This window comes from Felis catus, chromosome C2, assembly GCF_018350175.1.
Source record: "Felis catus isolate Fca126 chromosome C2, F.catus_Fca126_mat1.0, whole genome shotgun sequence".
In the NCBI taxonomy this organism is placed as follows: domain Eukaryota; kingdom Metazoa; phylum Chordata; class Mammalia; order Carnivora; family Felidae; genus Felis; species Felis catus.
This window is the reverse complement of record NC_058376.1, coordinates 77,957,621-78,245,978: the sequence shown is the minus strand read 5'-3', so window position 1 is coordinate 78,245,978 and position 288,358 is coordinate 77,957,621. Positions and strand designations below refer to the sequence as shown.

Genomic DNA, 288,358 nt, shown 5'->3' with positions numbered 1-288,358 from the left:
ATCTCACTTTTGATGGAAATAGGTATGTATATACATACGCATAAACACATTTGATAAAATATTGAAGGATATATTAAAAAATGTTACCTGAACTTTTATTTTAGGTGTCAATTATTTTTTTCCTTTTTTTTTGCACACTTGCATTTAATTGTTCTGCACTGAGGAGACATTGCTTATATAATAGAATTTAAAAATCCATCTCCACACTATTTCAGCACTTTATGAATTTCATAATCAGGTGATTTAAGGACTGGTTAGTGCTTGGATTCTTTGGGATTGCAGCTGTTTTGCTTAGAGATACATTTGGAAGCAGCTTGGTAGGGTGAGTATGACCTCAGAGGGCACTCCTGGAAGGAGTAGAATTCCTTGTGTTTGCACTTTTCCTGGCTATGCAAATACTGTGCTGACTGGAGCGGCCACAGGTGGCTAGTCTCTTTGTAGGGCGGTGTGGAAATGCAGAGAGAGTGACTCATTTTACTGGGGATGTGACTCTGGGTTTGGTTACCCACAGGCATTTCTACTCTGCCTGAGTCCCTTAGGGGAGGTTTTATTTTAACATGTTAGCAGAGGCTTTTCCAGCCCAAGTGAAAGGTTGTGAATGACAAGGAGGGACCACACCCTCTCATTTATATCCATTTACAAGGATTGGGGCAACGTGACCTCTGGTTTGTACCCTTCTTTGGCATCTCTGGGCAAAAAGCATCAGGCTTCTGACTTCGGGGTTGAAATTTTGACTACAGAACAATGTCTCATATTTGAACCATTTCTATACTTCTACCCTTTAAAATTATCCTAGAGAGCTCTCTCTCTATATATCTATCATGAAAGGCTCAACAGAATAAGAAAAACAGGGAGGGAGGCAAACCACAAGAGACTCTTAAATACAGAGAACAAACTAAGGGTTGCTGGAGGGGAGGTGGATGGGGGGATGGGCTAAATGGGTGATGGGTACTAAGGAGGGCATTTGTTTGGATGAGCACTGGGTATTAAATCATTATTACACTATATGTTAATCATTATTACACTCTATGTTAACCAACTTGGATTAAATAATTAAAAAAAAAACGCTCAACAGGAAGGTTACTTTTAGAAATAAGGGACTGTGGGGTTTGTTGCGTAAAACATTGAGAAAGCTTCTTTTGCATTTATAGGTGGCAATCAGTAGGATCTGTGTACCATACTATGAACAGTCTCCCCATCATTTCTTCTGTCCAATCTATTGACAAGGGCATCATTAAGAGAAGTCAATTCATGATTCAACTTAACAACCTATACTGAACTTCAAAAACAGGCCAGGAGCTGTGCTAGATACTGAGAATAGAAAAATTAATTAGACAAAGCTTACAGGTCAGTTCTCGTTACATAGAGTTCACAAGGGACTTTGTGTGAATGAATACGGAATGTCCATAAAGTCTGAAAGTATAGGCCTATATGTATAATCATATATGCATAATGCCAAGGACTTCTCCAATATATAAAACCAGTAATGTAATATCATTTATGTCTTCAGACTTAATAGACACCTTGTTGAATATAATATGATTAAGTACTGGGGTGTAGAGTTAGACCCTAAATTCCAGTGAATAACCAATTCCATCTAATGGAGACAAATCAGGGAAAGAGACAGAAAGAAAGTTACATTAAATAGGGCTTTGGAGAATGAGTAGATTCATTAGGTGAAGGAGTTGAGGAAAGGTATTCTGTGTAAAGGAAACAGTACTGAAAATCGGACGGATCATGGTACTGTTTGAAGATAGAGGTCACAAAAAATTTTCAAGAAGTGGAAATGCAGGGTATGTTTATGCTGAGGATTGAGATGCTGACATCCTGACAACTAACAAGCGTCCATGGTGCCGGTTTCCTTCCATTCTTGACCCTTCTGGCAGCCAGAGATTTGACAATCATCCTGTTGATACTGGTAGGAAACATAACCAACCAATGCCTAGGGAGTGGGCTAGGCAGTTAACAGGGGTGGCAGCTTATATTTAGGAAGCATGAGGTACAGGTCAGAGGTGTGCCTGTTTGAAAATCTGTAGTGGCTTCCAGGGCTACCAAGGTAATCATACAACTCTCTGCCTGTGGAGGCTCACACAGTGCCTGGAATAGTCTTCTGTGAGCCTGAGGTTGGATGGGAGAAATTCCATAGCCAATATTCTTGAGCCCCAGACCTGGAAGATTGGTCTAGTCAATGTCCATGTGAACTATTGAGGGTGAATAATAGGATCAAAGCCCAGGTATAGGGTCTAGGGGTAGAAACTTAGTCAGGAATCTCAGAGATTCACCTGGTGTCATGTGGGAGCTTGTAAGAAATGCAGACTCTCTGACCTGCCCCAGGCCGAACGAATCCAAGTTACATTTTAACAAGCTCCTTGATGATTTATATACCATGAGTCTGAAGACCACATTTTGAGTAGCAGGGGCTTGAACTGCTGGTTCTGTAACTTGGATGCACACTGAAAGCTTTAGAGAATATTGATGCCTGATCTCTGGGACATACCTACAAATATTTTGATTTAATTGATGGGGTCAGAACATCAAAAGATGGAAGATAAGATAAATAATCAGGAAAATTTGTCCCTAAGAAATAGGTTCTCAGTCTCAAAACCAAATGGAAATGTGGATTGGATGGATGGATAGATGGACTGATGGATGGATGGATGGATGATTGGATGGATGGCTGGTTAAGAAGGTAGAGGTCTATAAGATAAAAATGTACAATACATACTTCCGGAGGACCTTACATACACTAAAGTTTAATAAGCGCTCATCTAGGTAGAGTCTTGGCTAACTATAGAGAAGCAATTTAACGTGAAGTATTTCTCACTGGTGTTTATTTATACAGGACGATCCTTATTGTTTAATACTGACCCACTCCTTGGAAAATGTTTAGAATCCCTGGCTCTGAATACCAAGTGCTGGTAATATGCTCTAGTCATCATGATAACCCAAATAACTTCTCTCCCATTTAGAAATGGTTCCTCCAAGCTGCAAACTACCAGCTCAAACTCCCACGTTCCCTGTTAGGATCATGTGAGAGACTGATAAAATTTACAGAGCATTGCCCATGTTTAACACTTGACTGTGTCAAACTGAGTTTGCACACGTCAAATCACACCTCTTGAAGCTGTGAATATGTGCAAGTGAGGAAGTGTAGAGTAGGGTGCAAAGAACACTGAACCTGTAATCAGAAGTTTGGGTGTGAGGGCATCCTCCAGCTATGTACATCAGGTTAGCACTTTTTTGCCTGGGAGTTCCCAATCTATAAAATAGGAATAAAAATACCTAGATTGGTTGTCTCATAGGACTGTTAGGAGATGATGAATACAGAGACACTTTAGATATCATAAAATTTTAAATGAGACTTAGTATGATTCTAAATAATTACTATTATCCCTATAATATGGGAAATCTTGAAGGTGGGTGTCAACCCTTACATGCTGACATCACCACAATACTGTATGTTTTAGAAGTTCTTCTGCAGCCCTGTCTGTGCCAGCCAGCAAGCCTCCATGGGTCGAAATATGTGTATCAGGTTGCTCAAATAAAAATAAACTGCAGCTGCAATTTTAAAGGTTGTTTTTGACTCTAGCCCCTGCATCCTAAAGCCTCTTAGAATTTCCCCCATACACATTTAAAAGCAGGTGGTCAATGGGAAATTCCCATAAGTCCCCTCCACAGCTTTTTTTTTTTTTTAGCTTGCTTTCAATAGTTACGTTCTGCTCTATCAATTTCTTTCTTTCTTTTTTTATTCTCTTCCTGTGTGTCCTTTTCTTGCTCCTGTATATATATTGCAAAATTGTAATGTGTGTCTTTGGGCCAGATAGCATTCATTTCCCTTTCCATATCTGCTCTCAATCTGCATTTTGCCCCAGAAGCCTGACCCTGTGAACTATATCAACATGCTTCTACTTTTCAATTGAGTTTGGCAAGTAGGCATCCCCAGTAGGCAGACGCAAGAGGAGAGTGAAGTGAGGTTCTTTATTTCTCTGGTTCCTGCCTCTTGTAAAATCTACTCTACTCAGAAGGTCACCTGCTTTTTTTTTTTTTTAAGGTAGCTGTTCTGTAGGCCTTTCTTTTTCTAAGTGAATTTCTCCCCCTCCTTGGATCTTGGGATAGGATACCACCACTGCGACAACTCTCAGCTTTGATGCTATCCCTGTGTCTCCCCAAAACTCCACCTACCCCTTTGTATTTATTCTCATTGAGGATAAACCCACTTTGAATTATCTTATTTTGAATTGGACATCTATGTCCTCTTTGGACCTTACTGATGTAGATGCTCAGCAAAAAGAACACTGGACTTTGAGGATCAGGACCAAAATTAGCCATGTCTCTGCCAATAATTTACAAGGAACCTACCCTGTTAAGGCTTTGGTCTTCTCTACATATAATAAAATGAAAATCTGGGGCTATGTGACCTTGGAAGGCACATTTCCAAGGCACTGACCATAGAGTTTACAACAGGATAAAGTAAGAGAAATAGTAATTTTAGGTAGGAAATTTTTCTATGATGATCATTAGCTGGAATTTGCATACCTGTGTTCTCTTTAGTGTCATTTCATCAACTGGGACTTATGGCATCTGTGCAGGTGGAAAAGGAGCTTTCTGATGTTTCAATTACTTTGACACTTATTAATGTATGTGATTCCTGGTAGGCGGTGGTTTCAATCGTTGTTTGCATATTTGAAAATGGTATGCACATTAAATTTAGAAATGTCTGCTTGTTGGCCTATGTTGTCCAAATTTGAATGGTTTCAAAAAGGAAACACAGCTTTCTGTTTTTTTAGACAACATTCATCATCGTCCATCAATCAATCAACTAACTGTCTCGGAATACTTATTGTCACTCATGCTGATGCCAGCTTCTTAGTTACCATTGTTTTGACTCTTGGGAATCAAAGAAAAGCACACTGAGAAAAAGAAATGACAGGGAGTGGTTGGCCCTGACAGCCTTTCATTTGGAGCCAGCAGCGACGCTGTTGGCTTCCTTCAAAGCAGTGGTGCTATTTTGTCATGTTATAATTCTTAATAACCGCCCCCCTCCCTTGAAGGAACCTAACTCAGAGAACTTGCAGTTTACTGTTGTCGGCTCTGAAGGGTCTATTGAGCTAACAGAGTGACCTTTCAAGACTCATTAAAAAATTGGGGCGCCTGGGTGGCGTAGTCGGTTAAGCGTCAGACTTCGGCCAGGTCACGATCTCGCGGTCCGTGAGTTCCAGCCCCGCGTCAGGCTCCGGGCTGATGGCTCAGAGCCTGGAGCCTGTTTCCGATTCTGTGTCTCCCTCTCTCTCTGCCCCTCCCCTGTTCATGCTCTGTCTCTCTCTGTCCCAAAAATAAATAAACGTTGGAAAAAAATTAAAAAAATAAAATAAAATAAATAAAATCCACTTTTATTCCCATCATTCCTAGTGAATCCAAACCTAGGGTTTTGCTGCTCATTTCTTTCTCTTCTGTGAAAGTTACCTTCAAAATAAATTAAAAAAAAAAAAAAACTAAGCAAACTGCCAGAGTTCTAAAGGTAAGTAATATGTGTACAATACACATCTTGCAAATAGTTTTATTCTTCATTAGCTCTTTTCCCACTCACCATCATCTTGTGAACTTTGATTGAGTGGATGTTTGGTAAACAGTAACGTCAAGACAGAAAGCCAGGTTTTCTGATACCAGACCAAAGCTGTATTACACTGTGCTGCAGATGTGTTTCTATCCTCTGGGGAGTGTTACATGCTTAGACTATCATCTTTTACTATTCTCCACAACAATGCAGGACAGGAGAACCACACAAAGCAGCCTGAGTGAAACAGAAGACAGAAATGAGCAGAGTCACTGAAAATGGTAAATATAAGACAAATTACCAGTTCTTTGGCAAGAAGTAAAGCTCAAGCCAAGAAGACAACTTTAAGTCTAATTCAAATTCAATTCAGTCATCTTTACATATCACTCACATGGGACTATCCCACCTGCCTTCAATAACCAAGTCTGTGAATCCTCATTGCACAATGATGTCAATAACCAGTTCCTTCTTCCCATGTATACAGCATCTTCCACTACCTAGGCCTTTATCATCTTTGTCCTTGGCCTTGCAACAGTCTCTATCTTAAATGGCACCCATGTCCATTCTCACACTGCCATTAGATTAGTCTTCCTGTGATCACAATAGATGGTTACCAAAAGTTTGCTTGAAGGAGAAACTGATCTAGTTGTTTGGAGAAGCTGATTACAGAACATGATAAAGTTAGCAAAGAAATATTACAGAAGTACTACAAGTTATCCCAATAATAAATCTTTCTGGATAAGATCTAAGGAAGCTCTTCAAAGAAATTTTGCATTGTAGTAGATTGTGTTAATGCAATACTGCTACTCCATACCCAGTATTTAAGTTAAGATGCTGTCTTAGTCTGCTAAGGCTGCCATAACAACATGTCACAGACTGGATGGTTTAAACAACAGACATTTATTTTCTTGCAGTATTAGAAGCTGAAAGTCAGATCAGTGTGCCACAATGGTTAGGTTCTAGTAAGAAATCCCTTCCTGGCTTATAGACAGCTGTCTTCTCACTGTGTAAATACCAGTTTAAGCCTGAAGAACCAAGTATCAGGAGCCTTAATATCCGAGGGCTGGAGAAGATGAATATCCTGGCTCAAGCAAAGGGAGAAAAATCACCCTTCCTCTGCCTTTTTTGGTTTATTAAGGTCCTCGAAGGATTGTGTGATCTACCAATTCACATGATAACCTCTTCTGGAAACATCCTCACAGACACACCCAGAAGTGCCTTGTCAGCTATATGGGCATCTCTTAGGCCAGTCAAATTGACACAAAAAAAATTAACCATCACAATGACCAAATCTTAAATTTGGTAAGGAGGAGACAGTTGCATGTTTAAGGATATTCAAAGGATCAGACCAACACAAATTCCATAAAAAAGATGTGTTTACAATTTCTAGTACTGATTATGAGGAGTGAATTAGCAATAAGTTGTGTACTACAGTCCCTATGCTGGTGTAGGCATGGCACTTGTTTGATTAACTTGATTGTTAAAGAAGTTCTGTAAGATAGACATTATTAATGCAGTTCAGATAGCATCACTCTTCTGCTCAAAGCCTATGTATGGATCCCACTTGAAGTCAGAGTGAGAAGAAATCTTGATAATGGCTTATAAAAGCTGATGTAATCTCATTCCTTCCTCCCCATTCCCATTTCCTCTCTGCTCTCAGGTCCTTCCACACACCCTCTTGCCTCATTGGGTTCCTTCCAGCCACATTGGCATTCTTGTTGTTCTTACAAAGCTCCAGGCAGAATCCAGGCAGACTCCTGGCTTAAGTCCCTTGTATTTACCATTATTTTTGCCTGGAGTACTCTTCACCCAGATATCTACACGACTTACTCCAACACCCCTTTCAGTCTTAGCCTAAATGTCACTTTCTCAATTAAGCCCAATTTAAGCAAAATAAAATTGCTCCCCTACCCTGTACCTCAGCAATTTCCATCTTTTTTCCATTCTTTATTTTTCCATAGAACTATTACCTTATAACGTAGTATAAAATTTATTGATGTATTTTGTGTATGAACTGGTATTTGTCTTCTGGATCATTGTCCCATCCCGGCCCTTCTTTGACCTTTATTTTTAATTTAAAAAGGTTTGAAGTTGATTTATTTATGTTGAGAGAGAAAGAGAAAGAGAGTGCAGGAGAGGAGTAGAAAGAGAAAGAGAGAGAGAGAATCTCAAGCAAGCTCAGTGCTGTCAATGCAGAGTCTGATGCAGGGCTCGATCTCAAGAACTGTGAGATCATGACCTGAGCTGAAATCAAGAGTCAGATGCTTAACTCTCTGAACCATCCAGGCACCCCTCCTTGTTCTTATAAATGGTAGAAAGGCTAGAGACCTACAATCTATACTTCCCAGATTTTGTTACCACCCAACTTCTGGATATATTCTGTCATTGAGAGGATCAGTCAGGAGACTGGAGGACAAAAGGAAAAGAGAAGCTATTTCATATTGTGTCTAGCCATATATTGAGTAGCAATAGCAGTCATAGCAATTGGTGTGACTCCAGGGTACCTGCCCAGCTAGTGTGATTCCAACAGAAGCAGCAACAGTGGCAAGAACAGCATTAGTGGCATAGTGCTCTTGGAATTTGTCTTAGAGGCAACAACGGTAATAGACTTTGTACTTGAGCACCTACTGTGTCAGCAGGGAGTAGAGGCTCTTAGCTGCCAGCAAAGGAGTTGTGGCAGGGGTTCTAACAGGAGTGGCAGCAATAGTGGGGGCTCCAGCAGCCTTAGTGCATTTGTTCTGGGCAACAACAGCTTCCTTTTTGCTTGTGTAGTTTCTGGGATGGTTGTTCTTCATCTCTGGAAATGTTCCCTCTCTTCTCTTTTAATCTTCAAACTATTTCAACGTTTTGCAACCAAATCCTTATAATGAATTGTCTCTGTTGGAAATATGTATAATGACTCCCTTTTTCGTGAATAGTCCTTTGCTGAGGTGGGACATTAGAGACTGCTGTCTGAGAGTGAGTACAGAAACACATACTTGTTGCCATTGTTATTGCTGCCACCTGGAGCAGCTCCAAAGACCAGGTAAAGGGCCTTTTCTACCCTCTGCTTTCCAATCTTCCACCGATGCTGCCCAGTCACAGAACCCAGCCAGATGTCAGCTGGAAAGGCAGTAAGGACAATGTTGGCTTCTAGTTTTTTGTGTTACTGAAAATATAGGGATAGAACAAAGACAATAACTTGTACATGTATTCTTCCCCAAACAGAAAAAGAAAAGTTAATGATTGAAGTGATTTTGGCATTTTTTTCTATTGTTCTTTTAGCATTAGCACTGAGTCTGACAATTAATACTCACTCAGTAAATTCTTGTCTAATAAATTACTGTCATTTTATATGAGAAATTGATTCATTGAGGGCTTTAAAAATTACCTGAGTAACAAGTCAAGAAGACAATTCAAATTTAGGTCTAGCTGACACTAAAATTGTACAAATTTTTATTTGTATAGGAGAACTACTATTCTAAAGTTCTACTGGTGATATGTCAGAAGGATGAAATAGTAGACTTGAAAAGAACCTTTGAATTAGAGTTAAGAGACCTATGTTCTAACTGTGTTCTGTCTCCCTTGACCATGTGACCTTGCTTCACCTTTCTCAATCTTAATCATTGAGTCAACAAAGTTCTACTAAGTGTCTTGATTGTGTCATATTACATAGGTTTGGTAATATATACCATAAATCATATTTTCCAATGATTCATTAAGTCCTGTTGATTCAAAATCTATCCCAGATTTCCCAGTGATTCTCTATATCCTTCGACATGACCCCATCCAAGCTACCATTATCTTCCCTTGGTTTACTGCAATAGCTTCCTAATTCATCACCCTGCTGCTAAGCTTACCTCTTCCTAAGGCTTCCAAAAAGTAGCCAGAGTAGAAGACAATTTTTTTTTTAATTTTTTTTTTTCAACGTTTATTTATTTTTGGACAGAGAGAGACAGAGCATGAATGGGGGAGGGGCAGAGAGAGAGGGAGACATGGAATCGGAAACAGGCTCCAGGCTCTGAGCCATCAGCCCAGAGCCTGACGCGGGGCTCGAACTCACAGACCGCGAGATCGTGACCTGGCTGAAGCTGGACGCCCAACCGACTGCGCCACCCAGGCGCCCCAGAAGACAATTTTTAACACAAATGTAATCACGGTACTCTCATGCAAAAAATACTTCTTTTCTCCTCTCCCTGGCATACTATACTTAGTTACTAGAAAGTAACTGATTCCTTTTTTTTTCTCTTCTCAGGGCCTTCTCATATGCTATTGTCCCTTCCACTTCATATGCTTTACTCCCAGCCTTTTCCCAGGACAGCCATGCTCCAGATTATAGCTTAAATATCTGAGTATGGTCCACCCTATTTACACAGCCCTTTTCATTTGTAGCACTTCTTGATAGATGTATTGGTGTGTTTTCTAATGCTTTATTTAATGCTTTTCTTTCATAACAGAAAGTTCCATAAGAGAGGGAAAAGTATGTTTTGTGCAGAACTAAATCTCCAATGTACAGCTCAGTTGCTAACAAAACATCTCTTGAGTGAGTGAATGATTAGGAGGACACTGAAGGATTTTAAATAGAAAGTGGCATGATCTGATGCACAGTCTTCTTAGAAGGTTACTGTGAATTTTAGTTTCTCCAATGTAAAATGAGGATTAGATTATATAAGGTCCCTACCATTTTCACATTCTTTGATTTTGTTTCAAATCTGCACCAGGATTCTTAATATTCATCTATTATGCCTTGCCTGTGACATGGGTAAAAGATTGCTATTAAAGCTGTCTTATTACAATGAACAAAAATGGATGTGGACTTGCTTAGTAATTCATGGCAAACAAGCTAAAATTTGTATCGCTGAACATAGGATTATGGACACAAAGTTAAGGGCTAAATAAATATAATTTTGTTGGCTTCCAAACTGGACATTTTCTCCCCTTTAGGATTCCTTTGAGTCAGAATGATTGGCAAGATTAAGGAGATATCTCAAACTCTTTAAAAATGCCCTTGAATGTGGGCCCACACATACTTGATTTACATGGCTAGAACCCTTTGCATTTTTATTTAATCTCATTAGCATGGGGACATGCAAAATCCATGATTTGTAGAGGTCTGGAAATAAATTGAACTACCTAGATCAGATGACATTTTCAGAGAGTATTAGATTTGGAAGAAAAGTAGCAGCCATCCAGCCAAAGTCTATCATATAGTTATGCATTTATTGACTAAGCAAACTATTGTTTATCATACAGCAAACTTTGTGGTAGGTGCTGTGAGCTACAGATGGGGAAACTGAAGGAAAAATAACCTTTCAAGGGTGACATTTGGTTGTTTAGGAGAGTTAAGGACACAAATTATGAGCCTCAGTCTTTAACCCCTTTTCATGATAGCAAGGAGGGGCAAACTATGGCCACTGCCCAAATCTGGGCAGCTTCCTTTTTTTTAAATAAGGTTTTATCAGAACAGGGCATACCTATTTGTTTGTGTATTATCTGTGGCTGTATTCATGCTACAATGGCAGAGCTGCAACAGGACCATATGGCCTGCAAAACCAAAAATATTCACTATTTTACTCTCTATAGAAAGCTTGTTACTCTTCTACTGTAGTCCTACATGGACTACTTCTAGAAATGATTTTCAAGTGGTAAACTAGGGAGTAGTGAAGTATTACCTTTCCTTTTTCAACTGAAATTTCCATAGGTCATTTTCTTAACATCTGTCAACAGTGATTAAAAAAAAAAAGTGATGGAGTTGAGTAGGGACAGGGGTTGGTTGGAACAAGCCTAGGGAATTTGGGAGAATCCCTCTACAAATATAGGAACTACTTTGAAGGATTACTTGCCCTCGTAGTACAATCTTATGACTTGGCATCTGGTTTTGAGTTCAATTCTATTTGAATCAACTTCATTCCCAATGCATGTTGCTGAACAATGAGCCCAATTATACCTTTTATGTTGCAATGTGACCCAATGAATGAATATACATAGATCCCTGGGCCAATGACCCAGCTGTCTTATCAAGAATATTGGAAGGGTGCCTGGGTAGCTCAGTTGGTTAAGCTCCAACCCTTGATTTCAGGTCATGACCTCATGACTTGTGAGTTTGAGCCCCAGGTGGGGTTCTCTCCTGAGAGCACAGAGTCTGCTTGGGATTTTCTCTCTCCCTTTCTCTCTGCCCTCCCCTGCTAGAATATTCTCTCTCTCTCTCTCTCTCTCTCTCTCTCTCTCCTCTCTTTCAAAATAAATAAACGTTAAAAAATTAAAAAAAAAAAAAGAAAAGAATACTTGAAAACAGAGATCCAAGGAATGAATATGGGGTATGAGAATGCATATAAAGGGGTGGACACAAAGTGTAAATATTTTTGCATGACACGTTAATGCCCACCAGACAGCACTAAAGAAGTACTGAAAAGCCAAGTAGACAAAATAACTTGGCTAATTTAAGTTAGTCAGACTTTGTCATTGACCATTCCAGAACGAGCACAGAAGGCACATGGACAGATTGGCCCTGGTGGCAGAGATGAAGTCTACACATGGGCTCAAGAGCATACCCAAAACAGCCACTTACAAAGGCTGAGATAGCTACTACTGTCTCTGAAAATCTAGTACCAATCCCTTCATATGGCACTATTTCTCCAGGAAACCAACTGGCCACTGATGGCAGCTTGACCACATCGGACCCCTTCCACACTAGAAGGGCCAACAGTTTTCCCTACAAGGAAAGATATCTATGTCAAGCATGGATGTACTTTTTCACAATGTCAGGGGCACCTGGGTGGCTCAGTCGGTCTGACTCTACTCTTAATCTCAGCTCATCTCTGGATCTCAGGGTCATGAGTTCAAGCCCCATGGTGGGCTCCATGCTGCACATGGAGCAAAACAAACCAAACCAAACAGAAAAAACAAACAAACAAACAAACCTCAGCTCACTCCACTGTCCCTGACAGCGTTGTACAGCCAGATGCCCTTAATGTGGTGGGTACTCCGTGTTGTTCCCTTCACATAGCCCAACTGCAAAGTATGTTGAAATTATTCCCCCAAATAATCATTTATAGTTAATAACTGTTACATGCCTTATTTCATTTAATTTGCTAATCAATCTTTAAGATAATTCTTGATAGTATTCCTATTTCAGAACTGAGGAAACCAAGGCTGTGAAAGGCGAAGCATTTGCCCAAGATCATTGGCTGGAAAGTGCTGCAACAATACTTTCTATCCCAGTAGTCTGGCTCCACACTCCATGCGTTCAACCACTGTGGCAATTATCTCTATTGTAATTGCTAATGTATACATATTTGTTCCACATGAGGCTTTCAGTTCATTGCCACTGGCTAGCACAGCATTTAGTACATGGTACCCCCAGAAGGGTTATTGAATTTAGAAATAAAGAGGGGAAAGGTCTTGAATTAGGGCAGTGGAAGTTGGTTTCTGGATTTGGGAGGAAAAGGAATAGTTATGGTACCATGACATAAATTTTAGATTCTTTATTTTTTAAGTTTATTTACTTATTTATTTTTGAGAGGGGAGGGGAGGGAGGGAGAGAGAGTGCAGAGGGGCAGAGAGAAAGGGAGACAGAGAACCTCAAGCAGACTCTGTGCCATCAGTGCAGAGCCCAATGTGGGGCTTGAACTCACAAACCGTGAGATCATGACCTGAGCCGAAGTCAAGAGTCAGATGCTTAACTGACTGAATAAGCCACCCAAGTGTCTCATAAATTTTAGCTTCTAATTTCACTGAAGAAACAAACAGCAGACTGCATAGTATTATAATGATCTCCTTTCCTATTTCTTTATAATTTGGTGTTCCAGTTATTTATTGCTAAGTAACAAATTACCCCCAAACTAAGAGACTTAAAACAATAAACATTTTATTAAATCCCATTCTTTTGTGAGCCAGGAATTCTGGGGCTCAGCTGAGCAATATTTCTGCTCTATATGGTGTTAACTGAGGTCATTCAATAGTATTTAACTGGCAGATGTCTGGTCTCCAGGTCCTTACACAGATTCACTCACATATCTCGTACCTTGGTGGTGATGGCTGGCAGGCTAAGATTGATTGGGACATTTAATAAGCATAACATGTGTGGCCTTACCAGCATGGTGACTTCCAGGTGGCTGATCTTCATAGAAACTCAGGGATCCCAGAGAAATGTTCCAGGAGGCCAACTTGCAAGACTTCTCATGACATAGCCTTGGAAGTCCTAGAATGTCACCTCTGCCAAATCTATTGGCTCGACAAGTCAATAAGACAAGTCCAGGATCAAAAGAAAAGGTGGGCAAGTTGGTGTTAGAGGGTGCCCTAGGTCTGTGAAGTTAGGCAAACTACTGAAACCCCTTCAACTTTAATCTTCCTACCTGCAAAAAGGGACAATAATACCTGACCAAAGTTCAAAAGTTCTTATGAGACTCCAAAATTATTATTAATGCATGGGAAAATCTTATGAATTAGAAACCACTTTTTAAAAGTGTAACCTTTATTAACATAGCGAGTGAGTCAAGAAAATAAGACACATAGTGGGGTATAGCATAATTATGCAAAAAATCTAATATGGGATATAGTGACTCCCTTAAACCAGGATAAACCAAAGCCATGTTGTTTCAAAGGAGAGAAAGATTATGTCTGTTGCAACACCAGGGGATACTTTATTATTATTATTCACTGATCCCACTATGTCAACTATGCAGGGACTTAATAGGTGATACCATACTAAAGTTCAGCAAAGTTAGAAAATCTCTTTCGTCCAGTCGTAACTGGAGTTTTCTGGAATGATGCTGCACTGAGCAAAAATGATTTGGCTTCTGGAAATGCATTTTGACAGTTCAGCACTGTTATTAGACTTTTTTTTCCTGTGTCTTTAATGCTAATAATAGGACTGCAAAAAAAAATATGATGAAGAAAGCTAAGGTATGCAAGATTTCATCAGAATGTGCTGCACCCATGGCCTCTGGAAATTTTCATCCTGTGGTGGGAGCCCCCTGGGTGCCTATCTAGAAATCAAGAGCCCCAGCGCCTCAGTCATCAACCCAGCTCGAATGGCAAAAGAGCATGTTTCCTGCATTAAATACACCTTGCTGCAGTGAATTGACTCAGATGTGGTATTTTAATTGGCGTTAAACAGAATTATTATTTAATTAAAGCAGAGGCTAATTAATTTTCTGAGTCATTGTTTGTGCAAAAGATGCTATGTTCCAGTCAAAACCAATTTAATTGAATAACATCAAATACTCAATCTGGTGCCTTCAGGGGGTCTATTTTTTTTCTTTTCTTTTCTTGCTTAAATGGATACTTTTATCAAAAATAATTTAAGATAGGATATTTAGATTCATTAAATGGCATACAGGAAAGGGAATTTACAGAACTTCTCCAGCTTGGATGCTTTAGAGATGGTAAAGCAGAAACCCGGGGAGTGAAAGGCAGTTATATCAAGATAGCACACTGACCCAGGGCCAGGCCAGTGCTGGGATCAATGGCTCCTGTCATTTCAGGGCTCATTCCACTCCACTTAGAAACATGGGCTTTCTTGGAGGGGACATATGGCATGCTAGCACTAGAAACAACCTCACAAATTATACTTCTGGTATCCCATTTTATCATGGGGGAGACTGAGGACCAGTGAAGGAAAAGACTTGTCAGGTCGCACAGCTGAGCCAGGATGAGAGCCCCAATTTATATGTTATAATATGTCTGTCCTGGGTGCAGCTTTCATCTCCCCACATAATCTAAACCTTCTTATAAATTTGTTTTTTTGCATGCAGTTTTCTGCAATTGGTTTTGAAACCTCTCAAGGAGAGGGTCTTGGCTGTCTTCTACTTGTATTATATTCTTTTACTCACTGAGTATGTGCCCAGCACTCAATACACACTTAGCATAAGCTCAGTACGATGACTTCTGAAAACACTTAGAATATAAGAGATTAGCAAGGACTTTGCTGAATATGTCAAATAGGTAGAAAGAACCATGCTCGATGTTTCTGTCCTGTCATGCTCTTTGTCTGAAATTTCCTCATCATTATGTGGTTCTCTGAGTTTTTTTAGGAGGGAGTGGTTCCTGCAAAACTCATGTGTTTGTTTCAATCCTAATTCCGATTGCCATTTTCCCCAATTAAACCAAGACAGGGAAGAAGCTAATGGCGATCTGCTGTCGGTAGCTTGTGGGCATATTTCTATCTTTCACCCAGAGGAACGAAGGTCAGTGTGCTCCTAGGAAGGCCCCGGGTGGAGCCAGCAGTCTGTTCTTATGCCATGAATTCAGCTGGAGTGAAGAAACCCGTCTGTGCCTGAAATGGTTGCCGTCATGATGTGCACTCTTAGTGGTGAGTTATCGGTTCTGCATAATCTGCAGCCATGCCCCAGGGAAGGAAGGGTTGTTGCCAAGTTCCCCCTCCAGGAGCACGTGCTTACTCTCCTGGACTACATATCGGGGCCAAGTGTAGGCGGCTGGGTGCATGGTGAAGGAAGGTAGGTGAAATCTGTCAGCAACTGTTGCATAAAGAGTTTTATGGGTTTTCCTATACCCAGACCTCCCAAATTTGGGGTTGCCTGGGCTTATTTCAATGATGAGTCTGGATCTATGGGTCTCAGCCAAGGGCTTAGGGGACAACCATGCCAGGGGAAACAGCCCTTAATGGACTGTAGGGACAACTCCATGAGGAAACATGGCTCTCTCTCAAAAGGCCTGAGGGTGATTGCAAAATCTAGGATATTGGGGGGGTGGAGAGTGAGCTGTGGATCAATCTGGAACAAGCAAGGGCAAAACTAGAACAAAGAAAGAACTCCCTTGGAGAAGAGTTTAACTCCTCACATACGGCTTTGGGGAGCAAGGGAGGAACACGGCTATTCCCACGGGAGAGGGCTGTAAATCCTGATGTCTCAGAGCAGCTCTACCAGGAAGGATTCCCACTCATGAGGCAAGACTGTTAGTCTGTTTCCTGTAAGGATGAGGCAGCCCTGGCTGTTCTTTGTCCTCTCTGATCTAGAGTGAGATATCACTCTTCTTCTCCAGCACCCACACTAAAAGGAAGCATTAAGACTTTCCCAAGGGCAGAAACCAAGAAAGGTCCACTTGTGCAGCAAAACAAGGTGGAAAATTGTGAGTTTTGGAATAAGGAAGGACCAATTTTGCATATCACTTCCTTTCTAACTAGTGAGTGACTTGGGGAAGAAACAATCCTTGGCCTCCATTTTCTTACCTGTGAGTGGATGACAATACTATTCACCACAGGGTGCTGTAAGGATCAAAATAGATCAGACATATAAACATGCATTCTATAAAGCATTGCTAATAAAGGAGATCATTCCTCCTCCATATATATATATATATATATATATATATATATATATATAATTTCCATATATATATTTCCATAAATATATATATTTACTTTTTTCAGTGTTTCTAAATATTGAACAATGACTGGGTCAAAGGACTACAGGAGGAAGAGATATCTAAGTCATGAAAAACAAAAATAAAACATCCTCCCCAAGGAATGCTTAAATTTCTTTTCCTCTAGGGCAAAAGAAATGTTGAGTGGAATTAATAACATCAGGTTTTTCCTTGCCAGATGTTTTACATGCATTATCTCTTTTGATCTGCACACACGTGCGCGCACACACACACACGCACACAGCAAAAACCCTTTTGAATGGGTGCACCGTTCCCATTTTACAGATGAAGACCCTGAACCTTAACGATGTTCAGTGAAGTACCCACGTTTGCGTGATCAGCAAGTGGAGAAGCTCCGACTTCTAACCCCAAGCACTTTACACTGTGCTGCCTTAAGCAGTTTGTGGATCCTTTGGAATAACAAAGCAAGAATATAATGCAGTGTTCTGAGAAATTGCAAAGGAGAGGGGAGAGGGGGACTTGTGTAAGCAGTCTTTCTGGAGGAAATGTGAGGCAGATTTTGAAGAGTGTATAGAATTTTGGCCAGTGCAAAAACGTGGAAATATATTCCAGACCAGGGAAAAAGAATAAACAAGGTCTCAGAAACAGTGAGATCCAGAGAATGTTCAGGGGATTACGTCTGAATGTGTGCTATCTCAATTCCTGAAGTCACTTTCCTGATGGCTTTCAAAGCCCTCAGTCCTCTCTCTTGTCCTATGAAATAAGAAATTCTGGGGGCACCTGGGTGGCTCAGTGGGTTGAGTGTCCGACTTTGGCTCAGGTCATTATCTCACGGTTCGTGCATTCAAGCTCCACATCTGGCTCTGTGTTGACAGCTCAGAACCTGAAGCCTGCTTCTGATTTTGTGTCTCCCTCTCTCTCTGCCCCTCATGCTCTGTCTCTGTCTCTGTCTCTCTCTCTCTCTCAAAAATAAAATAAACATTAAAAAAGAAAAGACATACTGGATCACACTGAGAACAGCAAACTATAGCTTCTCAGAGATCGGTGGGGAGATGACTTACAATCAATCCATGCTGCTTAGAACCTAAGGAATTGTGAAGAGCCCCTGCAGAGGCTGCCTTGAGAAGCCTTGGGGAAAAAAGAGGGCCCATCCCTACTGCAAATCAAGTGCATTTAAATTTTTTTTTTAATTTTTTTTCAACGTTTATTTATTTTTGGGACAGAGAGAGACAGGGCATGAACGGGGGAGGGGCAGAGAGAGAGGGAGACACAGAATCGGAAACAGGCTCCAGGCTCTGAGCCATCAGCCCAGAGCCTGACGCGGGGCTCGAACTCACCGACCGCGAGATCGTGACCTGGCTGAAGTTGGACGCTTAACCGACTGCACCACCCAGGCGCCCCGAAATTTTTTAAACATTATTTTAGTTATATATACTTCTGGCTAATATTTTAAGTTTGAAAGCCACTGATCTAAGTATAAATGTCTGTCTTTTGCAGAAGGAAAAACAAGTCCAGAGAAGGGAAGTAATTTGTCTACAGTCACAAAACTGTTTCATGGAAAGCATAAACTAGAACTCTAGTCGAGGACCCTCTCTCCTACTTAGGTGAGGCTTGTCTTAAGACAACAGCACATTCAAAATCTAAGGTACCATGTTGTTCTGAGGTCAAGTTTTCTATTTTAAGGACCTACTGATTTAGAATGTTCACCCGATGCCTGAATTTGACCCTAAAGCATCCCCAACAACAGACTCTCAGCTTCATATTTTCTACTGTGTGAGATGTCCTACTACACTGGTAGATAGCTCCTACTGTTTCTAAAGTGCTTCCTTATATTGAACCTTATTTTGGCTTCCTGAAACTTTCTCCTCTCTGTAGTAGTTCTAATTCCTCTTTGTCAGAAAAACCATTCACATTTCTTCGTGCGCTTTGTCTGATCCAACTTGAACATCCTCAAGAGCCTTCAATCTTCTTTCTGAAGGCATAGCTTCGTTCCCTTACCAACCTAATCAAATCTCTCCTAAAACTTTCCAGGATATTTATTTTCTTTGAAAGCCATGATAGCTAGAACCATACCCTTGGTGGGGTCTGACCACAGCACACTCTACTGCCTCTATTTGGGAACACCCCACCATAGATGGAGCCACTATTTTATACTATTTTTCAAATAATCATGTCATTTCTGGTTGGGGGGGAAACAAAAGCCCTAAATCTTTCACCCATGTCTCTGCTAATCACATTACTCTCCCTTTGTGCTTTTGCATTTCGATGTATGATCTAAAGGCAGAGCAGTTCAGTTGTTCCTTTTAAGTTTTGAAGTATTAGATGTGGCTTGTTTTCTTACCTAGAAAATACTTCTTTGTGCCCTGAATGTGTCATTCTCTATGCCTTCCTTTGTTTATCTCTGAGCTTATCTATCCTTAGTCACTTTATAACTTTACCAGTTTATCTCTTCTCGTTCCAGTCATCGGTGAACTTGCAGGAGAACTTTTATTTTAGATAATTGGCAACAAAGGGAGTTAATGGAGACTGGAGTAAACAGGGGGAATGTGAAATTGAGGTATCCCCTTGCCAAAATAGAGCACCTGCCAACCGCTGTTTGACTCTTGCTGTTTTTGCTGAATCAAACTGACTTACCAACTCATTTCAGATATGAGGACTTGAAGGTTTCTCTTCTTTCTTGCTAATTTTTACTCCATCTACAATAATAGCAATAACAATAATAATAATAATAATAAGAAGAAGAATGATGATGTTGTGACCCTTTTCACATCCCTATTATTATCATTCCCTCTCTAAACCAATTCTATAACTCAAGTTCCTTCTTTGGGAGAAATTTTCAAGGAGTCTCATTTTAGGGAATTTGCTTGCTGTGTTAAAATTATTTAAGGGCTAGCAAGGGAAAGGATTAAATTATGGCCCCGTGAAGTAGGATTAGGGATATTATTGGGTAGAAATTTCAGTGATGCATATTTCTCTTTAACACAGAGAAAAGGACTCTGCCGGAGTTGATGCTATGTCTAAAGGGAGATGGTTGCCTTGTGAAGTGAGTTCCATATGAAAGAGAATGCTCATGAAAGAGCTGGGTTTTATTTCAAAGGGGAGTGGAAGATTCTGCCATCAGAAAGAACATTTATAACATTTCTTATAAGGTCCTTATCAATTTGAGATTCCAGAACCCAGTAAGGGAAGAATAACTGGAAAGGAGAAGAAAGAATACCTTTACATATTTTAGCATCCGTGAAAGCATACTTCCCAACTTTGAAGCCCTTACCTTCTGAGCTCAAGGACAGCCCTTGGTATATTCTCTCTGAGGAGTTACAGGCAAAACGCCCAGTGTTGCAGTACCAACAGGACTATTCCTGTGACAGCAAATTGTGTACTTAGACTTCCTCTAACCACCTTCCCAAATGCCTGGGGCTGGTGGGAGGGGAGGAGAACCAGAGTGGGAGAAAGCTGGGCTTGACAGTTCACAACACTTCATGTTGACTTGTTTGCTTTTCAATAGCATATTACTGCAGAATTTTTCTCTCACTCATTATGTACCTGAAATGAGTGGACAAGACAGGCTTAACACAAAAACTCATGGACAAAGGCTGATGGAGGCTAAATTTTGATACACGGTTCCATGACTGCAGAAGCAAGGTGAAAAGAACATGGTGAATCACATCCTGACTCTTGAAACTTCTGCCCAGATTCTGAGAAGATAGCAGTGATGTCACGCCACTTAGTTTTGTAATTCTCTGATTTTTTTTGTCCTGAAGGGGTTACTAAGCATCCCAGAGAGGATATCTTTTATACATTAAGAGAAATATTATCAAAGAAATCCGTTTTCTTTTGTGACTCAGAACCATAAAACAGCATCAGCCAGAACTGACATTTTCAATTCTTACCACTCTTGGAGATGGGAGAGAGGCAGTTAATTTTCTCTATCTGTTTTCTGTTATGGATTTGGAATACCAGAAAGTTGTATCTGGAAGGATGCCTAGAGATCATCAATCTTGTTTTGTAAGTGTGGAAATTGAGGCTCGGCAACAAAGGCTGCGGAAGAGCATGGGAGTTAGCATCGGAGCCTTTGGGGCATAGAACACGCGAGGCTCTTTCTAGTGCTCTTTGTAAAACATTCCTCACCCATGCCCAGCACTACTGGCAGGCATGGTTACAGAATGTATTCTAGCTAGTGCACAAGTGTGAGATGTAACTGAGATCAGCCAGGCAAGCCACAGGTATGAAGAGGTATCCACAGGACCTCCTCTTTTTCTTTTGATAAGTTTGGGATAAATGGCAGGAGAACAGAAGGAGATAAGAGCATTAAATGCAGAACAGAGATCAGAAAAAAAAACCACGCCAGGGAGGGAGGACAAGCTAAACAATACCACAGGAATACTGGGATCAGCTCTATTGGCTGTGTTTGCCAATGGTAGCTGTGCACAACAATATTTTGCCATGTGCATACATGCAGCTTAATTGGAACATTGTCACTGAGCAGAATGACACATGGTAGCATGCTCTGCATGTTTATGAGCTAGTCATTGCTGCCAACTTGATTATAAAGGAGCTTTGTTCCAAAGGCTTTGTTAATTGAGGTATCACTGTAATGTTACAGATGGCTTATAAAAGATGCCGATAAAATTGGAAAGCAGAGTACTGAGATGGTTTATCACCCACCAAGCTCTCCAAATCCCACAGCTGGGGTCATTTAATGCCCATCTGCGAGGTGAGCACTGTCCTCAAGTGTGGGGCCAAAATATATTCATTTTTTCATCTATTTATTTATTCATTTGTACATCCATTCATTCAACAAGCATAAGCATACTTAAGGTAGAAGAAACTCAGCTGCATCCACCTTGAGGACAGTCTCATAATGGCATGGGATAAGTTTGACCAGACTCCTTCTACATAATCTTTCTCTTAGCAATTGATTGATATCTTGATGCCTGTCTGCCTACATACTAGTATATCAGACTAGTGTTCACATATGTATGGTGAAATTTCCTCAATGCCTCAATGCCTTTAGATATTGTTGTAAAAATTAAATGCATAATGAAGTAAATATGGATTTGCATTCATTATTTATATTTTACTGGAATTTCTAAAGGTGTAAAAAAGGAAAATATAACAAAAACAAGATAGTAGAAGTTTGTATTATTTTTCAGATTTTGGTAAATGTTTGGTCATTGTCATCTGGTGTTGATGCAAACAAGTATATATTTATTCTTTTATTATGTAATGACAACACTTTGGCTTTTAGTATAAAAACTATTATGACATTTTAGAGAAAACATTTATAGGAAGACTCACATAAAATATTTTATTTAAAATATTCCATATAAGGAGACCTTGGGTGGGTGGCTCAGTCAGTTAAGTGTCCTGCTTTGGCTCAGGTCATGACCTCACAATTCGTTGGTTCAGGCCCTGAGTTGGGCTCTGTGCTGACAGCTCACAGCCTGGACCCTGCTTCAAATTCTGTATCTACCTGTCTCTCTGCCTCTTCCCCACTCATGCTCTGTCTCTCAGAAATAAATAAATGGTTAAAAATAGTAAAATATTCCATATTATGAAAAGTCATATTTTCTGTGTAAGTAGAAAATATTCTCTCTCCTTTTTGGAAATGAAATTTATGTATTAGATAATGTTTCTTTTCTTGCCTAGGCTACTTAGAAACTCAGACCCAAATATGATGCATATTCATAGAACCATGTGAACCCTTCTGGTTTATATGTTTTCTTACTTCATTTTTGCCCAAACTGAATTTTTCATTTCTATTTCATAAACAAATTTCACAAAAGGCCTTTTTTTCTAAGCCATCTCAAAATTTAATTAAAATTGAAAATAAATTAAGTTATATAGGGATCTTGAAATAAACATTTGTTTACATATTTACAGTTGCCTTGTAGCTTTAGATTTCAGCCTTGATAGAACAGTTTGTATTCGACTGAAAAATGTACCTATCAAAATATATATACTTTATATCTATATATAAAACAAATAATAGAAGAAATTTAAGACCAAATAATGCAGGTGTAATTTCAGGGTTATGAATCCTGAAAGAAAAAAAAAAAGCATAACTGTTGATTTGTCATCTTCCCTGTATGAAACTTCTAGTTTGTACTGCAGGACATCTAGGGATGACTAGTGGAGAACTCCAATAGAAAGCACTACTCTTACTAGTTAGAGGAGCCACAGGTTGGACTTTGTGGCTACCAAATAACTAGAATTGAAGGTAAAAAAATATCACAGAGTAGTGGAAGCCCTACCAGCAAACTCCAACATATAATATAAATATTTCATTGGAGTTATTGGCCAACTCTAAAACTGGGCATGTGCAGGACTAGAAACCCAAAAGAAAGAGTAGCATGGAGACTGAATACAGGATCAGAGATCTAAATACCCATGAAGTATTGGGAACACAGATATTGGAGCCACAATCCAACCAAGATGGAGGAACCTGGGTCAATACTCAGGCTCTCAGTTGAGACCCCAGAAAGTACTGTGGCTGGAAGAAATAACTGCGGGTTAAGAGTAAGGGCTGTGCCTTCAAAGTATGGTCAAAGCTGAAATAGACCTAACCTAACGAAGTTCAAAGCCAGTCCTTGACAGGATGAAGATCACGTGCAGATACGTCTGCCTGACTGAGGAATCTTAATCCTATTGGGAGGAAGATGACATTTTTCAGAATCTCCAACATATTTCACCCAAAGTATCTAAAAGCAAATTAAAAATTACACAACATAGTAAAAAACAGTCTGAAATGATGAAAACCTTAGAGAAAAAGGTAGATAATTACATATTATTATATATAAACCATAATAGAGTTAATAGAGACTTATAAATAACTAGGATTATTATAGAAGAGTATAGAGAAAAAAGATAATCTCACCAAAAATTTAAAATTTATAAAAATTTAAATGGAAATTGTAAAATACTAAGCTGAACTTATAAATGAAATAGATGAGATTGGTGGCAGATTAGAAGCAAAACAATAGAAGATAAGTGAGCTGAATGACAGGTCAGTAGAAAATCACTAGATCTTAGTTCCAAAAGAGAAAAAAAAAAAAGATGAGAAATAAAGAAAAGTGTCTAAGAAACAAATGAGACACAGGTTGTAAAAATCTAACATAATTTGAATACAGAAAGAAGAAAGAGAAAGAGGGCAAGAGAGAGAAATAAGCAATATTGGAAGAAATTTCGGCTAGTTTTCAAAGCAGGTAAAAGGTATAAAACTACAGGTGCAACAAGCTCTATGAACCTCAAGTCAGATAAGGTCAGAGAAGAATATCCTATCTGTATAAAATAGAAAGAAGCACAGGGCTTATAGTACATAAGCTTATTACACACTGTGAAGCATCACATAGCACTCTGAGACCAGGATATGAACCTGGCTAAGAAAAAGCTATAGCAATACCGCTAGTAACCATGTTCGGCTAAATCTTGTCTAGTGAGAACAAGAGGGCTGGACCTGAAGTAGAATTCCAGAGCCTTTTGGGGTGGAGGAGAGGGCGGTTGTTAATCCAGCCTGGCCTGTGGTCTGAGCTGTATAAAGTAAAAACAAAAACAAAAACAAACAAAACAAACAAAACACACATACACAAAACAAACCTGAAAGACCGTATTCAGGGGTGAGGCATCCATCTGAATAGTCTGGACAGTGGCTGAAACCAGGTTCCTAGAGTTCCTGCTTCTATAACAAGGAACCTGGGAGTCTCAAGCTGAGTTAACTGACTCTTGGGAGACAGCAAGTAGAAGGCAGATCCAGGAGAGTTCCCCATGTTTTGAGTCATAACTGCTAAGATGACCGAGACCACAGCAAAGCAAAAACTGAAAAGCTCAAACAAGTTTGGATACTTACCAAGAATGGATTAATTGAATTAATGAATTAATGGATTAAGTAACGAATTAATTAATCTTTCTTTCAGGGACACCTGGGTGGCTTAGTCAGTTAAGCATCTGACTTCGGCTCAGGCCAGGACCTCACGGCTCATGAGTCTGGGCCCAGGATTTGGCTCTGTGCTGACAGGCCAGAGCCAGAGCCTGCTTCTGATTCTGTGTCTCCCTCTCTGTCTGCCCCTGCCCTGCTTACACTCTGTCTCTCTCTCTCTCCCAAAAATAAATAAACACTAAAAAACTTAAAAAGTACAATCCTTCTTTCAGAAGTGGAAGAACACCCAAAATGAATAATGATAGGAAACCCACATGGTTGATAGCAATAGCAGCAGGAACAGTAGCAGTGACTATAATGTTCAGTGAGGTCTGGCAGCTTCTTCTTTATGAGCTGCTTTCAGGGCTGCAGATTAAGGAGTTTACCAAAGCCAAACCATTTATAGGGTCTGTGGTGCTAATCCATATTTTATAGTTTGTCAGGAGAATTTCCTTTCGCGAGGGACACAGAGCAAGCCCCCATGTCAATCTCTTTGGTAGCTGGCTTGCTCATTGTCTGCATTGAATCTGAAAATTGTTTACCCAATTTTGTACTTCATTTGTTCTGTCCTCTTTGTCTTTTGAATGCAAACCATGATCGAATCACTTTTACATCATGCCTATACATAAGCTTTCTGGGATCTTCTCTGTTACTGTTGTTATTGATTTTTTTTTTCCTATTCCACAAATAAATGAATAAAATACCATTCCAAAAACACATAACGGAGAAGCAGTAGCATGTTGAAGGGTGGAAACAATTCATCCAGAGTCATAAGACCTTGTTTGAAAATTAAATTTGTTATTTACTTTTGTATAGGAGGAAGTGTTCAGAGAAACTTAACTCCCAGAAGAGTTTGATAATACTTGTTTAACTCAATAAGTGTAAATAACCTATTCAGCACTATTGGAGAAGGTGGTAGAACAGTGGTAAAGAGGTCATGAGTTCTAATCCCAATTCTACCTCTAATTTTCCATGTTGTTTCAAATAATGCACTTAACCTCTTCAGGGCTCAGTATTTCATCTTGTAAAATGAGGAGGTTAAGTGGGTTAAGAGGCAACATTTATTAGACACTTACTACATGTGGGATACTATTCTAAGCACTTCATATGTATAATTCTTTCATTATTACTAGAATCCCAAGAGGAAGGCAGTTAGTACTTAGAGTATCGACAACACCAAACGACATAAAGTTGAACTAATTTGCCCAAAGTCTGACAGCTAGTAAGTAGCACAGGTAGGGAACAAACCAAGGAGTCCAGCTTCTAAATTCATTCTCTTAGTTATCGCCCTCTACTGCCTCCTTATACTGCTCCCCACTGCTTTAGAGGTTCTCTAAAGCCTTCATTCTAAGGCCTGCTTTATTCTAAGACTCCTGACTGTCAGCACTGTACTCTACTAACTGCATAAACTTGCCTTTTAGGGATTCTCCAAAGGTAGCTCCAGTAATGGCTGAAAAAAACACATCTGCAGAATCTGGCAATTACGTATGAGTACTAAATCTTCCTATCAGCTTTGACTAAGTACTTTTGAGGTCACCACAAATAAATTTTTGAGATCAGCACATATATAAATTCAAATGTCCATTAGGAAGCATACACACCATCTGATGCAGCTGTCTTTGCTATATTGAGAACCTAATTGAATCTCTAATCAGTATAACATGTGCTGAATTTTAGTGTTGTGCTTCTCTTACTTTGTGATTGGGGAGATTTGCACTAGATGTTTGGTAAAAAGCTTACACTTCGTATTCTGCCTAGAAAGTCGGTGCTTATTTTTGGTTTCGTAGTTGATGTTTTAACTCGTCTTCCCCTCAGGTTTGCTGGGTGTGTGTGTATGTGTGTGTGTGTGTGTGTGTGTGTGTGTGTGTGTTTTAATGACTTTGCTCTTGGATTTGAAGTGCAATCTTGTGAATATCTGGAATTTGTGCTTTTGTGTACATTTGCATGAATTTTTGGTGAGAGGGAAATAGGGAATTTCTAAATTGTTTTTTTTAGCACCCTTGAAAAAGCCACATGTGCTCATTTCCTTTTCTTCAGAAATGCCCAAATCTAGCTTTCAGAAAAGCATTTCCTCACAAGCTTCTCGTGTCCAGTGGGAATGAGCTCAGAGGCCAAGGACCAGTTATTTTCCTGGAGTCTGTGCTTTGGGACAGTTTTATATCATCTTGAGCCTTGCTGGGCACCTAAGCTTCTAATCTGATCATTGTTTTTAAAACCATGAAAACTTTTAAAGCCAATGGATTCATTAAAAAATTCTGAAATTACCGCCTCGAGTAAGAGTCCTCTTTCTCTCAGGTGACTGTCCTATTTTAGAATATTGAAAGAGTCATGAGAGAAAGTTTAGTTGAAGAGCTGAGCTTTTTCTCATTCGTGAGTGGCATTCATATGAACATTATTCAAATTCAGAGATGAAGAGGTCATTGTGTTCCAAATTATGTTATTTTTCTGAGAATGCATAGATCTATTTCCCATATTCAGTGGATTCTGGTAAGTGATCAATACCTGGCTCAGAGAGAAGCAGGCAGAACTCTGATTTGTAGTGTGTGGTGATTTTGTACTCCCACCATGGCCAATTTGAAGCTATGGACATGAATGATTGAACTGTGAGGTTGGAAAGTATTAAATGCAGTTTGCTTTCATGACACACCATGAGCCGGCTTCAGCACACCTCCTCTATCCCAACAGGAATTTAAATACCACTTTCTTTAAAATTTTTTAATGTTTATTTTATTTTTGAAAGAGAGAGAGAGAGAGAGGGAGCGAGCGTGAGGGGGGGAGGGGGAGGGGCACACAGAGAGGGAGACACACAATCCAAAGCAGTCTCCAGGCTCCAAGCTGTCAGCACAGATCCCGACACGGGGCTCAGGATTCAAACTCATGACCGTGAGATTGTCACCAGAGCAGGTCACACAATTAACCGACTGAGCCACCCAGGCGCCCCTAAATACCACTTTCAAATGATGCGTGACAGTGATGGGTAGGAAAGAGTGGGGACTGATACCTGCAGATAGGTTTCAAGTCTTATTCTGCCACTGACCAACTGTGTCATCTTGAAGAAAATTTCTAAACACTGGAAATTTCTCTTCTGCACTGAAAAAAATAAAATAAAAAATGAGGACAACAATAGCTTTCTAGTAGGGTTCTCTGAAGGAGTTTGAAAAGCTTAAAACAATAGCACTGGAGAGAAATAATAAAATAAAATGAATAAAATAAAGTAAAAGGACTAATTTTTAATTTTTTTTTTTAGGGAGGAGAGTAGATCTAGAAAAGATATGTCAGATGTTAACTAGACTCATTGTGGTGATGATTTTGCAATACATACAAATGTTCAAATCATTATTTTGTATACCTGAAACTAATATAATGCTGTGTGTCAATTATACCCCAATAAAAATGGTTAAAATGCAAAATAAAAAGAAAGATATGTGACTAAGAAGTCACATATGACCATGACATAGGAAGCTGGTCAAAGTGTGTATAATAACAGTAGAAGAGAATAATTAATGAACGGAACAAGCTCAGACACTGCAGACCTTTTGACACGATCAGTGCATCACAAACATTTTCTTGGTCTATTCAAGTGTACCGTTGAAGGGAGAGTCCACAGGCCAAGAGTGTAGGGAGGAGCTCAGAGCAAGTCTGCCATGAAATCCCTCAGATCTTTTTTTTATGGGTGGGAGTTGTGAAATGCTTTTTGCATCTATAATTAGGGAATGAAGTAGAGCAGATGGCTAAAGCGCAGTTATAATTAAAGTATAATGCACAGTAAAATCACCTTGTGCAGCCAGTGATGCATCCGTACCAGAAAATATTAATTCTCTTTGACTATGCTTTAAAGCCTCCTCTTTGAGCTGCAGGGAATGGCTGTTGCATCATGACACTGATTTCATACCCTCTCCTTTTGTACCAGAAGTTCTGTTTGCAAATTCTGGATTGCCCTAAGGTCAATTATATAGCTCATAGAGTCTGCTATTTAATAATGAACACTCTGTTGTTAAACTAGAGGCACATGCTTCTCCTTGATAGCAAAGAGCCAGTGTGCTGCAATGGATACCCTCCTGGGTTAAGAATTCATTTATACACTTTTCAGCTGTATGAGGAAATAAACTCTGAAGGATAAGCATCTAATGTAAAAGGATAGAGTCTCTTTTACCAGGACCCAGTTGCTAGGAATATAAGAAAGTTGGAAACCAGTTATATAGGAGGACAGGCACATGTGCTGATTCCTGAAATGCTGAACGTTATTTCTCTTCCTTTCTACACAAGTGATAATGCAGGAGTGGAACCAGCATTGGACTAGAAGCAGATGGCAGCAGTGCTAATCCCAACTTGGCTTCTAACCCCCTGTGTATTCCCAAGCCAGTCACTGGCCCTCTCTGGGCTTGTCTTTCCTCATCTAGAAGGTGAAGAAGTTGGACTATATGCTCAATGGGGGTCTTTAAGGTTGTATTAGCTTCTTTTTAACTTAAGTTTAATGCAAGATCTGTTTCTTCTTTGGTAAATACCCTATTACTCAGTTTTCTTTTTTCTTTAAATTTTTTTTTAATGTTTGTTTATTTTTGAGAGAGACAGAGACAGAGTTCGAGTGAGTTAGGGGCAGAGAGGGAGAGGGAGACACAGAATCCGAAGCAAGCTCCAGGCTCTGAGCTGTCAGCACAGAGCCTGAGGTCGGGCTCAAACCCACGAGCTGTGAGATCATGACCTGAGCCGAAGTTGGACGCTCAACCGACTGAGCCACCCAGGTGCCCCAAATTTTTCTTAAGAAAAGCATGGGAAGGCAGAAGAGTTTCTTCCTTTGAGAGTTTATCTTGTTCTGTTTTGTTTGCCAAAGGAGGTGAGCGATTAGTGGCTCAAACCGATTTCTGCTTTTCTTTTGCTAGAAACCATTCGACAACCATGTAAACAACAGGTAGTCTCTTTTGAGGGTTTTGTTTTAACCTCATTGTTATTGCCTTCATGGGCAGAAGCAAAAGCAAAAGCAGCACAGTCCTGAAGTCCCGGTATTCCTTCCTCTCCCCCCATCTTCTGACTTATTTAGGCATTTCAACTACATAGCTTTTCCTTTAAACTACAGTTGACCCTTGAAGAACATGGGAGTTAGGGGCACCATTTCCCTGCACAATTGAAAATCTAAGTATAACTTTCAACCCTTCAAAAATTTTCAGTAGCCTATTGACCAGAAGACATGCCGATAACATAAACAATTGGTTAACACATATTTTGTATGTTATATGTATTACATACTGTATTCTTACAATAAAGTAAGCTGAAGAAAATGTTAAGAAAACCATAAAGAGGGGCACCTGGGTGGCACAGTCGGTTAAGCGTCCGACTTCAGCCAGGTCACGATCTCGCGGTCGGTGAGTTCGAGCCCCGCGTCGGGCTCTGGGCTGATGGCTCGCAGCCTGGAGCCTGTTTCCGAGTCTGTGTCTCCCTCTCTCTCTGCCCCTCCCCCGTTCATGCTCTGTCTCTCTCTGTCCCAAAAATAAATAAAAACGTTGAAAAAAAAATTAAAAAAAAAAAAGAAAACCATAAAGAGGGAATATATTTATGGTGCTCTACCGTATTTAACAACAATCTTCATATAGATTTGCCCACACAGTTCAAACCCAGACTGTTCAAGAAACTTGTTGCTAGGAAAAGTATAATGAAAGTATATATATCACACAATGAGTCAAGATTCCAGCCTTCATCTGGAAAATAAATTTTCTTTTTCATTCTCCCGTTTAAAAAACTGACTAAAAAGAAGCCAGAGACAAAACAAACAAAAATTCCTCTCTCACTTTCTATGGTCAGCTCTAACAGTTACTTTCCAGCCTAGTCCCTACTGAGGATTTATCTTGAACTGCACAGTCAGCTACTGAATAGATAGGTGGATAGAGCACTTGAAAAAAACAAATAAATATACTTTCCTTAAATTGTTAGTAGGAAAGATAAAACTCTTTTATTCTCCTAGGGAAGCACGTACAAAGAACATTGTCTTTGGAGTCAGAGTCCTGAGTCTGAATTTTAGCTCTGTACCTTATTGTGATGTGATCTTGGATGAGTTTTTTTTTTCACTTCTCTGAGTTTCTTCTGCCTGGGCTAGGAAACTGTCTAAAATCTTATTGAAAATGACTAAGTACCTTAGGGGGAAAAACCTTATATGCATCAATTAACTAAAGGAAAAGTGAAAAATCCTCTACACAAAAGCAATAAGTGAAGGTAGGAATGCAGGAATGTGATGGATTACTAGATGCAAGTTTTACTCTGAAAGTGATTATTGACCAAGGTGAACTTGATCCTTGGTGTTCATAGTTTTAAAAGACATAAAGAACAGGATATAAAAAATATATCCAATGTAAGGAGTCTACAAATATATCTTGCCATTAAACTTGGGCATCAAAGACTATACACAGTACAAAATAATGAAATAAAAATAATCATGTCCCCCTATCACACAGGATACATTAAGGGAAATCAAAGTCACAAACCTAAACACACAGTAGAGGAAGAAAATATCACCACTCCTGATTTGGAATTTAGGCTAACCCTTATGCAGGTTTTCAGCCAAAATTTATACCATCTTATTGATCTAAACACATCAAAATAAAAACTTAATTGCACAATGACTGGAAATTCCCATAGGCACGAGGTAGAAGCAAATGAAAATTGACTCTAGAGAGTTACTTTCATTCTACACCTCAAAAAAGATCCATATATAAAATCAACTAAAATGAACAGATCATAGTCAAAAATAACAAAACATGCAAGGAAACAAGTCACCGTGAGTGAGAGGAAGTAAAACCCCAGAGCAGAACGGGGCCTGAAGAGACTTCAGATACTGAAATTACAAGATAGAGTCTATAAAATAGCTATTTAGTTGTGATATATAGGTTTCTAAAATGGCCCTTTATAATTCTGACCTTTTAGTATTGACACATTCGCATCATTCTCTCCCCTTGAGTGGGAGGGCCAGATATGGGTACTTGTTCCAATAAATGGAAAACATCAGAAGTGATGGAATGTCACTTCTATGATTATGTGTGTCTGTTGCCACACCCTCTCATGCCTCCTTGACTTACTTGCCTTAAAGAAGCAAGCTCTGATGTTTAAGAGGCTAATGTGGCAAGGAATTGAGTGTGACCTTCAGTCAACTGCCAGTGAAAAACTGAGGCCCTTGATCCAACAGCCTATAAGGAACTGAATCCAGCAACAAACACATGAGTCAACCATTAGGATATAGGTAAAGCCTGACTGATAGCCTGATTGAGACCTTGTGAGGATCCCTGAAGCAGGGGACCCAGCTAGGTTGTACCTGGATTCCTGACTGATGGAAACTGAGAACTGATAAATATGTGTCGTTTAAAGCTACTAAGTTTAATTAGTTTGCTAATTTGTTACACAATAGATAACTAATATCTAAAGAAATAAAAGACAAGCATGAAAATACCAGTGGGAATATAAAACTATAAAGGACAACTACAAATTTTTTTAAAGTACCAAATAAATTTTTCTAGAAGTAAAAATAATACAACAATTAAAAAGAAAAGAAAAGAAAAACTTCAGATGAGCTCTGCAGCAGATTGAAACAGCAGAGAAGGGAATTAAAAAATTAAAAGGTTAAACATGGAGATATGGGCCAAAATGCAACATAGAAGGACAGAGATTTAAGATACATATATGACCAAGAAGTTAGAAGAAGAGGAGAATGGAGTATAGTCAGTATATTTTTAAAACTTTATTTATTTTTGAGCAGGGATGGGAAGGGACAGAGAGACAGGGAAAGAGAGAATTCTGAGCAGAGAATTCCACACTATCAGCATAGAGTCGATGTGGGGTTCGATCTCACAAACCACGAGATCATGACCTGAGCCCAAATCAAGAGTTAGGCGCTTCACTGACTGAGCCACTCAGGTGCCCTTTGTATGCCAATATTTAAAAAAAAATAACGTTTATTTATTTTTGAGACAGAGAGAGACAGGACATGAATGGGGGAGGGTCATAGAGAGAGGGAGACACAGAATCTGAAACAGGCTCCAGGTTCTGAGCTGTCAGCACAGAGCCCGACTCAGGGCTCGAACTCATGGACTGTGAGATCATGACCTGAGCTGAAGTCGGACCCTTAACTGACTGAGACACCCAGGTGCCCCAGTATGCCAATATTTTAAAATGCACTGGCTGATAACTTTCCAGAGCGAATGAAAGACATAAGCCAAAAGTTTCAAGAGGGTGTTAGTTGAAAACCTGGTACCTCTCTCTAGAGTCTGTTGTTCAGTTAGTTTAGTTAATGTTCATTTTTTAAATCTTACAGATACACCATCGTCATGTGAGATGTTAACATTTGGGGAAGCTGGGTGAAGGGTAGGTGGGAACTTGTCTGTTATCTCTGTAACTTTTCTGTAAATCAAAATTATTTCAAACTAGAAAGTTTATTTTAAAATGTTAACTCAGGGATGCCTGGTGGCTCAGTTGGTTAAGTGACCTACTCTTGGTTTCAGCTCAGGTCATGATCTCATTGTGCATGAGATTGATCCCCACATCAGGCTCTGTGCTGATAGCATGGAGCCCACTTGGGATTCTCTCTCTCTGCCTCTCTCCCTGCCTCTCCCTTGCTCACACTCTCTTGCTCTCTCTCTCAAAAAGAAATAAACCTTTAAAAAAGTGTAAAAAATAATTAAGAAATAAAATGTTAACTCAACAGAAGAAAGGTTATTTGTGGAGAGGTATTTACTGCCTTATCTGTGATTATCGAAATTTTTCCCAGCCATGAAAAATTGAAAAAAAAACGTTAAAATTTTTATTCTAGTAAAATGGCTAAGTGGGAACATTTCAAGTCAATAGACATAAAGTAGTTTAAAATGATAATTATGACTATTATGAGTATATAAAAATTTATCCTAATACAAGGTTAAATGAAAAGGCAGAATGTGTAATAACAGCATATGTATCATTATGGGTGTATATACACATACATATATTTTCAAAAGCCTTGTACATACATAAATTTGTGGGCCTTTAAACAGAGTCTAAAAGGAAATGCCAAGACATAAAATAGTGGATAGCAGGATTATGTTTTCCACTTTAAAGTATGTATATAGTTTTTAAGATGAGCATAAAATGTTTTTTGAATACCACATACAGTCTCAAAAGTCATGGCTCTGATATCCTATTATTTTGTGATAAAATTTAATAAAAGACTAGCAAACATAACTTAAAATTTCACTGGACTTGAAACAAACAGTGGACTTGGGATAGTTCGCCCTTATAAAAAGAGGTAAAAAGTTTAAATTGCTTAAGATACAAAGATCTCTGATTATAGCAAATTCCCAGGTTATGAGTTAATTAACCACTATAACCAGGCTTTTAAAAATAAACATGTTATGGAAGTAATCAAATTTCTAATTAAAACAGAGAAGAAGGAGAAGGATGTGTGTGTGTGTGTGTGTGTGTGTGTGTGTGTGTGTGTGTGTGTATTTGTGTGTGTGTGTTAGGGATAGATGAGGCAGATACTCTTGAAATCCCCTGAGATGTCATGGGGAGGAACCATTACTAAGTATAACATCAGACTGAGGGCAGAGGGTTTATAAGGAATTAGAGCAGTGGATAGAGCCCACTGTAAGAACTTTGTTTTATTACCTTTCATCCACTCAGCTCATCTGTCATCAGAATTCTAGAAATGAGTTTTCTTGTGATTTGTCCTGTAGCTCAAGGGCCTGAGTTCTGAGACACGTGATAAACCCCAGGTTGCTGAGGCCAGGATGTCTTTCACAGTCAGAAACACAAAGAGACAAGGAAAGCAATGATTAAGGCATTGAACCGTGAGAGATTGAAACCCCAGAATGCTGGTGATGTAAACACACTTTATATATTTTACGTTCATGAGATGTTTATTTAACTCGAGTTGGTTCATTTTGTGCCTCATTTCCAAACAAATTTAAGGCAGAATGTGGTTTAAATACATTATCAACTATTTGCATGAATTGTCCCTGAAGGTATTTTATCCTATGTCTTTTTTTTTTCCCAACTTGAAGCTAGAGCTCCAATCAGCAATGGCATAATTTGTCACCCAAACACTAAGCCCCAATTATTCTGTCAAGATTATAATTAAGAATATTTTAATATCTTTCCAAAGGAACCCACATTCACAGCACTTCAATATTAAAATAAAAAGAGTACATTTTAAAAACTTCACAAACTTTTGGCCTCTCCGTAATATACAGTTGGATTTCCCCCCAAAATCTGGAACGTTAAGTGTGGATTTAATGAATGGGTGCAACTCATTTTAATCTTAGAATTCAGGGAAAATATATTATGGTTTCACATAAGGTGAATTTTTCTTTTCTTTGCCCTTCTTTTACTGTCTAATTGAGATACCACCAACCTGACAGTATCACTGAATTTTTTTTAGTTTTTTTTTTAAATGTTTTATTTATTTTTGAAGAGAGAGAGAGAGACAGAGACAGAGACAGAGCACAAGTCGGGGAGGGGCAGAGAGAGAGGGAGACAGAATCCAAAGCAGGCTTCAGGTTCTGAGCTGTCAGCTAGAGCCCAACGTGGGGCTTGAACTCACGAGCTGGGAGATCATGACCTGAGCTGAAGTTGGACGTGTAAATGATTCTGCCACCCAGGTGCCCCTGTATCACTAGAGTTTTATATTTTCTAAATTCCTAACCATTAAGGCAAGATGAATGAAAAATACTGAAACATAAATAAGAAATTATTTTAATATAAATCTTGATTATGTCTTTAAAACTTCCTTTAGAGTTCTTTCCATACATGGGTAACAGGTAGGTTTCATTTAACACACAACAATTTCTGAGTCTAGTTTATCCAAATGAATACTTCTCCTTTTCTCTCTTGGAAAACTGTAATATTCAAAGTGTTGACATCATTAACAGAGAGTAAATAAGAACTGAAGTAAAAGGCTTTCATTGGAATGGGTATGTTATTATCATCCATTGATGTTATTTCAAAAGAGTAATCCTATGGACTAAATCCATGGTTAAGGAATGTTCTTAAGGTTTCTTTATTCTTTGGGGAAGTTTTGCCCTGTTGCTAGCACCCTAGGCAACCCCACTGGCTCAGCATGTCTAAGTAGCAACTTTTTCTTTTCTTTTCTTTTAATTGCATTCAGCCCTTTGTAAGAAATTCCATATATATTGATATATATACACAGAGATTTGATTCCCTTCATTACTGTGGTTCTCTTGTTTTATTTCAATATGGAACTAGGGGCAGAGTTTCATGTGGAGTATATTTAATCTGAAATTCACTATAGGAGTTGGCTTTCAAAAGACAAGATATTGGGAGTGATATTTAAGAGGATAAGCACTTACTATTACATGTGTACTGATCCTGCTGAGCTATATGGATACCATAACACATGTATTTTGGAAAGTGAGTTGGTCAGAATGTCAGATACTGGAATGTGAGCTGTAAGAGAGAGACTGTGTCATCCACCTACACAGCTACATCCCACTCAAGGATAGACAATGTAACCCATTCATAGGGTAGGCTGAAGTCCTGTCTTGATCTGGATTGCTATTAATCCACATGATTCCTAACTAATCTTCCTGGTCCACTCTCGTCCCACCTCTAGAACATTCGCCACAGGCAGGACAGATCAATCTTTTTAAAACATTAATTGGATCATGTCTCATCTCTGTGTGAAACCTTTCAAATATTTTCTATCTTTCTTGGAATAAGACCCAGCACCTCTTCTGACTTGGTATAATATGACTCCTCAATATGTCACTCTCGTCTTGTGCCATCCCCCTCACTCTCTCACGTTGGTCCAAGTGCACTGTCTTCTTTCCATCTCTTGGATATTCCCATCTCTCTCTTACTCAAAGTCATAGTTGGTTGTTTGTGACAGGAGGCCATGGACAGGTTTTTCTACCTCCTTCAGCTAGTCTTAGGTGCAAAGTACAGGAAGGCTGCTGTTACAACTGCTGTAGATTGGGGGGGGGGGGTCATGGGGGTCTGAGTTACCTGTTCATGCTGCTAACCAAGCTTTGGTCCTGCTTGGGTCCAATCTGGGTGTACCACTCTCATCTTTAGTTTGACAAGTTCTGGGCTGACTTTATGATTCAGAAGAACTGCAATAACTCAGCTCATGATATGTAGTTATAGACAAATAGAAGTTCAGTACCACATGGCCCAGTATTCTGTTGCTACCAAGACCCAATAACATAGCAGGAGCTATTTTACCAAAAGACTTATTTTGGCTGCTCTGAATGGTATGGACATATTCCCAAATATCAGGGTTTTCATTGTGATTCTCCCACTGGAGCCACCAGACCCCTGAAGTCTTCCCTGTATCTCAGTGTATAGGCCAGATCACCTAGTATATGGATCAGGGTGCTATTCTTAGGCATGGGATGTGTTTCCTCCAGAACCCCCCAAAAAACCAATCAGACTCTCTGCTTCTTTTTTTTTTTTTTTTTTTTTTTGCGGTAGGATATGCAAGATGTAGCAATTTTTCTTTTACTTTGGAAGGCATATTCTGGCAAACTCCTGACACACCCTAAAGACTTAACTGAAATGAAGGACTCTGAATCTTTGTAGAGTTTATCCCCCATGCTCTGGAGCACGTGTATCTTATCAATGCTTCCAGCGAGGCCATCTGTTGTTTGTCTTGCCTGATCAGCATGGTGTTATTGATATAACAAATGAGGGTGATGTTCTGTGGGTTGACCAGACAGCCCAGATACCTTCATTCTACAATACGACAAAGAGACGGTGAGTTAACATAGCCCTGAGGCAAAATTATAAATGACTATTGTTGCATGCCCTATGTGAATGTGATCTGTTTATGATCCTTCTTTGTAATCAAAATTGACAACAATACATTAAGGAAATCGATGACTGCATATCATGTACCTGAAACTTTGTTAATCTGCCCTAACAAAGATGTAATCTCTGGCATAGCAGTTACAATCAAGGCTATTACTTAATTGAGCTTTCAAGAGTTTACACTTAGTCCCTAAGATCCATCTGAGTTCTGCACAGGCCATATTGAAAAAACAACAGATATGATTGGGGTATTCCCTTCATCTTTATTCTATATCTTTTAGCTTTTTAATGATGACACTGATCACCATCCTTCCTAGAATGTGACATTCCTTTTTATTTACTTCCTTGACTGAATGAGCAGTTTCAGAGGTTTTCACTTAAGCTTTCCCACTCTGATAGCTCTTTCTCTAAAGGCCAAGAACCCAATGTGGGCATCAGCCTAATTGTCAAGTATACTGATTCCAGTTAAACACTTGATGACCAGAAAAATGACCACTGGGTGGTCTCCACACACAGTGAACCCACTGTGAGCTGGATTTGAACCCAGATTCCACTTATTACCTAAGCATGTGAGCTCCCACTCCAATAGGGGACCATGGTTACACTTGAAGTTTCTGGGCATTGATGTCAACTCAGACCTTCTGTACCCAATGTATAGTTACCTAGGCAACGGCGGTAAGAACTGGCTATATAATGCATGGGGTCTAGTACAAATGAACGTGTGGGGTCACTTGTTTAAAATTAAGAATTTCAAGGGGTGCCTGGGTGGCTCAGTCAGTTAAGCATCCGACTTCGGCTCAGGTCATGATCTCACAGTCTGTGAGTTCAAGCCCCACATCAGGCTCTGTGCTGACAGCTCAGAGCCTGGAGCCTGTTTCAGATTCTGTGTCTCCCTCTCTTTCTGACCCACCCCCATTCATCCTCTGTCTCTCTCTGTCTCAAAAATAAAAATAAATGTTAAAAAATTAAAAAAATAAAATAAAATTAAGAATTTCAAGATGGTGACAATACAGCATTAAGTCGAGTGAGGAGTGCTTCTTAATGCAGAGATCCCTGCACACGTCTGAACCTGGCTCCAGCTGTAGGTCTCTACAGGGAAACCTGAAGGAATTGCCATGGCCTATACTTGCCATAGTGTCAGATTTATCTTTCCTAGGAATCCAGCTACCTCTTCAGTCAATGGATTATAGATCTAATAATGATTTAAGTCACAAATCAAGCAAGGGTTGTCACTTTGTGCTCTGTGACTGTCTTTAGCTCCCACTCTCCTATTCTTGCTTTTGCTGCCTGTAGATTCAGAAATTGTCCATTTCACTGCCCATTTAGGTTGCCCCTAGGTATGCTGTGTTCTATTGAACATCTCCACAGCTCCTTGTGGGTCAAGCCCCTTGGCTGCACCTCTGACCATGCTGGTCATTATGGTAATTAGAACCTCCTAGATTCTGGCAGGTAAATAGCACTATCTGGCCTCTGTTACCAGGGGTGAGATGTGCATCATTGCCATGGATATTAATGAGTCCAGCTATGTGTCAATCTTCCCTACCACCAGTTATGGTTTACACAGGAGAGCCAGCAATGAACTTCTTAATGATGCTGCTGTTCTTCTCCTTAGCATATTTTTGATGGCCTTGGAAAACCATGGGTCATGTTGGCCTTACCATCTAACATATCCCCTGGCAGGTCTTCTGGCTTTACAATATATATCCATTCTAGCATGCCTAGTTCCCTTAGCCTCCTTATCCTGTCTCTGTCACCTGCCAGGGAAAGTCATGCAATTCCTCTTCTCTCATCATTGCTCATCACTTTTTTCCAGACTTTTAAGAGCCTCTCTAGCAGTAAGCTTTCCCCTTCCATGCTGGTACTTACCAGGGTGTTAAATCCCGTGTTATGAGAAAGTGCACCCAAGTTAATGAACTCTTTCTCGTGTAGTCTTATATCCCAGCCCTCTCAGTCAGGTACCTTCAAAATCCAAACCCAGGGTTATATTTGTGACTTTTGCTGGCACATGCTAGCTAATTATGCAATTTCTTTGATGCATAATTATTTTCTTTCCTTCGTCATGCACAGAGGGTTCTCTTATCATGAAGAAATGATATTTAACCCTATTTAGGAGATTCATAGCCAAGAAAGGAAGTAAAGAACTCGTGAGGTGAAATACATGCTGCTTTTCCAGGAAAGGCCTCTGTAGCATCTTCCAGTATGAAGAAAGTTCTATAATTTCTGAGATATCAGGGGAGTACTATGGTATGAACGTTTGTGCCCTCCTCCCAAATTCATATGTTGAAAACCTAATGCTCAATGTGCTGGCATTAGGAGGTGGGGCCTTTCGGAGGTGATTAGGTCAGGAGCCTGGAGCCCTTATGAACGGGCTTAGTGATCTTATAAGAGATGCCACCAAGCTCTTTAGCCCCTCCTTAAATGTGAGGACGTAACAAGTCTACAACTGGGAAGAAGGCCCTTTCTTGACCATGCTGGGACCCTGATCTCAGACTTCCAGTCTCCAGACTGTGAGAAATAAATTTGTTTTTTAATAAGCCACCCTGTCTGTGATACTTTGCTGTAATGGCCCCAACTAAGACAGAGAGTCTACAGAACCAGCTTATCAGAGGCATCTATTTAATGTCCTATCCCACATTTCAGGGTCTCAGGTATATCTAACCAGCCTTGACTGAGCATTCAAATGTCTCTTGAGCTCTGTGACCTGATCAGGTTCTCAGTCTGCTGCTTAGCTTTGTTTGTTTTTGCAAAGAGGTCCTCAGCTCTTTGTAAGCTACCCAAGAGGCCATCTGGCTCTCACACTTAGCCTGTTTAACTGCCTGTTAAGTGCCCTCTACTTCTCAATATCCTTCTGCAGAGAGTCAGTACAACCTAGTAGTAACCACACAGTTCCAGTTACTTGTATCTCCCTAAAAGCCTGAATCTTAGAACCCTACAGTGGGTGTTTTCCAGGTCAACATTAGTGAAATTTGTACTATTTTGGCCTCAACGTGAGCCAGAAACTACTCATGTTCCACATAACTCTGGATGCCACCCTATTTACTTGCTGGGTGGTACGTGGGTCAGTCCTAAACACCGAGCTTCTATGTGCATTCTTGGACAACTCTCAGGATCACTTACATCATTTTGTATCCTATGAGGAGCAGACCTCAAGGTGGAATTAGATGTGCAAAAGATGTACTAGGGAGGTTGCCTCGGGAAGGAGGAAGCTGAAGAAGACTGGGAAGGAGTGGCATTACTTCAAAGGGTAAGAAGTACTCTTTCTGAAAACCAAGAGGAAGAAAGGAAAAGAAGGAAGATTCAGTAGAAAGAGCTTCAGACCAAAGAGCAGTTTCAAGGAACATTAGCCAGGCCAATGAAGCATTCTTGCATTAAAATCACTCATTGGAGATGTTCCATGTGTTTCCTGAATGGGCTTGGTTTAGTAATGGCCAGTATTTAATAGTGGTCACTATTCTATCCTATAGTATGGCCACATTGGGATAGAATGTGGCTGGAAGGAGCGGTGCTGTGGCTGTCAGGCAGTTACGTAGTCCATGTCGGAAGAGCTGAGCTGTGTATTTCCACGGTTACCACGCTTGCATCACAAGTGTCTTATAGGAGCCATTTTCCCCTTCATGATCCAATGGTTGTCAGTGGAGAGAATGCTGTGTAAAACACTGCACCCTTGTCCTGGTGACCATGGGTCACACAACTCTATCCTCATCCAACTAGCCCATGTAAACTCTCAGAATTCAATTCAATCTCTAGAATAGCACTTCAGTGTCTATTTCAAATGAGGCTGAGTGAAAGTCTTTCCCATTCTTTAGTAGAAATTCTCTTTAGTAGAAATGTAGACCCAGATCCATCAGGGAATTGAGACACATTTTCTAGATCCATGTATTCTGGCATGATTTGTGTCACCCTTCTCCTAGACATGCATTCCAGAGACAAATTCTGTAGGAAAGTATTTTTGATAGTTGTTTCAATGTGGGTTATTTCTGAGTGTAAAACGTATTCATATTCACTGTGTAAAATATGAAAACTATAGAAAAATATTAGCAAGAAAATATTTTCTTCACTCCCCAAACCCATCCACCCAGAAATAATTACTGTTAAGGGTTTATGATTTTCCTTTCCTTTGTCTTGATTTTGTGATAGTGTCCATATAAATTTTTCCACACTGTGAGAATAAACTACCTAAGTTTTTTTTTTCTTCCATGAAAGGATTTTTAAAATTTAATTTTAAAGTAATTTTGCCTTGCTTTTTTGACTTGATTATTGGGACCAAATGAAGTAAATTGTAGGGGAAAATTAGCTAGTAAATACTGTCTGTATATAGATACTCCATATTGATACTATTATACTTACACATGAAATGTATGTATATACATACAGTATACATAATATATACATACACACATACAGATATATTTGTGTAAATATATAAAAACACATATATGTACACCTGTATATAAATATCATCATTATATCTGCTATCTCTTTCTCTCTCCCTCACTCTTTCCTTCTCTTCTCTCTTCACACATTTCTCTTTATATATGTATGGTCAGGGTCTCATGATCTGAAAGAAAAAGATGATTTTTACTTTGAAAAGATATCTATGCAATCATCATTGTAACATAGATAGTTGTTCAGGTCCACGGGGAAAATTGCTTATTGTGTTCAGAAATATAACAGACTATAAGTAAAACAGAAATATAAAGAGATACTGAATAGGAATCCAGATGGTTTAATTGGTTCAGTAGCTGAGTGGCAAAATAGTGTTACCTACCTAAAGGCAGCCAAGAGCAGTTGTGTTTTCAGACTGGTGTTATTCCTCCAAGGTCGTACTTTAAATTTACTCCTTAGAAACTTGGCACAGAGATGTTGCTGTAAACAAAAATTTATTCAAGGGTCATCCCATGCGGATTCCCCTGTAAGGATGCCCCAAGAATCACTTCCATCCCACAGAAGCATTTTATCAGTGCATCCACGCCCACATGCTTGAACAGTGTGCACAACCCAGATTTCAAAATAAGCAGAGTTAACATTCTTGACTCCTGGCCCAAATGTGGGTGCTTGTCATGAGCTCATGCCTTCCTTTAAGGGTTGGCATTTGTGGTGCTTATGTTATCACAGGCTAACTGGACCAGGAAAAAAACATTGAGAGATATGTGCCAGAGACCATGCCTGGGACTCTAAGACATAAAAATGCACACAATATGTTCTGAAGCTTTTGGGGGGTCAGAAGGGTGGCAATAATTTTAGGGAAGCAGGTTTAACTGAGTTCAGATCACAGCTCTCACATTGTCTGCCTGAATGATTAAGGCAGAGTCACCAGATTTCTCTTCCTCTGCAAAATGGAGATAATAACATCTACCTTGGCCTAATTCCTGGGGTTTTTATGTTTTTATCTAAATAGATAATGGACATAAACTATTCAGTAAATGGCAAACACTATAAAAATTCTGGATTTGCAAACGTACTATGAGGAGGAAAGGGACTGTGTTTTATTTACCTTTATTTTCCCAGAGCCCTGCACAAGACCAGGTATACCATAGGCATTTAATTAATGTCATTTTATTGAGCAGATGGGTTCAGGGATGGAAGTAGGAAGAGCTGGGTCTCTCTACACATCACTTGGGAGACTCTGATAGAGAATGTGAAAGTGTTCTGTAACATGTAAAGCGCTATATGCAGGCTTGTTAGTTTTAAGTCATTCTGTTTCTGGGACATTTTCTAAGTAAATGCTCTCTAAAACTCCATTTTAACATTGAGTATAGTTAATTTTCAAAAAAAATAAAAATGAAACAAGCCTTTACGGATGTCCTTATTCCCCCTTTAGGGAGCTGTGCTCCATAAACAAACAGTATATTTCAGGAAGCTACATGCCAGAAAAGCACCCAGTGGTCTAAGAAATAAATCATCATGCTATAGTCTTTGGGATATACAGGTCTAGATCAGGCCTTGGGTTCTTGGCTCACACCCACCTCCCTTCTTCCACAGACAATGGCTTTTATGATGTTCTGATGATCCATACGCAAACAATAAGACAAACAATTGCGAACGAATGTGTGTCTATCAGCCACAACTGACTCTCTTGGGCTTAAACCACAAAAAGTAAATAAGAATGCTGCATTGTATTCTCTTCCACCTACACACATGTTTCACGAATTCTTGTAAATATACCCTTATCTCATCAGCATCAATAAGGCATGAGGTACCCCAAACCCGAAGCCCAGGGGCAAAATGGTCATCAGCAACTCAGAGACACAACTATACCATAGCCATCCTTTTGTGTAAGAAGCTTAAAAGAAAGAGAGAAAGAAAAGAAAGAAGAAAGAAGAAAGAAGAAAGAAAGAAAGAAAGAAAGAAAGAAAGAAAGAAAGAAAGAAAGAGAAAGAAGGAAAGAAAGAAAGAAAGAAAGAAAGAAATGAAAAAAATTGTTTTCCAATTTACTGAAGTTTCTTTGAGTGCAGGGACTGAATCAAAATGATCCACTTGCTAACCACAGCTCCCAGTTCCCTGATGGGCACAGAGAAGAAGCCCTTCAGGAATATACATATTGAATATGTGAATCAACTGTCAAATCAGTGAGTGCCATAGGGTGTTGCAAGAGAATCATATTGGAAGCCACTAGAAAGCCAGGCCTCATTACATCATCCACTGTCCATTTACTTGTCATAAGCAATCAAACAAATTCATCAGATTTACAAGACTAGAAGCCACAGATCAATTCATTTGGAAGACTCAGTGTATGCCATCTTTCTGCCCCTATTCTTTTTTAAGTTTATTTATTTATTTTGAGAGAGACCGCCCGCGACACATGTATGCACGTGGGGAAGGCCAGAGAAAAAGAGGAGAGACACGAGTCCCCAAGCAGGATCTGTGCTGTCAGCGCAAAGCCCTATGTGGCTCCATCTCACATGAGATCATGACCTAAGCTGAAATCAAGAGTCGGAAGCGTAAGGGACTAAGCCACTCAGGTGCTCCCCTCCCTTATTCGTGAAACAGATATCTATTTTGTACCTGGAGTATGCTATGTATAACAAGTCTAAGATATTATCGTGGATCAAAAATATGACATACAAGTCCTCCTTACACTGACTTCCTAGAAGTTCACAGATAAGTTCACGGACCTTTAGCACAAGTGTAGAAGTTCATGTAATACATTTTGTGAGCAAATACTGTCTTTGATTCCTTGATTTTGTCCTATTTTTCTTACCCTTGATGTTTATACTGATTATTTATTTCCTTATTCACCTACGCATATTTTTAAATTAAAAACTATTTTTAATTGTGGTAAAATACACCTAACACTGAATTTCCTATCGTAACAATTTAAGCGTACAGTTTGGTAGTGTTAGATATATTCGCATTGTTGTGCAATAAACCTCCTGAACTTTCTCGGCTTGCAAAACTGAAACTATATACCCATTAAAAAACAACTCCCAATTTTATTCTATTTTCAGCCCTTGGTAATGTTGCATATGTACTCTTTAATCTTCTTATAAGTGTATGTATTTATAAGCTACCTCAAATCATTCTGAAACAAAGTGATTTCATGTAGATAGATAAATAGGTAAATCATATGTAAATGTAGTCTGGAGGTTTATAGTCATAGAATCTTGGACTCTTATATATCACATATACAGCCTTAATATCATAAATACAGTCCCATTCTAAGGTTTGACAAACACACTTGCTGCCACACATCCATAGTCCTACAAACACAGGTATAAGGATAAGTTCTACTTAATAAATGACCAGATAATACATGGTTAATTTGTAATTGTATATGCTGCATAAGAGATAGGCGAGAACCTGGGTTTTGATTAAATACTGATGATATTAATTCCACTGATTATAATTTTACATGCCTGATAAAAAGAAGAAAAAATTTTCCCCAGATTATTTTCTGGATCTGTGCACTGTGTTTCTCTTCTGATAGTCACACATTCCCATGGCAGTTATTGTAGGGGATATTCATAGTAGGATAAGACCTCCAGCCCCAGGCTTCAGCGACACTCTGTCAATACATGACAATAGAGTCATCTCAATAGAGTCAATACATGGACAGAAGGAGAATTCTTGGAAGCCATTCCAATGACAGGATGAGTCACAATAATTGAACTCTACACAGATGTGACTACAAACCACATAAATATATCTCCCCAAAACCCAAAGTAAAAGAATCCCTTATCTAACTTGCCCTTGGCTGGATCGTAAAAATTCCACTGCCCCTCCACAACCACCCTGTGCAGCATGAAAGGTGATGAAGGGGAAATTGGATTAGAATGAGACAGTAACATGAGAAGATTGGACTTCAAATATTTCACATTTGTATGCTTTACAGAAACATAATGGGCATGTAAATGTATTGCATTGCTAAGTAGTTCCCAAGACTGTGCAGGTGAGAGGGCTTGACATTTAACTTTATTAGGTTCATATTAAATCTAATGCTGAGGTGAGCCCTGGGGAAAACCTTGTGGTGGGCTTTAAAAACAGCCATTCTTGAAACGAGGTATTGAGATGGACACAGTATCACTTTTGTGATGTTTCTGCCAAAAATACATCACTAAATCTAATTATGTGGAAACATCAGCTAAACATAAACTAAGGTCTGTTCTATAAAATAATTGGCCTGCAGGTTTCAAAAATATCTGTGTCATGAAACACAAAGACATGTGATAGCCACGATTTTCTCTTGCTCTAAAGGATATTATTGGGATAATCGGAAAAATCTGAGTAAGATGTATAGAGAAGGTAAAATGTTATCAATGTTAATCTCTACATTTCAGTTATTGAATTGTGATTATGTAAGAGATTTCCTCATTTTAGAAAATGCACACCAAGGCATTCAGAGTAAGGTGCTTCGTATCTGCAACTGCCAAATGGTTCAGGGAAAAAAAAAAATCTGGAAAGTGCCAAATAAGGACTTCCTGTGTCTCCTTATTTATCTCTCACTCACGTGGCATTAAGCAAAGGAGGGGTGGGAGTGAGGAACCCTCACACAGCTGTTCAGGGATGTCTGGAAAAGAAGCCCACCCACATTGCTTTTGGACACTGGGTGTGACTTGGAGAGTATCAGGTTCGTCTGTTAGGGAAACTGCCAACCTCCTCCCTCCCCAACTGGGCTCTGTGTTTCCTTGCATGCCCTCTGAATAGAGAAGTGTCCCTTTTCTCAAACACCCCCTGCAGCGTCTTCTTTCTTCTCAGTAGACTCTTGGACATTGGCATACCTATACATTGTTTTCTATTTGATGAATTCCAGCGACCAGTAAAAGGTGGAGGTCAAATCAGAGGAAGCATATTGCTAAGCTTGCAATGCATCTGCATTTTCATGGATAAAATAATAAATAAATAAATAAATAAATAAATAAATAAATAAATAAAATAAAACATTTGACCTTAATCCAGCACCCTTAAGTTCTAGGTGCCTGACTTTAGAAAACATTAGATTCATAGAGCACAAATTTGGAAGGGTTAGTAGAGTTTCCCACCCCCCTCCCAAGTCAGAACTCGGTTTTTGCTAAAACAGAGATTGTGGGATTAAACTGAAGTTATGTACTACAGAAGAATGCCGTAAGACTCAAAATCACCCAACTCCTCGGTCCCTTCAACATGACTGACACTTGATGAATTTACTCTATCATCTTGTATGCTAAAATTTCTCTCCTGATTCCCATATTATAAAAGAGGTACAGGCCAGGATGACTTGGAGAGGACAGGACCTGAGGTTTAGTAACCCAAAAGAAAGACATTCAGCTTCTCCAATCCCACAGCCACAGACAGCCAGAGCTCTAAGGAATGTGCGAGATCATCCACTCTAAGCCCTTCATGATGGCATCTGTTGTTTTCAATTGTCCTGTACCTATTGCCCTTTCCTTGGGTAATAAAAACTCTTATTTTCTTTCAGAAAATCTCTTTGGTCCTGTCTTGGTGGGGTTATCAATCAATGTGTTCAGACTTCTGCTGGCCAAAAATGGATCTCCCTTCTAAGAATCTGAATTGTAAGCTAAATGACTCAAGTTCAAAAAAACCTGTTGGGTCTGATTTATTCTGGTGGTGGCAACATGAAGTGACTCTATTCATTCCTGTTACTTAGATCCCTGAAGCTCTCCTGATTCTAACTCTTTCCCGAACCTCGTTTTTCAACTTCCTCTTCCACTCTGTGAATTTTCATGGTTCTTAAAAAACATATTTTCATAATTTGATTTTTAATTAGCCAGAATTAGTTTCTATTGCTTATCACAAAAGAACTCTCACTGATACATCCTTCCTCTTAAAGATCAAGAATCTAAGGCTCAAATAAAGTAGGCTACTTGCCTAAGGTCAGGGTAAGTTGGCACCAGAGATCAGACTAAACCCAGGTTAGCCAGTTTCTTTACATATGGGCTGTCTCCTCTAGGGCTTTAGCAGCCTTGGGAAAAAAAATGAGCTATTCCACATCACTAAGGTACTCGATAGGACATATTATTATTGAGCTCTTCAAAAGTCTATTGGACTTTTGCTTGTGGCCAAAATTGAGTATCCAACACCAGAATGTGTACCTAATAACAAAAATAAGAAAGAAAAAGGAGAGAAACCACATGTTCAACAGCCATAAAAAAGAACCGGGTCCTCATATGTGTAACCCCATAGATATATCTCAAAAACAATGTGCTGAGTAAAAGAACCTAGACACAAAAGAATACATACTATGTGTCTTTATTTATGTGATGTTCTATATTTGCACTGCTCACCAATGGTGGTCACTAGCTATAGGTGACTTTGTAAGTTTAAGTTGATTAAAATTCAATAAAAATATTAATTTATTTCCCCAACACATTAGCCACATGTAACTAGTGGCTACCATGTTGGGCCATGCATTTATAGAATATTTCCTTCATCAGAGAAAACTGCATTGGATAATATACATCTAATGTATAATGACAAAAAGCAAGAGAGTGATTGTCTAGGGTCAGTGGTGAGAAAGAATTTACTGCAAAGAGAGATGAGGGGACTTTCGGGGTAATGGAATATTCTATATCTTGGTTGTGGTGGCATACAATATGTCAAACCTCAATCTGAACACAGAATTAGTGGATTTTCTTGTATTTAAATTATACACCAATAATGTTGATTCTAAAAAGTCAAGTGTTTTATGGAAGTTCTTTTTCAATTACTTGTAATACTTAGGATTAGATGATTTTTGCAAAGATATAAACACATTATTCTTCCACTGAGCCATATTCTGCTAGTCCCTGGAGATGCGGAGACAAATCAGCTAGAAAACCCGCCCTCAGTCTGTTCATGGTCCAGTACATAAGACGGGGCTTATGCAAAAATTGCTCAAATCTACGAGGCAGATGCCCTTGTACAAGTATAGATATGATTCAGATATAGACATTAGAGGTGGGGTAGCTTCCTTTCACCTGGAGGGATGAGAAAGGCTTCCTGTTCTCTGAAGGATTTGTGGAATGTGGATATAAACAGATGGGGTGTAAAAACATTCTGGAGGGGAGGACAAAATATGAGCCAAGGCAGGAGAGCCACCAAGGGAAGGAGGTAACCAGTGCATAAAGAAGAGCTATAGTGAAATAATTCACATGGGCATCAGGGACAAAGTTTTGTGTTTAAAACACCTGAGTTTGGCAGAGTGCACATTCTCAGCTGCTAGGAGCTGAGAAGGAGAAAGTGTCCCCTTCTCTTATGTTCTGTCCAGAATTCCAGGCCATAAATGCCAGTGTTTCCCTATGCCCATAACTTTCTCTTCCTCTTTGTGCACATCAAAAGTTGTCACCAACGATATCCTTCAAACTTGTAGGTCTTGGTCAGAAAGGCAATTGTCTTTTCCTAGGCTTACGTGTAACTTATTCTATTACAGTCTTTGCCTAAAAGACTTAAGTTGCTGGAAAAACATGTAACTTGCACACCAAAGACAGAATTTACGCATTTGTATAGTAACCCGATACCCCTGGGGGAAGACAGATGTAATATTAATATAAGTGGCAATTATGGTAATTATAATATAATTGTCACTTATTTTTCCCAGGTTGTAGATGATGTATGCTACTGGCATGATGTCGAATCCTAAAGAATTTGCCTTTTTGCCCTTGGACCAGGTAACTCTGCATTTATTTCTGCAATGAAATAGTACCCAATATTTTTCATAATTATTTATGTAAACATTTTTGCCATTTAACAGCTGTCCCTCTTAGCCAAGTAAATTTAGGATTTTTTTTTAAATAACAACTATTGATGTCAAGGCATGCATTTTATATGTTCTCGTCTATAGGGGCGCCTCGGTGGTTCAGTTGGTTAAGTGTCCTACTTCAGCTCAGGTCATGAACTCACGGTTCGTGAGTTCGAACCCTGTGTCGGGCTCTGTGCTGGTTAGCCTGGAGCCTGCTTCAGATTCTGTGTCTCCCTCTCTCTCTTCCCTCCTCCCACTCGCACTCTCTATCTCTCTCAAAAATAAATAAAACATTAAAAAAATTTTAATGCTCCTTTCTACAAATTAGGCTATAAACCTTTTGAAATGAAAAACATGCTAGAAATGTTTGCAAATTGATAACTTATTTGGGGGCCTAGAGCCTCTCCTGGTAATTTAAAATATGTAGGAGAGTCCTGATTATTTCCTAGAAGTAAATAAATTTCAGGCCTGGACGGAGTACTAGGTCTTGCTATTCAAAATGTGATGCTAACACCAGAAGCAGCAGCATCACATGGGGGGGTTTGAGAAATAGTCTCAGGCCTTGCCACAGCCCTACTGAACTAGAGGACCTGTTAACAAGATTTCTAGGTGACCCACAGATGCATTAACAGTTGAGAAGCACTGCACTAGAGATCATAATTTCACCTCTCGTTTTATAAGTGGGGAAAACAAGGCCCTGCGTGATGGAGTCACCTGGCCATAGCCAGAGGAAATTGACTATTTTCAATTTAAGAACTTTGTATATTCCAGTCACCTGTATTCCAGTAGCAGGAGTAAAGCCAAACACTCTAATTCCAATTAACGAATCTCTAATTCATTAGTAAAATGATCTTCCCTTCAAGTTTCACATTTTGTAGAACAAGCTGTTTGATTTGGCTGGGGCTCAGGCCAGCATGTTTGTGAATTTCACAATTCACAGATGTTAGACACTCTCAGGCTAAGTAAGGGAAGAGAATGTCAAGTTTTAAATAGCTTCTCCCTTCTATCCTGGCTGAAGCAACAAATGAAATATTTTTATGAAACACATTTTGAACTGGAATTTCTTTTAAGGAAATGTCAAATTTCTCTGGAAAGGATTTTAGATTGTCACAAAATTCTGCAACTGCTGCTGTCACAGTTCACAGGTGACCTGTGATTAGGGAGTGAGTGGAAGACATGAACTTGCCCTGTTGGTGACACTCAGGCACACAAACTGGTCTTTTTTTCCTGCTGGAGTCTATTTTAATTTAGCTTCTGAATCATATTTTATTCAATTTGCAAATCCACAAAACCAGGACAGGTTTACGGCCTGTATTCAGAAAGGAAATAAATTATTCTGTATGTAGAATTTTCTGATATTATATTGATTTTTGGATATATGAACAATTTAATGATTTTACTCTAAAGTAGGTTGAGCCAAAGTGAAACTCAAACCAGCAAAAACAGGAAAATGTAGTAAGAAAGTACAACAGACTGACAGAGGTTGAAGTAAACCTAGAATGTTTTCAATAACAGGCAATTTGAAATGATTTGGTAAGCTTCAAAAGAGTCTGAAGTAATATACTATTATCACTTTAAGAAAATCATGTGCATGTGTTTGAGGTAGGATATTAAAAACACCCAACTCAGTAATGGTTATTTTCTTTTATTTGTGGCAGGCAAAACTTCTAAGGGATGTGAATGGATATCTCTTTCTCTTAGTTGAGACGAAGAGTGAGTTCTAGGTTAAATATAATCAAGGAATTTCCCTGTCTTTGCTATTTGAGATTGTGACCACAACAGGCGGTTGGCTGAAAGGGAGAATGAAGTGGGGGGGGGGGAGGGGAGAGGCGGGCGGGGAGGTGGAGATGAAAACACACACACACACACACACACACACACACACACACACCCTTCCTAAGCAGCTCTGGGGGAAAAAAAAAAAAAAAAGCACCAGGAGCAGTTATAGAAGTCCTCAGTTCATATCAGTATGCAGATACAAGGAAACATTAATTAACTTAAGCAGGGTGGACACTCATCAGCTTAGTTCTGTTTCAAAAGTCCAGGCTGCTGAAATTAAACTCTGATGCCATTCATGCCAGCATCCAATCACCGGAGAGACCAGAAGTTCGGCGATGCCTCCAAGTTGCCCACAAGTGTGGCCACTATACCTCCAGGACTCTAAAGCCGTGGTAGAGGGGGAAGAACAACTTTAGAGAGGATGCCCAGCTGGTAAGAATCAAGTGTTTCTGAGGTTTTAGTCACTTGACAAATCTCATTGGCTAAAATCAAGAAACGCTCCGCCTCTTTGCAAATGTGTGTGAAGGGGGGAAGTGTCTAAACTTCTATGTCTGATAGCATTTGACCCTATTGCTTTTAGGCTCCTGGCTTTATATCTATATATACACAGGTATATGTGTATATGTTATATAATTGTTCTCCACTTGTTGACTGTCAAAGAGAGTTGGAGGAAATGAATTGTGAAACTTCACGGTGTGCCACCCTACAGTACTGTCCCGACCCATACATCCAGCGGTGAGTTGAAATGTGACGTAACTTCTATCAAAACTTAATTGGAGTGCCTTGTGTATTATGAGTGTTTCTGCTGTGGACAAAGGGCAACCCCTCCTTGTTTATGAGCACAGCGATATTATTTTGGACTTTCTGTGAACTGAAAGTGGTCTGTGGGCATCTTTTCTGATTTTAGTTCATGTCTGGATCTACGAAGTGACAAGGGTGGAAGACAATTTTCCCATGGTTTCTTGAAAAATTGTCACACCCCTTTAAGATGTTTAAACTCTGTTCTTTGCCTTGCTCAGCACTCACCCACCCAAGAAGAAGAAATGTCATTGGACAGGGACATGATAATCTGTGGTCTATCTTCGAGTCAAAATAAACACAGAATACTTTTGATTTATACATTAAAAATAGATGAAGTAGCCATTGTTATGCTGCCAGATTGTGGCTTGTCATTCTGACTCTAAGAAATATTTTCTTCTTGATTTGTTTCATAACAAACATCATCTTTTGACAAATCTGACTTTTAAAATTTATGATGATACTGAATTTTATTTATGTTTATAGGAAGAAACATTTGCCTAGTACTAAGAGGGAATATTAGCGAGCATGCACGATGTGTGTGTATGTGTTTCAAATTAGAGTTTGCTATTTTTAAACTGGTAAATGAAATCTGAACAGTGTTTTTCCAGTCATAAAGTTATGGGAGATATTTAAGTCGTATGTAGCAGTGTGATGTTGTTAATTTAACAGCATGAGATGTGATGTTGGAATTTCAAACTTTATTTTATAAGACTAATGAGAGAGGTCCTCTGAGTGTTGAAAATGGTGAGGTTCCAAAGGGGTTAACTTGTCATTCACCACCGGTGCTTATTGGAACCTTGTACTAGAAGTGGAGTGGGCTCTCTGGGAAGGGCTCAGTTACTGTCAAATTGCCTAGGCAATTATGGAAGATGTGTGATCTTTTTCATTAATATGACTTGTCACCATGTAGGACACTAATGTGGACTATGTAGACTTTGCTCCTCTTCCTGTGAGGTTTCTGGTGGGCTGTCTGAGAAAGCAGAAGCAGAAAAGTAAAGCAGAAAGGTAAATGGCGGAGAAAGAAAAGAGAGGAAGAAAAAGGAAAGAGAGAGAGAGACAGAGAGGAAGCAAGTTTGTGGTTTTCCAGGTTGAAATAGGAAATGTAAGTGGTGATTGGATTCCTGCCTTACTGTCTGCCATAAACGACAATGTTAACAAAAATGGACGGCCCTGGAGCTGATGTTCTTGGATAATTTGAAAATTAGATTTAGTTGGAGTTTGGGATTGGGTCAATAAAGAGCAAAATACCCAACATTTTCTGGTTCTCAAAATTTGTTTCCAGACACAAAATTTTCTATCCTACTGAAATTCTTTTGAAATGTTATTCTACGAGCATAGCTCTGGTGAAACATTTGCTGTATAATGCTTCCCTTGTGGATATCTTTTTTAAATAGGTACTTGGATCTACCTCAGCTCTAGAAGAAACTTTCTTCTATTGACTAGAAACCCACACGTCAATCCTGTATACCTCTGCCTTAGAGGCATTTCTAGTGATTGACAAGAGAAGCCTTTAAATATAAATAAATGAGAAAATTGCGTCTCAAACTGTCCCTGCAACCTGTTAATTCATGGAGCAAAAATCATCTGTTTTGGACATGTTGTAAAATTCAAAATACCCATAATACTTTAAAATAGTTTTACATTTTGCCAAATGCCCTGAGCTTTAATCATGGTGAGTGTTGTTTCTGGGGAAAGGACAAAAGCACATAGGGAGATGTGAGATAGCGGCGTGGGGGGGGGGGAGGGGGGGCGTGGGGTCAGGAAACATTTATTCACCTGATAAATGGTGTTAGGCAAGATGGTGTCCTCTCTATTTGTAATTAAAACTTAAGTGGCAAATAAAGAGCAGAAAAAAGTTCGTTGCTGATCATCTATCTACTCTGTGCAAGTCACTGGAAATACCAAAATGGGTAAGATATGGCTGTGATGTTCATTTATTTAACTCAGCGATACTTACATATTTAATAACAGATATATTTTCCTCAAATATTTTAAATGTTTTGCCACAGACTTTAAGAGCTGAATTATTATTATTTTCCTATCTATCCTGCTTAGTGAGTAAATGAATAAGTGGATTATCACTATAAGAAACCTGCGATACTGTATATTGCCAAAGTAAGAATAAACAATATTCACTTTAACGCCTAGTGAGTGAATGGGTTTGAGTTGCTTTTTCTTAGCAGACAACCCTTGTAGTTCTCAGTTTACAAAATCTATTTTAAGAAAGACCAAATTTAATCATTCCATAATCATCGTCATCTACATAGTTAAATCTGTCTTTTTCCTGACCTTGTCTTTTGAAAGAAGTCATGAAAGGGAATTTTCAAATGAGGAAAGAACAAGATATCTTGTTATTTTTAACTCCAAGCTACTTTAATGCATGATTTCCTTCTTTCACAGAATAGGATAAATGAGGGATGCTATTACCATTTATTACTGAATGTTAATGCCATTACCAAAAAGCCAATTTCAAAGTACTATGATAATCATTCTCTCAGTTAAAATTGCAATTTCACTGTTTTTTTTTCCTTTGCACCTAAAAATATTGACACTATACGTTTATTTCTGCCCCAGTATTGATCCTAATTTACTTTAGTCTTTGCAAAAACTTTTGATAACCACAGAGGCATGAAAACTATACAGCTTAGATTTCCCCTGTTGATGACATTGACCATTACAAAGAAGAGGAAAAGGTGGGAAAAATCACAAGCCTTGTCATTTTATTGCTAACTTGGTTTTCACAAAATATCAAAGCATAGATGAAATTATGCTAGATAAATAAATAAGAGCCAGTGGGTAAGTTACCATTTTCTTAAAAATGAAAACTGAACAATAAGTTCTGTTTACATTTTAATAGGTTAAAAACTCAAGATGAATCTAAAATTTAGCATTTTAGAAGCTAAATCTCTGTTAGTGTGTTGTTGGGTAATAATAGAGGCCGTCTTTCATCCTGTGTTTTTTTTTTTTTTTTTAGAATTGCCATCTAGTTTTTAAAATAGATTTTTTAATGGAGTAATTCTAAAAGAAAGATTAATTTCTTTCAAAATATAATTTTTTTGAAAATAAAGCAGTTAAACTGATAATAAAAATGAACCAAGATTAAATCTTGAACATAATATGATAGCCGAGGGCTAAAAATAAGAGAAAATGAAACATTAAAATTTGAACCACTTGCAGGATAATTTTGTGTTCTTTTTGCCAGTCCCCTCTATTCAAAAAAGCTCAAACTGCTAGCATGGTGTATGGATGAGTAAGAAGTATTTCCTGTGTAAATTACATATTTATTGAAAATGTTATGCTGTACTAGCTGAAAGGTCAACTTTATTCACTCTGTTTTCTAAATATATCCCAAAAGGAAGTGTGGTGACAGAGAACTTATAGTGGAAGATCATTTCATTTATCAGATGAAATCACAGAAAGGCAGGTGTACTTCTGTGTTGGGTGCCCTCCACTTGTCTCTCCACATGTGTCCTCCATTCTTCTTCTTGTTCTGTTCTTCTGGAAGCTTACTTCTAAAGACTACACTGACAGTTCCTTTATCCTCTGGTTTCCTCTTGGGTTAAAAGAACATAGGAATGAAGTTAGGATATATGTTTCCCAGGCCACTTCCCTGTTGGATTTTTTTACTAAAGGCTGCAGGTCCTGTCAGATGCCCTTGCCACAGGTCCAAATGTCTTGAGTTCAAGTAACTGGTCCCTACTCTCCCTTTCTTTCAAGCTTAGAGGTGGTAGCCAGTCTCAGCCATGATTAACTCCAAAAAGCCCTATCCTATTCCTTGTACCTTGATACATAGTTTCTTCATTAAATTCTCTACAATCACTCTTTTTTCAAGTGCTCTTACTCCTATCAGGATCATGACAAGTATGAAGATGAAATATACTCCCACAGTGCTCTTTATGCACATACAAAGACTTGCAGAATTGATATAACATATAATAATACAATTTCATATGTGAGATAAAGGATGTATCCATCCATTGCAAAACAGTTTTTAGTAAGGTTGCTCCATTCATTTTAGCCATCTCCATAATCACTGTTTGTCTGTAACAAGCCAGCATGCAACGGTCTGCGTGTATTGTCTCTATCAGTGCTTGAATTGAAGCAAGGCAGAAGGCAGGAAGAATTGGTTCCTAAAGAAATATGAAGGTACAAATTGTCAACAGGGACTAACGTATCCATCAGTTGTAACCAACAAGAAACTGCTTCAAAGCCTTACAATATTCACCAGAATAAGTTCTCAAAGAACTTTATGATCATTTGTGGTTAGCCCGAAGTATGACGGGTTACAATTCTGTATGCTACTCCTTTGCTGTAAGTGCATTTATTTGGGAGAGAGGCGGGGAAGTGTGTTAGTTGAGTGCACATAGAACTTGTTAAAAGATCTGAATCACAGTCTTAACTCCATCACTAACTGACTGAATGACATTCATGAAATCATTTAAGCTATTTAAGTAAAAGTTTCCTCATAAAGTAATCAGAGATTGCAACCTCTGATCTACTGTTCACGGCTGGGACTTGGAGGATTATATATGAACCCAACAGAACTCTGAAATGCATTCCCTTAGTGTAATGCTGAGTTGTGCTTCTGTGTGTGTAGCACATCAGCTAGACTGGGGATTCCTTTCCAGCAACAATTGTGTCCTCATGTGGGCATACCTGAAGTTCCATTTTGCTTTATATCATCTTTGAATTAAGGACAACAATTATGGGTCTTGGCATGATCTTGGCTTGTCTCTCTCAGTACTTATACTTCAGAATTGAGAAATCTGAATCCCAGAGGGGCAAAGTGTTTTTCCCCCAATCACAGAACAAAATAGAAGCAGAACCAGACCTAGAATTTAAGTCTCATTATCCAGTTCAATGTTATTTCTACCACAGAACATATTAATCATTTTATTAGAACTGTATAGAACTTTACGGTTAACAAAGTATTCCTGGTACCTTACATATCTCATCCACCTGGGAGGTGGGCAGGTGTGAAAGGCAGAATAACGGCCCCCAAAGATGGCCAGGTGCTAATCTCCAGAACCAGTAAATATGATATATTACACAGCAAAGGGGAATTAAGGTTTAAGCTGACCTTAAATTAGGCCAATCTTGGATTGCCCATGTGGGTTCAATGTAATCGTGAGAGTCCTTAAAAATGGAAATTGGAGGGAGAAAAAGAGTCAGAATTGTGATGTGAAAAACATCTTAACAGATTTTGAAGATGGAAGGGGATCATAAGCCAAGGAAGGCTGGCACTTCTAGACGCTGGAAAAGGCGAGGTAACAGATTTTCCTCTACAGCCTCCAGAAGGAATGCAGCCCTGCCAGTACCTTGACTTCAATCCAGCGGGAGCCATGTCAGGTTTCTGACCTACCCAACTGTAAGATCACGCATTTGTATCGGCTTAAACCACAAGTTCGCGGTAACTTGTTACAGCAGCAATAGGAAACTAATTCACCACGTAAAGGATTTTTATCCTCAAATTGTAGATGTAGAAACTCAAACTATTTTTTTTTTTTGGTTTTGATTTGTTTAAAGAATTCCAGAAACTATTTTATTTTATTTACTTATTTTTATTTTTTGGTGCTGAGTGGGGGCAGTAGACGATGAGAGTGAGATATAGTCCTAGACCTCAGGGAATCCAATGTAGAATTACATATATAGAGCTAATACAACGGAGTTCATGGGAGAGTAGGAAGACACCTGCTTGCTGAGAACTACAAATGCAAAGCACCCACCCTGGAGGCAGCAAATTGGAAGGGGGATCTCTGTTAGTAGCCTCTGTTCAAGTTCCTCAACATGCTTTCCATGGAGGTATATTATATTCAACTCTTAGATGGTAACTGATGCCCAAAATTGTAACATCCAAGTTGGCTTTCAGGAAAACATAGTGATGTACATTTTCATTTCTGATGTTTTCTGGAATTCAGAGAAATGTTCTATCAACAGCCTGAGACTATGATTTGATAAGTCTAGGTGGAGCCTTTGGATGACATTGTAAACAAAACAAACCTTTCTGATTCATGTAGTTCTCAGTCCACTATTGAAAAAACAGCTCTAGACCTTCTGATGCTATAAGGTTCCCAGTTAATTTTAGGTTTACAATTACATTGATACATCTCTCTGGGAAATTGAGGGTGAGGGGAAAGAATGCAAAACTAGCATTTTCTATCAAGAACTACAGATGATTCATTTGTTTGCACAACCAATTTTGAGACCATATAGCGAGACAAACTTGTACCCAGTGTCCCAATAGGAAGCTTGAAAAAAGGTACCCAATGATATGAACAACAGACACATGCCTTCCTAAAGAGAGACTTCATGTTCTCACTTTACTTAAGAGCCAAATGGATTGTGAGATTAAAGTAGCAATTTTCAATCTGTTTTAAGTCAAGAGAGCCAAGTTTCTGATTAGCTGTTTTGCAGCTCAAATTTGTCCTGACAGAGTTCCTATCTCCTTTAAATAACTCGCCAAGGAACAGTCCTCAAGCAACAAGTGATGGATGGATAAAGCACTATAATTATGATCAAAGTCCAAAGACTTTAGTCTATGTAATTATGCACTTCCAAACTCCTGAAAATCACTTTGTTCCATTTAAAATAGATGAGAAATGGACATGAAGTGATGTGTACTTATTGGTTAGTCAAGGTTTTGGAAATGACAGTTATTAACGTGTTGGTTTTACCTTAAGCCATAATATTTGGGAGATAATTTAAATGGAGAGAATTAATTGTCACTCTGTTCTTATTGTTTGCCTCCTATTCTTTACTTATATCTGAGTCTTAATTATGAATTAGACTCTTTAAAGTTCAGAATGAATTTGTTAAGTAGAGAGAGACATTGTCAGGCTCAAAATCCCCTTGCCACTTTCAAATTTCCAGTACATTTTTCTTTTTTTCAAATGAGCAAGCTTAATTTGTCCAGTTGAACAGAAAACACCCTTTCTCACTTTCCATGAACTTGGTTAGCTCTCTCATGATTGAGGGGAAAACCAGCATCATGACCATGTTAAAACTGATAAAGCATTTTGACTCAAAAAGCAAAAAACTGGATGTTGGTGTGATAATTTCATCAACCACATGGTTACCCAGGGTAGATTTTTAACATAAGCCTTTTTACAAATGGTAGTGTAGCTTGAAATAAATAATAGGATACCTACAAATCCATGGTAGAGGCAACACTGTAATAGAATTTGCCCTCGAAAGTTAAATATGTTATACCTAAAAATTGTTGACTGCATTTGACCTTTTTGCTTCATCATATCCTAACATTTCATCAAGAGAGTCAACTTTTAGAGCTTCCTTAAAAATCCCAAGCTTTTATATATTTTTTCTGAAATTCGTCATTAGCTTTTCTTCTTTCCTGTTTTTTCTGATTCTGCCAAACTTCTATTTTATGCTTTCATTTAATAGTGTCCTTTACTTCTTAACTACATAAATAAAATAAATATAGTATATTTATTGAAGCTTTCATTGAGAAAGATATCTTCCATTTTCTCCATAATATTACAACCTCCTCCAAATAGAAAGTGCTAATAAAATGTGTTTCCATTTTGTCTTTCTTTTTCCCACCTTTGTTATCTTGGGGGATGAATGAAAACTTTCTGTTGGACAGGATTTTCAAACTAAATTATGAGCAATCTAAAGGCTTCTAGTCCAAATGAAATTTTTCGGCATCTTAATTGATACTGTCAAATGTGATAAATCTTTCCACCTGTGTCAGCGATTCCCATACAGGCTGATGTGGATCTGAGATTTCTTTGCTAAAACTTGGCATATTAATGGATGATACACTCAAGTTAATGCTGGTGAATTCAGTTCATCTACAGAATCTCGTGTAGAATCAAGTCTTCTCACTGAGCAAAGGCCTTCGGTGTTGTCCTCCCCATGAATGCACTAGCAACCTTATTTCTGGCATTTGAGGTACCCCTCATCTTCCTACATACAATTTATATACAATTTTATCTTTAATTCTTGAATCCTTCAAAGAAGTAATGTGGAAAGTTTTTTTTTTCCTTTTTACTTTTCTCCTCCCCTTCCTTTCTTCTTTTTTTCTTTCACAGAAGCTCTGTATTTCTTTGCTTCTTAGGAAGACAGAATATATATGAAAAAGCTAAAAATATCACAAAGCACATTTTTTAAAACCAGTCTAAGCTTTTCTCTGCAAAAGTGAAACTGGGGCATTTTGTAAGCAAAAAATAAGAAATTGTGACAGTAACATATCCCAAATAAAAACACATAAAACTTACAACATATATAATTTTTGGTTTTATAAGAAAAAAAATTAGTATCTAGTTTATCTAAGTTGCTAAGTATATTTTAAAGGAGTTTTTTAAGTTAACTAATATTTAATAAATTGATAACGATGCTGGTTGGGTGACAAGAAATAGAAAGAGGGAAATGATAATGCTTTAAATAGTTCAACATTATCAACCATAAAACTATTCAATAATGTTCAGTAAATATATAATCCTTATTTTGTATATATGATAAGGAATTGAAAAACTGGGACGTTTTTAGTACTGTTTTTACTGCAGCAACACTGGTTCTAGAACCATCTGAATTAAGTGTGCAGTAAAGGAAGATCATTAATGCTCAGGAGGAAACATAAACATAAATGTTAGAACACTTTAGTTATTCTCAGAGGAAGTATATTCAGATAAAGGTACTTTTGAGTTCATATTAATGATATCAAAAATTATTTACTAGACAAATAACATGTTCCCAACAATGACGGAAGCCAACAGGGAAAAATGTTTTAAAACAGTTGTTTTATATGGCATCTTCTAGGGCCAAAATTTTTTATACATAGAAGTTATAAGAAAATAATTTCAATGTTTGGGATGACTGGGTGGCTCAGTCAGTTGAGCATCCAACTCTTGACTTCAGTTCAGATCATGAGCTCACAATTAGTGGGATAGAGCCCCTTACTGGGCTCTGAGCTGACAGCGTGGAGCCTGCTTGAGATTCTCTCTCTCCCTCTCTCTCCGCCCTTCCCCTACTCACACGTGTACGCTCTCTCTCTCAAAATAAATAAACATTTAAAAAATGATAATTTCAATGTTTTAATTATAAAAATAAATAATAACTTCTAATTTGTTATGTATTTTTGCGTTTAACATAAGTAACTGCATAGGGATCACAATATCAATGCAACTTAATATATTTATTTCCATTAATGAGCCTTTAGTTTGTTATAATTTTTATTAAATTTTATTAACTTTTATAATTTTTATTAAAAATTTACAATATTATATACCAGCTTTTTTTTTTTTTTTTGACTCATTTCCTTGGGATCATCCCATGGAACATATATCTAAGGAAAGCAAACTAATGCATGTTCAGGCCATACAAAGTGCCATATAATACCTGCATTATCTCCTATAATACATTTTTTGAGGCAAGTGACATCCCAATTTGCAGATGGAAGAAAAAAATACTCAGAGTGGTAGCTAATACAACCAGGTGACTTAACTAATAAGTGGAAGGATCGCTTTGTATTTTCCTCCTCATCTGAGTCAGAATTGGAAACCAGGGCCGTCTCATCTGAAGACTTGGCCACTTTCCCCACAATATGCTTCCACCTAAGAAGTGAGAGGGTTCGCAAATAAAAAGGAATATATTTTTTCAAGTTTCTGCAAAACATTACTATTGAAAGGGACACGCCAATGTATTTTGTCAGAGTCCCAGCTTTGGCTATTACTATATTTAATTTTTGCTAATTCAATGGATGTAAAATGATGTGGCTTTAATGAACACTTTTCTATTAACTGGGGCAACTAAAGAAACCACGGTTACTAATTTTTAAAGATGTCAACTTTTGACACTGTGTTTCTAGAAAAGGAGGATGAAGCATAAACAGCTAAGTATCTCATATTTATTGAGTTCTTACTATGCACCAGAAACTATTATAAGCGTTTTACATATTTAATTTTACACATTTAATCTTCAAACCACCTTAAGGAGATTTACTAGGATTATCAATTGCTAACCAAGAGACAGTAGTATAATGTTTAAGAGACTGGATTTGGGGGCCAGTGTGCCTTGATTCATATTCCTTCTCTGCCAATTGTTAAATCTCCTAACTTAATCTCTGTGTCTATTTCCTCATGGATAGTAGTATCTACCTGACTGGGTTGCTTTGAGAATTAAATGAGTTAATAGTATAAATTGCTTAAGAGAGCATCTGGCACGTAGAAATCTCTAGATAGGTGGTAGCTCTTAATATTCAGATTCCATAGATGAAGACACTGAGGCACAGAATAACTTGTCCAGGTAACATCTGGACACTCATGGAGATGAGTAGGATCCTGATTTATAGAAAATTATTGTTTATAGTCTGTGCCTTAGTTAACTCTCAGTAAATTTTATGTGGGAATGGTTTTTGTCATAAGTTTTGTCTTTTTGGTATGCTTAGAGACCATAAAACAAATCATTTACATTCTAGAAAAACAGTCTAAAGAGGGGAAATGTTACCAAGTACATTTTGTACCATTAATACAATCCTGGAGAGCCAAATTTGAGGACAAACTGCTCTACAAATGCATAATATGTGAATGAATGAATGAGTGAATTAGTGAATGAATCTTTTGCATATCACAAATAATTTCTGTTGTATTTCTCTCTGATATACCATAGAACTTTATATTTATCTTAAGGTATTTATATTTACTTAAATCACTAAGCTCTTCATTGTTTCTGATTATATACTGTGTCTTACATGGAGTCCTGTACATAACAGGTATTCAATAATTATTTGTTTAACTCAGTTGAGATGTTTTGCTCCATATTTGTGCACTTTGTTCCCTCCCCCTCACTCCTCAATCACCTTTCCCTCCCTTGATACATGGTCTTACACCAAATGAAGGACCAAATGGAAGATGTAGGCATATAGGAACCTGGCCTACTGGTATTTGTCTCCTTATAACAGAGATAAATCTTGGCCAAAAAGTTGAAAATGAAAATTAGAAAAGCAAATGAATTGGGTTTGAGACTAGAGATGGTTGCTTGTCATATCCATAATTTATTCCTTGGCAAAATGGTTTTGGTCGTCATGGCAAACCATGTGAGAACCCGTGTAAGGCAGACACTACCAGAAACCAGAGGCAGCTTGGGTCTGAAACAGGCTTCTCTAGTCACAAGGGAGTGCCATGATTTTCATTGCTCAAGAATTCTGTTCAGTCTCAACCAATGGGAACCTTGAAATGAAACTATCTGGCTGGGTAACTAATGCTACTCTTGGCAGCAGCAGTCTATGGATCCTTTTCATTGAACGGGGACAGACTATAAATAATAGCATTTGTCTAGCACTTTATCACTTCCAAGAACTCCAGAAGTCCTAACAAATAGACACTAATCTTGAACTCCAGTTTGTAGGTAGAAAGGTTTTAAACACAAAGAGGAGGGTCACTATAAAAAAGATAACAATCTAAATGCTGATGTGGTTCTTCAGTTTCAGATTTTAAGCTAAAAGTGACTATTCTGTTATACTGGACTTTTTAGTAATTAGTCATGCCCTAAAAACTAGGTCATCACTGGGGCATAAATTTTTTTCTAAAAACAGGAGTAGTATCTGTGCTAAGACAGTGACTGGTCCATATGTCTATGTTCTGTGATGAGTAGTTGACCAAAGTTATTAAATCTAATCTATCTCAACAACCTCTCTCTTAGAGGGCCCAACTCAATAGTTTCTCCTCTGGTGGCTCCTTTAGTCACACAATAAAATCCAGGAGGCTGGTGGAGAGAAATGATTCATTGTGTTAGCCTAAAGAGCCTTTGCAAAGCCACACAAGGCTTTAGCCACCCTCATCTTACAAGATACAACTACCTGGGCAGTGTGCATGTAGCTGCCCTAGGAAGCCAAATGAGGAGTCTGTCCTTCCTCCATTCCCTTCTGTGGATGTTTCCAAGAATAGAAAAGTTAACACTAAATATCATGAATTCCCAAAACCCTGGACTACAGAATATGCATGAGTTTTAAAGAAAATGGGTATTTATTTCATTTGAAATGAAAATATTGCTTTTTTTATTCTTTAAGTTTTTATTTAAATTCCAATTAACAGATAGTGTAATATTAGTTTCAAGTGTATAGTGATTCAACACTTACGTACAACACCAGTGCTCATCACATGTGTACTCTTTAATCTTCATCACCCCTTTAACTCCTCCTCCACCTCTCTTCTGGTAACCATCAGTTTCTTCTCCATAGTTAAGAGTCTGTTTGTTGGTTTGCCTCTCTCTCTCTCTCTCTCTCTCTCTCTCCCTCTCTCCCCCTCCTTCTCTTTGCTCATTTGTTTTGTTTCTTAAATTCCACTTATGAGTGAAATCATGTGGTCTTTATCTTTCCCTGACTGGCTTATTTCCTTCAGCATAATACTCTAGCTCCATCCATATTGTTGTAAATGGCAACATTTCATTCTTTTTAATGGCTGAGTAATATTCCATTCATATATACTACAACTTCATGGCTAAAAACAACACAAGAAACAACAGGTATTGGCAAGGATGTAGAAGAAGGACAACCCTATTGGCCTGTTGGTGGGAATGCAAACTGGTGCAGCCACTCTGGAAAACTATATGCAGGTCCCTCCAAAAGTTAAAAATAGAACTATCCTACAATCCAGCAATTACACTACTAGGTATTTACCCAAAGAATACAAAAATACGAATTCAAAGGGATACATTCACCCTGGTGTTTGTAGCAGCATTATCTACAATAGCTAAATTATGGAAACAACCCACAGTCCATCCACTGATGAATGGATATAAAATATTACTTCTTTTAAGGAAATCCATATTAAGAGACCCAATGAGATCACTTGTATGTCATAACTAAGATGCTTACAGATTCCTGCATGAAAAGACTAAATAACTAATTTTGAAGGTCTTTTATAATAGTATTTTGTCAATAGTAGTACAATGTACTACTCAGTGGGAATACATAATTCTATAATTTTTAATAAAATATATTTATAGTATAGTTTCAATTTTTTATGCATCCCTATGTTCATTGCATCATTCCAATAGCCAAGGCATGGAAGCAACAGTTTCAAAACTTTAAGGGAAAAAAGTGAGGCAGGGAGAAGAGGAAGAGGAAAAAAGAGTCTTTCAATGATTGTGTGCTCAAATGTCATGACCTCTTATTTAATTGCAACCTGACCTCTTCCTTTCATAATCCCCAGTTCCTTACTATACTATTTTGTCCATATAACATCTTTCAAAATACTATTTCATTTGCTTTCTGTATTTATTGCTTATTCGTCTCTTCACCGTGGAAGTTAAACTCCACAAACCCAGGGTATTTGTCTCTTTTGTGCCCTGATTTATCCCAAACACCTACAACAGTGCTAGGCACTTGTGCATGTTCTGTAAATTCCTGTTAGCTGATGAGCTATGGGAAAAGGGCTAATAAAAAGGCCTTAGTTACTGTTAGTTATATCATTTTTCCTGATGATAAGATATGATTTCTTTAAAATGAGTGGGAAAAAATCATACTGAAAAAAAAAAAAGAAAAAAAAAAGAAAGAGTTTCTCATTTGCCAGGGAAATAAGGCTTAAAAGAGTTGGGTAAATGACTCAACATCATGGAGCTGGTCAGTGGAGGAACCAAAACTCACAATCACCATTGCACACTCAGAATACAGTGTTCTCACTCAACTTGGCCACCTATCCTGTTTGTAAGCTTGAGCATCTTATTTATCCAAAACTCTCATAGTTGTTCAGGGTTTTATCATGTAAAATCCTTCACATATAGGATTTGAGCTCCAGAGCTAATATTTCCACCTTACAGATAAAGAACTTGAAGGTAGAGAGCTAGTGACTTGCTGATGTCACACAGATGCCTATTTGAGGGCAAAGGCAGACTTAGAATCCCGGAACTTAATCAAATAGCCTTTTTGTTATGACATATTTTTCTCTTGCAGCTGTTAAATTAAAAACTGTACTGAGTCCGTCTATGTGCCAACCCCTATTCCACACACTGGTGAGCAAAAACTTGTCGCTGTTATTGTGGAACTTGCACCTCCAGCCCACAAATAAGCATGTGATATGTTGAATGGTAGACATTCTCTGTATAAAAGGGAGGTAAGTTAAGGGGTATAGAGAGAGAATGACAGGTTTGGAAGAAGTACTATATTAAATGGATGGCCATCTTTAAATCCTCTTAGATGAAGTGACCTTTGAGTGGAGATCCGAAAGGAATAAGGAGGAGATCTGGGGGAGAAAGAGAATCCCAGGCAGGGAGTGCAGAGATCAGAGTAGCTGGAACAGAGTCAACAACAACCAAGTTAAGAGGTGAGGCCAATTTTCAGAGAGCAGGGTTTCGGAAGGTGGATGTAAAGAAGGATTGATATTTCTCCCCTAAGGATGTTATTTTTTCTTCTATTTTAAAGAATCACTTTGGCTGTGTGCTCTGTGGGGAATAGACTATAGAGATCAAGTTCAGAGGCTTTGGTTCCAGATGAGAGTTGATGGTGCTTTGTACCAAGGTGGTAAATAGTGGTGGTATCAAGGATATATTTCAAAAGGTGACCAATACAATTGTTGAAGTTTGTAGAAGGACCTTATTTGGCGCTTGGGTGTCATCTGTAAAAGGGCATCTCATCTCCACAGCATGGCATTACCTGAGTAAGTATATGTCCATCCAAAGCTAGCTCTTAAACATGAAAGCTTAGAAGCCTGATATTTCAACACAACATCAATTTCTTGGTTAACCAAACATTCTAAGATGGATGTGTGAAAATGGAAAGTCAGTGTGTTAACTCATAATGAGAAGTATGACTACCTTGAATAAGATTCTGTTGACTGATAAGCATATTCTTCTCCCGTAGACATACTGTAGGGGATAGCAAATTAGACTCATAATGTTGCTAGGTGAATAAGGCATAGCAGAAACAAAAATGGAGGTAACGGATAATTTGATAACCTGATCTATCTCCGTATAACTAAGTCCATAAAGATACACATACTGAAAGGAACATATAAATACTCATATACCAGAATATACAGGTCTCACAACAGAGCTAGAGACCCGAAAGCATGTATCTCTCTTCTTATTCCTCAACCCTGACCAAGAACCAAGAAATTCTCTGTTCCACTTTGACTAGTACCTTCTTCCTTTAAATATGTTAATATGTTTAATAGGAGTTTACTCTAATTTTGGCCTGAGATCATTTCTCTTTGGTGACTTTGCCAATGAGATCCACTATATTTTTGCTTTACTCACAAAAGGAATGAATCTTACGTCTCAGTTTCTGAGTTATTCCTAGTGTATGTAACTATTATGAACTGTCTTACATAATTCTCCTAAAATTCTGCTTAATAATTATCTCTTACATTTAGACTGATCGAATCAAAACAAGTACAATTTTCTTTTCAAATCATGGTACCTGCTGATCATGTTGTTGTTGTAGCTGTTACTTTTAGAATAATAATACTCAAATAACCTAATTTTCCAGATGTCTCAGTTGAGTCTACCTAAAACTAGACTATTTTGGATATATGGAAGATAAGATTTCATGAGCTGTAATTGTTAAGCAAAAAATCCTTTGAGTGTTTAATTTTCTTCAAGCCTTTTGCCCTAAACCATGTTTCATTATAATAAGATGCTTGTCTAGTTGTCTGTAACATTTATATTTTTTAAGGGATTAAATCTAAGCAGATCTTAGTCTTTGTTATTTTAGCTCCAAAAGAGTGTGTTAGGTAGAAGCATCTCAAGTGTTTCATGTGGTCCTTTGTGCTCGGGGAAGAAATGGTTGAATTTCAGCCCACCCTCCACTAGGGCTGAAAAGATTAAAGAATCAACTCATGATTAGATCCTCTCTTTATGTGTGTTTATGTTATTCATGGTAAATGCTATATACCTAATCTCCCATTTATCTGTGAGACAACTTTGTGCTTATTAGCTAAAGCTGGGAAAGTATGAGACCCATCTGCCAGCAAATGTCCTAAAGTACAAAACCAGTTGAAGTATCCCGGTAAACGTATGAGATAAATAAATACTTAGATAAAAGCATGCTGTTTTTATTTTTAAAAATGTAATGATGCCAAAGAAACAGATGACAAGTATCATTTGTGACAAAATGAAATATAAATTATTAAGATGGAAGCGTATATGAAACAAAGATAGGTTGTATTTTCTTCTACATATTATATGGAAAGAAAATCTGTTTCATTTTAGATCAAATCACGATTACTTTGTTTAACAGCTTTGATATTAGAACCTAAAAGTCTCCGAGGTTACTATTAGGGAATTTACTAAGAGGTAAAAAGTGTACAAATTTCTAGTGTATATATTCTTTTACATTAACTTAAAGAAGTATTTCTCAGCTGAGTTTTTTTTTTTTTTTTTATGGAACAGGTCTGATATTACTAATGTTTATCTTGCAAAAGACTAAAGTGATCAGTTATGCCAATGTTGTGATACCTTTTTATAAAAAGTATCAAAATATCTAAAAAAAAACCCTAAAGGAATAACCAATAGAATAAATTGAAAAACCTACAAATTACAAAGCCCTTTCGTATTGCATTAATGACCTAGTTATTCAGAAATGTCTCTTGTACTGAGATACCTCACACTCAGATTTCAACATAAAATTTCTTGGCCCAACTCTTTCATGCCATGTCCTCTTATTTTCCATTGTCACATGCCCTCAATGTAATTTTTGTTCAGCTTGATGAGCTGGAAGAGATCTTAATTGGGTTGGTGGAGAAAAGCCAAATACTAGCTTTTGCATTCCACTGAGAACACCTGAGTGGGAAGATCATGGGACAGCTCTTGAACTGTAGCTCTCTGCAGTGTATTTCATGGTGATTTCAAGCCTCGATCATCAGTTACAAAACAAATATCATAGTTTATAGTCTCAGGGACTCACAGAATTTGCAGAAGTGAAAGGATCATTAGTAATATTTTTAAGAGCTATTTTTAGTCTATTGGAACACAATTAAATAGAAATTGAGACATCTGCTTCTGTAAAATATTTAAAAATCAGAGACTCCTGGTTTCACTCCAACATGTAAGGATCTTTGAGGTTGTCACTCTTTCTCTTACAACAACAACAACAAAAGCTGGACAAAGTGAAAGCCAATTGCTTTTCTTGGACCCATCAGTGAAGTAAAGTTGCAGGACAAATCGCTACCACAAAGCCTAAAAAGATAGATTCATCCAGAGACATATGGTATGGAACTACCTAGCCACAACTGAAGCCACAAAGTAGGAGGAAAATTTAATTGGTAACATTGTTTAATTGCTGGAGGTTGCTTCAACCATCTCGGCACCGACAGATCCGTTGGAACTGCAGTCTTAGAGGAGACCCCCCCCCCCACCTTTCTTGCACTGATACCAGAAACCCCACCAGGTTCTCAAAATGGAGACTGAGTAAAATCCTCCACTGAAGGGGAAGGAAGGAGGAACCATTGTGAAATCAATGGTTTTCTCCATAACGCCGCAGAAGGACTGTTATCCAGAAGGAAAGACTTGGTCAGAAGCTCATCAGTTGGGAATCTTCTCACTCAAGCCCCATTCACATGCAATGTCTTAATAAGGAGAAAAAACAGCATCGTTGACAGTGTAAGGGTTCAAGGAAATAGATCAGAAACACTGCAGTCTGAAAGGAAGAAGTGGTCAGGAGCAATAAAGCTATATCAGTGGAGAAGCACTTCTGAAGATAACATCCCTGTGATACACACTGAATAACTGAGATTTAATTGAAATATTATAGAGCCTTCTTCTCCACAACATCTCACCACTATATCAGGTGGACTCCAGTATAAGAGCAGCAAATTCAGCTGAAAGAGTTGCAAGGCACAGACTCTCGTAGAGGAAAACTCAAAATCAAAAAAAGAAAATAAAAATAAGGACACTAGAGGAAGTTGACGTTTCTGACACCTATACCTCCTGCAAACTTCAATTATAACCTAACTTCTACCAGTATTGACATAAATCATCCAACTAAAGGCAAATTTATTTGTTCCTATCATTCAATTGCATGTGCAGTTTTCAGCAAATCCCCAAGCATGTAAAGGGTAGAAAAGTCACAGTATTAAAAACAAAACAACCATTATAAACAGTCTCAGATATGATATCGGTGTTGGAATTATCCAACAGGAGATTAGTATTGTAAGGCTCTCATAGAAAAAGTTGAAAACCTGCAAAAAACTGATGAATTATATAAGAAGAGAAATGGAAAGTTTAAGAATCAAACGGAGATGATAGAAATAAAAAAAATGCTAAAAAAACACTACAGTTTGTCCCAGATACGCAAGACTGGTTCAACATTCAAAAATCAACTAATGTAATCCATCACATTAATAGGCTAAAGAAGACAAATCACATGATCATATCAACAGATGCAGAGAAAGCATTTGACGGAATCTGACACCCATTCATGACACAAATTCTCAACAAATTAGTCTCAAATTGATAAAAAAAAATCTACAAACAACCTATTTAATGATGAGAACATCATATAACATATTTAATGATGAGAAACTAGAAGCTTTCCTGCTAAGATTTAATGATGAGAAACTGGAAGCTTTCCTGCTAAGATTAGGAACAGGCAAGGATGTCCCTTCTCACCACTGCTTTCAATATCTTATTTGATGTCCTAACACAGTGAGACTAGAAAAGGAAATTTAAGGTATACCGTCTGGGAAGAAGATATAAAACTCTTTTATTTGCAGATGACATGATTATCTATGTGGGGAATCCAAAAGAATCAACAGCAACAACAAAAAACTTCTGGAGCTAATAAATGGTTATAAACAAAGTTGTAGGGTGTAAGTTTAATGTACAAAAATCAATTTGTTTCCTGTATACTAACAGTAAACAAGTGGAATTTTAAATGAAAAAAATTAAAATAGCACACAAAAAATCACTTAGATACAAATCTGACAAAATATGGATAAGATCTGTATGAGTGCATCTACAAAACACCGATGAAAGGAGCCAACGTACAACTGAACAGAGAGTTATTCCATGTTTATGGATAGGAAGATTCAATATTCTCAAGACATGAGTCCCACCCAACCTGATCTACACATTCAATATAATCTATATAAAAATAGCAGGAAGTTATTTTGTTGATATTGACAAACTGATTTTAAAGTTTATATGGAGAGATAAAAGACACAGAATAGTAAACACATTATTGAAGGAGGAGAAGTTAGAAGACTGATAATACTCAAGTTCAAGACTTAACATAAAGCTACAGTTATCAAGACAGTGTGGTACTGGTGAAACAACAGATAAATCAATGAAAGGGAAGGAAGAGCCCAGAAATAGGCCCACATAAATGTAGACAATGGATTTATGTTTTTAACTGAAGTGTAGTTGACACAGAATGTTACATTAATTTCCATCACTAATCAACTCTATGTTGTGCTATGCTCACAACAAGTATGGCTATCCTGTCACCCTACAATGCTATTACAATACCATTGTGCAGTCAACTGATCTCTGACAAAGGAGAAAGGTAATGCAATGGAACAAAGATAGCCTTTCAATAAATGGTGCTGGAACAAGTGGATAACCACATACAAAACACACACACACACACACACACACACACACACACACACACAGCTCGACACAGACCTTATACCCTTTATAAAAATCAACTTTAAATGCATGAATTATACCTAAATATAAAACTCAAAGCTATAAATCTCCTATAACAGGAGAAAATCTAGATGAACCTGGGTATGGTGATGACTTTTTATATATAATATCAAAGTAATAATCAATGAAAAACTAATGGATAAGCTGGATTTCATTAAAATTACAACTGCTGCTTTGTGAAAGACCCTGTCACAAAATAAGAAGATAAGCCATAGACTGGGAGAAAATATTTGCAAAAGACAGATCTGGAAAAGGACTATTATTCAAAATATATAAACAACTGTTAAAGCTCAACAATAAGAAAATGAACAACCTGATTAAAAAGTGGGCAAAAGACCTGAACAGACACCTCCCCAAGGAAGATAAACAGATGGAAAAGAAACATATGAAAAGACACTCAACAATTTATGGCATTATGGAATTGCAAATTAAAACAATGTGATACCACTGCACATCTATTAGAATGGCCAAAATCCAAAACACTGACAACACCAAATGCTGGCAAATATGTGAAGCAGCATGAACCCTTATTCATTGCTGATGGGAATGCAAAATGATACAGCCACTTTGGAAGACAGTTTGGCAGTTTTTAACAAAACTAAAAATACTCTTATCACATGATCCAGTAATTGTGCTCCTTTGTATTTTCTCAAGTTGAAAACTTATGTTCATACAAAAACCTACATGTAGATGTTCATTAAAAATTGTCAAAAGCTTAAAGCAACTGAGATGTCCTTCAATAGGTAAATTGATAAATAAACAGGTATGTCCAGACCATGAAATATTGGTGCTAAGAAGAAATGAACTATCAAGACATAAAAAGACATGGGAGAACCCTTAATGCATATTACAAAGTAATCTGAACCAATCTGATACCAATCTGAAAAGACTACATAATGTAGGATCACAACTATATGACATTGTGGAAAAGGCAAAACTATAGAAATAGTAAAAGTATCAATGTGGCCAGTCCTTTGGGAGAGGCAGCGGTAACAGGCAGAGTGCAGAGTAGTTTTAGGAGAATAAAACTTTTCTGTAGGATACAATAGTGGATACATGTCATTATATATTTGCATACAATGTGCAATACTAAGAGTGAACCCTCATATAAGCCATGTACTTTGGGCAACAATGATGTGTCAACTTAAGCCCACCAAGTGTCACAAATGTACCTCTCTGGTTGCACATGGGGGAAGCTGTGCATATGTGTAAGTAGGTGATATATGGGAAATCTCTGTGTCTCTGCTCAATTCTGCTGTATACCTACAACTGCTGTAAAAAATAAAGCCTTTTCAAACACACAAAATAGTATAACAAGAATGAAAATGCCTTTTATGGGCTCATCAGTAGACTGACTCATCAATAGTCCACAGCCAGGGAAAGAAGCAATAAACTGGAAAATAAGTCAATAGGGTCTTCCAAACTTCCATTTCTCCAAATGCAAGGAGAAAAAAAGAATGAAAAAACAAACAGATCATCCAAGAATAGTATCAAAAAGTATAGCATTCTTGTCATAAGAATACCAGAAAAAGAGAGAAGATAACAGAAGAAATATTTAAGGTAATAATGGTTGAGAACTTTCTCTAATTACAGAAAACAAGAACTGCAGATCTCAGAGCTCAGACAACAAGAAACATCAAAACCAAAACCAAACACACAGACACACACACACAGACACACACACACACACACACACACACACACACACACACACACTTATAGGAATATATCATAATTGAACTGTAGAAAACCAATGACAGAGAAAATCTTGAAAGAAGCTGAGGGTGAAGGAGGAAGGGAGGGAATCACCTTACCTGAAGGAGAACAAGAAGAATTACAACAGACTTCTAAAAATTATTCAGGCAAACAAGAAAAAAAAAGTAGAGTGAAACACTAAATGGATTGGGGGAAAAAAAACCCACAAACCTAAAATTCCACATCCAATGAAATTAGCATTCAAAAATGAAAGAAAAAAAGAGACAAACAAAAACTAGGGGGAATTTATTGCCATCACACCTGCCTGCAATAAATCTTAGAAGAAGTCCTTACAGCAGAAGGAAAATAATATAGGTAATATGCTTGAATAAGTGTATCTTCCCTATATGAAAGGAAAGAAGAGGGTTGGAGAAAGAATAAGTGAAGTAAAATAAATTTCTTTCTTATTCTTGATCTAAAAGAAAACAGTTTAAAGCAATAATAGTAACAATATATTAATTGATTAAAACATAGAGCTAAGTGAAATAGATGGCAGGAGTGTCCCAAGAGATGAGAAAGAGGAATTGGAAGTTACTTTGTTGTAAGGCACCTACCCTACACATGAAATATAGTGTTATCTGAAGGCAGACTTAAATTAGTTAAAAATGCATATTGTGAACCCTAGGGCAAATGTTTAATTGTAATTGATACACAAATAGAGGGTATAAAATGGTATCATACAGTATGCTCAATTAAAACCAAAGCATGCTTGAAAAGAGGTGATGGTAGTGGGATCAAATAACAAATCCAATAAATAAAAGAACAGGTGCAAACATAGTCAATATTAACCCACCAAAACCAATAATCAACTTAATATGAATGGTCCAAATATACCAATTAAAAGATAGAGATTGCCTAAATATATATTGCCTATAAGAAACTCACTTTAAGCATAAAGACTCAGACAAGTTATACTCAAAGCCATAGATGTTCTAGAAAATCACAATGACAAATTTTAGAACTAGAGGAGACCTTCAAGACTGGTATTGCCTTCCCATTTTCCAAGTGAGAAAAACCATGCCCCATGACTCACTGCGCCTTGACCAGGACCACACTGGAACCAGAGCAGGGCTGAGGAACACTGGCTCAGAATTTAAGACGTGTGGCTCTATCATTTATTCAAGATGCCGTTTTTCAGTTTTCTTTACTTTTGATCAAATATCAGTAAAATGGGATAAGACTTTATTACTTAGGCCTTTTCGTTGAGTTTATAAAATATTTTAATGTGCTCAAGCTTTGCCCAATTTTCTGCCTTGGATATTCGATAGAACAAAGTTGCATCTACTTTTACGGTGAATGCCATCAAAATGTTTTTGTGTATAATGCTTAATAAAATGTGTGCACATGGTATAAGGCTGTAAATTTAATAAAGACAGAAGGGAGATGGCTGGTGGGGGACAGTGGTGTGCTCAAGCTAGTTCAGAACAGCCGGTCATTATATTTTCAGGAATTCTGCAAGCCAGTTGTTATACACGGCCATTATTAAAAAATAAAGTATACAAGCTCATAATTAAGTAAACGATATTAAGGGTGAACACAATGAGTAACTAAAACTCATCTCTTCTGAATTGTTTGCCACGTTTTACAATTATCTGTGCTGTTCAGGTTTACACTAATACATTTGTGTAGTGAAACTACTCACGTTTAAGAGTGTGCCCCTCCCATCTCTTCATAACTCTGCATTCAAAACATCATTTTCTTAGCTTAAAATTGGCCACGATGGGAGTATTTACACTATGCAAATAACATATACTACAATTCAGGGATGTCCCCCCCCCCAAATCCAATTGTTCAACTTGGACCAGCATAACACTGGAAATAGGGAAATATCATCGGCATCAATTGACCCCTGCTAGCCACATACTTAAGCCTAGTTTGATATTATAGTCTTATATTTATACCTGTTTAACTGCTTTCCTATAGGATCAGGTCCCACAGGTCCCACTTTGGTGTGTTCTGTGTAAAACATTCAAATAGATCAGTGCCTAAGCAACTTGACAATGAGGTAAATAATACTTGTAACCATTGCAGCTTGCTTGAAACGATGAAGGTGCATGTCTGAGGGCATAAACCAACATGTGGAAGATGGCAGGGGAAGGAGAAGCGAACTCCAGTCCTTGATGATGTTATTGAACCACTGAATTAATTCTGAAATCATACTTCACATTTAGTTATATGAAAAACATATTATTTTAAAGCCACTTTTAACTGGGGTGTCTATTATTTTCAGCAGAAAGTAACCTACCTAGCATACCAATTACCCTTTTTATAGATAAAAGTCTGCTAATTTCCACAGCCAAAACATGAAAGTTCACTTAAGGTCTTATTAGCGCGTCTATTTTAAAAGCCTGTCTTTTTTTATTTTTAATTTTAAGTTCAACTTTGACTTAATAATAGCCTCCAGTATGTGAAAGTGTTATTTCAACCTAAGTTCTTTATGTGAGACATAACCAGAAAGAAACTTTAAGTGTGAACACTCCAGTATATATTCATATAATTATGAGTACTGTGACTATGTTGCATATCTGATATCTAACTGAAAATATAGTTTTCCTTAGCAAAGGTAGTAATAGCAGAACCCCATTATTCAACTATTTACTAGGCCTTTCTTATTTTTAGAGATTGTTTATAGCCATAATATATTTATCAAACATATTATCAGTAAGCCTGCATCCAATTATAAACAGATGAGTATCATTTAATTAAACATAATTTGTCCAATTCCTTGATAATGATAATAGTTATAAAAATAAACACTTAGTGATCTGATTTTGTGCTATTAAAATTGTGACCCTTTAACAAAGAAACTCCTATTTTGGGTGAATAGGGAAGAAGTACACACTCTATCATAATCCAAACCCCTACGGACTTACACAGAAGTAACATAGGATGCCTTTCCTTCTATGCAATGAAGGGGCAGAGAATAGTCAAATAGATTTCTATGGTAAGAATGATGTTGCAATCTTTAGCAAAGCCAATAAAATTGGAAATGTTCAAAGTCAACCTACCATCTGAATTTCAACATTTTAGAGAAGGAGAAGAGAGATAAGAATATTAATAAATGATTCAGAATAGGTAAACAGACTAAAATAATAATAGATTATATAATATCGGTTAATCTGCTTCATTTACTTTGAGGGATGTTAGGGATCTGGAAGGCAACTGAAGAAATTCTTCACAGCTTCTAAGGGAAGAACAGAATGATGCATTATTCTAAATTCAAGCTTATTCCGTATGGGTAGTTCTCAAATAACATATTTTACTATAATCTTATAGCTGGCTCAGTGTACATTAACAGTAAAATGCTTTTGTATGTTTACTCAGTCACATGCATTTACAAAAAAATGGATTACAAAGTGGATTTGGTATTTCAAAGTGACGATAAATGAACTTATACTTGTGATCATATGCAAACACTGTAACATTAAACAAATACATGAGAAAACTGTTTGAAGGCATTGAACAACCGATAGTGCAAGCCTGAAATCCTTGAAAGAAACACTCATGAAGTATGTTCCATGATTATCCTGGCTCTCTGCCTGGGAACAACTTTCTAAACTGCGACAGGGAACTGTGCTATGAGCAAAGCACAGAGGTCCTATTGAAGTCACAGCAGAGAGCAGAATTAAAAGTTGCCGAAGCCTCTGGAATCTATAAGAGAGCACACCAGGAGGGTAGAGTTGAGCTGAGTGGGGATCCTGGAAGGTGCTTCTGTCAAGTCTCTGGGTAAGAACTGAGCTTCCCAAGTACAGAAAGAGACGGTGGGAGGCTTATAAGCAAGCAAATGCTATAGAGATGAGAGCAGAAGAGAGAGACTGAAGGTTGTGCAGTTATGGGAGGCACAGATGTTCCACACCCAGCCAGAGTGAAGAAATCTTATTGATATCTTGAGCTGTCAGCTGAGACAGCAGAAAGACCATGCATTAAGAATATGGATCATGTCCTAGAGCAGGCATCAGAACCCTTAGTCTGTAAAGGGCTAGACAGTAAATATTTTAGGGCCTCTGGTCCATATGCTCTCTGTTGCCTTTGTGGTGTCAAAGCATCTATACAGACCACATAAATAATGAGTGTGTCTGTATTCCAGTAAAGCTTTATTTATAAAATACCCAAGTACTGAGCCAGGCTTGAGTCACACAGGCAATAGTTTTCTGACTCCTACCCTTAGAGTGAGGCCTACTCTACACCACTTTTAAAGCCTAAAACTGAGTTTTTATAATATCCACAGAAGATACAGGGCTTAGATGTTAAGTCTCACCACATTATAGGGGCTTCAGAAATATTGTAGACTTTACACAGATATGTCCTAACAAGCAAAAACTGAGCAAATACAAGTTCAAGGTGCATAGTAATTGAACTGCTTGCTTGAACAAAAATCCACAATCATCAGGCAGAGACAAATAACAAAATCTAGTATATCTAAACATATCATCCAAAATGCCCAGTATCAAATAACATAGTTACAAGGCAAGCAAAAAAATGAAGTCAGTATAGAGAGACTGAGATGGCCCTAGAGTTTGATTTAACAAATAAAAATGTTCAGGAAGCTGTTATGAATAATTTCAAGGGCTAAAAGGAAAACACAGTCTTAGTGGTAGACAGATGAAGACTTTAAGTAGAGAAATGAAATATATAAAAGGAAATAAAATGGAAAATCTGTAATTAAAATGTGCAGCAACTGAATGTTTTAAAATCCACATGTGCTTCACAGAAGACTGGAGATAGGGGAAGAAAGTGTCAATGGACTTGAGATTATTCAACACGAAAGAAGAAAGAGGTTGAAGACAGTGGAATGGCATCTTTTAAATACTACCTGCCCCCCCCCAAAAAAAACTAAACTAAAACTAAAAAACAAATAACAAAAAAAGAAAAAAAGAAAAACAAGCAAATAACAGCAGAAACTATTAAAGCAGGATTCCATATCCTATGAAAATATCTTTGAAAAACAATGGTGAAATGAAGACATTTTCAAAAACACAAAATGTGGGGAATTTGTTGTTAGCAAGCCTGCACTAACAACACAAAATGTTAAAAGAAATTTTTTCAGCCAAAAAGATATTATGCTAGATAGGAACTGAAATGTAGGACATAAAGAATAATAAAGCACACTAGAAATGAATGACAAAGAGTACAGTGATATAGTCAGAGTAGTACAGTGGGAAATTTATACATTAAACATGTATTTTAGGAGAAAAAAAGTTAAAATAATGATGTGAGTCCCTGCATTAAGATGGTAGGGGGAAAAAAGAGCATATTAAAGCCTAAGTAAAAGGGTAAAAAATAAGACACAAACATAAATTAACATGAGAGAAATTAAACAAAGCTAACAGTTGGTTCTTTGTATAGAATTAATACAAATTATTAAACCTCTAGCAAGGCCAATCAAGAAAAAAAAAAAGAAAAACATTTTACAAAAACCAATAGCAAGAGCAAAAGAAAGTATCCTAACAGATACTCAAGACAGTAAAGGATAATATAGTAATATGAACACCTTTATACCAATCAATTTAAGAACGTAGGAGAAATTACATGTTCCTTGAAAAATATAACTTACCAAAATTGACTCATAGAGATAATAAAAATTTGAATAGCTCTAAATTATTAAAAAATTTAATTTGTTATCAAAGGCCTTTCCACAGAAAAATCTCTCTGTTTCAGTGTTGAATCCAATCAAACAGTTAAACAAGAAATAATACCAGTCTTATATAAATTATTTCAAAATATAGGGGAGGAAAGAACTCTCCTCAACTCAAGAATTTTTCTCAACTGAAGTCCCCATATTCCTGATGCCAAAATGTGGTAAATACATTACAAATAAGAGAAAAATTCATACCAATATCTCTCAGGAACAAAGATGCAAACATCCTTAAAAATATTAGCATATCAAATCTAGCAGTAGATAAACTAATAGCATATCATGACTAAGTTTTACCCTATAAATGCAAGGATTTTTTTTTAAATTTTAGAGAGCATGCATGCAAGCAGGGGAGAGGAGCAGAGTGAGAGGGAGAGAGAATTTTAAGCAGTCCCCACTCTTAGTGTTCAGTGCAGAGCCTGATGAGGGCTCAAACTCATGACCCTGGGATCATGACCTGAGCCAAAATCAAGAGGTGGGCTTTCAACTGACTGAGCCACTCATGTGTCCCAGAAATGCAAGGTTTGTTCAAAAATTTGAAATTCAGTTTAATTCATCACATTATCAAAAGAAAAAATAAACCCACACACTCTAAATAGATGCAGAAAAAGTGTTTGACAAAATAATATCCTTTTATAACGCTAGGACCTAGAAAGGAAGACATCTTTCTCAATTTGATAAAGGACATCTACAAAAAAAAAAAAAAAACAACAAAACAAAACCTCCAGCTAACATTCTGCTATATGGGAAAATATGAATCATTTCCTCTTTAAGTGGGGGGAAAAGGAAAGTTTGCTCTTGCCAGTGAATATTCAATATTATTCTGAAGTCTCCAGTTTAGGGCAATAAATCTAAACAAACAAATAAATAAAATCAATCATAAAGATTAGAAACCTATAAAGTACATCAAAGAAATCCCTAAGGAATTTACAAAAGCAACTTACTAGAATTAATAATTTAGCAAGATCACATAGTATAAATTAAAAAAAAACATTTTATGTCCCTGCATCAATAATAAAAAGTTGCAAAAGAAACAATATTATTTATAACAGTGTAAAAATAAAACCACAAAATACTTAAGAATAAATTTAACAAAGGATGGACACTGATGAGAGAAATGTAATCATGTGTTTTAGTGTCAGACATTCCTGGGGTAATGAATGGTAACAACAACGACACAATTCCATCATCCACACTTGTTTCACTCTGGCAGTTTTCTTAATTTACCTTAAAGTCAGCTTCATTACTAAGATCTACTTTGCAGATGGGTTGTCAGTGGAATTAGAAACATAATTTTTAAAATAATTGCCAGAGAGCATCTATCTGACCTAAGTTCAGCAAATGGAAATAATGTTGCTACTATAAGGAGTAATAGGATGCAAACTGACAATGTTTGTGTTTATTACTTTAGTCATAAAGAAATCATTGGCAGGTCTCTGAACAAAGTCAACAAAACATAATCGATGTCATGAGTGAAGGGTAATTTTCATAAATGGTGAGAAAAGGAAAGCTGTTTAACTCTGGATTTTTAATAAATTCTGAAGACAAGAAGCTATAGAACGACAGATGGGTAATAATGACACTGGTGTCCCTATTTTATCCCAGACCTCTGCAGAAGTGGTGAGAGACCCAAGACTATGTCAATTTGAGGGATTCTTTTCCTAAGAAAATGAGACAGCAGACACCTGGATGGCTCAGTTGGTTAAGCTTCACACTTCAGCTCAGGTCATGATCTCGCGGTTCGTGAGTTCAAGTCCTGCGTCGGGCTCTGTGCTGACAGCTCAGAGCCTGGAGCCTGTTTCGGATTCTGTGTCTCCCTCTCTGTCTCTGCCCCTCCCCTGCTTGTTCTCTCTCTCTCTCTCTCTCTCTCTCTCTCTCTCTCTCAAATAAATAAACATTAAAAAGAAAGAAAGAAAGAAAGAAAATGAGATAGCATGTTTCAGGACTTCTTATCCAGACCCATTGGGTCCTGAAGTATGCCACTGAAAATCTGTGTATCTCTAAAATCACAATTACAGTTATTGCTTGGAACGATGATCTCAAGTATCTGTGTGTGTGTGTGTGTGTGTGTGTGTGTGTGTATTCATTTTGAGAGTGAACAGGGGAGGGGCAGAAGGGTGAACAGAGCATCTGAAGTGGGCTCTACACTGGCAGCAGTGAACCCCCACAAGTGAGCCCCACAAGTGAACTCCAGGCGGGGCTTGAACTCAGGAACTGTGAGATCATGACCTGAGCTGAAATCAGAAGCTCAACCGACTGAGCCACCCAGGTGCCCCAATGATCTCAAGTACCTTAATTCAGATTCCATCAAATGCAGAGACTGAGACAAGGACTTGAGTGTCACTCGTTTATTTGGGTGATGATCCTGGGAAACACACACAGAAGAAATTAGATAGGGAAAAAGAGTCACTGTGAAGTGATTTATGAAAGTTGCCACGGTGAGCAATGGGGGCTTGTTTGTACCAGGATCTCCTGTAAAACATACATAATGACTCCCAGAATTTTCTACCAATAGAATAGGAGACTAGAATGTTTATCTACAGCCTCCTTTAATTGAAGATTCTTTCAGAGGCATTAAGTCCCTGATATTCTCCATTTACCCAGGCTACCCGTGCACTAGGCTGAGCATATTTTTGCAGCATCAGAGGAGGCTTCGAAACAAAATGCAGATAGAAACATGGAATGAATTTGAGATGAGACTCCATTAATATGTGGCAGATCTGAACTGGCATGGAAGTTTCATAGCTGGGGCTGAAATCGGAGTTGAGATGAGGTGAAAATGACCTGCAAGCTGAAGACCTATATGACACCGAGTTTGATAACATAGGTAAGGTTTTGTTCACTCAACAAGGGCTGGAAAGTGGTTCATATATTTTGGAAAGATTTTCATCAAAGGACAGTTATTAAATTAGAATATCTCATTGTCATGCGGTATAGAAAAGATTGCTGTTTCTGTAGGTTATTCTTTAAAAATTTGTATGGGGCGCCTGGGTGGCTCAGTCGGTTAAGCGTCCGACTTCAGCTCAGGTCACGATCTCGCGGTCCGTGAGTTCGAGCCCCGCGTCAGGCTCTCGCCTGATGGCTCAGAGCCTGGAGCCTGCTTCTGATTCTGTCTCCCTCTCTCTCTGCCCCTGCCCCGTTCATGCTCTGTCTCTCTCTGTCTCAAAAATAAATAAAACGTTAAAAAAATTTTTAAATTTGTAAAAATACAGGGAACTCAAAAGAGAGTCACAAATCAGAAATATAATCTAACCTTGTAGTCTGCCAAAGTCCAGATTGCCAGTACTATTTGACTCGGGTTGCATAACTCACTTAGAGCTCAGAAACAGTCTCCATATCCTCAACCCATAGGTTTTTCTGCTACTCTGTGCAGTCTGTATCCACATCCCCTGCCCGGATTTCTGAATCCATCTCGGCTGGCAAACAGGTTAAATGGAAGAATTCCTTGAGGAGGTTGTGTCCTCCCTGCATCCCCTCTCCCACCACTGAGCTTGGTAGACTGCATCAAAGGAAATGAAATCTATTATAGCCCCATATACATCTGATCTAAGTGTGGCCTCATTTAAGGGCCTCAAGACAGAGGTTTAGTTCTTATACAAAAAGTTCTTCTGATTTGTTAATTAGTTCTTCTGAAGAACAGAATAGGTTATGTCTTCCCAAGCCTCCCTTTCTCCAATCAAAACAGAAACCTTCCTGTGGCCATTAACACACTTACCAAATAATAATAATAATAATAATAATAATAATAATAATTTAAATAAATAAATAAATAAATAAATAAATAAATAAAACCTCTGCACCCCTTGAAAACCATTAGTATAAATTTTGAAGTTTGTAATTGGGTGGGTTAAGAAATAATACATAAATATTTAGATAGTCACAGCTTTTTCATATATCAACAAAATCATGTTTAAATTTTAAAGGGAAATTATCTTACTTAGAACAATAGCAAAGACATAAATTATTTGGAGATGACTTACCAAGGAGAGTGCCTGATGTATATGAGGAAGAACACAAAACTTCAATGAGTAATAGAGAAGACCTGAATGAGTATAGAAGAAGCAGAATCTTGATGGAAATACTTGATAAGTAAAGAGTCAGTTCTCCCCCAAAGAAAGGTACAAATGATACAGAATTCCAGTCACAATTCTAAGTGACTTATAGCGTGTTGTTAAAAATTGACAAAACTATCTGGAGAAGTAAATGGCCAAGAAGCAATTGAAAAAAAAAAGGTTAGATTTTATTACCAGTTATTTAAAAACATATTAATAAGGGTACCAGAGTAGACAAACAAGTCAGTCAAACACAGCAGAGACCCAAGGAGTGGATCCTGCTGCTTGGAGTTAAAAATCAGACGATAAGTGCTCATGCCAGTGAAAGAAATAGGAAGGTTTAACAGTCAAGTACCAGAACTTGAATGAGTCCCCCAAATTGTATATTTATTAGAATTTGAAGAAGGCATCTCTAAGTATAAAAGCAAAGTAGAAACCATAAAGGAAAAGACCGACTGCTTTTGTTATAAAAATTATAATTTTTTACACTAAAATAATACTATCATATATAAATTGAAAAGGCAAACTAGGAAAAATATTTCAATACGTGGCAGTGTTAATCACTTAATAGCTGCATTTCTTTTTTTATGTTTATTTATTTATTTTGAGAGAGAAGGAGCATGAGCAGGGGAGGGGCAGAGAGAGAGAGGGAGAGAGAAAATCCCAAGCAGGCTGCACACTGTCAGCACACAGCCTGATGTGGGGCTCAAATTCATGAACCATGAGATCATGACCTGAGCCAAAACCAAGTTCTGGATGCTTAACCAACTGAGCCACCCAGGCACCCAATATTCTTAATGTGCATATTTACATACTGGTGCAAAATAAAAGATATGAGAGAAAATTAACAAAGAAAGACTGCAAATTGACAGTGTGTGTGTGTGTGTGTGTGTGTGTGTGTGTGTGTGTATTAAGAAAGAGCTGCCGTTTTCTGCTGAATTTTCCTTTTTAAATTTAATACCCAGTGTGGTCGAGGTTTCTGGGAGTGGCACCTTCCTATGTTGCTTAAAATTGTTACATCATCCTGGTAGAAAAGAGGACAGTATTTTGCAAAATTCTCAAGAATGTTGACCATTTGACCTGGCAGTTTCATTTCTGGGAATTGACCCTAAGGAAAAAATTATATTTAGACTGTGTATAAAGTTGTTCATTGAATATTATTTAGAACAATAACAATGAAAAGAAAATTAACACTGATACGTCTTTTATGGCTTTAAGTTCATTAATTTTGCCTACAAAGCCTTTCATCCTTGTTCTGCACTGAAAATTTCTACTCAAAAGTAACATGAGTATCACTCCTGCCACTGTGACCTTATGGTCTTCTCTACATACTGCCAAGGTTCTCCTTCCCCCATTGCACCAAAACATCCTTCCACTTCCCACACCAGCCTGAGATTCTTAAAGACAATGGGTGAATCTTTGAGTCCCCAGAGCCTCAGTTACCAAATGGCAAATAAAGAGTATTATGGTACTCTTGGTAATGATACTAATGAGCACTCAAATACACTAGGAATCATGCTATGCACATTGCCATGCTATTTCTTTTAATCTTCAGAAAAATCTTATGCTTTAGATGATTTCATCCTTTCTCTCATACAGATGAGAAAACTCAGGATTAACAGTTCATGAACTTGTCAGATCCATGCAGCTATTAAGTGGTAAAAGCTGAGATACAAGCCCAGGGTTATCTTATTCTATGGATCAAAACCTTAATGATTATAAAGACATTACCTAAAAGAATAATAACATCTGACACATAGTTAACCATGTGCTGAGCATTATATTAAGTGGTTTATATCTATTCATTTTAGCTGAAGAACAACCCCATGAGATATCTACTGTTATTATCTCCCATTTTACAGATGAGAAAATAGGCACAGAGTAATTACATGTCACCCAAGGCCTTATGGCTAGTGAGTAGCAGACTAGAAGAAAGCCACATCCATTACCCTTTGCTGCCTTGTGAAGTCCCTACCATCTATGCCGTGCTTTAGTAACAATTTATACCACATGCCCAACTCATTCACCTCCTGTAGAAACAAATCTTTCTTTGAAAACTCAGTTGCTGACATACGAGATGCCAGAGCAGCAGAAGAAATGCCATTTCTAAGGCACGACGGGCTACATTTCTTTCTCAGTATCCGGTGAATCAGTTCCATCCCCTATCACATTTAGCATATTGAATGTCCCACCATATAGTTGGACAACTTCAGTTCCCAAACACAGCCAAGATGATGACTTCATCCTCTGATCCCTCATTGGGAACGCAGTCTCTTCTTTATACTTGAACATGAAGTCATCGCAGTAGCCTGCCAGTCATACCCCCTGCTCACTACTTCTGAATTTACAGAATCTCTGGAATAACAACAGCTCAGCACCTGCTCTCAAAGTGTTAAAGCGCCCAGTGTTCTCACCAGAAGGAAATCTGCAGAATTTGGACATGTCACCTAAGATGAAATATACATTCAGTAAGGTTTTATATTCAAAGTTTGGGGGACCAAGAGATTTGATTACATCCTAGACATCTGCAGTTTCAACAACTGTGGAAGAGCAGTTGGTGAAATACTATTATGACTAAAATAAGGTGTGAGTGGGTGAACGAGAACACACAGCATGATGTAGTCTTCTTGTAGAATTGTGACAACTTCTCATGGTTGCAGGGTCATGTTGCCCCCAAAGAAATGCTTTTCTTTCATTCTTTATTCTTCCACTCGATGATTCAACACTGATTTGGTACCTGTGGTGTGCCAGGCACTTGGTAAGTGCCAGTAATATAAAGCTGATCAGGATCCATTCTTTGTCTTCAAAAACCTAACATCCTATAAGGAAGAGAGATAGCTAATCAAACAACTTACATATGCATTATAAATGCTGCAGTGAACAATTGGCCAGAGAGCTTGAGGGTGATATAAACAGAGTAACAAACTTGACTTTAGGGAGTGAAATAAAGATGGAAAAGGGAATTTCAGATAATGGAAACTGCATGAGTGTGTTCCATGGAAGAAAGAAGGAAGGATAGGGAAGAGAAAACAGAAGAAGGAAAGATCCTTCTATCTCGGCTGTTTTTTTTCCTGCAGAAATGGCAATTTGATAACAGTATTTACTTAAGGCATCTGTCTCTTCCCAGTGGTATTAACTTTAAAGGGTTAAAGGGTGAATCAGTCGTATATTGCTCCCAAAGACAATATGAACTAAAAAAAATGACACTAGCTAAAAAATTAACAGGGAGTAAGAGCATGGGGCCACAAGACAAGCACTGCTTTCGGAATTGGAAAGCCCATATTCTATACTTGACCTTGCACCAAATGATTCTGCATACCTGAACATTGCACCTCACATTTCTGAGTCTCAGTGTTTCTGCTGTAAAATGAGGACTTTGGCTAGATGGTCTCTAAATTATTTGCTTTTGTGGTAGAAGGACAAGAAGAGAGGGTGCAAATCTGTGGTTGGTCATTCCAGGAGAGAAAAGGAAGACAGGTAGGAATGCTCTGAGTGTCCAGGTCTAGGCTCATCCTAGCCATTGATTTCTGACTTTGCCTTTGATTCTTGTTTCTTTTTTGAGACAAATATTTATATATCTGTATCTATATCTATATCTATCTATCTGTCTATATCTGTATCATCTATATTATCTATATCATATCTATTATCTATATCTATATCTATATCTATATCTATATCTATATCTATATCTATATCATCTATATCTATCATCTATCTATTAGAACTAGTCTTTGCAGCTTCTTCTCCTCAATATGGAGGATGAGAATGAAAGAGAGCAAGTAAGAGATCTAAACAGGAGTGGCTGGAATAGAACTCTCTCCAAGGCAGAGTGGTAATGCCTTAGAAAGAACCAGAGATGTGGCACAGAAGAATGTCCTTGGTTCTTTGGAACCAGAGATCCTTACATACTAACCTTCGGACAGTGGGTGGCAGGTGGGCTTACCTTTGGCTTCCTTGGAAATATAGGTTCATGGGCTGCTACAGGTATACAGGACCTTAGAGTCCACCTACTGAAAAAGAATAAATCAGAAAACACTTAAGAGCTAAAAAATAATTAGAAAGTTTACTAACTTGCCAACTGAAGGAACACACCACTAGTGAAAAAATTCACTGAGAAGTTTATTGAAGGGAAAGTTGGGGTTTTAGGAGGTCCATGGTGATTGGGCTAATGAAGAACTACAATTAACACTCTGGATGAGAGAGAAGCAGACGATGGGGCAAATTAAGTCTTATCATTGCCTGGTCAGAAAAGAATGTTCAATTAGGTTCAACAGAGACTGGAGAACTAGAATCACTGAAGTCCATAGTCCCTTTATGATTCACTTGATTTGACTCAGTTGTAGTGAAATGGAACTTATTTTATATTTCCTAAGCTAGTGTTCATGCAAATGCAAAGCTTTTCTTTCACATAACCCAATTCCAGAGATGGGAAAACCAGCACAAGAAATGGGAAAGCATTTGCCTGGTGTTAATGAGCCCTGTGTCAGAAATCAGATGCCAAGCTGATACATGACCATGATGCCCCCTCTCACATCTTCCTTTATTGATATCGTTATGTCCTTTGTGTAATGGGAACCTATTTTGTGCTTTTATATAATTTCCAAGGAAAATGGAATCAGAAATGAAAATGAAGTGGGCTAACTCAAGAAATAGTGTGACTCCTGATTATCTGAGTTGGCCAAAGATTAGGAAGACAACCACATGGCATAGCCACTATAAAGAAATGTCAAGCTTCAAATGGGTGGTTACACTAGGAGTCCTTCAAGGGACCTTCAAATTCTAAAACCATGGTAGAGGGACTGTGAGCATGGTGTTGTCATTGTCCATCTTCCCTTCAACCATGAACACACTCAAACCAGTGTTTGAGTTCAAACATGCCTGCTAATAAACTGAGTGGATGCAAAATAACTGGGTGAAAGCAAACAATTGGAGGTCTTTTTAGAAGGATATCTATCAAGATGTGTTATTGCTCTTTATTCCCTTTTTATTTCAAAGAAACCCTCAGTGTAGTGTGGTCTGAAAGGTTGCAACTTGCTTTATCTGTTATGGCTCTGCAAATGTATTAGAGGCCAAGGGAAGCATGCTTATATCAAAAAGTCCAGGAATAAGATTCAATGTCTGATTCCTTAAACAGAACTGCAGGTTTGGGGGATTGAGTTTAAAGAAATATGTTGGCTTGAGAAAAATACACTCAATATCTTCAAACAGTAAAATGCCTCAGAGGTGGTCTTGTCTAACCCTCTCCATGCTCCCCAACCTCTGCCCACCCTCGACAGTTGCAAATATAAGTAACTTCAGACCTAGAAAAGGGATATAATTTAACTCAAGTCTCTAGATCTCAGAAATTTAGAAATGTTATCAGTGAATGCTAGTATAGGGTGTGATCTTCCCTAAGATAAGGAAGATTTATTCTGATCCTTTTGTACTTGGGGAAAGCTCTTTGATTTCAAAAGGATACTTGATTGCCTAAGAGGATGCAGTTTAAATACTTCTGACACTGAGAGTATTGGCTACAACGCCCCTCTGTCCAAGAAACAGCTGTTCAGTTTCCTCTAGTTTTGAAGTTACTTCCTGACCCATTCTCTCCCCGAACCCAATTGAGTCCTTATCACTGTACTCTTTAGTAAGTGAAGATGTGGCTGCTGATAGGGTTCAGTCCCCCAGGGGTTTATGGCTACAAAGCTTGGCAACGGAGCTGATCAAAAAAACTGATATCCACTGCTACAGCATCCCGACTCACTTGTCACACCCTAGGACCTGGCCAGGAGCTAGGTCTTGTCTATGTAAGTAGTAGCTTGAGAGGTCCAGAAAAGTTTCTGTTATAAGCAGGTGGCTCTGGGTTTACATGTTCATTAAGGAGGTAAAGCTGTTTCCTGACCCACATTATTCTTCCCTGAATTAAGAATCCCAAACTATTAGAGCTGAAAGGTATTTTACAGGTCATCTTTTATTAACTCTTCACTTTATAACTGCAGAGAATAAGCCCCAGACAGGGGAAGTAAACCTCCTTGGAGAACACATCTGTGACGTCAGACAGGGTTTTCTGAGTACCTCTGGAGTACTTTCGACCATATTCTGCGGTTTCCATCAGCAACATAGAATGACAAATCCAGAGTGCAAATCTACCTCTTTAAATTGGAGAAACTGAGATGCCAAGGTTCATTTAATTTGTTCAAAGTCATACATCTTTTTGATGTCAGGAGCTTGTTCTAAAACAAAAAAAAATTCTTCACCTAAAGAATTTGAGGGCCATTCATGGGCTTCTGGGGTTTCCATGAATGGTTTGCATATGAAAGTGTGTCAAAACTATGTGCATATGTGTTCACTTTTCTTCTGAGGGTACTGATAATTTTCATTAGACTGGCAAAAGGGTCACCACCGCCCCCCCCCCCCGCCCCAAAGAATAAGTATATCCTAGATTACCTGCTGCTTGAAGCAGTTGTGATTTCTTTTACGGTAATTCACAGGAAAAGTTTCTGTTAAATTATTGGAAAACTCTTTCCAGTAGTTCATCTCCTTGTTACAGTAATATACTGAATGAGACAGGGAATTGAAGAAAAAAAAAGGAGGCTAGATATTGAAAATAAATGAGGCAGGTTTATTTTTTAATCTGGAACATGTTGTATCTTCATGTTTTTATCAGGAGAAGTCCTTGTGCTTTTTATCTCCAATATGGTGGCAATCCTGGCCTCTTTTCATCTACCTTGTTGTTTTCCCTGGCATGCTGAGTAACCCAAATAGTTCAATATTTTGCACTTGGAATGAAATTACATTGGTTTAAATCCAGGCTCTGCCACTTGCCAGCTTTGTGACCTTGGAAAAGTTGCTTTTTCTTGTCAGACTTCCAATCTCCTGGAAAATTTCTTCAGTAGAATGAAATATAGTGCTTTTCACTATGTGAGTAAAACCAACTACATATACAGAACTCAACAAAGTTCATACAGAGTAGATAGAGGACATATTTACTTAGTCTGCACATCTACCGTATGTTGAATGGTGGCCAGGGTATTCCAGAGAACAGGATTCTGGCTCTGACATTAACTTGTTATTTGACATTGGACTCTCCTCCATCTCCCGTCTCAGGTCCTCTGTTTCCCTGGACTAAAAATGAGGGTGGTTGAAATAATCTCTCCCTTATTTCTAGCTCTAACATTCTGTGGTCTTTCCAGCTCTCCAGCAGTTTCAGGTGGATCTGTGGACATTATTGTCATTCTATGGGTCCCCCCCCGAGCTGCACCTTGTAGAACTCCCTACCGACACATGTCCTCAAATTGATGCTGGAGTTCCTCAGGAAGGGATCTAATCCTGGCTGGAATGAGGAGGAGTTAGGAGTGATGGATTAGGGCTATTATTGGCATGCTTAACTGTTCTCTTATATTCTTCTCTTTTGGCCAGATCAACCCAATGTAGATAGTAGTCACTTTTGTAAAATTCTTCTATGAATGCAGTGGCTGGTAATTAACAGAACTATTTTTAGAGGCACATTTAATTCTTCTGTGTGAAACTTTATATTTTCAACCAGAGTTAAAATACATTTCCACATGTTTGAAATTTGTCCTGATGATGTTTCTTTGATCAGACTCTTGAATCCAATGCGTTATGTAATAGAATGTCAACTGGAGTTGGCACTATCAAGAACTTTCCAGTCTCTGCTCCATTGTGACAAGGAAAATGCAATGATTTAAATGATTTTTAGTATATTTAGTGATTTAACCTTCTCCCTTACTGCTAGAAATAGAAAGGTAACTAGCTTACCTGGTTGTGTGTCAACTCAGTGCTTCTAAACCTCCACACGATTGACATTTTGGGCTGGATCACTCTCTGTTGGGGTGGGATGGGGGGGATTTGCCTATGAATTGTAGAATGTTCAGCAGCATCCCTGGCCCCTTTCTGCTAGATGGCAATAGTATGCCTATTCCTCAAGCTCTCTAACAACGAAAAATATCTCCAAGCATTTCCAAATGTTCCCTGAGGGACAAAAATCACCTCTAATTAAGAACCACTGCTTTATTTTTTAATTTTTTAATGTTTGTTTATTTTTGAGAGAGAGAGAGAGACAGAGTGTAAGTGGGGTGGTGCAGAGAGAGAGGGAGACACAGAATCTGAAGCAGGTTCCAGGCTCAGAGCCCAGTGCAGGGCGCGCACCCATGGACCACGAGATCATGACCTGAGCTGAAGTTGGATACTTAACCGACTGAGCCACCCAGGCACCCCAAGAACCACTGCTTTAAATGGTTCATTGTCCTGCTTAAACTTTAGGGCTCTCATCTGTAGAAGGGAAGAAACCTTCCCATTCAAGGAGCCTTGAGTCTATATTACTGTCCTCTGTTACCTATAGCACCAGATGGTCTTTTGTTTTTCTGCTATTGTCCTTTCGGGTGTCTATTGCTATTTATTCTATAAAGAGGCCAGTTTTTTTGTTTTGTTTTGTTTTAATAATTGAGTGGACAATAGAAATGTAGAATACTAGAGGTAGAAGGACTCCAGTACATCATTTACCACTATGAAAATTCTCTTACCTTTAGGCTAGTACAAATTCAAAAGAATTGTCCCTATTTAAATTTCATTAAGTGACTCCTTTTATTTGGCATACTTGGTATTCCATGCTTTATAAAATAATTTGTTGGCTACTAATGCAAAACCATATTTGGATTTAGCTACTATCATTCCCCAAATGAACACTTATATTTCAGGTATTTTACCAAGCTTAATTCACACAGAAAAACTGTTATGCCTTATTACCTTCTCCCTTTGTTTTAATTATTGTATACTATTGTATACTTCCAAGCATGTCCTTGGATATCACTACTCAAAATCCAAAATTTTCTGAAGAATATAAATGTATGAAAGAGTACAAATCTGTAATGGATTAATTCAAGTAATTTGAAGAATTAGTTGAATACTAAAATATATATGCTTTAGATAACACCTTATTTGTTTCCATCTATATCCTGTATTAAATTCTCACATCAGAAAAGAGGTCATCTTGGATATTTCTGTTATTTTTCCAACGAAGCCATGCAAGTGGATGCTTGAGACGGGGCTATAAGTGAAAGATTTTATGTAACAGGTACTTGTGACATGGCTGAAAATAATGATTTTTTTTTTTTGCTTGCTTATTTGTTTTCAGGGGGAGGATCAATTCACATATTTTCTTTGCTACCTCTATTTTTTTTTTAACTCTTGGAACTTCATCTACAGAGCATCACGCTTTTGTGCTGGTCTTGAGACCATATTTAATAGATTCTAATACATTTGCTAATGGCTGGCCTGCCAATAATCAAATCCATGCTAGGTTTGCCCCTAGGAGATGGAGATGATAAACTTGAGCTTAGTAGCAGGTCAGTCACTCATAGAGTGGATTCTGCCCTTCACCCCTCAGTATCTTTGCCTCTTGCAAATCTAGATCTTTTTTTTCTGATTCAGTGATTCTGTGGCAGCCATACTCTTTTTCTTCCATTGTTCAATTTTTCATACAGTCTCTTCATCTGTCTCAAATTCAGAAAGAAAATGCAACCATATATCATTATATACTTTATTTACCTTTATTTTAAAACAATATAGAGTTTATTGTCATGTATGGAATGAGGAAAGGCTCCATTTTTTCACCAAGACCATTACCTATTTGTAGCCTGTTGCTTGGTAAGTTATGTAACATTCATATTGCAGTAAGGTGTGAAAGTGTGTAGAGGAAGAGGAAGGGAGGAAAGGAGACAAGATGTAAATAAAAAGAAAACACAAAGACAGGCAAAGGAAATGAAGACAAAGGAAAGAAAGGAGCCACAAATATTTCTCTCCGTTTTGGTGCTACTATAATTTTTTTTAATGTCTAATTGTTCATTTCTGATATATAGAAAAGCAATTTTTATATAGTAGCCTTGTATTTTGTGAATTTGTTACATTAACTAATTTTTTCAAGAGATTTCTGTAATCTTTTTGGAATTTTATACATAAACAACTATGTCACTTTCGAATAAAGGCAGTTTTGTTTCTTTCCTATTTGTATACATTTTATACGTTTTTCTCATCTTATTCCACTAGTTAGGGTTTCTAGTACAATTTTGAATAGGACTGGTGAGAAAGAACATCCTTGCTTCATTCCCAATCTTCAGAAGCATCCAGTTTCTTGCCATTTCATATGTTGTTGGCTGTATTTTTTTCTTCTTGTAGATATTCTTGATGAAACTGAAGAAGTCCCCCTTTGTTCCTAGTTCTCTTTATGAATGTTAGATATTGGCAAGTGCTTTTTTCTGGATTACTTGTTATGATTATATGGGTTTTATTCTTTAGGATGTTAGATATTGGCAAGTGCTTTTTCTGGATTACTTGTTATGATTATATGAGTTTTATTCTTTAGGATATTTATAGAATCAAATACTTTTTAAAAGTGTAAATAAAAATGTATTTTGTTTGAGTTTTGATAATCAGTTCTTCTTTCCTCCTTTCTTCCTCATGGTTTACTTTTCTTAATTTTGTTCAATTAGCGGTGGCAATCATCTTTCATTTAAGACGGGGCTATGAGTTACACCTTACAGAAGGGACATAGGAAGTAGTTAATGATGCTTTCCTAAAGCCAGAAGGACTGAGTTCACAGTGCAGCCTCACTTTTTAATTACCCATAAAGCCATATATAGATTATTCCTTCACTTTCCCTATCTATAAAAATAGGCTAATAATAGAACCTGTCTTATTATGAGGATTAAATATACTGATACATGTAAAGTTCTTACAACAATATCTGCATATAGTAGATTATTATATAAATTTTTCTATTTTTACATGTCTATCACCAACAGTTCAGTGGATTACTTTGCCCATTGTAAGGTCTAGGGTCTATTGATTTTACTTAAACCAAATGACATTTAAATTGTTACTTAAAGGGCGCCTGAGTGTCTCAGTCGGTTAGGCGTCCGACTTCGGCTCAGGTCATGATCTCACAGTTTGTGAGTTCAAGCCCCGCGTCGGGCTCTGTGCTGACAGCTCAGAGCCTGGAGCCTGTTCCGGATTCTGTGTTTCCCTCTCTCTGACCCTCCCCCATTCATGCTCTGTCTCTCTCTCTCAAAAATAAATAAACATTAAAAAAATAATAAAAAATAAATTGCTACTTAAGGTTAACTTTTAAACAATATTTGAGTACTTTATATCATGTTTTGTTTTAGATATAGGACTGCAGTGTTAGGGAAATGACAGTGTGTAATAGAAATAATAGTATCTATTATTACTTGTCTCACACAAATTAAAAAGAATAAAAAGAAATAACAGACGTTAATACAAGCAGATTCAATTTAACCATTACTGTATGATTTGATTCAACTTTTATTGAACCAAGCGTGCACCATAGTTAAGTTCTAGGCACACAAGGATGAAATGGGCACAAGGTTCCTGCTTTCACAGAGCTTATAGTCTGGTAGAAAAGAAAGGCCATTTTTCCTGTTTGTTTTTTAACTCACAAATTCTTTCCTTCAGAAAAACAGTAAGCCCCTCCTGTGTCACAGGAGTTCCACCTTCACTGCCTCATTTTAACACTCACAGTACCTGTCTGAAGTTGCTCTTCATACCCTTATTTAACCTCATGATAAGGACACTAAGGCACACAGAGGCTTGCCATGGGTCACGAAATCAATAAGTGATTTGAGCTCACTCATTTCTCTTGACTCAAAGTCATTGCTCTTTTTGTGCAAGTCCCCACATACTATATAATGACCTTGATGTTTAGAAAAGATTTTATTTTCACTAACTTTATGCACGTGAACTTTGAATAATAAAATACCCAAATTCAAAGTTGTGACATATCCTTCTTATTTTGTGTTAAATATGAAAGGAAGCTGGAGATGACATTTCAATGATTCTAAACATTGAGTTTGAATTCAAGTACCATTGATTGATCATCCAGTTATCCATTGTTTTGTCCACAGAAATGATGCAAAAAATCCAGAACAACTAAATGACAGGAAAATAGGACAGAATTATAATTAAACAGAGATTTGATTATCTTTGAGTAAAAAAAAAGATATTATTATATATGTAAAAAAAAATTCTAGAGTTTGCAAAACCAAAGACCTAGGCATTTTGACATAGCTTTGTGCATACCAGCATTGGTTTGTTGAAAATCATCTATGTTATTATATAGAGAATTTGAAGGTTTTCCTTTGTCCTGAAATAAAAAGGGGGAAAAAACCCTCACCAAATCCTCATATTTAGAATGTTAAAGTTAAGTAGGTAATTAAGCTTGAGTTATGATGCTTTATATACATTTTTTACCAACTTGGATTTTAGCTACTAAAGGAATTTACTCAAGCCATCCCAGTTTTGGCAGTGTCTTATCCTAGAAACAGAAGAGTTTTGTGTGCTGATGCTGTTTTGTGACTAGGGACCACTTGTCTGATTGCAGTACGGAGTGGATAAATCCCCTTGTACCTTTTAGAAGTCTTAGCAGCTTAATCTGCAGGGACATGTGAAGTGTCTGGAGTGAGCCTTGATAAAAGGTGGATCAACAGATTGCGCAATAACTTGAGGTTAAATGCTTGCCCAGAGGCTCCTTTGGGTTGATGATCCTTTTGGTTTTTCTAACTGAGGTTGTTAAACAGCAGCTGTAGAAGCAATACCATGGTGATCAGAAACACTAGCAGCACAGTTTTCTGACATGTCTCCATCTTAGTAATACGACCTTCATGGAAAAGTGGTGCCATCATTCTCAGATTGTGTTTCAACAAGCATTTATTGAACACCTTACTCTTGGTCAGGCACAATGTAGGGTGCTCCCTGTTCTGTCTCATTTGGTTATTGCTACATCATTGCTGCTTAAGCATTATTATGCCAAAATTAAAGATGAGACATGGAAACCCCACATGGTGAAGACCAATAAATAGCGTGGCAATTTCCTAGTTGTGAGTAAGTATGTACATAGGTGTCATGCTCGATTGTGTTATCACCGTTCAGAATCAGATATTCATGAGAATTATTGACTGGATAGCTAGAACAATAGTTGTGACAATAACATGCCTTAGGCCCCTTGATGCATTCAAGGTAAACCCTCATTTTCATCTTAACACTGATATACTTTAGTGAGAAGAGTTGACACACAGCTATTTAGTAGCACTGACATCTTCATTTCTTGAAGTTAAGATAGTGAGCTCTCTTACAGCCTTGAAATATTCCACAGATAGTTTTAGGAATGACTATGGTGTGGTAATAATCACAATATACCATCATAGGAACATAAAAAGCCTTGGGTCATGTTAATACCTTCCAAATCTTTTTGACAGTTAAGATAGTACAGAAGTGATGTTAATGAACTGTGGTTTGGCAGATTAGCAAGGTCCATCCAAACCAAAAAATCTGTGATTTGTGATTTCATAAGGGTAGTTAAAATTAGTTTCCAAGTTTTCTAAAAAGAGAGACTTTGAAACTAGAGTTGGAACTATATATGTGTGTGTGTGTACACACACACACACACACACACACATACACACACACAAATGTATATGTACATATACATATGTGTGTGTGTGTGTGTGTGTGTGTGTATATATATATATATATATATATATATGTATGTATAGTGGCAAGATGACAGTTGAGGCTATTGTCTTTCCCTAGTTTATGATAAAATAGATTGAATAACACAGACTCTAGAGATTAGTTTAAAACTACTTGCTCTCTTCTGCTGCCAGCTTATCAGCTGCTTGGAGTAAGTTATTACACTTCTCCAGGACTCAGTTTCTTCAACTGTAAAAAGGAGAAAATAAATTTTACCTGTCTCATATGATTAGTGTAAAGATTGAATAAGCAAACGTATATAAAAGTAGTTATAGTCTAGCACAGAATTCTCAACTGAACATGATTATACTGTCTTCCAAGAAAGTCTTTGTATAACAGGGTGACAACTCTAGTAATTGGTCCTAAAGAGTTATGTGTGACAAAAGGGAGTTAAGAATGTGTCTGTTTCTGTGAGGATGTGAAGATTATGAAAATTTCTCTCTTGGTATTTCTAAAAATCACAATTGAAGAAAGTATAACAGAAATTTAAGTGAGGCATGCTCTATATGAATGAGAGATCGTGGGAAAGTCCAACTGATTTATGGGAAGCCATCTTTCAGGAAACCAGATAAAGTTTACAAAAACAGACTTATAGCAATGTGAGGACATATATAATTTTTAAGCTGAGCAGCAAATGTGAGAAGAATACAAAACAGTGAGTTTTTGGATAATTTTTACCTCTATAGAGAATAAAAATGAAAAAAAAAATCACAAGTTCACAAGGCCCAGGGGAAAGAAGCCTAGGCTTGAACTTGCCACTATGCAACCAATCCTCTTAACTGTCTTCTACTGGATAAGTGACCTTGTATAGTTTGCTCTTTGTGTCTATACTCGTTTTTCACTTTTGCAAAGTAAGGGTGATAATGTCTGCCACACAGTCATGTTTAGTAATGTTAGTTGAATGTATTTTTTGAATCTGCCCTCTGTTTTGACTTGACACTAAGCTTTTTTGTTTCCTTTTCCTTTTCCTTTTCCCATGCAGATCAACATAAATGCATGATTTACCCTTAACAAGTTTGGGTAAAAGGGTAACTTTTCTGCAGGATTGAAATTCCTGAGTGTGAGCACATTATTTGATAGGGCCTTAGCAATCCCTAATAGTATATGATTATTCAGAAAACTTTCCTCAAATTAGCACTGCTGGACCTGTGCTTGAAGGTTAGTCCTGTCAAATTGACTTTGGGGGCTCCTTGGTTCTGGAGCTGCTTCCGAGGGGTGGTAACAAAGCTTCCTAAGGGCCCCTTGTTGTTTTAGTAGTTTCCCTGGGGGAATTAAAGGTTTTAACTGAATGTGAAACATCAGACAGAAACTGTAGGGAAGATTTATTGACAATGAATCTCAACTTTCTGAAAGTTCATTTTGAAACCAACTTCCTTCTCAGCCAAAATGATTCAGATTTGAAACCCTCCAGGGGCCTCTTTGGGGACTTTAGAGAATTAGGGAGCTTTTTCCTTGCTGTCATAGATTATCTCTCCATTGTTTCTTGACTTGTTGAAGGGGAGATGTGATTGGTAAGTCACCTCTTCCCTAGGGCCTCAAATTCTTTACTCATTCAGAAGATAAGTAGGACTTCACAATGCATTCCACAAAGCTTTCTCCCCTGCATGGTCCCAAAGCAACCAGCTTGAACCATGCCAGGCGTAGAATGAGCAGGGTACATGCCACATGGAAAACGCCAAAAGAGAAGGCTGAGGTTGAGTCTTGCTGAGAGTTTCCACGACTGCTACTCTGTTTTTAACTAGGTAAAGAATCAGGACTGAGTAGAGCAAAAAGCACAAACCTGAATTTGAGTCTTACTCTGTCCTTTGAAATATGACCTTGGGAAACTTTAATTAAACTTCTCTCATGTTCCTTTTCCTCTTCTGTAAAGTGGACAGAATGATTTTTGTCTTGAATTGTTATTGATAATATTGGAAATACTGTATGTATACAGAAGAGTAGGAAATTAATAGATCACATCATTGACAACAGGTTTTGAGACTGACTTAGGCAGTGTGTGTCAGGCATTATGCTATGTACCCCATATGTATTTTCACATCTATCCTCTTAAAATATACACATAGGTGCCTCGTCATTTTTTATTTTGCAGGTGAGAAACACTACTTAATGAGGCTAAATAGTTGGTGAGTGGTGCAGCCAGAACTGGAAGCAAGGCTAACCCCAAACCCTGCCTTATACACATAAACAACTTTTACTGTTCCTATTTGCAGGGGTCCCAATGCAAAGGTCCACCTATATGAAAAGGAAAGGGATATGCAGGTGGCTACTAGTCTGAATAGAGTTTATATATGATGGGATTGAAAGGAGAGGTAGAGGGGATGTTTCGGGCTTTAGATAAAAGTAGTTTTTGGAGGGGCACCTGGGTAGTTCAGTTGGTTAAACATCCAACATCCAAGTCTTGACTTCATCTCAGGTCATTATCTCATGGTCATGAGATCAAGCCCCCATGTTGGGCTCTACACTGGACATGAAGCTTGCTTCAGATTCTCTCTCTCCCTCTCTCTCTCTCTTTCTCTGCCCCTTCCTCACTTGCATGCACTCCCCCGACCCCTAAAAAAATTCCTTAAATCTTAATGCAGAGAAGAGCCAGAAAATGTACCAATGCGCCACATTTTGGTCACACAGTCCTCAGTGATCCAGAAGAGAACTTAGAACTCTGCCATTTGTATTTCCTTCTCAGAACAGAAGGAAACAGAAGCTCAGAAACTGGTCATGATTTATCCAGAGTTACACAAGTCAGTTGTTAGGAGAACTAAGACAAAAACACCAAGTCTCCAGTGCACAATGTGCAACCTCATCTTGGCCTCTCACGGAGGGACCACAATTGATGAGATAGCCTCAAGATCTCTAACAAAACTTTTCTCACTGGAAAAAACCTGATAGAAACCACTTACACTTTAGTGTGAATTAAAGGTACTTTGTTGTTCCCTGTCCTGGAGAACATTTCTTTGGGTTCCTATTGGGACAACCAAGCCATACATATCTTCTGTCTACTGACCAACCAGCTTTTACTTACACATTAGGCTAGTCTCGTACAATAGACTGCAAGGAAGGCGAAGCTTGGGGGTGGCAAAGTGGTCAGTGTGCTGGAGTGTGTATATGTATGGATGTATGTGTAGATACATGTCTGTGGGCTTAGGTCCTGCTCTGACTTAAAAGGTTAAATAGCAAGGTTATGTTGGCTCATGCCATTTTTCTTCCCACAGCACTCTTTTTCTGGTTCTCTATGTGGCAATATTGAAGTAACTTTTCCAGCCCCAGTTCCTATCATTTCCCTTGTGAAGCCATCCACAGCCAATAAAGTAGTTTCTTTAGCTTTCTAGACAGCCCAATACTTAGATAACATCTACCCACCATTCAGATCTCAGTCTCATTGTCACTCTGAGGGAAACACCTTGACATGAGGCTTGGAGCCCCTTAATGCATACTTTCATTGATACACTTGATACACTTGTCAGAGTTCTATGGGAGCAATTACTGTGTCTCACTGATGTCTGTCTCCCTCTCTAGCCTCTAAGTTTAAGGAGGGACAGGTCCTTTTGTCCAGAGCTCCATTTCCTCAGGACCTAGTGTAGTGCTCAGCAGAGAAGAACCACTCAGTAAATATTTCTTGATTGAATGAGTACCATGTGTCACTTTATATTATACATAGCTTTTTGCACTCCTGGCACTATTATTGTATTTTGTTTCCTTAGAGTTTAGTACCATGTTGGCACTTAGGAAATGTTTTAAAAATTAGAAAAAAATCTTTTTTTTAATTTAAATTCCAGTTAGGTAACATACAGTGTAATGTTAATTTCAGGTATACACTATAGTGATTCAACACTTCCATATATCAGCTGGTACTCATCCAAGAGAACTCCCTAGCCCCCATCACCTATTTCACCCATCTCCCCACCCACCTCCCTTCTGATAACCATCAGTTTGTTCTCTATAGTTAAGAGTCTGTTTCTTGCTTTACCTCTGTCTCCACCCCCCTGCTCTTTTGCTTTGTTTCTTAAATTCCACATATGAGTGAAATCATATGTCACTTGTCTTTCTTTCTCTGATTTATTTTGCTTAGCATAATACTCTAGCTCCATCCATGTTATTGCAAGTGACAATATTTCATTCTTTTTAAAATTTATTTTATTTTTTTTAATGTTTATTTATGTTCGAAAGAGAGAAAGAGAGACAGAGTGTGTGCAGGGGAGGGGCAGAGAGAGAGGGAAACAGAATCCGAAACAGGCTCCAGGCTCTGAGATGTCAGCACAGAGCCTGACTCAGGGCTCAAACTCACAAACTGTGAGATCATGACCTGAGCCGCGGTCGGATGCTTAACTGACTGAGCCACCCAGGGGCCCCAAGATTTCATTCTTCTTTTTAAAGCACTATTTCTACTTACCAGTTTTTTTTAATGTTTATTTATTTATGTTGAGGGGGAGAAGGGGCAGAGACAGACAGAGAGAGAGAATCCCAGGCAAGCTAAATATAAGGCTTGATCTCACAACCTGACCTCAATCTTGTGACCTGCGCTGAAATCAAGAGTTGGATATTTAACTGAGCTACCCAAGCACCCCAATTTCATTCTTTTTTATGGCTGAATAATAACCCTATGTCACACACACACACACACACACACACACACATACACATACCACATCTTTATTCACCAGTAGATGCATATTTGGGTTCTTTCCATAATTTGGCTATTGTAGATAATGCTGCTAAAAACATTGGGGTGCATGTATCCCTTTGAATTAGTATTTTTGCATTCTTTAGGTAAATACCCAGTAATGCAATTGCTGGATTGTAGGATAGTTCTATTTTTTACTTTTTGAGGAAACTCCACACTGTTTTCCAAAGTGGCTGTACCAATTTGCATCCCCACCAACAGTACAAGAGGGTTCCTCTTTCCCCACATCCTTGCCAACACCTGTTCTTTCTCATGTTGTTGATTTTAGCCATTCTGACAGGTGAGAGGTGACATCTCAGTAGAGTTTTGATTTGTATTTCCCTGAAGATGAGTGATGTTGAGCATCTTTTCATGTGTCTGTTGGTCATCTGGATGTCTTCTTTGGAAAAATATCTATTCGAGTCTTCTGCCCATTTATAATTGGATTATTTGTGTTTTGGGTGTTGAGTTTTATAAGTTCTTCATATATTATGAATACTAACACTTTATCAGATCCGTCCTTTGCAAATATTTTCTCCTCTTCTATAGTTGCCTTTTAGTTTTGTTGATTGTTTCCTTTGTTGGGCAGAAGTTTTTTTGTTGTTTGTTTTTTAGTTGTTGTTGTTTCTTCTTTTTGATGAAGTCCCAATAGTTTTTTTTTTTTCTGTTGTTTCCCTTGTCTCCAGAGACACATCTAGTAAGAAGCCGCTATAGACAATGTCAACGAGGTTACTACCTGTATTCTCCTCTAGGATTTTAATTGTTTCATGTTTCACATTTAGGTTGTTAATCGTTTTGAACTTATTTTTGTGTATAGTGTAAGAAAGTGGTCCAGTTTCATTCTTTTTCATGTTGCTGTCCAGTTTTCCCAACACCAGTTGTTGAAGAGACTTTTCCCATTGGATATTCTTCTCTGATTTGTCAAGGTTTCGTTGACCATGTAGTTGTGGGTTAATGTCTGGATTTTGTATTCTGTTCCATTGGTCTGTCTATTTTTGTACCAGTGCCATACTGTTTTGATCACTATGGCTTTGTAATATAACTTGAAGTCCCCAATTGGGATGACTCCAGCTTTGCTTTTCCTTTTCAACATCACTTTGGCTATTTGGGGTGTTTTGTGGTTCCATGCATATTTTAGGATTGTTTGTAGAAAAACATAGTTTTGAAAGAGTAAAATGAATAAAATAGGCTAAATTTTCTTCTCCACAGAAGTTTTATAAATTTTGATAAATCCAGCCAGGTAAAAAAAATTCCTAGGAGTGACTCTTTTTTTTTTTCTTTGAGATGAAAAATAGAAAAATCACAGAAGTCTAGTGTTACTTAGTGATTGACAGCCCAGGTTTTTTCAATGCAAGCTGTCTGGGAAGGAGTGTATTATAGACTCACATGCCTGAACTTTGTTATTGGAATTGGTTATGGTCTCAGCTCTGCCACTATCTGGGTGTTCCTTCTGACAAATTGCCTAACCACTCTGTGTCTCAGTTTCCTCATATATAAAATGGGGATAATAATAAAACCTACCTTGTAGGATTGGTATAAGTGTTAATTGGGTAATAAGGGTTAATAATGCACAATATCTGGTATGTAGTATGTGATATATAAGTTTGAGTTAAAAAATTAATAGGATAGTTACCTCAGCTTTTAAAAAAAAAGAGGTTCTCATAATAACAGAATTTTTGTTATTTAAAAGAATTTAAGTAACTATAGTTTAGGACTTTGAAACAAGAGAAGAGCGGGCCAGGAAATCAAACAGATGTAAGTCACCTATCTCAGCAAGGGTTAAAGATTATTTCTCATTATTATGCAATATATAACATATATATGTATATGTATATATATATTGCATATATACTTATGTCTTAAAATAAGCAATATTATATCAAATAATGAGTCATTCCATAAAATGATTCCATATGGCAACATCCTAATTTGTAATGGGAGTGTCAATACTACAAGAGTGGTATCATCATTGCTAGGTAGTTAGGTATATGAACTTCTGCTTATTTCTATTGAAGCAGAGGAATAACAGCAACTCACTGCTGGGGAGTAGAAAAAAACCCTATGCTCTGGGAATAAAGAAACGAAGGATTCACTTGAATCTAGACTATGGCATCCTTAAGCAAGGAAAGGTCTCTTCTCTGGGGTCTTGTGTCCTTATTGATGAAAGGAGAAGGCAAGTCGATCGAGGGTTTTTATCTTACTTCTGAACTATGGTTTTCAAGGAAAATTTTACTGGGAAATAAAGATAACTTCAATGAACACAAGTTGAACTCCTTTTCTTTTTTTGAAGTTTATTTTTATTTAATTTTTGAGAGATAGAGAGTGAGCAGGGGAGAGGCAGAGAGAGAGGGAGACAGAATCCCAAGTAGGCTCTGTGCTGTCGGCACAGAGCCCGATGCAGGGCTCAGACTCATGAACTGTGAGATCATGACCTGAGCTGAAATCAAGAGTCAGAGGCTTAACTGACTGAGCCACCCAGGTGCCCTGCTTTCCAAATGGTTCTAATATGCATCCAGGGAGTTAAACAAATGTATTAATTATTGGATACACTCCTTCTGCACAGCCTCCCCATATAAATTTAAAGATATGACACTTAAGTGCCTGGCATATTTTGGTGAAATGATTGGAAACATTTTAACATTTGTATACTATTTTTTTAGGAAGAGAGAGAGAGAGTGCACAAGTGGGGCAGAGGAAAAGAGAGAGAATCTTAAGCAGCCTCGAAACTCAGTTTTACAGGAGCCCAGAGCCTGATGCAGGATGGGGTTAATGTAAGGCTCAATCCCACGAAGCTGGGATCATGACCTGAGCTGAGATCAAAAGTCAGATGCTCAATCAACTGAGCCACCCAAGCACCCCAGCATTTGTATACTTTTGAAAGACATTCCTATAGAACAAGTGATTGCCTTGATTTCATAGAAACTCCTGCCATGTATATGCATATATATGATATGATATGATATGATATGATATGATATGATATATATCATATATGATATATATTTCAGCTTTCTTTACTCTTAGCTTATGGTTGGTGTTAACTAACAGATGTCATTACTGTATATGGAGTTGCATCTTAGCACAGAGCTGCCTTTATCCTCTGGAGTCCTCATGCCTCCCACCCTCAAGTTAAAACCTCTGGTGGGCTGGAGAGCATGTACAGTTTACAGAAAAACACGCCTACTATAAGATATAATTTTATATTTGGTCAATTGAAAAGGAACCTATTTTCAAGATCCTCAATAAAGGAAAATCCCTGTAGGGGTACAATGGAGTCTCCAGGTATGTGGAAGATTTTTTGTATGTCAAACCATAGAAAGAAACACTGGTATAGGCATGAAAATAGATCATCTGCTGCTTTAAATTGTTCACACGAGGCAGGACATAGTGGGCTGTGGATTAACAATGGCAGCAGCCCTTTTACAGTAGCTGTGGCACCTCAGAGCCTAGAACATCCAGAAAGAAGGCCCAGATTGAAGGTCCAGATTTAGTTTGGATTGCCAAACTAAAGAAGAATGTATCGATCCCATATTGCCCAAACATGTCTACCAAGGTATGAACCACTCTTACAAGCACTCAAGTATGCTTTTTAAATATGGAGAAAATCTTGGGGCACCTGGGTGGTGAAGTGTCTGACTTCAGCTCAGGTCAGTCTCACAGTTTGTGAGTTCAAGCCCCACGTTGGGCTCTGTGCTGACAGCTCAGAGCCTGGAGCCTGCTTCAGATTCTCTGTCTCCCTCTCTCTCTGCCCCTCCCTTGCTCATGTTCCATTTCTCTCTCTTTCTGAAAAATAACCATTAAAAAATTAAACAAAGAAAATAAATATGGAGAAAACCTCTATATAACATTGTAGTATTTCACAATCGCTCCCTTGTTTCAGCACTACCATCTCCCGATGCAAACCATTTAACACATAGGATGACAATTATGGCAAGCATTATTTTGGCAGGAAAATAGATCAGGTTGCCGCTGTGACCTTAGTCCTTAATTCTGGTTTTTGCCCTAGAGACTCTTCCTATCTTCTGCCCGTGGGCTCTCGGCATCTTGTGACACATCAAGCTATACATCTGATGCTGGTGTACTTCTCCTCCATCTAACACCGATAAATCAGACCCAGAATTACCTAGATCCTACTATCAGCCAGGCAAAAGGTAAATCTCTCAAAGACCAAGGCACACGGGTTATCACCAACTGTGTTTAATAGATAAGGTAGGGCCACAGAGAGGGCTTGAAATGTTGCCTAAAGCAGGAGTGGTTCTGATTCCAGAGTCCTGCTGCTTCAATGGAAACCCCAAACAAGCCCCTCAAACCCAGGAGGGACAATCCTTCGCATCTCATATAATTCCGTGCACACACAAAGAGGTCCCCAACCATATATAATAGGTCTTGCCTCATTTTGCTCATATTTATAATAGGTCTCAAAGCACTCTTGCTAGCTCACTTTCATAAGATTTTAGCTATATCTAAAGAATTTTAGCTTTGCTGATAATTGTTGTCAATATTGATCATATTTTAGAACCATACTAAGATATAAGAATTTTTAATAGCACCGTTTTACGATAACATGAGCTACAAACAGAATTTTTATTTATTTATTTATTTTTAATATATGAAATTTATTGTCAAATTGGTTTCCATACAACACCCAGTGCTCATCCCAAAAAGTGCCCTCCTCAATACCCATCACCCACCCTCCCCTCCCTCCCACCCCCCATCAACCCTCAGTTTGTTCTCAGTTTTTAACAGTCTCTTATGCTTTGGCTCTCTCCCACTCTAACCTCTTTTTTTAAAAAATATGTATCTACTATTTAATCACTCCTGAAACCTACGCTTTTATGTTTTCCTGTTTCCTTCCAATATCTAGCTTATATGCTGGCAGAATATTTGAAAAGCTGTAACCACAGCACAGATAAAGTTGTATTAATTAAATGTACCATATATGCATTTTTCTGAATCTGCCAGAGTGATGATTTTAATGACTGCATATAACATTGTACTTTGTAGATTTGCTGGCACATGATAAAGTCTTTCATGTTGATTTTTAGGTGAGTTATGTTTTTTTTTGTTATTAACAATTCTGTAGTCATAATCTATATACAATCATATATTTTCTTTGTCTCAAATTTTTTCCTTTGGAAATGACCCCAGGCATAGGTTTGCTGTCTCAGAAGGTAAGGATGTGTTTATGATTATAGTGTATTAAAATTTTTGCTCTTCTAGATATTTCATAGTAAGACCTTAATAATGTCACTAATTTAAAATTTAGATAATTTTCCTGAAAAAATTATCACCTTAAAAATAATAATAACAAAGATATTAATACGTTACAATAATTATAACTTAAAAGGTAGAAAGTTAAATCAAAATCACAATGATATATTATCTCACACTGGTTAGAATGGCTGTTTATCAAAAAGACAAGAAATAAGTATTGTTGAAGATGTGGAGAAAAGGAAACACTTGTGCACTGTTGGTGGGAATATAAACTGGTGTAGCTACTATGGAAAATAGTATGGAAGTTCCTCAATAAAATTAAAAATATAAGTACCATATAATTCAGCAATCCCACTTCTGGCCGGAAGAGCATGAAAACATTAACTTGAAAAGATTTATGCACCCCTATGAAGCATTATTTACAATAGCCAACCTATGGGGACTACCTGTGTCCATCGATACATGAATGAATAAATAAGATGTGGCATATATACAACACCTGAATATTATTATGTCATAATAAGAGAATGAAATCTTGCCATCCGCAACAACATGGATGGGCTTTAAGAGCATTATGCTAAGTGAAATAAGTCAGACAAAGACATATACTGTATGAGCTCACTTAAATAAGAATTTTTTTTTAAAAAAAGAAGAAATTGAGAACAACAAGCTCATTGATAAAGAGAACAGATTTGTGGTTACCAGAGGTGAGTGGGTGAGGGGGAGCAAAATGGGTGAAAAGAGGCAGAAGGTACACATTTGTAGTTATAAAATGCATATGTCATGGGGATATAATGTATAGCATGGTGACTATAGTTCATAATACTGTATTTCATATTTGAAAGTGGCTAAAAGAGTAAATCTTAGAAGTTCTTATCACAGGAAAATAATTCTATAACTATGTGTGGTGATGGATGGTAACCAGACCTAGTGTGGCGATCACTTTACAGGGTATACAAATATCGAATCATTATGTGATACACCTGAATCTAATATAGCATTGTATGTCAGTTATACCTCAATAAAAAATTAAAAGTCAGTAAGACAAATTTAAAGCCTGTAAAAAAAATGTTATACTTATATAAGTAGAAACTAACTGCTGATTAAAAATGAGTTTTAGGGACACCTGGCTGGCTCAGTTGGCAGACCATGTGACTCTTGATCTTGGGGTTGTGCAATTGAGCCCCACATTGGGTGCAAAGATGACTTAAAAATAAAATCTTTAAAGAAAAAAATTGAATGAAAGAAAACTTAAAAATGTATCTTAACTATTATTTTTAAAAATTTTTAATGTTTATTTATTTTTGAAAGAGAGAGAGAGAGACAGAGCATGAGTGGGGGGGGGGGCAGAAAGAGAGAGACACACACACACAGAATACGGAGCAGGATCCAGGCTCTGAGCTATCAGCACAGAACGCGATGTGGAGCTCGAACTTGCAAACTGCGAGATCATGACCTGAGCTGACATCAGAGACTTAACCGACTGAGCCACCCGGGCGCCCCATATCTTAACTATTCTTTAGAGTAATCCTCCAATATTTTTGATCACTAGCCATAACAAAAGTATGCTGTTTATGTAGCATATGTGTACTGTGCAAACACATACATACATAGACACATAATTATCTATCCGTTGAACCACAAAATTTCATAAAACAATACTTATCTATACGATATGCAATGGGATCTGATATATTCCAGTTATTCCGCTGTGATTTATTCCATGCCAGAGTCATCTTTTATGCTTATATACATGCTCATTCTCTTTTTCCATCTCTCCCTCTCTCTTTTCTTAAAGCTAGTTGTGGCCCACCAAATTAATTTCATGATCTTGAGCAGTACATTAATAAAAAGTCTTTGAAAGCAGTCTTGACAATATGCACAACTTAAAAAAATGACTTACTAATGTGGAACTCAAATAACTATATGTACTACTTTTAACTTTAAAGTTGGAACCCATGTTAGCACATAGTTTCTCTACCCATGGTAGGACTCATGCAAAACATATTCATTTAAGGAAACCAAATTGTCATTTTGTGAACAAAAGTCTAAAAGAAACCACAGTCTATCTTTGAGTTTCCTTTTTTGCTCATCAGATTCTGATTTTCAGTTTTGTCACTTGTAAATTTTATGCCAAAATCTATACTCTGTGACCGATGGCATATAACAGCGTTCAGTTTGGTTGCTTAATTTCTTCTCAGGCCTGAATACATCTAATCTCTGAGAAAAAACTCAAATGGCATATGCTTCCTGAGATATGGTATACCAAAGTGGCTGGTGATACTTCACACAGAGCAGACCCTTGGAGCATGTTTGCTGATCGCAAATGAACAGTTCACAAAAGGGAGCACAATGCAAGAGTACTGAGAATACACGGGCCAGGGGCTTCAATCCCCAAGGCCACCCGGCAGAGACGCAGATTCGTTCATGGATTCCTTCATTATCCACTATTTTACTCCACTTTAATGAGATTGCGTATCCTCCCAGAAAATAACATAATATACAAGGGGAGGAGGACTTTTCATTTTTCAAAATACTTAAAAAGTGATTACTGCTCATCAACTTCTTTATACCCACAGATTGCTCCATAATGCAGAAATACCGATAGAGTAGCAGAGTGTTGAGCTTTTCCATTGTTCAAGAAATTTTAGAGTGGAAATTCAGTTCTTCACATTACAACAAAAACAATCGCATGCATCTGGAACGTACGTGATTAGGTATGTCTTATGACATACTCCCACGCAGTTATATGTCCCCTTAGTGTTATTTAGTATTCTGCCCTGTCTTATTTCTTCTTTCTTATCACTTTTTAATTGATTATGGTATGGTATATTATTTATCTTGTATGTCATTAAATTTAAGATTCAGCTGAAATATGGGTTTTTTTACATGTGTTTTAGTCACTACTACTATTCGGCTTTATTGAAAACAAGGAAGATACAGTGTTGAATAAACTACTACTTTCTCCTTTTTGGTAGGTTTGTGATGTTTTCCAACTTTTAACATAAATGGCTTTCTTCCCCACACAAATAGTTGAATTTATGAGTTAGTTATAGCTTTACTTCACAAGCTTCCAGCTAACATGAAGATTATATTTCTGTCTAACCTTTTTACTGTTCGTCTTATTATTTTCTTTTTCCATTATGAGGAGAAAAATTGAAAACAAGTATGACATTAAAACATTAATTTGTCTTTATTTTAAATCCATCCTTACTTAACAGAGCTTCATGTTATTTATTTTTTTTTTTTAATTTTCTAAGGTTTATTCATTTTTGAGAGAGAGAGCGAGAGAGACAGAGTGTGAGTGGGGGAGTGGCAGAGAGAGAGGCAGACACAGAATCTGAAACAGGCTCCAGGCTCTGAACTGTCAGCACAGAGCCCAACACAGGGCTTGAACTCAGGAACCAGGAGATCATGACTTGAGCTGAATTTTGACACTTAACCGAGCCACCTAGGTGCTCCTCTTTTTTCTTAAATTTTTTTAATAGTTTTAATGTTTATTTTATTTTTGAGAGATAGAGACAGAGAGTGAGTTGGGGAGGGGGTGGAGAGGGAGAGAGACACAGAATATGAAACAGGCTCCAGGCTCTGAGCTGTCAGCACAGAGCCCAATGTGGGGCTCGAAGTCAGGAATGGTAAGATCATGAACTGAGCCGAAGTCGGTCACTTAATCAACTGAGCCACCCAGGCACCCCTAAAATGTTTTAAAATGTTTATTTTTGAGAGAAAGAAAAACAGCATGAGTGGTAAAAGAGCAGAGAGAGAGGGAGACACAGAATCAGAAGCAGGCTCCAGGCTCTGAGCTTTCAACTACGTGGGGCTCAAACTAACGAGACTGGGAGATCATAACCTGAGCTGAAGTTGGATTTTTAACCAACTGAGCCACCCAGGCACCCCCATGTTATTTATTCTTAATGGAACATGTAGCAAATAGAACACTGATTGTTTTCCCTTTGCTTTATTTAGGAATTACAGTTGATTTTTTAATTTATGATGTCTTTAGTAAACATTTCTGTGGACTATCAGTCTCGTCTTTGATTTATAACTCCAAGGAGGATACTTTGAGGTAATGTGGGGAAAGCTAATAAAGGATGATATAACTCAAGGATTGTAGTTCTCCTTTAAATATTTGGGGCATACAACTTAACCTTTTTTCCCATTTTCTCTATCTATAAAGGGCACAGACACTTGTGCCCTTGCTTATACTTTGTAAGAACACTTTGGAAGTGAATAGATAGATAGATAGATAAATACTTTGAATCATTGAAATAAAGACATCACGATAATTCATATCATTATTTATCAATCGCAAGAAGAATGTGTTGTGTGACACTCCAGATATCAATTACTGACTTGAATCTATTACGTTTTAAAAGAAATCTGTTAAGTCATGGAAATGTATGGATGTGTTGGGGGAAATGGGTGAGGGAGGAAAGGAAAAGAGAAAACATACACTGAGTGCCCCTAGGTGCCAGAATTTATAAATATACTCATCTCAGGTAACCCTCCTAACATCCGCATTGGATATATACTATTATCCCCATGTTGTAGGGGACAAAAACATAGCTCAAAGAGGCCAAGTTAACTTCTCTATGCCTCACGATCAGTACATTCCTGAAGTAGGACTTGAACCCCACTACAAAACTCAGCTTCACAGGACACCACAGGATTTCTCAACTTTCAAATCGCTGCTTTGGAAACTTCTGTTTGCAGCTAAAATAAGAAAGGGCAGGGCTAATTTAATTAAAAGAAATAATTTATAATATTATCCAAAGAGATTTCGTTTTTAGCTTCCCTCAATGTTTCCATTACAATTTTAGCTGGCGGTTTGGATCATTTCTTATTTTATCTTGCTGGTTTGGCCAATCTAGTTCCTGGACTTATAAAAATATACTTGCTAAAGATGAGTGAAAGGGCAAGACTTCTACCGCACTTTCTCTGCTTGGTGATTTGTGTAATTAAAATGGTCGTTTTGCAGAGTGACTGGAGGTTGTGCTGGGGGAGGGCAAAGGAAGAAGAGGGGGGCCATGACTGGGTTAGGGAAATTCCAGATGACATGATTGCCAGATTTCCTGCTGACCCTTTATTGCCAAACTCCGCCCCCTGCTCTTCTGGCACAGCTGTGTGCTTCATTAAATAGTGATGTCTACAAATCACAGCAGTGTTAAAATGCAAAGCAGGGGTAATTCCTGTGCACCGGTTGCTGCCAAGTTCCTAGAGTTTTAACAGCGCCCTCACCAAACTGTCTCCCTCCTCTCCAAAGACTATAAATAAGTTCAATATCAAGAGTGTCTTCATCAATTAGAGTGCCTCTCTGTTCTCTTGGAGAGGTTGAAGTATTGTGTAAACACATTGGTAATGGTGTTCCAGGCGAGGGCATCTAACTCCGTGGACCTTGCATTGTCAGAGATATGGCTTCTGACCTTGATGTTGCCACTGGTTTTATAGTTAAGTCAAGGACCATTGCCTCATCATCTGAAACATAGATTTTCCCATCCATAATGTGGGTGTAGTGCTTTTCAGAAACCTGGCTTGTAGAATTTGCTACAGCTCAGGGGAAGTTTCAAAGGGATGTGAGTTTAATTCAACAGTATATATAGAGTTTGTGTGTACAGAGGCACTGTGCTGAGGGAGGTAGAGGATGACACCATAAGAAAGAGCTCATGGATGCAAATAGAACTGGCGTGAGGTGTGTTCTGATGAGTGGTAGACAAGAGCTCTTTAAAAGGGACAGCGTGAACAGGGTCAAAACTAATTTCAAATTCCAACTGCAGGGATTGGAGAGGTTTCAAGGAGGTAAGTTACATTAGCTCCAGGCCTTGAAGGGTAGATAAAAGTGGAAGCACTTCAGGTGGAGAGAAAAAAGATGCAAAGATACGGAGAATGGAGTTTAATGCAGAAGGGTGTGTTGCTTTATGTTAAGGTAGTAGCATGATGACAGCATTATAATCCGAAAAGTATTCTTTGTATGACAAAAAAAATATAATCCAGTTGCTTTTTTTTTTAAGTTTATTTATTTATTTTGAGAAAGAGAGAGCGTGCACAAGGAGGGGTGGAGAGAGAGGGAGAGAGAAAATCCCCATCAGTCTCTGTGCTGTGAGCATGGAACCCAATGCAGGGCTTGATCTCCTGAACTTTGAGATCATAATCTGAGTCAAAATCAAGAGTTGGAGGCTTAACCAACTGAGCCACCCAGGTGCCCCTGTAGTTGCCTTGATGGGACATATCATTTCCAGATAGGTCCATCTACTTCTTACTGTCCTCCAGCTGGATTCTTGCATTGATGTTTTGTGTCTTGTGCTTATGGGCATTTGGATTTGTCACCCCTGGGCTTGAATAAAGAATATGAGGGAAAGGCGTGGGTTGATGGAACTTCTGTAATAGGAAGCTGTTGATCTGGGTGTTGTTGGATGGACAGAGAAAGAGCAAGAGTATGAAGGATCACAGAGGAGAGGGTCTAGAGGACCCTGGAAAAAAGTCATAGCTGGCTGGTAGACAGAATTTGAGTTTTCCTTCTTTTGGAGAGTTTTAGTGCCCAAGATGGACAAGGAAAACATAGAGCAATTCAAATTAATGTACATTTATTGAGGTTATACCCCTGCACCAACGTTATTAGTAGGCACAGTGCTGGATATTAATATATAGTAATACATTGCCCTTGATCTCAGTTACAGGGAATAGAAATGGGCATGTACACAAATAGCTTTTGCACAAGGCAGAATTCAGTAAGAACTAGAAGCTAACCATGGAAGTATGGGAGACAGAGTTATCTTGACTGGAGAGGGATAAGATACATTTCTGAAGACTTATATTTGAGGTGATATAAAGATTAGCTAAGTCACTGATTAGTAAGCACATATGACTGAAAGAAAGTAAAGTAGGCAGAGAGGCCATGAAATGCAAGAACTTTTTCAGAAATTAAGACTAGTTATGAATTATATTTTCTTATGAGATGAGATTAGAGTCAGATCATGAAGCATCTTCAAAACTATGCCATTGAGTTTGGGCTTCAAACTTGATAGGAAGCCATTGAAGATGTCTGCTATAATCAGGTCAATTTATAAACTCAGGGGTGATGGGGGTCTCCATTATCACCATCTCTTATAGCTCTAAGATCTAGGTTTATGTGGAATTCCCCCAGACCACCGTTCCAGTAGGGAGATAGGTCGGGATTGGAATTCCTGATTATTTAGCTTAAAGATCAGATATGTATTGAGGAGCACCTGGGTGGCTCAGTTGGTTGAGCATCTGACTCTTGGTTTCAGCTCAGGTCATGATCCCAGGGTTGTGGGATCAAGCCCAGCATTGCACTGAGTGTGGAGACTGCTAAGATTCTCTCTCTCCCTCCCCCCCCTTCCCTGCTTGTGTGTGCTCTTACTCTCTCGAAAAAGAAGAAAATAAATTTAAAAAAAGATATGTATCGAGATGCACAAACCTAGCTCTTAATGTGGGTTTGATGGCCTCTCCATCTCCATCCCTACCCCCACCCATGGGCTCTTAGAGCATTTGATTTATTCTCTGTATTTCTGGCACTTAACACACTGCCTGGCAAGTAATAGGTACTCAGTAAATGTTTGCTGAATGAATGGACAAACTACTAACTTGTTTTAACAAGTGGGGAAGAGCCTGGTTATCAGTGCTTAAGTAAACAATCTACACATGAGCATCTGGTTTTAGGCAGGACTGAAAGCTAGCCTTTGATATTTTCCCTTTGGTCTTTGAGTTCTTGGATAAATAGCTAATTTTCTTGAGGTGAGCCTCCTTCATCTGAAACAAATTTATCTTATCCCAAACCACTAGGAAGCAGTCTTAAATGTGTTCCACCACCCCCAGGGGACTGTTCCAATTACAACTTTACAAAGTCAATCTTCCCATCTCCCTGACTTACTTCCTCTTTGAATTTTGAAAGGAGCAGAGATTGAAGGCTGCCATTAAATAACAAAATATATTTCAAATCTTTCTCTTACAAATATTATAATTGAATAATTAAATTACAATTTCATATGTAGAGTTAATTGAGTCAGTTATTAAATTTCTAATATTAGGTATCTTTTTCCTGGAAGTTTTTTACATCCCTTTTCACAATTACAACTAAAGTTCTCATAATCTTTATAATTGCATATTATATTAGTAAACATGCCAAGAACACAATAAGTATAAATCGTTTTTAAGTTTTTTAAGAGATTTCACAAATCACTAATTAGGAAATATTTCATCAAGTGAAAAGATTTTGTCCACCATGGTAAGAGTGGTTGAAGCTTTGTCTTACATTCTCTCCAAAGTATATTTTTAAAAGTTCCCATTTTTGTGTAACACATCTGAAACTTAAAAGCAATTTGGGTAAAGTGGGTTTCCAACTCTCCAATTTATACAGGATATTTACAGATGCTCAGTGGTATGTTATTGTCACCTGTAGCTAAAGACACCATGTAATTGGAATTTGTGTGTGATCTAAGATAACAAAGGACTCTCACAAGTTGGAATGTGGAAAAGGAACAATTTCTAAGTGTTTTCAAGTTCTGGGCTCATCCCTTCCTTGTCATGACATTTTGAAAAGTGCTCATGTTCCCAGTGTTCTGTCCTAACTCTGGTGCTCTGCTTGTCCTGAGAGCCAACTGAGACATATGCAAAGAGACTAACTCTCAGCTTTGGTTCCAGGAGTCATCCTTTCACATAGTACTGGCTCACTGCAGGAATATTAACATTCAAAGAACAAGTACAGAAAAACAAGCAACAGGAAAGAAATCTTGCTTTGCCAGGGTTTTGTTAAGGTGTCTGTTTATAAGTCAGGTGCTTGGAAATCTTGAGAAGTTTCCTTTATGTAAACTTTGGGGCTGTTCGAGTAACTACTTTTCCTATCTTCAAGATTGCTTTCAAGATTCTCTCTCTCATTGGTGTACACCATAGTCTTTGATAGATTTCCCTTGGTTAGAGATAATCTTTCCAAAGTCCTCTAAGAAGTAAGAGGCCTCTAGATTCTTAGGAGGAAGTATGAATAAAAGAGGTAAATACATGTCAAAGATTTCACTCAGCATGCATCTCAGAACTATGTCAGTTTTACACATGCACAGATACCAGCATCATCTTTTTTTAAAAAATTGCGTCCTGAAATCCAAAACCAAATTAAAAAAAAAATGAAACAAAGAAAAAGATTGGTTGGTATGTGTTCACCAAACTGTTTTATTTTCCACGGTTGACTATATTTTCCAGCTTCCCTTAAAGTAAGATGTGGCCACATGACTTGGTTCTGACCAATGCAATATGGCAGAACTGGTGCTTGCTACTTCCCCACTTCCTAAGATTACTATAAGATCCTTCCCATGCTCTCTCCCTTCCTCTCTTGTCCCTTGTCTCCCCTTCCCTCCTCTCTTCACTTATAGGCTGGATAGAGAGGACCCAGGGGAAGTTTTTGAGGCTCTGAAGGATAGCCTGGCCTGGATGGAAGGATTCTGGATCTCGAAGTTTCTGCTTATAGAAAACTTGGACAGGAGAGCTGCATGAAGTAAATATTCTCCTAAGACTTAGTGTGAACAAGAAACACAGTTTGTGGCAATTGTTTTGGGAGTATGTCATTTATTGTCCACTGTAGTTAGCTTTTACTCAAATGTTTGGTGTTTGTTTGTTTATTGGAGAGAGAGTGCATGCGAGCAAGACTGGGGAGAGGCAGAGAGAGAGAGGGAGATGGAATCCCAAGCAGGCTCCACACTTTCAGGTCAGAGCGCGAAGCAGGGCTGGATCTCAGCAACCCTGAGATCATGACCTGAGCTGAAACCAAGTCAGATGCTCAGCTGACTGAGCCACCCAGGTGCCCCTAGTTATCTTTTACTCTAAAACAAAGATCATGTAGGATATTTTCTGGCCAGCAAGAAGATGAAGTTCTCAGGGAGAATACATTTGGTCTCCTATGAATGTGCTACTTTTGCTTCAGGAAATGTGCCTTGTTCAGCAGAAAGACCTAGTAGGTGTATACCTGTCAGCAAAGGATTATTGCAATTACATACAGTCACTGATGGGAAATGATTCTACACCCTTAATAAGGTCACAAGTGCCAAGTCTGAGACCACCCCTGTGGTGGTTTTGGGTCCAGTCATCATGGTATATAAATCTGGTGCTAAAAATCAGAGCAGCTAGCCAGGTAAAGAATTTGGGTACTGTATATAAACCACAAGGATTCTTAGTGTGGAATTCTAAAGATTTATCACTGTATAAATTTCTGTGCAGTGGCTTGGTTTGCTTTTCTTTTGTTAAAAAAAATCAAGAGACCATAAAATTGTCTGAGAAATAACTTGAAGTCTCCACAGAACTGAACCATGCACTTCACTGTAACCACCATGACTCATCATTCTCAGGGGATGGGAATTTCACTTTAGACCACAGTTTAGAACAGTGATAACTGTTACCTACCTGTTATTGAGTCCCTGCCAGGATCTGGACCAGATACTTTACTCTTACTGCAACATAACACAGTAGGTATTTGTATCCCTATTCTCCAAATGAGGGAAATGGGGTTTAGAAAGCTTATATATAACTCACTCAAAGCCAAACATCTATAGTGTGGCAAAACCAGGATTCCAAAATTCATGTTTCCAATCAGTTCCCAATGCTCCCATTAGGCACCTTTAGAACCTTTGTCTTTAATTATATTAGATACTTCCCTTTAATGTATTATGCTCCCTTTCGTGAAATATACTTTTATTTTCACTTTTCTTGAGAGAAGTCAAACCCCAAGGGATAGCAGATTTGTTCAAGACGATTTTGTTGTAATGAATTTGCATTGTAAGATTTTCTTACATTCGCAATTTAAATACATTGTAGAAACAGTATGGTAATTTACACATACTTAGGTTATCCTTCACTCACCTTTGAACTCCAAAATATGGAATCATTCGTTATTCCATGATCACTTCTGTTAAGGAGATGGAACTTGCCACTCTTCCCCCACCAACTCAGTACCAACAGTGGACTTGTTTCATTAGGAAAAGAACTTTACAGCTTTCACCTCACTCAACACACTGGAGAAGCCAGAAATCTACAGCACTCACTGCAACAGGACTGAAGGACTTTCCAGTAGCCTGAACTTTATAGCCAAATCTTTGAAAATAACCCAAAATAAAAAGCTATCTTATTCACATTTATTTCCCATTATGGCACTAATCTATTCTAAAATTTCTCTTCGGTGCATCTACCAATCATAGAGCTTGTTTAACAGAGACTTATCACAATCTCCAAGAACCTTTAGATCTAGTGCATAACCATTTGTTGCAATAACTTGGTAAAACATTTAACTAAAAAATATGGACACACACACACACGCACACCCATATGCACACTGTGTTCTGCCCGTAAGTCACTCCCATGTTTCAGCATCTTTGAAACTAAGAAGTTGTTCTACTGCCATTTAATAACTTTCTGGACACACAAACACACACCTTCATCTGGGCCAATCACAGATCATCTCATAATTAATAATATACTAAATATCATCTTTCACTTGAATCACTTGGGAGTATCACGCTATACTTGTGACAAACTTAATAACTTTGAAAAATAAACAAATAAAGTTGTTTTTGATAACTAAGATGTAGGAAACATAGCTACAGGCAGCAGCTGACCGCTCCTAGGAGAAGGTGGATGAACTGGCAAGTGAAAATTTATATTGTTTTAAACAGCTATGGTTGTAGATTTTTTTTACACAAATGTTCTAAATTTGCATTTTTTTATGTGCAATGTTGTAATAACATGACCTCACTAACCTGCAGGTCACAGAGAATATCTGAAATCGGGGTCGTAAATATCCTGTTTAAATTAGGTCAGTTTCATTAATCAAAAATAATCATGCTTGTCAAATCCCTAAATTATTTATTGCTTCTGTAAAATCTGGAAATTAGGCCTGAGGAGACCTGTTCTGCACTGGATAAGCCCCATCCTTTAGAGCAGTTTTCTTCTTTTCCTTTTAGCCTGAAATTGAATCCACCCTCCAAAAGTCAATCTTTACACTGAGCTTACAAAGAGAAGACAGAATTGATAGTTATGGGGAACATATACACAAAGGATAGACTTAAGAAATTCATTTATGTGGGAAAAGGAGAAAGCTTGCTCTTTGATGTGCTGTTCCCCTCAGGCTCCGGGAAGCTAAAATTAAAAATTGTTAAAAAACAAAAACAACAAATTGTTAAAGACAGATAATATCATTAAGGGCATGCTTTGATGGACAGGGGCTACATATTGGAAAAACAGGAAGTGCTCGTCTACAGCAAAATCAACTTCAAGGACACGTCATAAGCATCAACCATGGGTGGAGCTTACTATCATGGATTACCAACTGTGCAGAGGGAAATTCCAGAGACAGCATTGCAGTGGCCAGAACACCATGCTGCTCCTGTTAGCGAAACCTTCCTCTCATACTTGCTCCTACATCATCCAGTCTAGAACCAGTCTGTGGCATCACTTACCAAAGCTCAGCTCCTTCTGAGCTGTAAATTTCTGAATTCGTTCCTGCAGCAGCCATCACATCCCGTTTGTCTCCTTGATGTTGTGCCCGCACTTCACACTTCCGTAGGTGCTCTCTTAGCATCTAATTTGATGGAAATCTTCTTATCCCCCCCCCAACTGTTTTTATAAACATTCCAACAACAGACATGCTTACCCATTGCCTCCTTGATAATTTGAAGTATTCATGATTATGCAGTTAAACTTTTATTTTTTTAAGTTTTCTTTTAAAATGTCTAGTATTAAGTGTTACTCATAAATGAGTCTTGTAAAAGGTCAAATAGCAGCTCTTTCTAGCTTGATAGGCCATGTAGTCCTTGCTGCAACTACTCAACTCTGACACTGTGATGTCAGCGGTGCACAGACTCTTCGAAGCAAATAAGCATGGCGGCACTCCAAAATGCTTTACGGAAACAGACGGCAGTTGTTTATGTGGGTAGTTGTTTGTAGACCTCTGGTTTTTTAAAATATTTTAAATTTTATTTATTTATTTTGAGAGAGAGAGTGATTCTGCGTGTGAGAGTGGGGGAGGGGCAGAGAGAGAGGGAGAGGGAGAATCCCAAGCAGTTCAGGGCAGAGCCCCACTCGGAGCTGGATCCCAGGACCCGTGAAATCATTACCTAAGCCGAAATCAAGAATCAGATGCTTAGCCGAATGAGCCACACAGGTGCCCCTATAGACCTCTGTTTTTTTACCTGAGAGTCTTCCATTTTTCTGGAGCCAGATTTCCCTGGAGAGTCTTTTTCTGTGGGATTATGCCTCTCCTTTTCTCTATGAACTGTTCTGGAATCTCCTTGTGTGAAAGGTAGGTAAGTGTCTTAAATATCATCATGCTTCTTATGCCGTTAAGCCTATGGCCACTTGGGGTTGTCTAGGTAGTACAGTGTTCAAAAAGCACAGATCAGGGGCACCTGGGTGGCTCAGTCATTAAGGGTGAGGCTTTGGCTCAGGTCATGATCTGGCAGTTCTATGGGTTCGAGCCCTGCATCAGGTTCTGTGCTGACAGCTCAGAGCCTGGAGCCTGCTTTGGATCCTGTGTCTCCCTCTCTCTCTGCTCATGCTCCCTGTCTCTCTTTCAAAAATAAATAAACATTAATTTTTTTAAAAAAAGCACAGATGAAATACAGTTTAAAAGAATTTTCATTTTTTTCATTTGTTTACTTCCATTCTTTTAAATTTCCTTTATTATTTATTTATTTATTTTTGGTCTTTGGAAAGATGTTAAAGAGCCAGTTTGTAACCTTGAGTAACACTTTCCTTTCTTATTTACTTTTCTCTCCAGTCTTCATGTTACTCCATTAATCTCTCTTTTGCCAATTACTGCCCAAGCTCCCCTCCCCAGCAAGCTCAATGTATGTTTCATTTTTACCCTTTATTCTGACTCAGAGCCCTTTATTCAGTAGACTCACTAAAATACCCTTGCTAATTTTTTTTTTTTCTTCATTCTTTTTCTCCTTCCTCCAATCCCAGATTCAAAAGTCAAAGAACTAGGGCAAAGAGGAGGATCTTGGCCACTGCAGAGCAGATCAAAACCCAAGAACATTCCTCAGTTTAAGTTTTCATCTTGCCAAATAGTAATTTTATTATTTTTTATTATCATTATTAGTGTAGGTATATTCCAATTACTTGTGGGGGGGACACACCCACATACTTGTACATACTACCTAGAAAGAGTCTCAGTGTAGGTGGCCTTAGAGGCCATCGTCTCCAACACCTTTAGATGGTGCATCTCCCAAGAAAAAGGGGACCAGAAGCTGGCAGAAAGGGAAAGGGAGAGACTCTGGCTACCATTTCTCTGCTGCACATTCATCAGCCAGCACCTCCTTACAGACTCGGCCATCTCCCACTAAGACAGAGCGAGCAAACAGAAGCCTTCCAAGGCCACACTGCAGTTACCTTCTAATCACTGGACAGCTAGAGGATTCATCATCCCTGCCTTCCTGCAGGAGGTGGGACGCTGAGAAATGTGAAAGGTGATTGCTCTCACATGGGGTTGCTCTCAGAGGACTCTGACAGGAAGGACCTTTGTGAAGACCCAGGGGCCTGAACTGAAGCTTGGGCAGCTGTAGTTCTTGGTATAGTAAGGAAGTTTAAAAGAGCCTTTGAAGCCTGGTATTGGTTTGCAGTGGGCAATCTTCACCAGGGATCAGGAAGAGGTTTGCCTAGATGTGCCGTCTGGCGTCAGCTGAATGTGGAAAGAAAGAACTGGGGTTGATTGTGTAACAGTTGAGGAACAATAGGTTTGGGGCCTTCAAATAGAAGAATACTAAAATAGGAAGGAAGCTTAGTGATTAGTAATCCAATTAGCTTCTTTTACACATAGCAGGAAATGAAGCTTTGACTGAAAAAAGGGAATCCCCCAAAGTTACCCAGCGAGTTAGTCCAGACAGAGAAGAAGAATATGGATCTTACTGTCAAGTCAAGTGCTTTTTCCTCTGCATTGTTCTTCATGATTAGAAATAGGGGCGTCTGGATGGCTCCGTCGGTTGAGCATCTGACTTGGGCCCAGATCAGGATCTCGCGGTTCATGGGTTCGAGCTCTGCGTCAGACTCTGTGCTGACAACTCAGAGCCTGGAGCCCGCTTCAGATTCTGTGTCTCCCTCTTGCTTTCTGGCCCTCCCCCACTCATGCTCGCTCTCTCTCTCTCTCTCAAAAATGAATAAACATTAAAAAACATAAAAAGAAAAGAAATAATAACTTGGTGCAGGATGCAGTGAGAAGCCTCGGGATATTCCACTAAGGTGGGTGAAAGAAAGGTGTAGTGATCCATCTTGCTTTTAAAGGTTCAGCTAGAACTTTGTTTCACAAAGGGACTTCTTCAAACCACCTGGAAGGTGGCTCCTTGTCTGCCTCACATGCCCAGACTTCCCTCCCTGGGCGTGAGGAGGAGCCAGCTGCCCAGGTGATTCCAGTTTGCTTATCCCCCCACTAGAGAATCATCAGCCCTGGACACCAATGTTGCTCAACCACGCCGCACATTAGAATCTCTTGTGGAACTTCTGAATTTTTGAATAATACTTCTTCCCAGATCCTATTCTTCAACATTCTGATTTCATTGCTTTGGGATAGCACCCAGGCATCTCTATTTTCAGCCCTCCCCCCAAGTGTCGTAACGGTAGCCAGATTTAAGAAAAAGGAGGCTAAAAGCCCAGAGTTGAAGCCTGGAATGGGGTGATAGCACAGAATTACAGGTGTGAGGACGACTCTAGAGAGATGGGACTGAGCACCAATTAGGTCTGAAGAGTGCTGTTGCTCAAAAGGAGAATAGGAAAGCAGGAACAAGAAGCCGGTGGGCCTCTTTGGGAGGGTAATGAGGTTGAAACAGGCTCAGGCATAAGCACTTTGGAAGCCTGATTAAACAAAGACAGCAGTGCGGGCTCAGAAGGAAGTCTGTAGAGATAGATCTACCTACTGGCTCTAGACTGAAGTGCATTTGGATTCCTCACCAAGAAGAAAGGACAAGTGACTCAGAGGAAAGTTTTCTGAATTGGCAGGTAAAGAAAAAATAACAGCGGGGCAGTTCTAGAAGAGAGAACGTGTCTTACCGTCAGCAATTCTAGAGCCTTGGTCCGTCAGATAACAAGGTCAAAAGTCTCCTGTAAAATAAATGATAGGATCTTTGGACCAGAGGGCCTGAGAGATCACTAGGGACAGCCCCCTCACTTCCTAGAGAAGGAACTTGAATCCCAGAGAGGAGCAGAGACTTGACCAGGATCACCGGCAAGCCAGGGTTCTGACCTCTGTCTCTGGGAGAGTCAGCACAGTGTGATAGATAGTTAGGCTCCAGACTCTGGAGCCAGCCGGCTGACTTTGTCGCCCTCATGGACTGAGTGTGTACTTTGAGGAAGTTACTTATGCTCTGTGTGGCTCAGTTTCCTCATCTATAAAATGAGGATTCAAATAGTCAAACTACCATGGATTGTTGATGGATTGAATGAGTTATTATCCATCAAGCATTTAGAACAATGCCTGGCATGTAGGATGTATTATACAATATTAACTGTAATCATTACACCATACTGTTTGATTCAGGTGATAAAAAAGACATTTTAGTAAGCAAGAATGTGATAATGGCTTGCCTCTGTGAGGATGGATATTTGGAGAAAATGCAGATTTATCAAGGTGCTACATTTTCGATAAAAGCTTCAAAGGGATTAGAATGTAGGTGATTTCTCAAGCCTTATGCTTTCACATGCAGTTTCTTTAAAGTGCAGATTCTTGGGCCTTATTCCAGATCATCTGAAACAGAATCTTTGGGAGGTAGGGACAGGGACTCTGTATTTTCTAAAATGTGGGTCAGGTGGTTCTCTTGAACTTTAAGTGTGACACCGACTGCCCGTTGCTGAGGAAGTGGAGTAACCTTCTGAGGTAAGATTTCAAGGCCTTCCCTCTTGCCTGAGATAAGTGCTGTTTCTTTTTTCACTGTTACAGATATGGAAATTCGGCCTTAGAGACGCAGAATAATCTGCCCATAGCCATTCACTTTGTAATTAACAGACTAGAGACTCTCAAACCAAATCCTTCAGACCCCAGATGTCCCATCCTCCCAGTTACCATGTACTCTGGAGGAAGTAAATTACCACTTGGCTTCAGTTTTCTTATCTGTAAAATGGGATAGTATTGGCATGTACATCACAGGATGTTGTGGAAATAAATGCATGTCAGGCATATCGCAGAACACCTTGCCTGCAGCAGCAATCAAATGTTAACTGTTGTTTCTGTAGGGATTGGCATAGTCATGTGTACTCTATTTTCCAAATATTTCCTTCTAAAAGCCTTTGCTTGACACCCACTTGGTGCCTGCTACTGTGTTAGACTACTGAAATAAATGAGGTTCTTATGCCCAAGAGCTACATCTCCATTAGAAACTGTAAATAAGAAACTGTACTCTAAGACAAGATGTGATCCTGATCAGAAAGGAACAAAAAGAGCCATACTGTCTTAGTAAAAACAAAATTTCTCTACCAGGAGCCCTTGGGAATATGTCATTCTGGGCTGTTGGATTTTCTAGGTAAACAAGCATATACTCTTTAAATAGTATTTTAAAAGAATATTGGAAGGTTGATATTTCCGAGCATAAGGCATACTTCACTGTCTTTTTAAACCAAGAATAGTATTTACCATGCAAACTCTTAATGATTCAGGATCACCATTGGGAACCTTTTTATTGGGTTGTCATCACATTGAAGTTCTCAGGAACTTCTGAGGTGTATGTACCTGTCTCTTTATTCTTGTGCTTGTATTTTTTTTTCCTAAAATTTTCTCTTTCATTGTTGCAAAACATCCACTTCCTCACAGGAGTCATTGTGATCTATCAAGAAAAAAAAAAAAAAGACTTGGGAATCAATTTGACCTGTATTTGTACACTAACTCTACTAGTCTGTGTGAACAAAGGCCATTCATTCATTCACTCATTCAACAAATATTTATGAATGCCGTATTATTATGAATTCTGTTATTTATATATGAACATATATGCAAAGATATATGCAAAGATATATTCATGTAAGTTTTTATCTTCAAGAGGCTGTAGTGTGGACATTTCTTAATTATTGAGAACTATAGTTTCCTCACGTCTTTAAAGTGGAACTGAGGCAATAGCTGACATGGGAGTGTTGGGAACATGGGGTAGGGGTAGTTGGAAAAAGAAACAGATAGGATTCCAGTCCATGAAATCTCTTAATGTTCTTGTTCTTTATTCACAAGCATTATGCAGTATTTCCAGGCACTGTTCTAGACCCTGGAGATGCAGCAGTGAACAAACAGTCTGCTCTCATTGAGTTTACATTCTCATAGGTGAAACTGACAATATATAAGTAGATATATAATACAGTTTCAGGTAAGTGTCTGAAAATACATACAGAAGTGCAGATAGGATGAACCAAAGATGGCAAAGCCTCTCTGTCTTTCTCCTGCTTCTTTTCACGATGATGTCTATAAATGTGTTGCTCAATAAATAAATCCTTATGATTTATTATTTAAATATCAAACATTACTGCCAGGTAATATCCTTTAACATGTATCATATCCCATTCAGAAAAAAAAAATCTCTAAAATTTAAGGTTTGTTAAACTGAATTCCCTTCCTTTAGCCAATTTGTATGTTTAACAACTTAGAATAAAATTTAACAAACAAATTATTTAAATAGCCTGGTATAAACAATTCTTGTATCAAATGTTAAGGAATTAGGTAAACATGGTAATATGAACTTTATACACGAGAACGACCCTGTAAAAACCCTTTTGCAAAATGGGTAAAGCATGATCAAAGGGAAGTAGAATGAAGGGAACAGAGAAAATGAAGGTGTTTGTGAGGGTCGGGAATAACAAGATAATTGATTTTTAATGTTTAAAAACTTCTGTTTTTTATACCACCAAAATCTTATCTCCTGTTATAATAAAATAAAATGCACCTTAAAATTTTGAAGTTAAGCTATTTCAGTACCAAGACTTGGAACAAATGGAGTCAGGGCAGGTGAAAATATATGGTGGCCTTACGTTGAAGGAAATACATAAGATCATTTAGCAAATCGGTAAGGGTGGGTGCTCCAAAGAATTTGTTCTTGAAGCTTCCTGTCATAGCACTGTTTTCTTTAATTTTTACTACTAATTCTTCAGCCCATCACATATACAGCTGATAAACACATTAAATTATTTTGCTATAATTTGTAGATCATATTTAGAATAAAATGTACACATTAGACAAATTTATATTTAAAAAGAACACAGAAAATCTCTTATCACTTAATACAAATGTCACTCCACGTTGCTTTCTTTGGTGGGTTGTCCATCTAATCACTCCTAAGAATAAGGTTCAGGACCTGGATGTGCCATTGACTTTTGGAATGTATGACCTTAACCAGTCTTTTAATCAGCTATTTAACTGATTATCCATGCTATGAATTTCCATGCTATAGTAATACCCATGCTATGAATTTGAGCCATATAAACTTGCTATATTTCACCATTTTTGACCTCTAAAATAATGATTTCATATGGTTCAGATGATACATAGGTCATAATATGACTATCAAATGAGATGTATGTGGAAATAACTTCATACTAGAGTATGTATAACAAATGTGAATCATTATTTATGTAGCAATAAAATATTGACCACTATGTTTCTGAGATATGCTCTAGTAATTGTGTCACCATCCTATACTTAAAATACTAATATATTAATGGAGACAATTAGGCAAGTACTTAAATAATTACAATATTTATGCCTCAGTATGCACTGAGGCAAGAAAAAATAAGCTTAGACCGGATCTGATAATTTACCATCTTCTAGTGTTTAAATATAATAAATGATCAGATAATAGTCTGTAAGTATCCAGGGTGAGGATGCTTGCAATCGTAAGAAAACTGCATCCTAAGAAAACTCCCCTGTAGATTTGTATTTTCCCATAGTCCTTCCAGAACTCGATGCTCATATATCTCAGTCATGGATGCTACACGAACTTCCTATCAGGTCTTCACATTAGTACAAAACTCTAACATATTCAAAGCCTGATGTAATGGTGATTACATTTATTCAAATATCTTCTAAAAATTTTAAATTTTATTTACTTATTTTGAGAGAGAGAGAGAGAGAGAGAGAGAGAGAGAGAGAGAGAGTGTGTGTGAGTTAGAGCAGGGGAGGGGCAGAGAGAGAAGGAGAGAGAAAATCCCAAAAAAGCCTGATGTGGGGCTTGAACTCAGGAACTGTGAGATTATGCCCTGAGCCAAAACCAAGAGTCGGATGCTTAACCGACTGAACCACACAGGCAACCCCAGATGTCTTCTAAATTGTAATTTGGGAGCAGTTTATAGATATGTTCCTTGTGTGTAAGTTTGCAAGTGTCTATATTTGCATGCTATAATGTCAAAAATGATATTAGAAGTAAGATGGATTCAAGTCTCCCTTATCATTATCTTCACCAGATGCCAAATTCTAGATTTAAATGGATCAGACTATTAACTGACCAATTTATTATAGGACAGTGATGTTGGATGATGTTTTTGTTTTTTTGTTTTTTGGGGTTTTTTTTTTATGTTCATGGATTTAGAGACAGCTCAGTTTACAAGAAGTTTACATTTTTTATGATTTTATTTATTTATTTTGAGAGAGTGAAAGAGAGAGAGAGAGAGCAAGCAAGGTGTGGAGGGGCAGAGAGAGAGGGGGAGAGAGAAGACCAGGCAGGTTCTGCTGTCAGTGCAGAACCCAATGCGGGGCTTGAACTCATGAACTGTGAGATCATGACCTCAGCAGAAACCAAGAGTCAGATGTTTAATTCACTGAGCCTCCCAGGTGCCCCATAGGAAGTTATAATTGCACACTTTCTTCAGAGCATTGCAGAGGGAGCCAGGATGCCTGGGGTGTAGCACGAGATCCCTGTAGGTTTCCTGTGGGACTGTGAATAAAATCCCTGTGAGTTCTTATTTGTAGAAAGTATAGAGGATGAGAAATAAAGCCTTTTTCAGTTTTGTTTTTTTTTTGTTTTTCTTCTATAACTCTTTGCTAGAAAGAACCAGGAAAGTAGGAATATGTGTTTTGACTCCCAGCCTCTGTTTTGACTCCCAGCCTCTCATTTGTTAGAGGACCTGGGTATATAGTATGGAAACACCATTTCTTTTTTTTTTTTAATTTTTTTTTCAACGTTTATTTATTTTTGGGACAGAGAGAGACAGAGCATGAACGGGGGAGGGGCAGAGAGAGAGGGAGACACAGAATCGGAAACAGGCTCCAGGCTCTGAGCCATCAGCCCAGAGCCCGACGCGGGGCTCGAACTCACGGACCGCGAGATCGTGACCTGGCTGAAGTCGGACACTTAACCGACTGCGCCACCCAGGCGCCCTTGGAAACACCATTTCAACATGAGTAAATTACGGTAGAATTAACTAAGGACAGGGATGCTTAAAACATGCCAAATTGAGAAAGTAAACTCAAACAATAAACAAAAAAATATGGTGGATGTCTTGGTCCCTTCAGGATGCTATCACAAAATACTACAGGTTGGGTAGCATAAACAACAGAGATTTATTTCTTACAATTTTCAATTTTGAAGGCTCTGAAGTCCAAGATCAAGGTGCTGGCAGATTTAGTGTCTCGTGAGGTTCCACTTCCTAGTTCATAGATGGCAGTCTTCTCTCTGTAATCTCACAAGGAGGAATGGGGAAGAGTGCTCTCTGGGACCTCTATTATAAGGGCATGAATCCTATTCATGAGGGCTCTACCATAATGACCTGATCATCTCCTCAAAGCCCCACCTACAAATACTATGACTCTGGAGATTAAGTTTCAACTTATGAATTTGGGAGGCAATACAAATATTTAGTGTATTGAAGTACCTTTTTTAGGTGTGCAGAGCTTTGTACTAGATGTTAGTAAATGTGAAGAATGTGACCTGGGGGAAGATGGTGGAGTATAAGAGGTTATAATTTGAAAAGACTCTTGCTGAAAAAAATAACATGTAGGGTACAGCTAGCTGAATAATTTGGAAAAGAGGGTCTGTCCAAAGGAATAAAAAGGATGAGGGATGAGGTCTAATTAGATTTTGCCCAGGGTACGAAGATGAGCGATTATGAAATCTGAGTCAGGAAAGGAGTAGCCTGATAGAAATACTGTTTGGGGAAGATTGATGATCACACAGAAGTTAGAAGAGATTGCTGACCAGTGACATGATAGCAGCAGGAAGGTTCACTGGGATGGGGGTGTGAGAGATCGGGGTTACAGCCAGACAAATCATTACCTGAAGGCAGCAATTGGTTAGGATAGAGACTGGGGCACAAAATATCGACTTTAGAGGACTTGGTACTTGAGAGAAGAAAAGATCACTACCTCAGAGTTAACAACTGGTGAGTTGACCCTAGATATATGTAGACTTTGATGGGAGAATTGGGAGTTCAGGGTGCAGAGTAAAGAGTTATGGCAGAAGCAAGCTGTGGGCAATCAGGTGTTCAGACAGGTGGTAGTGGAAAGAGAAAAGGCGTCTGAAGATGAAAAGGAACTCCACTAATTATGGCAGAATGGAGGATAAATGGATATTGACAGATACAAAAGAGATTTTCTTAAGAATACAGTTTATCAGTTCAACCATAAAATTAAAAAAAATCTACATATAATACATATATATACAATATGTATACAATATGTATACAATTGTATACAATGTATATAATTGTATACAATGTATATATACAATATATATATACTATATGTATATACTATATATATATATATATATATATACACACACACAATATATATATATATATGTGTGTGTGTGTGTGTGTGTGTGTGTGTGTGTGTGTGCGCTCTAAATGCATTTTATCCATGTGAGTTTTCTTTGCTGGAAGTGAAGTTGATATATGGGTTTGACTCTGGGATTAATACAAAGATAAGGAACAGACTGGTCATTTTTCAACATGAAGTTGAAAAGGAAAGATTTCCATTTAATGAAGAAAAGATGTTAATGTACCTTATTTAGATTATATGAGTGAGTTTCTGGACTTTGACACATATCTAAAGCATATGAATAAATTTACTCCTCCAGGGCTCTTGGGCACTGTTGTGTGCAATGATTAGGCAATTTATTAAAGAGCATCAAGGTGTTCTTCAGCATCCTTTAAACTAAGTATGACAATTAATAATCAGAGTGGTTGTAATAGCAGAGTAAGCTGAAAATGCAGGATTGCTTCTGAACTAAAAATAAAAATGGCATTATGTGATTTGGAAAACTCCTGAGGCCAACTGGAAGACTTGTTTGGGGGAAGGTCCAGAGAGGTTAAGCAATAATTTGATGGATTGGTAGGTTGGATGGATGGATATACAGAAGAAGTCATGTTCAGAGTTTTAAATCACTTTTATCTGAGAATTGGGAACAATCCCATAGGTTTTGACTGCTCAAGTCCCCTTGGAAAACAATAGTGACCTCAGCTGTTTTTTCTTACATGACATTTTAGAGTCAGCTCTTACCAATATTGAGAATCTTCAGAAAGGCCAAATGTTCTGTCAATATCATTCATTGGTCAGTATGCGTTTTCTCACATCATTTCCTGCTCACTTGGAAGAAAAGGGGTAATGATTGTGATGAGACAGAGTTGGTAGGATTTTTGTTATTTTACAGAAAAAAAATTCTAACTATAAAAACCTTTATTATGAATGAAAATTAGAACCATATATATATATATATTATATATATAAAGCATGAGCATTATTATATATGTATATTATATATGCATATATGTATATTATAATATGTATATATAATTTAATAAAGCATGAACTTTGAAGTCATACAATCTTAAATTTAAAGCCCAGCATTATTAACTAATTAATAAATTAGTAAATAAAGCCCAGATCTATCATTGACCAGCTGAGTGAACTTGAACAACTTCCTTAACCTCTCTGAGCCTAAAAGTGTCATGTGGAAAACTGGAAAAGCAGGCCCCGTAATGTGAAATCCTGTCATAATCAATGGCAATCCTTTTCTGCCAATCACCAGGCAAATAGAGCACAAACCAAAATGAATGTTCCATGCTGGCTTTTCTGTCCTTCAGAAGATCCCAGTCCAGAGGGAAATTAAGAGCACATAAGGTTATGACAGAGGGTAAAAATTAGGCAAACATTGAAGGTGTTCTATTTCTGACACTAAACTATGAAAAACTTTCAAAAAAACAACATACATGTCTCATTCATCAATAAATCCCCACATAGCTTTTCACATAATACTCAATATATGTATTATTGAGTCTTTTGCACATAAATAGTTCACTAAAGTACATTATTAGATAAGTGTAGCAATAAATTCACACAGGGTTTTTTAAAAATCTGAGTAATTTCCCTACATTATTTTTTTAAAAAGGCTTTCAAGAACATAGATAATAGTAAAATAATTAGGAAGTGATCAGGTTTGAGTATTTATTATCTTTGCTTTTAACATTATTTAAAGTTTAATACTTTGTAATAAATTATAATAATGACTGTGTTTAAATACTGGCTTGAAAAAATTCCAGAATATTGAACAGTCTGCTTTCATTAGCCAGTGCTCGAGCACAACAGTGGATCTAGGCTAAGTTTTTAAGGTATCAGCCTCAGTTTCCTTGTGAAAATAGATAGCAAGTCTAGACAGTGTTTAAGGGCACAAATGACTTTGACATTCTATGTGGCCCCCAAAGGTTTAGATTCATGTGTGACCCCATCTTTCCAAGTGTTGGCACAGTTCCTGAGGGGGCACTCCAGGTCTGCTTTTCTGGTGTTCCCCATGCCACATTCTGTATACCAGAAGGAGTGACACCCTGTCAAGGGAGCCTTGAGTCAGGAAGTCGAGGAACAGCCAATCAGCTTCTTTTCTGATCTGCATCACTACCAAATGCTGTTTTGTTTTGTTAAGTGAATTAGAGGATGTTGGTATACAATCAAGTATATTCCTTCCTACTCTCATAGTTTTAAGTATGGATGCTCTAAAGGGGAGTAAAGAGGCTTTAAATATCCAGAAAATGCTAAGTATGGGAACTGTTCCAAGAGGCCAAGGGTTGGGCAATTCATGATGAAAATTTGTGTCTGGTGATTCAATTTATTTTTCCTGGACTGTGGGTAAAGACTTATGTTGAGTACAATATAGCTGGGGTGAACTGGTTCTTTTTAGATTTCACTTTTCCACCTATTAAATAAGAAAAGGTAGGCTAGATGGTCTCAGAGATCTATTAATTCTAAAATCCATCTATAATATTAAGGTTGTTTGGAACTCTGAAATATTAGATTTGGAGATTTTCAGGAGTGCTGAAAGAAACTTAATGTAAGAGATTTGAGTGACGACTCCTGGGACAGAAAAGAAAAAAGCAAGAGAAAATGCAAACTGTTGGTGGATACCTCTTGGGGTTTTCAGCTCACTTCTACAGAGTAGGGTTCCTTTTTTTTTTTTTTTTTTTTTTTTTTTTTTTGCTGAGTTAATACTAAGAGCACAGGGTATTTAATCCACAAAAAAACAAGCTGAAAAGAAAAAAAAAGTGACTTGAGGCTTCCTGTCTGTGGGTGTGACTGGTTTGACAAACCCCCTTGAACACAGTGATTGTTCCATGAGTAAATTGACACTGAGATTCATCCAAAGGCAAAGCTTCTGAAGATAGGAAGGGTTTACCTCACTCTTCCTGCCCTATGGCACTAGCTGATCTCCTTCCTTCCTGTCAATAGTATTTTACATCTCTATTCAGAGACCTGGAATCAATTCTGGATTTGCACAGGAGAGACGGTGAAGATCCTCTAACTTAGACCACCGATTTTCTAAAACACTGTAACAGAACCTGTTCTTCAAAAGAAATCTTGCTTGGAACACTACTATACATAAGACAGGCAAAAGCCAAACTTCTTGGTGTTAAGAAGGAGGAGCGTCTGGACTCCTATCAATATGGCCATTTCTTTACATCTGGTGAACACACAGAGGCACTGGAAACCCTAGAGTTTCATGCAACCAATTTGAAAACTGCTGATGTATTCCAAACCTCACTCTCAACTTTTATAGTAAAGTCACTGTAAAGCTTGAGGTCTTGGGGGAGGGATGAAAGGAGAGGGGCTATTGCCCTATTCAATGTCAATAAAGGTGATCTAGGAGAGAAAAGAGAGGCGATGGCGAGCATTTTATGGTGAAAGAACACAGAAAGAGAAAGAACAGTTTGAACTGGAGAGAAATGAGGGGATAATTCAGGTTTAATAACTTTTGTGTGACACTTTTACAGCTTTCACAGGACTTTCAAATATGCTATTTAATTAGTTCAATTCAGCAACTCTTTCCTGGATACACATTTTGTAATACCTGACCTAATCCAACCCAGGCACCAGGCACTGTATACAAAATAGGTAGCACATTATTTCAACCACCTGGTAAAGGAAGCATAGTTGAAGATACAAAGAGGCTAAGTAAATTGACCATGTCCTTAAAGTGTGACAATGGTAGAGCTGAAATTTGAACCCAAGTCTGTCTCACTTCAAAACCCATGTTCCTTCCATTCCAACCTCAAGGAAATATAAAATTGTAAGGGATGCAAAGAGATATGGACGTTGCCTTCAAGTTACTTAAAATTCTCTACACTCGATTGTTGTCCAAGGAAAGTAGGGTGAATTACCATTGATGAGATGCAACTGAAGGCCAAGAAAGTTTGGAGAAGGAAGATTATAGTTCAAGTGAAGGACTGGGAAATGCCTTGTGGGGAGGAGATCATTGAGGACTGGGTAGGTGTCTGTGAGGCAGCAGAGCAGAGGCGACTGTCCCTGTGTCACAGTCAAGGAAGCTGAAGCTCAGAGACTTGCCCGCAGTTTTGCAGCTGGTTAGTGGAGGCAGCAGAAATATAGGGAAGGTCTTTAGGTGTCAGAGAGTGACTAGAGGGAAAATATGAATGTAACATAAGCAAGGTCTGATTTAGCCTTTTGCCAGTAGTTCAGTTTGTGGCCATCTTCTCCATCCCCATTTCTGCTAGCATCCTCTTGTCTTACCTGGACTGGTGCAACCACTTTGCCCATAAACTGATGTGCTGGAAATCTTTCCTTCACACAGCTTCCAGATTTCTCAGTACAAAACATATTCTGACTGGCAACCTCATGCTTAAAACCCTTTAATGCTGTAGAGGTGGATATGGATGTGCAGAAAGAAATCCATCCGTAACTCATTCATGGGTGTATGTGTGCACACGAGTGTAAGTAAAACTGAGAATTTCTGAATAAGATCAGTGAGTTGTAGCAGTGTCAATATCCTGGTTGGAATATGTTTGAACAGTTTTGTAAGTTGTTGTATACCATTGGGAGAACAGCATAAAAGGTGCATGGACTCTGTATGTAAATCTGTATTTATCTCAAAATTAAAAGTTAATTTTAAAATGTGTTGCAAAACCTGAAAGTATTGAAATATTTAATCTTTCTTTAAACATAGCGTATGATTTTCTTCTCCTCTCTCCAGTTCTGTTTTCCAGTGTTCTTTGCCCTAAATCTTATACTCTACTAACATAGAGTTTCTTGCAATTTTCTCACATACACCAAATGATTTTCCATTTTAGGATTTTGTCTATGCTGTCGCCATAGACTGCTCACTCATATTATTAATCCCTACCTGGCATAGCGAATTTCTTCTCCTTCTTTAAGGCTCTTTCTTTGATCCCTTAGATGAGCTGATATATTTTATCTTTGTACTTTCATAGCATTATACATACTCTATTTATTAGAGGTTTGGTTTCCTGTCTTACTTTCTATACATTGATCTTCTAGAGATGACACTGTTTTATTTGCTTTTTATTTTCAGTGGCCTTTATTCTTGCTAGTAAATAATAGATGCTCATAATGTGTTTAACTAGAGTAAATGAACTTATTTCTCCTTACAGGTTGGAAATTATCAACAATAAATCCAATGCTATTATCTTCTGTTACGTAACAAGCTCAGAGTATTCATTTGCAAATTTAAGATGATTGACTATCTTAGTACACTATTTATTAACACTTTATGATTTTAAAAGTAATGATGAAAAGCTTAGTTAATTTCTTCCTGGGGTAAAATTAGTCTACTGATAGTCACAATGAATCACATACTAAGATGATCTGTGTAGATAACATGCCAACTGGAGACAGCATCACCTGAGAAAGCTGATATTTTCCTTCACATTATATAGGGATCAAGGTTATTTTTTTTTAAGTAAAGGCAAACGTGGGGACCCAGCAACAAAATGGAGCAAACAGAAATAATACTCATTTGCAACATATTCAGATGTTTAGTCTGAATACTTAATCCTTTAGTCTAACATAGAATCTTACATTCCAATTAACAACCACCCACATACACACATCAAGGTAGGTTAACTGGTGATTAAAATTTTTTAAAAAGTAGAAAAAACTAGGTTCAGAGGTTTGAGTTTATTTTCCCTGGGCACAATGCTGAGATGGTAGTTATGAGAGAGGTGATTTTGCTGCAGGTGAAATTTCAATTTTCTGAACGCCTCTCTGTTTTCTGATTCTACTTTTTACCTGCTGGAGGCAGAATGGGCAGATAATCAGTTGAGTCATTTTAAAACAAGTTTAATAATAGGTCACCCTGGCTGTCAGAATTAATGAGGGAATGTTTATTTTCTTTTTGAAATCTTCAGAGCATTGATGCTGGATAGTGGAAGTGTAGAGTGTTAACAACATTATTAGTTACAGAATAACTTGATAGAAGATGTGATTGTCTAACTGTATGGCAAAATGGGATCCATGACATTGCCCAAAGAAATGCCACTCATGCAACTTGTAAAATTCGCTGTACCTGCCTGCATGGTTCTGAAAATGCACTTGAGTTATTCTTGATTGAGTATGCTTTAGTTTAAATACTCAATATCCTAAATACAGAGACTATAATTCTAGTTTCATTTTTGTTCTTTTAAGGTTCGTAGAAACCCCAGCTCATTTCTCTTGGAAAGAAAGCTATTACCGATCCACTATGTCCCAGAGCACACAGACAAGTGAATTCCTCAGTCCAGAGGTCTTCCAGCATATCTGGGATTTTCTGGAACAGTAAGTATCAAATAAACACAAAATATTGTACTTAAATTATTATAAATGGGCAAATGCAGATTATAAAAATATTGCTTACTATGACGTGCTCCTAAAATCAATAAAAATCAGTCAATATTGTTGGAAAAATGTATTTCCTCCAATAGTATTTCTGTGTCAAAATTCAGTGCAGATTTATTCAGTTTATAATACTGAATGAAGATCATTATTGCAAGGTGGTATAATTTTGGAGCGTAATTTTGGTCTCCTGACTACCTCCAAATAGGTTCCCCAATGACTCCCTTGATACTGAAAATCTGTTCCTTTGGCTTAAAGACTCTTAGTTGCTGGTACAATACAAATACCCCCTGAACAGGTAAAACACTAAATTTTGTTGGTCATTTATGCCTTGCTAGGAAAATGATTATTGTATTCTTTATTGAGTTTGGATAAGTGAACAATTTAAGAGGAAATACCAGAGCACTTCGTACCCTAAGGGATGGGGTATAAAATACTAAGTTCCTGATACATCCTTTCTCTCCCACATCCACCCAGCAATTCTCTGACAAGGGTAAGGATCATGATTCCCATTTTATGAATAGGATTTAGATTTGAACTGCCTGAGATTACACGTACGGCATGTGGTTGAGCCACGATTCAAACCTAGAGTTTCTGACTCTAACCAATGAGCTCTGCCATCTTTGAAACTGAGAGAGCTCACTGTTATCCCCTGGGTTCTTGTGTTTTAGTCCCATTCCCTGCCTAACACCCTTTTGTTTGTCCTTTATTATAGGCCTATATGTTCAGTTCAGCCCATTGACTTGAACTTTGTGGATGAGCCATCAGAAAATGGTGCAAGAAACAAGATTGAGATTAGCATGGACTGTATCCGCATGCAGGACTCAGACCTCAGTGACCCCATGTGGGTGAGTGGCAGGAGATTCTCCTATAATCTGTGGGCCATGCTATCCACATCTCTGTTAAATCTCTATATTTCATGGCATATGAGAAGGCAGGTGGCTCTGAATGGGCTAAGCCATTGGGCAGAAAGTCAGTGTGGTCAGTAGAGAAAATTAAGCATTTGTGGATTCTCTTCATCAACTCTGCCTACTGCGTGTGCTTCTTCCACTAGTGTGGGAAATGTGGGCTGGGAATAATCCCTTACATCCTTTATCTGAATCTTTCCTCATGTCTATCCCAGTTTGGGAAGGATGATACCAGTCCAAGGTTTTATAAGGGGAAGAGACAGTTAGAGTCAGAGTCTAGATCTAAATTCTATCCAAATTCTGTCTATACTAGGGCGGGATGGAACTCTTCTTCTTTAAAGAGGGAGGAGAAAGTAAATTCAATGTGAAGACACAAGTTTAAGTACCTAGTAATAGAACAAGGGGAAAGAAGGTAAATAATACATAAAATAGGTGGTTTTTGTTTTTTGACTTTTGTTTTCTTGGCTTTACCACTGAGTCACCAGTGACCTTAGGCCTCAGTTTCTCATACAAAGGAGTGTAATGGGTTAATAATAATAAAAGACACTTATCCTAAATGTTTGGATAAAATTTTCTGTATTTGTGCAGCACATCGTGCTAGTGGGCTTGTTTTGTTTTGTTATTTTTTAAATAATTATTCACTGTACAAATTCTGTTGCCTTTCCTGTAAACACACACACACACACACACCCAAACAAACAAACCCTTCTAGAAAAATAGGACAAAAAACAAAAGGTAGAGAAAAGGTGGATATTTCATAGAACACATGTGGGCATGATCTTGGAAATCACTTTAAAAATACCTTGCCTTGCCTTTCTGATAGAAGATGTTACTGGAATTTTCACTCTGTGTGTGTGTGTGTGTGTGTGTGTGTGTGTGTGTGTGTGTGTATTTATCTGGATTGTACTTCTTTCTTTCTTTGGATTGTACCTTTTTCTTTTAATTTTTTTTATTGGATGAAGGTGTGTTGGGAAAGGGAAGAGGGAACAGCCAAAAATATGAAGTTGTAACTTTGTGGTTACACTGATGTTTTGTCACTAAGTTGATGAAAAGAAAATGCAATTCTTCAGTGGCCTCTTCCATTCTAATATCAATACGCTTTTCAGTTATCTTTGAGCTAGTGAAAGGAAACTGATGGATAAATCCAAGGCAGGTCACTCAAGGCCTTGGAATTTATTATAATTAAACATAAATGGGGGAAATTCTTATACAACAGTGGCTTCAAAATTAGGATATCCCCAATTCACTGAATAACATCACCTCTTGCTAGGTAGTGCGAGCCTAGGCAAACTTATCTTTGTATGTTCTCTTTGGGCATTTTCTGTTCTGATTCCTGGACTCATAAAAGTAAGCAAATTTATATAAAGCTTAAAATAGAGAATCAAGCCTTTTTATTTACAGTTTCAACTGTCATTTCACACACTTTCGCACACTGTAGCATGTGATTTTTTTAATGTGTCATGCAGTTTACTTCATTATATTATTAAAAATTTTGTCCTTAGGAACATCTTGGGTTTTTTATTGGGGGGGTGGGAGGTTGATTTTTTTCCCCCTCTACCCAATTCCTATCTACCCCTCAACAACCGTATATTCTATCTTCTCTGGGAAAATTTCCATATCACCATTCTTCACCATATAGCAGAGACCGTTCCTCTGAGGCAACTGAGGTATATTTTTAGTCCTATTACATATTATAAAATATTATCATTGTTTATTTCTCTGTCTCTCAAGGGGACAGGGGCCATGTTTTGTCATGCTCAGTATTTGTTTCAGTATATGTCTCATAATAGACCCTCAGGAAATTTTGAAGTCATAAGAAATGAGATTTGGAAGTTATCTATAAAGTCCAAAAGTTCTTTTTCAAGCAGTCCTGTCCAAAAGAAGTTTCTTTCAATGATGTAACTGTTCTATATTCTGTATTGTTCAATGCAATAGTCACCAGCCACATGTATCCTTTGGGCATTTGATATGTGGTTGGTACAACTGAGAAGCTTAATTTTAACTTTATTTAATTTAAATTTGAATGACCACCTGTGGCTAGTTGGTAATATATTGGGTAGTGCAGTTCTAGAATATCTCCAGCCAGGGGGTTATTCTCTTCTTGAGCATTCACATCAGCAATGCTTCCAGTCCCATCTGCCTCTTGTATTCCTTCCCTTTTGACTATGGTCTGTCAATGCCAAAAGCATTATGCTTTTTAGGTAATTTATTTTTTACTTGCACTGTTTTTTTGCTTCTGCTGGAAAGTACCCAGATTTGCTATTCGAGCAAAACTTCAGTCATTTAAAGTCCATTGTGATGCTTTTACAAATCAGCTAAGGAAACTTTAGAGAAATCCTAGTACAGTACCTGAGTAAGAGACATGGAAGCTATACAGGATGTTAGAAAATGGAAAGAATCGGGGCACTTGGGTGACTCAGTCAGTTGGGTGTCCAACTTCAGCTCAGGTCATGATCTCACAGTCCGTGAGTTTGAGCCCCGCACTGGGCTCTGTACTGACAGCTCAGAGCCTGGAGCCTGCTTCAGATTCTGTGTCTCCCTCTCTCTCTGCCCCTCCCCCACTCATGCTCTGTCTCTTTCAAAAATAAACATTAAAAAAATTTTTTTTAAAGTAAATGGGAAGAATGAAGGGGAGAAAGCCAAGAAATTACACAGATGCCATTGCTCTCCTAATAAGTATCTACCTAAGAATACACTGCTTCATGGGTTGAGGGATATTGTTATTTAAGAAGTACTGATATTTAAAAGAATTATCCATTTGTGTTCAACATTATTTCCCGAGCATCAGTTATTCATATATATATATATATATATATATATACACACACACACTTTATATTGATTCTTTGAAATTGACTTTTAATAACGCTCCTGGGAGGACTGACCTGATTGAAACTGAGAGCATTCAACTTAACATTGATCCATATGGTCCTGTTATAATTCTAAGTCACAAATTTTTGAAATGACATCATCCTTCAAACAAGTAGCTGCTGCAACTGGTGTGAGGTTCTTTCCTTCTATTACTTCATAGCGTATTTTTGCTTGACTTATGTATAGGCTAATAGCTAAATAGTTCCAAAACGCTACATATAAGTTACTTTCGTTTTCCATGTAATAGTTTTTTTTTTTTTTAATTTTGGATCTCAGCCTAGATGTTCTCACTGTGCAAGAAATATGAATCTGTGGACATGAAACAACATGTCCGATTATTAAGGACGGAAATCGTGAAATCGAGAACGGCATCCATCTTTAATGACTTTTGATACAACCTTCACCTTGATAATTAGTCAAGAAACAGAATCTTAATGTGTTGCTCTGATTATTAGCAAAGAAATCTGAATTGCAGAGAGTATATGTGCCTTCTTCATTAGAATGATTTTAATGTCACTGAAGACTGAACTACATTGAATTAGCAAATGAAGATGAATGGGATTTCTCAATTTTTTAAAATAATTTAGCCTATGTTTCCAAGATCCTGTTGGCTTCTGATTCTAATGTCCAGTATATATTACTTCACATCTCAGCCTTGCCTTATTTACAAACTGTCACAGTATGCCTGTCATGTCTTCAATGGGTAGATAATGGCATCAATATTTAAATGTTCTCCTGGAATGATTCATGGAAACTACATAATTTTATTTGTGCATTTGTTGACTCTTTGTGCTTTAGAAGAAGCCGTATATAATTGAACTGGGTTTTTCCCTTGCGATTTGAGTGGTAATTATCTAAAACCATCCATTTTTATAAATTCTTATTGTAGCATCCCAGATATACATGAAGAGTCTTTAGCTCATCACCTCTGCATTTCAAAAGAGCAGATAGATAGTGTGCTTGTATTTGGAAAGGTGTAGACCACAGCATACTGCCCTACATCTTAAATGGCCCAAGATTCGTATAAGATTTCAAGTATATATACACTAGATCTAACAACAGACATTTCCTTAGTACTTACTGTGTGCTATGTTCTTTGTGATACAGATGAAGAAATCATGGTCTCTAGCTTTGAGAACACCCTAATGTAGCAAATGAGCCAATGTGTATAAAGTTACTTAGGAAAAGTATTCATATGTACATACTTTTTGAAGACACACATAAAAGGAATGATTTATTGTGCCTGAGAAGGACTGGCAATGTGTTACAGAGAAGGCAATGTGTTGCAGAGATTTTTATTTAAGCCTTGAACTATGAGTGAGTCAAATTGACCAAAACAGGGAAAGGAAAAGAGGCCCAAGTTTTTGTCATGAAAACAACTTATTAAAAATACTATACTGTAAAGCTTAGAAGTTTTAAATGATGAGGCTTAAACATTTAGCTAAGGAGAAATTTCTATAGAAAAAAGGACAAAATATACATTTAAAATTTTATAACACATGGCAAAGGTTTAATAGCCCTAACAACCTAAATATTTAAAACTACGAGAAAGACGGGCACCGGGGTGGCTCGGTCAGTTAAGGGCTCGACTTTGGCTCAGGTCATGATCTCACGGATCATGAGTTCAAGCCTTGCATTTGGCTCGGTGCTGATAGTGTGGAGCCTGCTAGGGATTCTCTCTCTCCTCCTCTCTCTGCCCGTTCTGTGTTCTCTCTTTCATGCATGCACACGCTCTCTAAATAAAATAAAATAAAATAAAATAAAATAAAATAAAATAAAATAAAATAAAATAAAATAAAAATTTAAAAGATACTAAAATAAGAGAAAGATAAAATCCCTGCTTTTTGGCAAAGAGTATAAGTACTTCACATATGTTTAACTGACATTAAATATTCAACTTCTCTAATAAAAAAAATTGTGAAGTCAAAGAATGAGATTCACTGTTCATCATAAATTGTCTTCTACCTGGTCAGCAAAGATTTAAATGATTGGTAATATCCAGTGCTGATGATATTGGGAAACAGACAACCTTTTCACTTTGGACAAGAGTATAAATTGACGTATTTGGAGAACAATTTGCCTATTCTAATTTATTAAATTTTAAAGGTATTTACACTCATCCTTTAAGGCTGCTTCTAGGAATTTCTTTCACAAAGCAATTTAAAATATATAAATAAGCATATACACAAATATATATGCTGGCATACATACATACACACACAGACATGCACACAAACACACACACATCTACACAGAAATGAAGGCTTCATTGTGACATTGTTTATAATATCTAAAATGATAAGACTAGATAGAATTTTGTAGATTTTTGTAGAATTTTAATGTTTTGGGCTCTGATAGATAGGAAAGAAACTACAGTTTAAAGCAAATGAGGGTTAAGCCCACCATTGAGAGATGGTATTAATAATTATGATGCATGCTCATTTTCATCTTGCCAGTTTTATTCATGTGAACCTCAGTATGATTTCTGTGTTTGTGCTTTGTGTGAGGTATCTGTATGTATATCTGGGAAAGATTAAGTAAAATTGATATAATTTCTTATGAAATGTTTGGAAGAATTTACTAATAAAACCATCTGGGCATGGATATTTCTTTTTTGGAAAGCTCATTAAGTAGTTTCATTAATTGTTACAGACCTAATGAGATGATTTGTTTTATCTTGGGTAAGTTTTCATAAATAGTGGTTTGTAAAGAATTGGTTAATTGCATCAAAGTTTTGATTTTTTTTTGTACAGAATTGTTTGGAGTATTTCCTTACTACCCTTTTAATACCTATGGGATCTGTAATATCCTCCTGCTCATTTCTGACATTGGTAACTTGTGTCCTCTTTTTCTCCATCAGTCTCGCTAAAAATTTATGAATAGTATTGATCTTTTGAGAAACCAGCTCAGCGTTTTGGTTTCCCTGTTTTTCTCTATTGTCTTTCTGTTTTCAACTTTATTATTTCTGGTCTCATTTTCTTCTGCTTCATTGGGTTTATTTTACTCGTCTTTTTTTCAGGTTTCTTAAATTAGAAGTTTATATTACTGAGTTGAGATCTTTCTTGTGTTCTAATGTTAGTATTTATGTTTATAAATTTCCCATGCGACACTGGGTGGCATCCACTAAATGTTGATATGTTGTATTTTTATATTGCTCAGTTTAAAGCATTTTCTGTTTGCCCTTGAGACTCTGTCTTTAACCTATGTGTATTTATAAGTCTGTTTAATTTCCAAGTATTTGGGTATTTCCTGTTACCTGTCCCTTACTGACTGCTGGTTTAATTCCATTATGATCAGAAAACATACTTTGTATGATTGCAAATTTTTGAAATTTGTTAAGGTTTGCTTCATGAGTCAAGATATGGTTTATCTTGGTGAATATTCTGTGGGCATACACTGATCTATAAATGTCAATTAGGTTCTGTTGGTTTGTGGTATTATACAGTTTTTCTCTATCCTTGTTTATTTTGGTTTCATAGTTCTATTGATTACTGACAGATGAATACTGAAGTCTTCAACTCCAATTATGGATTTGTCTTTTGCTCCTTTCAAGTCTGTCTGTTTTTGGTTCATATTTGTGTGAGTTTCTTCTAGAAAACATATAGCTGGGTCACTTTTTATCCATTCTGGCAATCTCTATTAATTGGCATATTGATATCAGTTTCATTATATATATATATATATATATATATGTATAAATTATATATTTTCATTGTATATAATATTACATATATACAAATATTACATATGTGTATACATATATTAATATATATAATATATATATATTAATATATATGTACATATATATATTAATATATATATGTATACATACACACCATTTAGGTTTTGTTTGTTTTTTTTCTCCATTGCTCTTTTGTCTCCTTTTTTTCTACCACTATTTAGATCATTTGACCTATTTTTAGTATTTTCTTTTAACTGTTCTATCTTGGTTTTGGCTATATTTCTTTGCATATTTTCAAATTGTTTCTCTAGGGATTATAGTCATAATTTTTTACAGTCTATTGAGAATCAATATTTTACCACTTCAAATGGAATGTAGAAAACTTACCACATATTGGTTTCATAACCCTCCCCCATGATGTTGTCATATATAATATGACATATATAAAATGTATATATAAAATATATATAAAATATATGTAAAATACATCTATGTACATTGAACACTCTATCAGACAATGTTATAAGTTTTACTTATAACTGTCAAACGTATTTTTAAAGAACTCAAGAGAATAAGTCTATTTTATTGAACCGGGTATTTACCATTAATGTTATTCTTCCTTCATACTAAAGTTACAATCCTGACTGAATAATATTAGAAAGAATAGGGAATTCTATGTACAATTTTGTTCATCAGAATTTTTTTTCAAAGAAAAATATGTACTTATATTTTCCAAGCAGGACCATAAACCATGTCAGAGCTCTAATTTGCTGAATTTTTATTGAATATAAGTTTAAAAACGTTCCCTCTATACCTCCCTCAACCTTTTCTCCCTCTCAGAATCACACCTATAGGTATTTTCTAACATTATAGAATTGTATCAAGATTGTTTTTTATATGCCAATCTTTTGTCCTCATTTGCAAAATTTCATTCTTTAAATATACATATATATATTATACATATATACAAATATATATATTTGTGTACATATATATGTATACATATATAAAAATATATATACATATATATTACACATATATACAAATAATATTACATATTTGTAATAAAAATATTATATATTATATATTTGTATGTATGTATAATATGTATATACACATTTTTATATATGTATAACATACATATATGTATGTATATATATTATACAAATATATATATATATATATATATATATATATATATATACACATACATACATACATATATTATAACGAACATACTCTGTGAACAAAGTATTTTTCATTAGGTCGCTCTAGTCAGGCTACAAGGGGCTGGTTAACAACGTTGCTGCAGGAGTCACTCAAAAATTCTTAATTTCCTATCCTACATGCCTCCTCCTGGCTCAAGAGGTGGAAAGGGTATGATTATTGCTATGTCATATAAACAGGAATTATTTTCTATAAATGTTGGTCTCCCAGACACCTGACGTGAATAATGTCTGCCAACCCCAAGTCTGATGCCAATATCAAGAGCTCACTTGAAAGAAGGCATCCCTATTTTCCTTCCCTTTCCTTCCTACCAGGTCTCCTTCAGGCTTCTAGAACCACCTTCACATCTCCACTGTTACCCTCTTTGTTTCTCCTATGCATTCCCTTGTTCCTTTCCAGGTGTCCCACTTCTCTCCCATTTCTACTTCCTCTGGTCAGGTCTTCTAGAAAAACACTACAGTTCAGTGTAGGCAGACTTGTTTAAGGGTTTTTTGTTTTTGTTTTTTTGTTTTTTTTACTTTGATGACTACATTATACTTAACGGGGCTATACAGTTTATTACTTCAGAATTATGACATGAGAGTTTTAGTCAGATACACTGTGATTGGAATTCTGTCTTTACCAATTTTAGTCATGTTAACTTGATAATCTCTGTGAACCTTTCCTTCGTTTTTATGGATAGACAATAATACCTATCATTGGCCTCAGAGAATTACAATGTTTATTTCATTGTCTGATTTGCTTTCATTCAAAGTTCCTGACATATAAAATTATAGTCATTTAGAAATCATTTTTGTTATCACTTGTCTGTGCTGGTTTTCATAAGAACTCTGAGATAGGTGAATATATATTACTTTTTATAATAAAATGCAAATTAATAAATTGCTCTGATTATAAAATCATAAAAAAAGAACTTTAGAAGTAAATATCAAAAGCATATATAATCTCAGCTTCATGATAACAATTATAAAATTTTAGTCTTTTTTCTCCTTGAAGAAATAGACTTTTTCCAGTTTTTTTCCTTGAAGAAATAGATTTTTAAGATGTTTTTGGATCACATCATATATAAATTTTCCAGTCTACTTTTTTTGCATTCAGAAGTGAACCTATTTTTCTTATTTACTACGCTTCAAAAGAGCTTTAATTGTTGTCTTATATGTCATTACATAAATCTACAATGATCTATTTAACTGTTCTTTACTCATAGATTTTTAAGAATAGTTATTTATAAAATGTTTTCTTGTGCTAGATGCTTAGAATAAAACTGTATTAACACCAGTGTTAATAATACCAAATTTCTTTTCATGAGTTTATATTCCTACAACTGTGCAAAAGTGTCTATAAACTTGAAATCAATTTTGGTTATACAATCTCTTTCCAAAAAAAGTGCCGGTTCTTTGGGGCACCTAGGTGGCTCAGTCGGTTAAGCGTCTGACTCTTGATCTCAGCTCAGGTCTTGATCTCAGGGTTGTGAGTTCAAGCCCCACATTGGGCTCCACGCTGGGCATGAAAGACTACTTTTAAAAAAATGTGAATACTTCTAGGTGACTAAAGGGGATTCTGGCCGTTTGCACATTGAGGTGAAACAGTCTGTGTTTAAACAACCTTTGACTGATTGGTGGAAGGGATGGTAGTTTTGACTAGAGATGAGTAGGACATCTTGGAGAATGGAGCGCTGATGAGTGGGGTGGACAGGCTTCATTGGGATGCAGACAGTATGAAGAAAGGCTATGAAAGAAAGGTACCCAGTATATTTGCAAGCTGTCCCCCTAGGGCTAGCCCTGAACATGGGAATGTACATAACATTTTCTCCTTTTCCATGCAGCGCTTCTTAACCCTTGTTTTAGTATCTTTACTGCTCTCATTCCTTGGCTGCTGCCATTAAAATACTCATTCAACCATAATTTGTACCAAATAAGCTTTTATTAGTTCTATAAAAACAAGTGAAATAGACAAAATATATTCCACATAGAAAAAACCCTCCAGTTTTTGGACGATGGGTTTGTAGTCCCTTAATGTTGCTTATGAGATGGCCTGATATCCACTCTGATTAGACGGAGTTCAGGGGTCCCCAGAAGAGCAGACTGTTGTCCTGTTCTGTTCTTTGTGCACTGTAACCAATCAGAAGGGACCACTTTGTTCAGGATTGCCAGGCCAGGGACTTTTACCCTAAACACAAGTATGCATTTCAAACCTTGAACAAACAGTCTGCTTAATAAAATAAGGGAAAGGATTTTCTTTCTTTCTGTCTTTTTTCTTCTCTAGAAATTCACAAACATCAGTTGACAGGTGACAGCTCCTCCCTTACAAAAGGGGCTGTTTGCTTTTTGATTTGGTGTTTGGGTAAACTGCAGCATGCACGGCAGAGAATTTATTGCCTAGGGGAAGGTGTTTGCAGTCGCTGTGTTTAATCTGAAAAGAAACCCTTTTTCCTTCTATCCCCTCCCTCTGTTTTTGAGGAGGGAGAGTTGGAAATGATAGCCCCAGGGAAATAGTTCCCCTAACACCTGTCTTTGGTGTAACCTCAGCAATGTTACTTAAGACACTGTGCTTAGTGTATATGCATTCACAATGACAAAGTTGAAGAGGGCAGATAAACAGAAAAGGATTTCAGCAGAAACACAGGAGCTGATTCTGACCTTGCATTCTCTTAAAAACCGATGAGGTTGAAATCCTAGCATGCTGGCTTAGAGAAAATCTGATTTGTCTGAAGTAATATGCCGTAAGTCACCTGTTCTTTCCTTCAGTGACCAGTTCATTTAATATAGTTTTAATCTACAAAACCTGGAAAATTCTAGAATATTAGACTCAGGAGCTATAGACATGATACATAGTTCTGCTCCAGCTTTCCTTTAATAGACAGGAAAACTAGGATCCAAGTTGATTAGGCTGAACTTCTCCAGTGTTTCCACTAGGGTTTATGGTTGACCCTGGACTAAACCTAACTTTCTGGATTTATAGACCTGCCTTTCCATCTACTATTAAAGATAGTTAGTGGTAGTGAGTTCAAGCTGGAGGGAGATTGCTGCCTGCATTTGAATCCCAATCTCTCATCCACTACTTGGAGGACCTTAGCTAAATTCTGGTGTGTTTCTGGGCTTCAGTTCACCCACTTGTGAAATGAGGATGATGGTATTGATGACCCACCAGAGAAAAACTGTTTAGAGAATGGAGATGGGATGTGTAAAGCAATTAACACAATATTTTGTGTGTGGCCAGTTCTCAGTGGTGATTGCTCATTGCTGTTCCTCTTTAGAATATGATAAATCTGGAAACAGGAAATTTTCAATCCCAAATAGAGTAATTACTGCTGTAGGAAAAGGTGAAATTGGTATGGATTTGTATTTTTGTATTTCAAAAAAAAAAAAAAGAAGAAAGTAGTATTTGAAGATATACTAGCATGCTGTAATCTCTGTTTAGCCCTTTTTTTTTTTCCATTTGAAACTAGATAGAGTTTTCTTCAAATTAAATCAAATTTTGAAGTAGATTTCTTTTCAAAGCTGATATACTCTGGGGACACGTGGGTGGCTCAGTTGGTTAAGCATCCAACTTTGGCTCAGCTCATGATGTCAGGGTTCGTGGGTTCAAGCCCTGCATCGGGCTCTGTGCTGATAGCTCAGCAGGCTGGAGCCTGCTTCAGATTCTATGTGTCCCTCTCTCTGCCCCTCCCTCACTTGCCCTCTGTCTCTCTCTGTCTCTCAAAAATAAATAAACATAAAAAAAAAATTAAGCTGATCTACTCTGGTGTCCATTCGGGTTTTATAGAACTTACAAAAAACATTTTCACTTTAATTACTATCATTTTATATTAGTTATTTGCATTTCATTCAGTAATCTTAACATAGTAAAATGTTCTCTGCTCTAGAGCACAAGCTTTGGAATTGGATACCCTGATATCCCTTGTTTTGAATCTTAGTATGATATTAAAATCAGAGCTGCATGGACTCCTAGATCTCAAGATGTGGTCTCTGGCCAGCAGCATCAAGAACTGTAATGAATGAAAATACTTTGGGTTCCACTCCAGATCTGCTGAAACAGAAACTAGGAGAGGGAGGGCAACAATCTTTCAATAAAGCCCTCCAGGTGATTCTGATGTTGGAGAAATATGGTGCAATCCAATATTTAATATATGTATTTTTATAGGCGGAGGAACTCTGGCTCTGAGTGGACAGTGACTTGCCCAAGGGTACAGAACCATAATGACAAAGAAGGAACTTCTAGGCCAGTCTCTACTTTAAAATAGACAGTTTTAGCTGTCATTCATCTTAAAACATGTGGAAAGTTCTGCTGGGTTATGCCATTAAGAAAATAAAAATGTAGAATATCATAGTTGAGAAAAAGAAATTAAACATATTAAGTGGTTGGCTTCATGTGTCTTCATCAGTAAGATGTTGTTAAACAAATTCTCATGTGGTTTTCTTAAAATTTTTTTTAATGTTTATTTATTTTTGAGAGAGAGAGAGAGAGGGAGAGAGAGAGAGAGCATGAGAGGCAGAGGAGCAATGAGAGAGGGAGACAGAGAATCCAAAGCAGGCTCCAGGCTCTGAGCTGTCAGCACAAATCCCGATGTGCGGCTTGAACTCACAGAGTGCAAGATCATGACCTGAGCTGAAGTCAGAGGCTTAACTGACTGAGCCACCCAGGCACCCCATCATACGTGGTTTTCTAAAACTGTAGGTTTATAAGAATCTTTTCCCTGGCAAAAAGACTATAGTTTAAAGCTTGTATTCTTGTCAATTCAACAAGAATTTGCTGATTATTTACTAAGTTCAAGATACTCTGCTAAGGGTGCAAAGTTTAACTAAAAGAGCTTAGTCTATCACTACCTATAACTTAAAATCAGTAGGGGAGACAATGATGAAGTTAATGAACTAGGTTATAAATGATCTAAATGATCACACCTGGGGCACCTGGGTGGCTCAGTCAATTAAGTATCTGACTCTTGATTTCACCTCAGTTCATGATCTCAGACTTCTTGGTTTGGAGCCCTGCATTGGGCTCTGTGTTGATGGAACCCTCTCCCACTCACATGTTCAGGCACACCTTCTCTCTCTCTCTCAAAATATCAATCAATCATATCAAATAAAATATTTGTTTCTTACCTATTGAGAGATAAATAGATGAGAAAATAAATGGGTACTCATATTGAACAATGGACCAGAGTTTAGTCATTGGTAATGACTTCTGGGCGCTACAACTTTGGCGACAGTATTCATATCAGACTCTATAAGAATGATAACTGTTAGGCATTAAGCAGCTCGGTGGTCCTGCACTTAGCTAACATTTGCTGCTTTCTATACTTGAGACATTCTGAGGATTTGAGGAATAAACAAAGCATTTTCTACTCCCAAGGACTTCATAATTTGTTACCAAACAGGAGATACATACAAACAACTCTTATCAAGATAGAAACTGGTAAGCACCAGAGGAGAATATAGATAAAATTCAGCAGGAATTCTGATATTCATTTCTATTTGAAAGCTCAGAAAATATATGGGCCAGGTGAAAGAGAAGAAAGAGAAGTCATTTCAGGCTGTGAGAACTAACTTAGGGAACAGGTTTAAATGTGTGAAGCATCAATGTAAGAGAACAGCAAATGATGGCGATATGTAAGAACTGGAGAATATTAGCCTTTACCTAGAGTAACGCAAATGATTATTTTTAAGTTCCCTGAACCTATATGTGAGCTGTTAGTTCAAGACCCCTTGGGTTAACCCTTTGAGTTAAGTGGTAAACTGTGTAATGGGGGAAGGCCATTTTGGTTTGGCTTGAACCCAACAGGCAAGAAAAGGAGTAAGGAAATAGACAATATAGTTGTGTTGGGGTCGTTCAAGAAAGACAGTGATGCATTCTAACCTGATGGTCTTGCTGAACCAGTTATAGCATAAAGAGTAGGGGTAACTAGAAGATGGTGGCTAGAGATGTGGAGGTGCCTGCCATGCATCTGACCCCAAACTCTTTTCTTATTGTCAAGGTAAGTAGGTGTGTAAGGATTAAGACTGAGTCTCTCTACAGGAATATTTCTTGTCTACATTTTCTTCCCTAGCATTTATTCAGGACATACTAAGTGCCAGCTCCTAAAGTAGGAACAAAGATGAAAATGAGTCCCTTTACTTTACAACCTCATGAGGGATAAAGGTGACTATGCTACTAACTAGAAAACAAGAAACATGTTGATAAAATGCTAGAATAGAGATTTAAAAAAAAAAAAAAGCAGATGAAAAAGCTGGATTAATTATTTCTGATTAGGAGGGTTATGGGAGTCTTCATCTGGTAAAAGGTAAAACCTAAATGTGTCTGTGTGTTTGTGTATGTGCGTGTTAGAGAGAAAGACAGAGACAGAGACAGACAGACTTACCAATTTAGTTTGTGCAGTCGTTGTGCAGCCTCTCACTTCATTTGTGCAGATAGGTGAGCTGAGTCGGGGTGCCTATCAAAAAAATATTGTCAGCAGTGACGTGAGCTTCATTTTGGTCTCTTTCGTCTATCAAAATTATTCTTTGTGTTTAGGAGAGACATATCATTCATCTATACATTAAAAAAAAACACAGTTCTTCATTGTATCTACTTATCATCCTCCCAAGAAAGCTGAAGAGCTCTTAATGATATTATTCAAAGCTTTTCTCACCACACCCTCTGTAAGAGATAGTGAAGAGAGTGGGTATTTTATCATCTCAGTTTTGTACCTTCATGGTACAGGAAAGTGAATCAGAAAGTAAATTACACATGAAGCCCATGTTATTTGTCTTGGAATTGAGTATGTTTCATTCAAATAGCTGTTACTACCTGCTCTTATTTAAATTAGAACTTAGACAGCCTTATAAAATATGGCTTTTAAAAATATTCCTCTCGTTTGGATGTCTGGGTTGGGTGTCAAGATGATTTTTCTATAATATGAACTTCAATGGGCCATTATGGATTTAGTGATGTTGGCTGCCCTGGACAAAGGGAATCAGCACAAACCATCTCTGCTAGTGAATTAAATGGATATAGTCCACTTCCCATTTAACCAAGATATTTTAAGTGCCTTCCAGCAATAGTTGGCTTTGAAAAAGAAACTGTTCAGCTACTTGAAATTGATCACATAGAAAGAAAACTAAAAACAATATGGAGAAGGAAAACAATCTGTTTTGTGCATCATTGATAATGGGAAACCAACGTGTCTCTTTTTCTTGAGATTCCGAATCAACACATCACAGGTAAAACTAGGTTCTTTGGAGGTCCTTTGGCATAGGAAGAAAAATTAGGGTTTTATTTTTTAAATTTTTCATTTATTTTTGAAAGCTTATTTATTTTTGAAAGAGAGAGAGCAACAGAGTATGAGCTGGGGGCGGGGGGTGGGGGGAGGCAGAGAGACAGGGATGCAGAATCCAAAGCAGGCTCCAGGCTCTGAGCTGTCAGCCCAGAGCCTGAAGCTCAGAGCCTGATGCGAGGCTTGAACTCACCAACAGTGAGATCATGGCCTGAGCCAAAGTCAGTTGCTTAACCGACCAAGCCACCCAGGAGCCCTCAAATTAGTATTTCATATGTGGACCTTATAAATTTACTATCTCTTCCATTAAATTTTTTTTCATGTTTGTTTATTTTGAGAGAGAGAGAGAGAGAACACGTGTATGAGCAGGGGAGGGGCAAAGAGAGAGAAAGAGAGAGAATATCAAGCAGGCTCCATGCTGTCAGTGCAGAGCCCAAAACAGGGGCTCAATCCCACCAACATGAGATCATGACCCAAGCTGAAATCAAGAGTCAGAAGCTTTAACCGACTGAGTCTCCCAGGTACCCCACTATCTCTTCCATTGTGAAAAGTACTCAAACTTTAGCAGCTGGGAGGTTTAGGGAGAAACCACTGGCCTGGGAGTCAGAAGTCTGGGCTTCTAGTCCTCATGCTGCTGTCACTAATTGGCTTTTTGTTGAAGGACAGACAACTTCCCCCTCTGAGCCTTATTTCCCTTATGTGTAAAAGCAGGGAATTGGACTGGTTGATAACTCAGTCCCCTTATCCTTAGTAACAGACAAACTGCCAATCCTTGCTTCTGAATTCATCTTGCTGCGACTTCTTTTGTATCTTAGTGTGGCTTTGATAGGACCACAGCACACGCATACACATTTTCCAGAACCATTAGTGAAAACATATATAAACCAATGTGCCCTGTTGGAAACACATGACAAAACCTGTTCTAAATAATAACTATGTGGTGGGGAATCTAAAGAGTTGGTGACTTTCTTTTCCTTCTTTTCTCCAGGGCAAGGGGGATGGGAGACTCGCAAAAATCAGTATACAAAAGCAACATTTTCATATTTGAGAAAATGAGTACTTCCCATTCGGTGCTTTTCATGGAGGCTAGGTGGGCGGTGAGGGATTGTACTCCTGAAGATTAGTCATGAATATGAACACTGTCTGGAGCTGGAGAGAGAAGGGACTAAATCCTGCTACTCCCCCATTCCTTCTCCAATGTGCTGCCTCCATCTGCCTCCTGAGCCCGGAGGCAATGTTCCTTCCAAACAACTACTTGCCTAACCAGTTCATTGGAATGTCTTTCTACACACTGTGTCCTCATTCAGATTTCTTCTGAAAACGAGCCTCTCTAAAAGCATAAATCATGTGCAAAACAAAACAAAACAAAAACACAACAACAAAACCCAGTGGTAAATGTTACACTCAAAAATCTTTCCTTTGGTTTAAAAAATGCACAAACAAACCTATGCACCCTACCCTGACACAACAACAAGAATAAGAGCAATTAGGAAAACAGTTGCCTTGCACCTTTTGAAGAGAAGGCTTTTTCCCTTGGTTGCATCTGTTCTTTGGGGTGACAGAAAGTAAGCTCTCTTGGTGTAATCTTTCCTGCGTGCTGCGCGCATGCCTTGTCGATCCTTTGCCTTGCAGCCTCAGAGGGACTTTATGAAAATATGAAATATATGTTCTCCTTGATGGCCTTTTAAAATTAACAAATAATAAAGTGAGAAGCAAAAGATATGAACTGTGGGTTGACACATATTTTGGCCATGCAGCAATCACGCTTTCATACAAACATATAGAAAGGTCTCAATCTATGACAGAAATTTAAGTGTGTACTTCAAAACCTTTCTTCATTGTATAATGGCATCTTAGGCAATAACTGATGTACCAGTGGGTTTTTTAACTTTCTTTTTTTTTTCTTTTTTGACTTGGTTGCTTATCTTGGTCATACTAAAAGACCTTGAATGGTAATGACTCCCACAGTGGTAATGACTCCCAAAATATTTTCTTATTCTGGTTGTATACAGTCCTTAAATAGATAGGGATAGTTTGTGATAGTTTCAGAGGGAGAGAAAAAAAAGATTACCGAGCTCTTAATTTATGCAGTAGTAATGGGATGCTCTTCTGAGTGTCACAGAAATTCAGTGTCTTGCTTTATCTGGTGAAAGTCTCAATGGTGAAGAATAAAACAGGCATTTTCTTTGCTGGTTTTGTTTTTGAAAGAATTCCCAGAATCATCTGAGGTTTGGCAAATTTGAAGTTCGGTTTCAAATTCAAATTATTCTTCTGTAGCAGCAGAATGAAACTAGCCTTCTTAATCTCTCAAGAGGTTCAGCTGAAGAGTAGCTTGTGGTTGGAAAACCATGAGTCTTATGCAAAGTCTGGGACACTACATTGTCTGATAGGTGATAGAATCCAGCCATTAACTTATGACTGAATTACAAAAGGAAAGAAACTCTGGGTTCACACATTCCAATAGACTGTGCAGTCTATACAAAAATAGGCTATTGTGCAGAGAGCAAGGTGCTACCATAAACATTTGGGAACCTCAATTCTGGTCCTGAATTCTACACCACGTAGCTGGGTGACCTGACACATCACTATAACTCTCTAGCTTCCGTTTTTTGCTTACAAAAGAGATAACTGATATTCAACTCTAGACATCTTGATACCTAAATTTTAATATCAAAATTTTCCTAGAATAACCTGTAAAAATGAAATCTCATGTCATATGCCAACACATAAAACAAATCAAGTAGTATTTTATTGTTAGAGATTTATTCCAAGGGCTAAGTGCTTTGAACTCTGTGTTTAAATACTGTGGGTGTTTGAATAACTCACCCTGCCTAAGCATTAGGGTTGTTGTATTTTTTTTCTTTTATAACATGGGATTAATGTGATTATTTCAAAAATGAAATTAGGTAGTGAATAGAAAGAGATTATCACAATAGTATTGCTCAATATTTTTTTAATATTTAATTTAAAAAGTTTTTAATGTTTTTTTTTTAATTTATTTTTGAGACAGAGAGAGACAGAGCATGAGCAGGGGAAGAGCAGAGAGAAAGGGAGACACAGAATCCACAGCAGGCTCCAGGCTCTGAGCTGTCAGCACAGAGCCTGACGCAGGGCTCGAACTCACGGGCTGTGAGATCATGACCTGAGCCAAAGTCAGACGCCCAACCGACTGAGCCATACAGGTGCCCCAATATTTACTTTTTTTTAATATTTACTTTTTATTAGGCCAAATACAGAACACAATGGGTTGTTTTTAATAAACACAACTTAAGAGGTAGTTTTATATAGATGTTACGATATTGTATCAGTTTTAACATCCACATTTTTTTTGGTAGTGTCATAACTTTTATTATCATGTAATTCTTTCTTTAAAAAAAATCTTGAATCACAAAGATTAGAAGTAGTTGGAAATTATTGTTTTTAACTTTCTTTAAAATTTCTAGAGGGGCGCCTGGGTGGCTCAGTCAGTTAAGCCTCTGACTTTGCTTCAGGTCATGATCTTGTGGCTGTGAGTTCGAGCCCCGTGTCGGTGCTGTGCTGACAGCTCAGAGCCTGGAGCCTGCTTCGGATTCTGTGTCTCCCTCTCTCCTTCCCCCTCCCCTGCTCATGCTCTGTCTCTCTCTCTCTCTCTCTCTCTGTCAAAAGTAAATAAACATTAAAATTTTTTTTTCTAGATAATTATTCATCAGATTGCTCCCAAATCCGGAAAGACCAATGTTAGAGTCAAAGCACTATTATTAAGCAATTAATTTCATTCCTTATCATAAACAATAAAGAATTCTGACCCCAAATCCCAAATTTACCATCTGCATTAGAACTGTGATGCGATAGCACCTACTGCACAATAACAGGTGACTTGTCATTGTATGGTTGACTCAACTTGAGGCTGTGACAAGGGCACGTACTGAAAATGTAATTTGGCAGTTGTATATGGATACCATGGTGAAAGTTCAAGTAGATTCAAGTGCAGGTAATGGATTAAATGCAGGCCTGAAAAGACAAGCACGTGCACGCGCGCGCACACACACACACACACACACACACACACATAAATGGACAACTTTCTAGTCTGTGACGTTGATGAGAAGTACAAGCATGTGCACAGAGACGGCCAGAGGAGCTTTATGCCATGGTCAGCACAACAGCAAGTTATTTGGCTGCAAAAAACCTGTTCAAAGCCCATGTCTACTACCTAGCTCATTATATGACTTACAGCAAGTTATTTCATCACTCTATGCTTCTTCTCTCATTTGTAAAATGTGAATTATAATGGCACCTCCCTTGTAGGTTAAGATGAATATAAAGTCATAAATAAAAATCATATAAGTTAAAGCAATGAGAATCATGCCTAGCCTTAAGAAGTGCTGAGCAAATGCTCACAGTTGTTGTTTTCTGATTCTGTTTGTAGAAGTGCACATTTTTTTAAGTTTATTTATTGTGTGTGTGTGTGTGTGTGTGTGTGTGTGTGTGAGACAGAGAGAGAGAGAGAGAGAGAGAGAGAGAGAGAGAGAGAGTGCAGGGAAGGGGCAGAGAGACAGGGAGAGAGAGAATTCCAAGCAGGCTTGCACTGTCAGTGTGGAGCCCGACATGGGGCTCAAACTCACCAACTGTGAGATCATGACCTGAGCCGAAATCAAGAGCCAGATATTTAACCGACTCAGCCACCCAGGAACCCCATGTGTGTATTTTTTTAATGTTTAAAATTAAAGATATTAAGATGTCTGGCATCCTCTACAACTTTGATTCTATGTGATGATCCGGTTGAATAGAAGAGTAAAAGTGTATTCTGGGTAAAAATAAAAGCAAAATTTTATTTCAAGCAGTGTTATCTCTAGTCAGTCCCCTAGAGAATATTGGATGTAAACCAATGTTAAGTACGTGGTGATCAGTTTCTGTATTTTAGCTGCGGTTTATGTCTGACTAACCAGCTGTACCATCTATTTGGGTTACAGATTATGTGCCCAGTAGATGGCGGAACTACGTTTGAACCTTGCTTTGTATTTTACCACTTAGTTGGTATTCATTTGAAGCATAATAACTTGTTTAGAACTAGTTGAATAAGTAATACGGTCTTTGAGTGAAAATATGATTATAATAATTATACACTATAAATGACTTACATATATTAAATATATTTACCCATTAGGGACGTATCAAAAGAAAAATAAATTTTTTTTAATGACTACACCTATTTAAGACATGCAAACATGCTATTCTTCACAGCGGCCACCTCAGGTAATTCCATGCTGAACCTTCTCCTTGTCACTCACCTTCAGAGAAAGCTGATCAGGAACATAAGAAAAGATAGGTTGTTCTTTTAATGCTATGTCTTCTCTCAATTAGAATCATCTTGTTGATCACTCACTTTATACACTAAATTTGGCAGTGCTAAATACATTTTTTAAGGCTAAAAATTTGGAACCATTGATTTTATTCCCATAATGAGTCACAAACTGATTTATAAATTATGACAGATTGTTCATGAAGCTTGAAGCTCCAAGAAAGCAGGAATCATTACTTTCTTTTCTGTAAAACACATTACAAAGCCTGACCTTATTTCAGGCTTAGCAAATGTTTGTTGGTTTGGAGGTCCAACGGACTCAACTCTTTAATCAAATTTTTAGCTCCCTAAGAAGGCGGTGCAATTTGAGTGCTCCACGGAGCCTAAAGGACACTACATAATCATCCTACTCTGCCATTATCTTGATGGAAATTTTGAAAACTACACACAAGCCCTCCAATAATTTCCTGTCCATCCTCATTGGATTTTTCTGTTGCCATTTCCATATGCCATCTACTGCTCTTTTTGTTCATCTGGAATGTGTAAATATTAATTTAAAATGCTTCTTTGACATCAGTTAAGCAATTTGCGATAGAATCAGACAACAGAAGTTGGGGCAGTTGGGGAGTTATCAAAAAGTATTGTGCCTAGAAGGCTGCTCTTTTTTGCTTTGAAGAACATTTTTCTCTGAGTTTATGTAAATTTGAGGAGGCTAATCCAAGTCATCTCTAAAGATTGTTAGGCAGGACAAAATGTTTAATGTTGCAGGTTTTCTCTCAAAATTAGTCTGTCACTTCTACTGTATAAATCATGTTCTGTGTCAGAGGTTTTTGTTTGAATGAACCAAAGCTAACTGCAGTATGGATTTAGAAAATGATACCTATACATCAAAAACAAACAAAATATCTTCTGTTTGAATAACCTTCCACAGTTTAAAAAAGTTATTTCATGTTCATTATCACTCTCGATCTTCACGAAAGCATGTAATATATATCTCATGCCATTATAAGTACATTAACTCTTTGGATTTGTTTGTAATTAAATGTTATTAAAGGCAATTTAACTTCATTAGTGAACAAGTCAGTAGTATGTCTAAATAAAGGCACCTGGGGTGCCTGAGTGGCTCAGGCCATGATGAAGTCATGATGTCACAGCTTCTGAGTTCGAATCCTGCTTCGCGCTCTGTGCTAACAGCTCAGAGCTTGGAGCCTGCTTCCGATTCTGCATCTCCCTCTCTCTTAATAGATAATATCTTTTTTTTTTTTCAACGTTTATTTATTTTTGGGACCGAGAGAGACAGAGCATGAATGGGGGAGGGGCAGAGAGAGAGGAAGACACAGAATCGGAAACAGGCTCCAGGCTCTGAGCCATCAGCCCAGAGCCCGACGCGGGGCTCGAACTCACGGACCGCAAGATCGTGACCTGGCTGAAGTCGGATGCTTAACCGACTGCGCCACCCAGGCGCCCCAATAGATAATATCTTTTTACCGACTCTGCATCTCCCTCTCTCTGCCCCTCTCCTGCTGACACTCTGTCTCTTTCTCTCAAAAATAAATAAACATTACAAAATAAAAATAAATAAATAAAAGGCACCTATAATATTTTATACTGTTAAACAGTTGAAAATATGGCTCTTGTTCTGGAGCTCCAAATTGAAAGAATAGAATCCCAAAGACATATGTCCTTTAACATTGTTTCATATGTGCCCTACCTGCAGAAGATAATAAAACTAACCATGAAAGATATTTTCTGCATTGATCAGCTGATTGGCATTGAAGGAACCCTTACTTTCTTTAATTACTCATGATTGCCTCCTTTTTTGTTACGGATTCTTGTTTAGACTTCCTGAGTTGAATATTTGGGCATAGTCAATAATATCAGCACTACTTAGGACTGAATAAAGATTTGTTTGGTTGATTGCTTGGTTATCAAAGAGTGAGATCTTGGCTCTCATTCAACCAAAACAGAAAATGTCTGGGCAATGTCTGCTAACGTTGATCAGTGGGTCAAGTCTCATTAACATTCAGCAAATTTATTGATTGATTCACTTAAAGTGTTGAAACCTTTCTCTGTACAAAACCCTGTTTAATATTTGCATGCCCAACCTAATGGTTTTAGTCAGCATATTATCCTCAGTAGGATGTGATAGTGTATCAGAAACCTTGTTTGCTGAGCATGGCGAAGTGATAAATTGTACTTCTGTTTACATGGCTAATTGTAAGGATTTGGAAACACTTCTTTGATGTACTAAGAACAGCTAATGAAGACAGTTAAATGAAACTTTGTAATGAATCTAGGAGTTCAAGTCAGCTGGGAGTTCAGCACAGTCCGCTAATGTGCTTCTTGTCTCTCACCCAAACTATTATGTATTGTTTCCCAAGCGCAAGACCTATTTTGAATACAATGGCAAGCCAGCTTCTTTTTCTTTATATCCTAACACTGCAGGCATTCTCTTAGAATGTCGGTACTGGAATCAGCTTTAAAGATCATCTAATAGATAATATCTTTTTACCGTTAAGGAAGCAAAGCTCAGAGAAGTGAAGTGATAAGCCCTGGATTACATAGCCAGTTGGTGAAGGAGCCAGCCTCACATTCAGTTTTCCTGATTATTTGCAGTATACTGTGATGGTGTCTATTAAAAAAAAAAAAATAAGTGCCTGTGTACCATCTCTTGAAATGAACTCTATATTTCACCAATCTATATGTACCAACTTGAGACTGTCAATTTTTTTGGATAATGTTAAATAGTTGCTTTCACATTGCCATTTTGCCCAACCAGTTGGAGAAAGTACCAAGACCTCCCCTAATGTGTTTGGTGCTTACTCAATGCCAAGTTTAGTGCCTAGATGACCATGTTTGATGGAAAGGTAGATTGAATGTCTGCATCATTTTCAAGAATTGTGCTCTAAGAGCATATCACCCCCACTCCCCACATAATCTTGTCCTGCAGACTTGGTGGTGTAATGAATTAGTCTTGCATGGGTCCGCTGCTTCTGGAGGGCTAAGCAGGGGATCAAATCCTCCCTTTGTAGTGAGACAAGCTGACGGAGAAGTGATTGATACTGCAGACAGAAGTAGGACTTCAAGGAAGGAATAAGCAGATAAGTGGGATAATAAGTAGATAATACTACTACTTTGCACTTAGTGTCTTTTATCTGAGCATCTGAAGGCAGCTGTATCCTCAAACATCAAGGCCTCTCGATGTAAAGAGAGAATAGGGTCTCTCCTTTTGCTTGGTGGCCTCCTCTGCAATCCATAAATCAGTGAAAAGCTTTCCTAAGGAAGGCCAGTGGTAAGGATTTTTTTTCCTTCTTTTCTCTGGGAAGTTAAGCCACCAGGATATGAAGCAATCTCTCTAAAAGTTATCTTGATCTTGATGCAATGTTCTGTACGCACTTTCCCCTACAATGTTAGATCTGAAAAAAGAAACTTCTACTGTACCAACTAAGGCTTTTACTGTATTTTTTTAAACCCTCCTGATCATGTCAGCCTCACTCCCTTTGAGTAATTCTCATTCTTGCTTTCATATTACTCTCAAAAATTTCCCTTGTAAATCTTATTTTAGGTCAAAGTCCTTAGACAGTAAATCTTTCAGACAGCTTCAGGCCATTATGGCTCCACAAAACTATTGTGAAGTGGAACCGTGTTTAATAAGGTTGATGGACTCAGTTAGAGATCTCTTGGAGTATGCCTTTGTTAATTTCGTACACATCTTGTTAATTCAGACAAAGAAGGTAAGTTGCCAAGCCAAAATTGTTTCCTTTTAGCAGACCATGACTCAAAATTCAGAAGCCAGTTCCTAGCAGAGTTAGAGAACAATACTGACTGCCACGTGTTTTTGTAGGTGACTTTGCTCCTTATTTAACAGCACCTAGAATCATTTTCTAGACATTTAACAACGTTACACAGTCTAAGTGGCATTAGAAATATTGTCAAATTATGCTCTCCAGTTTTTTTCCTAGTTTAACTCTATTGTGGGCTCCCCACATTTTTGTTGTTCGTTTGTTTGTTTGTTTGTTTGTTCTTAATCATAGAAATCTTATGGTTAGGAGTGATCTCCAAGGTCATCAAATCTTACCACCCAAGCAGCCTCGAATTTCATTCCATAATTACAGTATGCAAATAACTGCATAACCTTGGGAGGGAAAGAGGACACAGATCCATCTAGTCTGGGTCCCCTGAAGATCAAAACCATATCACTGGATATGGGAAAAAAAAAACACTTAATTCATGGCTGTTTCACATTTTATGGTTTGTCTAAAGACAAATTTGCTTTCTTTTAACAAATAGTATTTCCTTTAAGACAAAGTTCATACTTGGCAGAAGATAAAAAAGAACTATGTATATTTAATAGTACTCTATAGCCATCTTTCACTGTGACTGAATTCTTTTGTGAGCTGATGACTCCTCAGTTGAGATAGTTAGAGATAAAATGTGAAAGAAATTGTGTGTCTGTGTGTGTGTATGTGTTTGGGGGAAGGAGTATGATAAAGAGAACGCACAGATATTACATGTATCACTGGTTTGGCAATATTCATACACTATTAGAGATTCTAATCTCTGCTATTTTTCCTTTCCATGTTATAGTTTATAAAACATGATTTTTTTTATCTTTTTAAGTAATATCTACACCCAGTGTGGGGCTCAGAGTCACAACCCCAAGATCAAGAGTTGCATGCTTGGGGTGCCTGGGTGGCTCAATCGGTTGAACGTCTGACTTTGGCCCAGGTCATGATCCTGCGCTTTGTGGGTTCAAGCCCCACGTCGGGCTCTGTGCTGACAGCTGGGAGCCTGGAGCCTGCTTCGGAGTCTGTGTCTCCCTCTCTGTCTGTCCCTCCCTTGCTTGCCCTGTGTCTCTCTGTCTCCCAAAAATAAATAAACGTTTAAAAAAAATTTTAAAAGAAGAAAAAAAGAGTTGAATGCTATACCAACTGAGCCAGTCAGGCACCCCAACACTTTTTTTTTTAATTAATTAACTAGTTAATTAATTATTAATGTAATTTATTGTCAAGTTGTCTAACATACAGTGTATACAGTGTGCTCCTGGTTTGGGGGTAGATTTCCATGATTCATTGCTTCCATACAACACCCAGTGCTCACCCCAAGAAGTACCCTCCTCAATGCCCATCACCTATTTTTCCCTCTCCCCCACTCTCCCGCCCCCATCAGCCCTGTTTGTTCTCTTTTTTTAAGAGTCTCTTATGGTTTGCTTCCCTCCATCTCTGTCTGTAACTATTTTTCCCCCTTCCCTTTCCTCATGGTCTTCTGTTCAATTTCTCAAGTTCCACATATGAGTGAAAACACATGATATCTGTCTTTCTCTGACTGACTTATTTCACTTAGCGTAATACATTCCAGTTCCATCCACGTTGTGGCAAATAGCAGGATTAACACTATTTCTTATTGGGCAGTTCTCACAGGTACCTTGTAGGTTAGGTAATGTGGGTGGTGATAGCCTCCTGTAATAAACGTGGAAATGGAGTTTCAGGTTCTCCCAGAGCCTACAGACTTAGTGAGGATCAGAGCCAGGACTCTGTGGCTCACCTTTTGACTTGGAACCATTGCTCTTCAAGCTAAGTTCAAAGTGCTTTTAGGTATAGCATCAGATACAACATATTAGTGTATTACAGTGACGTGCTGGATAAAATGTTAGTAAATACTGTCATCAGATATATCCTTAAGACCCATATACTTAACTGACCGTTTTGAGTACAAATCTTTCTACAGGAAGAAAATAGAATTCAAAACTATGTATAAATAAGTCATTTGTCATGAACTGAATCCACTTGATTTAGCCTAACATGAGATAAATTTTTTATAACTACAAACCCATTCTCCCCCAAGGCAGTCTCCTTCCTTCCTTCCTTCTTTCCTTCCTTCCTTCCTTCCTTCCTTCCTTCCTTCCTTCCTTCCTTCCTTTCTTTCTTTCTTTCTCTCTCTCTCTCTTTCTCTCTTTCTCTCTTTCTCTCTTTCTTATTTTTCCATCTCAAACCCATAGGATACTGCTCTTCTTGCTAGATTCTAAGTTCTGTCCTTTTAGTGCAGAGTGGAGACTACCTTCTGCACAACAACCTAAATTCTAATGTCACTGTTTTCCTCTCCTTGTCTCTATTTACTTTTGTCTTTCTATTTGTTTGAGCACGCTCCTTGCATCCAAGCTTTTGTGAGGTGACATCTAATATACTCAGGCACGTCTTCCACCTTTCTGCATGTCACACGCATCTTGTCCTCAGATTTTACTGCTATGTAACTTCTCCTTTCTCATTTGACTCACATATTTCTTTTACCTTTTAAAAGGCCTGAACTTAAATCTGAAAAATGGTTTAGTAGGGAGCAGCAGAGGGTAACGTTTATTAAGGGTTTGATGTATTTATTAGAAAACCTGTCCTAGTGACCAAAACTTATTTCAAAGTCAGCTCAATGAGTACATAAGAGGCGATCCTGGTACCCCCAGAATATAAGACATGGCGACATATGTAAACATGTATTTCTCTTAGTTAACTTCAGTTAGTAATGTAATTTTTCCCAATAGGAATGAAGAACTGAGAATGAGGAGAGCCGTTTCATGTTCACAAAATTGTTGCCAAGCAGTGGGACACTTATGTTCCATTTTAGGGTTTTATATGGTCAGCCTCTAAAATGAAAAAGGTTTGGTTGTATGATTTCTAGAGTATCTCTATCAGGTATCGCCACTGTAAGCCAGGCATTCTCTTTCATCCCTTATCTTTGAAATACCACATCTCCCTCCCAGAGACAATGGCAGAGCCTCTTCTCCTTCCCCTGCTCTTGCTGAGGCACAAGAAGGGAAAATGGCACTCATTATGGATGTGTCCACTTCCAGTCCTAGAAAATAATGGGAAAAGAATTTATGGGCACATGCCTAATTGATTGCTAACTACTGAGGTCGATAGACTTATCCAAGAGTATGATGAAAAAATTGGTCCTTACATTTGAATCCCTAAATTATCTTGAGAACATAGGCTAGCCCTTGCTGGGTTAGAGTCCTTGAAGGCTAGGGATCTATTGGGAGCACTAGTTTTGCTTTCCAGTTCTAAGGGTAAATGTTTGACCCCCCCCACCCCATGGGCAGAGCATTGAACTCTCTAATTAGCCTTGCAGGTCAGTCTTTAAAGAAACAAGTATGTAGCATCTAACAGTTTAAAAAGGCATTCTGTGCATTGTTTGCTGAAGGTCAGAGGGCAAATGCTGTTGTGACAGTTGGGTGGACTTGGCAGGCATGGAGAGGATGAGAAAGAGAAGAGTGGTTGAAGTTAATCTTTGGTGATAGCAATGGCAGAAGACAGTTCCCCCTAACTCTAGAATCTTTTTGATATTCTTTCTGTTCACATGAGGATTTTCCATTTTTATTTTTTTTTAATTTTTTTATAACATTTATTTATTTTTGACACAGAGAGAGACAGAGCATGAATGGGGGAGGGGCAGAGAGAGAGGGAGACACAGAATCAGAAGCAGGCTCCAGGCTCTGAGCTGTCAGCCCAGAGCCCGACGCGGGGCTCGAACTCACGGACCGTGAGATCGTGACCTGAGCTGAAGTCGGACGCTCAACCGACTGAGCCACCCAGGCGCCCTGAGGATTTTCCATTTTTAATCCAAAGAGTTAGAAAAATAGAGTCATAGGAGATAAGAGGTGATCTAGCCCATACCTGTATTTTCAGGGAAGTTAAATCATAAATCATAAGTCATAATGGCTTAGTAACCTTACGTTTGAGAAAGATGGAGATAATTCAAGCCCACCACTATCTTATTCTAACATGTTTACTTACTCTTCCTTCCATCTCCCAAGCACTCCCCATGGTCACCTAACTCCATTTTGTTATTCTGAAAACATAATTTCATGTCTCTGTCTTTTGTGCCATGCCATTGCTTCAATTTAGGAATGTCTGTCTTATTTCTCTTTGTCTTCCTTCTAAATCCTGCCCAACTGTAATGAAACTAAACCTCTTATCTCCTCACTGGGAATTCATCATTCCTTCTCCCTTGTTTCCAGAGAACTGTCACTTGTAACTTAACACTCAGCATTTATTTTAATTGCTATTTTACAGACATTTCATCCTGACTTTATAAACTTCATTAGTTTGTTGTGGTTATTGTTGCTTAGAGATGTCTCTTCCATTCTATCAGGATGTCTGAGGACAGTTACTGATTCTTCTTTGGTTTTATTGTAAGACCATGTGCAATGAAGTATTCAGTTAATATTAGAAATGAAATGTGTATAGGTGCAGGTGTGTGTGAGAAGCAACAGAATGGTCTCAACCTATGATCTCTAACATCCCTTTTAGCATTGACATACCCTAAACGGATCTATGACTTAACCTTAGAATATAATTAAATCAATTAATGTTTATTTAAATTTAAAAAGCCTTGCCTTTTGTTTTTCTGTTTAGATTTCCCAGTTGGGAAGGGAGAGGAGGTAAAACTCAAGTTTGACAATTTTCCCAGTGATGTGAACCGATAAGCATTTTTGACCTGTTTCCCTCTAGAGTAACAGTGGAGGCATAAAGGGGAGGAGGTCTGATGGTTTGAGGATCATGCATGAGTTTTAATCTACCCTCATAGTCTTCTAGCTATTGACCATGACTAAGAACTGACTATGGTTGCTAAACAAAAATTGAAAGAATATACGCCAATGAGAAATCAGTTGGGAGACAAGATGCTGAATCTGTCTTTTAAAGAGATGCTCAGATTGAAGCCTCAGAGTTCTTGTTTGGTCGTAATCTCACTCATAGATTCAGGATATACCACTTACACTGTCATTGACTCGGCCCTTCAGCACTAGCTTAAATCCCTTAACCTGAAGAAAATCTATCTAAATCATAAAACCCAGTGAATAAAAAGGAATAATTAAAAGAATAGAGATAAGCTTTTGATTAAGATGAGAGTAGTCCACCCACTACTAGCTTCATTTAGCAACTGAATTACAAATAATTACACAGCTTTATTTTATTTTATTTTATTTTTTATTTAAAAATTTTTAAGGTTTATTTTATTTCTTTTGATAGAGATACAGAGTGTGAGCAGGGGAGGGTCAGAGAGAGAGGGAGGGGGAGAATCCCAAGCAGACTCTGCACTATCAGCACAGAGCCTGATGTAGGGCTCGAACTCATGAGCCATGAGATAATGACCTGAGCCGAAGCCAAGAGTCAGACACTTAACCGACTGAGCCACCCAAGAGCCCCACCTTTATTTTTATTTTACTGGGGCTGTTCTGTACTTTGTGTGTGTGTGTGGGGGGGGGTGAGCATTTGTTCAGGTTATTTATAATGGAACCTGACTTTGCCACATGGTTCTGTGATTTGAACTCAACAATTTGAAGTGTACTGGTTTCCAGCTGAAGAAATGATTTCTGCATTACTATTAGGAAGTTATTAATACTTTGCTTTTCTTTACTTTTAAGCAACACATATTTTAATCCTAAAGTAAATTCCTGTCTTTACTGGAAATTACCTATATTTTTTAGTTGCAGTACTCCTGGGTCTTTTTCCTTTTCCTTTTTCTTTTTCTTTTTCTTTTTCTTTTTCTTTTCTTTTCTTTTCTTTTCTTTTCTTTTCTTTTCTTTTCTTTACTTTTTTTTTTTTTTAATCTCTTTGTGACAACTGCTGCAGAGTTATCCAGTTAATGATCAATGCAGGTAATGTGTTCTTACAAAATCAAACCAGCGGCCTCCGTAGGCCAGAAGATCTGGCTTAACCACCTGGGTCACAGAGGCACACCTACTTGGTTGCACCACTTTTTAATCGAGTTGTGAATCAGGCTTGGGAAACTGGAACTAAGTCAGTTTATTGTGTCTGTGACAGTAGGAACCTCAGGAGATCAACATTAAGGAGAAGAAAACTGCTAAGTGGGAATGAGTATCTTGGGGAGTCATTTCTGGCAACAGGGACCTCTCTTTTTCTCCTGCTGAGCATATAAACAGATTGATTTGGTCTGAGACTAGATTTTCTCCCCTTCTTGGGGCCTGCGTGTGGGAGGGCAGTCTTTTTTGCACAGGAGCACATGCAGCCTTAAGCATAGTTTGTGTGTAAACTTGAATATAACATCTAACCCCTCTGTAACCTGGCTTCCACATGTGAGAATTGGGTGTAATAAGGCCATGACTGCTTCACAGATGTATCTCAAGGCTTGAACCAGAATGGTCACCTGGTGAACAGAATTTGAATACCTGTTATGTACTCTGTCCAAGCCGCACAGAGTATAAAACTAAGTTGGGCATCACCCTTGCCCTCAGGCTCATATTTTAGTGTAAGATTCATGAAAACAGAACAAAAAATAATGATATGAGATCTATAATAATGCAGGTATTTCCAGGATTGGGCCATTTAGAGCTGAGATAAGTGGATGCCTAGATTAGACATGTGATCCACAGGTGCCAGTGCAATGCTGGGTACACAGTGGACACTCAGATGTTGAACAAAATGGAGGAAACAAGTTATATGGGTGTTGAAGAGCTCACCTGACTTTGCCTGCTGGAGAGAATAGAGATGCAAGGGTGCGTAGAGCTGCAAAATTGTGAAATATAAGAGCTACATGCTCTGAACATTAATATCTAATGTTCTTAGTGCAAAACTCCAAACTACTGCATCCTTGTTAGCCCATTAATAAGAGTGTCAATAAAATACGCAATTAGGACTATCCTAGATAGAAAGATAGACTGTTGTAAAGCCAGAATTCATCATGGTGTTTATACCACAACATTTTTAGGTTCTCTCTTTTTTTTTTAAGTTCATTTATTTTGAGAGAGAGAGAGAGAGCTAACATGTGCATGAGCACACATGAGCAGGGGAGGTACGGGGTGGAGGGGGAGAGGGAGAGAATCCCAAGCAGGGTCCACACCATCAGCACAGAGCCCAATGTGGGGCTTATTTCATGAACTGTGAGATCATGACCTGAGCCAAAACCAGGAGTTGGGCACTTAACCAATTGAGCCAACCAGGCACCCCTTAGGTACTCTTAAAGTTGGATTTGGTTTTCCATTTTTGTAGACAATGCCCAGGGTTTACCTCCAGACCTTATGTACTAGGTCCTGCCTTCCAATTCTGTGAATGCTTCACTTTCTTCTCTATTTAGGGTGCCTGGGGCAAAAATGATACCAGGAACCATGTTTTCAACTTTATTTTTTTAAATTTTTATGCCTTTTTCACTATTATTTTTAGATCAGGGCCTCCTATGCCCTATACTTAGAATGAGTGGAAATGGGTTCCAGTGAAGGGCACTTTTTCTCCCATGGCCTGTTGTCACAGAATGAAGATTACAGCAGTCTGGTGACTTTGGTGCCTGGGAGAGCAGCCAGTACACGCTGCTTTGCCAATTCTGAGAAACACCGTGGTTTGTCATGCCTAAATTATCTCCACCCCTCTCCTGGAGGTGGCAGGGATAGTGATCCTGTGTCCAGCTAGGTCTTCAGGCTTTCTCCGTCTCTCTCTCTCTCTCTCTCTCTCTCTCTCTCTCTCAATCATTCTGACTTATTTTTTAAAAGTAGCTTTCCTTGTTGAATTTTGTGATAAACAGCTGTTTTCTGCCCAAGCAGACCTTATCTAAGTTACATAGTAAGAGAGAAGTTAGTGCCCCTTAGGAGCCTATGGAGAATCTGAGAATGTCAGGCCAAGAAGGGACTTTAGAAATCCCATTAGAATTGGCCAACCCTTTGTTGTACTTCCAGGGGACTGTACTTCCAGAGAGGTGTCAAGGTCACATAGCAAGTCACAGGGTGCATAAAGTGAAACTTAAAAATATATATAAATTCCATTTACATACACCATTTTTTCGTACTTCAGATGTAGACATAGTGCAAGTGTGAATAATGTAGAAGAGAGAATGAGTAGAAACAGGGCTCCAGGAATGTTTAATTCATCCACCACAGTCTCTGAAGTAAAGGTGATGTAGATATAATGGAGGGAGATTCATGGATGAGCTCATGGATATTTTCCCAAAGTGACAAACTGGTGGCTTCTCCATTCAATTTCCTGGAGCTGCACTGGGTTTACCAGTTGAACACATATCCTGTAACTAATGGTGAGTGCAGACCAGTGATTTGAAACCCTAAAAGGACATTGGGATTCTCAGAGGCAAAATATGATTATTCCCTGGAGATCATCCAGGACTCCAAAATAAATACACCTCCTTTTTATTTTGCCTAGGGATTTTTTTTTCCTGGAAAGGGTGGAGAGAATTTACGTAAGAAAGAAAGCTGAGTTGCCTCAAAGTACAGCCTCCAGGGAGAATGAGGCATCCATCACCCAACCTAATATTCCTGCTGAGGAAAGAAAAATAGAGGAACTAAAAGTGAAGCCTAAAATCTCTATGGCTGGAAAGTTGATAGAAATCAACTTGTCTGTAGAATCAACTGCCTCACAGGCTTTTTAGGAAGGAAATACCACAAGGAAAAGATGTGAGATGTAAAGTTGATAGGGAAGTTGTCTGTCTTCATCAATAGTAAAATTCAGATTTATGGTTAAATAGACAAACACAAACTTCAAGGAAACTAGAATCATAATAGATAGGGTGCAATGAACAGACTGGAAACTGCAAAATGGACAGGGAAATGTCTTGTTTTATATAATATAATCAATCTACTGTCAGAGCCAGAACTTAACCCAAAATCCATGACTCTTAGGATGATACCCTTTCATGCATGATGCTTAAAGGCAAGATGGGCTGCCTTTCTAGGGTTTTAGGTAGGGTAAATTATTTAAAAGCTGGTATTGTATTGGAATATATCTCAGTATTGAACCATAAAGAAGGGTGACATGTTATGCAATTGGCTTGAATGAATATTTGTTCATAAAATATTCAAAAAAAGGGACTCACTTAAAATCACAGAGGTGGGACCTAAACCCCAGTCTTCTGCTGATGATTCCAGGGCTCTTTCCTCTATTCCAAGCTGACAATTGACTATAGACCAGTTACTCTGGCAGCAACCATTTGGAGGCTATGACAGGAAAAGAAGGAAAGATAGTCGGATTAACATGATCTATTGAAACACTAAGAAATCTAGTATTTATGGAAATACGAATTTATAAAGGATATTCAGTAGCCATGTTCAGAACTACAGATAGGAATAAATAAAAGAATAAAATGGTACTGAAACCTATTTAGACCCTAGTGTAAACTAAGCACTGCTATAGAATTGGTTAGGAAGCTAAATGTTATAATACGGCATGATGTTTTGATTTCATAGATGAAGGTTCTAAAAACCTAAGTGAACACACCAGTATTCAAATGCAACTTAGTCTGATTTAAAGACTTGCACTCTCAAAAGCGGAGCGGTCAACGGGGATGGAGATGAATATATTCATTTTAATGAATAGTGTATAATAGCAATAGAAGGAAATTAATTTTGCTTTTTGTATTTTTGCTCTAACCTACTAAAGAAGTTTAAATAATAGTAGCTGCTAATGACAATGATGTTGCAATAGGGTAAACTCTGTTTTATATAGTCGGTCTAGAGATAAACTGGTATAATGTCCAGAAATGAATGTAGTATTATCTGTTGGCCCTTAAGCTACTGAATGTCTTTACATTGAATAATCCAGCTTCTAACAATGTATCTTAATTCATAACGTAGTACTTTTTGCTTTATAGTGTTAAAGAAAAATAGAAGCAGATGAATGCCCAATTACTATAAAATGGCTAAATTAATTCAACAACATCATACAGCAATTTTAAAACAGTGTTTCAAACAATACTTGTGATGACTTGAGTATTCATGTTAATAACTTCAAAAAATAGGAATGCACATATATTTACACAGACACATACATGCATACTTCACAAATACATCTTTAATGTATGCTATCTTATGTACAGAGTTGTATGGAGTATTAGTATCTATGGAAGAGAATGTACCAAACTATTAACAGTGGTTACCCCTAAGTTCTGGGATTGATGATATAAAAGAAGTAATATTTATGTAATAAAGTAATCAGAGTTCTTATTTTAATATGTATAATACTAAAAAAGGAAAGAAACTTGGAAAATATATGACAAAAATGTTCCTTATATTATTAATGAGGAAAACACTAGTGTTCCAGTGGGGTAGAGATTGGAGGGGAAAGCAAAGGATGTTAACACATCATTTAAAGAAGAAATGCAAAGGGCTAATAAATGTATTGAAATATATTTAATCTTGCTCATAATCTAGGGGATTGATATTAAAATAAGAAAATAATTCTTTAGGTGCCTGGGTGGCTCAGCCAGTTAAGCCTATAATTTCGGCTCAGGTCAGGTCATGATCTCCTGGTTCGTGAGTTCAAGCCCCGCATCGGGCTCTGTGCTCTCAGTTCAGAGCCTAGAGCCTGTTTTAGATTCTGTGTCTCCCTCTCTCTCTCTCTGCCCCTCCTTTGCTCACACTCTGTCTCTCTCTCCCTTAAAAATAAACGCTAAAAAAAAAGTGAAAAGAAAAAGAAAATAGTTCTTTTTTATTTGTAAAATTAGAAAAGATAATCCGTAGTACTGTGGTCCTTATCCTCCTACAAATGCAATTGATGCCGCCTTTTTGGAAAACAATGTGATTCTATACCAGTCAAGCAACTTAAGTTCATAACCTTTGACCCATTACTTGTTTTTAAAATTTACTGATTTATTTTGAGAGAGAGAGAGAGAGAGAGAGAGAAGGAGAGTGAGAGAGAGAGAGAGAGGGAGGGGGGAGGGAGAAAGAAAGCAAAAGTGGGAGAGGGGCAGAGAGATAAGGGGGAGAGAGAGAGAATCCCAAGCAGGTTCTATACTATTAGTGCAGAGCCCAATGTGGGGTTGCACAAACCATGATATCAACCTGTGCCAAAATCAAGAGTCACATGCTTAACTAACTGAGCCACCCAGGTGCCCTGACCCAGAACTTTTAATTTTAGAAGTACTTAACATGGGAAATGCTCATAATACTATGATAACTAATATGTATATTTATATATGTATTATATCGTACTATATTATATCTATATTCTTTATAGATATTCTATATATGTTCTCTCTCTATATTCTATATATGATTCTAAATTTGTTTATAGAATACATACATAAACAGAGAAAGAAGATCATGGCAAGTCTTAATAATTCTCTCTGAGAATTATGCTTACAGATGGTGTTTAAATTTAATTTTTAATTTTTAATTTTTAATTTTTGCTTCTAAATACCCCATTATTTTTGTAATCTCAAAATTTTAAATGCAAATTAAAAACAGTGCTAGGAGAGACGATCTTTGTGCATGTGTACATCTATTTACCTGGACTGTTTTCGAATCCTTCCAAAGTGAGGCACTATCTAAATAGGGGGAAGTGGTTAACAATACTGTTATTAGTATAATCATAGAATGGGGCATCTGGTAAAGGAGCTACAAACATGACATTGAAGAAGGGTTAAATATTGGGGTGGGAAGAGATACAAAGACGTAATCTTCTCAAATGGCACAGGGTTTGTGTGGATTCGAGAGTCAAAATATATAGGTTCTAATCTTGATTTCATCACTTAGTATTTGTCTGTATTTCAATGTTTTCATCTTCATTTGTGACATAGGAATAATAACAGTACCTGAATCATAATTTCATATGAGAATAAAATAAGTTTGCTATATATCAAGTGCTTTGAAGACTACCTACCCCATTAAAAATACAAAGAGTACAATGTCACCATTTTACGTTTTACTTGACAGTTTACAAAAATAAAGCATTATAGCCTGAGTACATCTGAAAGATTTAGGACAGAACTTGGCTCCCTTTCTACGTCTATAAGACTCATTTTTCAGAGTCTAGCTAGTGGCCCCAAAATGGATGTGATCTTATATTTTGCTTTAGAATTTAGCTGAAGAATAAAAAGAGCATTGATTTGGTGAATTAATTAAGTGATTTTCAGTAGCTTCTACAAATGCTAACTCTTCTCACCTCTCCAGAGCAGGAGGAAAATGAAATCACTTGGGATGGATAAGATCACTGAAAGTTACTTGGGGTGTCCTGTGTTGGCCATCCTTTATGGTGGCTGGCATTGAAGTGATCTAATTGATTTTGTTCTGTGGCAGCTTGGAAAGTCCCAACATTTCTTAGCTTTCACACATGTTCTATAAAGCCCCAATCATTTTTAGTTAGCAGTTTTATTATTCTGACAATTTTCCTTTTGACAAATAATTATTAAGAACTTGAAGTACTATACTTGGATCAAAAGCATCATTTTTTTTCTCTTTTTCAATTTTAATTAGATACTGCATATTGATTCCCACAGTAAATGCCTCTGGGTCCTAATAAATACTTTGAGTAAAAGAATCTACTATTTAACCTTCTAATTCTTTCGTACAGAATTAAACTGTTCAATTGAACTTATATTCGTCAAGCTTTTAGACCTTCCATGTAATATGATGAACAAAAAATGTACTCCAACCTCAAAGTTCACACCTGCTGGGGGAGATAGAAAAGTATACAAAATTTTGCCTAGTCAGATAGTATCTTATTACTTTTTAAATATGTATTCTTATAAAATAAGAGAAGATTTAACTTAGGGAATTGGATAATTCGTCATGCAGGTGGCATTTAAGGAAGAAGAAAATGTATTAATTGATCAGGTAAGGAAATGAAAGCATTCTAGACTGAGGAGCCAGACTGAGCAAGAGGGCAGAATGGTCAGCGGGGGCCAGCATGTGGCAAGCAGGGTGGAATATATGGAAAGGGAGGCGAAGAGGATTGCTTGGAGCCAGACTGTGAAGGGCCCTGAGTGTCTGCAGAAGTACAGTTAACTCTTGAGCAACATGAGGGTAACAGGTGCCAGTCCCCCAATAGTTGGAAATCTGCATATAACTTTTGGCTTCCTTAAAACTTAACTACAAATAGCCTCCAGTTGACTGGAAGCCTTACTGATGACAGAACAGTCGATTAACACATATTTTGTATGTTGTATGTATTATATACCATATTCTTATAATAAAGTAAACTACAGAAAATAAAATGTTATTAAGGAAACCATAAGGAAGAGAAAGTACATTTACTGTAGTATACTGTAAAAAATCTGCAAATAAGTGGACCTGTGTAGTTCAAACCCATGTTCAAGTTTCAACTGTAGTTTGTTTTGTTCCACTGGCATAAGGGCTGTTGGTTAGGAAAGATACAGTGATGGGAGTGGGGCTCTAAAGGGAAGGGGGAAAGTAGGGACACTGCTAGATATTCATTTTTCTAGATTTGTCATTAACGCATGGAAAGCTCAATATGTTTAAAATCAGAATATTTAGAATATTCTTTCTTGGAGTCTCAGCTTGCTGCTATGAAAACAGGTCATCAATCTGTGTTTACTTTAATAAATGTCTACCTAAATCTGGCCAAATTTACCCAAACCTCTTTAACTTCTCTTTTCTCTCTATTCAATAGAACTGAGGGCTTCATAAGGGAACCCACTACAACACCAGTCTCCAGTTTGTAGCTTCATGAAACCTAAGCATTTCCCTACCCTCTACACCTAACCTACCTCCAACCATTGAGGGCAGACGTAAATCCAGGAACACAAAATTGCTTCCATTTTTTTTTCTTTCTTTACTTTTTAGAATGTCGCAGGTACCATGTTATTCCCTACTCAGCTTCACACAGAATGGATTAAGAAATTCAAACAAATGTTTTAAGTGTCTCAAGGATTTATATAGTTGCTTCCATAGAGGTATAAAATGGAGCCATTGATATTTGGTATATTATAAAGATTACATGTCAAATCAGAAGGAAAAAAATTGGTAAAATGAAAAAGGTAAGTTATCTATCCTGGGAGGGAGAGGATCTTCATTTGTTTCTCATACCAATATAAATTCCAAAGGATTGAACAATTTGCAGGTAAAAAAACACATCAAAAACCTTAAGAATATGAGATGATAATATGGTTGCAGAATTTTATAATGTTGGGCTGGGAAAGGCCTCTCAAACTCTGAAAAATAGTAAGCCATAAGGGAAAAATTGATAAATCTGACTATAGAAAAATTAGGATTCATCTACCCCAGAAAGCAACCCATAAAACCACATAAAGTTTGCAAGACCAGACGTACACCAGCACACAGCAAAGTATTTCCAATGTTTATGATTAAGGGTTATTATCTATAACATACAAAGAGCTCCTACATGAATAACTGTTAAGGAGAACCGTCAGCAATATGTAAACAGTAGTATTTCAGGAAAGCATACATGCTGATCCCACATCTTGGGTGACTTCTCTTCCCAATGCACTGGATTCACAACAATGACGTTTCCACCAATGTACTCACCGCTCATTCTGAGGTCATGAATCTTTGAAGAATCTGAGTGAAAGCGCTGAGAATGGAAAGTTATGAGAGCTAAATACAGTTGTTCTGACTCCTGAGGACTCAGGAATCCCACTTCAAGCCTTTGAGTTTGTTTATTTATCTGCAAAATGGGGATAATGATACTTACATACATCACTAAGTCATTAGGAAAATTAATGCACATTACTAAACCTTTGAGATGCAAGGATAAGCATTGTTGTGTGGGGGAGTGCAAGGCATTGTTGCTTCTCTGTAATCTGTTTAAGGAAATGCCTGATGTTTATATTCCAATTCTGAAATCAAACATCTGATGCACTTTGGTTAACTCTTTTATGGAAATGTTTGTGCTAAGTTCAAATTTAGATGAATTGGTAACTATTAGTAAATTTTTTATCAGGAGGCTACATAAAGCTAAAAGCACAGATTTCCCCCCACAATACATTGTACCTTTTTCTTTAGGTCATTTAAGCATCTTAGAGTCTGGACAACCTGACTGCTTCAAGTATACAGTTTGGAGATGCACAGATTGCTGTATAAAATATACAAGTAAAAAAAAAGAAGAATGCAAATAACCCTCCAAATCACTTCCTTCCTTGGATTATGGACAGACACTCTTATCTTTGTAATGGTCTTTAGAAATCATTTCGTTCTGCCCCTCATTTCACAAATGAGGAACCTGAATCCAGAGTGGTTAAGTGACCTGCCCCAAAGGCACAGAGCTAACTAAAGACAGAGCTGGGATTACAACCTGTATCTCCTAGTTACTCCTGTAACCCCCAGTCCTGTGTTCTTTCCCCTCAGCTACCCAGAGCACCCAAACAGCAGTGGCAGATAGGGAGATAAGATACACATGGCTTAGATTTTGTCCAGAATCTTAGTAGCTATGTTAGATACAGACCATCGTCCTCAGACTTGATTATGCTAAAGGCTGAGGTGGTCAATAGAAAGAATTTGGCATTTCAGTCCATCCAATCCTGCTGGGAATCTTTTGATTTTGTAAAAGATGACATTTGTTTACATGTTGATAGAATATTATCAACATTTGAGTCTGTGAGGCCTAGATTTAGGGTTCAAATAGTTATGCTACCCTATTATTGTAAAAAAAAAATGATCCAATATTGGCTTTCTGAGCAGTTATCCTTAATGGAATTTACTTTAGAGTATTGATTGCCAAGCCTGACTCATTCAGAAATGCCTCATGAGCTGCACAAAATACAGCTGTAGAGGTCACATCCCTGCAGAGTCTGATTCAGTAGCTCTGGGACCAGGTCCACAAATCTGTTTTTAAGAAGTACTCTGGATGATTCTCAGGGTCACCCAAGTTTTTGAACCACTGGAATAGAGCACAGATTAAGGAAGCAACAATCGGCTCTTCACTGTTGACTCTGAAGCTGTCAGTGGGTGTAGAATTTAAATACATGGTGCAAATAATTATAATTGTGTTCTGTAAGTAATTTCTTCTCTCTTTTTTTCCCTTGTACCCAGAGCTCATGTCGTTCAATACAGGCAGTAAGAAGCTATTTTTTCCCAATATTTCAGAGAAAAAAATGAACATTATGTCTGACATAAATTTGTAGTGTCACAGAGTGTTGTCATACTCTTGGACTCTTGAGATCAAATGAGGTTATTGAAAATATTTTTCAAAAAAATATTAGTGACTGGGGGCTTTAAAATAAGTGTGCCAATAATCACATCATCCTTTATGTGCATGTATTTAATGGGTGCAAAATAGGAGTAAAATGGAGGCAAATCTAAGTTCATGAATATATTTGCACACTTTATTTCTAAAGTTTATAAACTGATGTAGCCTGGCTTCTAATTTTCTTCTAGTCATCTTATCTTTTAAATTTTTTTAATGTTTATTTATTTATTTTTGAGAGAGAGAGAGCAAGAGAGCACAAGCATGAGTGGGAGAGGGGCAGAGAGAGAGAGGCAGAAGGAGAGAATTCCAGGCAGGCTCTGAGCTGTCACACAGAGCACGATGCAGGGCTCGAACTCACAAGCCATGAGATCATGACCTGAGCTGAAATCAATTTTTAACTGACTGAGCCACCCAGGCACCCCTAAATTTTGGAAAAAAACCTAAATATCCACTTCCAGCTGTCTTGCCAGTTGTACCATCCAGGCAGGATACAGAGGGACATGGTTTTCCAAGTGGGGGGGGGGGGGGGAGTGGTGTTTTGATATAAATCTAATTGAATTACATAGAATACTCAGCAGTAACAAGAATATTCTAGTGAATCAAACAATAATCATCAGGGTGCATTTCATCCTCACTACATTATGGTAACCAAGGTTAGGCCAGATTCTACAATACGGTTTTTATGTATTTATATAAATATATTTTATGGCAGAGCTAACTGGTTTCTCAAACTTTAAGATTTACTCTTTCTATTTAAAATTTATTATCCGTTTATAGAAAAAATATTACCATTGAGCATTAATGAAAACTAGATACAATAGAGAAAATAAATATTCAAATAGATAAGCTATTGTGTTGATTCCATGTCCCAAGAAATAATGATGGAAAGAAGCAGTGCTTTTTTTTTCCTTTTAAGAGCTTAAAAAAAAAATGGGCACTTTTCCCAGGGTTTCTATTTCCTGTACATAATATGGATGTTTGTCTTTACAAGTTAACGGGACCAAACGTTTTAAATTGATCTTTAACTATACTCTGAAAAATCCAATGGCTTATGTTGGCATAACTTTGTATTAAACTATTTCTCTGTGGAGAATAAGTTAAAAAACTTTTTAGCTATCAGGCAGTGGATTTTAATTTTTACATTGAGGAACTATAACCATGGAGTTGAGTATTTCTTCCTAATTTCTAACTTTGTGGAGTCATTCTTAAAACACCACATCTAGTTAAAAAAAAAAAAAAAAAAAGCCTTCCAAAAGCTTTCTCTGAAGTTTTACTTTTCAGTTGCAAAGTGTAAAATAACCTTCTGAAATGCCTTCTCTAAGTCCTGGTGGTGGTACAGGTTTGTGGTTTGTTTGGGGAGATTTTGTTTTGTTTTCAGGAGAGAGTGCACTTTCTTGTGAAAGAGACAAGGGAAAGTTTTACCTGTCTCTCTCCTGTTTTTTTTTTTTCTTCTTTCTTTCTTTTTCTTTTAAAGATTGGTGATAAGGAATTCTAACTACTTAATGAGATGGGAGAGGCCTCACTCCATTGGAGTGAGGACTCCAGGTGGAAGTTGATGGATTGGACAGGTAAAGACAAGAGTCCCGCCCCCTCATGCCTATAGTTGGGTATATATTAGGGAACCTAAAATTATGTACAGAGAGAGAAAGAGAGAGAGGGACTTGAGTTCTGTTATCTTCTTAGTAGATTCCTATTGTCAGGGTCTCAGAGGGGGTGGGGGGGTTGGCAAAATCCTGGAGCCAGAAGAGAGGACAGCGGCATTGATCAATCTTACTGCTAACATGTTGTACCTGGAAAACAATGCCCAGACTCAATTTAGTGAGGTAAGGATTTTAGATTTTAGCACTCCATTTAGAGATGCTTTTTTCATTTTTTTATTTTTAAACAAAAGCTTACATATTTGTGGTTCTTGGTCACCCAATGTAATGGTTTTGCAAATCGTGTATAGGAATCTCCTTTTCTTGGTAAATGTTTTCTGTGGTGACTGTAAGATTTTTTTTCCTTTAAGTGGGAAATGAAATAATAGGAGAAAAGACAAAAGAGAAACTTCTGGGTAATGTTATGTATTTGAAGAAACCCAATATTCAGGAGTTTGTAAAATCCCTTTTTGGAAGAACAGACTGGAAGAGAAGCTCACATTCTGCTAGATACATTGAAATGACTCCTCTGTTGTGTGCTCACGTACCAGTAAGATAAATTAGTTGACTGTGTCTTAACTCAGTTAAGTTCTCAGTTCTATCTCCAGACTTCATCCTAAAAGCAAATGAAGCTTTTTCAAAATAATCCAGGTGAGATTTTTTTTTTTTTTTTTTTGTTAAGCCATCTTTGTTTTGAATCCTATCAATCCAGAGACCCATCGAAAATCTTCAGGGGACTTCACTAATGTTCCTATTGTCTGGTGATTGACTTAAGACTTTCACTGTGTAATTACAAAGTTATTTTTGGGCAATGCATGATTAAATATTTATACATGCGTACGTGGCAAATGTGTATCATCGCATATAGGATTGGAATTGATGATTTGGCTCTCTGATCTCTCCTCAAATTTGTCTCAGGGATTTAAATCACTGGGCAAATGGATATAGGGGGAAAAAAAAAAAACTCCTGAAGAGACTATAAAGCTTTGAGGAAGTTTCCTATGGTTGAGGGAGGTCTAACAACAATATTAGTTTACATTCCTCAGAATAGGGCAGCTGTGTTGACACTAATCAGATTGGGGGAGGGGGGGACGGGTGGTGAGCTTGAGTTCAGTTTCAGATGAAAATGCTTGCAGGGGAATGCTTGGAAAAGTAGACTGGAGGACTGGAGGACTCAAACTGAGCTTCTTAAAAATCAAAACAAAGTGCATAGGACTCGATGTGCACGGCAAAAGGAAGAATCGCACAAAGGGCAGCAAAGCAGGGCCTGCGTTGTCATACTGACCATGCTATCGTCTAGACACCTGAACTGTGTAAATATAGCAGGGGAAATATCGAGTTATCTACAGAAGGAAAAGGAAGTGCCTATTTTCCTTTAAAACATTCAAGCAGGCTTGCTCGTCCTCAGTGGAGAAACTTGAGTTTCTTGTTTGGCTTTAACATTGAAAGTTAGCTTAAAATGTTACCAAACAGTTAACCAAAAAAAAAAAAAAAAAAAAAAAAAAAAAAAAAAATGGAGGTGACTTTAAAGATTGATCCCACCTTAGTGAGTTTTCATTACTAAATAAGTGGTCTGCCGGTCATATCATATCTGACTTTATGTTTGTTAAGGAGCTATTTCACACATATATTTATAAGTAGGCTGGGATCTGACTTTGGCTCCAAGTAGAAAGGGATAGAAAGAAAAGGTGGTTTAGAGATATCTGTAAGAAAAGTATGAAGATGCCAAGTGGAAAGTAATGATTCTTTCTCATGAAGGAAAAAACTGCGTAAATGTGCATAGAAGATAACCTGTAGGAATGATTGCCTTTTATGGAGGCAAAAGAGTCATGTCATATGTGAGAGTGTAGCACCCTTATCATGAGAGAAAATACCTTTCCATGGTTTGCGTTTTTCAAAACTTTAGGTGAAAGTGTATAGTCAGGTGCCCAAGTGATCCGTTTTCTCTTAGAATGCTTTTAATGTGTATAGAGGATATCTATGAAAAAATATGACTGAATTTCTCTAACTTCCTGCCTCTTTTTGCGTGTTGCCATTGTGTATTTTATATCCTTCCAATAATGTGTATATTATGCATAATTTTTATAGCTTGATTTTCATTCTATTACTTAAGCACAGCTTTCTTTGCTGTATAGTGTTATGTTTTAATATCTAGTCCTCCGTAAAAAATGCAATTCTATATCTGACTATACAAAATATCCTGGGACCGCATGGCCCTGAGAATCCGGGAATTTAATATAAAAGTTGTAATGCTTCTTAATTTATCTTAAGATAACGTTTCTTAGTAACCCTTGATACAGAAAGAGTGATCTATTATCCCACAAAAATTGTTAAAAATTGGGTAGATTAAGAATAAAAGCCATCTGGCTGCCCATGAGAATGAAAATTAGTTTGAAACAATAACCCATTCTCTGACTTCAAATAGTTTTTAAAATTAATTTCCTAGTAGCTTCTTTGGGTTGATAAAGACAATGTAAGAACACTGTTCTTTCTCTACCCCTTTTTCCACATCTCCGCAATTTTTTTTTCCCTCCAAGCAGAGCTAGATTTTGGGAAACTGTTAGTGAACAGTTAGTGAAAGGGTCTGGAAGGGAGGAGAACATGGGCAGGATGTAACAGGCAGAATTTCCCTTGGGTTACAAGGGAAAGAGGCTTCAAGGAAGCACCACTCTGGTGTGTCAGGCGCGGAATGACCCTGCCTCTGGGACTGGTCTCAGTCTTGGAGAAAGAGTCTCAAAAGAAGGGAAATACTTCACAGATTAAGTTTCAGTTCAACCTTCTTGCCAAAAAAAAAACAACGAAAAAAAAACAAAAAAAAACAAAAATAAAAAACAAAAAACAAAACTGGGCTGTGTGCGTGCATGCATGTGTGCGTTCAAGAGAGAGTGAGAAAGAGAAACAGAAAGAGACTCCTAACTCCTCCTTAGAAGGACATTTAGGACATTTTTATTAAAAATGTCTGTCTGGGTTCCTGTGTGAAGATGGAAAGGTACTTTAGTGAATGGGTTCCAGTATTCTAGAAGTAAATGGGGCTTCAAGGCTCCTATACAGAAACACCTCATTTTATAAATCAGGGTTAATGATCTCTCTCTCTCTCTCTCTCTCTCTCTCTCTCTCTCTCTCTCTGTCGTAGAGAGAGGTATAGGTGGATAAGTGAGTCCTGTTGACTTACTTGAACCTTTTTCTCTTTCATACCAAGAGAGACAGAAAGCATTCTGAAAAGAGCTTTTGTGATCCATAGTAAATGCTCCAAAAAGTTTCCTTAAAGAACTGATGTGCAAATCTACTGGAGAGGAATGGTCAAGGGAAAAAGTCTTTCCTCCCTAATAGAGTCTCCACAAGACATTTTTCCCATGGGAGTGATTTTTTTCTCTTAATAAATGTATTATCTTAAGCTTTCTGATGTTTAGCACCATATGTAAAAGCGTAGTAGGTCGGAAGCAGAATCTGCAGATTTCATTCAGCTGTCAGCCAGGCTGTGTTCCTCTTTCCATGCTGTAGTCTTAGATTGCATTGCTTCTTTTACAACTGGTTGCCCTCAAGCCCAGAGGGGACTGGGAGAAAGAGATCTTAGATCACAGATGAGAGACCATACCTTCTTTTGCTACTATTGGAAAAATGAGTGGTGATAATATATCACTTATCCTTTACCTAGATAAGGAAAAAGCATGTTTGTTTTGTTTTGTTTTTGTTTTTTTGTTTTTTGTTTTTGTTTTTTGGTTTTTTGTTTTGTTTTGTTTTGTTTTTTAGGAGAGCAGTGATCCTCAACTGGGGTGTGGAGAGTATACTGAGAAACATGAATGAATGTCTGGTTAGCTATGGCAACCAAAAAAATACTGGTTGCTTTTGCACCATGCCACATACATCTTCTGAAAGCAAAGTTACTAAATTTTCCTCAGATGATGAATAATATCAATTTGGATTCTGTCTTCTTCCCATGAAGGGAGGATCTGTCTGAAGTTAGGAGATGTTACATTAAGGAAGGCTATGGGTCAAACAGTTAAGAAATATGTTGCCCCAAATGTTCCCAAGCTTTCTTTGAGGTGCGTATGATAGCTTTGAGTGAGATCTGAGCTTGTGGGATAGAGGAGTATAAGTACAAGTCCTCCCTTCATCGTAATGTTTTGAAGTTAAGCTCCCCCCATTGAATACACTATTTATTCTTTGAGTCAGTTTATGTCAGTAAATAAGAAAGAATAAACAGAGATACCAGAAGACCCCTCTGTAGTCTTATTATTTTGAAGATGAAAAGTTTTCCAAATGATGGACTCAGAATTCTCTTTTGAATGTATGAGGAAAAAAGTCAGATGTCTGATGTAGCATTATTATTCAGCACCAATGTGGTGGACTGAGTTGCTTATGCAGGACATCCGACAGAGTAGTGGATTTGGCTTCTGAAAGAAAATGGATTGAAGTGTCAAAATTAAACAGTTGATGCAAACATTAGGTTATGAATTTGAGTCCCAATCTTCTCTTAAGAACACAATTTGGAGGCGCAAAAAAATAGTAAAGCGTAGATTATTAATGTACTAACTCTGTAAACGTCTTATAATTTTCACTGATACCTTTTGATGAATTTGAATTTCATCAATATTCGTGAGTGCTCGTATGGGGGGAGGGAAACTTTGGTTAGAGGACCACCTTACTCTTTTCACAGAAATGTTTCCTGAAGCATCCGTTATATAGAAGATGGTATGTAGGAGGGGAAGAAACAGTTCCTACACCAAGAAGTTTACAGTTCATAGAGGAAATGAGTACATAGAGTTATAATACAGGGCAGATCCTAATTGTCATATGAGAAGTATGAGCAAGATATATAAAGGATCAAAGAGAAAGAGAGTACCTTGAAACGGGAGGATCAAGAAAGTCTATATGTATAAGTAAATTGCAGCTGCACTTGTAAGGTTGGGTAGAAATTTCTAAGTCCTTGAAATATGAGAGGGAAGGAGGATTTAGGGTGAAGAAACAAGCATCAGCAGAGGCACAGAGCTGGGGTGAATGCTGGTGTGCCCAGCAATGTCAAATAGCCCAAATGGAAGTGAAAGCATGAAAAAATTAGGAAGTAAAGTTAGAAATATAAGACAGAGTGTCTCATGGAAGGCCAAATCACATTTAATAGTGTGGCAGTGATGAACCATGGAAGGATTTTGAACAGAAGAGTGGTATAATTGGAGCTGCACTAGGGGAACACTTGTTCAAGACAGTCTAGAAGTATAAAAATGCATTTCTCTGCATTGCACATTGGCCATCTTGCAAGAATATCCATTACTTCTCTGGGAAATTTGGAAGGGTAGAAATGGGTCATGTCTAAAGTCTTATACAACTTATACATTCTCTGCGCATTACTCTCTTTAATAGCTATGGTCCCTGCCATGGATAAGTTGGAAACAATTGGTTTTGGTTTGTCCTAATTTATGCATGTCATTCAAATGTAAATATGAATAGCACCACTTTCTCTTTCAAAAGTGTTTCACGTAGAAGACAAAGTATATGATCACCCTACAAATGAAGGCCCACTCTTTATTTCATTATCTCCTCCACCTCCACCCCAAAATGGAAAAGTAGTATAAATTTGTTGGTAAACAGATACAGTAGCTTTGATAACCTATCCACAAACCATTTAGATTATTTCCACCACGAAAGAAGCATTTCCTTACAACCCAACATTTACTAGGGGCTAATTAAGTACAGTCATATTGCTAGGCAGTGTAAGGAAAGCAGAAGTGAACAGTTGTAGCCTCTGGTGTCTGAGAATTCGCAATTCTAGGTGAACGTAAGGTATCATGAATGACTTCAGTATGAAACAGAATGTGGTAGGAGACACTAAAGACTTTCAAAGACAATGAAATGGTTTCAAACTGCTCAGGTTGAAGGTAATATTTTATGTAGTTTGAGGACCAGAATTCAGCCAAGTTGCAGAAGGAAGGTCATTCTGAGTAGAGTAAAATTAATAAAAATACAAGGAAAAACTGCATAGGACCAGATGACCAGATGCTGATATACCAGCATGATATATTGACTTGAAAAGAGAATGTTGATTTAAACACAGATCTGTATTTAGCATGTATGTCAAAATGGAGAGCTGTTGTAGAAATAGCAACAAAATATGGTAGGGACTTCCATGTTCTGAGAACTAGAACCTATGAATGTTTTGAAGGCATGGACAAGGTTCAGAATCCATGATTCAAAACTTTGTCTACATGCTGTAGGAGTGACAGGTGTCATCCTGCAGGGAAGGAGAAAAAATAGCCCACGTGATTTCTTGGGCTAGGTGAAGTTGAGAGTTTCCTGATCCCATTCCTGAGACCTCTACAGAGACAGATAAATTATCTTATCCTTATAGGGACTCAGTAATTACATTGTTATTTTTATTTTTTACTTTTTTTTTTAAACATTTATTCATTGTGGAGAGACAGAGCACAAGTGGGTGAAGGGTAGAGAGAGAAGGAGACACAGAATCTTAAGCAGTCTCCAGGCTCTGAGCTGTCAGTCAAGAGCCCGATGTGGAGCTTGAACTCACAAACCAGGAGATCATGACCTGAGCGGAAGCTAGATGCTTAATGGACTGAGCCACCGAGGCACTCCAGTAATTGCATGCTTAAATTAATCAAAGCTGGAACAGAATCCAGACTGATTGCTTCTATTATTTAGGATTAACTTTATTAAATAGTTATCTTAGAATCAGGATGAGAAAACCATTTCTCTGGTCACTGCTAGAAATGCAAATAGTAATCCCGGAGGTAAATGTGAGAGAATATACCAAGTATGATATTTTTCCTACATGAGAATCCCAACCAGGAAATAATAGAGCAGAAGCAAATGTGAATGTCTCATTTAAGAAACAAACACCCTGCCCCCCCCCAATTAAACAAAAACAGCAATAAAAAAAAGTCAAGATTTTGGAATCTCAAATTAAAAACTCTTTGCCATAAATATCTCAAATTTCATTTTGGTTGAGGTGACATATTTGCATTTGAGATTTGAACAGAAATATTGAGGGAAGATGTGTCTTCACCTTCACCCATATTAATATCCTTTCCTTCCACAACCTCCTTCATCACTTCCATCTCATGTAGGCAATTACAGAAATAATGGAGGGGTAGGTGAGGGTGGGCTCAGGGTGGGAGATGACTCAGTGACTTGATTTAAACGTAAAGGGGAGTGGGTAGGAGGGAGAACTGGCCTCAGTGATAAGTGGGGGGAGAAGTCCAAGCTTATATCTCATCCCGTTCTCTTCCTTGCAAACCTAATCCTCCACTAACAGAAAGTGGATTTTGAAAATACCCAGTATCGAAATGTGGTTGTGCTGATTTCATCTTTGTGCAGACATCAGGGGACACAGCAAAGTAACATCAGCGACCGCATTGCTTACAACCTCCTTTGCAGAGCAAAGTGGTTAGAGGGAATGTCTATACAGTCTTTTCTTTCTACTTCCCTGTATTTGATTTTCTCACTTGGTCTGATACTAGAGCACATCTATCCCATTCAAAAGGCATACCTTTTCATACTCTGGAAAAAACAAAAACAAAACACACATCTTGGGAAGCTCTCATTTCTAAATGTATTTCTTACTTGATAATGACTAAGTTTATACAATCTGCTCAGGTTTGCTTTTTCGAAGACAAAGTAAAATCAGGCTGTCATGTCCATTCTGAGATGGCTTTGCCAGGTAATACTTACCTGTCAATTTAAAGTTCAGTAACTGGTGTTAAGGTAAAGCACATGTTGGTTCTAGGTGAGGGAATATTGGCAAGAAGAAAACATTTTTGGAATGTTAGTGGATGTGGGTAGAGTGTAAATTGATATCTCATGCAAAATGTGCGATCTGAACTGCATCTTGTCTGTGTTTCTTAAATGGTAAAAAAAAAAAAAAAAATCCTATAAAAGCTGAAAGAGGGAATTTTGAGTCAAGCTGTAGTGTGTTGCCAGGGGCGGAAATTTATGAAACACTCTCGTCAACTCTTCTGGAAACACTACAAAAGAAATGGTTCTGCTTTCTTATTGGTGCTAAAGCCACTAATAGGTGCAGTTTAGTGTAATACCACTATGAGAATTACCACCCCCAAAGTCAGCTTGCCTTGGAAAGAACTCTGTACAGGCATTTTCTTTTTCCTTTCAAGCTTGCGCAAAAACACCCAAAGGGGCCATTTCCAATCCAGGCAGTGAGCTTTCTCAAGTTTATTCTTTCTCAGATCACAGAGACAATGGAGAATATGCCCTGTTTACTCAAATCAGTCTGGATTAGTGTCACTCTATTGATGGAATCAGAATTAAAAGGAAAACCATTACCCTCTCAACCAACGGGCAACATCAGATGTTTTGGGAACGGCTTGATTATTTTTAAATGGACCATGTGAGACTCTGTCACCAGACTAAGGTTGGGGACTCCACGGGCGTACACACAGAGAGAAATGGTGACCCTGGGTGAAGCAGAAAGCCCAGAATAAGCCTCAGGCTGGGAAATTATTTCAGTAGCCAGTCCCAAAGTATCTGAAAGGCTGAAAAACAGAATAGTAAGTTTCCAGAAAGGGTATTTTTCCTAGCTTTTTTCTAACCCCCAACACCAGCCCCCAGATATTTATCTTCAGATCAGATTGTTTCTAGTTCTTAAGGCCCTGCTGGGAGGCTACTTCACCCTTAACATTTTCTCAGAACTTCCCCCTCCCCCCATTCAGAATAACTTCTCCCTCCCCTGAGCTTTTGTGCACTTCTCTGTTCATCCTTCACTGCTCTCTGGGAGGCCCAGATGCCTTCTCCCCAATCCTGGTGGGTAGGGCACGTGTGCGGTACTTATCTCTGTATCCTCTCCAGGGCCACCTGGAGAGTGATGTTCCTGAATGTGATGGAGGCATGTTCTGTTGCTGTTGCATGAAGGGGTATCTTCAAATAAAAATTTGGCCTATGATATATACTTTTACAGAAATGGCTCTTTATAACTAACCTGTGCAAAAAGTAAAGTGACTCTTCAACGTTGCACAAACCTTGTCTCCACCTGTACATTCTGAATCATATGGTTTTCCTTGACATCTTACAAGTCCCTCTCCCTCTCTGTCTCTCTCTCTCTCTCTCTTTCACGAATCCTGGTATTTATTTCCATTATACCTTAAGTGGCAAGAAAGTTTTTAAGACAGGGAAGTTTCCCAAGTAAGAAATGACTTCTACTCTGACAGAGGTAAACAGTGTAAAGTGTGTGCTGCTTTCATTTAATGGATTACCCATGAGGACAGAGAATGTGTTTGATTTTTTAAAAAACTGAATAGATTAGATTGTTATCTTGCTTTGCAGTCACTTCTTAAAAGTGTTTACTTGCTTCCACACTGATTAATTTTGTCCCCTGATTCATTTTGTCCCCTGCATGGCTCTTGGTCATCACCAGAGATTTGGGTGGTTTGCTCTGGGTGAATAAGCTTGATGATTTGCAAACACTTTCCTGTTTTATTTTCAATGGTGTTATTATCACTAAAGGATGTCTGAGAAATCTTTAAGTCATTTTGTTCTTAACCGTGGTGTCCTAGTTTTTTGTTTGTTTGTTTTTTCGTGTTCAAATAAGACACCAGGGGCTGTTGTAATTATTAAACTGATTGACTGTTACTTTCGTGATTGAGTAAATAGGATGAAATGAATAGATGGCTGTCTTTTCAAAGTAAGGCATGTCTTCTGCATAGCTGGAAACTTCAGTTTTATTTTGCAGTTAAAAGTGACAGCTTAAAGGAACACTCCAATGTTATGTAAGTCACCGTGTCTAATTACAAAGCGTAGTAAATCACTAAAAACTTTCATCTCAAATACAATGAAAAATGTAGCAATCAGCAAAGAACTTGACAAGCAAGAGGAACACAGAACCAGTGTTTCTCATTTGAATATATATAGGATAGTAAAACTGAGTAGTGCACTCCTTGTTTCATGCTTTACTTTTCTATCTGCAGAGAAAAACTAGTGTTTCAACCTCTCTGTGTGTATTATAAAGTCAGGGAAATGAAGTCATGAACTTAGACCATTTGCAAGAAAATGGTGCGTAAGTCTGATAAAGTACAATCTCCGTTCCTGAAAACATACACTGTAAGCCCTTAATTATGGCATTATTCTAAACTGACTTCTAGCTAACAGGGCAGAAAATCATGGAAATCAGAGAGGGAGGGACAAACTTTGTGGCCTATCCACCAGAAACGAACGTCTTACTCTAAGTTTGTTTCCGGGTGGTTTCTTCCCAAAGAAATCTGCATTCGGCCACAAGCGCTGTCTGTAGGAAGTGAATAATTATATGGCCACAAAGATTTGGATTCTGACTGCTGACCTAGATGCATTAGGAACAAACTCGAGGCCATGAGGGAAAAGACACTGCCCTGCCACGAAAACGTGTATGTGTTTGTTTTAAGGAAGTAGGAGCTCATTAATAAACTTTCCAGCTAGGTGTGAGCTACTGAGTATTACTCACTGGCTTATGAGTGACAGGACTGGCTATTCTGCTACTAGTTCCCATAAAAGTTGAAGCTAAAAGCACAATCCCACCTACCAAAACAAAGCAGAGCACAGAGTAAAGGTCATAGAGATTATTTGCAGATGCACCATGACATTTAGTCTGCAGTAGTGTGTAAAGACATGAAGCCGATTTGAAGGCAGGCTTCCTTCAGCATAAAAGTCAACAGTTAGGCGCATTCGAATAAAAAGAGATATCTTCTGAAAGTGCTTTTTACTGGAAAATATTTTGCATTTATTCTTTCAATAAATATTTCCCGAGCAGCCACTGTGGCTCACACGCCGTTGCAGACGTGAGACCCGGTGATGAACGAGATACAATCTCTCATAGATTTATGGTGTAGCAGAAAACACCGATATTTAAAAAAAAAAAAAAAATATATATATATATATATATATATATATATATATATATATATATATATTTGTACAAATAATTTCAGTTATAATGATGCGATGTTGAGGGAAAGTCCGAGCAGTAAGACCGTGTGAAACAAAGGGGAATGCCTACCTGGGTGAAGAGGGATTCTCCTGGGGAGAATGGCATTGAGCTAAAACTACAAGACAAACTAGGATACAGCCCGCCAGTGGGAGGGGGCTGCGGACTGAAGGAGTCGGCCTTTGAAAAACTTGAGGAGTGCCTGTTTGCAGGTTGTTTAGTGAGCAAAGGAGAGAGTTTCAAATAGTGTGGTGAGGCCACTGGCAAGAGTCAGCGGGGGGGGGGGGGGGGGGGGGCTTTACTCTAAGACAGTTGGGACCTGCCCATGGTCTTCAACTTGAGAGAGACATGATCTCATCTACACTGAGCTGGTGGCAGGCTCCGAGGAGCTGGGTCTCTCACTGTCTGCAGTTATGCACAGTCTAAGAATGGTTAGTTTTATATCCTGTCCTTAAAATGGACAACTGTTTTTTGTTGTTGTTGTTTTTTTTTTTTTTTTTTTTAAGATCTAGAATGGTATGCTTTCATTGAATGTAAGTTTTAGATAAAAATTCCAGGCAGAAATCTGAGGGACTCAGATTTACATGCAATTGGAATGAAAGATAAGTAAGCAAGCGGGTTCTCAAGCCAGATTTACCGGTTTCTCATTCGGGCTGTGTCGCTCACTACCTTGAGCAAGTTACTTAATCTTGCGGGGCTTTGGTTTCCTCATCTATAAGTTATGTATAAAACATGGGATGATAATGCCACCTAGCTCATGAGGATTAAATGAATGAGCAGAACTTGAAGACTCTAAAAAACATAGGTAAGGACTCAGAAAGATTATTCGTAGTAGAAGTAGTAGCTACTATTCTTTTTGTAGACAGGATTGGATATGGATGCTCCATACGTTTCAGACTTTTAAAACATTTGAATGGTCACTGTTTATTGAAACGGCTGTGTCTTCAGTTTCACATCATGGTAAACAAAGCTATCCTCTGTTATACAATGATAATCACATTTAATCACTCCAGCTGATCGAAGTCATGATTTCTGATATGCCCTACACAGATATATTACAAAAATTATTTTTAAATACCTTAAACTCATTTTAAAAACCAATGAAACATTATCGATGATCTTCTAAAATCACCATGGTATGCTTTCCATATAAGTGACCTAACCTTCACTGAAAATTTTCATTACTATGTACTCTCTTCCTTCCACGTTACCACTTCTGCTAAACAAAGCTATCAAAATAGTGATTGTGAGAGGCTGAAAATGTCCTCAAACATGTTTTTTCCAACTTTGAAAAAATTGGAACTCTGTATATTTTTCCTTAATATCCGCATCTAGAAGTGATTGAATTTAGAATTATGCCTTTCTGCTAAGCCCCATGCCGCCTTGGTATGTTGATGGTGACAAAGCCCTTTGAAGAATTTAGATGCTCGTGATTATAATTTTGCTCATTTGTCATTACTGAAAAGGAGTACTGACTGAAATAAGAACCTGAAGTTTATTTTTTCTTGGTTGAGCTCTCCGCAGTGTGAATTCAGTAAATTTAGGCTGAGTTTTAACCTCAACATGGTCCACCACCTGGATTTGCAAATGCTGTTGTCCAGTGTTTTTCGACATCGCTGTCCACCTGATCAGCCAACTGTGTAGTTATTCATCTCACCTGAGGTTGTCTGGCATTGGCTTTTAGGGAGCTCTTTCCTGAGTTACGGAATCTCGGGCCTCAAAGGAATCTCGGCACTTTGTGTCAGACCATAAAGCATTCTAGTAAACTCTCTGCCTGCTGCCAGAAGTTCCTGTGCGCTTAGGTGCTTTATTCTTACAGGCTGTTTATTGTAAGGTATGAGTACAGTTTACCTCGAAGCATGTGCTTTGGGGGATCATTTGGAAGATAAAAGAAGCGAAATATTTTACAAGGAACAAAATCTGGTCTTGAGAAAAATCAGATGTTGAATATATTCTTAAGGTTGAAAGATGGTACTTCAACTTGACATTGTTATACAAATATCTTCTTGGCCGCGAATGGAGCATTTTAACTCAGTTGTGTTCAATTCTAGCATAAAACAAGCCATCATTCTTTCAGGTGAGGCAGGCAATAGAAAACTAAAAAATGACAAGCATTTCTCCCTACGGCAGTGCTTGTTGAAAAGTCACCATCCTGCTGATATTTGGGGATGAAGTGTAGAACTGTCTACTAGAGCATATTCGAATGAATGCTTTGTAAAGCCAGGGTCACAAGGAAAACTGCTTTCTTTTCCCAGGAGGGGCTTTAGAATGTTCACAAGAGCTCCTTCAGGAAACCCAAGGTGAAAGGTTTAATCAGCTGAGGAAAGTGTATGCATGCTGCTGATTTCTAGGCTTGGCTTGGTAAATCTGGATAAATAAAAAAGCAGGTTATCTCATGTTTTGAAAGTAATCTCATGGCACTTTAATATAGCTTTGTGGAGGAGTGTGGTCATCCATCAGAATGCTAGAATTGAGGCACCTTTTATGTTTGATCATGAGATTCAGTCTCCTTGTAGGAAACTAAGGTCCAGGTGGTTCATGTACCTTGCACAGAGTTTTCAGCACATTAGTGGCAGTGTTGGGACTTAGACCCCACATCACCAAGTCTAGGTTCCAAGTTCTGTTCCATTACTAGGATCCACTCAGGAATGGTAAGTGCTAAAGAGTATTCAATTCCCTTCCCTAGCCTTGTCTAATAATCAGTCAAAGATTAGAAATATAATTTCTTCCAAATGAAATTTGGGCAACTTATTGTTTCCTGTGACAAGGAAACATTTAAAAATTTGTTGAATGTTTACTTATTTTTGAGAGACAGAGAGAGAGAGAAAACGAGTTGGGGTGGGGCAGAGAGAAAAGGAGACAAAATCCAAAGCAGGCTCCAGGCTCTGAGCTGTCAGCACAGAGCCTGATGTGGGGCTTGAACCCATGAGCCGTGAGATCATGACCCGAGCTGAAGTCAGCGGCTTAACTGACTGAGCCACCCAAGCACTCCTCAATGGAAGTAAATTAATTTCGATTACATATCCTGACAGCAACCTCTCCTATTCCTGATTTGGCTTTCATTCCTTTTCTTCTTATTTTTTGAATTAACCTCTTGCCATAGACTGCTAGCTCTTGTTGCCATGCTGCCATAAATTAGCTATTACGGATGGTAATGTCTAGTAAATAGAACTTATAGCATGTCTCTTATAAATTGGAGGAGAAAGTTTTCAGAAACACAAATTATGTCTAAGTCCCTCTTTCCATTGCACTGGTCAAATGACTTGATGGGGATCCTTTTTTTTTTTTTTTTTTTTGATGCTAAATTCTTTTATAGGAAAGTACTTATTACATTGTCAACTTTAAGTATAAACCCAGGTATTCAATATTGAGTTTTATTTACAGTGATATATACTGACACAGTATTGCTGAGCAGATGAGAAGAAAATTTAGGTTCATATTATTTTCAGAGTTTAAGATCATTTAACAGTGTAACCCAGGGGGGAAAAAAATAGATGAAACTAAATAGGGATTGCATTTATAGGGCACTCTTACAGCAGTGTCCACTCAGGAAAAAAAATCTAATCTTCTGTATTTTAATTCTAATAATCCATCCTAATTGAAGTTTAGTGAAGAAACAAATCAGAGCCTATAGATGGCTATGAGAATGAAGGGTATAAGAGAGGAGAAAAACAAGAAAATACTTTTATCTGTATTTGGTAATACTACTTATCTAAACTTACTCTTTCCTAATGGTAAAAGCAAGCAGTTTAAGATTCAGCCCCTGGGTATCCCTACACTAATCATGACAGCTCCATGTTTCAGAACACCCCCAATTTGTTCTGTGATTACCAGGAGTATAAGTCTCTGTGACCAAGGTGTGTTTCATCCTTTCTGCGGTCAGATCAACTAGTGTGTGATGAAACTGAATATATTCTAGTTACAGATGCTGGTAAAAAACCTAGGGTCCAGGTGGTGAGTCTTCTGTTTCAAAGTTATTTTACAGGAAATGATGCATCTGTTTGAATTCAGAGGAAATCAGTTGTTTTCAGGCTTACAGTAGACTTCAGACAAGTTGTGTTCATTTTGCCTTTCAGGTTTTGTGGAAACAAGGCTGTCTCCTCTTTCAGACATGATAGGGTAGATATGTGACATTTTTTATTCATTCATTCATGCATGCATGCATTCATTCATTCATCGAGTGTCTACAGAATATATTAAGTTTATTTCAAAATCAAGATGCCTCACGGTTTAGAAAGGGACAATCTAGTTTCTATTTCATTTCAAATATGCTAATAGTTTTTATTACATCAGACACATGGGACATAGACGACCCCATACAGTTCTTCTAAGGGCAGTTTTTTGACTGATGTGCAAGTGCCATGTTCTAACTTTTCACACTCTTTTACTGGTCACTGTAAATAGGCATTACATGAACATCCAAGAATAACACAAGATCCCCACCCCCTATATTCATGGAATTATAGTAAAGAAGGGGCACAGGCATTGCTCCATTCATCCCATCAGCTTCCCTTTGTGGAAAATAAGGTATAAATATTGTTCTCATTAACCTGGTACAGAGCTAGCTTCATGGGCATACAAGGTATGTAGTAGCAAAGGGTGCTGTGCTTTGTTTAATGCTCTGCTATCACCATTTTTTTAATGTTTATTTATTTTTTTTATTTTATTTTGAGAGAGAGAGACAGAGAGGGAATGGGGCAGGGGTGGGGTGGGGGGTACAGAGAGAAAGAGAATACCAAGCAGTCTCGGGACTGACAGTGGGGCTCGAACTCAGGAACCATGAGATTGTGACCTGAGCTGAAATCAAGAGTCAGACTCCTAACCAACTGAGCTAGCCAGGTTCACCACCATTTTGAAACTTAATAATTTATGAACAAGAGGGCCTGTATTTTCATTTTGCACTGAGTCATACAAATTATTTTGCTGATCTGGCCTATGGAGGACTTGTTCTTCTCGGCAATGTTGATCTGCCCCTCAGCCTCCAATGCTGCTCTGTCCACATGTCCGCTCTCTTGTCAAATCAAAGAGGCAAATAAGAAACTTCTCTCGTTGTTGTTAACTAAATGCTTTTTAAATTAACTTCAAAAGGACTGTTTCCCATGGCAGGCTTATGACATTGATTTTTAATAAAGTTAAGCAAAGTATCCAAGTAGATTTCCTTTCATGGAATTCTTTGGGTTTGTTCTTGTTTGTATTTTCGGCTAATTAATTTAAAGTTAGTAGTGCTGGTTTTGTACTTTAGATTTTTTTTTAAGACAATTGAGTATACTACTTGGTTATGTTTCTTTAAAGTAACATTTAAGAAAGGTTTGCATTGAAATGTGTTTTTCCATTTTTATCTTGGATAGTGAGCAGCTCTTTGTCTAAACCTAAGAATTCCAGCTTTATGATGCATAAAGAAACCTAGGCAGTGGAGGCACACTCTGTTGTTATTAAGTAAAATTTTTCACCTAAACTGATTGGAATTAAAAATGATGGCATTTCAAAGCCCAGCCATCAGCACCCACAGTGCTGTTAATGACTGGGAATAAGGCTTCTGTTTCTTTAGAACCACGCATTATGTTCAGCCTCACCGCAGTCCCAGGGGTCTCCTAGGTGCCTCTGAGGTGAATGCATTTTCCCTTTCTCTTAAGTCCTTAGTGAAGTGCTGAGTGTTTGCTCACTGGCTTTTAAAGCTGGTCCCAAAACTTTTCTCTTTACATATATTGAAAAAAAAAAAGAGTTTTCAAAGGGCTATGTTTCTTTGTTCTCATCCAAGCCCACAATTAGCTGAAGTTCCAATTCTGCATAGCTGGAAGGAGGAGGGAAGGGTGGCTCAACAGGCATTTTACTGCCTGTGAGAAAGTGCTCGGCCCAGTTTCTTTGTCCTTTATGTCAGGGCCCGCCGCTTCCCTAATTGTACTGCTGTAGGGAAGCACGTGCCTCTGGGAGCATTATCTGATTCCTCCCGGACGTTCAGGAGGGCTTTGCATGCTGACCCTTAACTTGAACACAAATAATATCTTTTCAATCCCATTCCTCCTCTGCTGCTGCAGGCTTGGATGCCTGGGGACTTTGAATTCAGCCTGGGGGTGGGGGGGGTGGACGCTTTGTGGGGCCTCGGGGGTTTTATTTTCTTCCCTCCTCATCTCACCTGCAGTCCTGCCTCACCTGTCAAGAGGGGAGAGCTGAAGATGGAAAGAAGGAGGGGGGGATAGGAGCTGCCGAAGTCAGAGGGGAGAGGAGGCAAGACAAACAGCTGCTCTTGTCAGCATGAGGATAAGTGTCAAGAGATTAATAGTTATTTGAAGAGCAAATGGGGACGTGGCATTCGGCAGTGGAATGTGAAAGTATAAATGTAATGGAATGGGCATGCGGCCTTTAACATTTAGACAGATGCTCTCTGGACTGAAGGGAATGGCAGAGTTCTTGGCTTCTCCCCCCGCCATGTGAAATACCAAAAGTTTGGTTAAATAATTTAGTTTCATTAACATTTTTGTCAAGCGTCTATTGCTTTTGTAAGTTTGTTCTTCTCCATCGTTTTACTGGGGCTAGGACTCTCAGAGTTCTTTTTCCAGGGAGGAGCCAGTCTCCTGGGTGCCCACAAGACTGTTTTTTCTCTTCTTGCTTTTGCTTGGTTTCCCCTTCACTCCCTTGAAGAAACAGTGAGATTAACCTGTACAAGCAAACCTGTCCCATACAGTGGTTGCCCCTTCTGGAAATGTGTCCAGTTTGACTCAAGTTTAGGAATGACTTGAATTATCTCCTCAGGCTGACAGGTGTGATGGTGCTGGGCAGGGCCCTAGACTCAGAGTCAGAAGATTTGGTTTCATAATTCCCACTCTTTGCTTATTAGCTGATGCTTGAGCAAATCACTCCCCCTCTCCGATAGTAATACTTTTTTTTTTTTGCAGATTAAATGAAAAGTTAATCCATTCTTTCCGTACATGCAGATTTAATGAAAAGTTAATTCATTCTTTCCATAGACCATGCACAGAATGCCTACTGTAACCATTTTCACAGAAGGCATAAAACATTAGGCAGCGGAGTTACCCGAACTAATGTGCGCCTCAATTACATCAAATATAGAATGTTTATTATAACTAAGTGATATTTCTCTTACACATGTTCTACTCTGGCAAAGAACAAACTGCTGCAAAGAAAATGAAAGAACAGAGGAAAAATTAGGCTGTGTTTGGATGGTATACTAGCATGTTACTTTTAAAAACATATAGGTGACTCACCCTTACCTTGCTACCGATGCTTCGCCAGTCTTGATGAACTGAGACCTTGGTCAGGGGTTGGGGGGCACTCTTGGTACCCTGGGACAGAATTTAGATAATAAGACTACAAGGAAATTTGGAGAACATCTGCTTTTGTTCCATCTGCAGCAATTTGATGCTCACATCCCTTTTATAACATATCTATCCAGTGATCATTCTCATTCTGAATAACATGGCAGGAGGGGGGGGCGGGGAGTAGCACGTGGTATTCATTTATTTTAGAGATATTCTATACACCTACTAAACACTGGACATTTCTGCCCAGTTTGTTAATGAGCACGCATTCCACATTTTCTTTAATTCAAATATAGTTGCCACACAATGTTACATTCATTTCAGGGGTACGATATGGTGATGTCAAGTCTGTACCTTATGCTATGCCCACCACACATGCAGCCACCGTCTGTCACCATACAATGCTACCTCAGTATCATTGTATATATTCTACTTTTAGTTGCTCTTCAGGAGACCACAGTCTCCCAAGGCTGCACCCTTACAAGGCACGCACAGGCCTCAGACTTCCCTTGCTGTTTCCGTGTATCGCAAATTGGTCCCTTTACTTGAAATATGAAGTTTCATAGACCCAAGGTGGATTTCTGGACAACGTATGCACCAAATGACGCCTTTTCGGAGCAATGATGGGCAGCTGAAATGGCTAACTCTGGGGTTTCTGGGTGTCCTGCAGCCACAGTACACGAACCTGGGGCTCCTGAACAGCATGGACCAGCAGATTCAGAACGGCTCCTCGTCCACCAGCCCCTACAACACAGACCATGCGCAGAACAGCGTCACGGCACCGTCGCCCTACGCGCAGCCCAGCTCCACCTTCGATGCCCTGTCGCCTTCCCCCGCCATCCCTTCCAACACCGACTACCCGGGCCCGCACAGCTTCGACGTGTCTTTCCAGCAGTCTAGCACCGCCAAGTCGGCCACCTGGACGGTAAGAGCCCCGGGCACCTGTGTGCCCTTAAACCTGACCCCTGCCTCCAAGGGTGGTCTTCATTGCCACCCCCCTCCCCCCCAGGGACTTCTCAACTCTGTCAAGGCTTAGAGATTCATTTCACAGTTTCTCCCTGTCCTCCAAGGACATTTTGGTTTTGACTATTTAACACTGAACCAGAGAAAGAAAAAGTGCCATTGAGTGGGCAAAGCCCTGATCTGGGAACCAAAGTCCTGTGTTCTGGCTGACACGTAGTATTTTCAGCAAATCTGTTCTCCCCCTCCCAGCTGTCAGGGGTCCTTGGTGTAAAAGTTTTTGGAAAGCTATAAAGCAGTATGCCAACAAGAAATATCATAGTCGTAGGATGTGTATTTGCATTTACCAGAATGTAGGATAGTTACCAGTCTCCTTATTTTAAAGAAGTAAATGCCATATTAATATGTGGTTAAAAAATAAAATCACAGGCATGGGGTAATAAGAAATATAAATTTCATTTATTAAGGAAGGGCTAAATTTGTTTATACATGTAGGTTCTATAACACGAATCGTAACTTATTGATACAAATAGATTTATCACCTTTATAATTTTTCCCCCAAAGACGCTTCTAAAACTGTTCATCAGAGTCCTGAATTAGTCCAAAGACATTATGATTAAAAATGTTGAAAAAAAGAACTTTATATATGTAACTTTTCCAAGAAAATATGGAAATACTTTCAAAAATTAAAAAGGTACAAGAATGTTTATTCTATTTCAAAGTTCATATTGTAATGTATTATAAATAAGGTTTGTATATAAGGGAGGAGATGTACAAGGCTGGTTTTAATTGCTTGATCAAAGAATGGCCAATACCAAAGTGGCATGCATGTTTTTCAAACAACCTAATATTTGCATGGATTCTAAAAGCACTTCCAAATATCATCCTCTTATTGAAAAATAGCTTTAGAATGGTTTTAACAGGTTTTTTTCCCTCTTTGGCAAATAGCTTTCTTTGGAAAGTGTTTTACTTCTATATTATAGCATCTAGTTCACTATTGCTTTAATCCAGCTGTATATGGTTCATAAAACAATCTACATTTGTAAGACTACATCCCAATGTAATTTCACATTGTTCCCTCATTTTGTCTTCACTTCTTTGTGAGCTAAGTAGGATGAGCTGTATACTTCCCATTTCACTAGTAAGGAAAGCTAAGAATGTGGAGGTTAAATGACATCCCTAAACGGACAGAGGCTTTTGTGTAACAGGACCTATTTCTGATTCTGACCTGCCCCACCAGATTGTGTTCTTTCTTTCTTTTTCGTTTTTTCTAATTAAAATTTTTTTCAATGTTTATTCATTTTTTGAGAGAGAGAAAGAGAGAGAGAGAGAGAGAGAGAGAGAGAGAGAGAGAGAGAGACCGAGTGTGAGTCGGGGACGGGCAGAGAGACAGGGAGACACAGAATCTGAAGCAGGCTCCAGGCTCTGAGCTGTCAGCACAGAGCCTGACTCGGGGCTTAAACTCAGGAACGCTGAGATTGTGACCTGAGCTGAAGTTGGACACTTAACTGACTGAGCCACCCAGGCACCCCTATTTCTTTCTTTTTCTACTGTTCCACATAAGGATGTTCAACACTTGCCTAAAATTTTATTTTAGTGCTTTTCTTTCATGATTGGAGAAGCGGTTCTGTCATGGTTCATATTTCAAACATAAAGTCTAACTATGAGCCTACAATTTTATCTTTTTTCCATGTGTTACTCACCAACTGTGTTATAATCATGAGTGTCTTTTATATTAATAATCCTGGAGGTGGACACTAAAGGTGAGTAAACTTAGAGTTCATAGGCCTTAATAAATATTGGTTGATCAACCTAAGTAATACTTGGCTGAAGATCTGCCCGACTAACCATTTTATAAGTGGAGCATAATGTGCTTTAGAATAGGGGTTGCCGATTGGGTGTTCATAATCCCTGATCTCCAAGGCTAACAGTTTTTTGTTTGCATACCCAGGCCAAGCTCTGCTGTGTTAGGAATAAGCACATCTGAAGGGCTGATGGGCATATGGAGACCACTTAATGATTGCTCACTTCCCTTCTAAAATGGTTTAAAAACCATGGTGATAGATCTTGTTGCAAGTGGAACATTAAATCAGCCACCCTTCGCCTCCTGTATCACCTCCCATACAGAAGTCTTAAGGTTTATTTTTTTTAGATTCAACACAATTCTGAACCATCAAAGCCCCTCTCTAGGACAAGTAAATTGTCACACACACACACACACACACACACGCATGCACACACACGCACACACACACACACAAGGTTGGGGATGTATGCCTAAGTGGCAGGTTAAAAAGAAAATAAAATGTCTTGTGGAGTATACTGGTAAAATTTCCTTAGGTGGGACAACAGTGAGGTCTGTACTCTGAATAAAGGGGTAGGCATTGCTGTTAAGGGAAAGGTCACTCTTTGGGGGGCAGAAAACCTGGATTCTAGACATGATCATCTTTGTGACTTTAGCCAAGTCACTTGGTCTTTCTTGCGTTCGATCTGTGTCTCTGATGAGGAAAAAGAGGAGTCTGGTAAAATTTGTTTTCTTTTCTTCTGGTGTGCTAGTGTTAATAATCAACATAGGACACTTCTAGAAGGACTTAGGTTCTTATTAGGTGTTTTACCTGCCATTTAATGAGTGGCCTGGGTTAAGCTCTTTTGCCTCTCTTGGATCTTGGTTCATTTGTCTACAGTCTGCCCTATAGATTTTACAGAACCATATAGAATTTTACAGGTTGTATAGAATAGGTTGAATTAGATGTCCATTCTCCCCTACTGGTGTAGCGTGTGGTATCTAGAGTTTTCCTAAGTAGTACTTTCTTGTTCATCATCAGTTTTATTTTAGGCCCAGTTGCATTTCTTCTAAATTTAGGACACTTGAACCCTTATCTGAGTAGCAGTTGAAATCACTTGAAAAGACCTCAGATCTATCCACAGACACCAGTATCTTGTACATAGCAGCATCTGAGTCTCTAAGCCAAATTATATATCCCCACACTTATACATCGACCTCACTTTTGTTTGTTTGTTTGTTTTTCAAAGATCATTTATTTATTTTGAGGGCAGGGGAGAGAGAGAGAGAGCAAGAGAGAGCATGAGTGTGCAGGGGAGAGACAGAGAATGAGCGAGCGAGAGAGAGAGAGAGAGAGAGAGAGAGAATCCCAAACAGACCGAGCACTGTCAGCATGACGGCAGAGCTATCATGAGCCGTGAGATCCTGATCTGAGCCAAAACCAAGAGTCGGACGCTTAAAGGTCTGAGCCACCCAGGTGCCCCCATAGACCTCACATTTTAAAAAGTATTGTCCCATACATTTATTTTGGTTGAGCCTCACAACTGAGGCTGTTAGCCCCACTTTTATAAATGAGGAAACTTAGAGAAGTCAAGGTTCCAAGGCTTATCACCTGTCGAGGAGGGAAAGGAACTCAGGACCCCTCACTCCCAGTTCAAGTCTGTCTGCCATCCTGTCTAGACTGTCTTTCCCCCTGATTGATAGAAGGAGACATACAGAGACACACAGGCCCTGTGTAGTATGGTGCTAAAGACCAAGTGATGGAGGGTTTTTTATTTTATTTTATTTTATTTTATTTTATTTTATTTTATTTTATTTATTTTATTATTTTTTTAATATGAAATTTATTGTCAAATTGGTTTCCATACAACATCCATTGCTCATCCCAAAAGGTGGATGGAGGGTTTTTTAAATGTCCTATTACACAACACCTATTTCTTAGGCATATGTGCATTTTAAAGCAACTTTTCAAAATAAAACACTATAATTTAAAACCGTGCACAAACGGGAAGCAGCAGAAGCAGCTGTCATTAGGAAGAGCCACACTTACTACATGGTATTCTGGTAATTCTGTAATAAAAACTGTTTAGTACCATTTTATCACTTGTCATTGTCCTTTTGTGTTTTCTCTTTTCATTCTGATTTTACGCATAATCACTGCCAAAACACAATGAATACATTTAAAGTGTATATGCATATTTCCTTTGGTTTCTCTATTTTTTATTTTTTTAATGGTTATTTATTTTTGAGAGAGAAACAGAGACAGAATGTGAATGGGGAAGGAGCGGAGAGAGAGGGAGACAGAATCCGAAGCAGGCTCCAGGCTCTGAGCTGTCAGCACAGAGCCCGACCCAGGGCTCAAACTCACGAACTGGGAGATCATGACCTGAGCCAAAGCCAGACACTTAACCAACTGAGCCACCAAAGCACCCCTCTATTTTTTACATAACAAATACAGTTGTGTGTCCAGTTCCATAAAAATATGGTATTTATTTTAAACTTCTTCCACTGAAATAAAATGAAGTGTGATAACATTTTCCATATTCTCTGTTTCACGGACACACACACACACACACACACACACACACACACACATTCAAACCCAAGCAGTACTGAATGCAGGATTTACTTTCAGACTCTTTGCTTATTTCTACAATATAATTGCTACTGCTAAGAGAGGCCTACCACTCATTATATTAAGGTGCTACTCCAGTATTATAGCTAGGAATCATTAGCTATAAGACAGTTGACAGAATGGTGTTTTAGAAATGGCAGGAAACTTAGGTACAGATTTCAATTCTGAAATTTCCTAGCAGCATAAGCGACCTGCCCAAAGAATCCAATCTCTTTAAAACTCGCTTTTTCATGTCTGCAAGTGGCCATGTTAACACATCCCTTATTATGAGAATTGCATGATCTGTCTAGAGCACTGATCAGCGCCTGACTGGCCATAGGCATAGAAATGTTTATGAATCTGAATTTTGATCCCTTTGTTTCATGAGTTTATTACAGTTTTGTGAAGGTTCACTCGTACAGCAAGTAATAATTTGAAAGGACGCAGAGCAGAATGTTTCTACTTTTCTTGCTTTCCTTAGTGCTTTCAGGCATGCATACATACTCTAGCCCCAAGGGACTGTGATACTATCCACTATCCAAATATATGAATAGATGCTAGAGAATGATTACAGGCCGCCCCATACGCAGACTTCTGCAGGGTGGCTGTGCTATTTTCCTATGCCTGCCCAAGCCAATGCAGCCTCCTTGCCTGCACAAGGCAGGACCCTCTCCATATTTTAAGAACCTGTTGACTTCAGCATTTATTTTTCATTGTTAATCTGCCACTTCATTTATGGGGATGCCTTTTGTAGTCACCATGGTAAATAAAACACAACAGTGGATTTCACTTATCAAAGAGTCAACATGTTGATTTGCGATGGCAGAGTACTGGGAGCCTACACGCTCGCCAGTGGGGGACTTTCAACAAATTGGGGCAAATCCATATAACGAATTACTCTGGGGCCATTAGAAAGAATCATATGTACTGACCTGGAATGCTTTTGGAGTTGGTGGGGAGGCAGAGATCAGCTTTCTGTGGCACCTACCTGAGAACGGAGAGGTCTGATCAGAACACTACTTCTGGGGGCAGAGTGTTTCCTTTCCCTGGACTCCAGTGACCAGGCCTCTTTGTGAATATAGGTCAGTCTGTCTCGATTATAAGCCTCGCGCACCTTCCTCAGTTTGAGAGCTGTTTTCTCATAACCCATGGCACACAGTATTATCTGTGTGCAAACACTGTGAAAACCTCAGGTTAGTGTTTTCTGTTGTGCTTAGTCTGAGGTAATGACCTGGCCTTTGGACATACAGTCATTTTTGCTCTTGTGACTTTCTCCCTTCATAGATTTCAAGGTCTTAGAGGTCAGGCCTCCTGACCTGGTGCCCAGCACACTGTCCAGCATACAGTAGGCCCTTAATAAATATTACGAGACTTTGTTTTCTCTTCATGGTTAAAGGAAGCAATTATACTTCCAAGCAGTATCCCTCAGTTCTGACCTTGATTGTTAACTGTCTGTAAATTTGATGCTTTCTCCCTCCACCCATGATTTATAGAGAGCATTCTTCCTTTGCCTCTCCTAATCATGCCAGCCTCATGTCCTGTTCAGAGCTTTGAAGAATCTGACTTGAGCAAGTGGAGAGATTAGGGAGGTGGCATTTGAAAGGGGAACAGCCAGTTCCCCGGAGAGTTTCATTGATCCCAGCATATCAGTCTTGCAAAGCTCTCTCCCCTTGGCTTCACAGGCGAGCTGAGATGCATGCCTGTGGCCCACCCTCCCTGTCATCAGGTTACCTGTAATGTAAGACTTCCAGAATAAGGCTGCCAGCTCTGCAGAAATCTAATGCAAGCCAGCCCATTGCGTGGCCCTCTGGAATCTTGGGACTCTTAAGAATAGCCCATCAAAGGACATGATGTACAGACACACTTTTTCATGGTGAATATGATTTATCAACTTCTTTTCACAAAGGAAACACTTTGGTCTTCAAAGTTTGAGCTTTAACTGGGACTTGAGCTGATCTCATAATTGAGTGGGTGTTAGACTTTATTGCTGAGGGATCGAAGTCAGTAGACTGGCTCCTGCCAGTGTTACATTTGTTACCCATAACAAGGTTATTTTCACTTCTTGACATAGCTTTCCTGCAAATCTCCTTTTTGTGCCTCTCTCTCATGATGAGGGAAAAAAAGTGCCTTTTTGTTCCTCTCTCATGATGAGGAAAATAATAACATTGATCATATTCACCTGCTCTCCGGCTCTTCCTTAGTTTACCAAGCATTGAGGAAGACTCTCCTAAATAAAGAACTTGAAGATTCTTGGTGATGGTTTGTGTGTCATACTCAACCCTAGATTGGATTTAAAAATGAGTTTCCATTACAAGACATGCTGCAGGGGTATTGTCCCGAATGCAGAGCAGAGTCACTTAATCAGCATGCTTGCCCTAATTTGTTTAGACTGACTCTAGATCAATGTATTTGTGATAAGCCAGTTTCACCTAATCTAATGTTTATGCCCCTCCCACACTATTCTGAGAGATTTGTTGAACACACTATAGTTTTTATTTATTTATTTATTTTTTCAACGTTTATTTATTTTTTTTTTGGGACAGAGAGAGACAGAGCATGAACGGGGGAGGGGCAGAGAGAGAGGGAGACACAGAATCGGAAACAGGCTCCAGGCTCTGAGCCATCAGCCCAGAGCCCGACGCGGGGCTCGAACTCCCGGACCGCGAGATCGTGACCTGGCTGAAGTCGGACGCTTAACCGACTGCGCCACCCAGGCGCCCCTATAGTTTTTATTTAAAAATGAAAATTTTGACATTGATTTATTATATCTAATATGAGAACTAACCACTAATTAAAAAGAAATAACTAGCAAATTTAAATAAAGCTGGCATTTCTTTTTCTATGACAGTTTCCTTTTTTTCTTCTGGTCCTTCCCTTCTTCCTCTTTCTCCTCCTTCTTTTCCTCCTTTACTATGTTACCATTAGTCGTGGTCAGTTTCTCTTTTGGTTTTTGGACTCGAGGGGCACCTGGGTGACTCAGTCGGTTGAGCGTCTGATTCTTGATTTCTGCTCAGGTCATGATCTCACAATTTGTGGGTTTCAGCCCCAGGGCCTGCTCTGTGCTGACAGCGTGGAGCCTGCTTGGGATTCTCCCTCCATCCCTCTGTCTTCTCTGCCTCTTTCTCTCTCAAAATAAATAAATAAACTTAAAAAAATAAGATAAAATAAAAAAGAATGGGAATCCGATCATCAAGCCCTTTTGTTTAACATATCATTTGGACTAGAAATGGGCTACCTTACAGATGGTATACCAAAATATCAGCTGGAATCAGATGATGAGAACAGGGATGGCAGCACATACAGTGGTAAGTGCTTTGCAACCCCAGCCTGTTGTCGTGCGGGAAAGCCCATCTGGTGTTGAAAGAATAGTTTTTCAAGAACAGCTAGAAACCTGGGTTTGCGTGGAATATCTCCAGATCTTTAAATGACAGTAATTATTTTATTTTTTTAAAAATTTATAAACCACTATAGACCAAAGAAAACAATAGATATGCTGAATGTTATCCTTGCAATATATTAAACAGTGACCAGGGAAGATGATGTGGAGTTTAAATAATATAACTGGAAACTAAAGCAAGCAAGTAAGGGAAAGATTACTAGTAAACATGTTTCACTCAGAAGTAAATAATTCTCTATCCCTTTAAAAACCTGTATAGATTAATCCCTTTGTACAATAAACTAAGCCACACGTTGTCATGGCAGAATTTTCTCAGTGTTTTTCATGCAGTAAATGACTTTCACCTTCTCATAAAATAAAATTAAAATTTTAGTTTATAAAAAAAAATAATAGTATGTATTTTTGGTTTCTCATCTAAGGAAAAAGTTATTGTTTGGCTTTTGTTTTTATCATTAGAGAATTCATGGAACTCTATAACTTAACTCTCCAAAATTGGCCAAAATTGTAATCCTAAAACGGCAGTGAGATTTAAAGAGTTCCATATCAATTTTCTCAACTCACTAACTGATAGCTTATTTTTAACTGGCACATAGAGAGTTTGCCAGAACAAAAATCATGAGGTATAAACCGAGAATAATGTCACACAAAATTTTTAATGACTCAGAAGAAATGCAGTATATCGTTAAACTTGACAAAGATCCCTTAAAATCAGCCAGAATGGTGTGTGCATTTACTGAGGGAATGTTGCACTTGGTGCCTTCTCATATATGAGTTCTGCATCTTCTCCCACTTGTATCCCCAATATCAGCCATTTCCGTAGTGTGACCAAGTCATGCAATGGTTCCCGCCCCCTCTAATGGAGAAAGGAACATGTATTTTTCTCAGGAAAGGGGTTTAGCAATCAGCTCTCGTGTCATGAGTAAAAGCAACTGTGTGTAAAATAAATCCTTGTAGTTTTCTATCAACAGCAATTACTACATCTACTCAGGTCACCAGAACTGGAAGGTGACTTGAGATAACATAGCTTTATGCCCACCCATTTCCAATTTTTTAAGATTAAAGGAGAGTTTATTGTAAGGGAAAAATCTTAGACTCTTTGAAGCCCTGCAGACATTCTGTAGACATGGAATGGCTTTTAAAACAAGGGGTCCTGTAATTAAACACACGGAGGTCTAAAGGTAATGATCTTAGCAGCAGTCTCTTCTGTGGTTTTTAATAATGATGATGGCCCCATCATCAGGCTCCCCTCAGGTGAAATTTAAAAGAAAATCTGATAGTAGCCAGAGATGCTAGATCTCATTTATTGTGAGGTAAATCAGGGAGAGATTCTCACTTTACAAATAGAATGAACATTCTCATTCCACATTGAATCTATAATGAAAACTCATGATTTCTTAGTGAAAACAAAAAATTAAAAGCCAGTATAATATGCTACCTTGTTAATGTATTACCAAGGTCTGAAGACTTGGAATGTAATTTCTAATTGTGATATGAGGAATAGTGAATTTTGAAGTTCATTAGTCAAACAGTGGTTCCTTCATGGGCTAATCATTCAGTTTTTATTTCTACTTTTTATGCTGTTTAAACAATATCATCTGCTGAGTCTTGGAGAAAAATAGAACAAAGACGAGTACTCCATTTCAAAGTACATTTCCTTTTATTTGAATGGTTTCCAAGTTATGTTAGATAGGAAGAACAATGATTACTTAGCTTAAGGGTTCTCATTTGAATCTGAGAAGAAGAGTGTGACCCATGAGGTAGAACACAGGACTCAGAGGGAGACTTTTGGGTACTAACAAGCATTGTGATCCGGGGACCTTGTTTTGTCCCTGCCCATCTGTTCAATGGGTCTTATGGTATTTACTTGGCAGTATTGTTGTGAGGTCTCATTAAAGTTCATGAAACTCTTTGGAACCTGAGAGATCAAGTTCTCAAAACATGATATGTTATCTTATCCTGGATTTTTGTGTTTTGATGTACCTGCTTGAATGCTTACAGTTTCATCAGTTTTCCATTTATAAGCAAGGATGGATGAAACAGTATAGATATATCAATCCCTAGAAATAAAAGTGGGATGAAAATATACTCTCTAAATAATATATGCATGTATATATGTAGTTTTTTATAATATAAAATAATTTCTTCTTAAAACATTTAATTCGATCCTGCAACTGTTAATCAGTTACTTTTTTTCTCAGTGTTGTATTGGTAACATTTCAGCAGAACCAATAAAAAGCTTTTAAATTATGATTTATTTTATGTGGTCAGCAAAAGAAAAAAATATTCTCTTTTCCTTAAAAATAAAAAAATAAATATTAATGTTTATATAAATACAAATATGTTACTCTAGTTGAGTAACAAAGGAATTAACTTACAATAATTATAATTTGGACTTGAAAGATATTTCTTCCTTCTCTCTCCCTTGCTTCCTTACTTTTCCTTCTTCCCTGTGTTAAGACTTTTTTTTTCCTTATTATTTTGTTTTCTTGGGAAAGCAAATCTCATTTTCCCATAAGAACAATATTGTCACTATAGATTGTATCTCTGACCAAGGACTTATCAAGTAAGTCATAGATATGATTAACTGTATGTCATAAAAGCAAAATTCTGACTACCACGAGCCACTGTAATAGTTTAAAAGAGCAAAATACTTCTCATAATCCTATAAAATTTGCTTAAATATCTTGAATGACTTGTATATTAAGTTTACTTATAAATTTTTTAAGTTATTTTATGAATTGATTTATCTAAAACTGGTATGCTATTATAATAACCATTTTAACTAACTTTTCGATGCCAGAATTTTATTGGATTTAATGTATAGGAATCTGAGACACCTGTGTTTCTCAAAATTTTCCCTAGGAAAATTAGAATGGATACTTAAAAAACATCTTCCCATTGCCAAGATTCTATTCAAAAAAGAATTCTGTGGTGTAGACCATTCTTTAGTTTCAGGGTTTGAATGAATTTTTAAAGGTATTGAAGATTTTTCTTGTAAAGAAAAAAGAAAAAGGAAAAACTGGATCTTATTGAATTTGAAAGTCTACTTTGTGTCTGTGTTTACTATCATGACTGTCACCACAATCTCTAAAGCAGAGCTGTCTTGAGAAGATAAAATGTCCCTAAAAGTAAGTACTTATGAGAAAGGTTCTGAGTGCTAATGGACAGAGTTCTGTTCCTTTGCCTGAATGTTTGGTCATAGAGTCTTTGAGGACACAAGTTGTATGTTAGATCCAGGATTTGGTACTTACCTTTACATACTATCTCTTTGGGGCATCTGGGTGGCTCAGTCAGTTGAGGGTGTGACCCTTGGTTTTGGCTCAGGTCATGATTCCAGGGTCGTGGGATCGAGCCCCATGGTGTTCTCCACGTTGAGCATGGAGCCTGCTTAACATTCTCTCTCTCTCTCTGTTTCTGTCTCTCCCTTTGCCCCTCTCCCCCTCTCTTAAAAAAAAAAAAAAAATCTCTCCCTCTGTTCCTCTACCCGGGTTGTGATCTCTCTCTCTCTCTAAAATTAAAAACAAACAAACAAACAAATAAATACATAAATAAATGCTGTTGGTTCACATTTATCACCTACACTCACTCTTTTAACCTTTCCATAATAAACCATATAATTTGTAGGTTAGACCTCTGGGAAACGGTGTTTGATAATTAGATAAAACAGATTGATCAACAGGTACCTTAGAAAGTGTTTTCATAATAGAAATTTGGAATAACTTTTTTAAATATTTCCACAGAATAGATGTGTAGAAAATGTATCCTAATATGATAATTAAGAAGTTCTTCTTAATTAAGAGGTTATAGATAAATAACCTCTTTCTCCTTTGCTTATTCTTATGCCTAGAATGTATTGAAATTATACAAGTATAAATCAATGCACACTCTTTTAAAATGATTTAGTTTAACTTTATTTCCTTTGAGTTTAGAAAGGCACTTGACAGGGGTGCCTGGGTGGATCCGTCGGTTAAGTGTCCCACTTCAGCTCAGGTCATGATCTCATAGTCCATGAGTTTAAGTCCTGCATCAGGCTCTGTGCTGACAGCTCAGAGCCTGGAGCCTGCTTCAGATTCTGTGTGTGTCTCTCTCTCTGCCCCTCTGCAGCTTGCACTCTTCTTTCTCTCTCAAAAATAAATGAACATTAAAAAAAAGGCAACTTGACAAATTTTAGTCAGTCTTTGAAAAATATATCATCACCCTCTAAGGTTTACCATAGATAACTCCTTCTTTAGGCTTATATTGTTATTGCATTATATTCGCTGGTTTGGGATCATATTTCATGTTTATCTTCAAGGACTACAGCTTATACTTTTGTATAGAGGTGTAACAAAGGCATATTTTTTAAATATTTATTTATTTTGAGAGAGAGAGGGAGAGAGAGGGAGCATGGGGGAGGGGCAGAGAGAGTACAAGAGAGAGAATCCCAAGTAGGCTCCATGCTCAGTGCGGTGTTTGATCTCACAACCGTGAGACCATAACCTGAGCCAAAATCAAGAGTTGGACACATAATTGATTAAGTCACCCAGGGCCCCCCAGAAAGGCATATTTTACAGGTATTTATATTTTACATCTGACAGTCATCACATAATTTAACAAGCAGTAACTCATCTGTGCCCTTTTTTGCTGTAAAAGATACAATGGCAAGTGATGGGGCACTCGAGGTCTAGGGAAAAGAAGATGTCTCACTTAGCAGAACCAGAAGGAGATGTAGACTTCTTCCAGTCTAGTTTCCTACTCAAGAAGCATTCAATAGGTAGCTATTTGCAGAAGTTTCTGTAACGTATTCATAGTTGCGAATCGATTTCTTGCCTAGTGCCCCATGGTTTTCAGTTATCGTGCTTCTCTTTACATGGTGGTATAGACATATGTGTAAAAATTATGCTGAGAAACTTTTTGTTACATTTTTATGTTTATTTTATACCACCTCCTTTCAGCCTCTACCCACGTGTACTTGGATACTTTGGGATTAGAAGCAGGGAGGGGAAAGCCTAACCAAAAGGAAGAAGAGGAGAGAGGGGAAGGGAGAATAGTTTGTTAGAAAATGCCAAGTGGGTTCTTCTGTAAAAGTATAATGTGCACACTTAAAGTTTTTTGTTGAATATTTTCTAAGATGCTTTTATGGTATATTTTCATAATACGGATTTCCAAAATGAGGAGAAAGCCAAATCAATTGAAATTGAATGTTGAAATTCAGTCTAAAATCTTGGCTTCCTTGACGAATCCATTCTATGTAATCTCCTGGATGTTGCTTCAAAGTATAGTAACTTACCCCTTATTTCCTTCTGTGTTCTTGTTAGGAAAGTTGAACTCTTTGAGGAAAGGAGAGGAAAGGGGACTTCTTATTTTCTTTTACCTAGCAACTCTTGTTCCTCTTTGAGAAATATGCATTTTATATCAAATGGTTAGGTGGTCTTCATCAATGAACATGGTAAATATGTCATTCCACATACTTCCCTAAATGCTTTGAAATTTCCAGGAAGGAAGGTATCCATAATAACCTGCTGGTATGTTAGTGAAGTAAAGACAAGCAATACGATTTTAATTTTTTTTTATATTTTATTTATTTTTGAGACAGAGACAGAGCATGAAAAGGGGAGGGAGACACAGAATCCAAAGCAGTCTCCAAGCTCCGAGCTGTCCGCACAGAGCCCTACGTGGGTCTCGAACTCATGAACCGCGAGATCATGACATGAGCCGAGGTCGGACGCTTAACTGACTGAGCCACCCAGGCGCCGCCAAGCAATATGATTTTAAATCCTCTTTTCTGTGTGTAGTAGTGATGGTTTGACTTCGGTAGCTGTGAGGCTTAACTTTTTAGTTACTGCCACAATGTAACCGAAGCAATATCTTAATGTAGATGCATTTTTAAAAATTTTCTATGTTCTTTCTACATGTTAGAAGTATTCTTTTATTATAATTACTTTTGAAATTAAGCTTTCCTTCCCACTGTCTCAGAATACAACTTAACTTCACAAAGCTTAGATTTGAACTTGACTTTCATAGTGTCTGCTTTTGAGGGTCCTAGTGTGTATCCACATACACAAAGACACGGTCAGAGCTGCTTAGGTATCTTTTGTCACCCATCTCAGTAGTGGGTCAGTTGTGCTCACCACGTGGATAAAGCTTCAAGACAAAATAAATTAGAAGTGGAATGGATTAGAATGGATATATTTTGCCTGGGTACTGCCCATGCTGTTATATGAGCAGTGTGAGAGGTTACAGCCTTCTAAAACTTGCTTACCAACATTCCCAAATTAACAGGTTTTCTTTTTTATTTTTATTTTTATTTTTTTTTAATTTTTTTAACATTTATTTATTTTTGAGACAGAGAGAGACAGAGAATGAACAGGGGAGGGGCAGAGAGAGAGGGAGACACAGAATCTGAAACAGGCTCCAGGCTCTGAGCTGTCAGCACAGAGCCCGACGCGGGGCTCGAACTCACGGACCGTGAGATCATGACCTGAGCTGAAGTCGGACGCTTAACCAACCAAGCCACCCAGGCGCCCCGGTTTTCTTTTTTAAAATGGTTTGAAAATTTGTTTTGAAGTTGTCACTTGGACATATGGTTGTGGGGCATAGATTAGCTCCTAATTTATTGCTTTCTGAATTTGGTTGACATCAGAATTTTAGACTTCAGAAACAAAAAATGTAATACTTCCAAACATTTAAACAGAATAGGGGGGTTATCTCTTTTCTGTAAATTCCCAATTTAAGATGAAAATGTGCTACCAACTGCTACCTTACAATGAGATATGATATGGCACATATAATCCTATAATATACGGAAGATTCTTACAGAGTATCATTTTCAGTTATCGGACGGTGACAAGTACTATGACCATCTTGGTAGATATCCAGCACATCTTTGCCTCTTCCTGAAAACAAGGACTGTGGCTCCTTTGCTAAAGTGAGGACAAACTGGTACCGAAGGAGGCAGGGTGCTTGCTTGAGTGGAAAGTATTCAGCCTCTCTAAGTAGATAGACCTGGAGTTGAATTCTGCCTCCCTCCATCTGTGTGGCCTTGGGCAAGACACTATGCCTAAGGCGGTTTCTTCATCCTTATAATGGGAATAATAGATCTTTAGGTAGCATTTTATTAATAGGATTAAATATACTGAATGCAAAGTACCTAACACTGTGACTAGTCACTGGTGATTTTTAATTGCATGGGTCGTAATTGGATAATTAGGATTAGAATATAGACTAAGCTGCTCGCCACACTCATGGATTCCTTGGGAACTGTAATAGGGAATCCTCTCTAGGGGTACCTCTATCTCCTGGTGCGTAGCTTTATACCTTGTGATGGAAGTGATATTGAAACAGTACTTTAAAACTTTTATCACAATTAGGAGCAGAGAAAAATGAATCTCTACCTTGGGCATCCTGGGGATATAATCTAAGTTGGTCCTGATTCTTAGAAGACATATACTTTCTGGGTTTTTGTTTTGTTTTGTTTCTGTGAAATATTTCATTATTAAAATCTTAATATAAACATACCTTTAAATATACATATTCCTTCTCCTTATCTTAAAAAAAAAAAAGTCTTTAAAATCGAAGCTCCCGGAAGATGAATAACATTTATCTTATGGTTTTGAATTACACCCAGACACACTGACATGTCTATTTCTGATGTGCGAGTCCCTTGAACAATTATTCAATGAGAACTATTTTGAGATAAATTAATGTCCTCTGGAAGATAGCACTGAGGAGTAATTATTTGTACAGCCTCAATCCAAAAAGAACTGAGACCCATGCTATGAAAGGGGGATATTGTCAATCAGTTGCACAGAGGTCCTTTTTATTGCCAGCTTTCCTGGAACTGGCCACATTCTATGCTTGTTTAGATGGCCACAGAGGGCCCAAGTGCCACAAAAGAGAGGAAGTCACAGGGCAACAGATTCCAGCTCAAAGTGAAGAATGATCTCGGTTCCATAGGGTTGGAATGCACTGCCTCCAGTGGTGGTGAGCTCAGCTACCACAGTGTGTGAAAACAGAGGAGACCCTTGACTCAAGTTTCAGATGAGAGAACCAATCAAGTAGCCTCTGAAGTTCCTTTGAATTAAAAATTCTATGCATCCAGAGAAGTGTTTTATGGCTGGAAAGAAAGAGAAAGACAGCAATGGATGCCCTCTTCTGTGCCAGCCTCTTGGTTAGGTGGGGGAAGAGAGTGGACTTTACAGACAGGCAGTGGAATAGAAACACAGGGGCAAGACTACTGTGCCCTTTCTAGGACATCAGTTCTACTCTTCTGCCTGTGGTCATGTATGGGAAACTGCAAAAGTTAAGCCTCGAAAGGTAGAATGAGGCCAGCCTATGACGATCAAGGCTTTTGGACTCCATACCGTGGGCAGTGTGCTGACACCGAATACTTTTTTGAGCATAGGAATTATCATGCTCTGATCTACATATAAAGCCCGTTAATGCAGCAGTGTATGGAGGCAGATTGAAGAGAGACTGGAATGAGAGAAGCAGAAGTCGTGCAGACCCTTGATGGTGGGGCCTACCTTTCACTCACTGATACGGTGCACTTGAGACGGGAAGGACAGATGTTGAGAGAGCACAAGAAGCAGATGTGGACGTCACTGCCTCCAGGGACTACATAGGAAGGGAGGGAGGAGGAATGGAGAGCCAAAGCAGAAGCTGAAATGATCAGCTATCTTACCAAGGGAAATATGTTAGTAAAGGGTTGGCAGCCATTTTCTAGCTGGGGCCTTTGGAAATCACTTAACCTCCCTAGTGCCTCAGTTTTCTCCTCTTTTAAACAAGGATAATGACACTTCCTGTCCAGGGTTGCTGTGAGGGTCGAGAGAGGTAGTGAAGTGCTGTGGTAAGTAAACTGGGAAGTCTATCCTCATGCAAACTGTCACTGCTGCCTTGGGATAGAGGCAGCAGGTAAGGCTTACGGTTTCCTGTCTTGCAAAATTAACATTCACATCCTATTACTGATGTCCAAGCTGAAGGCTCTGCTTGAATGAGATGATTATTATCCAGCCTATTTCAAAACTTCCTACCATGTTCTCTCTCACCCCTGGTAATAAAAGCCAAAGCCTACTAGCGTCCAGACACTTGACCCTCTGCCTTCCCTCTCTCCATGAGGAGAAAGCCAAGTAGTCTCTAGAATAGAATTCACACTCTTCTCCTGGGCTGATTGAAATGGCTGGCTGTGGGGGATAAGGACCTCTTTGTAAGGCTCTTCTCACTGGAGTGTGCCGCAGGTGCGAGCTTATGGAGTTATTTTCTCACTAGGGCGGCTGTTGTCACACAGAAAGTGTTGCCCCTCTTCACAGTGCTTGATCACAGATACATTAACATTTGTGCCTAGGTCCTAAGCCATACCTTCCAGGGACTGATTTCCCCCTTGAAGCACCAGTGAGGGGAGAGGCCCTCGTCAGAATTCTCACGACTGAATCATTGCCATGAGCTAATGTCTCCAGCTTTATGAGTCACTGCTGGCCCGGGCATCAGTTTTGTAGGTCAGAAAAATTCACATGCCAAGCTAGACTCCCCTCTTGTCATTAGCTTGCATGTGGGACAGCAAGCAGTCATCATACGGTGGCATTCTGGAAATCAGATGTTTGGTCTTCTCTGTGAGGACATAAATTAGTCAAAGAGTTTAGGAGTTCATAGTTGTATTTCAAAAATCCTCTAATTTTTGTGTGCGTTTTGTTTTGCTTTGGGCAACGTAGGTGAAATGATGTGTTTGGGAAATGAATGTTCTTGTAATAGGCAAGATATAGCTTGCAGGAGAACATCTGTAACCAACCCATTCTGCATGAGACAGGGCCAAGGCTTGTTTGTGTTTCAGTGCCTGTTCAAACATGTCGAATTTTTACAAGATTTATAAAGTTTTAGCGGATTCTCCTTAAAATATCATTTCTTCATGTAACAAGTATATGCATTAATAGCCTGGTGGTTAGAATATATACCCTTGTGGTGTGTAGGCAATGCCAGCATTGAGCTGAGTGGTATAAAAATAGTTGCCAATATGAAGTGGATATAAAAATATTAGGAACGTCAGGAATAGCTCATGAATCTACCTATTAAGCTAGCAGCAGACACAAAGAAATTATGCTTTCCAAACTTTTTAATGGTTATGATAGAGATTTTGTGCAAAACAGAGTAAGAAAAATAGCTGAATATTTGCTCTCAAGTACTCAGAGGTATTGCTCAAAACTCTATGAAAAAGAAAATAACAGAAGCAGGGAGAGGAGCCAGTTGGGGGATAAGGTTAAATGCTATAAATATCGATTGAACGGCAGGATTTTTAATTGTCTTTACCTGTCTCCATGCTTTGTCTTTATCATATATATATATATATATATATATATATATATATATACACACATATATATATACATATATATACACACATATATATGTATATATATGTATATATATATATATACATATATATACACACACATATATAGAGACACACCCATATACATACCTGTACGTATATGTATGTATATGTATTATATGTGTGTATTGTATGTATATGTATGTATGTATAAATAGAAATACCCTGTGGGAGTGAGAGTGGGAAGCCAAGAAGCCTGCTTGCTATTTTGTTTTGTTTTGTTTTGTTTTAATACACATTACTTGAATACCTTCTTAAATCTTTGTGCTTTAAAAAGTAATGACATTTTGGGACAGTGATCTTCTTCTTGATACCTTTTGGGCAGAGGGTTGGGGGTATGTGCTGTAATTTATTAAATATTCTGAACTCACAAGAAAGACGGCTCTTCCCCATGACTCCTGCAGCCTCTCATATTTTCCCGTGTGTTCCCCCTTCTGGTTCATATTTTTGTTCTGTCAAGGAAATGAGCTACGTAGAGAAAAGGGCAAAGAAAGCAAGAAAAGGACAGGGAGTGGTAAGGAAAATAGGAAGGAAACTGCCCAAAGTTAGAGTGTGGCGGTTCTTTTTAGTGAAATGAATATTTTGAGTTTCCAAAGGGGAAGTTTGTGTAATGAAAGTTTTCTTACCCATAAAACTGAATTTTTTCATACTTTCTGAGGCATCTATAAATACTGTATGCATGAAGGACAGGGGTTGCCCTCTGTCTTAGAACTTTCTAAGGGAGAAAATGCTTCACTTCTGTCACTTCAATTTTGATTATATTTGATCAGTTTCTTGGAAAAGGCATTAGTTCACATCCAGACACTTAGTTTCTCTTTTGTTCATATATACTTTAAAAATCATATTTTTGGACACCAAAATGTTAACAACGAGTTTCTCTAGGAAATGAAACTACACATATTTTTTTTTATTTTAACAATGTTTCCTTTTACTATTGCTCACTTTTCTTGGTATATCAAGACACAGTTTTTATTTTGAGGGGAAATATTAATAAAATACACTATGAAGGAACTATACAGAAGTAAGGATCTGAGTGAAATACCCCCAAATAAAAAGATAGAGGACTTTTTTTTATAGTAAGTTTTAAGAAACACCAGCTATGTGGAGAGCTCAGTAATTATGTGAAGAACGCAGTGTTAATTTATTTTCTTGCAGTATTTACAATGTTATCTTCTCAGAAGCTTCAGAGTAATTACTCAGCCAGCCTGGGATGACCAAGTACACTGTTACCACTGCTGTCATAGTATCGCCCATCTTATGCTTCTTACATTTTATATCGTATGCATGTGGACTCACGTCCCCAAGTACTTTTGTTGAAGCTATGTTGAAGGCCCCGTATCAATAGGTCTCCGTTGTTCCAATGCACTGACCCACACCTTTAGTTGTTTATTTTTTTTTTATGTTTGTTTGTTTTTGAGAGAGAGAGAGAGAGATTGACAGAGCACAAGTTGGGGAGTGGCAGAGAGAGAGGGAGACACAGAATCCAAAACAGGCTCCAGGCTCTGAGCTGTCAGCACAGCTGTGCTGGGGCTGCACAGATGTGGGGCTCAAACTCACGAATGCGAGATCATGACCTGAGCCGAAGTCAGATGCTTGACCGACTGAGCCATCCAGGGGTCCCCGCACCTTTAGTTTCAAGGTGCATTTCTTTTTTTTTTTCAATGTTTATTTATTTTTGGGACAGAGAGAGACAGAGCATGAATAGGGAAGGGGCAGAGAGAGAGGGAGACACAGAATCGGAAACAGGCTCCAGGCTCTGAGCCATCAGCCCAGAGCCTGACGCGGGGCTCGAACTCACGGACCGCGAGATCGTGACCTGGCTGAAGTCGGACGCTTAACCGACTGCGCCACCCAGGCGCCCCCAAGGTGCATTTCTTGAGCACCAGAAGGTGCACTCTGAAGAAAAACACACATACTCCATAGTTTATTAGGGTGATGAAGCTAGTTACCAGAGCCCTCACTTTCGGGTGTAAATCATCTTGCTTGCAGGTTGTTAAGAATGCAGTGCGTGAAGCCTATGGTCCAATGCCTGGCACTGAGCAGGCCCTTGATAAATCAGCCTTTTTATTATTAAAGCTGTAGGGTAATCATATTAATAGATAGGTGAGTTAGCCTTCTTCAAAGAGCTCACAGTCTATCAGGCAAACTGATAAACCTAGCTGTAATTCAGTGTGACAGGTGCTATAATCTGTCTGGAATGTCCCCCTACCCACCACCCTCCTTGTCTGCCAGGCAGACTCCTGCTCATCCTTTAAAATACACTGAAAGCTGTAATTGTAGATGAAGCCTTTCCTTGCCATGTCCCTCCCCCTGACATGCACGCACACACACACACACACACACACACACACACACGCATGCACGCACGCACACACACTCACTCCCTCACTCAGGAGTTCCTTCTCTTACATTCATTACACTTTGTACACATATTCAAAGTCACAATGTATGGCATGTCTGCCTCACGATTATCATGTGAACTCAGAGGCAGTAGCTTTCTCTTTTCATCTCTGTATCATAATGCTGGCATATATAATGGGTCTCAATAGATATGGTCCGATCATATTCCTTGTCTGAACAAAGTGTGGTACAGCACAGAAAGCAGACTAATTTTCCCACCTTCACAGCAGACTTCACGTTTAAAGTTGGCTTTCCAAAGGTGACCAAGATCTTGCTATAGGGAAAGAAAGAAAGGACACTCCAGATAGAGGAGGATTCAGGTGAGTAAAAACATGGGGACATGAACATGCCGTGTAAGTCTCAGAGGAGGGAATAGTCTGGTATACCTGGACCATGCAATATTTGGGAGAACAGCAGGGGGCGTGGGGACAAGGGGGAAGGAGGAACCAGTAAATGAGACTGGAGAAAAGTCCACAGAGCCAGATAGAGGGGGGCTCTGAATCATCTTTTGGAGTTTGGCCTCAATCTGGCAGGCATTGAGCTGATACGGAAGGACTGTGAGTGAATGGGGGTTGACATTAAAGTCTATTGGAGGAAGATAACTGGCAGCAGTATGGAGGCAGGAAGACTGAAGGCAGAGACGCTGATTGGGTGACTCTTGCAATGATCAGATCAGAGATAAGGGAAACACAGATCAGTGTGGGGTTTGGAGAGGATTTGCAGTATATATTTCAGAGACAGAACCTTGCTGTCCATAATCGGGGTCGTTTTTTCCTCCTAACACAGCATTTTCTGCACACTGTTGTTTTAAAGCTCTATCAGGACTATAGTAACAAAGAAGTCAGTGATGTATTCCTCAAGCATTTGGGAAGTTTTTGGTGCTCTGTTTACTGTTTTTCTCTTAGGATTGGTCATGGCTATTTTACCCTATTGCGTTGTATGTGTGAGAAAGTACCTACATGTGTGTGGTGGCCAGATGAAGAAACACTGTCTGTTCACCCTGCTTCTGCCTTGCATTGGAAATGCAAGGAGGAAGTTTTATAGATTGAAGCAGGAAGAGCTCTGGACAGGGAGCCCATGACTGACTTGATGGCCTTGGCCAGGCCATTCTGCTGCTTTGGGCTTCAATTTTCTTATCTGTGAAAGAAACATACTAGACGAAAAATTTAAACCTTATTCCTGTTTCCCATCCTAGGTATAAGAATTAACACTGTTGGTCTTGTACTGGGCAAAAATAGTATATTTAATAGTAGCACAAAGAAAATGGAGGCATCTTTTACTTCCGTTTTGGGCATACTGGGGAAAAATATTCTATTAAACATAGAAATGGTATTTAACAAAATCAGTCACAGGAAAAATATATTTGTGTTTTGACCCATGGTTGACCCTCAATGAATGTTCAGTGAATTGAGTTATAAAGTCTCTTCATTCTTTTTACTGAATATTAGAGATCATACATTTTATTGTATTTTTCATTATTTTTATTTTTACTGGTCCCCTCAAAAAGGATTAAAAATTCGTTACAGGTGCCATATTTCTAAGTCTGCCTATAGAAATTGGACCGGAAGAGATTTTGTTAATCACCTGCCTGGAGACCCAAGTGTCTGAAAAGAATTATCAGTTACATGCTTCTTCCTGCTTTAGTGCCTGGGACATGCTCCTTCTGGGAAGCATATGACAGCTTGCTGTAGATATACTACATATAATATGGTTAAGAGCTTTAAGCATTTATTCAGAAAGCTAGATCCATGCAAAGAACTTAGAATCTGTCAGTTTTTAAAGAACCAGCTTCCCCTTCTTCTCTCCCTGTTTATTTGACCCAGATATTAAGGGAGGGGATGGCAGAGCTAGAGAAGGGCACATGTAGTATTTCAAAGGTGAAACTCGACAGTTTTTGGAGCAGCTTCTTTGAAAATTAGTTCATTTCACTCCTCAACTAACTTCAGTGTCAGTGACTCCTACACTTCTCTGACAGTTTTCTTCAAATATTTACCCTTTCTTTCCTTTAATTAATAAGCCAAAATGTAACCTTCACTTTTTTCAACCAAATACACTATTTTTTTTCGGGGGTAAACTTACATCCATTTCACAGGCATACCTCATCTGATATACAAGCTCGCTTTACACAACGTGGGAGTTGTCAGCACTGATTAAGTATCGGCTGCATTGTCAACCTTCATTTTCCTGGACTCTGGAAAGAAAGGCAAGTGGCTATTCAGTGTGATTAGACGAGGATGGGGGTGCTGATGAGAGAGTATCAAACTATTATTGACACAAAGATAGTTTGGCATATCTGGAGTTCAGATTTTAGATCTGACAAAGAGAATCTGGGTGCTGAAGAAAGCTAGAAACTTTATAGATAATAGTGCAGAGCTGCCCTTTTAACAGTCTGTCCCAGTTCTTGATACAAAGGATTGATAACTTGTGGGTTTGAAAAACAAAACAAAACAAAAAACTATCTGCCTTTCAATTTGATTTACAGCACCTCCCATTTTCATGGCAAGGGCTAGGGACAAAGTTCATTTTATCGCGTTAAAAAATATTCTGAAATCATCTGGAAACTGGATATCAGCATTTATTTTACTGGAGTGAGAAACTTCCAGTTTGATAATACAGTTGAAAAATCATTAGCCTCTTTCCTTTTCAAAATAGTGAGTTTGTATCACAGACCTCGGTGATACAGTTCTTCAACTCAAATGAGTTTTTTATTTGTTTTGTATGTGTAATTTCCCTTTACATAGCATGCAGATTTGTTCTTATTTTCTTATGCTTACTACTTGAGTGAAAGATGCATAAAGCAAGGTCTCTCTCTAGAAGTTCAGAGTCTTCTAGCTAGGAAGACAAATGAAGACCTCTAATTATAACAAAAGACAAATTAGTATGTGTCACAAGAAAAAATAAAGATACATTTTCTTTGGGCTTGGAAGGAATAAGAGACTATACGGACAATCAGTAAATACTGTCAGGATACTGTCAGTGTATAAAAGTGGGATGGGCATGGCTTATGAGGTCTGGAACAGTTGAAACATGAAACAATCGTGTAGAACTCCGTAAGGGTTAAAACACCGTGTGTAATTGTGTAATTCTGAGATAGTACTAGGGAAATGGAAGAAAACTCGAAGTTTCTGCACCCACTTTTCCTGGATGAGATGGGCCAGAAGTGGTCAGTCAGAGGAACAGCCTGCCCTTGTGTTGTCTGTGTGGTTCCTTGCTCAATGCCAATGCTACCAACTTGCCCTGAAATGAAAACTGATAGGGGCTCTGGAGCCTAGTTAGGTGAGAACAGGCTTGTGCCCTCTGTGACGACAACAAAACCCTTGTAATTTCCAAGTGCAGGATAGTTATTTAAATCTGCTGTTCCAGATTCCTTGGCTCCTGAGTTCTTTCTGTGCCTATTAAATATTTCGACGTGAATTGATTAATGACCTTTATTATTAATTTCCCAGCCAGTCATTGATGTAAATATAAACCTAGCACAGACAGTAGCTTACGTAGGCAGAAAGTTCCACCCTTTCCAGAAAGTTCTTTCTGAGAGTACTTCTTACGTTATTTATTTCATGGTTTTATCTCTACATTTGTAATGTGCAAGTTATTTTCATTTCCATGATATCACTGGAGCCTCACAACAGCATCCAGTTTCAGTGTTGTTATCCCCATCTTCCTGTTGAAGATCAGGGCACAGAAGTTTGCAGGTGCAGTGAGGAGCCTGAGTGTCCAGGCAGCTGGATGGTGGAGTTAGGACTTTGTTCTTGGTCATGTGCTCACCTTACAATAGTGATGTTAGTCCATCCTTGTCTGCAGTCTTTGAGCCCCCTCCGCCTTCCTAATCTTATTGCTCTATTATAGGAACACTGTAATCAAGGAAGCGGGCATTTGGCCTATACATGGTAGGTTTCAATTGACAGCATATAGGTCTGGCGTTTTAATTTGGGGCCTGGAACTTGGTGTGCTCTGAAAGTTATCATGCCCTCGTTAGGGGAAATAAGTCCTCAGACAATGTGAACATTCACATTTCTTCTTGTCCTTGGGTTTTACTCAGTGACTAGCTAATGAACATTAGCTTTGACTTCTCTACAAAGGGCTTTATGGGCTAAACTCTTCCTATTATAGTAACCCCTGGGACTGGCAGATGGACAGCTATTAGAGTCAATGTCCTGAAACCAAGGGGGTTGCTCAGGCCCAACTTCCCAGAGGGTGGAGATCAGGTCCCTTAGCTCTGGTCCAACTCAGATCCAATAGCTGGAGCTGGAGACAGCTCACCAGCTAAAACCAGAAGCAATGATTTAGCAAGGAAGGCTAAAATAAAAAGCTCTTTGCCCCTTCCTTCATTTTCTAATAAAATATAATGTTTGACTTACATTTTTACCTCTGGCGGTATAGTTAATTATGCTTATTCTCCTGTATATGGTATTATGGTGTCAGAATTTGGCATCTGATGACCAACTTCAAGATTTAGATGATGGGGATGAAATTGGTAGTTACCATTTATTGAGCATCAGGCCAAGAACTCCACAAGACACGTCATATCATGGCAACTGATTCATGCGGCAGTTCTTCCAGGTAAGTAATTAATACTCACAGTTTACAGATACAGAGTTACTTACCTCTCTAGGCTTAAAGTCATCTAGCAAATAAATAGCAAAGCTATCCTCATAAGCTCAGGAATGAATGACCCTTGAATGAAAGGCCCTTTTTACTAGTATCTGGCTTTCACTCTTTTGTGTCTGTCACCTTTCTGCCCGCTCAAATGTAAGTTCTTCTAATGGGATCAAGAAAGCAAGGGCAGAGGTGAGCTGGATCCTCCCTTATTCCCTGCTGGCAAGCAATAAATAGGACCGGATTTGCTGAGGCCCCTCCCCTCACTCCTGGCTCCTTTACTTTGCTCCCATGTCCCTGCCCCAAGGGTGGGGACATAATAAGAGCTTCCACTCAGGTTCAGCTCTATATCACTTATTATTTAATTTCCTTTTCATTTCCCTGTTCTGCCTAAAACAAAGTAAGTATGGTCGGGGAGGCAGAAGCAATGACAGTGATGACACCAGGAAGGAAACAGGGTAAATGAATAGGGGCAAATAGATACTTCGACCAGTATGAAAATAAGTTCATCTCTACTCTAAGAGAAAACAAAACAAAAACAAAAACAAAAAACAGAACAAAACAACACAAAAACATCGTGCCTTTGGCTTGAAAACTGCCTTCCCAATTTGTGAGCCTGTTTAGGATTATGTAAGTGCAGTGTCTTCTTAACAAGAGCAACACCTCTCACCCAAAGAATGCAAAGTGCTTTGCAGATGGTAGAACTCACCATACCCCTGTGATTTAGGGACTTTTTTTTAATGCTCTAATTTATAGACTGGGAAGTCAACTCAGGAGACGCACTGCTCTATTCATATAGACAAGATAGATCTAAGACTAATCTCGAACTCCAGCTTCCTGTCTCCTTAGAAATAGACCACACTGAAAGATTAATCAAAGATAGCAGTTTTCTCTAATTTCCTTTTTTTTTTAAGAAGGGAATCATACATTACAGAGTAGATATATTTGCATACAAGGCAGACCTTAAAAACATTGTTTAAGACAATAGTACCTATTTCCCTAAAAGAGAGAGGAAGAGAGAGAAGTCAGATCTCTGCTCCGCGGCGTTTAAAAACTACAGCAGTTTTAATAATTGGAAAAGATTATTCTTTTGCATTCTGCCATTTGTCCGCACATGAAGAACCCATGAATTCAGAGTGGAAAATATTTTATTTTGAAAGGTGCACAGGAAAAAGAATTGTTATATGATTTGTTCCAAATATTTGTATATATTAATTGCAGGTAAAAGGAAGAAAAACACATGGATGTGTGTGCAAATGTGTGTGTGTGTGTTGCGGATAAAATAGAATTTGAGGGCTTAGAGACATGACGATACTTGTAAGGTATGAGGAGACAAGACCAGAGGCGCCGGGAAGCTGGACTACTGTGGAGTGCTGGTTGAGACTTGTCTTTGCCCCATGGCCTGCAGCGTTTATGTAGAAATTGGGGACGCTTTTACTCGTTCCAAAGCCTTACCTGATCAGACCTGCCCAGGTTCGAGTTTGGGAAAAAAAGTGTTTGAAGTAAACAGGAAAATTACTCACCTTAATGATGTGTTTTACTGGCACTGACAGTGCTTTGATAGTCTGACAGATTCTTTTTTTTTTTTTTTAAGTTTTGTAGATGAGAGACTTGGGGGGGAATTTATTAATATTCTATTTGGAAAACACAGATTCTTAAGGCATGTTGGCAAGGGGGAGAAAAAGTGGGCTTTGTGCCATTCGGATTTCATGAGGTTGCTTTTCCTCCTCCTAATGTCTAAATCAGGGATTTTCCAATAGAGATTTCTACTGAGAATGAACAAAAATACATGACCAGGGGTTCTATGTACTTTCTGTGCATGTGTCTCCCCAGTCACTCTGCTGCTGTTCTTACGGAACAGATCCTTCCTTGCACTTGGGCTGTGGGTTCCCAAACTTGCAGGTTGCTTTCATCTATGATGGTGATTAAGACCAAAATCCAGCTGGTTTGATGAGAGAGTTTACTGCACCAAACGGCACACTCTCACCCCCCCCCCACTTTTTTTTTCCATCAGGAACACAATTCCTAAAAGTCTGCACCTAAATCTGTGCTCGGGTTGGGTCATGTTGGCTAGGAAAAGTGTGTATTTTGATACTTTGTTCAGATACAATCATTATTTGTGGATTTCATAAATTTGTTTTTCATTTCTTTTTTTTTTTTCTAAATTGTTAAAGGGCACACACTTCTTAATTTTGAGGACTGACAACTGGATCGTTCATTTCTAAGTACTTTAATGTTGATTGTGATAGAGTTGGGTGGTCTTAATCTGATTATGTCCCTGATTCCCTGTGACCTGGGTGAAGTTCTGCCTTGTGCCCAGATTAGGATCCCATACATACAGGGTTTGAGAATTAAATCCCTTGGGGCTTTGTTTCTTAGATTCTGTATAATTTATGAAGCTACATACAGTGTGACTTATAAGAATACATAGGGATGGTTAATGTTGATAAACTTCAACTCCTAATGCTGAGATACTAAAAGAGGGAAGGATAAATTATAGGTTATGAGGCTTTTAAAATAAGACACCTTTTCCAGCTCTCTCCTCTGAGTTCTCTGATTGGGAATACCTTGAAGATCTTTTTTTTTTTTCTCAGTCCTAATTAGAAATGAATCAGGTGGCCAGTCAGGTAAATGAGCAGAAATATTGACTCTGGTATGTATACCAGCCTCCTGATGTCTCAGATATAAGGAGCATAATGAAGGCATTGCAGTGCATCCATTCTGCCTGCTTAATCCTTGTTCTGTTAGCCACCATTTGTCTGCCAGCAGGGCAAATCTAGGTTCAGACCATGATGAGATGGTCCATAGAAGTGGGTTAGGGGAGATTTGGCTTACTAGTCAGGTGTTATCATCAGCATGTCTGACTTTGAAGCAGGTGCTCAGAATGCGCATGCCTTTGATTGAATGGATGGTGGTTTATTTCCATGAGTATTTGTTGTTTTCAAGAGATTTCATTCTTGGTTTTATCCATATTCCACATTCAAGAAAATGTCAATTTGGAGAGAAGAGGGTTTTTTTGTTTGTTTGTTTTGTTTTTTAACTTGGATCTTCTAAGGAGATAAGTCAAACAAACATGTACAACTTAGAATGTCAAGGAATCCCTCTTCTGAGAGTAGGCTTTGTTTTTTCAGTGGGCACATGATTTGAAATTGAATGAGCCCAAAGTGTTGGAGGTTTACGAGAATCATCAACATTTATTAATGGCAATCCTACCTAAGGAGAATCGAATTATTTAGAAAGGTACTTTCTAGCATTATGAGTGGTAGACAGTTGGAAAGGAGACCTCTTCTGGGGTTGGACAAACTGAAAAGGTTTTGCCCTGTGACCTGTAGAAATAAGGATATTGATCAGCCAAATGATATTACCATCTCTCATGGCACGCCCCCTAGAAACCTAGACTTAGTGGCATCCTGCTGATTTGGTCTCAGCAGTATCCCTCCTACCTCTTCTCACAGTCCCTGTTCTACAGGGAGCCTCTACAGCTCTGGTTCAGCTGGTGCAGTGGGCTCCATCTCTGCTCCTCCCCAACCCCCACACCCTCCTCTTCTGTGTCAGGTGAAGGGATCTCTCCAACACACAGCTCAGATGCAAGATCACTGATGCCCGTTGTCAGTGACTGCACACTGACCTCGGAGCACGTCATGCTCTGATCAAAGTGTTCCTTTTTGGCCCAGACTCCCACCAGTAACAATAATCTCATTCTGTTTGTAAAATGCCTTATATTTTTCAACACACACACGTATATATTATCACATTTAATCCTTATAACAAACCTGTCACATTGGCAATTATTACCCTCACTTCTCAAATGAAGAGTTATGTAACTTTTCTTGAGATTTGACACCAATTGGGTGCATAGGGAAGCCAGCCCTCTGCCTCGGTGAGTATTGTGTTCCTCACAGCATGCTGTGATTCCAAAAATATACTCTGCCCAGCCGCCAGGAGTGATGTTTCACAGTCATCAGAAGACGATTTTTGTTTTGTTTTCCTACCCCTGTTCCTGGTCTCCTGCTATCCCCTCTGTCCAAAATATTGCCCTCTCTCTCTTCTCATTCCTACCTGTCACACTCCCCTCTATCCTGAAATAAGATTAGAAAAATGTTAATAACTGTTGAAGATAAGTGACGGGTGTGTGGGGTTTGGTAAATTTGAAAATGTCAATAACAAAAATTTAAGAAAACTTCTGTATGTCCTTTCCGGTTGGGGTTGTCAGACTTAGAAAAAGATCCAAGATATCCAGTTAAATATGAATTTCAGATAAACAACAAAAATTTTAGCATAAGTACATCCCATCTACTTATGGGATGTCCTTAGGCTAACAAACGAATCATTGGTTTTAGATTAAATTTTAAGCGGGTATATCTGGCAGTCCTATTCCTCGCTCAAACAATAACTCTTTAAGCACAAGTGAATTTTTCAGTCCTCTCACGACAGCAAATTCAGCATTTGTGACATAACAAAAAGTCTGCACATGCTTTTAAATATACACTGAACTAGCACTCTTCTCTTCCATGGCTATGGGGCCTCCTACCCTCCTTCTTTTTTCCTTTGTGTCATATCTGTTTCCTTCCCGATACTCTTTCAGATTTGTTAGTAAAGATAACTGTTCTTAACAGGTTTGCTTGATTATTTTTCTTGTTATTGCTAAAACATTTTAACAGGTCTACTCTAACTCCATGGCATCACTAAGACTGTATATTGCATTCTTTTCCCCACTGGGGCTACATAGAATATTAAGTTTATAAGGAATGGAAAGAAAGAAAGAAAGAAAGAAAAGAAAAGAAAGAAAGAAAGAAAGAAAGAAAGAAAGAGAAAGAAAGAAAGAAAGAGAAAGAAAGAAAGAAAGAAAGAAAGAAAGAAAGAAGAAAGAAGAAAGAAGAAAAGAAAGAAAAGGAAAAAAAAAAGCCACAAGATGAAGCATGTTTTCATCTTAAACAAATGAACTGTAAAGAAATAGGAAGTAACATTATGATAAGCTTTTAAGAGGTGTTGCAGGTAGAGGAAAGGATTTGTTTATGTCTCTCCCCTCCCCCTGCCTCCTTCCCCCACCCCCAGCAAACACAGACACCTACGTATTAGTTGGCCACACAGTCCCTAATTATCAACCATGGAAATAGACATCTCAAAATTATTGAGTTCTTGTGGATTTATTTAAAAAGGGGATGGGGAACAAAAGTTTAAGACTTGGCTTAAAGGTATCAAGCAGCAAATCTGATCTAATTTATTGAGTTACAACTTTGCCTGGTAGTATCTTAACAGTTCCCCCAGGATCTCAGTGTTTCCCCATGGTGATTTCCTATACTTATATGTTGTAAAGAAACATCACGGTTTGCCTATGTGATGGTGTAGCCTTGAAAGAAATTCATCTTGTCATTGTCCACTTGGAATGGTAGGGTACCTGTAGTTGAAGCAAACTGTAAGTCTCTTAAACTTTTCACAAATTCACAGTAGCACACTTAAAAGTGCCTGGTATCTTAAGCGTAATAAAAAAAAATACAGTAAGTCTAAGGAGATCAGCAAGCATGACCTCTGTTTATGTTTTGAAATCCATTGGGTACTCATCTCCCTTATTTTTTAATCCCATTGTATTTACACCTGGGTGTCTATTTCTCTGTGGCAAAAGGGACGAAGGATATAAAATATCAGAGTAATAATGATTCTCAACAATTGCTGGTACTCTTTCATGGAGAGATTTAAACTGTTTGCTAAACTGAATTTCTGTCAGAAGGACAGTGCATTAGGATTACAGTTTATATATTGTAGGTAGAAGCACAAAGAACTTGTACGGCTCCTCCTTCACACGTACAGAAAACAATAAAAAGGATGCATTATTAAGAACCTCAGAAAGAGAGTTAAGAATCCAGTTACCTAGGTTTCAGTTATATTGGTAAAACTAGCCTTCCAATTTCCTTTCTTTCTGTCTCTACTTTTTCTTCTCTGTTTTCTGATTCACCCCAGAAACATACCTTGAGTCAAAGAGTAATCTTTAGAAGTTTGCTTTGAAAATATTTTGTCTCGCTAAAATTATATTGCTGGTCACTGGTCTAGCACTAAAGCTGTACAGTGGAAATAAGTACCGAAGTTGAACACAGTGATACCACGGTGAGAGTTGCTATTCATCACGCACTTAGCCGGCCCCACCGCTGGATGTTAAACACTGCCTGGTTTCCCCGTTCAACCCTCACAACAAGTTCAAAGGGGTTAGTGGAATTATCTCTGTCTTGGAGATGAGGAGTCAACAGCTCCAGCAGGCTAATCACCCTGCTAAAGTCACATAAGGATTGGCAGCGGGTCAGAGGGTATCTTCCCTAGCACCCTGAGCTGTGCCCCGCAGGTTAGGAGCAAGGGGGTTAGGAACTGCCATCAGGAGGACTTGGAGTTCAATTTGGCCCTGCTACTTAGTAGCTGTGAAAGATTGGGCAACTTTTTAAAGCTTTCTGGGTCTCAGTTCATTTATCTGGCAAATAAGAGTCATAATATCCACTTCACAGGTTACTGTGAAGGCTATATTAAGACACAAGAATTTAGCAAAGTGTCTAGATTAAATCATGTTCAATAAGTATTAGCTTGTGTGTGTGTGTGTGTGTGTGTGTGTTTAATATACAGCAAACACGGGTCCTACTTTGTACAGTGATATCACCAAAATATTCAGCTATTTGAATACTTGAGCATGCATTAGGAAATTAGGGATGGCAAATGCTAGGGTTCATTGAAAGGTACAGATTCTAATTTTTTCTTTTTCATGCAGTCATCCTCAAAACTGTAGACGTCTGTTCATAATTTAGTCTGCTAATTGAAGCTTGAATTTGGAAAATATGCAATATTTTAGGAGTGAACTGAGTCGTCTATTTCTTTTCTTCTTAAAAACGGCTAACCTCTTTTGTTGTAAAACAGAGCTTAACTCGTGTGTGTGTGTGTGTGTGTGTGTGTGTGTGTGTGTGTGTGTTGGAGAAAGGGAAGGAGGGAGAGAGAAGTGACGGATGGTAAGCCCATATGTTAAGGGTTTGGAGAATACTTGCTGCAACATTTATAAGCCTCCATCCTTGAGAGGCGATAACAATTTTTCAGAGTCTCAATAACTTCCTGGGACTTTGAAGCCAGAAAGCACTGTGGTGTTCGTGTTTCATTACATTTGTATCTTCATTTTATATTCTATTGTTTGTCAGCATTATTTATTTCTATTAATCTTTCCTTAACGGTAAATTTCTGGAGAGTAGGGACTTGATCCCCACCCCTTCCTGTCCTAACATATAGTACAGTGACTTGAACACGACAAGGACAACATCAGTGCACAGGGAGATCTCGTACAATGTCCCATGTGGTGTATATACAGGTACAGTAGGTGCCCTGGATTTGATGCTTAAACCTAGATTAGAGGCCTGACCTTGTCTTCTACCCCTGTTTTGTTGTGAGCACACAAGTTTATCTACCTGAGCGTCTGATTCTTCATTGACCAAGAGTGGAGAAGAATGATTTACTCACAGAGTTAGCTGAAAATTAAATGGATAGCGTATCTAAAAATGCTCTATAAGCAGGTAATGACTCCACATGGCGAGTGACAATGTCATTTCTGGAAATTAATAGACGCTATTACTGTCCACGCTGTCAAGATATAGTCCCACATGTCTTCTCATAAGCCCGGTCCACCTAGCCTTCCAGTAAAATCAGTATCCTTCAGTTCCAAACAAGTTACCACACTTAGTAGAGAGTTTACTTATAGGGTCAATTTGCAGATGACACTTCAAAACAAGCAATGAATCTAGCGAAAGGGAACTAATAGGTTTGTTATTATCTTGCAAAGGGTGCCCACGCCATTATATAAGGCTGTGAGTGTGTCTGGCGGTGACAAGTTCCTAAATGTGTTTCTGTTCACTGGAAAGATGCAGCCTTCAGCAGGGACTAGAGGTTTAGGAACTGTGTACACTGGGAGTCATTTTCAAGGAGAGCACAAGAGTCTGGGGAAGGATAGACAATGACCTTCAACTCTAGCATCCAAGGATTGAAGAAGAATAGCCCTGGGATGGATTCCTGCCAGTCTGAGGGCCACAGCGTGAAGCATTGCCCTGGACCAGGGATGGGAAGCATTCTTGGTGGACAGTGACCTGAGCTCTGAACAAGCCTGGCACCTTTCTGACCCGAGGCTGCCTTCTCCATATGCCAACGTAAGGGCTAAGGAAGAAGTGGGGGCGTTGGGTTTGGACCCTGAGTTTGAGAGAAATAACAGGTATAAGAGGAAGCCCCTGCAGGACTTTGCAGGGTGCCGGGTACAGTGAGTCATCCCGAGGGGGAAAGAAGATGCTTTCTCTCCCTTAAGGGCAAATAAGGGCTAAAACCCAGAGCTGTGCCCTGGAAGGTAGCCTTGTTACCCAGACATGCTCCTGCTGCAGTGAAAGGGAAGCGACAGGTGGCATAGACTGTTTCTTGTCCAAAGTGTGTGTGCGCCCCCAGGAAGGTGTCCTGATATGACCACCAACCTGCCCCCCCCCCAGATAACACCTTTTATGAAAGAAGTGGATAGGAATGTTTTACAGTGAAAAGATCATGAGGTTGGAAGCTGGGAGTCATAGGTTCTAATCCTGCCCTACTGCTGGCGCTTGGTGTGACCTTTTCCCTGAGTTTGTTCTCTTATTTAGACACCGGAAAGTTAAACTAGGTATGTCTGATGGGGTGCCCTGTCCCCCAGGGTTTCTGCTCACCCGCGTTCCTGCTGGAAGAATTTTTTGTCCACAGATAATTGTATCTTCCCGTATTGCTGGGGGTGTCCAGGTTTGTTTTGCGGAGGACCTTGCAGTATGCAGGACACTCAGTCATGAGGGCTTTTCGCAGGCATTTCGTCAGCACTGAGAAGACAAATCGCCCGAAGTTCCATGCTCAGCTCCGGCATTTATTGGAGTGTTGCTTTAAACATTTGAGCCCCCATTTCTGCACATGTAGAACAGGAGAGTCACCTCACCCCTTGAGAGTTCTCAGGGTTGTTGTGACTTGAGGAAACATTGGAGGTAAGCTAACATTTATGGGGCACCTGCTGTATACCAGTCACTCTGGCGAATGCTCTCCAGTGTTTGCCTTGTGAAGGTAACTGCAGATGGTATTACTGGTCAAGCAGGGTTGGCAGGGGTGGCCCCGACAGGAGACTCTACCTGAAAGGTCATTTTACCCTCCTGGGGAGACAGAGTTGCAAAATTACCAATCAGGTCTGTCCAATCTTTTTAAACTGGCTTTCCAAATTCATACCCTCAGGCATCTAGAACCAGGCTGGCGGGCTCCACCCCCCACCCCTTCCCAAGGTCTGTGCCAACACGCTGTCCTCCAGAAAGGGAGGCTGCAGCTGTTTCCCAGCTAGGCCAGTGCCCAGGGCTGGCCACAGAGCTGCCTGGGGCTTCCCAGAGAGGTATCTGGGCACATCCCTCCCTACCACGGTTTTGCTGCTCTATGGTGCAGTCTGAATGTCCCACCCCCCGCCCCCCCTCCACCTGCCAGGCCTCAGTGGGCTCCGGGCTGGTCTTCAAGGTAAGCAGGTAGCAGAAAGCCCACCTGCTTGATGTCAACATCTGTGGGCGCGGCCCTGGGAAGAATGTGCCGCTCCCAGCCTGGGCTCAGGTAATTAATCCCCACAACTGACAGGTGGCAACAGGCGGCCCTTTGGCTGGGGCCATCGGGGAAAAGTGCTTGGAGGAAGGATTTTTTTTTTTAAACTATCAAGCACACAATTCGTACATGTCTGGCAGCTAGACGACTGTGGCAGGAAGGGAGACAGGGAGGAGAAGTTGAATGCCTTGCCAGAGGACTAGGGGGCCAATTTTGGAATCTCTTCCTGCCCAATCATGATGATAGATTCAATAGGAGGTGGTGGCCTGGGCTCTGTTTGCAAGCTCACTTTGCAGATTTCCCCTTCCTTTGAAGTAGATGCGGTCCTAAGTGGGATGCCTTCCTTGTGAATGAAGAAGTTGAAGGCCACTAGGAGAAGTGATTTCCCTAAGATGATGCAGGAAGTCAGTGGGCAAGTGCATAACTAGAGTCCTGCCCTCCTGCCTTCCTGTCAGTGAGTCTTTGGGCGATATTTACCACTCCGTTGTACATGTACAGTTTAGAAATGAGGTGATTAAACTGTGGTGTAGTCACAGCAAGGATAATCAGTTGGTTCTTGAATGATATTTTGGGTTTTCACCTAACCTTTTAAAGCCGATTTCTCAAGAAAATACCTGAACCTGCCCCCAAACTATATACATGCATTCACTTGCTAGTTTTGCTTTTGGTATTTTGATACATCATCCATCATAGCCATGACAGAACATTAACCTGATGTTTGTTCAGAATGTATTTACTTAACTAAAACCTTTAAAGTGACCACCTTTTAATTACTATTTTTTTTAAAAACCTCTCTTCCTAAATGTGAAATTTATAATATTTCTCAAGTGAGTTTATTTATAGAGGACAGACCCGGAACATAGTATATAATTAGCCCATACAATTATATGTGAAACAGGTTATTCAATCAATTGCAAGCAGATCATACTGGAGCTGTATCTGGCTCTTTCCAGGTAAGACTGTTTTTGCATTTTAGCAAATTAGATAGTTACAGTTAATTTTCCAAAGCTTCTTGATTGAAAATTATGTTTGACCCTTATATTTTTATTTTCAAGCTTTCTCATTTCTTTTTAAAAAATGTTTATTTATTTGGAGAGAGAGAGAGATAGAGAAAGTGAGTGTATGCCATTGGGTGGAGGGGCAGAGAGAGGGGGAGAGAGAGAATCCCAAGCAGGCTCCATACTGTTAGCCTGGAGCCTGATGCAGGGCTTGATCTCACAAATCATGAGATCATGACCTGAGCTGAAATCAAGAGTCAGACACTCAAACAGCTGAGCCCCTCAAGCATCTCATTTCTGCTCCTTAGTAGTCTTTCCCTCTGCCAAGTCAGTTGCCAGAACTTTATTTTGTCCTCTCTGAATATCCCATCTGTTTTATAAGATTTTATTTTCCACCAGTTCAGTTATTGCTTTTATCATTCTCTTACCATCTTAAAAGGGGCTTTTTGACTTGGCCATTCCAAAAATACAGTTTAGAGAAGAAAAAAAATTGAAATCACTGAATATTTTAGGATAATTCTGACTAAATTCAGACTGGCTTTGCACTTGATAATGGCCATATTTAGATGAATAGTGTTGTGACAGCTTTGGGACTTGCCCTTTTTTTCTTGTCAAATATTATAGGTTATCTGAAGTTGTAAAGACCCCACCTTTCACCTCTTGTATTCTTTGAACTCTGCAAATAAGAACCATAAGTTAGAAGCACACCTTAGCATTTCTTACCGGTGAATGGTAATTGTCTTTTAGATTATTCGTAAATCTCATTATTTTTAATTTTCTTTTACTGCAATCACCTCAAATTCATGCAGAAGCCAAGAAAAGTTGTTGGTATATTTAAGCCTTGGCATAGATTTTACTCTCCTTTTTAGACTCGGCCATCCTCACAGTAGGTAATTTGCCCCCGCGTTCATGGACCACAGTTGGATCTTGTTTATATACTAAAGTCCATTCTGTGGGCTAATGGCCAATAGGTCATAGTGTACATAGTACTAAATTAGAAAAAGGGGTGCCTGGGTGGCTCAGTCAGTTAAGCATCTGACTCTTGGTTATGGCTCAGGTCATGATCTCACGCTTCATGAGTTTGAGCCCCACATCCAGATTCTCCCTGGGATTCTCTCTGCCCCTCCTCCATTCTCTGTGTCTCTCAAAATAAATAAAAACTTAAAAAACTAAATTAGAGAAAAAATTGAGATATTTTCTTTTAGCATGATGGCTTGCCAGATGTGGATTTATCTGCAAGCTGGCACTGTAGCATCAGAATGGCTTTGACACTATATTATACTGCTGCTTCCCTTGAGAATGGATGGAGTAGTGGGGTGGGTTATGTAGTTACTGGTCTGTCTATTCCAATGATGTTTATTCCTTCCATATTCTTGGACATTTGTAGGTGACGTTAGCCTTGCAATTTGGGATTTGCATACGGTATTGTATTTCTTCTGGGAGAGGTTGAAAGAGTAAGTGTTTTGTTTTGCTTTTTGATGGCGTGGGGAGGGAGGGTCTGTGTTGCACCTTTAGGAAAGCGAGCTGTTGAAAAATTATGCAGGTGTGTGCTGATATTAGCTGGCATCTCTATGCATTGTGATACTGAATTACCAGTCTGGCAGCCAAGGGCATGTAATATAGTATGTCTACTGAGGCAGGTGGTGACGGTGGGGTCGTAGTTACTGGAATGCTTTTCTCCCCACTTCTCTTTGCAACATATTATTAGTAGAGGAGCTGAATTTACTCTTGTTTTCCAAAATCCCCTGGAGTTATTTTATTTGAACATGATATTTGGCTTTGTGGAGTTCACTCCTCAGTATGCCAAACCTTCACCCCTCCTTCACAAAGTGAAACAAAACTCAGGCAAAGCTTGCTTTTCCATTTTGTCAGGGATATTGTATAGCAAGAAAGAGGTTAGTTCATTTGTCAGTTTTGAGGCACCTCTGTTCCATGACACTGTAGAAATACTTTGTTCATGTGGATGCTCAAGATTGTAGAAGAGGAAATTTTGTTGAGGCCCAACAAAAAATGTGGCTCTTTGTTCTTACTCATAGGCTAGTAATCCTTAGGAATAAACACACTATTGGATATGCATACATTTATATCAGTACACACATTGATTCCTACTATTTTTATGTACTTCTGATCAGAAAGATTATCAACACTCTGTTTTCCAGATTCTTTTCAAAGAGGTACCTTGCCAGTGTGAACCTGGAAACTGAATTCTCTGACAGATTTGCATCAGATCATAAAATATTCAAAACAAAAGAAGCATAGATCATCTAATGAAGTTCCCTCATTTTCCCCTATGGATGATTATTAGCTCAGTGTTCAGAGAGATCATGTGAGTTGCCTGAAATTCCTCAGTGACAGAGTGGCCAAAGGCTATGACTTTCTTCGAGAGATCAATTACTTTATCTTTGGAAGTAAATTCTTTCACATATGCTTTTTTCTTTTCCTTTTTTTTTCTCTTTCTCTATCACAATATTTTATTTTCTGATTTTACATTAAGATTTGCCTAATTTTAAGAGCTACAAGTTCATGTGGTATTTTACCTAAATACCGTATATAAAAAGATTAATACAATCCACTGCTGACTTATCAAATCTAAGACCAGACGGGGTAAAATTGGTTCTTAAAACAATTGGTGGGCATTTCCTGTTATTCTTACATTCAAGATCCCATTCTGAAAATGTACTTACCTTTTAGGAAGAAAATCACAATTCCTAGTCAGACTTATTTACTAAACTAAAAAGCATGTGATGTTGAAACAAATAGCAGTATGGAATATCCTTGTAATCTTGCAGGAAATGGTGATCAAATTTTATTTTTTAGATGAAATCTGAGCTTTATACTTGTTTTTCTAATCATATTGAATGTTTATGTAAATTCACTCTGGTATGAAATACACCAGTTCCACTTGGGCCCCATACTGCTAGTGTTAAGACCGCATGGTGCATGAGTTGGGACATTGGCCTGTTTGTCAAGATGGTCCTTGTTGCTGAGTGTGTTTGAGCAAGTCTCCTCTCCTCTCTGGGGCTTGGATTTTTCCTCTGGAACTGGAGTGGCTGAACCAAATCATCTCTAAGCTGATCTAACTTTGCAAGAAAAGCTTAGCCATGGTATCATAAACTAAAACTGCCTTGGAACAAGTGATTTGATAATAGAAACGGAAAACCAAATCCTTGGCTTACAATGTCAGTTTGGTTTTATATGGAAACTCCGTCACCAGGGTATAATGAAGTTGTAAAAGTATTAGTTTTTCCGAAGTAAGGAAATCTGAGTTCATTCCCACATTGCCTAGATTTAGTGCAACCTTTAGAAATCATTTCTTCATGGATGCTCTCCTGACCATCCAAACTAAATAGAGCTTCACATTTTGCCTTGTGTCCCTCTGCTTTTTCTTTAGAACATATATCACATTTTTAGAAATAATTTGTTTAATGTCATTGCTTCCTCTAAGCCAACTCCATTAGCCCAAGGTATACTGCTAGTTCCCTGGAATTCAGGAGAGAGCCTGTCATGAAGCAGGTGTTCAATAAATATTTGTTAAATTAATGAACCAACTTCACTAAGTTTTATATTTGAAAATTAATGGGAGAATAAAGTTTGGACAAGACATGCTATAATGTTTCTTCTGGGTTCTAATATCTTATTTCTATATTCTCCATATTCTAAGTCTGCAGCAGACTTACAGGTACTGCCCATATTAAATTTATTTATTAAAATTTTTATTAGGAAATACTTCAAGCCTACAAAAACAGCAAATAAGTTTAGATACCTGAGTATCTACCAAAATTCATATTGCTTGAAATATTTTTTTAATTAATGTTTATTTACTTTTGAGAGAAAGAGAGAGAGGTGTGAGTGTGTGTGGGGGGGTGCATAGAGAGGGAGACACAGAATCTGAAGCAGGTTCTAGGCTGTAAGCTGTCAACACAGAGCCTGACACGGGGCTCAAACTCACGGAATGTGAGATCATTACCCAAGCTGAAGTCAGATGCTTAACTGACTGAGCCAACCAGGCACCCCTCAAATATTGTTTCTAAATAAAATATTATAGATGAAGCCAGAAGGTCTCCCTCCATTCTATCTCATTACCCTCTCTTCTTCCTTCTATTAAAATGAATATGTCCACATGTAAGAACACAGATAAATGTTGAAAACAAGAGAAATGAAAAGAGATTGCTGAGATTAAATGTTGATTAGTGTAGCTTAAGTAAATTTTAAGGACACATAAAATTATATTGTACTTACTTATGAATCTATACATGTGTATATAAAAATGTATGGAAGCAGATAAACCAAACCCATTCATTTTCTTAAACAAATGAACCCAGTAGCTTGACATGGTCTAGAACTTAGTGATCACTACCAGGTATATAAGAATTGTCTGATTTCATTGTAAATGGTTAATATTCAAACTTAAGCAGATTTTTATTATCTGACAACCACTCCCTCACCAGGTTGAAATAATGTTTTCACAATGCTCCCCAAGTTACTTAAGCTACATTAAACACTTTATGTGGAAGATCTTAGAAATATGAGGCTTCAGTAATAATCATAATTCACAGCTTTTATGTTGGTCTTTGCAGTTGACTAAGGCTTCTCCTATCCATCCATGATTTTACCCCTCCACCCTAAGAGCTATAGAAGTTTATATGTATATATTTTAATTTTATGTTGGTGAGAAGTTAAGTGATTGCATAAAGACCCAGGGAATGAATAGAGGAGGCAGAATTTTTAAATCTTGACTCTTGACCCCTAGCTCAGTGACTATTGCTTACAATTGATGGGGTTGAGTAAGAGTCCTTCCCTAATGCTCTTGGCTTTGATAACTAAGCCCTTACTTCTTTCACAACAAAGTTGGCCTATGAATTCCAGTGTTACCTCATGTTATATTTTATTTTTTGGTCCAGAATTAAAGCTAACTATCTTTTGTTTTCTCTATTTGTTGAAGAGTCCATTGACTAAGCCAAGTCTTATTTTACTACTGACTGTTGGGAGCCCTAAACTAACTCTCGTTCATTTTTTTTTTTTTTTTTTTAGAAAAGGTAATAAGCAAATAACTGGTCTTATTTTTGCAAGCATCTTTTGTTCCAATGAAAAACAATTCTCAGTCTGTTTTGGTGCTTTCATGATGAAAACTAGAAGACTAAGTTTTAGTGAGTCCTATGTCCTCCGTCTCTCCAACTTTTTAGTCATTTCTATCACCCTAGTTTGGGCCCTCCTCCTTTATTGCCTGAACACCTCCTGACAGGTCCCCTTCCTCTTACTTTATTCCAGTCTTGCTCCTACTGGCTTTGCTTTACTTAATACATTGACCTGATAGATCCGTCCCTTGGTATGCAATCCTTAGTGACTCTTCTTTGCCTGCTGGTAGAGTCTAGCTGTTTCTTCTGACATCCAGGGCTCCTCAGAATCTGGCAACTGCCTTCCTGGCTTAGCCTCATTGCTTTCTGTTCTGCCCTTCTGCCTCCTGCCTCTCCCCCTCCTGCCTCCCCCCACCTATAGTTTAGCCATAGTTAACATCTCTCTGCTTATATCCATGATATTCCCTCTCTGTGGAAAGCCTGCTCTCTGTCTCTTGGCTCTTCCATTCTGGCATCCTTGGGTATACCATATAGTTGGTGAATAACTTGCCTTTTAAGGCCTCACTTAAATATCACTACCACTATGAAATCTTTCTTCTCCAGTAGAATACATTTACTTTTCTCTTTCTCTCTTATCTCCAACCAATCTGCCAGTAAATCTGGTTAAAATATATCCAGAAACCAACTGCTTCTCACCAACTCTACTGCTGGTCTAAGCCACTGGGATTTTTTACTTGAATTATTTGCAGTAGCTTCTTTACTGATCTCTCTGTTCCATCTATAAAGTCTGTTTTTCACATAACAGCCAAAATACTATTCAAGTGGAAATCATATCATGTCACTTTGTCAGACCTCTCCAATGACTTCCTAGCTCACACTAAGTTGAAGTCTTTCCCTGGCCTGTAAGGCCTTACGTGGTCTGGGCCCCATATTCTGTCTGCTTCAGATCTTGTCCCTTACCACTGTAGCCTTTGCTTACTGGTCTCCTTGGCAGACATACTCTCCTCAGGACCTTAGCATGTGCTAGCTCCAGTGATTGAAATATTATTTCCCTAGGTGTATGCATGGCTCAATCCAGTGTATTTCCTTCAGATCTTTCTTTACATATCAATATATCAAAGAATTCTTCCCTGATGAAATAATATCCCCCTCACACCACACTACCCAGCTCCTGGTTCTTGACTACATCCTTTAATTTTACCCTGACTTTATTTTCTTTATAGCACCTATTACCATCTGACATAGTATTTATTTGTTTATTCTAGAGCAGTGACACCTTTAGAGCATGGACTTTGCTTTTTTTTTAACTGCTGAATTTCCAGAACTAAAACAGAGTCTTGAATATAATACTAAATAAATAGCAAATTTATTAACAAGTATGTTATTGCTCTATCCTCTGTAATCCCATAATACATTCTGTATACCTCTGCTATGCTCAGTGGATTGTTTCATTCTACCTCTAAACCATGACCAATTTGAGGTAAGACTAAGTTTTTCTTTCAGTTTATGTTTCAAAAACTGCCCTACGCAGCAAGGATATATAAGTTCCTGCATTATGGGGTTTTGAATCTTATTTCTCTATGTTCCTTGTATAGAACAGAGTATCTGACCGTAGGTAGTATGTGCTTAGTAAACGTTTGTTTGGTAATTATTGAATGATGTTAATATATAGATCTCATCCCTAGTTTACAGTGGCAGCTGATAAGCAAATTCTTATATAGAATCTTAACTTTCCACTAAAATATTATGAATTACAGGAAAAAGCCCAACTAAATTGGACACATGCTATTTATAATAGTGTAGCAATTTTTATTTTTTAAAGGGCTTATAGAATCAAATTGAAAATTGACATTTGTCAAATTTTCAATTGTCAAAGAGACATGAGGGATGCAAATACTAGCCCTAGTTATATCTTATTATGTTCACAGAAAACTATAAAAGTGATTACACACCTGTATCAAAACAACAACAACAACAACAACAAGGGGGAGAAGGAGGGGAAGAGGGAGGAGGAGGGGGGAGGAAGAAGTAAAAGAACTCTAAATATAAGGGAACAGCATTTTAATGAACCAAAGGAAGCAAAAACATCCTAGCAACCAGAAAAAAAAATTAGAAGATTGCTTCACTACAAAGCAATAAAACATAAGCACTATAAATTGGTGAAGAAAATAACATACCTAGAACAGCAGGCTGTGAAGGAAAGATGACTGTATAAGGTAAAAAGGGAGATTAAGCAAGATAAAGAACAACATTTAAGTGCAATAGAAGACTTACAACTAATTGTAGTAGGGCAGAACAGAACTAACTCTAGAAAACCCTACACATGATATGTACATGACTTTGACAAGCTTTCCCTGAATGCAGACAAAAGGAAAAGATGCTAACAATTCATGTTTGAGTATATAAAATGTATGAAAGATAGACAATGTGGATCCAAAGTAAGACTTACATGTTTCTGAGAATTAATGAGTAGAAAAGCAAAAATATAAGTAAAACAAGAAAAGTAAATTATATTGAGTTAAAGTATGTAAGTTGAAAGAGCTCACCAATTCCCAAATAATTTCCAAAAAAAATTAGAAATATTCTCACTTAAAAGAAAATAGAAATAAAGAAGGAAACAAATCCTGTAAGGATCTAGGGAAAAATAAGCAGCTTACTTAAAGGAAGAAAATTCAAATTGACCTTGGACTTCCCTACAATACTAACATGTGCATTGACTCAACTATCTGGTTTTAAGGGATCCAACTGAAACTAATTTATGTGCAAAGGATTTGTGAATTAAAATGTGCACAGCATGGGGCACCAAGGTGACTCAGTCAGTTAAGCATCTGACTCTTGGTTTCGTGAGTTCAAGCTCCGCATCAGGCTCTGCACTGACAGTGCGGAGCCTGCTTGGGATTCTCTCACTCCCTCTCTCCCTCACTCACACTGTCTCTGACTCTCTCAAAAATAAATAAATAAACGTAATTTTTTTTAAGTGTGCACAAGAGCATTATTCTTAATATTTTTAAATTATAATAAAATTCATATTCTATAAGAAAGGCATGATTAAATAAATCATGGTATGTCTCTTTTTAATACTATAATTACAGCCCTTTAACATTATATTTTTAAATTAGACACACTCACGATATGTTAAATAAGACAAGATACCAAATTCTTTTATGGTGTGTTCCAGTTTGTATAAGGGTGTGTGTGTTTGTGAGAGACTGTTTGTGTATATGTATGTGTTTATATGAATAGGAAAAAGTCTAAAATGTTAATGGTGTGCATCTCTGGGTGGGGGAAATATGTCATATATTTCTGTTTTTCAGAATTTCTGTGTGCATATGTTATAATATGAAAAAAGCCAGACACATTTATGGAAAAAGAAGTTGAGAAAGTTATAAGTCTTTAATCCTTCATAACTGCTTCTAATAGTGACAGCATTGTGGGAAGAGATAGGTTATACCTTTAAACATAAAGGTTGGAATGTTTGATATCTACCCAAAGAGCTGCTGGAGATTCAATGCAATGGACATGCATCACCAACGAAGTTCTTAGATATAGGAGATTCTCTTTTCAGATATAGACTCAACTGGGTTCTTCCTTTGATACCTATAGTCGAAAAAACCTAGCTACAGAAAAAAAATGACCAAAGAACAGCAATGAAAAAAATCCATTTGGAATGATAAGAAAATGGTGCAAAGGGGAGATAGGTTAGAGCCAGAGACGGAACCCACTAAATAAACAGAAGTTTTAGAGGAAGAATTATCTTTCTCAAGAATGTAAGTATGGTCCTTTATTATATTGAATATGAAGACTCCAAAAGAAATTATAATTGGATGTCAAATTATATTGGATAATCCAACCTCCAAAAGAAATGCTTATATATTCCTCCATATTAAGAATATATCAAAATGTTGTAGATATAGCCAAAGGAATGCTTTAGTTGTACCTTTGCAGAATTAAATGCTTGTATTAGGGAAACAAGTCTAAAATCAATGGTCTAAGATATCAATTTAAAAAATAAAAATAAAACAATAACAAATTGGACCATAGTTCAATTCTTGCAGTTGGGCAAGAATAAAAATTAAAAGTCATGCATATTGGAAAGGAGTAAAACTGTCTTTAGTCACAGTTAATACAATCATCTATGTAGAAAATCATAAGATAGCTATAATAAATTACTAGAACTAGTAAGTTTAGCAAGGTCACAGGATACATAGTCAATATACAAAGATCAATTATGTTTTATATACTGAAAAAATAAAATTAGAAATTAAAAATTTTGAAGTAGCATGTAAACAATTAAAAAAATACCAAAGGAGCAGTCTAACAAAATATGTGCAAGATTTACATACTGAAAATTATGAAACATTCCTGGGAGAAATTAAAGGTTCCTATTTGGATATATACACCACGTTCATAGATTAAAATACATAATATTGTGAATATATCACTTCTTTTCAAGATGACCTATATATTAGAAACAATTTCATCCAAAATTTTACCAGGTATTTTGTGATAATCGACAACTTGCTTGTAAATTTTAAATGGAAATTCAGAAGACCTCAAATAGCCAAAACAATCTTGAAAAAGAACAAAATTGGAGATTGCCATTTACCTGATTTCAAGACTTCCTATAAAGTTGGAGTAATCCAAACAGTGTGCACTGATGTATGAAGACACATAGATCAATAGAAAAGAGCAGTGTCCAGATAAAAACGTGAATGCATTTGGCCAATTAATTTTCAAAAAAGATGCCAAGGCTATTGAACAGAGTCCCAGAATGTTTCTGGAACAAATAGATAGTTGTTAAAAAGAAGAGGAAAAGGAAGAGGAGAATTGACTGAACATAGATATAGAACTACATACAATGGCTAAAACTATAAATCTTCTACACACAAACATACAAAATCCTTCTGAACATCAGGCTAGGCCAAGATTTCTTAGGACAGAAAGGAAATGAGCCTTAAAGGCAAAATACTGATGAATCCTCAAAATTAACTGTTTTGGAAAAGCGCAGAAAATTGGTAAAAAAAAAAAAAAAAAAAGACAAGCTACAGACTGGGGGAAAACATATTTTAAAAACATATCTGATAAAGGACTTGTATCTGGAATATATGAAGAACTTTTTCAACTCAAATTAAGAATACAAGCAACCCAATTATAAAATTAAAATTTAAGGGATGCCGGATGGCTAAGTTGGTTAAGCGTCAACTCTTGATTTCAGGCCAAGTCATAATCTCAATTTGTGAGATCAAGCCCTGCCTCAGGCTCTGCACGGCATGGAGCCTGCTTGGGATTCTCTTTCTACTTCTCTCTCTACCCCTTCCCCACTTGCACTCTTTCTCTCTCTCAAAGTAAATAAGTAAACTTAAAAAAAGTTAAAATTCAAGAAGTATGAAAGATTTGAACACTTTAAAAAAGAATAGTAAATAAGTGTATGAAATAGTATAAAATGAATATAAATCTATTTATATTTTCAATTTTATACTTTAATTTATTTATATAAAATATTTATATTTAAATTTTTTATTATATAAAAATATAAATGGAGTACATGAAGTAAGTATATGAAAAGACACTCAACATCAGTAATCATCGGGGAAATGCTAATTTAAAACACAATAAGAACCATATATACCCGCTAGAATGGCATTAACATGGACAATAACAAGTGCTGATGAGGATGTGACACCTTCATACATTGCTGGTGGCAATGTAAAGTGACAGAGTCTCTTTGTAAAACAGTTTGGCAGTTTCTTATAAAGTTAAGCATACACGTACTGAACAATCATACTTCCAGGTCCCTATCCAGAAAAATGAGAACATGTGTCCTCACTAAGATTTGTGTATGAATGTTCGTCAGAGTTGTATTCATGGTAAATACAAACTGGAAATAAATGATGAATTGACAAATAATGGAATTTCATTAAATATGAAATGCTGATGCAGGCAAACACGTGGATGAGCATTATGCTAAGTGAAAAGAAGCCAGGCATCTAAGATTATATACTGTATCATTCCATTTCTGTAAAATTCTGGCAAAGTCCAGTGAGAGAAAGCGGGTACATGGTTGCTTAGGAAGAGATCAGGGAGAGAATTAACTGTAAAAGGGCAAAAGATAATCTTGATGAATAGGGTGTTGGTGGTGATGGTTACACCACTGTGTGCATTTGTCAAAAGTCATCAACTTGTATACTTAAAATTGGTATATTTTGTAGTAAGTTATATCTCGAAGCTGATTACAACAAAGAATACAGACCCAAAAGAAGAAATTAGACCTTAGAATTCAAGAATGTCAAGTCAGTGTTGGGAGTGGTTTAGAGGTAGATTTTAGAAGTCCCAGGGAGAAAGAGAGAGACATTAAGAGAAACCAGATGTGTTTCAGTTTCCACCCTGTACCAACTTAAATTACCAGTGTATTCTAGAATATTGGCATAGATCAGATTCCCATTTTTTGTGGTCATGCAGAAGCCTGGGAAATTGGTGACAGTGGGCTATTTGGTAGAGGATAAGGGAAATGGGCAAGTGTAAAGAATTATGAATACACTATAGGCCAGGGAGCCCGAATTTAGTGCTGGAAAAATATTAAACATCATCACAGGTTGGATTTGCCAGTAAAAGAAACAGAGTAGCAGAAGCTTGGCTTTGTAAAGAACCAAGCACGCCAGGCCTCTTCAGCTTCAGCCCCTCTAGTTACTGAACAGCAGGCCTAGTAGTTTAACCAGAAGCAGTAATCAAAGGGATCTTGGCCCTGGTCTGATATTTAGATTTAGATTTGGATTTAGTCAATATGAAACCTGCATCATTAAAACTGGAAAATGTGGTCTATGGTACTAGATGCAGTCATAGCAGAGGGCTAGGACTAAACTGTCCTCACTTGGTGTGGAGCACAGAGGAAGAACATGAGTTGTTCTAGACCGAGTGTCATGATTGAATTGTGGGTGATGAGTGTAATGTGTTTGAGGCATTAAGATGTCTGCATGAGTAGAATACGTGGGAGGTGAATGTATTAGGAGGGTACGGGGAGGGGCGGAGAGAGAGATGGGGTCAGAACACAAAAGGGCCTTACTAAACCATGTGAAAGATCAGGGCCTCCTACGTGAATTCCCCTGAGCTGTAACAAGAGTGCTAACACACAGCTACCAGCTAGCTGTTAGTATAGCCTCCAAGGACGACCTCCTCCTCATCCAGGACTTTTCTAGCTCTATCGCTTGCTCCCTCTCTCTGCAGTTCAGTAAGCAAACATTATTGCACTGAGAAATAAAGAGGAATGGTTGATGGTGAGTCAACTGCTGTTGAGCCCATTTTAATGTTAGAGAAGATTGTATACCTTTTAAGTTGGTTCAGAAAATAGTCATGCTGTTGGGAAATAGAAAAATGTAAAAGTACACGAATTAGCACTGCTGAGCCAAGAGAAATAGAGACAAGGAACCGTTGTTAAAAGGCCGGGACTAGGACTCTTCTACACTGGTTGCTAACCAGCTCTCCTTGGTGACCTCAGGCTAGTCCTCTCCATGCCTCAATTTTCTTATCTATAAAATGGGGGTAATAATGCTGTTTCATTATCTGTTATCTGTGATTCTGAAATCCCAAGAGCTCCCAAAACCCAAAGTTGGTTTGGTTCGGTTTTAGTTTCGTGGAGTTTGTGGCAGATTCATTTGGTGGTGAAATCTAGCCTGAACTCTGAGGCCTTATGCTTATTTCCCAGTTGGTGTGAATGTTCATGAATTCTGAAGTAATGCTAAGGTTTGATTATGGGGCGCTGACCTAAATGCTGCTGGAGGTGTTTATAATAATATGCTATAGGAACTCTACTCCCTTTCTAAAATCAAAACGGTTCTGGACTCTAAAACATCTGACCCCAAGGGTTTCAGATAAGAGATTGTATACCTGTAATACCTTCCTCATAGGGTTGTGTGAGGATTGCATTTCTGACAACAGAACTCAGGAAATGGTAAAGCTATGATTATTTATCGTTATTCAGACTCAGAAATTAGATTCCCTTCCCCCATCCCTGAGAACGAGCGAGGATTAATACCTGATGATGCCTACATTTGTTTTTAGTACTTTCACATTTTAGTATATCAGTTATTGAAATGGTATATGTTTTTTAACTGTCCTATTCTGAACACTTATCCTTCTTTTTTTGCAGTCTTTACATACTTGGGTAGGTATCTTATATGCCTTCAGGTGACAAACTTATTTTTCAGTCATTTTTCCTAAGGTGAACCTTATGAAACCCATGGTTAGATTATATATCTCCTAACTAAAACACACAAACAGCTATGCTTCTTTTCTGAGAGTTCTCAGTAAAAGTGAGTTCTTAACACATCCCAAGGCAGTGCCTTTGTTTTGTAAAGTCATTGGTTAAAAAACACTAGCACAAAAATATTCTTCTAGATTCCATTCAGTGTCTCCCAAGTAGAATTTTATTTTTGTGGTCAATTTTTGGCATGCTCCCTATTTCTTCAGGCTATATAAAACCCTTTTGCTGTGTTTAATCCTTGACCTGTGGGCATGGAGAGCTGATTATGCAACACATTTCTAGCATCAGGAAATTTTTAACTGAAAATTTCATATACTAAAAGGCTTGGGATGAAAAGAAGAATTCTTTAAATAAAATATTTCAAAAGGAAAGAGATAAAATGGTTATTTTAAATGTACGTTTTAGTAGGACATTTGCCTTTTGTCAGAGTTGGGCTGAAACATATCAGTAATAAATCTTTTTGCCATTCTGGCTCCTGGTCCCCAGTTTCTTTCCCCTGGAAGAATGTCATTGCAAACTGTGTGTGTGTGTGTGTGTGTGTGTGTGTGTGTACCTTTGTTTGGGTGTTACTAGGTGCCCCACTCTTGGCTGGCAATTCTGGTGCCTGGGTGGTTTCACTTTAGCAACAGAATGAGAAGGAAATACCATGATGGGGAATTGACACAGAGGATCAGGACACTAAGATTTAATAGAATGTAGGGATTGGAATGGAGACTTTCTACATTGGTTCAGAGACGGGGAGAGGAAGAAGCACAGGATAGGGCTTTTTTTCTTCTATTTGGTTCTAAGTCTCATGCTTTTTCCCTATTTTGCCAGTTCTACAATCGGCCAGCCAACCAACCAACTACTGAATTTCCTTTCCCTGCAGAAGGAATTATGGGCAGGAAACATTACAGTCACTTATGAGTGAAGAGTTCTGTATCTTGATGGCTTTTGCCACCATGATTTGTGGCATTACAACAGGCCTGTCCTTTTTCATGAGAGTATAGAACCAAATGGCCCCTGTCAGCTTTCTCATGGTCTCAGGCTATGACAGGAGAACATAAGTACAGTAGTTTGGGAGAACTTTTGCTTTGTAATTTTCTAGTTGGTTGACCTTGGGTAAGATCTCTTTACTCTCTGCCAGATATTCCATTCCATCTTAATTTTTCCATAAATCCTATTTCCTCTGAGTCTCTCGAGAGTCTTGTAAGGGCAGGGTAAATTACAATCTCTGAAATATTACTCAGTACATGAAAACACTGTTTTTTCCATTTAGTTTCTGGAACTCCATAAAGGTGTTTGTGGTATTAATTATTTAAACCCCTCTGAGACTCAATTTCTTTATCCTAAAGATAACAGGAAATAATGGCATAAATATGTTTTGATAAATGCAAACTCTTCTTTTGCCATAGGATTGTATTTAAAGTAGGAAAAATGATTAATTTGATTGATGAATATGACTTCTTCTAATAAGATTGCTCGCTGTCGTGTATGTAGTAGCCAACTGTGAGCATACATCTGTACAAAGTGAACATGTTATCCTTATTCTGATTTGGAAAGTAATGGTATCTCCTGTTGGTTCTTTCCTTCCTGCCACCATCGGCCCATCTCTAAGCAGTATTCCACTGAACTGAAGAAACTCTACTGCCAAATTGCAAAGACATGTCCCATCCAGATCAAGGTGATGACGCCACCACCACAGGGCGCTGTCATCCGTGCCATGCCTGTCTACAAGAAGGCTGAACATGTCACCGAGGTGGTGAAACGGTGCCCCAACCATGAACTGAGCCGTGAATTCAATGAGGGTAAGAATTAGGATTGGTGGCTGTTTAGCTAAGCTCTTTGAATATAGAGATCCTGTGGAGATTTTTCTTTGGAACCCATCGACTGGGTTCCAATCTGTGCAATCCGATGGCAGGTCAGTCTACCTTTATGTCTAATGGGCTGTTTGAGAAAAATGATAAACTTGTGGCTTCCATAATGATTGGACAGTTTAATTTCATATTGGTGATTACTAGATGACCTGGACTTGCCTCTCCAGTCCCTACTACTTCCCTCCTTTTTCTCTTTTATCCTTTTTTTGAATGAGAGGATGTAGAAGGGACAACCTGACTTCCGATTTGTCCAGCCCAGGCAATGGCAACCCTCAGCTTTAGTGCCTTTCCTGGAGTGATTATTAAGATTATATCAATTCTGAGCAGGAAGGGTAAGTGGAGGAAGCATCAAAGGTGAGAAACATGAAAACACAGAAGAGGAAAGTGGGATAGATGAAAAAGGAATGAAGATGAATAATGGATAAAAGGAGTAAATAGAAGATCTAGGACATAAGCTGGGAGGTGGGACAGCAAAGTAAAGGACTATGGATCAGGGAACAGGTATCTTGGGGTCTCCTTTAAGCTTTGTGTCCATAGAAATGTCAGGCCCCAAGTTCTGAGCCTCATATCCAACAAGGGCTTTACAAAGGAGGTCACTATTTCCATGGGTTCTCTTACATTGAATATTCTAAGGTTCTATGAAAGGAGGCTAGGTAAGGAGCAGAGGAAAGTGGAAAGGAAGGACAAGAGAACACATAAATATTCACCACAGAGTGATCTGGGTGCAGAGGCTTGCAAGTTAGGATACTTTAGATAGAAAATATGTTAAAAATGGAAATATTGGTAGGTAGCTAGAATGGATGTAGGAATAGATAGTGAAGAAAAATTAATGGAGGAAGAAAAAGAGTGGGTAGAAATTTCAAAAGAGAAAGTTAAAACCCTCCCACCTTAACACAACTACTTTTTACAAATTAACTTCTCGTCCTTGTCTACATGGCCTCATTTTCAATACCTTTCTTTTAAAAAAAAGGAGTATTTATTTTGAGAGAGAGAGCATGTGCATGTATGCCAGTGGGGGAGAGGCAGAGAGAGAGATAGAGAGAGAGAGAGAGAGATTGAGAGAGAGAGAGAGAGAGAGAGAGAGAGAGAGAGAGAGAGAAAGAGAATCCCAAGCAGGGTTAGATCTCACAAACCATAAGATCATGACCTGAGCCATAATCAAGAGTCAGAGGCTTAACATACTGAGCCACCCAGGCTCCCCTCAATACCTCCCTATCTTGTTTTTCACTTAACAGTATGTCTTAAAGAGTATTCCTTATATGTAGACTCCATTATAGGTTTCTATAACTGTCCTTGATCCATCAAGGTGATACAACTATATTTTGTTTTCTTTCGCTTTCTCATTGTTTGACGTGATAGCTATTTTTAGTTTTTGCCAAATAGGTGATTCTTCAGAGAGCATTTTCACACTTGATGTTTGACTTTTATTGAGTATAAAATTGTATAGAATGGTAATATGTATCCAAATGTTAACAACACCCTTATGGCTCCCAATTCTCAGATCAGCTTCTTTCCTTTGGAGCTCTGTCAGGTACCCCAATTTTGTGAAATCTGGCCTATGCTCATTTTTATTTTATTTTTTTAAAAGCTTTATTTACTTCTTTTAAGAGGGATTGGGGGGTGTGGAGAGAACGAACATGAATGGGGGAGGAGCAGAGAGAGAGGGAGAGAGAGAATCCCAAGCAGGCTCCACACTGTCAGCAAAGAGCCTGATGCAGGGCATGATCTGACAAACTGTAAGATTATGACTTGAGCCAAAATCAAAACATGGCTGCTTAACTGACTGAGCCACCTAAGCACCCTGGCCTATACTCTTTTAAAAGCATGCTTCCTTTTTCTTATTCTCCTACCTGGAGCTCTTTCAGCACCACAAAGCCAATGAATTTATCTTTATGACCAAAGCAAGTGTAAAACCAGGTGCCTGGCTGGCTCAATCAGTAGAGTATGCAACTGTTGATCTCAGGATCATGAGTTCAAGTCCGACATTGGGTGTAGATCTTAAAAAAAAAAATCAGGTGTAAATATGGATACTTTGTAGCAGAGAAAAGAATAGGCAGTGAAATGCTTATCCTTATTGAATGTTTTTGCTAGTCAATTTGAGGGAAGCATCTTCTCTCAAGTTGAATTGTCTTTTTTAAATTAATCCTTTCCTTCCATTTCCCATGGAAGTTAACAGAACCCCCTCTATGGATCAGGGCAGAGACATAATCATGGAGTACTATGAAAGCTTGAATTATTTACCTTAAGCACCAGAAACAAAGGACTATTCCTTAAATATAGATAAGCCTTCCAGCCATTTCTATTGCTACAAAGGTACACCTTCATTTATTAGATATCTGGCAATGAGATCTGTTCCTTTTTCCAAGGATGTGTATTTTCTGTATTAAACAAACTATTTCTTTAGCCATCAATATTTTGTCCATGCAGCTTCATTTTTTTTTTTTTTAATTTTGAAGGCAAAGAACTAACTATTTTGTCTTTCTGTGTTCTGCAGGACAGATTGCTCCTCCTAGTCATTTGATTCGAGTAGAAGGGAACAGCCATGCCCAGTATGTAGAAGACCCCATCACAGGAAGACAGAGTGTGTTGGTACCTTATGAACCACCCCAGGTAAAAAGATAAGTACTGGGCTGACTTAGGAGAACATTAGTGTGTTTTGAGCATCTATTTCTGCCTTAGTCTTTGTCATCAAATACAAAAGTTTTTGTATTTCCCCTCTTCCGCTTTATTATAGACTGTCTATCTCCTTAAGAACTCTTTAATTTGCACTAAGTTAACTTGGTAACATTGCTCTGTGCCCCTGTTCCCAGACCGGTTCTGTGGGAAGAACACTGGAGCAGTGAAACCAGAGTCTTTTGGTTTGCTGGCTTGCTGTGTGGACCTTTAGCCTGTGACTTTCCCTCTCTAAACTTCAGTTGACTCACCCATAAATGACCGCTTAGGACTAGGTGATTTTTAATCCTGAGGGCCTTTTCAGCTCCACAGTGTTATTTATGGAAGTCTACATTTAAATCTGTGTCGCACTGTTTTATTCACATAGGGGAAATATCCCTGGGGTGTTGCTGTTGTTATGGGTAATTTTTCATCTCCCCCCCATTTGAATTGGGTGATAGGGATTAGCTTACAAATGAATAGGATCAAAAATTAGTATTTTTAAAGCCCATTTCACCTAATGTAGTGTCCAATGTTGCAAACATTAGCTTTAAGTTTCCCAAGAGGCAAGGCAAAGAGGAATCTACAATGGGTTTTAGAGTTTGTCTCCCTAGAGGAAAGCATATCACCTCATGAGAAGTGAGTTGGTTACATAGAAGAACTGTGAAGGAAGAAAGAACATCAGTTCAAACCAGTGTTAACCCAGATTCTTTTTCCTCCTGTGTTCAGGTTGGCACTGAATTCACGACAGTCCTGTACAATTTCATGTGTAACAGCAGTTGTGTTGGAGGGATGAACCGCCGTCCAATTTTAATCATTGTTACTCTGGAAACCAGAGAGTAAGTGGCATATGCGGAATTGTCATTCTGTAAAACACCGTGGGCAGAGGGCAAAGTGAAATTGTGTTTGCTCTGTCATTAACTTCCCATGTATAGCAAAGAGCTAACCTTGATTTTGTCCTTTGTGCTTTAAATCCTGGCTGCAAACACTGACATAAAAGATCTAAGAAGGTGGAGACAGAACAGGGTGCGTTAAAGTAGAAGGGAGAAAAGAACCAGGAAGGCATGCAAGTCACTTTATACCTGAATTCTTGACATTTGACTACAGTAGTTTCTGATTAGACAGTGTTTGTTTCCATGTGGCTCCCAAGGCAGTTAATAACTTCTTTGAGTAAGTCTGGGCTGCCTAAGGGGGTTTTATCCAGAGACATCCACAAGCTCAACTCAACTGTCCTTCAAAATCTGTAGTTAAATCCAACTGTTCAGTTAATGGCTTGGGGGTTCTTTGCGGAACAAATGGAATCATATTTACTAATGTTGTTTGTGGCATGCAAGCATTTTTGTGTTCTGCCAAGCGCTTCTGGGTCCATTCTCGGAGCAGCGATGAGTGACTGGTGGTCATGGTGGATGGGTGATGGCCAGCATCAGAAATGGAAATGAGAGAACTCCAGGGCTTTTAAGGGTCTTTTCAATTTCGCCCTTTCTCTACCTCTTCTCTGATTCCTAGTGGGCAAGTCCTGGGCCGACGCTGCTTTGAGGCCAGGATCTGTGCTTGCCCAGGGAGAGACAGGAAGGCGGATGAAGACAGCATCAGGAAGCAGCAAGTCTCGGACAGCGCAAAGAACGGTGACGGTACGAAGCGCCGTAAGTAGCTGTAGTAGCCAAATGGGGTAGGGCTAAATTTTCTCCAGATGTGGGGACTAGGAGCGACATTTGGGAAGGTGCATAATAAGACCGCAAGGCTTTAGGGGCAAGTATGACTTGAGGCCCCACAGCCAGTGCAAACTGCTGTCCCATTAATGGAGGTGCTGAAATGGACGCCAGCTGTGCACCACAGCTTTACAAAAGCAAATCCTCATTGTGAGGATTTCTTAGTCCAGCGGTCCTAAAACTGTGACTCTCAGACCAGTAGCATAGCATTATCTTGAAACTGGGTAGAAATGCAAATTCTTAGTTCCCAGACTTCTTGAATCAGAAACTCTGGGTGTCAGCTACTGATGTCAGTTGACTTCTCTGTAATTGAGCATCAGGGCTGAAAATAGCATCTACCTACCTAATGAACTCCTGGGAATAGTGGGATTTAAGAATATATTTCACAAAGCACAGTCTGGGGACTCTGAAGATCTGGGTTGCATTGAATTTTGACAGTTCTTGGGGCCTTGGGGCCTCAGTTACCTCATTTACAGTAAGGCTAACGATTTAGGTCTGCTGTTTTCAAACTTCTTTTGTTAAGCATTAAAAGCTTTTTTTTTTTTTGCTTTAATGAAATATTTCAAAAAACCTAAAATGCATATAGATTAAAGCAGAGTGACTCTATTTGAAGGGGACGGGAGTAGGGGATCATCTGTGGCTCCATGCTCTGCTCACAACCATCCCTTGCCCATGTGGTACAGCCCCAGAGGGGCCCAGACCTCCAGGGAACAAAGTATGAAAACCACTGATCCGCATGCCCGTCTGATTGCGAAGTTGATTCTAGGAGGTGCCCCATGTCATCCTGTTATCACTACAGCAAGTATTTTAAAATGCACCACCCGATGACTTATATCATGAAAAAACATTTTAATCTTATTTGGATTAGTATTCCAAAGATATATAAATTGTATTCTGTTATAACAGCGTGTATATATGTATATACACACACACAGAGATATATGTATACATATATATGTATATATATATATATATGTATATATATACATATACACACACACACATATATACATGCCTTTACTTTGTATACATACACATATGAAGAAAGTTATATCCCCACCCTAATTTTGCTCTTGAGTCTGTCTGGTGGTATAGCTTCTATATGCTTCCCTGAGCACCTCAGTTACCTACAAATTAATAACTTTTAGTAAGAATAGATTATCTTAGCTTCAGTAAAAGGATCAGCTCTATATCCTGGATATATGGTGTAGTTGCTAATTTTGGAAACCTTAGGGATTTATGAGCTGCATTCACTCACTTTCCCAAAGGGAAAACAGCCCCGGAAATGAGACTGCATGTCTGAAGTTCCATGATGTATGCACTACCATGAGCGGGCTGAACACACAAGCTGAATGCATGGCCAAGACAACTTCCACAACACACATTTCCCTCCTTGGAAGACAAATGATCTGAAACATGAAACACCAAACCAATTTATCTTCCTTTCCTTAACAGCTGTTCGCAGTCGCAGGCCAGCAAGACACAGGGATTCCTGCACATGACTTAAGCCAGCTCCCCTAAGTCTTCCTTCTGCTCACTCCCCTCCCCCACATCATGATTGTTAGGTGTGCCCTTAATGCAAACGCGATTATCACCAAGTAAATGGAGGTTTAGGACTGGCAACTCAAATCTCACAGGTCTTGCGGAAGCTACTGTCTGTTTAATGAATGTATTAGTGCTTCAGAAATGTTCCCAGGATGAAACTTGCATTTTCCCTCCACTAGCTTTTCGTCAGAACACACACGGCATCCAGATGACATCCATCAAAAAACGGAGATCCCCAGATGATGAGCTGTTATATTTACCAGTGAGTCTCCTTTGAGTATTCACGATTACTTCATTTTACCTTCTCTGAATGAGCTCTTCCTCTGTGTCATCTTATTATCTGTGCCAATGAGAAAGGGGTGGTGGTGATGAGGGAGATAAAACAGGGAGAAGCTATTGTTTGAAAAATCAGGAAATGATCCCTTTCTTCCCCAATGTTGAAATACGTCAGTAGTGCAGGCTCCTTTCCCGCTACCCATCCAGCCAAAGTTACTGTTCTAATATAATTTTTCTTACCCAAATATTTATTATTAATTTGCATTTCATTGTTTAAGAATCGTAAGATTCCCCTAGACAGCATGGTCATGCCATATCGTCACCAAGACTGAAATTTTGCCAGACAAAGTTCACAGATCTGACAGTACACCAATTCCAGACTCGACTGTAACTTCTTTTAGGAAGTGCTATTAAGAAGGCCAAGCAAGACAGAGTCCTCAGTTACGTGTGAATGTCCAGGAGACTCAGCCCAGTTGCTGTGTAACAGCACTGTTCATTCCTACAAGGAACATGAGTCTTCTTACGGTCGCTGAGGCTCCCTGTCTTAGACTATGGTTGAAGTTTGTTGGATTCTTATGACCTTAGGTTTTGGCCATCTAGAGTGGCAGTCAAGTCTTGGTAACGAGTATAACCCTTGACGCCATCTTGACTGACCTGAGAGCCAGGCAAGGAAGGCCAGGAGATCTGACTGGGAGCTGCCTCCCTGTATGGAAGCTAAAGCAAACCAACAGGTTTGGGTGTGCCATACCTGCTTCCCTACCTTCTTTGGGCCCTGACCTTCAGGGCAATAGACTGCTTGCTAGTAAAACAATCAGGCAATGAGTTAGCCAAGATTCTCAGTGTCTTTTTTTCTCAGGCTACATATGGAAACTGACTTGTGAACTTTAAGTTAAACATTTTCCTGGTATCCCACGTATTCCAAAAGACCTAATATGTTTTCAGTTGCTGAGATAGGAACCACTTGAGAAGCTGTTTTTAATGAAATTTCAGTTTGTGCTAAGGAAGGAGGTCCCGTGTAATCAGTTACATCTTGAACGTGCAGTGAAGAATTAGCCACAGTGGATTGTGTGAATTAAAAAAAAAGGGGGGGGGAGCTTTTAATTTCACATGAGTTTAGTTGGTGTCTCTTGGGGTGGCAAATATGCTAGGCCTTTAGCATTTGCAGATCAGTAGAATACAACTCTTACCTTCAAAGAGCTTGCCTTCTAGCGAGGAGACAGTTAGGATATAATGAAATAATTGCCTCTGGAGCATCAGGCATGATGCAGTAGCAGCACCTAGAAAGGACAGAAGACTCACGAAAAGACTGAGGTCAGTGGGGAGCTTCGCAGAGGTGATCACAGAGCTGGGGCAAGTAAGAGTTAAGGGAGAGGAAACCTTTCTATTTCTGACTTCTGACAAACCCTGCCTCTCATCCTCAGGGAGGGGACTGGGGTGAGGCAAGTAAAATGCCTGGGGTGCAGAATTTAAATAAGCACTCACTCTTGGGGCCCTGCAAGTGCTCACGGGCCCTGCTTGCCTTGCTCCAGTCCTGGTCCTGCTCATACTTTTAAACCCTTTTCAGAGACTCTTTTAAAGAGAGAAGAAGCCTATTTTGCCTCAGCTGAATGCCCTTCCAGGGATATTTAATTACAGCTCATTCCCATTATTTTGGGTAGTTTTGTCTTCTAAAATCCCTGCAAATGCTATCTTAAATACTGAATCATTGCTCGTGGGGAAATATAGGATTAAGTTCCCGTGAGCCTCTGGGCACGACATTTTCAGCAGCCCATCAGTAAAGACACCTTATTTAATATATACTATTGATTCATTTTAACACTGAGCTCATGACCAACAGCACTATAACTTGTGCCTACATGAAGCTGATCTAACACATTTTCTCCTTAAGGCCCACTACAGCCTTCTGGCACCTGAAGTATTAGACAGCACTTCAGCACTACCCTTGGGGACCACTTTAGAGAACAGGTTCACCATCAAAAACCACAAAAATGTGCAAAATGTGGCAGTAAAGAGACCATGGAAAGGATACTTGTTTGCAGCAGGAACCGTGAAACAAGATGGCGGAGCACACCCTTGTTCTCCTGAGCAACCAAAATGTGCTGCTCTGCGCACATCCACGAATGACCACAGGGCACCCCCAGTACCGATGTTCATGTCACCAGTGAACATTAGCGAGCAGGCAGATTCGTCAGTGCAGAATGCCCAAAGACGATTGACTATACTGCTAATTGTTCTAGAGTTCTTCATGCTTCCTTCTCCTTCCTGTGTCCTTCATGTAGGTGAGGGGCCGTGAGACCTATGAAATGCTGTTGAAGATCAAAGAGTCCCTGGAACTCATGCAGTACCTTCCTCAGCACACAATCGAGACATACAGGCAACAACAGCAGCAACAGCACCAACATTTACTTCAGAAACAGTGAGTGTGTTGATGTGTCATTTTAGGAGGTGTGAGAAACAGTGGCTGTTTGTTTGGGGTAGAAGCAGGGCAATGGGTGGATGGCGTAGAAGAGGCCGTGAGGCAGCAGAACATGAGAGGTTCACATGAGCTGGTACGGGGCCCCCTCTTTAGTTTCGACCACCTTCTAAGTTTCTTTCCATACCTTTAGAAGTTCCACCCAGCTTCTGAAATGAAGCTAAACCATTTCAAGTGAATTACAGAGACTCCTGCAGAGAGAGTTTGTTCTCTCCACGCCTCAACCATACACCTCTATCAATAGAAGAATTTTGGGTATACAGGCTTTTCTAGTAACAATGTGTATATTTTAAAACACATAATCTTCCCTTATCCCAGTGGATTGTCCTGTACTTTTCTGGGGATGCAAACAACCCACTTTTGGGAAAACCATCGTAGACTGGGGTTAGCGCCTAGGTTTTCCTCTGAGTGACTTATCTGAGCACTGTGTTGAGGATTCTAAGACCCAGTGTGTGCTCATTGGGAAACTGCCTGGATGCAACAGGGCGAAGCGGAGTCTTATTGCCAGGTTTCAGCATCTCTGTTCTAGGTTGTCTTCCAACAATACATTTTTACATACATTGGGCCAGAGTTTGCAACCATATTAGAATCAGCATGCAACCTATTTATATGTTGATTTTTACTTTGACTCTTGGATCTTTAATGCTATTGTCTTGTGACTAATCAGAATAGCATAGCTCTTATGGGAGAAAGGAAAGTTACCAAGTCAAGACTCCGTTGATCTGTGGTTAAGAATAATCACTTGTTACCTTCAGTTAGATATTGTGTCTATACTGAAAATATTTCCAGAGTCTCTGTAGATAATGTAAAATGTCTAAGTAATTCAAATATTTGACTCTACTCTCCAGACAAAAAGAAATGAAGCCAAAACCATCTTGCCTAAGGCAAATTTTATCTTTTACAGCAAATGAACAATAAATAATGGTTAATTTCTGATATATTATTAGCAACTATACAGAACTACGGAAAGTGAAAGAAAGAGGTCTCTCATTCTTTTTTTTTTTTAATCAACATAAATGCAGCTGAGGAGTTGGGCTGCATCTGGGATAGTCAGGAGGCAACCTCTGAGCACCCCTGCCTGTGGCATATGGGGTGAGCAGCAGAGGGGTGGAAAAGAACTGTGCTCTCCCTTAAAAGACTTCAGGCTTGTTGAGCATTGAAGACCTTTTTTGCCTGGAAGGGATCCCACCATTTACTTTGAGCATGAAGTTTTGCAAATCATAATTATAAAGTTTTATAGTAAGGCTGAGTGGGAAGTTTAATCAGGAGTTTTCTTGGGGACACAGAATATCCCAAAGGAGAATGAGAAATCAGGGTTGCAAACAGAATTCCCATTGCCAATCCTACATATTCTTTAGGATATCAGAAGAAAATGTATGTTAATATATTCAAGTTTAAAACCGATTTAGTTCTTGTCAAATCATACAGCAAGGATCAAAGAAACAGACCCGTAACATCACTTACAGACCGAGAGAGGATAAGTACCTTTTCCCAAATATGCATGCCCTGGTATTAAAAAAACACTCAGAAATTGCCTCCAGTGCACTCTGGAAATGTTTGGCTCAGCCAAAATGAACTCAGAAAGATTACATAGTAGCATATCATGCTGAACTAGTTACTCTGTGATAGTCCTTCCTGCCTTTTTTCCCCCCAGTTAACAGAAAAAGTACTGTCAGGCCACATTGATACTTATTAAACGATGTGGTTTATAAAAGCCTGACCATCTAGCAAAGAGGTTGGCAAAGTTTTTTTTTCCTGCAAAACACCAATAGTAAACATCTTCAGCTTTCTAGTCCATATGGTCTCTTGCAGCCAGCTGCCCAGTTCTGTCTGTGTAGCACAAAAGCAACCACAAACATTGTATAAATGAATGAGAGTGGCCACTAATTTTTATGGACACTAAAGCTTGAATTTCATATAATTTTCATATCATGATATAATCCTTCTTCTTCTTCTGAATTTTCACACCTCTTAAAAATGTAAAAACCATTCTTAGCCTATGGCCCAAACTACATCCACTGTAGTTTGCCAGTTCTTGTTGTAGATAAATGAGTGGGATCATCCTTCATGCCTCTCGAAGCTCAGATTTTTTGCTAGAAATATTTGGAAGCTAATACATGTATCCTAAAGTAGAGAGGTATGAAAACGTTTTAGGAAAGCCTCCAGTGATTTTTAAAGTGGTATTTTGGCATCTACAAAACGACAGCCTTTAACAGAGATCTCTTTTGCCTGAGAAAGTTAGGGATGCCCATCTGGACACAAAATATGGTTAGTGTTGTGACCTTATCATCAGCTAAGTCTAGAGTAGTTGAGTTGATTCACCTAACAAACTTTTATTGAAGATCTGTTATGGGAAAGCATTAAGGACAGAGGGAAAAGTTCCTACCTTCCCATAGTTTACAATTTAGTGGTGAATTCCTAATCAGACTACCTTTTGAATCCTAAGAAAGCTCTGGAAATTTATTCTGAGCATTGTATAAGTTAATAGGACAACTTTAAACAACTTCTCTAGATCATACCATAGAAGGAATAGTTTAGTGCCATAATTTTGGAGATTTGATAAACCAGGAAGCTCTACCTTAGTCAGCTGGGGGCATCGGCAATTTGTGTTCATTTACATGGTGTACATGAGAATACATAACCCTGTGCTCCCACGTGAGGAGTTATCCAGCGCTTGTCGTCTGACTGGGTGGCATTGCTCTGAAGGGAAATTATTTTATAATTTGGATTTCATAAAGCAATCTATTTCATCAGAGAGAAACTGCATATTAAACTTGTGTTATTTTTAAAAGCCCCGAAGACATTAGAAACATATCATCCCTTTTTTGCATGTGTAACCACAGATAAGTAGTGAGGAAATAGTAGCCTCCCCCTTCCCTGGGGTGTCCATTTAAAAGTGTCCTTGCATGTTTTTGAGTTACTATCTCACAGTGTGTAAGAGCTAACTTCAGTGTGATGCCTTGTGCATGGAAGAATGTGACACTGCAAATGAAATCTTTGCAAAATATAGACATTTGGCTTAATTCTGTCTTTATTGTATCATATATACATGGGTCTCGAATGAGTAATATACATCTGCATGAATTCTCCGGTTGCTGCGTTCTTCCACTGGGTTTTTTTTTCAGCTCTCTTGTTTATGTGTAAATCTCCAAGAAAGAGTATGAATGACTAGACAAAGAAAAATGGAAATCTAATTCCCTGGCAATCATTTGAAAAGAAAAAAAATCAGCTTGGAAAATGCCTATAATAGCCTGTGATTTCCTTTCCAAAAATATAGTACCAATTTTATGCTGGTAAGGGATCAATTTTGTGCTTTTCTTTTTAGTAGAGGGAAAATTAGTGGGAAGAAAATACACAGTTTCCACTAAGTGGCAATAAAATATTTTCAGCTGAGTTACTTCTGTTTCTCACTATGTGTTTTCTCTCTGCTTGCTTTTCATTTGTGCATGGTTTTCCTTTTTCAAAAATTCCTTCACAGTTACCTTCATGATCATAGGCTTTATGGAAAATAAATTTTACACGGAGTTTTTGTGAATCAAATTGGTATAGATATAAGTAGGCTTTATACACATTTGCAAAGAAGTGTGATTTTAGTTGATTTGCTCACATTGAAATAAACATTCTGGGGTTATGTTTATAGAAACAAGAATCTCATGGGAGGACAAATTGGACCCATTCTTGACACTGGATTCTGCCTTCATATTTTCAAGGGACATTAACTTTTTTTTTAACAAAGAAACTACGGTTCTTTTTTTTTTTTTTAAGTTTATTATTTAGAGTGAGGGAAGAGAGCGAGCAAGCGAGCATGAGCAGGGGAGGTGCAGAGACAGAGAGGAAGAGAGAGAATCTCAAGCAGGCTTCGCACTGTTAGTGTGGAGCCCAACCCGGGGCTTGACCTTAGGAACCGTGAGATCATGACCTGAGCCAAGATCAAGAGTCAGACAGTTAGCCAGCTGAGCCACCCAGGTGCCCCAAGGGACATTAACTCTTAAGACAACTTTGCAGAAGCTACTTGAGACCTTTTTAGCAATCTTTTGATGTGCACACTTTGGACCAATAGTATTGCTTTTTCATTTTTTTCCTGTAGTTTATCCTCCGTCTTGGCTTCCACCATGATCTCAGGTCAACATCATTTTGTTAAAATTGTACTTAGCCTTACTCTTGTTTTCTCCTCGAAAATTATTTTTGAGTTTCTACAGTATGGATTTATTTTAATTGTAATACAAACGTGGCATGCTGAGGAGTGTTTCCTTCTCCTTGGTGATCCCTTGATGATTGTAGATTATCAGTAATACAGGTCAGAGAACAGTGGAGCATAGTGGGATCTGGAAGGTCATGGTTCTAATCTCATCCTACCATGGTTGCGGAAACTGAGGCCCAATGACTGTGCCTGTGATTTTATAACCAGTTTATAATCAAGGTGAGATGAGAGTCAGATCTGGAAGACACAGCTCTTTGCAGTGTTTTGTCTGCTTCATTGGTTAAGAAAGTTATAATAATAAAACTAAAATAAATATCTATGCCCACTTCTATATCTCTGTATCAGTCAGTTGGTATGTATCCTTGTGGTTTCAGTACAAATCCTTACCTCTTTAAGCTCATTTGGCTATGGCTTTCTCTAAGAGTATTGGTATTTTTTCCTCAGATTACATAGCTGAGGGAGAAGCAAGCAATATTTTCAGCATTATCAACATAGGAGAGAGGAGAATACACAAATCTCAGTCTTGTTGATAGGTATGATTTAGACCATATTTCTAAGTTTGATTTAGAAATCCTTCATATGTCCAGAGTATTTGTTTGCAATTGCCAATCTCATAGAGGCAAAAACAGGTGGATATTGACAATTTCATTTGGTTCAACCTTCTAGGTCAAGGAACAACACAACTTTTACAGTTTATACAGGGTTATTTTTGAACATCACAGCTCTGTTAGAAAGTTTTCAGGGCAGAGATTTATTAGCCATGAATTGGTAATGAGGAAAAACCTGTGACTAATTGAATTCAGATAGATTAAATCACTTTTCTAAGTTCTCACATCTCATTGCACCACTAATCTCAGTTCTAGATCTCAAAGTTTGGACCCTCGTGGTCCGTATATATACTCTTGTCATAACTAAAAGACGATTCCTGCATGTTGTCCCATCCAGTCCTTGCTCCAAGAGAAGCCCCAAAATGAAATCTCCAAACAAGAAGTCAGTTACAATTCTTTATCTGAGAGTAAATTGTGCCCCTACTAATTCATATTCTGGCATATTCTTTAAGATGATCTCAATTCTTGCTGGTGAGATGTTTTACTGAATTCCAGCCCTAACCAAATAAAAATGGCTTTGTTCCTTTGTAAGGAATAACCAAATGTGACTCAAAGCCATCTGGGAAATAATTCCCAAACAGTTCATAGGGTTACACAATCTTGAGCAAAGTAAAAGGATCTGTTCCTGGCATCCTTGTGGCATAATTGATTTCTTAATTATGTAAAAGTTTCTTTCATGAGTTTGATATGTGCATTTGGAGGCCAAGTTTGTGACTGAAAGGATTAAGATATTTATCCACCTCAATCTGGGCACATACAAAATGCTCATTAATAGTTCTTTACAAATACATGTGATGCAGTCCCCATACTGATAAGATCGTATTTCTTCATGCTTCGTAGTTAGGCTACACAGGAACAATAATGAGGTATCATAATTGGGCCAATGACATTTTATAAAAGATTATTGTTAATTCTTGTCTCTGCATTCCCTTTTCAAGTCATCGAGTCCAATGTGCCAAGCACTGTACTAAGTACCTTGACCTACCCTGACACCTTAGTCCTCAACTGAATCACTTGAAGAACTTGTTAAAAATATATATGCCTGGGCCCCAGCCTGGTCTCTGAGGGATCTTGTTTTTTTGTTTGTTTCTTTCTTTTTTAAAGTTCTATGGGTGATTCTGATAATTCTAGTTAACTACCACTACTTTATCTCATTTCTTCACAAAAATTTTGAGAGGAAGGCATCTCTGAGAAATTTTAAAGGAGGATAATGAGGAAGGAGCAAAAATAGCTTTGTAGGTCATTCTATTCTGTCTTACTGTGATCATGAAGGTAGGAGGGTATTTCTGTATTCAGTTGATGTGAATATATGAAGTCCTAAGTCTTCACCTCTTCTTTTCTCTGGTTCCTCTCTGCAGTCTCCTTTCAGCCTGCTTCAGGAATGAGCTTGTGGAGCCCCGGAGAGAAACCCCGAAACAGTCTGACGTCTTCTTTAGACATTCCAGCCCTCCAAACCGATCAGTGTACCCATAGACCACCCCCCCCCACCCCATATCTGTATTTTGAGCGTGTGTTTCTTGTGTGTCCATGTATGTGTGTGTGTGTGCGCGCGCGTGCACGTGTGTGTGTGTCCAGCCCTTGTAAGCAGAACTTGAAGACACTTTGGCTCAGAGACCCAACTGCTCAAAGGCATACAGCCAGTAGTGAGAAAATCTTTTGAAGGGACTCAAAACTTTACAAGAAAGGACATTTTCCACAGATTCTGCATCCTTATATCTAGCACTGGGCAGTCAGGAACCCCTGTGTTTGTCTGTGAGCTTTGTGTTTTTCTTAGAAGGGAGGGGCTCAGGTTGGAAAGAGGGGCATTAAGATGTTTATTGGAACCCTTTTGTTACCTTCTGTTGTGTTTCTAAAACTCATAAAGAAGCTTTTGAGCAGGTCTCAAACTTAAGATGTCTTTTTAAGAAAAGGAGAAAAAAGTTGTTATTGTCTGTGCATAAGAAAATTCTAGATGACTGAGAGCTTCAGTCAGGCCCTTTTAATGCTGGTCATGCAATAATATTACAAATAGTAACACACTAAAGTGTCAAGTGTACTGCTGGGCAGAGAGATGATAATTACTATAAGTAGCTAATGTGGGGGGATGTTCTTTTCTTCTTTTAGAGAGTTTGCATTATTAGTGTCCTCCCCTCAATATGTAGATAGAAAGTTCAGTAACACTGTTAGATCCTACCACTGTCACCTTGTTGGCATCTGATATGATAATCTTCCTTGCTCATGGAAACCCCGGTGCCCTACCCCGCAAGCTATTGTTAAGACCCCAAGGCAGATAAACCTAATTTGTCATTTTAATATGAGGGTAAAACCACCTCAGTAATATTATTCCAGGCAGTTAAAGATCATATTTCAATGGCCGAAATGGGGTTCAAAGGCCTCTCACCAAATCTATGACTAATTTGCTCATTGGAGCCCCTATCTCTCAGTCCTACCATGAAACTAGCCATATTGCTGATACTGTTCCAACTCCTTTGTCCAGGACACTTAAATTTTATTTAAGTGATGTCCAGGTAGACAATGTGAAAATCTGCACTCCTGGTCTGAAACTTAAAGATAGAAAGAATAGATGATTTTTCTTTTGGCTCAAAGAGTTTAGAGAATCTATTGCTTTCCATTTTAGAAATGTATTTTAAAATAATAGTTTAAAGACTTGAAAACTCTCCCCCCACTTCTCCCCACACCAAATCACCAGCCCTTTATTCTGTGTCATCACAGCAATGATTTCTTGTTATTGAGGCTGTTGCTTTATGGATGTGTGATTTTAATTTTCAATAAACTTTTGCATCTTGGTTCATCTTGCAGTTTTTCTTTCTGTCTCTCTTGCTTTTTTAATTCCTTAATCCTAGAATATTTTCCCATCAATGCTTGAAGTACCATGTGTGAGTTTAAGAACAAGAGTAATTAAACAGTCCCTTTGGTTTTGTTCCACTTCTGTCAGTATTTGGTGTTCTTATGCTCTGTATTAAGGTCATCAGTTCTAAAAATAAATTTCAATGCCTACCTCAACTTGAAATATATTTTAGCCCTGTGGGTGTTTAATTTCACCATAAGGAGTCAGGTACTATAGTATCATTTGTCTACCTCTCTGAACAGCTCTCGAGCTATATATGAAATAGCCAAACTTAAATCAAACCCAAATCCCAATCTATTAAATAATTCGGCTTCTGTGGCATGGGCATTAGCAAATCATCATCCAGAACTCTGTAGTGGAACCTGTTGTCCAATTTTGTTTTAATTACACTATGTTCTAATCTTTGAGTAATTGTTTTTAAAAGCTTCAAAAACACTTGTTCTGAATAAAAATAAGTAATCTAGTAGCTTGAAAAAATACTTAAGAAAAAATTATGTTCAAGACAAAAGTATATTAGTAAAATCTGGTGCACTCATTATGCTGTTGAGGTCTTTTCAAATAACTTTCCAATCCCCTTTTAAGAGGTTCACAAATCCCTAAAAGGGTTAATGAGTATGTTTAGTTTTTTTTTTTTTTTTTTTTTGCATTTGCTTTTTCTTTCACAAGTTTTTTTTTCTTTCACCCCATTTTTCTGCAAGTTTTTAATGCATGTATAGTGACTTATATAAATGTATATACTTGAACTAATGGAAAATATTGTATAATTTCAGTTGATCTATCTAGAGAATCAATGCCGCCTTTTGTCTTTAGAAGCAAGATTACCCAACTGGAGGGTAAGGTTACTGGCAGGGCAGTCGTGGGCAAAATTTTGAGGAAGAACACTTCCTTTTCTGATGTCACATGGCTTCCCTTTTTTTTGACCTTCCTGAGATAGGGGGTATTTTGTTTTATCTTCATTATCTCTTTCCCCTCTCAAATTCTGTACTCCAGAAACAGTTTGCTGGACTAGATTTACCCTCAGGTATCACCAGATTCTACCAGAGAGTTGCTTTCTAACCAACAATGAAAGATTTAAGGCAAAAAAAAAAAAAAAAAAAAAGGAATCCTTTGGCGGAATTCTATATATCTCCATCAAGATGGAGATGACTTTGAATTTGTCTTTTCAAGAATTTGGGCTCTTTGCCATGGATATAGGCACGAGGCTTGTAATCAGGAAACCTGTGTTTTTCATCCTAAATGATTTAAGGTCACTTACAGCTCTGAGATACTTAATTGTTTTCTTAGCAATGTACACAGAAGCCTGAGCTGTTAAAGTTAAGACCTAGGACTTGACTTTTCCAGAATTTCTCCTCAAAACTAGAATTACATGAAACATGTCTTTCTACATCTCTGTTATGTTGGATTTCTGCAAAAATCTAGAGAAATCTAGAGAAAACAGCCTGAGGCTTACTCCTGGTTGTTTTTCTGAGGATTGCTACATTATCGCTTTTTTGGGTGTGTGTGTGTGTGTGTGTGTGCGCGCGCGTGCGTGCACGCACTGGGAGGGTGGAGGAGGGCAAGAAACCCATCACGTCACAGATCCTTATTGTCCTTGTACACTTTTTCCTTCTCTTCAGATTCCTCAATAATCCTTGGGACTTTCCACTCAATGACTGTGACATTATATGTGTAAGGGGGGTGGGGGGTAAGGTGGTTCTTCAAGGCCTTTAAATTGGTCACAGACTTATTCAGTCTTGCTCCCTTTTCCACAGCACATAGAGCTTATCAGAATACTCTTTGTATTTCACTGTATTTCAGGCATTGAAAACTTCATGATAAACAGACTGCCCTGACCTTGCTCCCTGTGGCTTTAACCCTCTCTTCCACATTAAAGGAGAGGCAATCAGAATTTCTGACTTTTTTGCACTCTCTTACCCCATTTATCCACTCACCCTAATTCCTGGACTTGTTCAAGAAAGAATAGTTTTCACCTCATCCTGTTAATTCTTAAACTGATACCTCTCACTCCCTTGACCAAACACGAGAGTATTAAACATTTGCTACTGAGGGTAAGAGTAAAAAGAACCAAAGTTGCTTGAGCATCTACAAATTAAGGGACAATGTCCAGGGCTCTCATATAATCTAATTTAATGTTTTCTTTTTAAAGAATATAATAGATTTTACTTTTTTATTTTTTTAATTATTTTTACAAATCTAGTATTACTGGGGCACCTGGGTGGCTCAGTTGGTGAACGGTCTGACACTTGATTGCGGCTCAGGTCATGAACTCAGGGTTCATGGACTTGAGCACTCTGTCAGGCTCTGCGCTGACAGTGTGGAGACTGCTTGGGATTCTTTCCCTCCCTCTCTCTCTCTCTTCTCCTCTCCTCTTGCATGCATGGGCTCGCTCTCCAAATAAATAAACTTAAAAAAAACCTATTATTATTATTATTATTATTATTATTATTATTATTATTATTTGATAAAGAGAGAGAGCATGTGAGTGAAGGAGAGGAGGAGAGGAAAAGAGAGAGAGAGAATCTTAAGCAGGCTCCACCCTCAGGGAAGAGCCCCACACGGGGCTCGATCATGCCCTGGGCCGAAATCACAAGCTAGACGCTCAACCAACTGAGCCACTCAGGTGCCCCTCTATTATTTTTTTAATTGAAATATAGTTAACATATTATATTAGTTTCAGGTGTACAACACAGTGATTTGACATTTATATACACTACAGAATGCTCACCACGTTAAGTGTAGTCACCATCTGTCACTATACAAAGTTATTACAGTATTATTGACTGTGTTCCTTATGCTGTACTTTGCATCCATGTGACATTTATCTTATAACTGGAAGTTTGTACCTTTTAATCCCCTTCACCTACTTAGCTCATTCCTCCAATCCTTGGTCCCTCTGGCAAATACCAGTTTGTTCTCTGTACTTATGAGTATGTTTTTGTTTTGTTTGTTCATTTATTTTACTTTTAGATTCCACATATAGGTAAAATCATACAATATTTTTTTCCTATCTGACTTATTTCACTCAACATAATACCCTCTAGGTCCATTCATGTTGTCACAAATGGCAAGATCTCATTCTTTTTTATGAATGAATAATATGTGATTGTATATATGCCGAATCTTTATCCACTCGTGTATCGATAGACTGTTAGGTTGTTTCCATATTATTCCACGTTAGTCTTTATAGCAGCTCTTCTAGAGTAAGTATAATACCTGTTCTACAGATAAAGAAAATAAGACTCAAGAGCCTTGCATAACATCCAAAATCAATTAATCTGTGTCAAATCTAGAAGATGAACCTGGATGTTTTGTTTGACTCCAAATTTCATGTTCCTTCTTTGTTCATCTATAGTTTTTGAGCTAGCTTCCTAAAATAGTTTAGGCTGCTCATAATAAATGACCTAATAAAATGGTCAAAAATACAGACCTCAAAAAGAAACAGAGGAGAGAAGTGTAATAGGATTTGGAAGAAGGAATTTATTATACTAGAGCACGCAGGAAAAATGCAAAGCTTTAAAAAATATTTTTATTTTCCTAAAGGTGAATATTAATGGTTCAAGCAATGTTTCCATAAGCTCTTGCTTTGCATTTGACTGATTTGGGAAAATGGAAGAGAAAGAGAGAGGTATCTTTAGGCTGCAGAAGATCAACCTGCCCCTGGAGTCTGAACAGGGGGAGTTTTTCCCCCTGGAGTGGGAAAAAATGGAAAAAGCACCTGGCAAAGCATCTCTTGGCCACTTTTCCCTGTGCTTCTCTGCACTTTGATATGGATTTACAAGTGTTCCTAAGTATATCCAACGTGCTAACTCTTAACACTAGGCTTCAACACGGGGATAGATGATAGTTGGGTTGATGATAGTTGGGGGGACTGACTGCTAGATCCCTTGCCCCCTACCATATCTCAGTCTCTCCCACTTCTCTTACCACTTAACCCATTTCCTGATTCTGTAACCTAATGCATAATACTGTCTTGTTTCTGGAAAGTTACCACAGAATAAAAGAAAGAAACTCCTGGACTAGGAACCAGGAGACCCTCAACTCATCATTTAGTAATGTGTGACTCATGCCCATTTATTCTTAAGACCTTATATTTACACATATGTAAAATAGGCATAATAATTTCTGCCCATCCCTGCCCTGCCAGACCATGTTCTCCTCCAGAGGGATGTGGAAATCATTCAGAAAATGGATAAAGGAGAGCTTAGTAACCTGAAGTGTCTTATAATTGGGAGGGTTTATTACGTAAACACCTGTTTGTACAACATGGACCTATAATTGTGAGTTCTTGAAAAGATCTAAACAGCAAAAGCAATGCCCTCCTACCTTAAAGTCAGTAATTATAGAACACAGTTGAATTGTTAATTGTACACCAATTGCCATACTTATTTATGCAAATATATATATATATATATATATATATATACATGCACACACATACAAATATATATATATACATGCACACACATATAAATATATATATACATGCACACACATATAAATATATATATATATCTATATATATATATACATGCACACACATACAAACACAGAAAGTTTCTCTCTATATATAATACATATATATAATTTATATAACATAGAGTTTTATATATATATGTGTATATATATATATATATATAAAACATAGAGTGTTTTATATACACATATATACAAAATAAAATGTTAGAGAAACTGTTTTTTCACTCTCTTATCTACTATAATAAATATGACTGCAGGAAGGAGACAAATAGGAAAAAATAACGCACTTTGTCTGAAAATTGTAAAAGGGGAGTTTTCCCACCATAGTTTCAAAACATGCTTAAGCCCAATCTTCGTTCTGTGGTCATAATTACTCACTGTAAATGGCATATAGCCCATAAAGTTCTTCCTCATCTTATCTTTTCCAGTTCCCACCACAGCCTTATAAGGTAGGTTGGATTGTTATCCCCATGTATCCACTACTGTATGAGCTTCTCACAGATGGGACTGTTTCTTACTATTTTTCTACCTCTAACATCCAATTTGAACAAGTGTGTATGTATTTAATGTATAGAGTTTTTTTGTGATAAAACAAAAGCAAAGATATTTAGTGGCCCACACGGGGACCTATAGATTTTAGTATATGCTAGAGGAAGTCTTAAACTTTGTTTTTCTGATGCTATATCCTGCTCCGATGATCGTAGATATCACTAGTTCTGTAATCAGAGAGTGAGACGTGACAGTTGGTAGGGAATATCATATGTGATATGATGCATAGAATGACAAGCCAATCCGAGTAAATTTCCAAATTGAAGTTATGCTAAGTGGAATTTTTTTGTTGGTCTTTGTCTCCCAGGAGACTTGTCAAAAATCAACAGAAGAGTTGTTTGGGCTCCGGGCTTATCCTGTGTAGAAAGGCGATGGCATCCCCATGGGTTTTCTCAAAGGCCCTCGAACACCTAAGCAGAGGAAGCACGTTTCCATGTTGTGGCCTCTGCATGACAGCAGGCTGTGCTGCCAAATTCCCGATTTGATGGTGCTCATAGTCATTTTCTGTATATCCCAACTGGCCTAGGAAGCTACACACAACAGGCCTCAGCTGCAATTTGAAATTGGCATCTCCATGTCTTTCTTAAGCCTTTGGGTCTTCACTGATTTCTTTTCCCTTATTCATTTTCAAACTTGTTTGAGTTGAAGGGCCAGAGAGGGGAAAGAGATGGAGAAGAAAAATAATAGAGGTAAAAAGAAGATGCAATTGTTTCCCCTCTCACAAAAGAGATTCTTTAGGAAGATATGCAACTTCATACTCTAAATTCAGGAGAAATATGACTTGATGATAGCCTTGCAATCCCTCCCTAGTTTACAAAAAAAAAAAAAGCTCTCAGACGGAAACAAATAATTTCTTGTCATAGGTCCTGGAGGAATATTTTTACAAATTGTAGTTCAAGGCCACGTTTCGATCTGAGACCTGTGGGATCTGACCAGTCCGCCCTGTTCAGTATGACCCGCTCACCATCATTGCCATGTTTGTGTTCCCAGGACCTCGATGCAGACTCAGTCTTCATATGGTAACAGCTCTCCACCTCTCAACAAAATGAACAGCATGAACAAGCTGCCTTCTGTGAGCCAGCTTATCAACCCTCAGCAGCGCAACGCCCTCACTCCTACCACCATTCCTGATGGCATGGGAGCCAACAGTAAGAGCATCTCCGTTTAGCTGCACCTTATGGGTCCACAGGGCTAATGTAGGGGAGGACTCCACTCTGGGGTGCGGGGAGAGGCTTGCTTTTTAAGCTGAGGAAAGGCACAGTGGGACAGACAGATCACAGCCTAATGGCTTGAGTTCCTCATGGTGAGCTTTTCATCGCTTTTGAAGTGTATGGTTCATGGCAAAGCACATTGGTAGAGATAGAGGAGGCTGTTCCTTCAGTAGAGAAAAGGATCTCTATGAAAACAACCATGCATTTCCCATCAACCTGGTTGGGGGACCCACCTCCTATATCCTTTGAGATAGTGAAAAGGAAATATATCCAACATGTGGGAAGTAGCATGGTGTGGTAGACTTAAAGTCTAGAGAAATAGATTGTCCTCTGGATGCTATGGCAGGACTAGCCGTGCAACTATGGACAAGTAACCTCTCTGCTCTAATGCTCCGTTTCCACTCATAAAAGTATCACTCTTCACTTTTAACATCTTATGATTGTGTGTCCCTGTGATCTTAGCCTTCTCATCTTGTCTACGCCATCCTATATACAGTCATTAAGGAACTGACATAGAGAAAGGAGTCTCCCTTTTACTTATTCACGCACAGATTACTCACATCGACTAAGTATAACTGTGAGAGGCAATGTGAAAATTGGGCCTCCAAATGAATGATGATTGCTATATAGCTTTGCTGTAAATAGAATTATCCACTAGAACTAAATCTAGCAAAGTGCGTATCCAAACGAGAGAAAATCAAACGGATGCTAGAAATGCAGAAGGATGTATTATAAGGACACAGAAGTCTAAACACTATACATGTATCCTACAATGCCCCTCATAAAATGATGCCTCAATCTTGTCCTTTGAAATCCTTCATTATTCTGATCAAGCCTTTAAACCTGCACTTCAGTATTACCTTGAAGAGATTAGAGGTTTTGTTTTGGTTTTGTTTTCTTAAAGTTAAGGGAAGCTAGGGTTGTGACTCTCTGTGGTCCGATGGCAGAGATTCAGATTTAAATGAGATACAGATGTATATGGTAAGGTTGCTTGGTTTGGTAACAAAGACTTTAGAGCCAAACTGCTGTCTCCCTAGTGATAAATTCATCCTAAGACTCCAAACCTCACCCCCTGACAGGTCTGCTACTCTGACAGCAAAAGGAAAAAGTGTCATTTTTTTTTTTTACTTTATTTTCTCTCTGGTGACATCTTAGAGTCCATTTGTTCCTTCACATTTGTGTAATTTACAGTTTGCCTTCTTTTTCTTTATACTTCACAATTTTCTTTGATAGCACCGGCAAAGTCAGAAGGGAAAGTGATAAGATAAAATAAGCCTGTGCTCTTTAGGGGGCTAGTTGGTGACAGAGGCCTTTCCTTTGGGAGCATATTGCTATTCACGAAAATAAAAGCAAATCGCATTAATCTTTAGTAGCAATGTTCCTCTGTTTTTTTGACCTGAAGACAAAATTTGTTTCATAGATATGATCTGTATTAAGCGCTTCTCCTCTATAGGTAGATGTTTCCAGTTTGTAGTTTAGTAAAAAACCAATCAGTGTTGCTGGTGTCCCTGAATACAATCCAGAAATGGACCATAAGAAAGAGCTGGAACCTTTCATTTCATTCTTGCTTAATAGGCCTATGGTTCCCAAATATTGCAATAAATCCTCCTGTCCCCAAGCAGTTATTCCAGAGGTCATTCTCATTCACAGATCTGTTTATTTGTTCACCTCACCTCAGTTTACCGAGCACGTGATTTGTGCCAGGCCTAATGAGTTAGCCTAACAAGGGAGACAGAAATATAAGCCATGAAGGCAAATGCAAAGAGGAATATATCAACCTCAGGAGTAGTATGCAGTTGAACAGAGCATTAGAAAGAAGTGGGGGGAGATTGTCCTAGGAGCACATGCAGGGTTCGAGAAATGTGTAATTAGTTTGGAGTTTGGTGAACGTTGTCTTCTGTTGGATGAGACATAGGGTGCTTAAGGGGTGCAGTGAGAGAGAAGAGTGAAAAGGAAGGCTGGTGGATTAGGCCCTTGGTAACATTAAACCAGACAAGATGGACCCCTGGGAAGCTGGTACTGATGACGGCAGTAACCCTCTCTGTTCCTCCTGCTTCTGTTCAGTTCCTATGATGGGCACCCACATGCCAATGGCTGGAGACATGAATGGACTCAGCCCCACCCAGGCCCTCCCTCCCCCACTCTCCATGCCATCCACCTCCCACTGCACTCCCCCACCTCCGTACCCCACAGATTGCAGCCTTGTCAGGTGAGTCCACGGCATGTGCCCCCGGGGGCCTGTCCTCAGCAACTCGGGGTGGTGGAGGGCGGATGCTCTCAGAGTTCAGTACGCAGTTGGGAAAAAAAAGAAAGCAGCCCTTCCTACGATGGGTGTTCAGCACTGTTATCTCTGATCTGTGGAGTGGTCAGCAGTGTTTAATCGAGGAAAAGCACTATAATCCATAGGGGAAAAAGTGAAAATGTGAGTTTATAGGCAAATCATTTTTCATGCCTGTTTCCCCTCATCTTCACTTACCCTCTTCCTCCTCCCTCACAGTTTCACATGGTCAGTTGTGGCCTTCAAACTGGTGCTCAGGGCTGGGGACCCAAGAAGGGCCGTAAACTTGCTATCTCGCTCCCTTTCCCATTCTCCAGGACTCCTAGCTCTCAGCCACCATGGCCTCGTTATGTTGGAGTGGGATGTCCGTAAAGAAGTTTTAATGGTTACAGAGACGACAGGGACTTTCAAGAAGCCAATGGCCACTGTTACACTGCCATACACAAAGCAGGCACACCTTAGGCAAGGGGGTTCAGATAGCCAGAAGAGGGAAATGTGTGAAGCCTGAAAGATCTCTTCCCACAGAAGTGAGAGTGGGTGCCACATCCATGCCTAGTGCACATCGTCTGCCCCTGCTTCACGTGCAGAATGACCCTTTCGTTTGGCTGTTGGAACAATGGGTACTGATCCCCATGTGACTGATGCGGCAGTCCTAAACAGTGTCAGAGAGACGGCAAGGCATGTGGCTTGTGCCACCCAACCTGTGGCTCTGTGGTGGTGGCATCACCAATCTGAGACCAGCGCCAGAAAGGAGGGGTCTGTATTCTGAGTAGGACATAAATCAGAAAGCATTCCTAGTAGAGTAGCCTCCATTTTTTTCTTAGCCACGTGAACCATTCTCAGAAACCCCAGAGACAAAGCAATTCGAGTAGAGGTGCTCTTTTGGACGTGAAGAGGCAGGAGGCAAGAGCGCTGGGAACCTGACCACTGGGCTCCTTCCTTTCACCCCCCTGCAATGGCTCATAAGGCACTTATCTATGTAGAACCCCTGAGAATTCCACCAATCACCTTTTGAAAATCACTGCTCTGCAGGAATCTTCAGAGTTGATTTTAATTTCTATAGACCTAAAGTTCAAGTCACTAACCATTCCCAAACCTCAAATCCAAGGCCTCCGTATGTTTCACCTGCCCCTAGTCTTTCCTGTAGGGCATCCGAGGGCGATAATGTTGGGTTTTCCTTTATCTCGCCAATGCAGTTGGGGTGAACTTTCTGTTTCTGTTTCCTCCTTCCTCTTCCCTCCTCCCTCTGCAGTTTCTTAGCGAGGTTGGGCTGTTCATCATGTCTGGACTATTTCACGACCCAGGGGCTGACCACCATCTATCAGATTGAGCATTACTCCATGGATGTAAGTAACTGTTAGACTTTTCTCTTGAGTTTTATTTCTTCATTCCCTCCCCCTGGTGACATCCACCTTGTAGTTCAGTTCCCCCTGGTTTTAAAATTTGTTATCATACCCTCAGTCCCCAAATTTGGTGGAAACCATTACCATATTAGAAAGATTCCCAGGCCTTAGCCTACATACGTGAGAAGTTTGGTGATCAGTCTTCCTCTGCTTGTCAGATCAGCCAGTAATTCTCTATAGCACACATACTGTATTCAGAGTGGGAAAGTGGAAACCCAATTCCCACCTCCAAGATATTTATAATCTCGAAAGAATTTAGAGAATTTTTTAGATGTGCTCATTAATCAGTATGAGACCCCAGGGAAGCTATCAGGAATCAGGTGATATTATCCTCACTTTAAATCATGGAGAGACAACATTATAATCATTTGCATGATGAGTTGATGACAGAACTAGGAATAGAGTCCTAAGGTGGAAGCTTCTGGTCTTTAACTCTGTTAACTGGCTTCTTCTGCCTTTCCTTAAAGTAGGACCTTAAGGAGGATTCAGCCATTCCTCTCAATTAGAACAATATGTTCCCTCATTTTCAATTATATTAGAATAGGGCCAAGCCATCCCTGATCATTGAGAAAATTCACTGGTCATGGTTCAAGTCCCATCCATGCTTTTTAGTAATAATGAGACTTTGGGTTATCACTTTGCCTCTCTGAGCCTCAGTTTATCAAACTGGGTTCAAAATCACTCCCTCTGGCTTTGATATTCTTTGTCTTTTGCAGCAAGCTGGATGGAAGGGGACTGTGTGTGTGTGTGTGTGTGTGTGTGTGTGTGTGTGTGTGCACGTGTGTGCTTCCTATACCACTTCATGAATGGCTTGTATTCTTGGGAGCTTGTATTGTTCTGGCTTATGGCAATCTGATTTTCCTTCCAGGCTTCTCTTCATGCTGCTCTCTTTGGGGTTTACTATCCTCTCTTCCAGCTTCCAGAGGGCCTTTTGGACTAGTGGAAGAAATATTCTCTGCCTCTGCTGATGTTTGTGTAGTTGAGATCTCTTCTTTCCCCTCCTTGAGCACCGATGCTAGAGATGCCCCTGCAGCATGAGAATGCCCCAGCCCTTGTGATGACAAGTACATACTGCACTGCCTCTGTGCCCACCCCTCTCCACCCCACACATCACCCGGCTGCTGCTCCCTGATGGAATAAATTATAAGTGAAAACTATAGAGAATACTTTAGTAGTAAGTTTCGACAGGTTTTGGGTAACTTTACAATGATGTCCATTCGTTGAGGAGAAGAGAGTTGCCCTGTCTTTGATAGTCCTATATGATAGAACAGAGAATCGGTCTCTTCCCTATTTTTTTTAAAGTTATGCCATCCACTTGCTCCCTGTCCCCACTGGGGAGTGTGTCAAGGTACTCCCTTGGCTACTAGGATCTGCAGATGTTCTCCAGAAGTCCATCTCTCTTGTTGTTGGCTAGGTCTTGTGCCGGTCTCTGGACAACAATTTTCTCATCTATCATAAGTTAAAATCTATCCAGAGAATCATGGAGATTGAGGGAGGCCAGTTTACAGCGTTAGAGACTTATTGAGAGCTCCAGAAGCATAAAGAGTTACACTTACTCATCTCCATGTGGGTTGCCTTCTTTATGGTGTATTCTCCTGCCAGAATGGGAAATCGGAGTGCCCATACTGCAAACGTCCAAACTGGGAAGTGATTGGGAAGCTATCTCATTTCTGCATCCTCACCTCAGCTTCTTCCATCTCATTACTGGAAATAGAAACTTCTTTTGCAGCTTGTCTCTCAATACCTGTCTGAGTCATTTGGCATCCCTTCCTGGGAAAACGATATGGTTACATTTGGCAGTTTTCATAAGTAGCCCTTCTAAGATGCCGGACTGGGTTAATAATAATTTAATATGGTAATAATGCCAATGGTTAAGATTTAGATAGTGTCATTTATAATCGGTCTAGTACTCTCACATCCATATTCACACAAGAGCCCACAATGGGTGCTGATGTAAAAAGGAATTTGATCCCATTTTATCAATGAAGAAACTGAGGCCAGTAGGGAAAAAGTGACTTGATGAAGGTCTAGAGTCATCCAGTGACAGAATAAGAACCTCTGTCAAGGTCTTCTTACTCAAACACAGTGTTCTTTCTACCCACCATGCTGCTCCAAAAAAAAACCAAAAAACAAAAAAACAACAAAAAAAAATGTGAGCCATCACTGAAACAAGCTAATGAAGAGATAATGCAGATAAAAATGTAAGAGATGTCTCCACAGATAGTTAAGCTCGGGCATATTTGTAATGCCTTCTACCTCCATTAATAGAGGATGGACACATACTTTGCATTTGGATACCCTGGTTTATCCAAACACCAAGAGACCTCCTGGCCATTAGGGCATTTTAGGCTCAGAGGCTGTCCTGAATCCCCATTTCATTTACTTAGTTGTGTAACTTTAGACTTGTCAACCTCTCTGAACTTCAGCTTTTCAATCTATAAAGCGGGTGCAATAGTATCTACCACTAATCTGAGCATTAAATGAGATCGTGTATATAAAATAATTAGTTCAGTGCCTGGTATACAGAGAGTGTTCATTACCTGTTAATAAACTTTTTTTTTTCCTCATCTACTCATTTGAGCAGTGGTGATGTTCCATTGATATCTTTCTTCTAGTGACTAGAGCCAGGTAGATTTAAGAGTTGGAAGGTACCTTTATCTCATGTTTTTGGTTTAGGACTTTTGCCCTCTGATCTAACTATCCCTACTTTACCAGTGAAAAAACAGACCATTAGAGAGCAAGTGGGGTGTTATCCACAAGCAGAAATGGCACCTCAAGGCTGTGCCTTTTGCTTACATATAATGGCAAGGGTTATCAGAGAATTAATTTTATTTTCCAATTTGGAGATCAATCAGTTCCGGACAGTTAAATCAGAACACTGGGGAATGATAAAATGATGTGGACTAAATCGTCAGTCTGTCCCCTTGTCCTAAATCTGTTTGCTCCCCTTTCTTATTGCACAGGATTTGGCAAGTCTAAAAATCCCTGAGCAATTCAGACATGCCATCTGGAAGGGCATCCTGGACCACCGACAGCTCCACGACTTCTCCTCCCCTCCCCACCTCCTGAGGACCCCAAGTGGTGCCTCCACAGTCAGCGTGGGCTCCAGTGAGACCCGGGGCGAGCGCGTTATTGACGCTGTGCGCTTCACCCTGCGCCAGACCATCTCCTTCCCGCCCCGCGATGAGTGGAATGACTTCAACTTTGACATGGATGCTCGTCGCAACAAGCAACAGCGCATCAAGGAAGAGGGGGAGTGAGCACCACCGTGTGAACTCTTACCATCCTGTCCCCATCTGTCTGCCTCCCTACAAAGCACTAGTGCTTGACCTTCAGAGCGTTCTCCCTAGGTCTTCTCCTTCCTCTTCTCAGTCTGGTTTCTTAAGGGAAGAAGAAGTTAAGAGGCTACCTTTGATTTAATGTCCAACCTGGCATCTGATTCTGATTCTGGCTTTAAGCCTCCAAATCTATTGCTTGCAGGACTGAAGTTACCATGGCTAGGTGGAAGTGAGCAAAAGAGCAGTGGGTGTCTCCTTAAGCTGCAAAGATTTCTCATTGACTTTTATAAAGCATTTTCACCCTTATAGTCTAAGACTATATATATAAATATATAAATATACAGTATGTATTTTTGGGTGGGGGACATTGAGTTTTGTTTAAATGTAATTTAAAGGAAAGGAAATTGAGTTGCACTTATCAACTTATTATTTTTTTTTAATTTACTTGTTTGGATGGTTTATCTATACCCTTTATTTCAAGGGGTATCATGTATGGTAATAGGTATCTGGAGCTTGACGGCACATGTGAGTGACAAAAATGTCCCTTCACTTATTTTGATATTAAACAGTTGGCACATCAAACCTTTGGATGTATCCAGTTGTATTTACCATTGCTTATCATATGGGAGAGACTGTATACATATATCTACAGTTCTGTATGTTGGCGTACTTTATGTTACTGGCACTGCTGTTAGTGACGCTCATTCACTTTGGGGTTATTTTTAGTCCAATCACAAGAAAAAAAATCCACGTTCACACTGTCACAGGAGTGTGGCACTGGAAGAAGGAAAATAGCCTCTCTTGCTTTTGGTTGGGAATGGGGAATGTAGGTAATGCCTAATAATTCTTAAAAGGTGTGTGGCAACCGGGTCAAACACATCTGGTATATGTATCTGGGTATATCAGCAATCCACTTACATTTACTACCAGATGCCTTATCTCTTAATATTTATTGGGAAAACGTTTGTGGCCATTACAGAAGCCTGAAAACTAAGTTTCAGTACTGGGTTGACTAAGTCAATTAGACATTTGCTACCACTGTTCAAATTAAGTTTGATTTGATTAGAATGAATGCCCTCTATCTAGTTCTTACACTGAAGTCATAAGGTTTATTAAGAATATCCAGGAAAAACAGGAATCATACAGAAATACTGAATCTCCTCTAAACGGTAAGCAGTCAGTGAGCTGTGAACTGAAATTCTTAGAAGACCTTTTGAAACACAGATAATATTATTTGGTAAAAGTTTATTTTGGAAATCCTCCAATGATGTAAAACTCTGCAAGTAGAAGCTTGTTTATCTTTCTCTCTCCAAGGATGAAAACAGTAGTGATTTGGAAAATATAAGATTATGAGATCAGCTTTCCTGTGGAATCAGTTGCATCACTATATAACTTTTCATTTTTGATAATAAGAGTTTGAGTTTGTTGGAAAATAACTGTGAGAATCCAATTTCCCGTCCATCTCTCTTCTGGACTGTCATAGACATAAAAATGTCCCCACAAATGTCAGCCTTCCAAGGGAGGCGTTGCTTGAACCACTTAAACATAGAATTGTCTTCAGACTTTGAGAAAACCTGTAAATGACGATACTCCTGTAGATCTTTAAGAAAGATACTTTTTTTTCCACACTCTAAAACAAATATTTTGTACATATGCTAATGAGCTCTAAAATCCTTCTGTGCATTCTAGTAAAGGGCTTTGATTGCACATAAGCTTCCATTTCTGTTTTAAAGTGCAAAAGGGCTAACCGGGCTCAAAAATATAATGTGTGAGTTTCACCTGAAAAGTGTATATATATTTTGTGTGTGATATTGCCTACTTTGTGTTTCAATTTTTGTTTCCTTCTTGGGATAGTGGGTTTTCCAGAACCACAGTTCAAATTTTTTTTTATTATTATTATTATTGTTTTTATATTTTCATGGAAACACCACTTAGTAAGATGACAATGTCAAATAAGAAAATAAATGCCATAACTGTAAGATAGGGGGATGGGAAAGTTGTTTTTTATTATTATTTTTATTTTGTATGTTAAAAGAGAGTGAGTCCTTGATTTCAAAGTTTTATTGTGCTTAAGTGGTTGTGGGCACTGTTACTTTGTGGAATAAATATGTAGATTTGAAAACCTATTAAGGGGAAGAATAAAAGCTGTGCATTGGCAATGCGAGGAGGGAAATAGCTTCCTCTACTGTCCTGAGTGTTTGAACAAACCTAGGACTTCTTCTGAGCTATTTCAGCACTGTTCAGGTAGCACTAAGGACTCAGAAATCCCTGTACTGTATCATGTGTTTGGCACTAGCCAAGGCTAAGCACAACTACTGGCCTCATGTCCTGGTGGCAACTTGCGCTCTTTGAGTGTATGAGTAGCTAGGATAAGGGGTGAAAGAGTATTAGGGACAGACAAGTGGGAGTGGGCTTAATGGAGTTCTGGTGGCCTCAGCTCAACGCAGTTAGCTGAGGAGTAGAAAGGTTTTTGTTTGGAGGTGATTAGAAACAGAAAAGGAGAATAGAACTTTCTTCATTAATTCCACTGACCTCTTGTTTTCTTGACATTCTCCTAAAGTACAGTATGTGGGATGTTAAATGTTAAAGGTTGTGTTTTTTTTATTATTTTTATAATTGTACAAAAATTAAATGTCAAATGTTTTATATGCTTTATTAATGTTTTTGAAAGTTTCTTTCTTATAGATGTGATACTTTTTTTTTTTTTTTTAAGCTTCTGTTGCTTGTCTTTTGGTATTTTGTGTAATGGGATTTTGGTGAGCCAGAGGCACACCCATGTTTGCCAGGGCATGCAATAAAATTTACAAAATAAATAAAAATGCATCAAGAAATGGTGTTGATGGTGTGTGTGTTCGTGTGCGTGTACATGTGTGTATGCGTGTGTGTGTGTCTGTCTGTCCTTTGGCTTTATTTTTATCATTGAGGAAGAGGAAAGAGACATTACAGAGATTCAAATATTGATGTTTCTCATCTCAGAGAAAATTATTATTATTTTCTTATTTTCACCAATCTATGAGGTAGGAAAGACCAGGAAAATACCCTCATTTGGTACATGAGATACTCACAGATTTAATACTTTATTTGATTGAAATCAGAATGAGTTTGCTTTGGAATAGGAACTAAACTACAGATACTCCTAATGTCTATTTAGTGATTTTCCCATGACAATGACCTCAGCAGTGTTGGGAAGGGATGCAGATGCCTGGTTGTGTGTGGAAACAGCACTACAGATGGTGGGCTCTGGGCATGTTCCCCTTTAAACTCAGTGTTAATATCAACTCTCAATTATATACATTGATTCAGCCAATAAAATATCTACTATCAAAATGGTTTGATGATTTTTACTAAAGAAATAGGAAAGTTTGTTCTTTTATGGGCTACATTAGATGGCATGAAAACAGTTTAATAGCTTAGATTTATAAATAACTATGGAATGACATTGGATATAATACATAACACTTTAAAAATATCAGTTTGTTTTCCTGTTTATATATAGAATCACATCATGTATATGTACATTCAAATAGGCAAAGAAGATTCAGCTTAAATTAGGGGTACCAAAAAGTTCAAAATTCTTATTCCTTAAAATCTAGGTGATAGAGCCTCCAAAATGAAATGATTGACACAATGTTTCCAAGAAAAGAAAAATAAAGAGCAAAGAAAATGGTTAATTCTTGTTATGCTATTAAGGCACTTTATAATCAAATAAACTTATTTTTTTGAGCAGTTCTAGCTATTCATATAGATTTCTACTTCACGGCTTTTATTGTCTCTTAGAAATCTTCTGAAGTGTAAAACAAAAACTTGACAGAAACATTTTAAGACTTTTTTAGTGTAGTTTGTTTCATAGTAAAATTGAGAGGATAGCATAACTTTCCCATGTAGCCTCTGACCTCACCCATGCACAGCTTTCCTCATTATCAGCACCCCCCCACCAGAGCGGGCCATGTGTTACAATTGAGGAACCTTCATTGACACCTCATAATCACCCAAAGCCCATGGATTCCATTAGGGTTCACACTTGGTGCTGATTTGCTATGGGTTTGGACAAATACACAGTGACACGTATCCATCATTGCAGGACCATAAAGAGTAGTTTCACTTCCCTGAAATTCCTCCCACCCCAAAACTCCTGGCAACCACTCTTACTATCTGGCAATCCTCTTACAATCTCCATGGTTTTGCTTCTTCCAGAATGTCATATAGCTAGAAGCATACAGCATGTAGTCTTTTCAGATGGACTTCTTCCACTTAGTCATATGCGTTTAAGTTTCCTCCATGCCTTTTCATGGCTTAATACCTCGTTTCTTTTTAGTGTTGAATAATATTCCATTGTCTGGATGTACCAGTTTTTTTGTCCTTTCACTTTCTGTAGGACATCTTGGTGACTTCCAAATTTGGGCAATTGTGAATAAAGTCTCTATAAACATCTGTGTGCAAGTTTCTGCATGGGTATAAGTTTTCAACTCTTTTGAGTAATTCCAAGGAGCATGATCGGTGGATTGCATGGTAAGAGTATGTTTAGTTTTGTAACCAACTGTCAAACTGTCTTCCAAAGTGGCTGTACCATTTTGCCTTCCCGTCAACAATGAATGAGAGTTCCAGTTGCTTTCCATCCTTGCCAACCTTTAGTGTTGTTAGTATTCTGGATTTTGACCATTCTAATAGGTATACAGTGGTACCTCATTGTTTTCATATGCATTTCCCTGATGACATATGTGGAGCATCTTTTCATAGGCTTATTTTTCACCTGTATATCTTTTTTAGATATGTCTGTTCAAATATGTTTAGATATGTCTGTTCAAGTCTTTGGCCCATTTTTTTTCAGTTTTATGTTCTCTTACTGTTGTTTTAACAATTCCAAAACTACTTAAAGAAACAATTAAATGTATTCCTTACAATTATCACAGCATTTATATTATCATATAAATCTAAAATGCAGTATGGAAATTTAGTGGTTTTGCTTTTTCATATATTGAGACATTTTGTCTCTTTACCATGGTAGGAATTACTTTATTCTTACTTGTCAATTCTAATGAGCCAATAAACAAAAGACTAAAATTTTTAAAAAAGGAAGAATGGTGGAATTGTCCAAAACCGTGCTGATATGGTAGCCACTCGCTACATGTGATTGCTGAGCACTTGAAATTGTGGGTATTTAAAACTGAGATGTGCTGTAAGTGAAAAATATATATTTGATATAAGAGGCTTAATAAAAGTAAAGAATATGAAATATCTCATTGATAATTTTCATGTTGATTACGTGTTAAAAGGTATTGTGGATTAAATAATATGTTATTAGAATTAATTTTATCTGTTTCTTTTTATATTTTATGTGCCCATTAGAAGATGTAAAATTATACAAGTGACTTTCATTACAGTCTTATTAGACAGCTGGCCCAGAAAGATGATGCAATAAGAAACCCAGAAGGGTAGTGAGATGAATTTACTGTTGCCTAATTTCTAGTTTTCTTGCCATGTTGCTCTAAAGTACTGCATCATCTTTCAAGAAGGGATAGTGGTCTTTGTAGTCTCGTCTTTGTAGTCTGTTTTTAGTTTTTCCTAATAATTCATAATCTTTCATTTGATCCCCATAAAGAAAGAAATTAAAGAAATTAAAGAAATTAAAAAATTGACATAAAAAGGTGTTTCAAAATTGTTAAATCAGGAGATGAATATAAAGAGACAGCGCCACTTTGGACTCTAATGTTGATGGTGAGGTTGATTAAGTTAAATGTCAGACTGAGTTTTCATGTGATAATCTCCTAGATGAATTTTCTCAAACAAAAGGCTCAATGGTTGAGCAATATAGTTCTAGGGATACAAAGGATATATGGTACTCATATAGTTAATTATTCAGCAAGTAGAATTTCTCCATGTAAATTTTGGTGACAAGAGCTTGCCCATCCTGTGTTTCTAAAAAAACATGAGTCATTATTCTTTAATAATTCGTGTGCACCAAAATTTACCCGATTTGCATAGGACTTCTGAGGACCATATTTCCGCTTTTGGGTGTACTGTTCAGATTCTTTAGGAAGGTAACCCAGGGATGCCAGTTGGTATACAAGGCACTTCTGATAGCAAAATAAAAGTATAGAATAAAAGGCTACACGTGAGTGGTGGGTACATAATCGAGCCTTCCTGAATCAGGGAAGATAATCTTGAATCAGGGCACCCACAGATTGGCATCCTCCCTTCAATGACTCTTTCTCTTACATATTCTATGGTTCTCTTATAAGATAAACTAGCACATAAGGGACTTCTAGCCTTAAGTTTAGATTTCCCAGCATCCTCTTTGTACCCCCAAAAGCCATAGTGTCCATTATTATTTTTCCGAGCTTGATTGACATTGTCTTTTCTCCTGATGCTTCAGGCTCATATCAGAAATGGTTCTATAGAGGGGCACCTGGGTAGCTCAGTTGGTTGAGCATCCAACTTGGGCTCAGGTTATGATCTCGTGGTTCAGGCCCTGCACTGGACTCTCTGATGTCAACGCAGAGCTCACTTCAGATTCTCTGTCCCCCTCTCCCTGCCCCTCCCCTGGGTTTTCATGGAAATACAAAGAGATGGGGTTGAAAGAACACTACACTGAAGTAAGTCTGGTGACTGGGGCCAGGTGCTTGATTTTCTGCACATCTCCACATCTGTAATCTGAGGGTTGTGAACCCCTGGCACATATTTCAGCAATATCCGTTAAAGAGAGCTTAAGAGTGTCCTGAAACAAGTCTGCCAAAATAGATATAAGGTTATAATTTTAAGACAAATTACAGTCACAAAGCCATATATATACATATGTACACGTATATATACACATATATATGTATATACATATGTACATATATATACATATATATACATATATATGTACATATATATACATATATACATATATATACATATATATGTACATATATATACATATATACATATATATACATATGTACACGTATATATACACATATATACGTGTACATATGTATATATATGTATATGTATATATATATGAATAGTTCATGAGTTTAAAGTATAGATTTTAGAGTCAGTGTTGGGTGTGCACTTGAAATTTATGAGATTTGTAATTCTGCACACTGATTCTGAATCCATGTGCCAAGTGGATGACAAGTACTGGCAGGTAGGTTACTCCTTTGCAATTGTGAGATCAGAATTCTCGGTCTAAGACCTTGGAGGGTATAGTATTTTGTAATTCGAGTAAAAGCTACATGCTGAAGACCAAGAGACAGGAAGAGATTTCTAGCAAAGAGAGTTTTGCATAGGGAGCCACAGAGAGTATAGTAAGAATTTTATGGTACTTTAACTCATCTGACATTTGCTCTAGAATTTGAGGAATACCACAATTTTGTCTGTAAAAGAAATCATAATGATTCGGAATAATGGTTTTATATTTCTAAACTCTAGGTACTACCTTTTATAAGTTGGTCATCCTGCCCTACCATTTTTCAGCTAGGTCTGCATCAAACTGTATCTAATTTTTTGTCAATTAACCAATACCTTCCTAAAAGTTAGAGAAAGAATTTGAAAGCACTCACAATACCTAGGGTTTAGAAAAGCCTGGATTTTAAATGAGATTGAAAAGAAAAAGAACACAAAGAGCAACCCATTGTCAGATTCCGGGCTGTGAAATAAATAGAAATTCTGCTGTGTCATTCTACAGGGCCTCCTGCCAGACGCATTTTGGATATGTTCAGAACATCTGTGCCCAAGGATTCTAAAACTGGAGTGTCATCAAGGTACCAGTGTGTTTTGTATAGTGAAACAAATCCTGGTATTCATAAATATCCAATATTCTTTTAAAATAATGTTCTAGGAAATTCACCTTTGTGAAACTCACCCAGGCAGGAGAAAGCCCTAGGAAGTCTAACACCTGGTGTTCAGAGTGATTCTCAGGCCACTGGGAATGTGTGTGTGTGTGTGTGTGTGTGTGTGTGTATTTTTCTTTTACTACTTTTGGGACAGGGGTCCATCTTTTCCCTTTGTCTTTTGCTTTTTCAGGGACCCTAAAGTGTTTCATCCTACCTGGTTTACTCATAAGCAACACAAACTCAGCAAAATGATGTGAAAATTATCTTTGGAACAGTCCCATTTCATTGCCTAACTCCCTCTCTTTACTACCAGAGACATCCACACGGTATTTCATTCTCTGTGCACACCTGATATTCCCAGAAGAGTCTCTACGGTGGATAGGGCTCCAGGGTTATTCGTACTTTGTCAAGAACTTCAGGCCATTCCTTGGAGGCAGTTGCCTCCATTCATATCGACCCCTACCTTCAGACCTGTGATAACTTCAAGAGTCACATGCAGGACAGGAAGTCATATCTAAGTGTAGCCTTACCAGGACTCGGCAGAAGGCATCATGGTGTCCCCTAGCTGGCTAGTGTTCAATCAGGATTTGGTAATCAATGGGAGTTCTGTGTTTTCATATACTGCCCTTTTTCTTCTTCCCTCATATAATATCCTATTCATGAGACTTAGCTTGGCTGCCTCTCCCCTCCATCTTTCATCTCCTCAGCCTCATTACTTCTTGTCCTGGGGTACAATACCACAGTCTTTGCTCATCATCACAGCCTCTTTAACACTTTGACCTTCCTTGGTGAGGGTGGCAGGAGTGGTGAATGTCTGCCTCTCTCCCATGATTATAATGCATTTTTTTCCTTTCCTGAGGAAAAGAGCTCCTGTCTCTTGGCTGAAAGACTATTTTCTTATGAACTCCATCCCAATTATTTCCATGGTACTCTTGTGTAATACCAGGCACTCTTTCTCATGTGGAATGGGTCGTGTGCATTCACAGTGAAAGAATCAGAAGTAAAAACTTTGTTAAGGTATGAGAATCAGATGGACAGGCTGAGATCAGCAAAAGTCTGCACAGAAGTGGTACATGGGCTTTGGTGCTGAGGGTTCCCTCAGTGATTCCTGTCCAAAAGATTGCTCAGCTTCCCTTGATACTTTTTGGTCTGTTGCAAAGCACTGTGGACAAGTCAGGGTGGAGAAAAACACAACACTATGATATTAGAGGTATAGACCAAAAGGAACTTAGGAATCATCGGGTCTAATTTCCTCATTTTCTGGAGGAGGAAACCAAGGTCCAGGCAGGAAATAGGACTATCCCCCATCTCACAGCAAGGCTGCATCCAACTAGCCACTAACAAAGAACTGCTAGTCCCAACCTTCCTTTCCCACTTTTAGTGCAACACAATACAACCTCTGCTTAGAAGAGGTCTCTTTTCCATGCCACAGCTAAGCCCTTGTTCTTGTTCTTTTTGATCCTCTTTCTCAGCGTAATTTGGCAATGAATACTTTGGGTGCTGCCTACAAATGGATCTTTCTCTCCCTCTGTACTTGCTTTACTGTTTTCCCACCCCCATGCTTTTGTTTAGCCACAAACACTCCTGGCCTAAAGCACTTTCTGGAATTCGCACTCTGGGAGTGTTGGAACCAATTGTGGCTTTTATGCTCATGGTGCAAAACACCTCTTACACTTGCTTTGATCTTCTTGATTTTTTTTGGTTTTGGTTTTGAATGCAAAAAAAAAAAAAAAAAAAGAATATTCACTGCAGTACTTGGATTAAGAATTAACTTCTCTGCTTACCCAAAATTTTTTAAGGAAAAAAAAAATTATAGCCAGTTCCATGGCCTGTCTCCCAAAAATTCCTTTCGAAAAACCTAGGTAGTCCTTAATGGCAGAACGTTGTCATTCTTACTTTAAGCCTACCCTCTCCTAGAGAAACTGAGGCAAGTGTCCTTCCCAGCTGGACAATCCCCTGAAGCCCGAGAATGCTTAACGTTCATGAGGATGTATCATCTCTCCCACACTACGGCAAACCGGTGTCTGCATTGAAGTGTGTGTGTAGGAAATACGAACAAGGACTTAGCTGTGCAGTAGGACCCTCTATGTTCCCACTGCCAGCTGGTGACTTTGGGAAAGCTCCTTAACTTCTCTTTGCCTAATGAGCCTCATGTGTAGAATGGGGGCAGTGTGGTACCTTGTAACTTTGTTGTGAGAACTAGATGAGTTAATACCTGCAAAGCATTATTTTAAAAAGCCTGAAGCAGGGGTGCCTGGATGGTGAGTTGGTTAAGTGTCCAGCTCTTGATCTCAGCTCAGGTCATGATTTCACGTTCTTCACAGGCTCTGCACCGATGGTGCAGAGCCTGCTTGGGATTCTGTCTCTCCTTCTCTCTGCCCCTCCCCTGC

At 38.4% G+C, this 288,358-nt stretch overlaps 1 protein-coding gene across 11 annotated transcripts; it reads left to right on the top strand.

Moving 5' to 3' along the window:
- Window positions 1-51,686: 51,686 nt before the first annotated feature.
- TP63 (tumor protein p63) lies at window positions 51,687-280,979 on the top strand. Of its 11 annotated transcripts, none has more exons than XM_019839986.2 (14): window positions 51,687-51,933; window positions 135,630-135,758; window positions 136,531-136,663; window positions 197,428-197,682; window positions 248,386-248,572; window positions 251,136-251,251; window positions 252,023-252,132; window positions 252,800-252,936; window positions 254,727-254,809; window positions 257,103-257,239; window positions 270,969-271,126; window positions 273,254-273,398; window positions 274,720-274,813; window positions 277,834-280,979. In XM_019839986.2, the coding sequence occupies exons 1-14, from the start codon at window positions 51,923-51,925 to the stop codon at window positions 278,128-278,130; spliced, it is 1,992 nt and encodes a 663-aa protein (XP_019695545.1). In that variant the 5' UTR covers window positions 51,687-51,922; the 3' UTR covers window positions 278,131-280,979. The 11 variants fall into 11 exon arrangements, with proteins under 11 accessions (XP_019695545.1, XP_003991847.1, XP_019695547.1 ...); XM_019839985.3 differs by lacking the exon at window positions 51,687-51,933 and adding an exon at window positions 52,052-52,236 and having other exon boundaries at window positions 252,800-252,924; XM_003991796.6 differs by lacking the exon at window positions 51,687-51,933 and adding an exon at window positions 52,052-52,236.
- Window positions 280,980-288,358: the final 7,379 nt, after the last annotated feature.

Coding starts and splice junctions, on each gene's coding strand:
- TP63 (XM_003991796.6), top strand. CDS start 52,124: ATGTTATATAATTGTTCTCCACTTGTTGACTGTCAAAGAGAGTTGGAG. Junction 197,683..248,385: donor CCAAGTCGGCCACCTGGACG/GTAAGAGCCCCG, acceptor ATCTCTAAGCAG/TATTCCACTGAACTGAAGAA. Junction 252,937..254,726: donor CGGTGACGGTACGAAGCGCC/GTAAGTAGCTGT, acceptor TCCCTCCACTAG/CTTTTCGTCAGAACACACAC.